We start from the raw sequence: 243,575 nt of genomic DNA, 5'->3' as shown, positions 1-243,575 counted from the left end.
CTTCATGCAATTTACACTGTGCTGAGGGTTGGTTGGTTTGGTGTGTGTTTTAATCCTTGTAAATAATTGGAGGAGGAAGCTGCTGTTCGTGTGCTAGAAAAGACTTGAGACTCCATTTGAAAAACCACAAGAATTGTCTGTTGATTTATGGACAGGGTTGGGAAATCTTTCTGGAAATCTCCCCAATCAAGTACCTGTGCATGACTCTTTCCTCTGCTAAATCACGTGTTTTCATCATAACGTGGCCCATAAACCAGTCTGACCGGAAAGGGTTTGGGGGACCAATCCAGTTTGGACTTAGGTGGCTGAATCAAAAATAACCAGCGCCGTTTTATTGCTGGCATAAACCAGGATATTTTCAAAGCAAGTGTATATATTCTATAAGCAAGCGTGTATATTATGTATATACATCAACACCTGGAAGATTTCCATCTCTGCTGAAGAACATTGGCAATAGGATTATTTCCTGCGCTTTTCTAGCAGTATTTCTCTGAGATAAGATTGATATAGTAAAAGCTTACAGGGGGAAAACCCATTTACCGGCGTTTCTCAGTCAAGTGTGGTCTCCCTGGTTCATCTTTGACTTGGAACTTCTTCAAGAGTTCGAAGGCAATGGGGCAACATGGAGAATTTAATCGGCTTTGGCCCTAATCCTAAACCAATGTAGGATCTGCCGTTGCTGCTGTTGCCACTAGTTCTGGCAACGGGATCCCCAAATCTGAAAGGTGCCAAGCCGGAGAGAAGTCTCCTAAAGTAAAAATGGTGGTGGTGTTCACACATGTAAGAGCAGTATTGTTTTCACAGCAGGTGTGACCAATTTGGTAGGGGACTGAAATTTAATCTGAAGGCTCTGAGTGGATGGGGAAGAACAAGTTCAGGGGGTGGCAGATGGAAGCTGGTCCCAAGTTTTATGTGCGCCGCAGCTACCATCTTGACTTTTTTGACCACACCCTGCAGACACTCCTGAACAAGTCCTGAGGGTTGGAGTAGATTCAGAAGATCCAAACAACATCTATTTAAGCAGTACCAAATAAAACCAGAGACAATAACTCTTCATTTCTTTTAATTTGCCAGATATTAGACACACCCAAAATACACTGTCTAAAAGATTTAGGATGCCACGATTCCACCTCAGAATGACAGCAGGATAGCCCTGGATGTTGGCTGCAAAATAAGCTACATAAAATGGTGTGGATGCATGATTTGATTTGCAGGGCTCTTCCTCTTGCCAGCCTTCACCAAATCAAGGGTTCCTGGTTTCCCTGTTCCTCTCCCAGCTGAAGGCCACCTTCTCCAGCTTGATGTCCCCGTCCATTTCCAGGAAACGGATGGCCTTGGGAGAAAGGCGGTGGTCGAACTCGGAAAGCAAAATGTCGTTCTCCATTATCTGCCAAAAAAAAGGGGGGCAGCAAAGCAGATAAATCTCCAGTTGTATCAGGAGTATGATTCCCCTGAGTTCAGTGCTGGTGAAGAGAGGGCTAGCTGGTTGCATAACCTCTTCTTGACTTCAGAGTTAAGGAGGGTCAGGCCTGGTTAATATTTGGGTGGGAGACCAGGATGTTGCAGGGCTGTAAGGTAAAGTGGGAATTCTTGCCAAGAAAACTGCTTGTAAGATAGCGCCATAATTCTAATTCACAAATTTTCCTTGACGTCTGGAATTAGAAGGTAGATGCTTCCACCCGTGGAGTTTTCATGCAGCTTCCTTGTTGGCCACCAAGGAAGCCCTTCACACATGCTCATAATCCCCTTTCCAAGCCATGTAAGCTAGAGATCAGAGCTCTGTAAGTTACATTTCACATAACTTTGCATGAAGAAGTCGTCCTGGTCTTCACCCATCTTAAAGATTAGAACTGGTGCTGGTCAGGGAAGTGGTGGAAATTTGTAATCTGGCCCAGCTGTGGGGTACACAGCTGTCTGCTAGCCGGGGTGAGCTGGAAATTAGGTGAGAATTATGACACCTGTAACCTGGTGCCCTCCAGATGTGTTCACATTTCCCAGCCAGGATGGCCCAAAAACATCTGGACGGCACCAGATTGGGGCAGGCTCTTTTACTGAATCCCAATTTTACTTTACTTTGTTATGCTCACCCCCAAATGTCTATGCTAAAATCCCAAAGGATTTTGATTTCCACCGGGATAGATGGACCTTCCATCTGTACTTAAGGCAGTTTCTTGGGCAACTCTGTATTTAGAGGAATGGGAGGCCACCCCCCCAACCCCAAGAAGGACAACCAGTTTGTTCTACCACCTTGTAACCTTTGCTGGTGATGATGAAATGGAGCTTGAACCTTTGGCTTTGCTGGAAGTGAGTCACCATCCGGATCTCTTTCCCCCACTGTCGATTTGCAAAGCTGTTGAGGCTCAAGATGGCTCTGGTGGAGGAAGCTGGGGTCTTCTCGAAGCGGAGTTCGAACTTCAGAGGGATGTTGGCCCCAAGGAACTGGCCATAAGCGAAGTCCACATGAAATCTGGAGAGGAAGATCAGAGTCTACTTGATTTTCTGCCTTGTTTCCTTTGCCCTTCCTTGACCTTTTTCCAGGAGAACCAGCTGGCTTCCATAACTTCCTCCCATGGATGTTCTCCTCACAGACCATGGGTGGTGGTGGGGGGCACATCATCTACGACATTCCTGTTTAGGTCCACCACCCAACACAACATGCCATGCTAGTCATCTGAGTCCCTATAGCCATCAGGTGAATGAGTCAGACTTGCCAAACAAGCCAACAGTTCTTCACCATAACTGTCCAACCAGAGCTGGGGTCAATCCGTCACTACCTGCTCCCCCCGCTTCAATCCCTATTTCAGGGCCTTTGAAAATATGGTAGGAAATGACAGAGTTAGGGTGCCAAATGCAGAGAAAAAAGTACATTATAAGCCTACAGATGTATTAGTTGGATCAGCCCCCAACATGGAGCCAACCATAAATATCAGGGCAAAAATTTAAATCCCACACCCCAGGGCATCTTGCTAAACCCTTGCTAAGCTCAGCTGCTGCAAAAATGTTTTTAGAAGGGGTTTTCCCTAAAAGAATGGGGGTATTTGATATGGAAATAGTGGCTCTAAGAGTGGAGAAGACACTCTGTACATGATGAGGAATACCTTTCTCACCTCAAGCTCCCAGGATTCTAGCACAGTGTTTCTCAAACTTGGCCACTTTAAGATGTGTGGACTTCAACTCCCAGAATTCCCCAGCCAGCATGGCTGGCTGGGGAATTCTGGGAGTTGAAGTCCACACATCTTAAAGTGGCCAAGTTTGAGAAACGCTGTTTGGAGGGCAGCGAGTTCGAAAAAATTGCTTTGCATAATCTACAGATCGCCATGTGGATGGATTGAGAATGGAACCTTTTCAAAGGGGCAAAAAAAAAATTTACTTTCCTAAATCCCAGGATACATATAACTAGGTCAATTAAAGACCAAGCAGCTCCATTCCGTCAAGATGCAACACGCGGCTTGTTTTAACCATGGTTAGCTTGGGGGGAGCCTAGAACGAACCCAACCCGCGTGGCGAATGTGCCCTCGTTCCCCCCAAACGTGGGGATTCAGTAGCCAGATGAAATACGTCATGGGAACCCAACCCAGGCGGTCTGCGTGTGTTACCCTTTGCTTGGCTTCAGGATGAGGCCTTCCAGCAGAACCCAAGAATCCACCTCCAAGCCGCACGGGACGGCCCGATTGTACGGCATGTTCTGCGAGAGAGAAAAATCAAGGTGACCTCGACAGTCGTAGTGGCGCCGTGCGTCTCTTTCTTTCTTTAAAATAGTTTTTATTAAAAGAGTTTACTTAGGTAAGAAATACGTTCAGAGAAAGAAAGAAGAAAGAAAACATAGTAAAATAAATGTGAGAAGGAAAAAAAAATAGAAAGGAACAGAAAGAAAAGATAGAAAAAAGGGAAAGAAAAACCATTAAAAAACAGAAAACATGAATATATGTGTGTGTGTGTGTGTGTGTGTGTATGTGTACATCCATCCATCCATCCATCCATCCATCTATCTATCTATCTATCTATCTATCTATCTATCTATCTATCTATCTATCTATCTATCTTCCAATCGTCCTCTCAACAGTTACACGTACAATTCTAATCAAACCTCTCTCCAAGATTTCGTCACAGTTCCCTTCTTTCTATAACTTCTTTCTAATCATCAAAACCGCAAGTCACAAAGTCACTTTCTTTCTCACACAAAAAGTCCATAAGGGGTTTCCAGTCATTGATATGTGGTGCAGTGTGTTTCTAGTCCTCTTGAGGACAAAAAGGTGTATTCACTCTTAGAAAGGCCCAGCAGTTCAAACATCTCTGCAAGGCAAAATTATTGGTCTGGGACTTGAAAATATGGCTTCAAATTTATATTTATTTATTTATTTAAGTTGTATGCCGCCCATCTCCCTCAACGGGTGACTCTGGGCGGCTCACAATTAAAACCCAAAACCCAAAAATTGCTTGTGAGAACCTACAGACACCCATGGAGCCTGAGAAAACAGAGAGTGAATGGATCTGGGTTACCCATTGGCTAGGCTTCTATAACATGCTGAACACTTATACCCAGGTTAACTAAAATTGCTCTGCTCATATAATCTGCAATTCCCAAATAAAGCACATTACAGTTTAACACAGTGACTCCAAAACCCCATTTAGCCTAATTTGTTATGGAATCCTGGCAACCCTGATGGGCTTTAGGAAAGCCATTAAGACGAGTCTCCCCTTGCAGTCATATACAGCTAGTCCTCACTTAACGACCACAACTGGGACTGGCAACCCCATCGCCAAGCGACACAGTCACTAAGCAAAACATCACATAACCACAATGGACTTATGACGTCACTTCCCATTCAGTCGTTAAGCGAGACATCATGTGACCACGACTTGTGATTGCACTATCGGTTTCTCCATTGACTCTGCTTGTCGGAAGCTGGCTATGAGAGGCACAAATGTCAATCATGTGACCGCAGGACTCTGACAGCTGTAAGTGCAAGGACCGGTTATGAAGTTACTCCTTCAGCACCATCGTAACTTCGAATGGTCGCTAAACGAGGGAGTCGCTAAGCAACGTCTCCCTGTAATTGATTAGACTGGTGCGATAGGAGAATTGTATTGCTGGGCTTTGCTGCGTTAGTTGTGCTAACCTTTCGGCTGTACCTGGGAATGCAAGCCGGTTACCAGTGAAGCAGCATCTCAGGTTGAGCAAAGAAGTAAATAAATAAAGTTCTGGACTGAATTTCATTTAACAGGAATTTGACTCCGTCCAAGTCTGTCAGTATCCCTTGTTCTCTCCGTCCTGGAGCTGAAATCAGTTGATTTTCCCGTGACTGACTTCTCAGCTGCTCCCAACCCGTCAGACGGGTCCCAGGGATTTTCTGGGGCTTGCACCGAGATCGCTTTATCTACCCACAGAGCCTCTCTAAGCCGCCGTTTTCGCTGCCGCAGAACGTCGGTGTTGAAACCGTGTTGTCCACCTCAAGCGCGGTGCGAAAAGTGAGTCACGCGGTGGGTTCCTCTCTTTCGAAATGGGCTGCGCACGGTTCCTGAGCAGCAGGCTGAGGTCCTGCAGGCGAGGGCCGGCCCTTGCAACCTCTGCTGAATCACTGAAAAACCCAGAGCTCTGCTCCGCTTCCTGCTGCTTGCAAAGGTGAGACTGAGGAATGCTGGGGCGAGGAAGAGGAGGGAGACCCGGGCTGTGAGCTAAACACATCGCTTGCCCGGCTGGAGTGCCCACCAGGTAGGTTCAGACTTGCAAGGTTCTGTTGCTGTAACCTTATAATAAAAGCAGCATTGCCTGTGTGACGTTGATTTCCTAGTCTGGTCTACCTTGAAGGGCTGGCAGCCCACCCAGCCTGGAGCCCCCAGGTGACGCCCCCAATTTCCCGGCCAGCTGAGATAATTGGAGGGGTGGTCCAGACTGACACCAAGGAGGATGGCACAGATTGCATTTTGAACAGGGAGACCCTGCGGAATTAAGCAGGGAGAGCCGGGGGTGTGTGTGTGCGCGCGCATGTGTGCGTGTGCACGCATGCACACTGCCATGTAACAGAAAAACCAAAGCTTTAATGTTGGGCTTTTGTGGCAGGTTTTAAACCATCCAAACTGTAGTTGAAGGAATCCTGGGAAACGTAGTTCTGGAATGCCAACAGGGACTGCCAGGACATCCACCCCTCCCAAGAGGACAAACCAGTCTCAGAACTGGTTTGCAGTCGCCCTGCACCCGCGCTGTTGGGAAAAAAGAGGGCAGGCCAGATAGGCCTAGCCAAGGTGACGCAGAGTGGGCAAACCCAGATGCCACCCGTGCCCAGAGAAAGGCAGTGATTCAGTCGGAGCCTCCCGTCTTCCAAAGAGGCGCCAGGCCCCCTGGCCTGGGGGTCCTGCAAAGCTGCCACCTGACCAGCTGACTGGGACTCAGACAAGGGCCTCCGTCCCCGAATTATTAGAGGCTCCCTTGGGTGAGAAAAACAGAGCCCTCCACGATTCCGTTCCAAGTCCCCAGAACCCTCGGCTTCATCTGGTTTCGCATCTCCGCTTTTAAAGCACCCTGCCCACCCCCCCCCCCCGGCCTTCTAGGCCACCAAGTGTGCCCAGCATGGCAGGATGTGCAAATCGCCCCCCTCTCTTTGCTCCCGCTGGAGGTCAAGGGGCGTAAGGCGCACGTGCTGGCACCGTTGGCCCCACGCCCCGGTTCCGACCTCTCCAGATGGGGCTAAGAAACGGCGTCATCTGAACGTCCAGAAGGACCTGCGCTCCATCCTTTCTAGCGAACAGATGGTGGGGATGATGGGCATGGAATCCAACCTGTCTGGAAGAGATGGGTTTTGGGGAAGCTGAGGTGGGTTTGGCTCTTGGACCAGCTTCAGGCTAACGTGACGTTGGTGCCACCTTGCTTCATTGAGTAGTTGGCCGTGCTTCTATTGCCCATCCTGCGGTCAGATCAGGTCTTCGCTACACCGGGCCTTTGCACCTTGTTTCAACCCAGCCGGGGTGGTCCAAAAAGTCAAGATGGCGGCCGTGGCGGTGCAAGGAAAAGCTCCACCTGTTTTTTATGCACTATGGCTTGGATGGCACTGTTGTGGCCGCCATCTTGACTTTTTGGAAACCCCCCCTGCAGACATCCCCTCTCCCCTCCCCTTCTCTCCCCCCTGGCAACCCAACATACAAGCCGAGATGCTCCACGAATTATAACGGTCGCGTTACTCACTAATGTCTCGAATTCTATGGCCATCTCTGCGACGCTGGGCTGGAGGCACCCTGCAGCTGCACCCCAGCCTCTCTTTATAGATGTCCGGCGACTCCCCGGAGCATCTTTCCCAGCAGCAGCCCTGCCCACGCCCTGCCAGGGCACGCTGAGTCAGGCCTCCCCATGAGGGTGACATCATCCCCGGAGCAGTGACTTGATGCCCACAAGGCAACTCCACGGGTCCGTTGGGTCCCCGGCTGCTTCGACAGCGGAGGAGCAGAAAAGCCAAGGTTTGGGCAATTGGGAGGCTGGAGATCAGAGGCAAGGGGTGGGGAGGGCAGGGGAGGGGTGGGCAGAGCCAGCCTGTCTGGCCCTGCCGGAAGACACAGGGCAGAAACTGCTGCAGGGCACCCTTTCAGGCTGATGTGGAAAGAGCCATAAATTCCTAGCAAGGTGGTTTTTTTTTTTTTCTCCTGCCAGTCAAGGAAGGGAGATTTTTTACTCCCACCACGAGAAAACGGGCTTTTCTGCTTCCGATGCCAACGTCATCGGAGAGTCCTTGGAATTTAGGGACCTCGACTGTCACGTTTCCGCCTGACGGGTTTGGGGACGTTGCAGAGACCACAGACCCTTGGACCCGTTACAGGCTGAAGCTGCTACGGTCTATCCTTTGGGATAGGCCTCCTGTGGAAAGAGGGCGGGGCTGTGATCCCGCAGCTGCAGCCACCATCTTGACTTTTTTGACCCCACCTGGCCGATGGCCCCAGCTGGAAGGAGGGTTTGTGCTCATCGAAAGGAATCAGTAGATTCCCAATCCGCCCCCCCCCAAAAAAGCTTCCATCAAAGGGTGAGATCTAAGCCATTCAGGGAAGACACTGCCTTTCATCACCAGGCAGGGCTCATGGATGAATCACTTGTTGACTGTTGAGGGTTGAGAAAGCAGGTAGAAGATGACGTTTTATTGATGAGCGCCAAGGTCACCTGCTTCAGCGGAGCAGGGCTGCAGGTTGCAAAGGCAGCCTTGAAAGGAAATGCTTCGAAATGCAGGAAGTCCCCGGTTTAAGAACGAGTTCCGTTCCCAAGATATGTCCTCAAGTCGAATTTGTATGTAAGCCGGAAGAGTATTATTGCATAATACTGCTTAAGTCAGTGTTTCTCAAGCTTGGCAACTTTAAGATGTGTGGACTTCAACTCCCAGAATTCCCCAGCCAGCTCTGCTGGCTGGGGAATTCTGGGAGTTGGAGTCCACGCATCTTAAAGTTGCCAAGCTTGAGAAGCACTGATATAACTAGTATTGTGTAATGAACTCAAACCATTGTGTGTTGAACTCGGATTATTGTGCATTTAACTCCAATTTTGCTACCGTAGGCTCCGTTCTGAACTATGGGTCGTCCGTAAACTGGGCATCCTTAACCGGGGACTACCTGTACCCGGGTCATCCTCAGCAGAGGCATATCATTCCCACCTCCGTACTATACTAGACCAAATTCCTAAGTGGTTCGACTGGAATAACGAAATGCAAGGGACAGCTACCTTCAGCCAATAAAGGCCAGTCATTTTCCTGGCCAAACCTGTGTCGTTCGCTTTGGGCAGTCGATTAGGGCGGGAAGGCCCCAGGGCTGAAAAAAAGACATGATTTGGCGACGAATATTCCCTAGGATGATCACCGATGTCTGTGGTCCGAGACTGATAAGGATAGTCGCACGTGCATCGCAGCATCGCCCCATAGATGGTTCCCGGAGGTCAGGGCTCCCCTCCCCTCTGACCATCCACCACGCCAGGTGCTTCCAACAGGCAAATGGGCTTTTCTGACTAAGGGACCGCAATTCTGAAGCTTCCAGAAAAGTAGACAAAATACTGTACTACAGCAATGGCTCTTCGGAGTTGCTGGATCTGAACAAACTCTAGTTATGTTCAGTTTCTGCTGTAAACAGTTTTTTTTTTTTTTAATGCGGGGTGAGTTTATATTTTAACTGTGCTTTTGAGTCAGACATCAGTAAATATCAGCAACTTGGTTATGAACTCGGTGGAAATTTTCAAGCCAACTCTTGTCTCTCTCCTTGAGAAATTTATCAGGGGAAAATTTTTAAAAATCTTTACTGTCAGAAAGCAGGTGATGGAGGTGTTGTAACAGCCTTCCTTAACCGTTACAGATTAATAGTGTAACAGCTTTAACAGATTAACAGCTTCCAGATCTATAGATTCTACAGGTGCTTATTGATAGAGGTATGTATAAATCAGTGTTTCTCATCCTGGGCGACTTTAAGACATGTGGACTTCGACTCCCAGAATTCCCAATAATGGCTGGGGGATTCTGGGAGTTGAAGTCCACACACCTTAAAGACACCAAGTTCGAAAAAAGGAATTCTAGGCGTTGAAGTCCACACACCTTAAAGTCGCCAAGTTCAAAGAAGGGAATTCTGGGAGTTGAAGTCCACCCATCTTAAAGTTGCCAAGTTCGAAAAAGGGAATTCTGGGAGTTGAAGTCCACCCATCTTAAAGTTGCCGAGTTTGAAAAACACTGGTATAGATAGAATAGAAACCAACCCATGACTCTGTTGAATGCTACCCCTGTGCTTACAGCCAGGAGAAAACAAGAATTAAACCTGTCTCAGGAGACACTCTGCAAGACCACTATGTGGACCCAGCCGTGGGGAACTGGGGTTGCCTTTTTAAATTCCTGAGGAGGTTAACTCCTGCCTTTAAATTTCAGAGGGCAGAAAAGTATACCTGTGGCATTGCTTGACCAAGGTGCTTTATTGAAAATGCTGCTTAATATTCTCTGTTTTTCTTGACTGTCTGATCAATTGGTTAGTTTACTGGAGCTTGTAGGCCGCGCCAATCCAGCAGGACCCGGAGTGTCCCTGCAGACCTTGAGAGAGAGAGGAATGGGGGCCTGTGCCGGGCCGCTCTCTGCCCGCCCCCCACGCTTAGTACTGGATGTAGGAAAGGACCACGTCTCCGTGGATCCGGAGGGTGTCGATCTGTGGGAAATTGTGGTAACGATGGGCGTAGTTGAAGAAGGGCTGGCCATTGGCGTAAACCTTGAATCGGTGGTTGCCGCAGCGGATGGAGAGCTGGGGAGAGAGGAAGGGTGTTAGTGGGGCCGAACCAGCACATCTGGAGCATCTCCAGCCCCCCAGGCAGAAGCGTTCTCAGCCCACGCCATCTGCAGCTTGCATCAAGATCAAAAAGCACCCCCACTACATAAAGGGGTGGGGCTTCGATCAGGGGGTCGCAGCGGCCGCCCTGATTTTTTTTTTTGCTACCCCCCCAAAAGCCCCATGGGCAGTGCGACCCATTTTCCAACAGATAGCTGGAAATGGGATTCTGAATGGCAGTTCCACTCTTCTCCACTAGAGGGGGTATTTATTGTGCCAGCATTCCAGAGGTTCAGATTTCAGCTCCTCAAAGCTGTGCCAGCTGGGAATTATGGGAGATGGAGTCTTACACCTCTGGAAGGCACCACACTAGATCTTCTCTCCAGGCCCCACTGCCTGCCTGCCTTCTCGCTGACCGACCCGCCAGGCTCCTTGCTGGAATCCAGGGGTGTCCGCACAAGCCAGGGAAGTTAGGGGCAAGACATCAATTGCATAGCTGTGGCTGCCATGTTGACCTTTTTGACCTCCTTCCTGCGGACACCCCTGCTGGAATCAAAGCCAACTCACATCAAAGTACTGTCCAGGTTGGAAAGGGTTAAAGGGCAGGTCCCGTTCCTCAGGCCCCCAGCGGCCATTCAGGAAGCTGTTGCGCACCACGGTTCTCTCATCCATGCGCGGATTAATGTGCAGAATGATATCCTGGCCAGCCATAAAATTGATCTGGAACCTTGGAAACATTGAAAAAAGCAGGCATCAAAGACGAGGCTTTTGGATTAAATAAAATCCAATCTCCCCCGCCCCCCACCTTATCCAACAGCAGCCTGCCAGATGCTTCCATGAGTAAAGGGTGAAGGAAAAAACCCCCAGCTCTTGTTCTTTTTCCAAATATTATTATTTGGTAGACTGCTGCTGAATGTGGAAGTTCTGTTTAGCCTTTTAGGCATTTAGGTTATTTATTTATTCATTGCATTTACATCCTGCCACAATCAAAGCCAACTCTCAGTGAGCTACAAACAAATATAGAACAAAAACCCCATATTCAGCAGCAGTCTACCAGTGAATAAACTTTGGAAAAAGGAGCAAGAGCTGGCTTTTTTCCCTTCACCCTTTACTCATGGAAGCATCTTGTTCTGATGAAGAACAGCTGATCCCGCCTTCACGGCGCTCCGTGAATCATGCTTTAAAGCCACCTCCCAAGCCCCCAAACTCTTCAGCACATCGACCCCTTCAAGAAGTTTCAGATTGTTCATCGGCCCCCAAACATTTATGATATGAAAATAATTTAATAAATGCTACTTTAACTAATAATACTACGAATAATAATAATAATAATAATAATAATAATAATAATAATCGCCGCAACAATAATGGATAGTCCCGCAGACCCTGGGGGGTCGACATTGACTGCTTTGGGGAACCCTGTCCTGTGCTAACAGCCTTCGCTGCTTCTTGGGGCCGTGAGTGCCACAGACCACGTTTCTACTGTGTGGCACTGTGCTTCCGCTCCCCTTAAGCTCCGTGTCCCCTGGGCCGGTCCTGTGGACGGGCAGAGTCGACGGGAGAGTCGCAGAAAGGAGATGAACCGGGAAGGGTCTTCGCCCGGCCCTCGGACTGGGGTTGTGCTGTTCCAAAGCCAAACCAGAGTCCTGGCTTTTAACGCGCGGGCAGGGGGCAAGCGAGCTGAAGTGTGTGATGCCAGGGAGACACCGGCAGGGTGGGGCCGGGGCCCTGCAAGGCAGCGATGCCCAGCGGTTACACCGATTCCACTCCTCTGCCCGAATCCCAAAACGGGTGGGGGAAAGAGAGCCGAGACCTGTTTGCGTTCACCGGCACGAAGCCCCGCACTACGATGGTCCTCTTGGCTCCCAGACCTCCGAGAATGCTGCCCGTGTAGGGCACCGGCTGAAATAGAGACAATCCGGGTTACACTTGGGTTGCCCTTCACGCCCCCCTCCCACCGCGCGGCCTGGGCCCTGCTGGCTGGGGGTCAAGGCGAGTTGCAATCCGGTGGGCTTTGGGGCGCCGAGCGGGGGACCCACAGCATGGCACCCAAAGGCAGCTTGTGGGATCTGGCCTTGGGTGGGCTTCTCCTGCCTTCCTGGGCGGTTGCAAGCTTCTCTTCCTTTAACCAGGCAAACCAACGTTTGGCCTCAGAAGGAAGATGCTGGCTGGCTTTGTTTGCTCAGGGTGTGGTCAAAGAAGTCAAGATGGCAGCCTGGCCGGTGCTATCAAAGCCCGGCCTATTTCTTTATGGGCAATGCCCATAAAAAATAGAGGGGTTGTGATGGCGCCAGTGTTGACATTTTGATCGCATCCTGCAGAAACCCCAGGTTTATTGCATCACAAAAGACCGGGTTTATAGATCAAATCATAAACCTTGGTTCCAACAGCTGGTTTCTTAGCCATACCCTAAACCCAAAGCAAAGAAATCTGTAATCATTTAACAGAATATTTGATTCCAGCCACTTTGGGACCAAGATTTGTCTCTTTCTTTCACACCCATCTGCAGATACAACAGTGTGTATCTCCTCTGCTTTTTCACCATGTATGCACAACATGATTAGCAAGTTTAGGATTAACCTTAATTTGCTTGTTTTTCAGGGTGTTGGTTAGTGTACGGTGCAATATATATGTCTTCCTTTCTGCTCTGCCCCACATTGGCACAACGGCCTCCTCCCACCCCAATTTCTCCAATTGCTTGCTCAACTAGAGATTTTCTGAGTCATGGGGGGGCGGGCAGCTTTTAGCGACTAATGCTAGTCTCCTCATTAACCTTAAATAAGCCAACTTTCCCTTAAAGACTTCACTTGCTATTCCTTTTTTTTTTTTTTTAATGACGTATGATTTTAGAGGCATAGTGAACCAAAACCAAGCATTAAGCCCTTGGCAGATTACTTAGTAAAATTTCAAGTTTCTAGTCCTCATTGTCCACCGTGAGCACGATCTAAGCCAAACCCCAGGAAATACAAGGCTCCTTGAATTGCGCCCGAACATGCACATATCCAGACAGACTCCCCACCTCCTGGTTTCTGTCCCTTCCCTCAATTCCGGGCTAAAATAAGGAGAAAAGAGCTGGGTTAGCAAGCTTCTTGATACTTACGGGGTGGTGGACTGCGGGGGCCATCATCATCTGTTGGGAAAGAAATCCAAAGGGGCTGTTAATGACTCCATGTTTTTCTCCTAAATCCCTGGCTGTTTGTCTTTTCCTGGATCTCCCAATTCCGTGGACAAGGCAATGCTGGTTTTAGGGTTCTGAGAAACGGGGCAAGACTTTTCCATTTCCGCTTGCTTGGCACCAGGCCGCTGTCCAAGGGTTCACGGTGGCTGCACAGAGATGCATGCAATAATCTAACGGGGCCGGGGGGGGACTTCAGAGATGGTGCCCACAGCTCCAAAAGACTGTGACCAAGAGCAAGGACCTGCTCACTGGGGTTTTGCTTCCTCGTGGCAAAGTTACTTATCTGTTTATTTAATCAATGTATGTAGTGCCCCCCCCCCCCCGACCTTGCAATTGCAATTCTGGCAGACATTTATTATTTATTTTATTTATTAATCCAATCTGCACAGCCGCCCATCTCACAGAAAAGCAACTTTGGGCGGCCACGCAAGTTTGATGAATAAAACAGAAAATCCAGTGAACTGGCAGTCACTGCATTAACTGTACCCTCCATCATCCCCAGCCAGCATGGTTATTGTGGTCCAGGGCAGCATTTCTCGACCTTGGCTACTTTAAGACGTGGGGACTTCAACTCCCAGAATATCTAAAAGGTAGCCAAGGTTGAAAAACCCTGGTTTAGGGTAATGCACCTGGGGCTAAATCATAAGAGTTCTCCATCCATGTATCCTCTCTCTCTCTCTCTCTCTCTCTCTCATCATCTATCATCATCACCACCCTCCAGCAAGGAAGCCTCAGGGGGTCCCCTTCCATGCCCCCTTTACTTGCTGGTCTTATCCACTGGAGAGATGGGGAGCTAAAATCGGGCATCATGCCCTGAGGATTGGGGGTGTCCAGAGAAGTGAACCCTCAACGTTTTCCTAATTCTGCAGCTGGAAAAACTGAAATTGAACTCAGAACATGGGGCATGTCTGAAACAGCTGCTCCACCCTGGAGGCGGCTGCAAGTTGCTGCAAGATATAGGTCTTTGATTGCTCCGTGGCAGCCAGCATCTTGACTTTTTTGACCTCCAGCCCTGGATGTCTCTGCCCCCCTTTTCTCCTTCTGAGTACTTACAGGAAGATTTTGGGGTGGCCCACATCCAGGGTTCGGCATCGTGCCCTAAAGGACAGGAAGACAACAGTGGCTGGGTTTGTGTGGCACGTTCACCCGGGTCAGTTGAAGCCTTTGTGGGTGCCTTTGAACCCCTTGCTGAACCCAGTTAGTTTTAACCTTGATTAGTTTTTGAGCGTAGCTTAGCCTGTTGCAAATCACTCTATTGCGTGAATGGAGAACCTGGATTAAGTGGGTTACGTTAACCTTGCGGTGCTCAAGAGTGCCAAGACTTGCATCGTGCTACAGAGGCAGAGAAGAAACAGCCACTGCAATCAGTTTGGGTTTGTCACCTCGGTTGTGCAAAATCACAGAAAGAGATTTGCACCGAGCCAAAAATGACACCGTGGCCTTTGACCCGGCCACCTTTGGTAGATGTTTCACAGAAGGTTATCACCCCGTGTCGCCAAGGTTGAGAAACACTGTTTTATGGATATTTGCATGGTGAGAGCAGGACCCCAGCTTGGGGTAAATTTGCTCCTTGTTCAGTTGCTGGTCCTAGGATCATCCTAGCTTATTTTTGCTAGCGTGCGCAGTCACTAAGCCAAGACAAGAGCTACTGAGGACCCACAAGGGCAGCGTTTATTAGCCGTCAAGAAAGGCGTACGAGGAAGAGCGACTGGAGGGGAGAAAGAGAAAGTGGCAGCTTGGGCATTGAAACAGCCCAGAATCAGTTCCCAGAATAGTTATTGTCGGCCTCGCAGGGTAAACCAGAGAGGAATCACAGCCAGATGGGCTAATTCTACTTTGCTGCGATGCTACGTTGACCGAATCTTGCAAGTCTGAAAGTACAATTCTCCCTCCGTCTCCTTTACAGCCCAAGAAACTAGGGGGGTCCCTTCTGGTCCTCTTTCTCCACCCGTTATGCAGCTCTGGGCTATGTCCCCTCTTATCTGACCGTTCCCTCAGCAGCATCTCTTCGCTCCGTCTCCCAAGGTCTTTCCCACAGTCCATCACAGATATTAAGGTGCTGACTTGTCAATATTGAACACTCACCATGTTTCCCATCATTGGTCCTCCCATGACGGTCAGAGACTGCAGCTCCAGGTCTCCCTCAGCACTCACAACCTGCACACATTGTGGGGGGATTCTGTGGCCATAGCTGCAGAAGGGGTTGCTGTTCACCAGGACCTGGCAGAGGGAACAAGGCTCGGTTGGGATCACCCACTTTCTGTACGGGAAAAACCGGTTTATCCTTGCCGGGACCCCACCCCACCCCACCCCTCCGGGGAGGCAAAGCCAAGGCACGATCCATTTTTCAGACGGGGAAAACAGAACACCGCCATCCTTGGTGTGCTCCAGGTCAGCCAAGGTGGGAGAAACCGTTTTGACAATATACTATTGAATTAAAAAAAAAAAAAATCAGAGGTAATTTAGAAGTGCGGCTTCCAAAGCTGGGCAGGGTGGCCATCGAGGGGGTCAAAAAGGTCAAAATGTGTACATGTAAAAAGGGAGAGGGCTTTGTGTATTTATAGCCACCATCTTGACTTTTTTGACTCCCCTCCCCCTGCAGACAACCCTCCTCTCCAGAGACCTCAAGGAGTTGTTATCAAATGACAAATTTTGCCAAAAAGAGGGAAACTATGAAATATGTGCTTGAAAAGAAAAGAATATGATTTTAAGATAATGTGCCTTTTTGGAATGTGCCTTTTGGCACATTGTTCAAAAATCAAGAGTGGTCTCCAACTTATATAAAATGGTGCAAATTACACTGATACCCTGTTTTTTCCCCCCCGGACCAAAAGGTCCTCCCTTCAGTTACAGGTGATCCTCATTTAGCAACTGCCTTGTTTACTGACTGTTTGCAGTTACGAACAATGACGAAACAATAACTTTGCAACCAGTCCTCACATTTGTGACTTTCACAGGTCTGTAAAGCAGTGTTTCTCAATCTCAGCAACTTTAAGATGTATGGACGCCAACTCCCAGAATTCCCCAGCCAGCCCTTGGCGTCCAGCCAAGGCCAGCCAGCCTTTGGCATCCATACATCTTAAAGTTGCTGAGATTGAGAAACTTTGCAGTAAAGTAGAGGAAAGCTGAAGGAAGATCCTAAGCACAATTGCAGTTTCACTTAGCAACCGCTTCACCTAATGACCAAGTTGCCAGTCCCAGTTGTGGTTGCTAAATAAGGACGACCTGTACATCATTTCCATCCCATCTGGAAGATATCAAGTTGGGAAAGTCGATATTAAATGCATTCGCGGCGCATTCCAGACAAACGGTGAATTCTGGGGGTGGAACGCAGAGACACGTGCACCCCTCCAAGAAGCCTCTGTCGCACGCACCAACCTGGTATCCTGCATCATTGACAATGAAGATGACCTCGAAATGCTGCCCCTTTTTGAAGGGCATCCCGTGATGCTCTTCCTTTCCCCACTTGCCCCCCTGATATGTGTTGAGCACAACTTTGTCCCTCCCGTCAAAGCGAGGGTTGAAGTGGAAGGCGATGTCGTGGCCCTCATGCTGGCCACAGGCAAAGTTCACCCGGAATCTGGAAGAGAGAGAGGAAAAAAAGAGGAGGAAAATTAAAAGGGAGGTGCAAGAACCTCAGAGTGGAGCTCTGCCCCCCTCCATAATCCGTAGGATGTTGTTTTTTTGTTTGAAGAGTTCCTAGAATCAAGTTCCTAGCCCTCATGGCTTAGTTGGAGTTGGAAGGAGCAGGAAGTGGAACTATCTGAAGAACCAAGAAAGGCTTTTAGGGGCCAGAGCAAAAACTCTACCCAAGGCTTGGAATCACATGAGCAGAGACTGTCCATTTCTTTGCTGGGTTTGCACACAAATGCAACCATGCCAGAATTCTGGGATAATCTTGGTGCAGAATTTGGATTATATAAACTACTCTTAACTTCTTCTTCTTCTTCTTCTTCTTCTTCTTCTTCTTCTTCTTCTTCTTCTTCTTCTTCTTCTTCTTCTTCTTCTTCTTCTTCTTCTTCTTCTTCTTCTTCTTCTTCTTCTTCTTCTTCTTCTTCTTCTTCCTCCTCCTCCTCCTCCTCCTCACCATCATCATCATCACCATCATCATCATCATCATCATCATCATCATCATCATCATCATCATCTTCAATCATTTTGAGTAAGGTACCATCTTGCCCTTCCTGTGAGCCCCCAAAGGTGTGTTACCTGTTGGTGTGTTTGGGCACTGTGCCTTGCACATATACAGACATCCCAGGGCGGAGTCCACCGGGGACAGGCTGATGGTAAGGGAGGGTCTGGAAGACAGAAAATGATGAACCAGACCAAAGATCAGAAATCTAGTTATCATCTCAAGGCACCACTCCACATACCGAAACTGCAACGGTTCTTAAAACACACCCAGAGACAAGTTTCTAGCCCCTTTGATGAAAAACCATGTTTGGTCATTGCGTGGCTAGTAGCATCAATTCAGAAGATACAAAAACATGGCTGAAAAAAGCCACATAGTGGCCAGGGGTGTCCTCAGGGGGTGGTCAAAAAAGCCAGAATGGTGGCTACCACAGTGCAGTGAAGTTCTGCCTGTTGTCTTAGGTGCCACAAAAAACAGGTGGAGCTTCAACTGCACCACCGTTTCCACCATCCTGACTTTTTTGACCACCCTTGGAGGACACCCCTGGTAATGGCCATGACTTTACTGCCAAAGACAACGTTGACTTTCAGACTAGCCAACGGCAACCTGTGCCTTGCATCAACCTTTCCGTGGGGCTTCCACAGATCAAACGGAGATCTAGCGAGAGGGCCTCTGCTAATGACTAATCCTCTGCTAATGATTAATCCACCGAACGTGGCAGGGGAGTGAAGGCGTGGAGGAAGCATCAGAACTGCAGCCATGGACCGGTTCTGCTTTTATCTCTACGGGCTGATCGGGAGATTGAGCAAGCCTGGCCGGACGCCAGCACCTTATCAGATCTCTCCATGCACAGGAGGAACTACTGTACTGAGGACAGCAGAAATGTTGCAAGTGCCAACTGGGTCAGGCTGGTGAGGCCAGGATGGCATCTGCCTTTTCCTCTGCATTTCTGGAGCTTTTATAGGAGAACCCTGTTTCATCTGCAGGTGGGTGGGGTGGCTGCTGCAACCCTAACAGCACACACTGGGTGGGAGGAATTGCGTTAAAAAAAGGGGGAACCTCAAAAGAGTGTGGGAAGTTTGGCCCATTTAGTGAGAAATATTTTCATTTCTTCCAATAGAAGAGAATCGCTGTAGCTCAGGACTGAACTGTGGAGTTCTTGGTGGCCTCTGAGTTTGGTGGTTGGCTTGCAAGATTCAGACTAGCAAGATTCTGCCACCGTAAAAGTAGCATTAGCATCGTGACTTTGGTTTCCTAATCTGGCCTATTTCAAAGGGCTGACATCAATCTTGCAGGTCTGAATGCGCCTCCCTCCTCCCTTCCTTTATCTACAAGAGAACTAGGAAGAGTCTTGTCTGAGACGCTTTCTCAAATTACATTTCTGCCCCAGACTCAGATTTCTCTTATCACATTGTCTTGGTTGCAGCCCTTCCTCCTGTGCCTCAAGGTAATTCCTACAGCTCATTACAGAAGGTGTTTTCCCCCCAGACCATCCTATGCAAGAGCTTCCTCCATCCAGCAAATATATTGATTGATTGATTGATTGATTGAGCCTTCAAGTCAGCATTGACTCCTGGTGACTGTCTGGACTAGTCCCTGCAGTTTTCTTGGCAAGATTTCAGAAGTTTTTGCCATTGCCTCCTTCCCAGGGCTGAGAGAGAGGGACTGGCCCAAGGTCACCCAGCTGGCTTCATGCCTAAAGCAGCACTAGAACTCAGGTCTCCCGGTTTCTAGCCTGGTGCCTTCACCACTACATCAAACTGGCTCTCTTCCATCCAGCAAAGCACAGCACTTAATTGCACTTCAATTAAGGAGCAAATAATTTAATTTTAAAGGGGGAAGATACTCTGAATGGCTTATCCTTGAAATTGTTGAATGTTTTTTCTCAAACCCTCTCTAGACTGGGAAGAAAAAAAAAGTGTGAGGTTACAATCCCCTAAGGCAACCTTTCAGAGGCGGGTATCCGTGCCACCGGACAAGTTTGGTAGAAGTCACCCCACCTTTATTGCTTGGGAGCAGCTTTGAACTTCTCCAGCTGGAAGAAAATCTTCTCCATAAAGGAGGCAGAAAGAAGAGTGGGGACAACAGGATCATTAGAGAAATATTCCCTAATCTGGAGTGGATTGATTTGGGGTTATGCTCAACCTCCTTGACTGAAAAAGGACCGCCAAACTTTACTGTAAGTTGAAGTTCATTTGTTGTTCTTTTAACCTCCTCCTCTCCAAATATTTTAAAGGGGGATTTGATTATTTTTATGGCTGTGTAGAAAGGCTCGAGGCAGTTCAGACTGGCCAGGTGTTCTGGGCACGTGAGGCCAAACCCCGCAGGAGGGGAAGTTCAGGGCTGCCGAGTTCCTGAACGACTGAGCGGATGGCCATTTTTCTCCCAGATGAGACGGATTCTTAAGGTAGAATATAGTAAGGTTTTTTTTAAATACAATTTTTATTAAAGATTTTTACATCGATAAAAGATAGAAGTGAAAAAAATAAAGTTAGGGAAAGGAAAAAGAGAGAAAAGTGCAGAGAACAGTAGAAATAGAAAGACAAGAAAGAAAAAGATAATTAAAGATCTGTACGGCCATTACAAACTTATTATCCCAAGAGAAGAGAATACCCATAACTCAGGTTTGAACAGGGGAGTCCTTGGTGCTCCCTGACTTAAAGCAAACCACCAAGCTCAGAGCATACCTAGAACTTCACAAACTTATTATCCCTCCCTTCTGCTCCACTCTCAACCCTTTTTTCCATCAGCGAATCCAGAAATCCCCATTTCACTTTTTTTCCATTTTCAGCAGAAAGCCCATAAAAGGCTTCTGGTCTTTCATAAAAGTGCTTGTTGTTTTATCCCTGACCAAACAGGTCAGTGGTGCCATTTCTGCTCATTCTCCCCTCTTTACACTCTGTTCCTCCACTGTGGGCATGTCAGTATTTCTCCAGCGTCGTGCGTATAATAACCTTGCTGGAAGAATAGGGTAAGGCGTAAGGACCAGCCAAGACAGGTGGGAGACACACTTACCGGGTTATAAACTGGCATGTAGCCAGGTGCCGGGGTGTAAGCCATGTTGATGCTGCAGTCCTTTAGAGCTACCGGTCCAGACCAAACACCAATGCGAGAACTTAAGCACAAAATGTATTGCTTTTATAGGGCAAGGAAAAAAGGGTGGAGCACAGGGGAGGTGGCACCAGCCCACCTGTCCTCACAGGTAGAGGCCACACCATTCACCAATGGCATTGCCACCTCAGCACCTCCTGGACAAGGTAGGGAAGTCCTGTGGGCCTTTCCTGTCCCATGGAAAGCCCCCCACCCAGCCCAACCTTCCTTAACCTGGTGCTTCCAACATGTTGGACTGCAAGTTCCAGAACTCTCACCCAGCCCCGGACCACTCAGGACAGGAAAATGGGAGCTCACCCCTGGGGGAAGCTATAGTAACAGATCCAAAGTAAACTTACGCTACGCATAAACTAAGCAGAGTATTTGACCAGAAAATTTAATCTAATCTGGACTTGCAAGATCTTACGACTTCCCCACCTCATCCAGCAGATCTTATGACCGAAAGGGTCCGTTGAATGAGGTCAAATTTAACTCCGTACCAGCTCAGGAGGTTATCAGTTGTGTGGATGTAGTAGTGAAAAGGGGGGGAAATCTTTGCCTAGGCACAGAGGTTGCTGTTCTTTCAGTGCTCTTCCCCTACAACTGTGTTCCACCATGGAAACAGATTGTAGAGGACACAGGGAATGGCCTTGAAGGAAGGAGGAAGATGTCAGCCTTGCGAGGTAGTCCAGACAAGAAGCACACCCAAAAGTACTAGCTTTAACTTTACTGCAAGGTTACATGATAGTACAACTCTCCTCCCTTGCTTTTACAGTCCAAGAAACTAGGGAGGGTCCCTTCTGAGATGTCTGCCATGCCCCCATTTTGCTTCTGAGCTTCTGCAAGCTCAGCTGCCTCTTATTTGACCGTTGCCTAGTCTGTGACTCTTCCTCCTGTCTCCCAAGGTCATTCCCACATACCATTACAGGAGAGCCACTACCAAGACGCTGGTCAGATAAGAGGGGCTTGAGCCCAAGCCAAGAAAGTAATGTGAGAAAACGTTTCAGACAAGCCTCACCTAGTTCACACAAAGATAAAATGAGGGAGGGGGAAGCACAGATTTGCATGATTCTGTGACAATAAAAGTAGTCCTGACTTATAGGGCACTGGTTTCTTAGTCTGATCTACCTTGCAGGGCTGACGGGTTGAGTTCATTCTTGGATTTCATCCACATTTTCCCACCAACGCAGGGGCAGGCAAGGGCGTTCTGTCTAGGCTGAAAGACAATGTCCTCACCGCTTGTATTTCTGCCTGAGCTTTACCAAGGAACAGTCACTCGGTGGACCCTGAAACGGAGATGTGTCTAGCCAGGCAAGAAAGCAAACGCTGCTCAGTTGGTCCTATCGGCAGGAAATCAGCACCATAAAAATTCTAACTGGGGCACTGATTAGGGTAATGGGTGGGTGTGCTGTCTGCAGAGGCTGAGGCAGGGAGTGGCACTGGAGGGGGTGGTCAGCAATTAACTCTGCAGGTTTAGTGGGGGGGGTATGCCTGGCTGAACAAGCTGACAGAGCTCTGGGGAAACCAACGCGGGATGCAGAGGGCCAGGCAGCTCGGTTAATTGGGACAGAGGGCACGATGGTGTTGGGGAGGGGTGAAGGCATGAGCGGATGACTCGGAATTTGCAACTACACCCTGCCAGTTGGACTCTGACCCATGAGAGAGTACAAATGACATGATGGAGCAAGACAGAAGGGCACTCGGGGATAGCAGCAGCAGCAGCAGCAGCAGCAGCAGCAGCAGCAGCAGCAGCAGCAGCCGCCGCCAGGGCACAGCTGTAAAGCGTGTATTTTCTCAAACGGCCCGGATTTCTCTTAAACCGAACCGCAGAATCGCTTTGCTGTTGCTGCTGACCTCCACGCTGCTCTTGCAATCAAGATTATGCCCCGGGGGGTCTGGGCTCCATTTCTAAAGTTAGCCCCAAGCCTACCAACCCCACGTTTCACTTCCTGGGCGCTAACCCTGCTCTGACAGAGAGGGGCAAGTAAAGGACAATAAATTAGAATTGCTGTCTGCCTGCAGGGTGGAGGAGGAGAGCTGGGTTATCTTACAGCGATAAAAAAAATCAGGGGGCCTGCTTTCCGCCTAGCACATTTTACTAAAAAAAATCTGCCTTTGAATAAAAGGTGCTAGTTGGAAAAAGTGCTGGTAACCTCCCGATTTTTGAGCTTCAGCTCCCCAAAACTTCTGCTTTTAAATAAAATGTGCTAGTCAGAAAACGTGTTACCAGACTCCTCCTGATTTTTTTTTCTGCCTGCAGTAGAAAAGAAGAGGGTTCCCCATTTCTTTTCCCTTTTCTGGATGACCTTCCATCACATTGTATGTATGTATGTATGTATGTATGTATGTATGTATGTATGTGTGTGTGTGTGTATGTATGTATGTGTAAAATATACATATATATATATATATTTTAAAGCATGTTGTTGGGCTTTTTTGGAACAGCAGTTGATACATAAGAAACAAAATAGAGAACCAAGGTAGCCACTGTCACATAATTAAAACCATATTTAATCTTTGTTAAAATCAGGTTTTTGGCAATAGTTAAACATGAATTATGCTCTTCTGCTGCTAACCTGCATGCTTGGGAAAAAGCACTCTGTTTCCAAGCGCCCCTAAAGAATTGGCCCGTGGGCTGGAAGGGACGGGTGGGCAGTGGGGTGATTCAAAGGCACTTGTTCCTGCTGCCTTGCTGGCTGCTGGGATCCAGGCTTAGCCCCCTGCAAAGCAAGAGAGCGATCCCTTTGCTTCGGGTCGGGCACTGGCGGCCATCTATAATTTGGAGTAGACCACCTGCTTGGGGGTCTTGTTCTCCATAGCAGCTTGGGCGGACTTGATGATGTCTTCGGTTTGAAGCATGCTCATATTCCAGGCAGCCTGAAGGAGAGACGGTGAGAGTCAGAAGGCAGGAAGGAGTTCGAGAAAGTGGCTCTCCCCTGCTCTCCCCAGTGTCGCTCTCGCACCTCAGCCCTCTTCCCTGACGTCTGCAAAGCCCCAACCCTCTTGGCCTTCTGCAAGGCCGTGAAGACCTGCCTTGTCCCCCCAAGCACCGGGGCCAGGAAGAAAGTGGGGTGCATGGTGCACGCTGCAACTGCCTGGAGCATCCCGGGATCTTCCCTGATGCTTTTCTGTTATGTGGCGTTCAGCCACAGACCTTCCCATGTGCACGCCACAAGCTCCCCGTATTAAGAAGACCCACCACTCACCATGTACTTCAGGCCTTCGGGCACCGAATGGTCCCTGGAGTAGAGGAGGTTGATTTTGGTGCCTTGCACAGCAACTGGACTCTTGCTCGCAATTTCGGTGGCCAGATCAAAGGCGCTCTGCAACATGGTCTCCCGATCTCGGAACACGCGGCTGGGGGAGAAAGAGGATGATGCGCCCCAAGCCAGAGGAATTTCTGAGATCTTGGCAGCTTCCTCCGGCCCAAGAATGCAAGTGTTGGGTTTGGGGGTTTCACAGGAATGGCATTCCAATGCGTCTGGAAGGCGCCAGGCAGGGAAATGGCTGCATTTGGGGCCAGACAATCCTACTTTTCTTTTTCAGCCCAAAGGGAGTGGGAGAAAAACCACAGTCTTGCTCGACCATCTAGCTCAATGCTTCTCAACCTTAGCAACTTTAAGAGGTGTGGACTTCAACTCCCAGAATTCCCCAGCCAGCAAAGCTGATGAAATTAATACATGCCCCCTGGTCGCAGATGCTTCTGCAGGTGACAGCACTCGCCCAACCTCGTCTGGTCTTGAAAGCTAAGCAGGGGTTAGGCCTGGTTAGTTCCTGGAAGACAAAACAGCCAGGAAATTCCCCGGGGCTACAGATTAGACGGGCAAGTCCAAGACAATCTTGGGAGAATGCAAGGCAAACCAGTTCTGCGGATGCGTCCGTGAAACCATCTGGAACGCACTCGATTGGGGGAGGGGGTGTCTTTTGCAAGGGGGCAGGAAAACTCAGATAATATTTACTGTTTCATGTTTTTTAAGATGGGGGCTCCTAGAAAGGACCTTGTGGCGTGACTGCAGTTATAGAGGGGAGAGTTCTTGGCCCTTTGGCATCTGGGGGCCACGTTACCACCTGTAGGGAAGGAAGGGGCCATGTTGGGGACGGGGTGATAAAGCGGACATGATCAGATGAGGCATGTGAATGGGCCAGAATTTTTAGCATTTTGTGGTCAGAGACCAGGGCATGTTCTCTTCAACTATTCTCATTCTATTGGAGAATATGCTTTCCAGCTTCTTGCCTCAACGAGGTGGGAAATCAAGGGGCTGGTTGGACAAGGAGGCTCTCTGAGTGGAAGCACAAGATTGAGGACCTTCTGCAGCCCCCATCCTCGGCTTCGAGACAGACCCACCTGACGAGGCCGCAGCTCTCCGCCTCTGGGGCCATCACCTTTCTGGCAGTGAAAGCCAGCTCGTTCACTAGGCTGGAGAGAGAGAACATAAACAGTGGGGGTAAGAGAGATCTCAATCCGGAGAAGAGTAGGCAGGCTTTTTTGGGGGCCAGCAGTCTGTCCGTCCCCCCGACTGTATTTGGGGAATCAACCTGGGATCCCCCTTCCAGCACATGAGGCTGGCTTCATGGGGGCTCCTGAATATCCCAAATCTCTGACATGGCTCGTCTGAGCAAACTGCAGGCTGGGCATTCCTGACTCTCTTCGAGCAGAGATCGACTCAAAGCTGCCACTATCCAAAGCAGGGGAAACCGTGGCTCCTTTTTTTGCGCGACGAGGAAGGGCGCCGAGCTGAAAGGAAGCGACGCTCTCACCTCCGATTTCCAATGATCCGTGGCAAACGCTGTAACGTGCCAACGTCGGCGGCCAGCCCAATGTCCACTTCCTGAAGGAAGAAGAACAGGGAGAAGGTTGTCCGGGGAGAGGCATCCATGGAGCTGAGGTTTACTCAAAAGGATGATACGGGCCCTGAGATATCACGGCACCAGCCACGTGCCTTAAATACTTGGAAGAAACTTTGCAATGCAAGGACGAAGGGAGAAGTTGGTGTTTGCCAACTTCCACCTGGGTAAACTCATGTCTGGCCAGTTTATGGACTGAAATAAACACACGTAGGGTTATTTGTGCATGTGCACGTGTGTATGAGAGAGAAAGAGCAACACAGAGAGACAGAGACCAAGGAAGGGAGTATCGGTAGTCCCTGGTTAAGAATGCCCAGTTTAAGGATGACCCATAGTTCAGAACGGAGCCTATTGTAGCAAAATTCAAGTTAAATGCACAGTGATTCGAGTTAAACACACAATGGTTTGAGTTCATTACACAATACTAGTTATACTAGTGTTTCTCAACCTTGGCAACTTTAAGATGGGTGGACTTCAGCTCCCAGAATTCCCCAGCCAGCAAAGCTGAAGTCCACCCATCTTAAAGTTGCCAAGGTTGAGAAATACTGACTTAGACAGAATTATACAATACAATTATACAATACAAAGCAGAATTATACAATACAAAGCTGGCTGGGGAATTCTGGGAGCTGAAGTCCACCCATCTTAAAGTTGCCAAGGTTGAGAAATACTGACTTAGACAGAATTATACAATAATACTGTTCTGGCTTACATACCAATTCGACTTAAGGACAGACCTTGGGAACAGGCCTTCTGTCTTCAGCCTTAGATTGTTCATTCTCTTGGACTCTCCTTCCCCTTTTTTTAGAAATGCTTTTAAACTGATGTTTTATGTATTTATATATATTTATGTTTTTAATGTTCGGTGTGAGTCGCCCAGAGTTCCCCCATTGGGGGGAGATGGGCGGGTGAGAAATTTAATAAATAATAATAACTCGTTCTTAAACTGGGGACCCCCTGTATACGTGTGTTTGTTAGCATCGTTGATGCTTCTTAAGTAGATGTTTCTAGAGTAAAAATGTGTCACTGCAAACCCACCTTAACCTGGAACCAAGCGTCTTGGGTACAGTAGCGAATATCGCAAGCCGAAATGAGATCCATGCCTGCAAAGGGACAAGATCAAGAGTCTAGTTCATGCTTGTTTAATGGGTTTTATACCCTCTTATCCCACCTTTCTTCCAGTAGAGCAACCTCGACAGAAGGAGGGGCCAGACTCCTATCTCAGCCTACACGACCCAGCTTCAAGCAAGATCCTACATTACTTGTCCTCTGGCCACCCCGAGGGAGTCAGGGGTTACGACAGCCCCTATTTGTGATTCGTGGAAAAAGACTCAACACCCCATAGTGCTGCAACATCCAGTGGGACTGGCCTTTTTAAATAGCTAAGATCGATGGCTAGGCAGGGGATGTCTAAGAGATAGGGCTCCCTTCTTCCACTGGCAGAAAAAAATGCCTCCCCAAAGGCATTGGCGCGTCAGCCAGGAAGACAGCGTCCTCTTCTGGCCAGAACTCCCTGTGTTTACTCAGAGAGTAAATGACAGCAGAACCCGATCCGGCCAGAAATCCCACAGCATTCCCAGAGTTTGCCTGTGCTTCTCGGTAAAGAGATAAAGAGATGCAGCTGTGTGAATTCAGTAATGCAGTTATAGGATCAGCTGAATCAGGTGAAAGACTGTATTCTTATGCAAAGCAAGATCATACTGTTTAGCTTCTGCAATTCCAAAGTTGCAGAATTTGGAGTTTTGCAGTTTCCAGAGCTGACTCATGCAATTGTCAGGGCTGAAAAATTCAGTTTGCTTGAAGGATGGATGCCTGTGAGATCCTTGGGATCAGTTTATGAGGCAAAATGAGTGCCTCAAACCCTGCAGAGGCTTACACTGTCCCTTTCCGCCCTTAAGCATCTGAATCCCTCCCAAGCCAGCTCCTGGCCCCACCCTCTTTGGGAGGGCAACCCTCGACACGCTGCCAACTGGCAGAAGCTGTCCATTTCTGTCCTGAATCACCACTGTAGGCCAATTCTTGGAGAAATCACCAACCAAACCAAGAGACCTCGGACCTCCTCCACTACGTAATTTATTTATATCATTTCTACACAATCACACCATGCATACTAGGAAGAAAAGAAGCAGGCCAGTCCAGCAATGTATTCTGCCATAATTCCAACTAAATCAGCACATTTTTGTTTCTCACCGTTCTGACATGGGAAATGCATGTCAAGGTCTTCAGAACAGATTCTGTACCTAAAACAACTAACCGTCCGCCCTTAAAAGCCAGGGGAAAACAAACAAGGAATGATATATTCCCTCCTAGCTTTGTGAACCAAAGTCCTTGACCCCTCACCTCCAAACTATTAATGCAGGTGTGTTTGGAGAGGGGTTAAAAACGTCAAGATGGTGGCCACGATCATACCATTAAACTCCCCTCATCTTTTACATGCGCTGCACACAGCATGGCCACTCATCTTGTCTTTTTTGAACCTCATCTGCATGGACACCTTTGAGTGACCTCAGCCATGCAAAGGTTACCCGCTAAACAACTTGATATCTTTAATCCTGCAAGAGATATCATTTGCTAATGTTCATTCTCTCCTCTTATTTATACATCCACAATGCCATCCTTTAACTTGAAATCCACAATGGTGGGCCGAGCACTTACGTCAACAAAAAATCAGCCAAGGGTGCCGATTATTAATAGAACCAATTCCAGGAACTGGTGGGACATCAAGTTACAGCATTGTTTCTCAACCATGGCAACTTTAAGCTGGGTGGACTTCAACTCTCAGAATTCTGGGAGTTGAAGTCCACCCAGCTTAAAGTTGCCATGGTTGAGAAACACTGAGTTACAGGTTCAGCCACGCGTGAGTTACGGAGCTCACCTCCTCCAATGCAGGCCCCGTGAACGGCAGCAATGATGGGCTTGGGACACTGAAAAGCAGAGACGCCGTTAGTTGTGGACGGAAGTGATTTGTTGGCACAGCTGCCCAACTACAGTCCCTCAGCCCATGCACCTTCTCTAGGACTGTGAACGACTCCTGATAGTCTCGGATCTTCTTACGGATGTTCCAAGCCTTCCGGGCCACGTCGTCACCTTCTGCCATCACGAACACACTGCCCATCTCCATGAGGTCGATGCCTGTAGAAGGGCAGGGATGAAGAACCACAGGAGTGGCTGTGGCCCTCCAGGCTCAACCCGCCCATTCATTCTAAGCCATGCTATGCCTGGCTCCTCTCAGCTGACTAAGCCACAACGGGCTACTTTATTTAATTGTGCTACTTTAGTTAAATGCATTCTTTAATTCCTGAAAAGAAGGAGGCCAAACATGAGGCCTGGAGACCATCTGGCCCTGGAGTTCTCTCCAAAGCTGGTGGGACCAAAATTTTGGATCCCATTTTGCTACTTGATGGACTCAGCAGCCTGAGCAAAATTACAACCTTGTCTTGCAGGTGTTAAAAAGTACCCATGTTTCTCCTTAAAACCCTGCTCCGGAAGCTTTGGAAGGGGGCTGTGCAAACCTGCCCTAAACATGGTTTAGAGTATAAACTGCAAGGGCTGGCTTCTCCAACTTGCAAAACTAAGCCAAAAGGAACTTAGCACGACTTCCAGCATGCCATGTGAAAGACCTCTGAATTCTGACAGTGCTGAAAGTTTGATATGGAATCCTATCTAGGAAAAAGATTCCAAGAGATCCGGGTCTACACCAGCCGGCCCCTTGCTAGATTTTCCTGATCTAGAGAGGAGAAGGACTCCCAGCGGCTACGATGTCTCTTCTCCCTACCTGAAGTGAACACTTTCCCAGCACCCGATAGCACCACTGCGTGGCATTCCGAGTCCTGGGCGATCTTGTTGAAGCACTCAACCATCTCTCTATAACAAGACAAGACCGTATCAGACTGAGATGCTCGGAGACCTGAGTTGGCAGGCAGCTAGCTTAGATTTTTCACAAACACCCCTGAAACAGTGTAATGACGGAAGGCGTTTTCCTGTGACCCACTGAAGGCACACGACCAATAGGGCAAGGCCGCCCTCCCTGAATCTGCCCTGGTTCAGCCTCATGAACAAAGGAGAATCCCATTTTTAGTTCGGCTACTTCCGAACGTGTGGACGAGCACGCGTTCGAAGCGAAGCCAAACCTCCCTAAATTCTCCCACCCTGCAGCCCAGGCCCCCTTCTGTCCCTGTGACTCCCACCCCGGGTGCAAATGAAGCATGGCTTCGTGCTACCTCCAAAAGGCGACATTCATGGCATTCCTTTTCTCAGGACGGTTCAGCTCCACATGGAGCACCTTCTCGCGCGCCCGTTCCAACTTCAAGGTCTCATAACTGGGCAAGGAATTCAGCTGCTGCTGTGGCTGCTGCTGCTGCTGCAGCTTTGATGTCATGATCCTGAGGCCGCGGCAGGAAGCAGGACGAACTGAGAGATCTGGGAGGAGAAGTGGAGTATTAGCAGCAGCGGGCAAAGCTCTGCCCTGACTGGAAGTCCTTGAGCTGGGCTCAGCCGTAAAGTCCGTGCATGCAGGCAGAAAGGTGAGGTTGGGCAGAGCTTTGGGTGCCCTCAGTTAAGCAGGGTCACCTAGCGGGACCTCGGGAAAGGCCTCCCCCCAGAGATCAGGAGGGCTCCGACCCTGTGAGGATCAGGAAGCTACTGAAGACTTGGTTCTCCTCCCAGGCTTTGGGCAAGATGATGGTTGAGCTTCGGTTGTGTAGATGTTTAATTTATATATTTGTCCTTGGGATGTTCATGACTTTTTTATTGTTGTATTATTTGCCGCCTGGGATCATTAGGAGTTGGGCAACCTCTACAGCAGTGTTTCTCAACCTTGGCAACTTTAAGATAGGTGGACTTCAACTCCCAGAATTCCCCAGCCAGCCCTGGGGAATTCTGGGAGTTGAAGTCCACCTATCTTAAAGTTGCCAAGGTTGAGAAACACTGCTTTAAATTGCATAAGAAACAAACATACGTTGAGTCCCTCGTGACTCCAGTGGGGCTGCCTGAAACTCTGAAATCAAGTGTTAGAGGCCTGAGTTAATGTCAGGGTCATGCGAAGCCCCCTCCCGGCTCTAAGCCTTGGTTCTAGCCGGGCCCCTCTCCCCCCGGCTCAGCCACAGGAGCTTCCTGGGAGACTTAACGAATCCCAAAGCTTTGGTGACTTTGCCAAGATTCTCACAGGAGCACGACGGGACCTACCTACCTTCTTGCTCCTCAAAACACCCCTTTTTTTCCTGGGCGGCACCTAGAACTACCTCAAATCCTGGGAAATGGAACTGCCGTGGTCGGAACACCCCGAAGGAGAGGCGGGCAGGCTTGACGGCTAGAAGCTGAAGGACTCTGCGGCCTAATTCCAAAGTCCCCGTGCACGAGATCTGCTTGTGCCCTCGGGGAGAACGCGGTGGCCTTCCTCGGCAGGTCCGCACGGCTGCCGAGCCCAGCCCCGCGCACTCCCTGCCCGTCTGCAGGCGCCAGAGGTCCCAACGCTGCACTTTCCTGGGAAAACATCCCGCCTCGCCTGTTTTGCAACCCCGCCGCAGGCAAAGAGATTAAGCGAGCAACTGACGATAGATAAATGACTCTCCCAGCCGGCTCGCCAACAGGAGAGGGGTGCAGGCGGCATGCACCTCGTGCAGAAAAGCACAGGTGGGAAGAGCGGGACGGGCAGGAAAGGAAGCAGCACGCAGGGAAAGCAGGAGGGGGGCGGGGGGGCAGGTGCCAAGAAGGCTCTGCCGCTCGGAGGGGGTGCAAAAAGCCAGCGGGGGGGCACTTTCCTGGGGTTTGGCCAAAGCGAGTTTGTGGGTGGATCTAAGAAACCTGGCTGGGGATTTGGGGGCGACGAACTCGGGGCAGGCCGAGAGCTTTGCAGAGAGGGCAAAGGATGGGGAGAGAGGATCCCCACCCTCCCCACCGCCCCCCGAAGCTGAAGGGCTGCAAGGCAGGTGGGGGGCGACCCTGCTCCACCCCACCCCACCCCACCCCAGGCAAGCTCGGCAGGGCGCCGGCGAGGGGGACGCCTCTGCCACGGTGGCCCCCCCCGAGATGGGGCCCTCCAGAGCAAACCCGCTTCTCCCCAGCCGGCTGAGGATGATGGGCACTGAAGTCCAACGCCTTGGGGGGCTGCGCGTCTGGCTGGGGTTAGGAGGGGGGAGCTACGGGGGGTCAGGGGCAGGAAAAGGGGGGCGGGGGCAGGAAAGGGTTTAGGAGGGGGGTCAGGAAGAGAAGCGGGGGGTGTTGGGACCCCGGGAGGGAGTCGACGGGGGGCAGCGGCTCAAAGCGGAGGGAAGGAGCGAGTGGGGACTGGGGAGGAGGGGAGGCAGCCCACTCACGCCTCCGCAGCAGCCCCCCGAGGACCCCCACCGCCGCCATGGGGCTCCGCTCTCCGAACGCAGCCGAAGGAGAAGCGGCGGACGCACCAGTGAGCGGCTGGGCTAGACGGTCTTCGCCCTTCAGGTCACCGCCTCTCCGCCCCTATAGCCGCCCTCGACCGCCCCCTCCTGGCGGAAGTGGCGCGCTGGGGCGGGGATTGACGCGCCGGCCGCGGCGAGGAGCGTCCGCCCGCAGCCTTCGCCAGCGTGGCCGGGAGGGGCCTGCTGGGAGTTGTAGTCCACCTCGAAAAAAGCAGGCCGGCGCACGGATCGTCCTTCGACTCCAGCGTTTCTGAACCTCGGCCACTCTAAGACCCCCTTGCTGGCCGGGGAATTCCGGGGTTGAAGTCCACACGTATGAAAGTTGCCGAGGTTCAAGAAACACTGTTCTAACCCAATAAAATACCGGAAGCTCAGTGGAGGGAGCAGGGCTGTCCCGAGAAAGAACACCCTGGTTTCCCCATGTGGATCAAGGGGAGGCCTTTCAGCAGCTCTTCCGTTGGGTAAAAGTTTATAGGCCAGAGTCAAGAACAGCCCCCCCCCCAAAAAAGCATTTTTATCTTCTTAAGTTTCAGGCAAAGAGATGACAGCTCTCAGCCATCCACAAGATTGTGATTTCCAAAATTTTTAACCCCGTCTTAAAGTTGCCAAGGTTGAGGAACCCTGCTTTAGTAGTATCTCCCTGCTCCCTATTTTAGTTAACTTGTTAAATTATAAAGCCACCCAGCATACAAGAAAGCAGGGGAAAAGAGTGGAGGGTTTGCATAAAATTACTGTTCAACGGTAGCCCCCTTTTTAATTTAGCCTGGTCTTCCGTGGAGCCAAGGCAAGAGACCAACTTCACTCCACTCAAAAAAATGATACTCGACACACCTGCCCGTCTTCCACAAAAACTTCCCAAGGGCTTTACTGGACCAGTTTATACAACAATTTATTTTCCAAACAGCTTTATTAAATGTGCCAACTAGCACAGGCAGCACACTGTATGAATGGGGAAAAAACATATCACATGTACAATAGTTTTAAAATTAGATGTCATCTGAAGGCCACAGGGCTTCTCTTCCCAGCTGATCTAGCTGCAGGCAGCCTCTAATTAAGCTTTTTTGTTTTTTTTTTTAAAAAAGGGACACAGCTTTGCCAAAAAAAAAAAAAATTCACACACATGAAAGTTAACGGAGCAGTCTTCTTTGTCAGGAACCAAAGAGAAATTAGGAAGCATGCTGAGCGGTTGAGAAGCAGAGTTTCAGTGTGTAGGGATATGGCCCATCTAGGAGAAAGCCAGAAATACTTATGAGTCACCTCAACAAGAAACAGATGGGCGGCCATACAAATTTGATTCATAAATAAATAAATAAAATCCCACATCATCATCAACAGCCACACAAAAAAGTATTTCTCAAGCGTTCCCAACTTTGACATCTCCCACTCTGATCCATCTGGGGCTGATGGCTTCACTCAGCCTTTGAGTAGCCAAAACAAGAGCGAAACTTCACATAATTCAGATTTAAACATAAATCACTTCAGATATTTTGTTACTTGCACGTTTAGTGATAATCCCCCTTTCACGCTAACAATTACAACGCAACTCTGGACACCACACACAGAAGTTTGGGTTGCACATCTCTTTAAGACAAATAACATCCACTTGACCTCAGTTCTCAATACAGGTAGTCCTCACTTAATGACCACAGCAGGGACTGGCAACTCCATTGCTAAGCAACATGGTCGTTATGTGAAACACAACAAAGCATGAGATCACGTGCTGGCTTCCCCACTGACTTTGCCTGTTGGAAGCCGGAAGTGAAGCTTGCAAATGGCGACCACGTGACTGCGGGATGCTGACAGCTCTAAATGCCTGCCAGATGTGAAGTGTCCAAATCATGATCATGTGATTGCAGGGATGCTGCGACAGCCCTAAGTGTGAGGACTGGTCATAAAGCTACTTTTTCAGCGCTGTCTTAAGTTTGAATGGTCGCTAAACAGGGCAGAGGACTACCTATACAACCTTGCTGTTGACTGCAGGGATGATGCTAACTTTGAAAGGAGGGTTTAGAATGTCAACCCCCAAGTTTACTTCACATCCATTCCAAATTATAAACACTGAGGCCCAATTCAGAATGTGCTTGTGCCAGTAGCTGTTTTTTCCTTCCAACCTTCAATAATTTGGCAGAGGTAGCAATGGAGAGCTACTGGCAGGGTCTCCAACAGGGTCAGCGTTTAGGACCTATTACTTGCCTTTCCTACCAGTAAAGATAAACAACCAAGAAGGGAAAAGGGCAGGAAGATGCCCCAGTCTTATCATCATCAGGCCCACTTCTTCAACATCTAGAAAACGCAACATGCAAACCCACACCGTGCCCCACACCCCATGGGGCTTACTTGGGTTTTTCATCTGATAATGGTTGAGGAAAGCCAGCGTTTCCAGCGCATCCCCTTTGGTTTCCCACTCCAGCAGACCCGACGAGCTCCTTTCACCTGCAGGCATTTCAAGATACAGCTTAAGATTAACCTGCCTCGTTTGAGCAGAGGCAGGCAAATTCTGAGGGGCAGACTATGACTCCAATCGTACGGATCCGCTCGGTTGTCCTAGGTCAGCATGGACACCCACCCTTCTCAATTCCTGCTTTCCAAGGAGCAGCATTCCCAAGACAGATCTCTGCAGTGGGATACTCACTCTTTCCTGAAAACACCTTGACTGAAGCCGGTCTCTTCACCCCCAGCTCATCGCAAATCTGACAAGGGAAAAAATGCCACATGTCACAGGAGCATTAAGCCACTACCCTACTGTACACTTTATGATGCTCATCTTCAGTCAGGTTCTATTCCCAGTTGTTCTTCCAGAAACATTACTGCTTTGAAAAATACAATTTTCAGCCATCACTGAACTGTGTTTTATATATTTTCTGTTTTATGCTGAAAATGTATTGGTAGGAGCAAAAAGGAGAGATGATTCTAAATATTATCCTATAGCAAAATAGCTCGTTCAAATGCTTTGCTCAATGCAAAAATACTGAACAAGCAACAATTGGTGTTTATTACTTTCAGTCAAGTGCTTTTTAGCACCACTTTGCAGCCTCTTCTTGTATCACTTTTGTCAAAAATTAACAGAAACCCATTGTCATTTTGTGAGGCCAAACGAAGAGCAGCTCGTATCCAGACTCAGGATCCAGAGACTTGCCGCTGGGACGGACCAGCAAGGTGGCCCAACTGGGTCCGTTCTAGTTGTCACTTCCAGGCACACCAGAGACTCTGCTGACATCATATTCAGGCGCACGTGTCTTTTTTCTTTAGTGTGACCGTTTCCTACTTTTAGAGATGTAAGCTGCCCAGAGCCACTGGGAGTGAGATGCTGTCTAAATCCAATAAAGTCATCATCCTATCATACAGCGAAGGAAGCAAGTTTTGCATGTCCTCTGATTCTTCCTAAACTGCCGAGTCATTTTCCCCATATGACAGCCGACCAGGCTGAGGCTGCCCCACGTCAAAGTTCTTACCTCGTAGAAGTTATCCTCCGTCACTTCCAGAGGCGCATTGAAGAAATGGAGCACGTTGCTGGGGTGCTGGATTCGGTTCTTGGCCGCTTGCTCAGGGGTTGAAAACCGATTGTTCCGAGAGCCGCTGAAATCTTTGTAGCTGCAAGAGCCATCCTCAAGACCATAAGACTGGCCAGGCATGATGGCCTGTTGCTTTGACACGCTGCAGACAAACCAAGAAACGATGTTCGACTGTGCACTCCTGGATTGACGCAGACTCAAGAAGGTCTTGGGGTAATCCAGAGGGAACTCACCATACGTTCAACTTCTGATCAAACATGAAGTTATTGTTGAGGTGGGTGATCGCTCGGTCTACCGCATAGCCGTCCGCCATCTCCACCATGGCTGCTCCAGGCTTGCTTTTCATGAACTTCACCTAAAAAAAAGCGTCCCTTTGTCCAACCACGAAAGATGGTTTTCAAAGCCAGCCCCCTTGTACGAGTACAAACTTGTGTCCATTTTAATAGGGATTGTTTTATAAACACTGAATCAAAACAGCAGCCAGCCTCTGCACTCAAAATGACATCTCTGTGGATACCCCCCCGACCGCAGACTCTCCAGGCATCAGTCTCACGCCCATCTTGCCTTTCACCACTGCTTCTCGAACCCCAACCTTAAATGAATGCAAGGACAAGTTTTCCCAATGCAGCATCAGCCTGCCTTTTTAACTCAAACCTGTTTCCAAAGGAGTGAAGACTCCACACTCTCTGGAGCCTTAGTACTTAAAATCTAGCGTGATTTTCACAGGCTGAAAATAATTGCAAGAATGCAGAAGATTCCCAACCTTACTATGAATTCTACTCCTTCCTTCAGGAGGCCATTCACTTTTGTCACCCTGAGAGCCTCTTGTGACCAGAGGGGAGGTCTCTCCACCTCCATTTTCATAAGGGTCAAATCACACATCTGGTTTCAGGACAGGGCACTAGCAGATCTGGATGCGGCTTAAGACAAAGCTAGCAGCCAAGCAGGGTCCTTGGATTTTTCAAGCCAACAGGATCCCAACGGTGCCTTGCCCAAGGCCCCCGAAGGGAGCAAAACATACAGTGGGACTGACTGCTAACAGAAAGGGGTTTCAGAGCTGGAATTCTAGGGAGGCCCTGCTGATGTGATTGCAGGCTCGCAATCTGGAGAGACCTGCCATTTGGAGGAACCATCAAGGATCAACCATCAAGGGCCAACTCCAATGCCTGTTCCAGCTGCCACTTCCAGGCATGCCACAGGCTCTGCCAACATCAGTTCCACCATGTCCCTTAGCAGCTTACCTTCTCCACATTTCCATAAAGGCAGAAGACGTTGAATACACGGTCACAGTTCATCTTAGACTGGTCCAAGCCATACACCATCAAAACGGGGCTATCGGCGTGGGGGCCATACTCCGGAGGGGGTGGCGGAGGAGGGGGGTGCCCATACTGAGGCCCATAGCGGCTTGGTCCCCTGTGGCGGCCACCCACGGGTGGGCCCATCCGCCTCCCTTCGTAATGAGGAGGAGGGGGGCCGTACCCTTCATCATGATAGTGGCCGTGATAGCCCCCGTGAGGTCCTCCTGAAGGAGGAAGCAAAGGCCAGTAAATGAAAGGGCAAAGCTGGACAAGGGCCAGAGAAGCTGCCACATGGATTGCAACTTACCGTATTCGGCAGGATGATCTCCAAGGAGAGGAGGCTGCCTCTGGCGCTTGTTAGGGTTCCCGCCCGGCTCCCCTGCCAAAAGGAGACGAACATTAGAAACTTCTAGGAACAGCTCAGTCACCTTGATTTCTGGGGCATACCTGGATGTTGGGAGACCTTGGTTAGGCCACGAGGCCAGCCTGTGGCATTCTCCATATTAAAAACTCCAGCATCCTCACAATATGTCTCTTTTCCACCATGGGAGAAAAGGGGGGAATAAAAAAAAAAAACCTCCTCCTTTTCAGGGGCACAACGTACAACCATCTCTCCTCCCAGTCCATCCTGATTGCCCCTTCTAAACAGTTAGGGTAGTGCTGGAAGGGGCCATTTGAGGTACTTCATGATACTACCTCGAATGTAAGAGCTCTGATATGTCTTTCAGGCCATTTAAGCAGCTCATCTGATGAACTAGAGCTCTGTGGGTTCCAAGCATTATTCTCAACAATCTATCTGGCCTAACAAAGATGTGTTCAGTCCTCTCTGTTTGCTCACTTTCCTCCAGAAACTTGACGGTAAAAAAAAGGGTCAACAGAAGCCAATTTCATGACCAACTCAAACATTAGGGCAACAGGAAAAAAAGACAAAACAAAACTCTTTGCCAGCCCACTCCCCACTTCTAGCAGAGCTAAAAGGATTAAACGAGACCAAGAAGAAGATGGCAAAGCAAAGCAAAAATAGCAGTTGTCCAGTTAAAACATAAATCGATATACAAGACAGAAGAATTTAAGCAATTCATACAATTTTCTTTTGTTCTTTAAAAAAGTAGTGTTTCGCAGTTTATTTCAATAGTCATTACAAAGATTGAAAAAGGCTACTTACAGCAGGAGTTTACAGTACAATGTCCCTTGTCACATACATATTCTGCATTTCTCTTACCATTGGACGCTTCAACAGTGTAAGCACAGTTCTGAAAGATGGCGTCCCATCAAACATACACTGCGACCCTGCGTTACATGGTTTCAGAGTCAAATACACGTCAAAAGGCACGAAACTGACACAATTAAATAAAAAAATTAAATAAAAAAGGGCTCACAGATTTTTTTTTGTCTTCAGATGGTATCAAGAAAAAAGGACATAACAAAGGTGTAATAATGAGTGTCCCTTCCGTGTTGCATCTCCTGATGTTTTGTCATGTGCTGTTAACAGGTTTGGTGCTTCTGGCTGTGTAGGTCTCCCATGTGCGTGTCTCTCCTCTGTTAATGGAGTGTGCCTTGGATCTCAAGTGCCCTTGGAGCGGAAAACGCCCCCAGTCTCTAGGGAGCTGGGGGCTTCGGGGACTTGGTGTTTGTTTGGGTTTTGTCTGTCTCCACTTGGCGCTGATAAATGTCGGCAGCCGAGGACTGCAAGAAAAGGAGTAATAAACGCCCTCCCAAACCAAACCAAGTTGATATGGAGAGCATCTTATGTCTTGAAGGGTCTCGGGGATCTACTCCGTTCTCCAGTAAGACCGTTGGTGCACTCTGTCTGAGACCCCTCTGGTCTGTGTTTTCCTAGTTTCTGTGTTACGTTCTTGGGTTCAAGGTTTTTTTTTTGGCTTTGTTTTGTTTTGTTTTGTAAGCATGTCGTGGCCTGGTGAGTCTTTCTCTCTCTTTTTCTCTGTCTCACTCTGTGCTTGTAGATGTCTCTTGGATCGCGGTGTTGTGTTCTTGATGTTAGAAAATGAACTCAATCTGTTGCGTTTCGGGTACACTTAAGATGCTGCATGTTTTCTCCAGGCAGAGCTAATGGAAGGTTGACTTTTTTTCCTACACTGTGTAGTGTTAAAGAGTGTCTAGCAGAAGGCAGATCACAGGCAATTCAGAGCTTCCACTGCAGTTGCATACGGTTCCCCCAGGGTCATATGGGAAATCTGTTCAGAGCTGGGGAAAGGCCAGATATCGCACCTCCTCAGTGCCCAGCCTGAGGGCAGAGAGTTGGGAGGCAGCTTCTGAACTGCCCAACCCTGCCAACTTAGCCACTGCCAATCTGCACAGCGCCTAAGTATGTACCTTGGAGGAGAAAGTGAGTCATGTTCATGTCAAGTCATGTAATGCCATTGCTTGCTTCGCTGTGAGGGTGGGGTCAAAAATGACCTCTGCCGGACCCCCCATCCAACAGCCTCCCCATGCTTGTTTGGAGCCATTAGATGATCCTTCTACATCCGTGGAACCAACCAACTCAACTGCCAAGTCTTAAGGAAACGCCTACTGTAAAAGCGCAGCCTGTTTTAAGCTGATTTCGTGCTTGAAGGGGCAACGCTGCCCAGCTAACAAAGCGAATATCCCTTCTTGTGCACGGGCACAGTAAGAGGATAGGCCAAGGCAGGGCTTGCCAGCTAGCTTTAGATTGAGCTGAAGCATATGAAGGTGACCATCCTCTCAGTCCCTTCCAAGGAAATGGCATTGGAGACCCCTTTATCAAAGGACCCCAAGACTTATGCAGCTCCCCCAAGTCCCACAGCCTGCACGCAGAAAAGGTTTTCCTTGAGCATGAGAGAAGCACTTTTCCCTTTACCCACCCTCCACCCATGGAATGGCAGTAGTGCAGTATATACACACAAACCCATAAATGAAATCGCTATAGAGTCCTTGGGGTTCTCTGGGCTCGGCTGTTTTCTTGCAGACGTTTCATTACCCGACTAGATAACATCTTCAGTGCTAGAAGGGAGTGGGGTTTGCTCTCTGTTTATACACAGTAGCTTGCCCTGTCAATGTTGGAGGGGGTGTTTTTTTTTCTTGGTAGTTCCTAGATTAGGCTGTTGTTTACTGCTTTTATAATGAGATAGCTAGATTAACACAGGGGCATGTCACCTCAGGCTCTCCACAAGACTTCCATTTCCAAACAGAGGGGAAGAGCCATCCCTGGACCCCCCAGGTGTTAAAGCTTCCTAGAATCCATTCCGGGTTGCCCCTTGTAAAGGAAATCTGAGCGCAGCCTGCTTTTCAACTCTCAACTACAACCCCACCTTCCTAGTGCAGCAATCCACATGTGCATTAGAGACATAACACAAAGAAGTGGAATTCTGTACAGAAGATACCCGACCAGACACAAACAGGGAAGCGAAGCCACCCCAATCCCCTTGTTGCTATTCTCGACACCCCCTTGCCTTGAGCCTTACAAGGCTCAGGAAGCCTCCTGTAGCTGAAGCCAAGATGCTGCTGCTCTGGCCTTCAGGGTTCCAAAATCAGGCACCATGTTGGACAGCAGGCAAATGGCATTACATCACACAAATCAGCTTTAGGAAGTGTGCTACTCAACAGGAAAAGAAAGGGTCTGTGTATAGCTTGAGAGCAGTCTATCAAGGTTACCTTGCCCACTGAGGTTGGGATTGGTGTAGTCCCACGTGTCCTGGTCATTCTTGAATACATTCAGGCGAGTGGGCTTTTAAAAAAAAAAAAAAAAGCAAAAACAAATGTGAAAAAATAATACAGGGGGATCAAGAGAGTGAGCAACAAAGCCCTACCATGTCTTTCTCCTATGTTGTTATACTGGCTGTTGAGCTGTCACAAAATATAGTGATCCAACTGGCTTATTACATCGACTATAAACCAAGCCCCACCAACTGTATCTATTTCACATTAGCCTACAATATCTGGCAGTTAGTACAATTGTTTATTATCAGAGCACATGTAAATTTTGCTATGTGCCCAGCCTCGGCCTGCTTCCTATTCAGGATATTGGGCTTACAACCTCATTGCTAGTTGGGAGCACTGAAGTCAACATCGAATAAATATCTGGCTGGCAATGGCCAAGTTAAAGTCCTTTTTGCCGGCAGCCACTGCAACCTATTTTACAGATTAGCTGCCCTACTGGCAGGAATTCCTGCCACTCTGCAACTTAACACAGAAGAAACACCAGACCATAGCTTTCCCAACTTTTCAGCTAATGACGTAACACCCTTACCTACTAGCAAGTACCTTAGGCAAAGAAATAACATCAGATAGCTACTGCTGTGCCATTTCAGAAGGTGCTTAAGTATCAGCATTAATGTAACAATGTTACTTTAATGTCAGGACACTCCTAATTAGAAGAAAACTGGGTTAAGCATTATTGGATCAATATCACTATTTGCAAATCCCTTCTGATTCAGTAAACAAGTGTTTGCTGATTTTGGGTGGAATGTCATAGACCTTTCTGTGCAACACAAACGACTATTTCCCCTTTTGGAGCCTCGCTCACCTTTGCGTATTCAATCTTCAGAGTACAGCAGCCAGAGTAAATGTCGGCCCCATTCAGAGAAGCTTTTGCTCTCTGAGCACTCTGCACAGAATCAAATGTTTGCAGAGTTAAAGAAAACTTAACTGGATGTTTCCTAATCAACCTTCTTCAAGCTACTAGCTCAATCTCCCACAGCCCACGTGAAAGACAGTTTTGAACAAATATTAGCCAACTGCTTCATTCTTCTCAGCTATCAAAAAAAAGGATATTCCACCATAGCCTGGACCCCATTCTTTCTAAAGATAACAATCCGCTGAACTGGACCACACGGGTTGCAGATGGTATACAGGACATCCTACAAGAGAAAGACTGTAAAAGTCAACATGATCTCGCGAGAACAGCCCCTGTGAGTCTCCTAGCATCCCTGCCTTCCAGAGACCTCAACTGTACCGTTTACTGAGACAAGGAGACAGACCCGCCTTCAGCATTCCAGAAGCAAACCATTCAGACAACACTATTTTAACCATCAATTTGCTCTTTCTGACTGGGTCCAAAGCAAGCTTGGAGGCCCAATGAAAACCAGGACTGCCACATCCTCAGGTACTCAGTGTAGATTTGGGTCAACACAAAAGCAGCCTTGTAACGCACCGTTGTAATGGAGTAGATGGGGTTCAGAATGGTGAAGAGCAAGACATTGTTAACTCCCCGAGAATCATCCGAGTCACCAGGGCGTGAAATCTTCTGGCTGGTGGAATAGTTGACAAAGGCCGGGTGCCCAGCAATGTAGATCTGATTGTCAGCTGCGTAATTCACAGCATTGCACGCTCCCAGTATGTCCTCAAACTCCACAAGAGCCTGCCTCTTTTTGGGCATCACCACCACATAGCTGGGGGGAAACAGGGAAAAGAGAACCTTAAGCCATTGGAACTTGCACAATCTGTCATTATATTCCCCTAGATGTTCTGGCTGCCCATTCCTCACCTGATTGGGCCAAATTCTTGTAGGGCCTCCACAAGATCAGCTTCTACCACACCATCAATCAGACCCCTGATATGGACCACAGGAGAAGCAGCCGGTTTGTGAGGATCATCATAGTTCTCCTGCAAGAACAGATGAGATCATTTGACACTTCCGTCAATAACATTCTAGTGCAAAAGCAGAGGAGACTCTTTCACAAAGAGGTGGTACTGCAAAGTGGAGCAGTTGACTCAATGCTATTTAGCCCAAGAGGAAGAAGAGCCAGAACTAACTTAGCAGGATACAGTTAAAATGGAATTCCCTGTCATCAGAGGTAGTTAAGCTACTGATTTTTTTTTTTAATGGGACTAGGGAAATTAATGGGGAAAAGCCTATCCTTGTCTATAAATCCGGATGACTGCTCACTGCCTCATTCATCACACAGTCTACCTTATATGTTGTTGGGAAGCAACAGAAGAAGTGGCTTTCGGCTGGATCCAGCACAGCTCTTCTTGTCTCAGCTTATATTAAAAGAGCACCAGCTGGGTTTCTTTGGCAAATTCATGTTCAAAGCCCCTTCCTTGCTCTATGCTAACGCTCCTTCTTCAAGGGAGAAGAACATTTCACATATCCTGTGAGAAAAACCTTTGTGCATCCTAAGCACTAGTAAACTTGAGCCCACCTTCTAAGACCAGTGTTTCCCAAACATGGGAACTTGAAGATGTGAGAAACGCTGGTCTAGATGTTCTGGGCCTGATAGTCGAATCCAATGGAGTTAACAATACTGCCCAACAGACAGCTACAGAAACCAGTGCCAAGATGCACACACCCAAGTTTAAAACATTCAGAGGCAGCTAAGCAGTGACTTTCTCTAGAGAAGAGCATAGGAAAGCCCTTGGCCACACACCCTGACTCTTAAATAGGATGAAATTACTCTGCCCGCAGACCTTGCACAGCAGATGGAATTGGACGCTGCAGGCTGAGCTGCCAATGACTACCATGCTCCTTTCACCTTCATTTATTCACCATGGCTTTGGGCAGCAGAGCCAGAGCAAGTGTGCAACAAAGGCACACTTTAATCAGGGCTTTCCCAGTGACAGGCAACTCCTCCTGAGGGCTTTTCTCACAAGGCTCGGTAAATACATCCCGCAACGGCAGCCGGGAATGCGAAAGCGAGAGCCGGCCTGCAGCCTGATGGTCAGATGTGGCTCTCGAGGGCCACAAGCCCCCTGCCCATCGAGGCCAAGCCTTGCTTGCGGCAGCCAACGCTTTGCGCGCCACGGGGCGCCTTTCGGTTATGGCTTAAACCCCGCGGCGGACCCGAACCTGCCCCCTCTTCCGAAAGGCCGCTAAATGCTGTCATTTTAGGGCGTCCCAGGCCAAGTCCGGCGGGGCCTCGGCAAAGCGGGCGGCGATCCTTCCTCACGGCAGGCGGATGGACTGCTTCTGTAAATGGAAGCTCCACTTACCTGGCAGGGCGGCCGCCCTCTTCCCCTCCCAACCTTTCCGCTTAAAGCGCCGAAGGAAGGCTTGCTCGCGCGGGCCCGTTCCCTCTCTTGCTCCCACCCAGGCGGCCCCGGGCCCAAGGGGAAGAGGCGGGATGCCCACGGAAGACTGCGCCTACCCATGGAGGCTCCATGCCGGCCGCCTGCTCTCCCCAGGAACGCCCCAGACTACAAGTCCCATCTTCCCAAAGCACCACTCGCCCGAACGCCCCACCCGCATGGAACTACAACCCCCATGCCCGCTACAAGGATTATGGGCGCTGTGGTCCAGCGCGAGCCGCGTTTTAAAGCTCTTTCGGCCGCGGAGGATGGACGGCCCGGTTCCCCTCCAGGACGCCCTTGCCCAGCTCCGCCCTTCTCCCCCGGGCGCCTTTCTTCGTCGGCCCGGCTCCGCTCTCACCCCGCCTCCGCCGGCCGCTCCCCCCGGCCCGTGATCCGCGTTCTCCGTTTTCTGGCGCTTCGGGGCGCGCCCGCCTTCAGGGCCGCCCCCGTAGTAACGGCCGGAGCCGCCGCCACCGCCGCCTGCCATCTTCACCATGTCACCTCCGCGTCCTGAGCCGCCGCCACCGCCACCTTCTCCGCTCTGCGAACCTCGCCACCTCCGCCGCGACATGGCGCCCACACTACCCCAACCCACCCTCGCTCCCTCCTCAGGCACGCCTCTATTGGGTTCGCCCGCCGTCACTCAACGCCGTCGAGGCTCTCATTGGGTCGAGGCGGTACCTTACCTACCTTTGTCCCGCCCTCCGCCGCCATAGGATCGGCTTCTCCCGCCTGCCGATATGATTCGCTCTTGCATCTGTTTATCAAAAGTCTTGGCCTTTTCAGTTGGCCAGCAGGAACGCTCGTCCCCTCTTTCTTCAAACTCATTGGGTCAAAGCGACGTCTCTCCGCGCGGCATCCCGCCCCACCACATTGCTGCTCATCAAGTTCCCTCCTTCTTCTCCATAAAACCGTCGGTTCGACTGAAAAGTTACGGTTTGACCCTGAAATTCTATTGGTTGCTTAGAGTGTCAATCTTAGCTGCTCGAAATCTGATTGCGCTAAATCTCAAATGAACGCCCTGATTGGGTCCTATATGCGGTCGCTCCAAGGGGTTAAATTTATTGGTTGATTTTGTGCCCATCACTCTTCTCTCTTGAAACCCATTGGGCCGGCGCGGCTCGATCTTTATTTTAATTGGTAGACGTGACTTCAGTCCCAGCCCTATCGCTCTTCTTATTATGAACCAATAAGGTCTCAGTTCCAGAAAAGAAAGAAGGGGGGCGGAATTCTCCAACGGTCGTCTTTCAACGTTTAACCAGGAGAAGCCCCGCCCTCCTTCCTTTTACGTCGACCCGGTGGAGAAGCAAAGGCTGATGGGAAAGGCCTGGATCTGGGCCAAGGCTGCACGGGGATTGGTCGAAGGACAGCTCGGTTGCAAAGGATCATGGGAGCTGCCTTGAACTTTGGTCAAGGTGATACATGCAAGGCATGTTGGCTAAGAGATGGTTTATGGAGTTCACACAACATACTAACCCTAATCTAGCCACGTGGGCTGGGTTACCACCCAGTTAACCCAGTGTTTCTCAACTTTGACAACTTTAAGATATGTGGACTTCAGTTCCCAGAATTCCCCAGCCAGCCTGGCTGGGGAATTCTGGGAACTGAAGTCCACATATCTTAAAGTTGTCAAAGTTGAGAAACACTGGGTTAACCATATGCTAGCCCAGGGGTTGTGTGAACCTAGCCTGCCTCTGGATCGCTTGACGCCCAGCTGCAGCGCCTCGGGAGAGCCTCCCACAGATCCAAACTGAGCATGGGGGGACATGCACAGAGGCCTGCATCTGCTCCTCGACAGCTTTCCATGCCTTGGTGCTCCCACTGGGGTGTGCTGGGCTCTGTGCCAGCCTTTGGGGTGAGGCTGAGAAAGGAAGCAGCCTAGCAAGCTGGCTGCGCGTTTGGGAAGAGCCGCTCCAAAGTCTCACAGCCCTTGAATCAAGGCCCGGCCAAGAGTTGTGTCAAACGAAAAGGAGACCATGAACATTCAGGATGACAAAATGCCTGTGGGAAGCCCACAAAAATCCCTTTTTTTTTATTTGTTCCTCATTCCTTCTTGCGACATTGCAAGCCTGCAGACGCTGCTTTGTCCATAATACGGTACTTCTCTTGGACTGCTGAGACACAGAGCCAGCAAAGCACGACACTGGAAATCAACTTTTTTTTTACTGTGTACATTGTGCCTCTATTTCTATTCTCCCATCTCCTCTACTTTGGAAAGAGGCTATTTCTAACAGCTGGCGGTGGGAGGAGCAGAAAGGAACACAGTGATGGCTATTAAAGAGGACAAAGCCCTTCCCTTGCCCAGTGATGGGGAAGGAAGGGAAAAGAAGGCAACTTTATCATTTGCATCCACACTGTAGGCCCAGGCAGCTGTCAGCAACATTCCTATGTCTCCAGATCAGAATTTATGATTGCTCAGCAATTAATAACCTGAGATGCTCATACAGTCAAGGGATTACTCAGCAAAAGGCGGCCGGCCGGCCTGCTCTTCTGCCGAGTTTATGTGTCGGGTGATCCCTCCCTCCCTGAAAGGGAAAAAAAAATTGCTTACCTTTTTTTCCCCCAAGGCACTGTCCACTTGGAGTCCAAGCCGTATGGGAAGAACTCTTCATGATCCAAATTTAAGTCCTATTTCTGCTGCTGCTTTTCCTGGTTCTCTGGAGAGACTGTATTTTGTGCAATTTTGGTAGCTTTCAGAAGCCATGGTTGGAATGGGGCATAGAGGTTAGGCAGGTGGTTATTCCTGTCTGAGGTAGAGTTTTCTGTACAGAAATTGCGCAACTAGAGTCGGGATAAGTAAATGTTATCAATAAATGGCTATTTTATCAAGCTGTTCACATGCATTGGGTCAGAAAATTGATCGGGTCAACTGCAATTGTTACATCCATTTTGTAGATGGGGAAAATGAGAGAGAGGCCATCCTGAAATGTCCAAGGCCACCATGAAGGTGGACGATGCACAATGTTCTTAACCAGCTCAGTTAAAAAATCTAAGTGCTGTGTTTTCCCAACGTGGTGGTTGGTTTTAACCCTCTTTAGGTCTGTATGTGCCTGACCGTGTTGCATGAACCCACCTGATGTTCAGCGTAATGGGAAAAACCAGAAAACTGAGTTAATCTGGCTCATGAGTTGGTGGCAAAGATCACACCTGAACAAGCGAAGCAGGTTCCTAGTTCTAACACTCATCTCTTGCTTCTTCGTGTATTGACTCAAAGCAAGACAGAGCTTTTCCTAGCTAGCCATGCATTGGGTTGTGGCCACTCTAACTCCTCTTACGAAAGACTGCTTTTTTTTCTTAGAGATGCCCAAACAGTGCGAGGGGAGGAAAAAAGAAGCTGGTTTGTCTCAACGTCAGCCCTTTTCCATTCTCCTTTTCAAAGGGGCCTGCAAATTCAGACGCTGCACTTTTTTAAAAAAAATTCAAAATAGGATCTGAGAGTGAACAGGACAGGGAAGCCCTCCAATTCTGGAGGGAAGCTGTGTGTGTTGGGGGGGGAGAACAGCTGCAGCCCTGGCAGCTGACTCAGAATCTGGTCATTGGTAAAAGCCTCCCACAGCTGCAGACAGCCTGGACTGGTTGGCTGTTAAAAGCAGGATCCTGCTGGCGTTGTGGTTTAAGGGGGAGGGAATACTGAAACTGGAAGCTGACCCTTACAGGGGACTTTTGCGTCAAATTTTCCACCGCTTCGCATTGCTTCTTCATTTCCGCCTCTAGCGTAGGATTTAGGACTGGGTGGGAGGAGAGGGTCCATGCGCCTCTCTTCTAGAGTTGAAACAGAAAATCTTGTAGCTGCCTTAATTTTGTTCAGAGTCCTAGAATCTTTGGCTGCTTAAGGCATAAACTAATTTGGAGAAGCAAACCAGGCCTGTATTCCTCCCCCTTCCTTGTCTTTTGGGAAGGATAACCGGAGCCACCGCCCGTTTCTGGCCCCAAAATGGGAACCACCACCCATACAGAAGAGCAAAGTTGTAATGTTTCAGCCCGAGTCACTGATCTGCATGTGCCTCCAAGCCGATAGAAGGTGCATGCATTTCCACATCAGGCGCGATGGAAATAGCTGTCATACCTAATGCAGTGAAGTGATCCACCTTCAGAGCTGTGCAGCTGCCTCTGGAGGTGTGTCACTCGTGCAGAGTTGCAACAGGCAGTCTCTTCTAAGGACGGGGAATCTCTGTTTGCATCGAAGCGTTTGGATGAGGAGAGCAGCAGTGACCCAGCGGGAAACTCACCTCTCAATCAACGATGCCCAGAGGAACATAGAAACCCACCTGTCTTCTTACTCAGCACATATGCGAACAATAAACTCCAGTGAAGCTGTTCACCGAGAAGCAATTCCTACTTACAGGACAGGTGGACAGCATTACACAGCCCTGGCTCCTATTCCACCTTAGGGATCACAAGCTCCGCATGGGCTGATCAGTGAAAGGATCTAAATGTTCAGACTGGGCTGGCAAACCCAGAACATCAGAGAAGTAGGCAAGATAGAGAGAGAGAAACTCAAGGGCCTGTCCCCAATGTCACTTGCGGCAAGGCATGGGCCAACCTCCCTTTCTTCCCCTTTGGCAGCCCCTTCTGCAAGTTGAAAGATTAGCCAACTGAGTAAACTCAGTGTCAGGGCAGGCTTTGAACAGAGGTGGAACATTAACTCTGCAGGAGTTAACTTGCTTGGCTGCTTTTAAAAGTTGGCCAGGCTTGACAGGGGAACAAGCTTTCAACCTGTCACATGCCAACGGGTGGGGGACGAACACCCAGCCTGCCTGCCTGCCTGCCCTCTGCCCCACATCTCTCAGAAGCGCCAGAGATTAACCCAGGAGGGTGCTCCGTTTCCTTTTCCTTTTTTAAAAAATAATTTTATTAAAATTATAATGGCAAAAGTAAAAGCTAATGCAAGCTAAAGGAAAGAGTAGAAAGTAAAAAGTGCCGAGGGAAAGCAAAAAAGGGTAGAGAATAGAAAGAAAAGTAAGAATATAGTAAAGAAATGGAAAAGGAATATATGAAGAAGTGACTTCTCACCTTCATCACAAGAATAAGCAATTTTAGTAACTTTGCACCTCCTCTTAAATTGCAACAAATGATCTCTTCTTCCCATATGCCATCTCTTATCTACAAACAAATCCATAAAGCATCGTCATTTTGCTGGTGTCAGCAAAAGTCCATTAAGGGTTAACCTTGATCAGATAAACCGACTTTATATTCCTTCCGTCGACTTCTAACAATCTTAATCTTCAGCCCATTCGTGTAATGCTGTAGCACTTGACTTCTTTTCATTTCTTTTTCAGCCCTTCTCGCAAGATTCATCCAAGCTTTAACAAACGAGGTTGTGCTAAGCCTGTATTGACTAAACCACATGATGGTTTAGGTGCAATGTGCAATGTGCGAAGCCAGTCCCACTAAACCTGGCTTGTCTTAACCATGGTTCGGGTGAACTGTAATTGGCTGAATTCAGATACCACGCTAAGCTGTAAACTTTGAACTGCGATTCACAATGGCACGGGCTAAGCCAGTTCTAAACCGACTACACAGTTAACCTGATTATGGCATTAACCCAGCATTTCTCAGATGTGTGGACTTCAACTCAACCCTGCTGAGGAATTCTGGGAGTTGCCCAGTTGGGAAAGAGCACGCTAATTCATTTTTGTGCAACATGTTAGTCTTACTGTGTGAGCGCAAGTGTGAGGATTGCGCCATGGAGCAAGTGTACATCACCTGCTTGGCATCGTTCGGTCCCCGTCCAGCCAGGGACCAGCCATCGTGGGCCAGGAGCATTGGTAGTGTGACTCATTGCTTCATCAGTTCCTGTGACCAGCCGCAAACATTCCTGTGCGGTTTGGCAGAGCTGCAATCCGGCTTCGCTACGTTCTTCTCAACACCCACTTCCTGCCTGTCACTCGCACGCGCTTCCTCCTCGCGAGTGTTGCTGTAACCTGTTCGCACTGCCTCCGAGTTAGTGAATTAGAAGCAGGGGATCTCCAGATGGATCTGGGGCCAGAGGTGAGCTTCCTGCTGCTCGTCATCCCTCCCTGGGTGGCACTCTACTACTCGGGTGCAATCAATTGCAGGAGCCTCCGCAGCACACCGGATCTCAATGTAGGCAAGCGTGCAGATTAGTGAAAGGTGGTGTCTTGTTCCCGGCTGGCCAATGTCTCCCAGCTCTTTGCCTCTTCCACTGAAGATTGGCTCTAGGTTTCACAAGTGAGTGCAACATAGTGGTTAAGGGACTGGATTCAGTCCAGAGAAACCCAGATTCAAGTCCACTGTCAACCATGGAAGCTCATGGCTTGGGACCTGGATTTACATACAGGTAGACCTCGCTTAACAACTGCCTGTTTAGCAACCGTTCAAAGTTACGAAAGTGCTGAAGTAGTAACTTTACAACCGGTCCTCACACTTACGACCGTTGTAGTGTCCCACAGTCACACGATCACCATTTGCACGCCTCACAGCCGGCTTCTGACAAGCAGTCAATGGAGAAGCCAACAGTGCAATCATATCACAATCATGTGATGTCACTTAATTGAATAGGAAGTGATGTCATAAGTCCATCACAGTCACGTGATGTTTTGCTTAGCAACTGCGTTGCTTAGTGATGGAATTGCTGGTCCCAGTTGTGGTTGTTAGGTGAGACCTACCTGTAATACAATGACTCAATCACAGTTTAGCCTAGTGTGTTGTGCAAACATGGGCTGGGTGTGTAGGTGTCTGCAAAAGGGACTGATGCGAAATGCGCTTCATGACATCTCAATGCAAAACCTGCAACGCATGTACTTATGTCGGAAGTTGGGATGCGTGTCCCTAACCTCTGGCCTGGCGTGGTGACATTACCGTTCACAGGTTGTCACTTTTGCTGTCATCGCGGCTAGCTGTGGATACCTGCCGGTGCGCAATCAGATTTTGGGTCAGGGTCCCATGCCAGTCCAGGCTTTTGGGTCTGCTGTGCAATTTGCGGTTCAGCTGACGAGGGATAAGCCTCCTCTCCCACCCCAGCCGATACCTCCCAACTCCGGAGGGTCGTGGGGGGGGCAAAGCTGGAGGGAGTGTGCGGCGCTTCTTCAGCTCCTGAAGGAAAGGCTGGGCGGGGAAGAGGAAGAGGAAGACCACTGCTTTAGGAAACGAGTGGCTGCTCTTCTCCCCGCGGCCTGCTGGAGCCAACCTTTCCAAAGATTCCCGTTGCATTAAGAATCCCCAACAAAGAAACTCTGAAGCTTCGGGAAGGGGGGAGGAAGGACAGCAGAGACGCCCATTTGTTTAGCCTGGACGTTTCTCCCACGCAGGGCCTGGAGTCACAAGCAGACCTTGAGGCCTCCGCTCGGAGGCACAGGCTGAGCCTACCCCGGACGAGGAATGTCCCTGAGACAAAAGGGACATTGACGCTTTAAGAGCTCACCCGGACCCACCATGGACAATTCAGGGCAACCTTCTGCTTTGTCTGACGCAAAGCCCCGTTGCTCAAAGGGCGGGAACGCTGCTGAGCCACAAACACTTTAGTAGCATCCTGAGGACTAGAATCTTATTCTTTCCCCCCACTTCCTGTTTTTAAAGATAAAGCCTCTGGCATTGCACCCTCCAAGGATAGGGTGCATTTCAATCCCTGGGCAGATCTGCTGCACGCTGACAACAGCGAAAGGGATCGTACAATTTAGGGGCCCGGGTTAGATACAAGGTCCCGTGAGATCAAGTAGTGGCCCACAGCAGCCCAGTTCTGAGCCAGCTGAAAATGTGGGTTTTTCCTTTGATTTCTGCCAAGGCAGGTGGGTTTTTCTATCTGCCATTTCGACCTTTAAGCTGGAGGAGGATACGGAAAGATAGTTTTGTTCTTTTAGATGCAGGTCTGTCGGCCAGGTATGGTCAAAAAAGTCAAGATGGCCACAGTGAGGCGATCAATGGGCAACCATCGATCGCCTCACTGTGGCCATCTTGACTTTTTTGACCATACCCTGCAGAACCTCCTGCTTAGACTGTTGTTCTTTTTAATGGGGGCTTTTTGAAACAGATTTGCAGTTCTTTCAACTTTGGAGCCAAGTCATTTGGAGTTGAGTGGCGAGAAATGCCATCAGCAAACAAACTTTGGTGGACTTCTACCTACCAATTCAAATGATTTTGTTTTAGGATGGGTGATTTAACTCTGTTCGGGCTGGTTTTTATTGCTGCATCTCACGGCTGCCATACATTCACGACTATCGTGTAAAATCGTACATCATTTTTCCAAGCTGGGCGTCCTCTGGCTTATGCTGCACTACAGGCTGGGAATCATGGTGCTTGAATCTATCTAACCGGGAAAGCACCAGCTTGGGCCAAACTCCATCATGTTCTACTAATGCCTCCCCTGAAATGTCCTTATTTTTTTATTTATTTTTTCTTTCTTTTCTATTTTTCTTCTTTTTTTCTGCACTATTTTTTCTTTTTTAGTCTGTATTAGTTTTTATCTTTTTAACTGTAATGTTGAATCACATTATTTTTTAAAAATTAAAAATTTAGATGTCCTTCTTCTAAGCGAAGGAGGGGTGGATACCTTGCAGAACGGCGTATTCCACATTGGTCTTAGGGAAGTGTGTGCACGAACCAGAGAGGGCGGGGTGTTTCACTTCTACAACGAAGCACACTCCGCTCGCACAACTGGAGGAATCGAAACGGTGGGGGGAACCTCTCGGGGTCCAGGCTGCCAAGGATGGGCTTCAGACAGGGGTAGAAAACAGGTTCCCTTCTGGGCCTGGCCCGCAGGTTGCAAAGAACAGAACTGCTGTCCCCCTGCTTTTAAAGAATTAGGACAGACAAGTCTCTCACTGCTACCTTTCCACAGGCGAGGAAGAAATGGTCACAGGACCCTTAGAAAACAAGCTGCCAGTTTTTGGAATCGCCATGTCAGAGTTCCAGCCGTGCTCTGTGAAGGCAGGTGGAGGTCAGCCCCCGGCCCACCTGCGAGCATCAAGAGAACACATCACAGCCCCCCTTCCCGTTGAAACTTCTCCCACCTACTTGCCCTCCCATCACGCTGGACCGGTCTCATTTGCATCTTCTCAATCCCTCCCCACCCGTTGCACCAGAACGGTACAGTCCGGGAAATGCCGTGCCACTCCCACCTGCCAAGTGCCATGGATGGGCAGGGATGGTGGGAGACGGAAAGCGTTCAGGGAGGCTACCGTGACGAGGAAGAGGATGAGGGGGGGAGAAAGAGCCCCCAACTGAAACAGGATAAGGTCCAGGATGGACCAGGAATTAAACCCACCCCCCACCTTTTTTCATGGAAAACCGTGGGGAGCGGAGTTTGCATTTTCCCAGCAGCAGCAGCAGCAACTTGGATTTGTGGAATTGCTGCCTGCCACACAACTTTGAGGTGTGAAGAGTCATGCTCGAAAAATCCAAAGGGGAGAGCCCTGAAGGTTGCCAGGTCAAGCGCAACCTTGACAAGCCAGGGTGCAAGAAGCAAAGTTGAAACTTTGCAGCCCAGACAGGTGAAAGATGCAGAAACTGGCTTGCCTTCCTCCTCTGCACTGTGCCACCCACAGGTATCCCAGCATTGTTGGGCATGCCTTTGGCAACCCCCAGCACATCGGATCTTCTCGGCAGGCCTCTGCACCGTGCGAAAACAAGACATTCCTTTTTTAGTTTCCCTTTGCAACTAAAAGGGAAATTTAAGTTTGCAAGGGGTTCTGTAAAGGCAGAGATGTCTGCCTGAAACGTCCCCATGAACTCCCCCATGCTGGTTTAAATCTTGTTGGTTCAGTAAAGTGCCAAACTGCTGTAGCCTCACTCAAGGAAAGCAGAAACTCCTGAAAATAGAAACTCTAAAAATGACTGGCATCGCGTTTTTGCAATCCCTGCATTTTTGTTCACAACCATGTTGTCTGTTCCGTTCCTCCCTCCCACAAATCTGTCTTTCAGAATTTGCAGTACGCTCGCTTTTCGGAAGAGATTTTCAAAAAGGGCAGCACGTGTCACAAAATAAAATGGAATGTAAAATCTGGCCTGCTCAGTCTGATTTTTTTTTTCATTTACTGGCTAGGTTTACAAAAATGCTGAAGTTCACCCAGCACAAAATACTGGCTGGTCCACATACACGCATGCATATACATGCATGCCAAGACATCACTCAGCTGGAATTAAGAAACTGGAATTTACAGCCGAACAGTAGTTCTCAGGCTCGGAATCCAACTTTTGCAGTTCAACACCTTGGGGTTTTTTTGCTGCTAGACCTCAAGGCAGGCAATATGCTGGCAGGGCAGACAGTTGGAGAAAAGTTGTGTTACTTAAACTGACTTTCTGCTACCCTGGCAATAAATCTGGGGCAGCTATGCTTCTGGCCGCTTTTTCAGCGGAAAGCCAGGGTCCTCCTTCCAGAAGACAGGAAAAATAGAGCAATCCCATTAGGTTTTGTGTACTGTAACACTCAGTTCAATAGAATTAACTACGAGGATTCCCCTTCCGGTCCCTTAAAACTAAGAAGTCCTGAGGGCTGCACCCAAGCGACTCTGGATAGGAGCTGCTGTTCCCAGTAATAACAGGAGGAAAAAAGGAAATGAAACTTTTTTTAACACCAGCAGGCCACTGACACCATCACAGCTGCATCTCAGGCCTGAATTAAAAGAGGAACCAAGAAAATGATGATAGTAAAACCACAGATGCAACTCCCCTCTTCTCTTCTACCTGGCCTAAAAAAGTCAACAGGGCCACAGCCACACAATCAAACCCGCCCGTTTTTTTAACGTCCCACCCATAACCTGCTCTGTGCCCCTGCAAGACTCGCACCTTGGTCATCCAATCCCAAAATGGCAATTTGTGGCCATTGTTTTCTTCTTGGTCTTTGGGAGGGGGGTGAAGGAGGGTCAAGTCACGGCTCTAATGACACATTACGCTGAAACCTAATCGCCTATGGCGACTTGGTACCGTTTCCAGGTGACCAGCAGAGGGTAGCGATATATCACGAAGGTTTTCCTTTGGCGTCACAAATACTTAGCATAGATATTTTGGGAACGGCAGGCTGGTAACTCTCAAAGACCCAGATCTCGGCCAGCTGTTGGGTCCTTTCCCTTTCTAAAAAAAGACACACTTCGTTTTCATCAAGACTCGAAAGGAAAATCATTTATTTAAAAAAAAAAACAGAAAACAAAAAACAGTGAGCCCTTGTTTGTAACAGGGATTTCCCACCCCAGGCACTCATAGCCACGAGGAACATGTGAACGCCACCCTTCCCGCACCCTAGCAAAAAAGATTCTAAAGAAATTCCAGCAATAAATGTACAGTACATTTGTATGTGCAGCTTAGCATCCAATAAACACACCCTTCATTTTTCTCATCAGGGGAAGAAAAAAAAAAAACACCCTTAATTTTATTTAAGACAAAAACAAACCAGTGTATTCAAGTTAACCAGCTGCAGTTTTAGTTACAGAAGTACCTTGTTCTTCCTTGAAGTGAGAGCCCTTACTGAAGGCACAGAAAAAGAAAAAGAAAAAAAAACCCAGCTATTTTCCACAGATCATTCTCTCCCCACCACCAGGCAGGGAAAGAAGAAGAAGAAGAAGAAAAAAAAGAAAACACCACCAGCCCCATGTCTGGTTTTTATGAGTGATTTTTGGGAATGACTCCAACGCGACTGGAAAAATTATACAGCAATGAAAAGGCCACTAAACATTTTGGGGTGGGGGTGGGAATTAAGTGCCTTCATAATATACCCCGAACCGTTCCCAACCTGTCAGATAGGTTAGAACTACAAGACCCAAAGTTCCCAGCCAAGGAAGGAATTCTATGGTTCTGGTCGGAGGAAGCCCCGTTTTCAGACAAGCTGCACTGAAGAAACGTGTGGCTGAAGTGCGCCATGTACCCGTTATGGTGATATGCTCAGATTTGGGGTGCCAAATTAAAGCTTGGCGAAGCCCTTCCCATTCCCTTAGATTAGCATCCCCCCCCCCGCCTCACTGGGCGCCTTGGAGAATCCCGTCGACTCCACGGCTAGACGGGAAGGACAGGGAGATGGCAGCCCCCTCCCCAATCAACTTCTCCGGGCTGAAGTCTGCCCAGCAATTCCCAATGACATTGCAAGCATTTTGGAGGACTCGCACGGTGTGCGTGGTGGGCACGCACCCAACATTAACAGCGTACCAGATTGCCCAGGCAAAGAGGTTTTGGAATATCCACCCAAAGGGTGAAAAAGTTGCTTGGAAAAAGCAGGTTGACTGGAGGAAGCGATCAGAGAAGCAAAAAGAATAAAGAACAGAGAGCTGTTTTAAGGGTTCTCCACTTGCCCCCTCCAAATGCTGGGAAGGGGGATGAAAAAAAAATCTAGTATTCAGGGGTGTCTGCTGGTCAAAAAGGTCAAAATGGCAGCCACAACAGCATGATCAATATTGTTTTTTAATTGGCACACATAAAAATCAGGTGGAGCTTTGATCGTATGGTTCTGGCCCCCACCTTTGACTTTTCTGACCCTAACCTACAGACATTCCTGTGCGCATTACTCATGCGCTTCTTAAAATCCAGGAAGAGCTAAGCCGAGAGCAGAGAGCGACAAGAGGGAAATGAAGATTGGTGAAAAGAGCATTTAAGCTGCCTCAGCGCAACAGAGCGGCTCTCCCCGCTGGAACGGAGGGGTGGAGAAGGCGCCTCAAGCAGGCGTGAGTCACATCTGATCCAGGAGATCACGCCCAGAGCACAAGCTGTAGTGGGAACTGGAGACAAAGCGCAATCTGGTTTTTCTCTGGGTTAGCCCAGCCATGGATCCCTTTAGCCCTCAGGAGAAAAGAGAATAATTCCTTGCTAATTTCTCAACCCAGTTTTCCTTCCCCCAAAGGACTTCAAGGCTGGTCGGAATTTTAGTTTCAGGGACTCGGGCAAGAGGCTGCGTGTTTCTAGAGTGGGGGAACAGAAGATGTGAATGAAGGGTGGGGGGAATCAAGAGAGCAGATGCAAGCCCCCTTCCGTGCGACAAAATTGCTTGTGGGGAGGGGAACGGTTTTCCCCAATGCCACCATTCACGTTCTGCATGGCAGACGCTCACCAATTCCTCCCGGGCCAGTTTGGGTGTCCAAGGACAACAGGAGCTCCGAAGCACCAATATTAAACAGAGAAGGTTTTCTACAAGGGGGGAGAGGAATAAAAACTGCTTAAAGGAGAGGCCAGAAGGAACAGGAGCAAGAAGAGAGATTTTCTTACGGAGCTCATTCAGCCCGATGGAACTCTGCGCCTCAAATTGGCCCCTGCTTATTCACAATCACCCACAAAATAGGATTAAGAAGCAAGCGAGCGAGCAGGAGGAACTTTTTTTTAGCAACAGGAAAGGGCTGAAATCAGAGTGGGGTAACCTACAGCCCCACAGGACTTCCCTGGCGAAAAACTCCTCTTTGGTCTATGCGCTGAAGGCCACACAATCTAAGGTGCTGGAAATGGGATATGGATCCCCCACGGATCATATCAGTAAGATTAAAAAGAAAAAAGATTCATACCCACCACTTGGAACTGAACCAGAAAAGCATGTTTTGTCCTCAAGAAACAAGTGCCCTGCACACATGCGTGTTGTGTGTGTGTACACAGCTGCACACACAGACTCCCCTAGAACTAGGAGAGCTGAATTTCCAAGGGTGGGATTTTGCTCCGATTCACCAGGTGGAGGCCAATCATGGCGCCAGCTGTGAAAACAGGGTGGCCAGCATGTTGGCTTAATAATGATCATGGTCCTGGGATGTGGTCCAAAGGTGGCCATAACAGAAAGGTTTCACATGGAAACAGAGTCTGCGTTAGAGAAAGGAAACATGGAAAACTTGAAAGAGTTGGGCAAGGAATGTGAGGCCCCAGTGAAGACAACAGCTAAACCCCAACCTCTTGAGTTGGGAATGTCCTGCATTTATGGGGGAACCCTCAACAGATCTGCAGGGAGGAATTTGGGGGGAAGAAACCAGCCAGGGACGGCTGCTTCCATTCCACTCCCTTCCCGAGCAGGGAAACGGGTTTGGTCAGGCGCTAGGCGTGCCCGCCCTTGTCTCCTCCAAGCAGGTGGAACAGGTCAGGAGAGAGAAGAGGCGAGGCAAGGGCTGGGCGTTCCCAGCAAAGGCATCAGAAGATGCAACCTGAGGAAGCCAAGCAAAACACCAAAAGTTCCCATCACCACCGAGCGAGCCTTGCCAACGCAGCACCTGCCTGGCCTGGCCTGGCCTACTCCGCCAACCCGTGTGCCAAAGCAGCAGAGGGTGACATCCAGGAGGCCACAGGGGAGCCAAACCCAGCTTCCTTGGAGGCGCCAAGGCTCCTCACCTTTAAAAGGGGGCAGGGGGACTACCCCAAGTCCACACATGGCTTCCAGCCAACGCTCTTCGTGAAGGTGCTTCCCTTCGGCTTAGAATCCCTCACTTGGAAGACGCCACAGTTCAGAGAACCACAGAGCTGGGGAATGTACAGAAGGAACGCCCATAGGTTGCTTTTGGTTAATAGGGGCCAAAGCTCCCCCCCCTCCACTTTTCCATCAGCACGAAGCAAGGCATCTTCTGAGAGGGAGAAGCGACCCCCACAGCGTCTTCCAGGGCTCAACCCTTGCTGGTTACACCTCGGCCAGGGGTTGAGGAAGAGTTGAAGAGAGGGGAAAACACAGAAGGGAATGTACGTTCGAAGACTCATTGGTTAGGGACGTGTGCGCGCAAACGGTCGGACTAGACCTATTGCCCGAGAATTATGATTTGTAGTTAGAAGTAAGCCACATTAACCCTTCATAGAGTCCTTCTCCCGACGTCGCGCAAGACGGCTGGACGTACCAATTCCTGTCCCTAATGCGAGTCAGCCCCAGTTTCTCCTGGATCTCGTGAGGTTTCATGGCATCTGGGAGGTCCTGCTTGTTGGCAAAGACCAGGATAATGGCGTCCCTCATCTCTCGATCGTTGATGATACGGTGAAGCTCCTGCCGCCCTTCATCGATCCGATCCCGGTCAGCGCAGTCCACCACAAAGATCAACCCTTGGGTGCCGGTATAGTAGTGTCTCCAGAGGGGCCGGATCTTGTCCTGCCCCCCGACGTCCCAGACGTTGAACTTGACGTTCTTGTAGGTCACGGTCTCCACGTTGAAGCCCACGGTGGGGATGGTGGTGACGGGTTGGCCCAGCTTCAGCTTGTACAGGATGGTCGTCTTGCCAGCAGCATCTAAGCCCAGCATCAAAATCCTCATCTCCTTATTACCAAAGATCTTGGACAGCATCTTCCCCATGGCTGCAGCCAAGGACCGAACAGTCCATACACGACTGAAGGGGAGGGGAGGGGAAGGGAAAAGGGGAAGGAAGAGGAGACAAGGACGTTGAAAACACAGTCAGAACCGCAGAAGTGCTAAGCCAGCATTTACGCAGGCACCCTGGTCTTTCCAATGCCTTCATTTACCCCACGGTCCTCCTCAGCCAAGCTCAGCTAAAACTTCTCCCCCACCCCTGGCCAAATCTTTTCCCCACTTTCCACCCCCTCTTAGTTTGCCATTTCCCCGTTCTCACCTGAGCAGGGCAGGTGGCAGTTGCCAGGCAAAGCCGGGGAAACATTGGTCTCCTACGGCGAGCAGAATACTTTTTCTAGGCGACAAGGGAGGTTCCCTTCCAACCCCAACCCCCATTAAGCTAGACACTTAATGCAGGAAGATAATTGTGCCAAGCACACCAGTGAAGAGTTCGAAGGCCTGTAATGTTCCTGGGGATGCCCTAGTAAGAACAGGAAGCAGGACCTGTACACCTGGCATGGCAACCAGGTGGCCCCTAGATTCTTCTTCTTCTTAGATTTTTATCCCGTCTTTTTTATATATACGGTCCACAATTCGGATCTCATTATTCCCAGCACCAAAGAGAGGGGATCTGAGGGCCTAAAACAACTTTATTTTACTTTTTAAATGAGTATTTCCTCAACTTTTCATCAATCAAACCAGTGTTTCTCAACCTTGGCCACTTTAAGATGGGCGGACTCCAACTCCCAGAACTCAAGCCAAGGTTGAGAAACACTGGATCAAACAATCAACTGGCAAACAATACATGAATACTTTCTATAAAGGCAACCTAAAAAATACCTGTGCCTTTAAAAATGATCATGCAGGTTTCCATCTCAAGGCAGGATGGAAACCTGCAGCACGGGGTGTCACACCCAACCCCGTTTCTGGGTTTTTCAATTCTATATTCCAATGCAAAGTATCCAGACCAGTTTCTCCCAAGTTGCAGATCTCCAGATGCGCCGAGCGACACCTGTGTATTTGCATGCAATTAGTCATGCTCTGCAATTAGATCTCAATCTGTGATTCACGGGTGGGACAAGGAATTCGGGAAGGTACAGAAAGCACCCCCCTTCCCAGCACGATCTTGCAAAGTCATTCCTACATTTGGAAATTCACGCCTGACTGATTGGATTCTGACACTCAGAAGGTCTAGAAACTTGCATGGGTTTTAGAAACGGAAAGCAAGTGCTTCAACCCGCTGAATTCTGCCACTTTTGCTCACGCACGTCCAAATTCCTTGGATTTATGAGAGCCACGTTAACACAGGCCCTACGTGCTGTGCTGGGAGCTGGTGGAGCTGTGATAGCTAGATAAATTCAGGGAAACTAAAACTATACAAAATAAAACTACCCGCTCAATCTGTTAAATGGGTTACTTCTTCCTGCGGGCTTCTGGGGAAATCACGGCACAAGTTCCATTAAGAAAAGATGAACCACAAGAGTCTTATGGGGAACTACTGTTGCACGAGACCAATTTTTTTCAACCGGATCCTGGTTCAGAATCTTTGGCTCCTGTGCAAAATTCAGACCTTTCTCCCTGCCCTCCCCCCCCTCCATGTGCCCCTCCCTGCCTCCCTGGCACCCAGAACCTTTCTCCTCTCTTTTGTCGTCAGGTTCGCAGGCCTTCCACCTGAGCGTGCCCTCCTAAGACCCCGTTTCTTCCTCCAGGAGCTTCCCACTTCTCTCCCCGCCAGCCCCCCAAGTCCCATCTGGGCACCAAGACACTCTAGGAAGAGGCAGCCCACCCCATCTCGGGTCCCGCTCCTCCTCCCCAGCTCAGAAAAAGCAAGGTCGCATTTTTAGAAGCAAAGACACCAAGCCACAAGGCCATCCAAGGCGGAGCACGGCCCGCTTTCAGAGGTGCGTTCTCACAGTCAGCTTGCAAGGGGTTTGAGAAGGGGTGGGGGCGCACGGGAGACCGGCCTGCTTTTACAGGTGAACAAGGAGCTGACCTTGGGACTAATCCTGCCTCTTCATCCTACTCACTCTCAGGGAGGATGGAGTTTGCACCCATCAGTCCTCCTCTGGAAGGTCTCCAAAAGCTTGTTTGCTAAACTGCCCCCCCCCCATTTCCAGCCATGAGCTAGAAAGGTCAATGATACCCAGTGACCTTCCTCTTCCAAATCTCTATCACATGTCAGTTAATGCCAAAACCCACAGGATCTCAACAGAAAAGCAAAAAAATTAAAAGAAACCAACTTTGAAGGTCAGAGTCCCTTTTCCAGACCTCACTTCGATCTGGAAGCCCGATTCAATCGGATGGGCTCACTCACTCGATCCAAACTTGTGCAACAGGGCACCCAAGAAGTTAATGTGTTCTCACCGCCACTCTGACCCCCTCGCTTTCACATGGGGAACGTCACAACTCCCCCCCCAGCCACCTCACACCCCCATTTTCACAGGTTCCAAACTCCCCCAAGGAATCCTTGTTTCTTTTAATCAGTCCTTTTTTCCTGCTCCTGCTTTTGCCATTTCAGACCCAAGTTTAAAAGGCTGAAAAGAGGCAGAGCAGAAAGAAAGAAGAAAGTTTACTTAAATGGAAGGCCAGGTGGGAAAAGTCTCTTTTATCACACACACAGACACACACACAGAGTGTATCTCTGCCTTTCTGGAGCTGGGGAGAAAGGAAGGAAACAATCTGAGCACCCAGCCATTTTCAAGACCAAACCTAAAAGTCTTGCCAACTTTCTCCACTGCCCCCAAACAGCAACCTTCACAAAGTTGTCGACCTCCCCCCTCCACTTCTTCAGCAGCCTGGCACAGAAATAAGTTGAACCACCTAAGGACCTGGGTGGATTTTTTTTTAAAAAAAAGTGCCCTTCACCCTTTTTTTTAGCTGGCTGAAAGCTTGTGACCCAGCTGCAGGCTGAATCAAAGCTCTTGACAGACTTTTAAATGGGGGGGGGGGGGGCAGAGACCAAAGGGCACGCTGACCCGAAGGAAACTTTGGGTCTCTGGCTTTAAACGGTGGCCCTACCCGCCTGCGTGCCCTTGAGCAGGAGCGCCCGGCTGGGCCCAGGAAGAAATGAATCTTGGAAGGTGGACAAGGGCCCTTGACCGCAAGCAGAAGGAGACAGAGAGGCATGGAAGGAAATCTGTTACTTTCAAAGGAAAAGGAGGAAAAAGAGAGATTCCGCTCCAGCGGGCGGCTGGAATTCACAAACCCACTTGATCCGGGGGGGAACCCCCAACACCGCGCAGAAACGAACTTTTGCCGCCGAAAGGAGCTCAAAAGCCAAAAGAAGAAACTGCAACGTTTTTTCCAAGAAAGGAAGCTCTGGGGCGGAAGGAAGAGGCGCCTTCCACCCCACGGCCCGCAGCCCCACCGTCCTCCACCGAAACGCTCGTTCCGATCGCTTGCCCCCCCGCCCTGATGCACGCGGGACAAGGACGCACCGCGCTTCCGGAACCGGACACGTGTCTTCTGCCGCCGCCGCCGCCCTGCCTGCAAGTTCCTACCGGAACGGCAGTTTTAATTCAAACCCGAGATCCCACCCCAATGCTCAACTTCGGAAGGCGGCGCCCGGCGCGCACCCGCGCCGGGGGAGGGGGGCAGGTCTTGCCCTCTTCAAGTTCGCCCCCTCCCTAAAATTCTGCGGACGCGCCTTGAAGTGAACGGCGGAGGGCGGGGCGGGGACCCTGCGCCACGAGCCCCGCTCTCCCTCTGCGCCCCCCCGTCCTGCTGCTGACCTCCAACTTTTCTAAGCCCCCCCCACCCGCTCGGACTGCAAGGGGGCCGGGACCCCGCCGAGCCGCGCTCTCGGCCTGACTCGGGGCGGAGGTCGGGCAAGAGGCGAGCGGCGGGGTCCCGCCCCGAGTTAAGACCAGCCGCGCCCCGCCGGCCAGGGTGCGTTCGCACGACTCGGCACACTCGCGTTCTCCCTCTGCGCCGCGCCCCGGGGAATCGAAGCGGGGTAGAGAAGGCACTCACTCGGGGGCGAAGCCGGGGCCACGCCTTGAAAGGAATCCCCCGGGCCCCGGCCGGGCGAGGCACTCCGCGCGCCCAGCTCGCCCTGCACTCACCTGGGGAGAAAGGAGGGATGCCGCGGCGGCGGGCGCGCGCACGAGGTAGGCGGGCGGGCGGGCGGGTGGGGGTCCCACCGCGCTCACTTTCCGGCGGGCGCGCGCGGCGGCGAGATCAAAGGCGGGCGGGCGCGCCTTTCGAACGCCGGGCAAACTTTCCGCTTCCGAAGAACGCGGCGTCACAAAGGGAAGCGGCTCCTTCCTCCCGCCCCCCGCGGCGCCTCAACGTTCCATGGGCTCCCTCGCCGGCCGCCGCCGCCGCCGCCGCAATCGCCGCCGCCTCCAGTCGCGGCCCCTTCCGCCGGCTGCAAAGTCATCCGCAGCGCCCCCTCCTCGCTCGCCGCCCCTTCCCAGCCCAGCCGCTGCAAGCTCGCGGCGCGCCGACGAACGCGCAGCCTGCCACCGCCGCGGAGCTCGCTGGCCGGCGGGCTTGCAAAGTCCCTGCCCGCGTGGGCTCGGCCCCTTCCAGCTCGCTGGGTCCCGGAATAGGAAAGGGCGCGGACGCAGGGAGAGCCTCCCCCTCCTTCAACGGCTGGCGTCAGCGCGCATGCTCGCCGCCTCTTAAAGAGCTAGCGCCTGGGGGGCGGGGGGCTGTCCTCCCACCCGGGGCGGGGCTGTCCTTTGACTCCGCGGGGCGAAAAGGCGCTGCGGAGGGGAGGGCTTGCCGCGGGAACAGCAGCCCGACAAGGTAGGACGGGCGAGCCGGGGAAGCGTTCTCTCCTCGGGGAGGGAGAGGCTCGGAGCGCTGACTCGGCTGCGGCGGCGGCGGAGGAAGAGCTGCGGAGAGCCCGGCGAGCGCCGTCCAGCTGGATGGAACCGGGAAGATGCTTCGAGCCTTCCTCCCGCGGCGCCCTCCTCCGGCCCGGGGGCTGGAGCTGCCCCCCGGCGGCGCCTGGCGCTTCTCCGCAGCGCCCGGGGCTCCGCAAGGGCAGAAGGCTAGCCCCGTTGGAGATTAAGGCAGTGCTTCTCAACCTTGGCGGCTTTCGGAGGGGGGACTTCAACTCCCAGAATTCCCCAGCCAGCTCTGCTGGCTGGGGAATTCTGGGAGTTGAAGTCCCCCTTCCGAAAGCCGCCAAGGTTGAGAAGCACTCGGGTTAAGCGTTTTGCTGTCTTGGGAGTGCTTTCCCCTCCGGAATTCTGGGAGTTGTAGTCCCAGGCAGGACAGACCGGCCGGGTGGATCAACCGCAAGGAAAAGCCCCCGAGCAGATCGCGGCGGGGGACCCACTGAGGAGGGGGCTCGGTCCGCCTTCGAGTCGAGTTCTCAGCGTTTATTTTTGCTGAGCCCGAGTTGAACCAACTGGGGGGGGGGGTGAAATTCTCCTGCGATCTTCGTAAATGCGAGCAAGCCCCCCTCTGCTAAAGAACAGGCTGAAACTTATGGGGGGGGGGGGCTGCCAAGTGCTGCTGCCTATTTTATTAAAACGCCGAATTTGGACGCGGGGGCGGCGCGTCCAGATGTGGAACTCCCCACTCTCGGTCTTGTCCCTGCTCCTGACTCCGGTGTCGCTCCGTTCCGACGTTATCTCAGGTCCGGCCCCGGTTCAGCTGGGTCCCCCGTGCAGTGGGATCAGCTGTGCACCGTCCCCTTTGCCCTGCCGGTTTAAATGCATCAAAATACACCGTGTCTCTCCTACCAGAACCCCCCCTCCCCCAAATAAAGCTGCAGTGCTGGGTTTCTCCCCCCTGGCGCTACCGAGAAACTCCCACCGACCTGGAAGGATGCTTTGAGAACGGGCCCCGGGTTTGCAACATCTCTCGGCCAGCCTTTCCCCTTTTCGCCGCGGAGAGCTGGACCCCAGAGGTGGCTCCAGCAAGCCGGCCAAATGGGGTGGGCAGAACTTCCCCGCACTGACATTCTGAGATGCGCCAGCAGAGGACGTGCAATGCCAGAGAATCGGACTGTGGGAATCTGGTCCGGCTGTTGTTCTCCTGCGGATTGGGTAAAGATTCCTGAATCGGGCTCAATTTCTGATAACCTCCTAGAGCAGTATTTCTCAACCTTGGCAGCTTTCAGAGGGGTGGACTTCAACTCCCAGAATTCCCCAGCCAGCAAAGCTGGCTGGGGAATTCTGGGAGTTGAAGTCCACCCCTCTGAAAGCTGCCAAGGTTGAGAAACACTGTCATAGACACTCATTTTCTCAGGAACAGAATGGAAGTGATTTGTATCGCCTTTTTCCAGATTTTTTTTCCACTGCCCACTCTGGAAGATCCCACTGGTCTCCAAAGACCAACTGGTCAAATGCTCCTTAGCTTTTCTAAGATCCTCCAAGGTTAGCTGGTTGTCCTGGTACAAGCTGTCCCCGGGGACTACTCTCTTCCCCCGACCAGTTGCTCCCTAGCTTCTTCTCAAAGCAAACTTCGGACCTTCTCCCCTTCTCATTTTATAACCCCGTTTCACCTTTTCGGCCACATCACGATCAATTCTGACCCGCTGGAATATTGGAAATGCAGAGGGATTTCCAATGGGAGGGATTTCCGAATGGGATTGAAAAGACGCTCCCCTCTAACTCTGTCTTTGTCTTCCCCTTGTAATCTACCAGGACAATTTTTACTCAAGTACAGCCTCCCTTCCCCTGCAGCCTCCAAAGGGACTGGGACTACAGCTCCCATCATCTCTAACCGTCATATCCAGTGGGTGGGTGTGATGCAGTTTGTAATCCCAGCACATACGAAGGTGAAATGTTCTTTCTTTCTTTCTTTCTTTCTTTCTTTCTTTCTTTCTTTCTTTCTTTCTTTCTTTCTTTTTCTTTCCTTCCTCCCTTCCTCCCTTCCCTTCCCTTCCCTTCCCTTCCCTTCCCTTCCCTTCCCTTCCCTCTCTCCTTCCTTCCTTCCTTCCTTCCTTCCTTCCTTCCTTCCTTCCTTCCTTCCTTCCTTCCTTCCTTCCTTCCTTCCTTCCTTCCTTCCTTCCTTTCTCTATACGTCACATTGATATAGCCACCCGTCTCACACAAAGCGACTCTGGGCGGTGTGCGACCGATGGATAAAAGCAACCATTATAAAAAGATGAAAAGCGATTATTGAAATAAAAAAGATGATCAAACACGTTAAACGTTTTAGATTCTAAAATACACAAACCCCACGGAGCATATCAGGGACGGTGGCTATGTCACTGATGTAATTTTAATACGAAATATGCCTATGAAAGTCATCAGACATATGGAGGTAGCTGAAGCTAGAGTGCTTGTTCGTTTTCGCATCCACGTCCTGAAAGGCGTTCTGATGGACACGTTCTGCAAGGAGAGGTCTTCCCCGCCCCGTATTTCCACGGAGAAAGGGTTCCTTGCGTGTTTACTCGCTGGCATGTTATTATGAGACAGACACTATGCAGATTCCAGTGCATTATAAACCTCGTGGAAGGTAGAGTGAGCCACGAAGGAAAGCAGCGGACGCTAAAAAAACAAGAGCCTAAAATCCTTTCTCGTATATAGTTTATTGATTCAAATAGCCTACACAGATAGACTACAGTTTGTTCTAAAATCCAGCTTATTTTTACATAACGCCAGGGACTTAGAAGGTAAATTGCCCTTAAAAAAAAAAAAAAAAAACTTTTTAAAAACCCTCAGAGAAAGCCATCCTCTTACATTCAGATTTTCCCTTTAAAATGACACCATAAAAATAAAGCGAGGATTAAAATATTATTATTATTATTATTATTATTATTATTACAAAATCTATGAAGATAGCTGATTACTGCAGCCCTTTTTATCTACATTTTTAAAGCAAAGGGAGGAAAGAAGAGGGAAAACTGAAGGTGGGCTTTGCAGTCACCAATGCTCCATTCTCCTTCATTTTCTTTCCCGCTGCCCGAAGCGTCGTCATCCTTCTTGGCAGAAAATCCAGTCCTCTTTAAAGTGCAAAGGGTCTGCAATCAAAGGCAGGAACGCAGTGCTCAGAGAAGAAGAGTGCACACCGTTTTTTTGGGGGGGAGGAGAAACCTTTTAACAGAATGGAGACAAATATTAATTAAAGGCAGGGTTGGAATTCACTGAGGCAGGAAAACTCTGAAAATGCTTTTCTTTTCAGATGCCAACGCAGGAACCATTACGGGCCCAGGTCTTCTCCGCACCAACTTTATCTTTGGAAAAAATGGGCACCAGCAATTATGAAACTTCCCCACGTGCCCAAATGAAGCGTATGCCCTATTGGGAAGCAGAAGCCACAACGTGTCTCTTGAATCAAAACTTTGCTTTTGCCCACCTGAGTCCCTCCAGCATTACTGGCTCCCAGAATTTCCAGAGCTTGGGAAGTTGGAATCCAGACCCAGCTGGAACCCACCAAACTAAAATGCCACAGGCACTGTTGATTCCCAGTTCCTGGGCTCCTGGTACTGAGAAGACACACACGGGCACCAAGATGGCCACTGGAAACTTAGCAAAAGCAGTTGGCATAAAGAGGATCTCCGGGGGCAAAGTATAAAAGTCAGCTGCAAAGATCAGGAACCTAGAACCGCAATGAATTCAGGAATTCCAAGTCATCTAACTACATTCAGGTGTTGACAATTGCCATTTAAAAAGCTAGTGGCCACTATAGGAAGAGGTGGGAGAAAATGAATTTTCTTGGGCTGTTGGCATGCTTTGAGTTGGTGGTTTTCTTGCAGGCGTTTCATTACCAGGCTAAAAAACATCATCAGTGCATGGAGGAGTGAAGTTGGCAAAACCAACAGTAAAACTTTGAGCTACATCCATTTTCTACTACTGTATAGAACAGTGTTTCTCAACCTTAGCAACTTTAAGACGTGTGGACTTCAACTCCCAGAATTCCCCAGCCAGCCATGCTGGCTGGGGAATTCTGGGAGTTGAAGTCCACATGCCTTAAAGTTGCTAAGGTTGAGAAACACTGGTATAGAAAGTTAATTTCCCTCTGATGCTGGTCCTTCTGTTTCAGCAAAATGTACTGACAGCTAAAGAAACTCTGTTTTAAACAGGAAGCTGATAGTTCGAAACACATCTTCCACCCTCAATAATATTGGTCTTAAGTTTCCAAAGGATAGAAATTTATCCTTCCTCCCTCTCTTCTCATATCCTCATCCTAGGAAGGCAAATTTTTCTCATTCTTTTTTTTTCTCCAGCAACAATTTGTGCTCTTGACCAAGAATTAAACTTAATACAGACAGGGATCAGCAAAAACACCCAGGAAAAAACTCCTACAGAATGAAACAATGGAAGAAACGCAACTTTAAAATTAAAACCATTCAACGGTCCAGAGGGGTTTTGTCTTTGGCTGTTTGAATTTACGTCTTTAACCAAGGAGGAAGGTTTTGAGTTTCTCCATGTACAGTTTGTAAAACAGAAATCAATTTGCCCCCATTTCTTTGAAAGGGTTTCAGGTGACCCCAGTCATTTCCGCAAAGGAACAAATGCCAGCTTAACCCTTTTGGAAGCAGATGGCTCAGAAAAGTAATCCATACTTAATCTGGTCTCCAAACTCCCTTTTGTCAGAAGAATTGGCAGAAGAAAATGGGGGGGGGGATTTATTAATGGGCAAAGCAGGGGGTCTTTGAAGGAGGACTAATTTTGTTCCAGGCCTTGCTAAATCCAGCAGTTCCCAAATTTGTTGGTAGCACCAAATACAGAGAAGGTGGCTTGCAAACAAGGCCCCTGCGTGGGGGTCAAAAAAGTCAAGATGCCTGCTGCAGCCGTGCCCTTGACAGTTCCTCCAGTTCCAGCCCCAACCTAATTCTGAATTGGAGAGTGCTGGAAAACTGCAGCGCTGCCCCGGACACTAAAAATGCTTCTACTGAATTCCTAGCTTTTAATAGGAGATGCTTGGCTCTTTCAAGCCGATGTGTGGGCTCCTGAGAACTGGGAACCTGGCTTAACCGCTCCGAGAAGATTGCCTGCGGGGAAGGGAGTGTTTCCTGAACACAGGGCTTGGTTAGGCAGAAAGGTGCACAGATTAAGAGGTTCCTGGCAGGCGCGCAGAGTGCTGGTTTAGATGCTTGATTTGGAGCATTAGAGACCCAGGTTCAGATCCTATTTGAGGGACCTCGGGCCAGTCCTCTTTCAGCCCATTAGGGGAGACCTTCATGGGCCCTCCCCCTTGAGTTGCCAGCGGAAAGGGGGGTCTGCGAAGGCCCGCTGCCACTAAATACACACCGGGGGGTTAGCTGAGCCCCAGACAGCCTCTGAACTCCGGCAGCGAGATCAGCTTGTTGCCGTTGAGGTCGCAGTAATCCAGAAACTTGCGGACGCAGCGTTTGGGCCGGGCGTTGTGTTTCATGTACAGCTTGAGCGGGCGCAGCTCCCGCTCGCTTATGCTGTTGCTGAAATCTCTGTCCAGGTGGGTGAACTGCCAGCGCACTGCCCGCTCTTCCAGGCTGGGGGCCGCCAAGGAATCAGGAAACCTGCAGATGCAGTATAATGTCATTTTTTTCTGCTGCTCTTCATTTGTACAAGTCAAGGTGGCATATATAATGCTCCCAACAACAACCCTGTTGGGCTGAGAGAGAGGGACTGGCCCAAAGTCAACCAGCCACTTTTCATGCCTAAGGCAAGACTAGAACTCACCGTCTCTCAGCATCTCACCTGAGGAAGAGCAAACTAGGTGGGTCAGCTCTACTTGATCTAGACGGATCTAACCACTGCACGGAACTGCCTTTTTCTCTCTCTGCACCTCTGGATAGCTTTGGGACCAGCTCTCCTGATATTTTTCTATTTACGAGGATTTTATATGTTGTTGTGCAAGGGCTCCTGGCAGTTCACGAGATCTCTAAAACCAATCGGCCCGTAAAACAGGTTCCAAAATTAACTTTGGCATCTGATCCTCACTCCACCCAACACCCACAGCCTAACTCTACCCTCGGGGTCAAAAGCTCTGCAGAATTGCTCCGTCTTCTCTGCCGTCCTCAAGACCGTCTGGGGAAGCCATTCAAACTTCTGGGGAAGAAATAGGGTCCCCCCCCTCCAAATCTCAGGAATGGGGGGGTCCCTCAGCATCTCACCTTAGGAAGAGCAAACTAGGTGGGTCAGCTCTACTTGAAGAGGATGGCCCTTGTGCTATGCGGCGGACAGGTCACGTGGTTGGGTTCTAACTCCCATCATCCCCAGCCCAGATGCTCAGGCATGGGAGGAGTTGAAGTTCCATGCAACTGCTGAACGTTAGCAAGTGGATTGAATGCGGGTGACATGCCGTTCTCTAGCAGGCCCACAAGTGAACTTGTCCTCAGCTGGGTGGGAAGTGATCCCACTGCTGACACCAGAGGTGGCCCACTGAATCTGGACTCTTCCACATCATGCAAGGAACAGAGCAGATTTACCTCTCTACACAGCCTGAATTCAAGACAAGATTCAGCAGGAATTGCAGAGGGTGGGGGGAGCTGCAGGATAATCAATTGACTTGTTATGGTGTCATTTTGATTCCCCACATCAGTGTTTTTCAACCTTGGCCTCTTTAAGAGGTGTGGACTTCAACTCCCAGAATTCCCCAGCCAGCATGGCTGGCTGGGGAATTCTGGGAGTTGAAGTCCACACCTCTTAAAGTGGCCAAGGTTGAAAAACACTGCCCTACATAATATCTTTGATTTTGTGGCTCACAGACAAAAGGTGCTTCCTTTTTCGCCATGGCTCAGCCAAATTTACCTGCGGTATGGAATGGTCATCATCCTCGACTGCAGCACGTGGGAAGTTAAGGCTTTGATCAGCTGCGAGAGGAACTCTGTTTTCTTCGACCCGGGGCAACCTAGTCGGGAAGAGCAAAACAGGAATCTTTCGAACAGAAAGCTGCTGAAAACCTTGTTGAAAATACCATTTATTTATTTGATTTTTAAATGGGGGAAACGGGCTCTTCCTTACCCGGCAGGATCCGATCCCGGAAAAAGGAACCTATTTCCACGCTTTTGGCTGCCGCGTCAGCTTCGCAGTCTGGGGGAAAGTTTCTGAAAAATGCAGAGGCTGAATGTAGAGATTGAAGCTCTGCAGCAGGATCTGTAAGTCTCTCCAAGGGCCCCCCTTGCAGGCGGGCCATTAGGGAGCGAAAGAAGTGCAGTCCAGACCTGCTCCAGATCTGGATCTCTCCAAATCTGTCTGTCTATCTTTCTCTTGCACAATTCTGCTTCTGACAACCTGCCCCAGCCTTGGGGCTATCAGCTGTGCTGGGACTGCAACTCCCAGAATTCCCCAGCTGGCAATGGGAATGCTGGGAATTGCAGTCCCAACACCTCTAGGGCAATCCAGACAAGTGGTTTAACATGCTTCCCTCCGATCCTTAAGGTGGCCCAAAGGATGCCAGTATAATTGGCTTTATTGTGACAGTTTTCATGTGGAAGAAGTTAAGGAAAGCGATGGGTGGCATTTTCCACCCAGCGTGGTTGCTAGGAGTCAAAAGCGACTTGATGGTACATAATCAATCCAAAACTAGATCAGTGTTTCTCAATCTCAGCAACTTTAAGATAGGTGGACTTCAACTCCCAGAATTCCCCAGCCAGCATGCTGGCTGGGGAATTCTGGGAGTTGAAGTCCACCTATCTTAAAGTTGCTGAGATTGAGAAATACTGTTCTACTACTGTCCTATGGAAACTCCATTTTGGGGATGGTGTTGGGGTATGGTGACCATATTTTCTTGTAAAAAATAAGGGGCAAACCTGAAAAAGGGGCAAATCTGAAAGAGTTCATAAGGATAAAAAATGTTATGTTTATAACTTTGCTTTACAAAGGAAAAATCAAGAGCCGAACCAAGAAAAACTTTACAAAAAGGCACGTTCTAATAAACATATCTAAAATCAAACAGGATATGTCAACTGGTTTTAGAAAGACACTTCCATTTCCCTATTTTTCACGTGAATCGTGAAAGACAGTGCATTAAGTGGCCCCATGTCTATGGCCAAAGGTAAAGGAGCAGAAAAAGGGACCAAAGGGAGTTTTTGAAAAGCGAATAAATCTAAAGGACAGCTTTTTGAAATGAAGGACGGTCTTTAGAATAAAGGATGGACGGTCACTGAGTCTAGGGGAGAAGAAAGGGGCTCCACCCAGATTCACACTCAGGCTTCAAGGCGGGAACAACACTGACCGGGTAGAGGTCCCTGGCACGGGACGGCCGGTGTCCACTCGCACGCACCAGCAGTAGCCTGTGGCTTGGTGACACTGCACCTCCTTGTAAGTGCCATCGCCTTCACACTCAGGGATGAAGGTCCCCTCTTGCTGGTGCTGACGGGCCTCCTGGATGGCCTCCCGGCGTTCCTGCTCGCACGACGGTGGATATTCTGCAGGGAAGAAAGATGAAACAGGCAAAAAAGCAGGTTTTTGTCATCATCATCTGGAACATTAAAATTATTGTTCTGGTGCCTGTTGAGTTGGGAGGAAGATTCTTCTTTAGAGTTAAAACTTTCTTGCCCAGATGAAAAGGAACAGTCCTTGATGGCAGGTGGCTCCCAGATAATGACTCGGGCAGGTACTGGACAGAAATAACTGTAGTCAGCAGGCGAGAGCAAAATCTGAGCTTTGGCAAGGAGAAATTGAAAAAAGGGTTTTTAGAGGCACGCCATTGGTTTGAGGGGGAAATTAGGGGAGGCTGTTGGCCTAATTCTCCCAGGCACAGTGTTTTTTATACACACACACACACGTGTATACATACATACATACATACATAATTATTGAAATTCCAGGGACTGCCAGTGCCCATAAGGAGAATCAACCCAATGGCAGGAAATTCCATCAGCAATTTATGCCCAGGGACGAAGAAAGTTTTGGCACTGTGAGGAAGGGGAGAAGAATTCCTCCGCACCGGGCAGACACCATCCCATTGCACCTTGACAGTCTTCCTTAGTTTCACCCCAAGCCCCCTTTCTCATATGGAAGAAGAACCAGCCTGAAAGGGGCTGGTCAGCATTTCCTGCCCCTGATCCAGCTCAATGTCTTGTACACGGAGAACACCGGAGCCCAGAGGCTTGGGCAGAGTTGGTACCGCAGGGGATGGTGACCCCAGACAGTGATGGGGCGCTGGAAAGAAGCTCTGAGCTGCAGAGAGAGGGCACTGCCAAGCAGGGTGGGCCAGTGGGCCAGGAATGGACTAGGCCTGGTGAGGAAACAGGGCAACCAGGACGGCTTTGGAACGGCCCAACAGCATCAGCCCAAGGGTACCTCTGGCTGGTTTTATGCAATGCGCTGAAATCAAAAGCCAGTTGAGCAAAACATAGTTACCCCTTCAAATATGCCGTGTTCTGGTTTAGTGCAGTGACCCGCATCCTCAGCGTAGCTGAGTTGGCCACCGCCAGCTGAACCATCAGCTCCCCTCCCCGTCTCAGCCCAGCCTGGTGTGTGGTGAGAATCTGGGGGTGCCTTTCAGCCCAGCCTCCCTCCCAAGGGAGTTGTGACGAGGTGGAAGCAAAATGAGGGCTCTGGGTGGCACCCCGCGCTCCTTAGAGAGAAAGCCAGAGCGGGATGAAAGGAAGAAGCCGGGACTCACCTTGAGCTGGTTTCACCGTGTGGTTGGTCTTGAAATCTGGAAGGATGATGGGAATCAGGAAAGGCAAGGTGGTGCCTTCTGGGTCATGGAGAAAAGCCGGAGATCCGTGGTGGGCAGGCAGGCAGAACGAGCAACGAGAGGAGACAGAGGCAGAGGGGGGTTAGGGCACTCATGGGGCATTGGGAAACCATCTTACCCCACCCAGTTCTCCGATGTCCAAGGGCACTTCCAGTTTTTCTCTTCCCCCCCACCCCCCCAGCCCCATCCTTCTGGGTCCAAAGTCTCCTAGTCCTGTTCGGGAGGGGTCTCCATCTTTTGCCCTGCCAGCATTCCTCAGGGAGAGATCATCTATCACCAACTAGAGCACGATTCCCCGCCCCAACCAAGGGCAGCTGTTCCACCCGTCCACCTGTTTTGCACACTCAGCAGACAGGGGCTGCAACTGCTTTATATTCATAGGTTGCAGAAAAACCCTTGCAGGTCAGGTCTGGAAATTAAAGAAAAACTGAAGCTTAGCTCAGAAAACGGGAAGGCAGCGCCCTCAAAACTTGGACAGGGTTGCCCAAAGGGGATTGGGGCAGGGGCGAAAGGGGCAATGGCTGACATGAGAATGGTTAAAAAAGAAAGAAAGAAATGGAGTTGTTTGACTCAGGCAGTGAAAGTCCACATTCAGTGTCTTCACTATAAGCATGCATTGCATGATCCCGTCTTAGCACTGCAAACACTGACAAATCCATGCAGTTCTGCCCCAAACGGGTGGCACAGACCAGGGAAGAGAGGGGAGGGCTACCTACCTTCCTGCCTGCGGGGCACGGGGCTTGGCGGGGTAGGCCGGGGCCCGGCACCTTCTTCTGCGTTCAGGGAGGAAAAGAGGTCGAAGGCAACTATTACAGAGGTTTTAATGTCATCTTCTCTGTCCAAAGAGTGAAAGAATTCAGAGCTACAGGATGGCCTGATTCTACAACGGCCATCGGATTTTTACATGACAGAGGCTCAAGGACTTGGCCAGCCAGAAACCCAACAGGGGTACGCTTTCCTAATGCGGAGAAAGCTCAACCAGTTGAATTTCTGCCTGCTACGCAACTATTAAAAGCATAGAGCATTTTTCAAAGGGCGGAATGTGGAAATCAGCCCTTTTTTGTCCATAATGCCCCCTTCCACAGCAAAAGTATCTCAACCAAGGACAGATATATTCTGGGGAGGGGCTGCAATGAAGGGGAACGGTGGCACCCTCCAGCCAGGACAGAACATTTGTTTGCTTTCCCAAGCAATGCGAAATCTATTTTTAGGGCTTCTTCTGCTTCTTATCAAACGGTGGGAAAACGCGCCACCACTGTTTTGCCAATGGTGGGAGGGGGCGTTGGGAAATGCAAGGGTATCCTCAGGGAGTCAAAGAAGTCAAGAACCCTGCAATCAAAGCTTGTGTGATGCATGTGAAAAAGGGGCGGGGCTTCCTTGCATAGTTGTGGCTGCCCTGTCTTCTTTGACACCCCCCCCCCCCCGCAGACACCCCGTGGGGGACGGTCAGGCACTCCTGAGCTTCAGCTACAGAAAATGCCTCTTTCCCTGGTGCGCCGCTACAGAAGTGCAGTCCTCACATGTGCCAGCAGAGGGAGCACTTTGCACCCCGGGATTCTAGCGCTTGGATTGCGACATATCGGGTTCGCACCCCCTTTTTAGCCGAGAGACCACATTCCCACAACATGCTAAACTGGGTTAGTTTGAACCTGGGTTAGTTTTTGCGGCTTTGCACGCCGAGGAGGGAACCCAAATTCTGGGCATGGTGTGAATCCAGAACGCGGGTTAACTCAATAACCAAGTCAAGCAAATCATGCACACCCAGTTTGGGGCAGGGGGTGGGGGTGAGCACTGGGCATAACAGCAAGCAGAGGGCAACTTACCTCGTTTAGAGGAATTAGGCTCCTGCCATGATGTTCCCACTGGAAACGTCCCTGGTTGGGGAGGAAAAAAAGAGACAGAATAAATAAAGGGGTTGCCAATAAGAGTTTTTATCTTTTTAAATTCCTCTTGGTCAGTGTTTTTCAAACCTGGCAACTTTCAGATGTGTGGACCTCAACTCCCAGAATTCCCCAGCCAGTTGGCTGGGGAATTCTGGGAGTTGAAGTCCACACATCTGAAAGTTGCCAAGGTTGAAAAAAACCTGCTCGTGGTCTAATCTGGATTTCCAGCTTCTGGCTGTTCTCGGTCTTCTCTTCACCCCGTAGGATGCACAGGAGCTAGCTTGGACATACAGTTTCTCTGAATTAATTTTTGAGTTGAAAGGACAAGCTGGGCCCCAAACCAGGCAAATAAATGTTGGGTGTGTCCCCTACCCACCTACGCCACCCATCAGCCCAGACGCCTTGCTGGAGGTGAGAGATTCCAGCCAGGGGAAACAGGGAAGAATTTACCTGTGCAATTGGGTGCTTTGTTGAGGGCAGATGTTCCAGCGATGGGCTTGCCTTCCGGCGTGGAGCACCAGCAGTAGCCAGTTTGTTTATGGCACTGGACCTGTGTGGACAGGGGGAATGGGCGGGTGGGCGTGCCCAAGAAACAGATGTTATGTCACGGCATCATTAGAAGACCTCTTTGGTGTGTACAGAAAGCTTTCTGCTCTCCACGAAGACGTGGTTGCCTGCTCCCAAGCTCACCCTCTTGTTGCCGAGAAATCAAGATTATCCCCTGCCTCAAGAGATGGGAGCGTTGGCTGAACATGACTAGGCTCAGACGTTAAGCAGGTTTGCGCCTGGTTAGTGGTTGAATGGGAGCCTAACAGGAAATGCTAGACCTGTGGGCTAGACTGGGAAGTCAGTAAACTGTCCCAAAAGAAGGCAAGAGGAAACCAGTTCTGTGAAACTGCCCAGATGCCTCCATGATGTCCCCAGGAATTGAGGTCGACTTGAAGGCTCGTCACGTCTGCATTTTTTGAATCAGGGTGGTTGAATAAACCAGTGTTTCTCAACCTCAGCAACTTTAAGCATGCTGGCTGGGGAATTCTGGGAGCTGAAGTCCGCACATCTTAAACTCGCTGAGGTTGAGACACCCTGGAATAAACCACTATTGGCTACATCTACGCTATATGCTAGACCACAATGAGCAGAATACTTTGAGTGTGAGAAGTGCAAATGGCTAGGTCAGTGGTTCCCAAGCCACCTGATTTACACATGACCCTTAAGCATAAACTAAGCTTGGTTTGGGCTGAGCAGGGTATGTTCATGTAGGATTTAGACTGTGTTTAACGGGATGTGTGGATCCCAACCGATCTGGTGCCTTTCTGCTCATTCGCTGTTTTTGTCTCAGCTTGGAAGAAACCCTCATTCACAAAGGCAAAGAGGCTTCCAGCATCTCCTAACAATCTTTCTGGACTACAGTTCCCCTCGTCTACAGTATGTCCAGCACAATGGAGATTGTAGTTCAATCCCTTGAGACAGCTCTAAGTCTGGGGCTAATGCATGATCTTAACTCCTTCAGGATTCGCCTATTGAAAGGAATGACTTTCAGGGGTGTCAGAAGAATCAAGATGGTGTCCACCACCACATCATCAAAAGGGCAGAGCTTGGATGGCACGGAGGCAGTCACCATCTTGACTTTTTTGACCTCCCCTCAGACACCCCATTTACTGCCCTTCACCCTGAGCTCCAGAGGAGCCCGCAGAAGATGGGGTATGATGGGAAGTAGCCCTGTGCCACAAGGAAAAGGTGGAAAAATCATAACCTCCATGAAGGCCCCATCCTCACTACATTCGGGCACGTATGTGGCATGGACTTGGCGCCGGGATTTTGCAAGTGCAGCAGCTCGGTCTTCTTGACAGCGGGTCAAATTGGCACCTATGGAGCAAGGTGGATGAAGACACAAGACCTAACATTAGATGCTGAGACACTAGGGTGCTTCCGAGCACATACAGAAAGCCTTTCTTGCCACTTAAAGCCTTCTTTTGGGTAGTATCCCAGAAGGGCAAGCCATTCTCCGAAGAGGACCCAGCTAAGTGTAGGTTTATATGCCCCCAAATTGGAGCGATGCTGTTATCACCTGGCACAACTGGATGTGGGGACAAGGCTGGGTCCAGCTGGCCGGGGCAGAAGAGAACCGTCTTTTTTCCTGATGAAGCCGAATCGACGTCAGAATCAGATCCAAGCTTTTCAATTAAGCCATTTACCAGTTAATTCATCGACGCTGCAGCCCAGTTTCACAGCTACGGCCCCCCGGGGCCAGTTGCATGAAGGCACTGGAGGCCTGGAGGAGCCCCGCTTCCCAAAAATTCTCCCCCACCTGCCCTCTCCCACCCCGTCCTTGTCTGCTTACTGTTGTTGTCTATCCGGGAAGCCCCTCTGCAGCGGAAGCGTGGCCAAGCCATCAGGGTTGGTTGCTGGCACCTGGCTTTCTGGAAGGCACAGGGCGACTTGTAAAACTTCCCGTCGGAGGCACAGACGGGGCGGCCGTGCTCGTGGGGGCACTCCGCTGGGCAGGGCAGCTGTTCCTGGTCACCCTCCGAGATGATGAACTGCAAAGAGGCAGAGGGTGTTGAAATAAAAGGGGGAAAGAAGGAAACTGAGCGTGCAACCCAGGGGATTTTCCCAAAAGACTTGGCGAAGCGACAGTCACAGTCTGTCGTTCAGAATTAAAAGTCCATCGGCCCCTTCTCAACTTGCTCTCCTCTTAAGGGACTGGCCCAGAGAGTCATTCAGGGCCCGTTTCGTTCCGTGAAGAGGAAGTTGGTTTCTTAGCAGAGTTTAATTCATTGGTTATGATTTATCTAGTTTAATTAATGCTTGCTGCTGTTTAAAAAGTTTCCCTTCAGCTTAAAAAAAAATCAGGAGGACTCTGATTGCACCTTTTCCAACACACGCATTTCGCTCAAAGGCACCAGCTTTTTCAGCTCGCTTCATCAGCTGCATCGTGGTCCCGCGCTGGGATGGGCATGCATTGAATATCCTTCGTTGCATCCTCAACATTTTCTTTGCCTAGATCAGGGTTTCCCAACCTTGCTGGCTGGGGAATTCTGGGAGTTGAAGTCCAGACGTCTTAAAGCGGCCAAGGTTGGGAAACCCTGGCCTAGACAGTAACAGAGAGATGGGCTCCTGCTTTAGAAAAGAAGCAGGATATAGCAAAGATGGGGGAAAGTGCAGAGCTGCCCCCCCCCGCAAGATGACATCGTGCAGGATTCCAGGAAAGATTTCAGTGTTTTTCTGGCAGGACAGAGATAAGGTCAGCAGAGACTGCAAATGGGGGGCGGCGGGGGCTTATTCATCCAATATTTGGAGAAATGGGGAGTTTTTGGCTTCTGCTTGTCATAACTGATATACGACTCCTCTCCCAGCTCTTGTTTCCTTTCCAGCACCCCCCCCTCCACCTTAGGCTTTTGGACCCCCCCCCCCACTTAGGCTTCTAGAAATGCCTAAGCCTTGCACCGGAGAGGGGTCTGCCTGGTTCTCCTCCTCCCACATGGGAGGGGACTTGGCGTTTTCTCCTTTTCTGCCCCAAACAGCCAGCTGCTTCAGCTCTGCTTCCCTCCAGCAAAGAGAAGCTTGATTGGATTCCTCCCCCCTGCCTGGGGGGGTAGCTTTCCATCCTCTTGCCAAAAGCAGCAGAGAGTCCAGGGAGGCTGGCCAAAAGTTGGGAGGCCATCACCCCCCCCTTCTCCTTCCACTCCCCTGCGGCGGCTCATTTTGGTTTACAGGCCCCAGGAGCATCAGTCAGCATCGGTCCGCTGAGATCCCACCAAGTTAACACCAGGCGGGGATTGCCAAGATAGAGACAGCACACATCTGTTCCAGACTTACGGAGGAGGTTATCAGGCGGATCAACAGCCTTATACGCCCCCTCCCCCTATCTGACTTTTCAGGGTGGTAGAAAGGGGTACTTGTTTCCACTAAAATTTGCAGGCACCTTCCAGAATTGAGTATTTATCGACGTACAACCCTTCTTAAACCCGTGCCTCAGCTTCAGCTCACCAAAAAGCAAGATGATCTAGGACACGACACAAAAGGAAGAAGCAACAAGGAGGGTTGAGGAAGACAGTGCTCCCAGGCACCGGACTACTACCTGGGATCAGGTCAAGAGCCATAGCAGTCCAAAAGACCCAGGCTTTGAGAAGAACCGATGGAATCTCCCCGCTTCCGATTGCCTTCTTTGTTGCCATTTGTCATTAGGTGTTATTCTCTTCTAATCCCACATTTTGGTCATATTATAAGCAAATATAATATTATATTTGTTGGATATAAGCAAATATCCAACATCAGCAGCAGCCAAACAAGGCAATAACTTTGGGAGGAAGACCATCGTGTGAAAAGACTAATCCAGCGGGTGCCTCGAACCCCACTGGGGAGAATGCAGGCAGCAAACTCTTTTGCTCGGCATTTTTCTTGCACTCTGCCAGCCCTGAAACCTAGGTTTACCCACGATTCATGATAATCATCGGAACTGAAGGGCCGTGTGACTGTCTATCCCGGACACTGCAGACCCCGGGCAAATCCTGATCAGCTTCTCCCTCCTCTTTCTGCACCTCTAGAGCAGGGTTTCTCAGCCTCAGCAACTGTCAGTTGTGTGGACTTTGAAACTCCCAGAATTCCCTAACCAGCATGCAGGCTAGCTGGGGAATTCTGGGAGTTGAAGTCCACCCATCTGAAAGTTGCCAAGCTTGAGAAACCCTGCTCTAGATTATACAAAAGTGTCTTTGAGCGTTACCATCATCAAGCAGACATGATGTCACCCGTCACCTCGGCAGGTCGCTCCTGTGTCTTAAGAGGCGCCACGTCTCAATTCTGACAGCACTTCCTGCAGACACGTACTCTCAGAGAGCCTCCCACACCTCAGCTGCCCTCGGCTGGCGCAGAGGGGCACTGCTTCTGCCAAGGGGCTTCCAAAAGTGGGGAGCCCTTGTGACCTCCCCTACCGCCAGTTAAATCATTCCCAAGGACCAACGGGGTTACAGCAACAAATTCTCTGCCATATTCAGACCAGGAAAAATATAGGATCCTTCTGTATGGGGCAGGAGGGAGGGCAGGTGGTTTACAAAAAAAAAAAGTTGCTTTATTTACACACAGTACATAGAATTTCCCCAAGCTGGTGCCCTTCCAATGCAGGGCAGCACGGCTGCGTTTTGCGCAAAGAACCGGTCACTTCGTTGACAAGAATTCTGCCAAAATGTACTTGGGAAAGCCCCAACCGAAGCAAATAAAGTTCTTCACGAAGGGTGGGGAATGTCCCTTGAAAAGCCTCGGGATCTGAAGCAGGTCATGATCAATTTTTATGACCTCCGTGGCCTATCGCTGTGGATGGGAAGGGCCCGGTTTCAAATTTTGGGGTGGGTCCTTAGAATGGGCGCCAGCATCTGCATAAAAAGTTTCTTTAAAAGGGGAAGACCTTTTTTTTTTACTAAGATTAAAGATGCCACAATATAAACTCAGCCCTCACCATGCTTACTGCAGCTTCTCGGGGTGTCCTCGGGGGGGTGGTCAAAAAAGTCAAGACGGGGCCGCAACGATGTGATCAAAACTCCACCTGGTTTTTATGTGCCATGCACGGATACTGATCCATCTTCCCATCTTCATGATTTTAAGCAATTGGGGTCCCTTACACTGGTTCACAGTGTGATTTTCTTTTGCCTCCGGGACTGAAAGATGATAGAGAAGTCCATCGCCATATTTTACGTGTCCTTCGCCCTCTGCAAGTAGCATTGCTACCGAACGCTTACAAATACAAAAACTGGACCTACTCATAACAGCCTCATTTGGATTCCAAATCACACCTGAGCTCCCTCCCAACACAAATATTATTACACATTACTGAAGGTCTATTATGGATGGAATATTTGTTTATTTTGCAGCAGACAATTTAGCTAATAATTTAGCCAAGAGGGTGCTAGTTGTTTTGGTTGAAGATACCCTTGGAAAATGTTGTGGTCCATAAAATGGTTCCAAATATAACAGGCAGGTTGTGGGGCCTTAATGCTCCTGTGCACACATCTGCATGGTTGGACACTAAAAAAGGCTGCCTTCTTTACGATTTGACATGGCAGACCCTGGAACAGAGCCCAGCCCTTGGTTCTAAACTCTCACGCTAAAACTTCCGCTCCCCAAAAGTCTCCCAATGTGAAACATAGAACGGCAATTCACTAGGGGCGCTTACCAGACAAATCAGTTGCTTTTTGCTGACTGGGATGGCACCTGAAATCAATCCACAACTATTAACAGCACTGGAAAAAAAATGCCTAGCTGGCTCGCTTGTCTGGTTAAGTGGGGCAATATTTCTTGTTTAAAAAATCAAAACTTGGCAACCCCGCAGATCCAAAACGGCTTAGCATGGAGTTCAGCAATCAGGGTGAAGTGTCAACATCTGGATTTGGGGGGAGACTCCAGTGTTGAAAATCTGTCTGACTGACAAACAGGTCGGGTGGGTGCAAAGACCCCAGCAGTCTCAATGCCAAAGGTGGAATGTGGGGGGGGGGAGAAATTGCATCTGTTCCACGGATACCAACCCACCACTTTGGTCTTGACGGACAAGCCGGTCCGCAGGCACGCCGCCTCCCAACTCAACAGATCCCCTGTCTCTTTGTGTCTGCGTGCGTGTGTGTGGTGAGCAACCCAAGTGTCTCGAAGCTTACCTTGGCTCCTCGCACGCTCTCCGTAACCACAGGAGCCGTGGCCAGGAAAATGTGAGTGCTACATCAACAGAGTTAGGTAGGCAGCCCTTCCCCCTGCAACTCTCCATCCTAAGTCCTCCATTAGCATCTGAGAAGCTGGGTGCTACACTGGGGTGTGGTGAGGACAGGATTTGGGGGGGGGGGTCTGAAGTCCAGAGCCCTCTGCAAAAGGGTCCCAAGTGCGTGGGGCTGCTTGCATCTCTTGGAGGAAGGGGAAAATATGGTCTAAAGAAGGGGTCCGCTGCAAACCATCCATTCCAGAGAATTAAAGCTTCCTATTGAATTAATGAGGCCACAGGACCCAAGGCCCAACCAACCATTGGTGACAGAGTCCATTAAATCTGCTTCTCCAACACTTCAGAGCAGTGTTTCTCTACCTTGGCAGCTTGAAGATGTGCGGACTTCAACTCCCAGAATTCCCTAGCCAGCCTTCATTCCCCAGTTGAAGTCCACACATCTTCAAGCTGCCAAGGTGGAGAAACACTGCTTCAGAGACTTGTGAAATGTCAGCTATAGCAAGATACTTGAGATTCTTCTCTTCTGGTTGTGCAGTTTGAAGGATTTCTGGTCAAGATGTGCTGTCCTCACTCCCCAGTTCACTGACCTCTCCCTCTGGCTCCTGTCCTCAACCCCACCCAGTGGGAAAGAGCAAGAAATCATGGGGGCATCTGATCCACCTCCTCGGCTCTCAGAGGTCAGAGAAGGAAGGGGAAACAGTCGCAATAGCAGAGAGGGAAAGGAGAAAGCTTTGTGCAGAGAACCCTCTGAAGTGATGTGTGCCTTAAGGATATTGACCCATGGCACTGCCCAACCCAACCCCCCCCCCCCAACTACCAGTCCATTGGCCTGTCTTGCTCCATTCCAAGAACAAGCTGTTTGCAAGATTAGCAGCTTCACACCATAAAATGCAATCCATGTTAGATAATTACACCATCCACATCAACATATCTGGGAAAGAAAGGTAGAAAAGGAAGTGGGTGGACGTTTTGGGTTCACATGCTCCCATTTGCACAGAGCATTGGAGATGATTATGGTTAAGCCTGCTTACTATGGCAATCTTCTTCCATCTTGCTCAGAGCAGGAGCTATGGGATGCATTTTATTTTCATTACAAGCCTGCGAGGTACGGGAGGGAGAGGGATCACAATGGTCCCAAGGCAACTGGGAGCTTCAGTGCCAACTGGGACTTGAATGTGTCTTTCTGCTCCTTTTCCAAAATTCTGGTGGTTTCAAATATAACCACTTACATTGTCCAGGCAGGACTGATTCCCCCAGGCACTCTCCCACAGTCAATGGAGCATCCTTTGGGGAGGTGGTATCTATGCCACCATAGGAATAAGAACTGACCAAGACAGCATGCCTCCATGTGTTTTCCAGCACCGTTGGGCGCTGGCTAGCAAGTACACAGGAACCCACTTGAAAAAGTCAAGCATGCTTGGGTGAATTGGGACCTGAACATCCTGGCAGTTGATCCACCCCAGTTTGAATGGTTGAATGTTCTACCCTATGGGAGGGAAGAAGAATCTCCCTGCAGCAAGAAAGTCAGCAATGCAAGGGAGAAGGATTGGCTGAGAAGTGCCCTTTTTGGCTTTTAGGGAGTGTTTACCCGACAGTCTGCAAGCCTCTCTCAAACACCACGTGGGAGTCTTCACTGGTACAGCCCCACCAAGAATTGGATTTAGGGAAGGGCTATGGCCCGTTGGCAGAATATCTGCTTTGCCTGCAAATAAATACATTTAAAACATTAAAAAATCCCACAGTCACTCCCTGAGGAAGGGTTTGAAAAATATGTGGAGAAACCTACCAAGCTCAGCTCCTCAACATCAATCAGTGTGGTTCTAAATGGACGATTGTCATCTAGAGTAGCTTTCCACCTTCCTAAAAGGCAACCACTTCATTTGATCTGTACATAAAAACCCAAATCAAGGGCCGCTGTGGCTTCGAATCCAAATTCTCTGCATTTGCATTCTTCCAGCCTCATTTCATGTTTTTCAAGCCTACCACTGAGACACGTCTAATTGGTGATTCCAGAAAACCCAGGCTGTGGGGTTATTTAGCTTTTCATAAGCACGTCTACTCCTGCTGAGACATCAGTTACCAAACAGACTTGCCCTGAAGCCCATGCAGAATTTTTCATTTGCCTCCCCACAAATGGTTGGGTCATCAACATGATACGGCCACCATGATCCCCCTTTCTAAAACAGAGACTGCCAGTCCTGAGACATGGATGGTCCCCAGACTTGTAAAAATAGAAATCAAGTTTCAAAATCAATATTTTTCGCACTCCAAGGAGGGAACCGGTCTAAATGAATCGCCTCATGGAGGTGTTAATTGGACTCCCATCTTGAGTCAAATGACAGATGCTTGAATTCCTCAGGATAAACAACCAGGGGACCACGCCTGTACAGGTGTGTGCGCTTCTGGTTGCAACGCGGCCTCAGACGTGCCAAATGCCCGAAGCCAATACAAGTTGGTTAATAGCCATCCAGAAGCTACAAGGGTTCCTGCTACAGGGCACGCTGCAACTGTTGTAAACAACCCCGGCTTTGAATCCTGGGGAGCACCAGGTTGGGGAACAAGAATAGATATTGGAAGCAGGTTCCTTTCTAGCTGTAGAGATGCCAGAACCTGAGACAAGATTTGTTATTTGCAAACAAAGGGGCTCCAAGGCTTTCTAGATCCCCGTTCCCACTGGCAGATTAAATCGGGGATGATATACTGGGAAACCCTGATGCTCCCCTTGACCTCACGATGCTAATCTTATCTAGTTCCCAACCCAGAATTTAGTCAGACTTCACGTTCCTGATTAAGGTCTATCTAATCTAGGGTGCTTCTCAGTCTCTATGGCAGTGTTTCCCAACCTTGGCAACTTTAAGACGTGTGGACTTCAACTCCCAGAATTCCCCAGCCAGCCATGCTGGCTGGGGAATTCTGGGGGTTGAAGTCCACACGTCTTAAAAGTTGCCAAGGTTGAGAAACACTGGTCTATGGGAACAATTGAGGCTAATTCAATCAGGTTTTGAATGTGGCCCCAGATGTGAGCCAATCCGGAAGCGTGGCTCTTTCCTTCATTCAGATCTCCAGCTGCCATCATCTCCCTCAACGAGGACGGGGATTCAAGATCTTTACCCTGTTTTCTCCCTCTTTCTTCTCCCATCCTCTTTCCTAGTCAATCGAGTGCTGCATTGGTACCTATCAGACTTCAATTTGTTCCATTTCTGAGCTAAGAAGTCCAGTACCCCGGTTAGGCTACTTAGCCAGATGACACCATCATTAGATGTATATTCCATCTTTAGTTTTTACAAGTCCAGGCGGCACACTTAATGCTCCCTCCTCCTGTTTCACCCCCCCCAAACAACAACCCTGTGAGGTGGGTTGGGCTGAGAGTGAGTGCCTGGCCCAAACTGGCCTTTCATGTCTAAGGAAGGACTAGAACACGTGATCTCCTCGTTCCTACCCCAGCATCTTAGCCACCACGCCACATTGACTCTCATAAGCCAGGTTGGTTCTCCCAACCTGTCCCCCTTCTCTTGTCCCCCAACCGTCTCCCCCTCCCCCACTGTAAACTACCCCCCAGGGGCACAGCGTTATAAAGCAAGGAGTGGGGCGCTGAAGATGAAATATTTCCAAATGGCTGAATGTCTCTTGGCAAGCCAATCTTCATAGGATTCTGACCTAGTCACGTTCACGTTCAGCCAGATGTCCACGGTTTTTAGCTCCATGAACCGAAATGCCACAATGTCTTAAAAAATGCAGTGAGGAATAGCAGAATTATATGTAGGGGGAGGCGATTCGGTGCACAAATGGATTGAAGGAAACTTGGACGGGTCCAAATCAGGAATGGCATCAAGGGAAAAGTGGCAATGCTCTGCTCTCGGTTATTACAGCACGTTGATTTGTGCACCTTTGGTGCCCAACAGGTACCACTGAACAAGAGGAAGGGAGATTGTTCCAGAAGAGGAGAGGATTCAAGGACGGGGGTGATTCTGGAGACTGTTTGTGGAAATCTACTCCAGAAAAAGGCACCCAAATAACCCAAAACAAGAGATCATAGTTTCAAACCTAATTGCTCCAGGAGGAGACCTGCTTTGGACCTTAGAGTATGTTGGGCACCCCTTTGGATGAAACCCACGGTGCAAAACAGATGCAGACCACTCTACCTTTCTGCAAACCGTTTGAGAAACATGTAGGTCTGCTCCGCTCTGCTCTGCTCTCCCCCCCAGTGGCTTTTGCACCTCTGGTTCATGGTGCCCCCCGTTTCTGTGGCCCATGAGCTACCATGCCCGAGCACACATAGCTCTTTCAGCTGTCAGCTGGCATAATTTGTTAGCGCCTCCAGCAAACATGGCAAGACTTTGCTGAAACTCTGTTTCCTTGCCAGATTCAAAGCTTCATTGTAGGGCAGCTGCCCTCCCTGCGCTCCCCCCAGACGACAAAAGCCTTTGGTTAGCAAGTGCTGCTGGGCGGCTTATGAAGGGGGCCTTATTTGTAAGCGGGGAAAGGCAAGGGAAGGGGGCCAACAGAAAGCGGGGGAGGAAGAGGAGGAGGCTCCAGCCTTCTGCCATGCTGGGTACCCCACCCTGCTCTTTCCCCAGATATGATGTTAGCAAAGACAAATTCCTTGCAGTTAAATGGGGGTGGTGGGGTGGGTGTTGTTTGTTATTAGGAGACTTACATGCAGAGTGAAGACCCTGAGAGGGAAAAAAAACTGGCTGTACCTTATGCAGCAATTAAAACAAAGTTCATTTTTAAAAAGGCAGTTTGGTCCTGCGTGGTTGGTACTGCAAATGCCTGGTGAACTGCTGTGTCTTCCGTTGTTGCTTAAAAACAGACAGCAGGGGGATAGCCACGCTCCCCGCCGCAAGGAAAGGTGGAGGGATCAAATTTTGGACTGGGTGGGACCAGGGGGACCGAGGTTCGAGTATCAGTGATGCATGGAAACTCACTGTGACTTTAGATCACTTGCTTTCTCTTAGCCCAACCAACTTCGAGGGCTGTTGTTCTGTGGATAAAATGGGGGAGATCATGTCCAGGGGGGATGTGGAGGTCATGACCATGCAACTGAAGTCCCTTTCCTTTCTTACATGAGTCGCTTGTGCATCAGTTGTTCCTGTTCCTGAATTAGGAGGCCCTCCCATGGTCACTCATACCTTGGTCACCTCTCGTTTGGACTACTATGGGGCATTCTACCTGGGACTGCCCTTGAAGACCATTGGGAAGCTGCAAATGGCCCACAGTGCAGTTCTGCCTCCCTCTACAGGTAGTTATGGGTGCGTTATGGAACACCCATGGAACGCCACTACTTCACTGGCTGGGTTCAGGTAAGCTCCCAGTGCGATTCAAGGTACTAGTTACCACCTATAAAGCCCTTCATGGCACAGGGCTGGGTTAATTGCAGGACCACTATCTCCAATACTAAAAAAAATCAAGGAGGAGTTATTTTGACTCTCTTTCTCATGCTTCCTTCAACCTCTGAACTGTGGAGTCGCTTGTCCTCCTGGACGGCTCTCTCGTCCCTTCCCCAAGGACATCTCGCCATTCCTTTCCACGCAGGAACACGGGTTATTTGCGACATGGAGGGTAAGGCAGACTGCAACATTAAGAGAGGGCAGTTTAGGAGTTTGTGGGAGGGGGTTGCAGGAATTTGCCACTTTGGCTAAAAAGCCATTTTAAACTAATATGCTAAGTAACCCAAGACAGCAAAAAAAAAAAAAGGAACAAAGGCCACAGTTACACATCCAGGAAAGGAGTATCAGTTTGCTTCCTAAGTCCCTATCAGAGATCGAGGAAGGATCCCAAGGGTTGGGCACTTGTACTGAGTCAAGCTGGGAGGAATTAGAAGGGGACCCCCCCCCCAAAAAAGAACAGTCACCCACAATTTTCTGCTAACTGGTCTTCCAGGAGAAGGAGAATCTTCTTGGAGCTTATTGTATACTTATACCTGGCTGCAAAATTGAGAATTGGCTCAAAACTGGACATTTCTAGATAACCTGACACTGATTAGCGTGCAAAGGTTTGGTCAACTGCTCTTATGGAATAAGTGACTGATAAAATTCAAATACCGACTTCTCAAAGTTATGCTAATAATCATAACTCTTCTATTGATAAATTGAGTGTTACGTGTAACCTACGACTGTATGTTGACATATATTGTTCGGCACTGTTATCTCGTATTCTTGTTTCTTCTTGCCTTACAGAATATTAAAAAACATTTTTAAAAAATCAGGACACCCCTAAACATTCTGGTTTAGTGCCAGGAGGGAGCCCAGCTCGTCCCTGATTCAGATCTCTTGCTCTGATACAGAAAAATGGATGGATGGAGTGACCACCATTCATTCCCCTCTAGCAGGTGGGGAGCGTTCTCCTGCCGATCCTCACCATCTACCACATCTAGGAGAAGACACAGAGTGGTGGCTGCACGGCTGGGTTTCTAGCTGGCTAACAGTGAACTTTTTTAAGGGCCCAGAGGAGAGATGACCTCACTCCGAACAGACTTGGCCTCTCAAGAGCAGGTTAAAATTAGCTCCTGCAGGCGACACGTTAGGAACTAAATATGGATGTCAGTCGTTCCCAGTTTGGCAATGCTCTTTGTGTCTTGGGATATGTGAAAGCATGACCTATTGCTGGATGGAGAGGAACATCTGGCCCAGGCCCATCGTTCTTGAGAAAGGGACTGCAGCGCCCATGTCCAGCTGGCTGATGCCCAGCTGGGGGGAAAGGACAGCACAAAGGAATCCAGGAACTGCCAGACAAAATCTAATTACGAGGTTCTCTCCTGCCAGCGCGTTCCCAGAATCATACAAGTAGCCCAAACATTGAGAGTAATCAGCCGAAAACAGACTAACTCACCCCTGGATTTTTTTTTTTCCAGATAAGACCTAGGATTTTGGGGGGGGGGGGGGAAACATAAGAAGAACCTTTTCAAATCTACCATGTTGTCATTTAGCTTCATCTATAATCTGAGATGTGAAAGCTGGGGAGAAAATTTTAAAAAATAGACACAAAAAGGGAGGGAGGAGGAAGCATTTTGTCCATGTTGCACTTAAAAAATAGGTAAAGCTTTGATTGGACTTTTGTGGCTGCCATCTTGACTTTTTTGACCACACCCTGCAGGCACCCCTGGTTTGTCACTATTTTATCCTGTTTTTCCTTGGCTCTTCACATCTGTGAGAATCTCCAGTGGCGCTGACCAGTGCATTCCCATATGCAACAGAGAAGAGAATACATATTTACATATTTAATCTTTTCTAGTATATCTTGAAACCAAACAAGAAATGCTTTTTTTATTTTCAATATTGTCAATATAGAGTCAATATATTGTCAATAAATAGTCAAGCACAGAGTTTGGCCACAGGCAACGTTTTAGGGGAAGGGAGAAAAGAAAGGGAGAAGAGAAACTGGAACAAAGGGGCCGTTTTCCTCTTGACATCTTGGATTTTGTGGGTCTTTGAACAGAACAAAAGGAGAATTTCAAACCAGGGAAATAAATATTTCAAAGTAACAATGGGGTTTGCATCTTTTAGGTAAACCCTCTCACCTGGATTGCACAACTTTCCATTTTAAAACACAAAGCTGATTGTGAGACAGTCACTCACGCCCTGGTCGCCTCATGGCCTGACTACTGCAACACACTCTACAAGGGCTGCCCTTGAAGGCCGCCGGGAAGCTTCAACTAGTCCAAAATGCAGTGGCCCAGGCAGTGATGGATGTGCCTCGGCATGCCCACGTAACCCCGCTGCTTTGAGAGCTGCACTGGTGCCTGTTTGCTTCCAGGTGCGATTCAAGGTGCTGGTGGCTACCTATAAAGCCTACGTGGCACAGGGCTGGGTTACTTGAGGGACTGGCCCTCTCCCACAGCATCTGCCCGGCTGATTTGATCTGGCAGTGTTGGCGTGCTCCGGGTTCCTTCAATTAACAATGCCATCACTCGGGACCCCGGAAGCGTGCCTTCTCGGGAGCAATGCTTGCCCTCTGGAATGCGGTTCCCCCCAAGATCCAGATGATCCCCACCCTACTGGTGTTTTGGAGGGGCTTGAAGATCTGGCTCTTCTCCCAGGCCCTCAACGAGGGTGAGCGAAGCCCCCTTGGATTGCGCGGGTCTGTTTCTTTTTCCATTCCAATCCAGTTTCTGTCATCTTGCTAACTTTTATTCGCCAGCCATGCTCACTAAACCCTGAAGCCCAACACTGCCCAACATGATTCACCATCTTAGCCCATTTTGGATCCACCAGCAACACGCTGCCAAGAATAGCAAACCGCCAGATAAAATGACATAGTCTTAATACACCCATAATAATTTTTTTAAAAATCTAGAATGAGCAACAAGGGGTAGAAGAAAGAATGAAAGGTCTTGCTCATGGCCACTCATGGCTTAGTCACCTCCCACGTGGACTACTGCAATGGGGCTGCCCTTGACAAGTATTCAGAAGGTTCAACTAGTTCAGAAAGCAGCAGTGCCTGCAATTTTGGGGGTAGTATGCTCCCCTAACACCACTTCTTCATGAGCTGCATTTGTTATTTGCAGGTCTGCCTGTCTCCGATTGTTTTTGCTTGTCCCACCAGATCTGACAGGGTGGCATGCTCGAGGTCCCCTCTACAAGGCAGTGTCATCTAAGGGGACAGAGGAGATGCGCATTCTCCGTTGCAGTGCCTGCTCTATGAAACACATTTCCCCCAGAGATCCTGATGTCCCCAACCCTGTTGGCCTTCAGCAAATCCTTAAAGACCTGCCTGGGCCAGGATGTTCAGTGATCCTGGTTTCTATGATGATTTGTATGTTTGGGGAGGGTGGGTACAGAGAAGGACAGAGATAGCTTGGAAAGCGTATTCAACAACCCTGAAAGGAAGGAGCGAATGAGGAAGAAATTCAGAATTGCCCCACCTTGATTCTCTTGGGTATAAGAAGGGGAGAGAGAATCTCTTTCAGACTTTCAAGATTCTCTTATTACACCCTATAATAATAAAGTAGCGTTATAACAGTCCTTCTGGACTCTGTTTCCTGACCTGGCCTACCTTGAAGGGCTCAAAGGTTTTGAACCAGACCTCAGTGATATGGCACTGTATTGTCTGTTGTTACCAGTGTGAGTGTGATTATTATTTTAAATTGTTCTTAGCCACCTAGAATCACATGATGGGATGAGTGGCCGTACAACTCTCATAAACCAGCCAGCCAAACCAACACTTACATCTCCTTTTATGTTATGATATTACCCATTAAGACCTTTACTGAGCAAAGACGTTATGATGACTCAAAAGTATAGCCCCAGCTGCAGAAAAAAGTGACTTGCATGAGACCTAAAGAGTAACTGCAGGTAAATGGAGTGGAATTGAATTGCCCAGGAACACGACGAAGAGATGCTCAGTCATACCCCACCCTTTGCATGCCATCCCACCCAGCTTTGCTCTTAAAAAGCAGAGCCGTTGGTGAGGCAAAAAACCTTGAGTTAGTCTGTGGGTGATGGGCAAAGTGGCCCTGATTCCATCAATAAGTGAATGGAAGTTAAGGGATCGGTGTTTTCCAGATAAATCAGGTTGGCCTGCCCCAAGGTGGAATGCAGGCAGTGGGACTTAACTAGCAAAACACTTTCCCAGCCGAAAAGGAACTGGAGAACAAGCACATTGAGCGACAACTACAAGCACATAGAACACATTCCTGAATTATTTCTTGAGCAATTCGCACAAGTAAGAGAGTCAGAGGAAGTTCTCTACCCAGAGAACTTCTAATATGCAATTCAAAAATGTGACTGGGGAATGGGACTGGTGAAAGGACCTTCCAGCCAGGACTCTGGAGCCGATGCCCAGCGTCCCACCCCAAGCCCCAAATGCTGCAATCCTGACTCGTCCTCGGTCGAAGAAAGAGATGTAACCCATGACTGTCTAAAATGGAAGGTCCTCTTCTAAGAGCATTAACATCTACAACTGCACAACACTGAGCAGGGAGGGGAGAAAGAATGAAGGGAAGGAGCATACTGATATAGTTATACACACTTGGGCTTCCTCTCCATAAGAGGTGAGAAGGGGTTAAGCCAAAGGCAGGTGTGAAGAATGGGAGGTTTTGGAAGAAAACATCAGGGTAAAGGAACTCTAGGAAAAAACTGGACCAAAACCTTTGCAAGAGCTCATCTGTTCTGTAAGCTAAGATGAGCACTGAGAGGTCAGCATCAGACAAGTTAAGATTAGAGATTTCCATGTTTACAGCTATCCATCAGCCTTGGCACATGGTGACATAAATGTCATAGTGCCTCTGTTTTTTTTAACATCTGTAAACATGGAAGCTCAGTTCCTCGGCATTATTTTCAGCCCAGACCTGTGGACAGCCAACTAAATAAAATGAAGTTACCCAGGACCAAATATTTATCACAAAATCAAAATGACTCTACATGTAGATGGTTAAAAGATTGTGGCAGAGAAGACTTGAACTTTAAACTTATAAAAAACCCTCAACTTACAGAAAGTCTTCACTCAACCCAAAGAATCATATGTTCCTGTTTGCAAGAATGGATCACAAGACGTGCTTTGGAAGCTCACAGGGAGGGCAAAAGCCAGTAAAATAGAAATAGAGGCTCAATTCATGTAAATTATCCTTTTTAAAAGCTCTTGGTTCTCACTAAACGGGATGGCAGCAGAAGATGGGGGGAATTCTCTTTTGGCTTATGCTGACTAGTTTCAAGGGGACAAACCCAAATTCCAAGGATGGAGTTCCATATTCCACCTCCAGGAACCTGGTTGATGGAAAGCTGGAAACTAACAACCTGATTGCAAAGCAAAAACGCAGAGCAGGTAGTAAGACTGGGCCATTGACCCAAATACTTCCCACCAGGGAAGGAGAGTGAAAGGGAGCATTTCAGCCTGTCCTGCAGCTGTGAAAAGCACACGGGCTATTTGAGAATGGGAGCATGTTATCTTGTATTCATTTTTGCACTGCTACACACAACCGTTACCTCTTTTACACAACCATTTTTTTTCTTTTTTATAATTTTTTTCAAGAGGATCTTAACTTCTCAAATGTGACATTTATCCTTTGGGTGCATGCCTGCATGTTTTGGAAAGCCAAGGAACTTTTGAAAGCCAGTGCTAAGAAGTGTCTAGTCCAATCCTTACTGTCAGAAACAAACTGAACAGAGGTTTCAATAGCTGGGAAAGTATGGACTCAACCCTTAGTGAACTTCAAGAATATAAACCACAATTTACAAACACTTTTACCTCAAACAATCATACAACTTTCCAGGAAAAGGTTATGTACTGATGATTGAGCAAAAAGAAGGGGGAAAATTCAATCAAAATTCAATTAACCAACCAACCCAAACCAATTCAACATTATGGTAGAATGCACTCATCAAGAATGTTTAAATAAATAGAAAGAAGTAGAGGAAAAACACATTTTGCTTTGCTTTGCTCTGCTGGTGCCCAAGCATTTTTTGTCAACAGTGTGACAATTTCCCCAGGTTTGGAAAAAAAAAAAGGGGAGGGGGGGGACCCAAATGTTAACTCTGATTCTCTACGGCTTTTTGTGGAAAATAGATACCAGACACCTAAACTCTCTGCTTTAGAGTTTTAAATGTGCAAACTGTCAAAGGAAATAACATTTCTTTGCCAAATATTGATCTCGTTAAAAAAGAACCCTTTTTTGAAGTCTAGATATTTAAACACACACACATACATGTATTTTACTTTCCAGGTGCTGCAGCATTCAAACATTTATGAATTCATAGTATGCCTACCACAGAGCAAAGATCCAGAAAGAGAACAGTAAAACAAGGGGGTCTATTCCATTCAGGATCACAGAGTCAATATTTCCCCAGTGTCGCAGCCCCTCCCCAAAACAATTGCACATCTCTGTACTTCAAGCCTTTTCTATTAGACCATCTTTATGCTTCCCATTTCAAATCAGTATTTTAAAAAACAGAGGCGCTTCTGGTGTCCACAAATGAGACACTGGATTCCACAGGCTTGTGATTGGAAGGAGTATTTTTCAACTTCTCCCCCTCTTCCCCCCATAATGTTTCCCCATGTGTCAAACACTCCCCCGCTTTTTTCCTTGCTTCCAAGCTATCTTACCGGAGACGTGTCCCATCGAAAAGGTGCTGCCAGTTGCAGGAGGAGAAGCAGTAGCCAGAGCGCAGGGTGCATGATGGTGCAGACCGTTCACGTCTCACTGAGGTCCCACCTCACGTCTGAAGTCCCCCAGAAGCAGGACGAAGGGGACACTGACTGGACACGGCTGAATCACTGCATGCAGAGTTATAAAGCCACAGAGATCCCACCACTACCTCCGCCCTTCCCTGCAGGTCACTGCACTTTTCCCCAAGGTGTCCAAACCACGTGGGCCACCAACAGCTGGGGAAGAATCCACGCCCCCTTGGGGAGGGGAAGTCCCCCCTTCCCAAATCAGAGGCTGAAGCTGGGCTGGAGGGAGGCAGTCTCACAGAGAACCCAGGTTTCATTTGTGGTGTGTGTGTGTGTGTGTGTGTGTGTGTGTGTGTGTTTTTAAAATCAGAAGAAAACATTTGCCTCCAGCAACTTTTCAGAGACAAGCCCCAGCTCCAGAGGGCTTGAAGGAATAATGCCAAAAAAGTATAACTGGTCATGCGCAGAGTGAAATTTCACCCGTGACAGTCTTTCCTCCCCATGCACACATATCTTAAGGGGATTTTGAAAAATCAAAGGATTTGCTATCTGGGCCTGTTTGAGTCCGGCTGCCCATTATCATTCAGTTCTTCACCCCTCCTACTCAGCTGCTGTCAACAAGATCCCTTCCAGCAACTGAGGTCAGACCCAGGAGCTGAGAACGGCCCCTGCTTTGGTCAACACCCCACAGCCCGAGCCAGCAAGCCCCCACCAATTTCGGTTCAGGATGAAAGGCCAGAACGCGTCCCTTCCTATGTGACAAGGTCCCTTTCTTGCTACGGCTGTCAAGTCCCACTTGTGCACCACAGACCGAGACGCTCACAGCGTCCGATGTGAGATAGCGAGGAATGACCGCTAAGTGGCGGTTTGGCTCATGTGTTGCTATCAGCCATTGTGCTTTGCTTCAGCTTCGTCTGTTGCGTGAGCCCAGCCGGTTATGGTTTCTAAACCACAGCTTAGCGCATGGTGGCACTTATTATCATCGGAAACTGGGGGGTAGGGGGTGGACAGGAGTGTCATTTATAGGACAAAACTAAGCCACCCGGTACTGGTTGTAGATCTCTCTGCCCTACAAAAGCTGGTTAGTGGCATCCTCTAGTTTTCAATGAAAGTTTTAAAAAAGCATCGAATTGTCGAGTTGGAAGGGATCCCAAGGATTGAGTCCAGCCCTCTGCAGTGTGCAGGAAAACCAATGGAACTGCTTGAGAGGGGGCTGTCCAGCCTCTTCTTAAAAACCTCTAGAGATGGAAGACCCACAATCTCCATAGGTCAACCATTGCATAGATCTGATATCCGTGACTTCCGGTCTCAGTTTCTGTGGCTGTGGAAGAGAGTTCTTGAGCATCTTCCTTGTAGCTTCCCTTTATGTACCTGGACATACCTCAACATGTCTCCCCTCCATCTTTTCTCCAGACTGAACATACCAAGTTCCTTCAGCCTGTGCTCAGAGGGCACCTCAAGTCCCTGTATCATCTTCATTGCCCTATGATGCCAGTGGTCCAAACCCAGCCTTCTACAGCTTGGAGTCCATCAGATATGTTGAATTACAAGGCTAACCAAGGGCCACCTGGCTGGGGATGATGGGAGGTGTGGTCCAAAATACCAGGAGGGCCCCAGGCTGAGGAAGGCTGTTTCAGAGAAATAAATCCATGGCTCTTTAGCATATCACCAGAAAATGTGCCTTTCCTTACCTCGTCTCCTCTTTAGACCTAACTAAGGAATGACTGCTGCCAGTAACTTGACAGCTGGCCATCCAGCAGATCAGTGCTAAGTATCAAGGATCATCTGTAGGATATGACCTTCTGGCAGTGATCTCACCTGTTTCATCCAGAGGGCTGCAAAAGGGATTGGAACCAATGTATTATAGCAGCATTTCTCAACCCTGGCAGCTTTAAGTTGTGTGGATTTCAACTCCCAGAATTCCCCAGCCAGCATGGCTGGCTGGGGAATTCTGGGAGTTGAAGTCCACACATCTTAAAGCTGCCAGGGTTGAGAAACAGTGTATTATAGCCTTTAAAAAAAAAAAGTCTCCACACCTTCATACAGGCTGGGTTCACACACATTTAATCAGGTCATTTAAAGACCTCGCGGCTGCTTACATATACCGTGCTAATCTTAGCTAACTTTAATCTGAGTTAGCTTTTACGGTGTCATGGGTTGAGCTCCCCTCGTTTATTATCAAAGGGACTGTGTGGATCCAGCCACTTCCTTCCTCAGTTGCCCTCCATCAATATAGAGCAGCAGCCCCAAATTACCCAACTCTTAACTTCCAAAGCTGCTATTTCTGAGTGTCTGGGGGCTCAATTTACAATCCATGTTTCTCTGTTAGTCGGATTTGGCCCAGGGGCCTCCTGTTGCCAACTACAGACTGTAACATGCTACCTACTATACATTTTTTGTTTACAGTCCCCATAAAGCTGTTGGCAAGCCCAACAGTCAGTTGGCCTTATTTGGAGGGCACCAGTCCACCTCTGAAGTCGGCTTTCCCATTTACACCTTTAGGATTAAACCTTTTTTTCTACAAGGGGTTTCCAGTCTCTCTGGCAGGTCTGGAGGGGGAGCTGCTGCTCCTGCTGCTGCCAAGAGTCCCCCCTTCCTCTGCCTAGTAGAGATGAGGGCACTCCAATCCAGAACCGACACACACTTGGAAAAGAGGGCTCCTGTTGCACTACTTGTGCCAGCTTCTGATTCTAGCAGAGCACCTGGGCAGGAGTAAGCTGCCCCAGACTGAGCCTGACCACACCGACGAGCTGCTCCGCAGTTAGGACTTAACCGTTAGGTGAGCTAAGTTTCCCATCCTGTCTTGCAGATCCAGTTCCCTAAAAGAAGCCACAAGCATCTTCCTTCCTTGCCCAATCGCTGTTTTCAACGGTCCTAGACACCCACCTCTACTCACCACCAGCACCGTTTCTTACCAGTTGAGGTTCTGCTACAAGCCAGGGAAGAGCAAGCAGGAAGAGCACCACAGCAGCAATAGGTTGAGAAAGGGATGTTTGTGGGAACAAAGTGTGCTGGCAGTTCCTTTAGTGTTAGAGAGTGGGTTAAGCTTTAACCGCTAAATCCACAGATTCCCCCTGAATTGACCCTCTAGGAAAACTCGCTGCTGACCAAAGCTGTAGGCGTTCTGGGTTAGAGCCTCAGATAGGGCACATTACCGAGCAGGGGGCAAAACACAGTGGAGCTCCTTTCCTTGGGAATAAACACTGCTCTCTGTTGGACAGAATGGAAATGAGATTGAACAGCATCTATTTAACAGATAGAAATTGATCAGTGACTGGGATAATCTTCCCAATCTGGTGCTCCCCAGGAAGCCAACACCTTGCATTCCAAGCCAGCATTCTCACTTGCTTCTCTTTTTCTTCTCATATGCAGATCCCGGGCTTCATAAACACGAGATGCTCTCCATTTCAGTCTCAAGCTGAAGCCACCGTCTTCCACAAGCTTTGTTGGAAACATTTTTTTTTTTTAAATCCTGTACTGCGGCCTCACTTTCCTTCTTGTTCTAGTCTTATGAATCTCACACAGATGGTGAACCAGGAAAATGAGAGGGATCAGGTTTCGGTTATGGGCCAATGACAGCTTAGGAGATTTCTTATTTGAGACCAGACCCCAAAGACACGAAGAACTCCGTAACAGATCCATCTCAAAGACACCCATTTCAGTATATATAACTCCACACACCGCAAGGCCCCACTTCCCAAATTTAAACTGGAGATTTGGACAGAATGCTAACAAAGTTTGTAAAAAGCTATCGATGGCACTGGTAAATTTCTTTCTGGCCACTGTTATCCAGAAAACAGCACTATGAGGATGAAGTGTTAACCAAGTGGGGATATTTGCATCTTTGAGTTTATTAAAGAATTACAAAGTGCTTAAATAAAATTCCAGACCTGCAGCAAATTTATAGACATGGCTCTCATTCTCTTGGAGGATGGGGGGGGGGGGAGGAGGAAATGCCAGATTCCAAGCTAAGAAAAGGCCATACGTAAAAAGGTCATATGTAAAATTAAACCAATATGTTCAGATTGACTTTTCCATAATCAATTTGACAGTCTCTCTTGGGTGGGCAAAAAAGCCTTCTAGCCCCACTGGGAATGTAGCAAAGTGTACTCAGCGTGTGCAATTTGAGACACAGGGCCAACTTTCAAGGCTCTGGAGAACCTGATCAGAGATGATAATAAAAGACTTGAGCAAAGGGAGAGAAGAAATCCATGTGTAAAAGCAAGACACCTTCGCAGCCTGGAGCTGATGACACAATTTGCAGTTTTCTCCCAGTTACTCTGGGTTGATTCTTGAAATGTTGATTGGAAAACTCATTTTGGGTGGGGACGAACCAGAATGAGGAAAACTAGAAGAGGGTGATGCTGGGAAGAACAACTAACAGGTCCGCCCCACTCCTGTGCCCTTACTAGTTTCAGAGCTGATGACAGCTACTCCCAAGATCTTCTGCTCAAGAGTCTTCTTCTTGTCTGAAACTTTATTCCCTGGAATCGCAGCCTTTTCTCAGATTTCTGTCAAGCCAGAAGATGACAAAAGGACATTTCTGGAAAGTTCCAAGGCCACAGTCAATCCACCTCCGACTGCTCCACACCCACACTTTCCAGAGGCTTGTGGGACTCAGTCAAGCTGACAGCCTCCTGAAGAAGAGAGGAACCAAAGGCAGGCAGGGGTCTATCTTTGGGCTTATAAACAAAATTGCCACGGCCCCCTTGGGATTGGAGAAGATCTGCACGGATCTTCTGTGGATAGCTGTCCTCTGTTAAGAGTTCAGAGGAGCTTTCTGATACCAAGAAAAGGCCATAGTCTGCACCATCAGAGATGCCATACTTCTCAGCACATGCTGCACAGACCAACGCCGTTGTCATATTGGGAGGAACTGAGATGGTCTTTTGGTTATTGAAGGGTTCATGGAAGGAGACATAAAGGATGTTCTGAAAAGAGGGAACATAACCAATTACTGTGGAGATAACAGCATTCCAACAGGATCAAACCCACAATGCAGCCCTTTGAACAAACACATTATGTGAAGACCCAGCTCTCTGGAAAAGGCTCTAACGCCAGGAATGGCGGAAGGAAAGAGAAGAGGAAGACAACCAGCAGCAAGCGGGGTGGACTCAGTTACAGCGGCGATGAGTGCACTGTTGGAAGACCTGAAAGACCAGGTTAGATTGTCATGGAGAAAATCCATCTATGGGGTTGCTACGAGTTGAAAACAACTCGATGGGTGGTTAGCATTATACCAGCACAGGGCCTGCTCCACAGAAGCCAGTGGACAAAAGGGGAGAGTCGAAGCTGCTGGCCAGGTTTTTCTGGCATCCGTTGCTCTGCTTTTCCTCTTTAAGGCTCTCCTCTCACTGCCTTCCACTCTTACCTGCAAATTGCGGCGGTGATGGTGGATGGTGCGGCGGCGATGCCACTGATGGATGGAGCGCTTGGCCTCCACGCTGATCTGTCTGGTGATGGTGGAAGCTGCCTGGAAGTTCTCAATGTGATAGAGAGCCCCGAACCAAGTAGTGAGGTAGTAGCCGCCTAGAACGCATGAAGATGGGGAGGATATGAACGTGGGAACACAGGAAAAGTTTAGGAATAAGATTTGTGTGCCAGTCCAGAACTTTCAGTCTCCAAAGGTCCTTTCACAAGCCCAAGTTAACCCAAAAACCAAATTCAGGCCGTTCTTGTTAGTTTCTTGTTCTCCTCTCTCATCTGTCAATCTAACAGCAGATAACCACAGTGCACTTCAGCGAGCAAAAGGGCAGTTCGATGAACCCCAAGGCTTCCAGTACGGCAAGTACAATATTAAATGCCTTAGAAGAACATCTGAGCCTCAGCTAGAACTTAAGATGATCTCCTGATGGCCAGTGGAGGAAAACCCTTCCTTGGAAACAGACCCAGCTTGAACACAATGAACCACACTACCTTCTCCCTGCAGCTGACTGGGGTCCATCAGTTCCATCATGTACTCCACATCCAGCTGTACTGACACCACATCACAGTGCACCAGCACGTAGATAAGAACTGGCAGGAAGTCATCAGCACCGAATGGCTCTTCCAAAAATAGAAAGCAAAGGCATATTATGGGGTGGGAGAGAAGACATCTGAAGCAGCTCAGGAACGAAGGAAGGGGCAGAGGCTGCTTGGTAATATCATCATGGAAGCACTGCATGAGAACTCTTTTCTCCTGAAAACTAACTGAGAGCATACAGATCCAGCAGAAGCAGATGGCATGGCAAAGTGTTACATAGCAGGAGGGGAAAACTTCTGCCCCCCCCAAATCTATACATCTGGAGTGGGGAACCTTCCACTGATGACAATGGCTTCCCCCACCAAATTGCTTAACCACACATATGGGATTTTCAAGCAGAGACCTAACCTGGGAGTGAAATGAGAATCCTTTCCTGTGCAGTGTAATCACCTCACCCCAGTTCACCACTGATCCAGCAATCAGGTTCGGAAAAAACACCTCCCATTGGTAGCAACAAGATGAGAGGGACACAAATCTGGCCAAGGTCTACATTCACTTCTGCATCCGTGCACAGAACCCACCCCAGTGAGGGGGTGAATTTAGATTGTATCTGGCATGTGCCCACCACTTGACTTAAGATTACCCCCTTGGGTGCTGGCCTTGGTTCCATAAAGGGAAACAAATACAAGACATACTGGCTGCCTAAGCAGGAAGCTGGGATTTCTGCGTCCTTCACATCTTCTTCAGCAGCCACCCAGCAATAGCTTATAAGGCTACTGATACTAGAGGTGTGCATCTGATGACCTCTTAGATGAGAGGATTTAGTAAATTCATCAATCACAGCAGGTTTAGGGGGCAATCAGCTGTTATGGTAGCCAAATGGAGCCTCCATGTGCAGGGACAGCCTATCTCCAAATACTAAACTGTAGAAATAAAGAGCAGGAGAAAGCTCTATCTCTGCCTTGGAAGGAGAATATTTGAAGTGATTTAGCACGCTCTTCTTTATTTTACAGGACAACCTTTCCCTGCTTTCCCCCAAGTAAACTTCTTCCATGATCACAAAAATATACATAATTCAGTTGAAAACTAACCCACCCAGAAGCCTCGTACCTGCCTTATCACAACTGAGGTTCATGGCCTCGTAGAGCATCTTGCAGATCTTCAGCATCTGGGTCTCCTTCTTCTTGGGCGAATAGGCCTGGTGCAGGAGACTCAGCTTGGTCTGGATACGCTCCAAGCAAGCCCCGTCGGGCACACTGGCTGCCACTCCGAGCTCTCCCAAGCTTTGCTGGCTCAAGGTCACCTGATTTTCACGCAAGCGGTTCAGAGTTCCATCATGGGTGCGGAAGTCCAGCAACTGGGCATAAATTGAATCCCGCAGTGGCTTCAGGATGCATTTGTAGAGGGCGCCTTCCACCACAGAACCTGGCCGAAAAGAGAGAATGACCTTGGAGCCAAGAGGTGGGTCTTTCAGTCCTAGGCACTAGCATCTTAGGAAACGGCTGCAAGCCAACTTCATACGTCTAGCTCATATTGTCCACATGGTGGCTACGTCTAACACGGAGCAACCTTTTGGTCCACAAAGGCAGCAGTTAACATTTCAGGGGGGCTGAGGGCAACAAACTGGGTAGGGCTCCATCACATCTGTAGATAGGACTGAAATGTTCAACAGAGATTGTTTTTGAGAGAGATGTCTTGTTTTCCAGTGGTGATACGCCTATTTTAATCCCCTTCACTGCCACTCCCATCTACTTTCCATCTCAAAATAACCGAGGACACAACTCCTAGTTTTCATGGTAAGGGAGGCTGCATCAGTTGCAAAAAGGTGGTCACTGGCTAACAGCTGCCCATCCCTGCCTTGGTATAGTGTGTTAACCCAGCGGCTACAGTTTGTAAATGACAGATTTTAGCTTAGTGCAGGATGGGAATCCAGCCACTGGGGCTTCTTCAAAAAATCCCTGTCAAAACAAAGCATGGATTCTGCAGCAATGTTCCATCACCTGTCTCCCTGCTTCTTTGGAGCTGGAGATGCTGAGCTTGAACCTGGAACTTCCTTCATGCAATATTGGGCCAGGTGCTGCTCAGCTCAGAAAGCCTTGGTTTTGCATCTTTTTCTAAGATATCCAAAGCTTTCTCGGATAGCTTAAATTCCAGTCACCGATGTAAACCATGTTAACAGCTGAATCCAAGTCCCACAGCTTACAAAAAGCAGAGCAGCACTCTGGGGCATCAATGCCATCCAAAGTGCAGCAGGTTGCCGGGTGAGCTCAGAGCTTTAGCATTAAAACAAAAAACAAAAAACAAGACACCCAAATTATGCATCAAGCAAACAAGATAAGTGGATTGGGGCACATGGATTTGGTTGGCAGCATCTGAGTGAATTCAGCTTCTTGTTTAAATGCTGCCAACCAAGTTTCCTTGCCCCAATCCATTCATTTTATTTGCTCTCTTGCACTGCTGATCGAGAGACCTGGCCTAAAATAGCTTTGACGCTTCCCACCTTTGACCGGCTGCTCTGGGGACTCTCAAGAGAGTTAGCGGAAGATAAACCATTTGGGTAAACACGACCCAAAAATCTTGTTGGAAAAGAACACATGAAACCACCCAAGACTATTTTCACCTCCATCACTGCCTGTGATTAGAAAAAAATCTTAAAGCAGGAATTTAATTTTCCGGAATTAACGATTTTTCAAATGTTGCCCAAAAGCCTGAGATACGCAAGCAAGCACAAATGAATCCAAAAGCTGCTTTTCTTTTACTTTCTGTTTAAGGAAGCGCTCTTGGTGTCTCTTTGACGCCGATCTTTCCCCCCTCCCCCACCACCTACACCTCCCCAAACCTCTCCTTCAACTGCCAAAGCCACACGCACTGCTGCCTGCATCAGAACCCCGACCACAGGTCAGGTTGATTTCCTAAGCTCGCTGTTTGACTTGCGTGTGAGCAGACAATGTCGTAAACCTGCTAGAGCCCGGAGTGGAAACCGCAGATATATTTTCAGTTGTTCAGACATATGGTAAGAGATATTTATGATCAGTTTTCTGGGAAACAGACTTGATGGGTTTACACTGTGGGAGCTGAAGACAGAGAGTTCTAGCTAAACTTTGCTGTGGAACGGTGGCCAGTGACTGCAATTCTGTAGAAACCCATCAGGAGGAAGAAGGATGTGGGGCTGGATTCCAGTCATCAGCGGTGACTGCTAAAAAGATCCTTGGTATCCAAGAAGAGTTTATCTTGGGAGCCCAGGTGCTGAGCACAAACAGGGGAAAGGGCATCAGCCACCACTTTCTGTTTGAGCAGAAATGCAAATACTTTCCCATTCAAGCCCATTTGTCTCAGGAACACCCCAGTAAAAACTACAATATTTGTGACAAACCCCCCTCCCCCATGTGTCATTCATTATTTGCTTGGCATGTATGGTATAGTTGCTTAGCACTGGGTTCCCTTGCTTTAGTGGCTTTCAAAGGACTTGGAATCCAATGGCAGATTTTCTAGACAGCATGCCCAATAGTTATGCTTTCTGGGAACTATGGGACCTCTGTTCCAACAAAGCCAGAAGGCACCAGATTGGGAAAAATCACCCTGAACCAAACTTTCTGTAAAGAAAGAGACAGAAGGCAGAAACATCCCGTCTTCCACAAAAGCAAGGTTCCATTTCAAGGCTGCGACAAAATGCTACAAAGAATAAGCCCAAAACAAGCCCATCTCAGAGTCAGTAAAAATTATTCTCAGCTGAGCTGGATCTGAACTTAAGACTTAAGAGGAGCTGTGAATATATATCCCATCAGGGCAGGGGGTTCTCCACAAGGGAGGAAAAGGAGATGACCCACTGAATATATATAGGCCAAAAATGGCCGAATCCTGCCCATAACAGGCATCTCTGTTATGTAGCAATCACCGCCACCCAAAATGGATCATTTTCAGACCCTCTCCAAACCCTCAGAAGACCCCATTCCATACCTAGGTCTATTTCCTCAGCTTCACCGTATTCACTATAGGCCGTGTGCAGATCAGAGCTCTCGCATAGGTAGCCCTTCAGGTTGCTGATCATCTGCCGTATTTCCTGCAGCATCTCAGTGCTGGTGGGGTGCCGTGTCCCAGCACCTCGCAGAATGTGCCCCACAAAGTTATGTACGAGACCTCCCACCACAGATGTAGACTCCTGGGCCAGCTCTTGCACCCGCTTGGAGACCCGGCGCTCGAGCGAGAGGAAGCCAGTGAGGGCATTGCTCATGGCCGAGAGACGGTAAAGCACTTTGTGGGTGAAGGTGGAGGAGGAGGAGCGCGGTCTCTTCTGTGAAGAGGGGGTGGCAGGAGGAAGCCCTTCTCCCTCATCCTCCACGCTGCTGACAGAGAGCGAATCCAGTTCAGGAATAAGAGGCAGCAGCATGGAGTCATTCAGCAGCAACGATTCTGAATGGGCCTTTTGCAGGGGCCAGCATGGAAGAGCGTCAGCAGAGATCCCTTCCACCCAGGAAACACGGTGTGGAGACCGGATCTCCTTCTGGGGCAGAATGGGGGACCACGGCGGCTCCTCAGTTTCAGAACTATTCCAGGACGGTCTGCGAGAAAGGAACTTCCGTCGTGCAGAGGCTGAGCAGGACAGAGGATCTGCGGGGAAGAAAGGGCCATGAAAGGTGCCTGTGGGCAAATGTAGCCATTCTCAGTCTATCTACCATCCAGAATGCCAACTGGTCATATTTACTGTCGTATCTAACTTCTAGGTTCTCATGAGCAGCAATCACACATCTACTCCTATTAGCACCTGGGACTCTATAGCAGGAAAGAACCCCCAGAACTAGGGAAATACTTAAGGAGGCTTGTGCCCCAATCTTTCATGCCCAGTTCTATGTCAGTGGATGCCCCCTCCATACCAACTTTGGGAGGAACCACCACTTAACAACCTCAGTACAGCTGTGTTGGTTGTGGAGCAGGAGAACAGGGGGCAAGTTGCTTATACCAATGACACAGACAGCTGCCCAAATCTTACCTTTCACCATCTCCTCTTCCTTTTCCAGAGATCCCAGATGTTTTAAACTAACTGGGCCTTCTTGCTTTGCTAAGCCATTGGAGAGCTGCAGGGACCCCCTCTTGCTGCTCGAGCGGCACAGGCTGGGGGCAAGGTCAAGCCATTCGATATCACTGTGCACGGAGAGAAAGAGCGGGTTCACGATGCACAGGGCCGCATTCTCAGACGTCACTCGGATGGAGCATGAGGGCTGCCTGGATTTCAACAGATCCCCATTGGGTTCCGCGGAGCTTGCTTCTGCTTCATTTGATGCCAGGCAATCACCAGGTTTAAGAGGCATTGTCCAGAATGCTGAGGATGAAACAAACAGGGCATGGAGGACAGGAACCCTTGGTGTGCTTTTGGGGGGCAGAGGGTTTTCTGCAGGCCAGCAGAAATTCAAACGCGGGTAGCTTCCCAGCATCTAGAGGAGCAGCACTGGGGACTTGCAACGGTTGGCAACTAGTAGAAAGGACAGAAATTGCCAAAGGGGCCTGAGAGAACACAAATGCTGGCTACACACCAAGTATTTCAGTGACGATCAAGACAACCTGAAGGCTAGAAAGCAATGCAACACAACCTCACGGAGGCCAAAACTCTTCGATGACACCAAGCAAGAAATAGTGAACCAGATCTATTAATTCTGTTGTTGATGTTTCTTTTTTTTTCTTTTTTTAAACTGAATTATTTTCAAATGCACTCCATCCCAGCTTGCAGGCCTTTTTCAGCACAGACATCTGTACACATTTTTGGGCACGTCTGTGCTACTATTTGCATACATTTACGTTTTTTGGAATACTATTTTTCCTAAAATGTGCACTTCTGCAAGCAAATTCCCATATAAAATACTGGAATTTTTATATTCTGCAAGCAAATTCCCACATAAAATACTGGAATTGGAAGGGGTCTCATCCCCATCACATCGTCCCATCCCACCCAGAGAGAGAATGTCAGCTGGTGGGGCCCAGGAGGAGAGCCTGCTCTGCTGTTGTCCCCGCCCTTTGGAATATTCTCCCCCAGAGATGCGGTGGGCCCCTACCCTCCTGGCTTTCCAAAAAGGATTAAAGACCTGGCTCTGCCAGTGTGCATGGGGCGATATGGGCTCTACCTGCCTGAGGGTGGTTAGCCCCCTAACAATGCTCCCTGGAAATACTCGCCAACTCTCCATCTTTCTTGGAACCTATTTATTTTTAGGACTGTTTTTATGTTGCATTTTAATGAATTTTATCTCTGCTGTAAACCTCCCAGGTCATTTCAACGAGATGGGTGGTGACAACTTTGATATATTAAATAAACAAACAAACAAACAAATACATTTGCACTTGTTTTGTACCTCGTGGTCAATGCAGGAATCCAATTCAAAGCATCCCTGAAAAATGGTATTTATATTGGTGTTATTGTATATTGTTTCAATATACAATAACTGTAGAGTCCTTGGTGCTCTCTGAGCTTGGTTGTTTGCTTACAGACGTTTCATTACCTGACTAGGTAACATCATTAGTGCTGGTGAGGGTGGGGTTTGCTCCCTGTTCATATACAGTAGCTTGCCCTGCCCATGTTGGTGGGGGTGCAGTTTCCTCCTTGGTAGTTCCTGGATTAAAGTATTGTTTTCTGCTTGTTTGTCTGGTATTAATCCCTGCTTACCTGGGTGTAAGCTGATGGAGAGGATGTGTTCTGGCCTTTTTGTTTCCTTCTTAGCTTTTTTATTGTCTCTTTTGAATGGTGTGTAAATGTGGCTTATCTCTATGTGTCTATTGATGGCTGATTTGTCTGAAAGCCAGGCTTCCAGGAATTCCCTAGAGTTTTTGGATTTAGGTTGGTCTAGGATGCTCACTGTTTCCCAGTTGGAACTATGATTGAGTCTATCCATGTGTTGTGAGATTAAGGAGTTTTCATCATGTTCTCTGGCTGCTAGGTTGGGGTTCATGGAGGCGCTCTGCTAGTCTTCTACCTGTCCGTCCTACACAGTGGCTGTTACAATCCTTACACTGTAAGTTGTAGATGATTCCTAGATCTTGATGTTACCTAGTCACGTAATGAAATATCTGCAAGCAACAACCAAGCTCAGAGAGCACCAAGGACTCCACAGTTCAACCCTGAACTACATATATTCTCTTCTATTGGAATCCTACTACTGTTTGTAATCTGCTCAGAGTCAGTGAGACTGGTGTGGAAAGAAAGATCTAGTCTCTTTTTGAATAACACGAAGCCTTCCACTGTCCTAGATAATTGCTTGCATTTGTAAAACTAAAAAACTACATTGCAAAATTCCAGGGAGTACAAATATTGAGTAAACCAAATAGGCAAACTCTCCTCTAATTCCAAAGCAAAATGTTGGGTATTCTCACTCACTTGTGCCCAAGGTGGTGACTGCATCTAAATCAGCTCTGCAAGGAAGTTGAAAGATGTGGGGGATCCTGAGCAAACAGGGCAGGATATCCCTAGAAGAGAAGCACAATCACAAAATCACAAAAATGATACCCGCTATTGGCTCACTGTAGGTCTTCCGTGCTACCTTTCTTCATCTGCACCATTGCTGCTGCTTTAAAGCGGGTGCTCGTACCATACTCACTGCATGCGGTACGAGATTTCTTTCCTACCACCTTTTCCCCAAGCCTGCCAGAACCTCCTCTTTTGACTTATAGTTGGGAAGAACTTCCAGGGAGCCAAAACATTTGGGAAAGAGCAGATGCAAGGAGCTTGCCCCTTCATCTCAGAAGTATCTGGCAGTGACAGGATTAATTAAAATCACATTCAGCACCCACAGATTCCTCCCAGTGCACATCAACAGGCAACCTTTCCCTGGTGCTCACCTGCTCACAAAATGAAAGCCAACCAGTTCCAAAAGGTTTCTGAAATACAGTTGAGAACCCTTGAGGTGAACAGCTGTGGTTCAGAGAGAGAGAGAGAGAGAGAGAACCCTACATTACCTCTCTTAGAATCAGATTATACAGGGAACATATAATCCGTATACTGAGATGAAGGCAAGGTCCAATTTCTTCAGACTACCCATTGCTTTACTATGAGTATACAAACTCTGTTTTTGCCTGTCCCTCTGGGTACCCTTGGTGAAACAGTGTCACCTGGCAGACCCCAGGAAGCGTGCCTCCTCTATCATGGAACCTGCTCTATGAAATAACCTCCTCCCTGAGATCCAGATGACCCCAACACTGTTGGCCTTTCAGAAGGTCATGAAGACCTGGGTCTTCCCCCAGCACAAGGGCCAGGATGTTAGCGATGGGAGCTGTCAGAGGTACATGTAATCAATGACTGTGGGGATTTTATGGGACCTCAACTTGCATTGTTTTTATTTGGTTTTAATGGAAAGTTTTGTTTTTGCCTTGTTTGTTTCGTTCACCACTCACGGTTTCTTTGGATAGATGGGTGGCCATATAAATGGGATTAAGAAATACTGTAAATAAATTCTTCTGAGACTGGCAAATAAATAAATAAATAAAATCTTTTGAGATTTTAAGACAGTTGAAAATCAATGGATGAGTTTACATATTACATTAAGCCAAAATGTTATTTTTATGTTGGCTTTGTATGTTTGATGAACCCAGCCAGTCATCGGATTTGAAAGCCAAAAAAAGGAGAACTGCGCATTAAAAAGCTCAATTCATAACAATAATTAATATTGATGAAATAAGGTGGAGTGAGGAAAGAAACAGTTCTGTTTAAATGAAGCCAAACTTGAGAAACACAACTTTGAAAAATGCAATATTTAAAAGCAGGGACATTTTCTTCCTCATTAGACAAATGAACTTAGCGTACTTCTTACCAGAACATTTAAACTTTGACCTTCGGTCTCATCTTGAGCTTGCCCAGTTCAGCAAACTCTTGTATCTGAGTCGCATTGGGAGCATTTAAGCTCTGGGTACCAGCCTTTTGCTAAGTCCCTTGACTATTCTTCTACCAGTTGGGGAAAGACATGTAAACAGAGACAAGGAAATGCTTTTTTTGAGAAAAGGATTGCACTGAATTGTAGGCCAGGACCTGTGATCCTTTATCTTATTTGAAATATTTGATCTCAATGGGGAAAAAAGGAAGCGTCTGTCCTTGCCCAGTGCTCGGTAGCAAAACACATGCTTTACAAACAGAAAAATCTCTTCCCACTTTTCCACAATTTCCAGCTAAAGACAGATAGAAAAAAAAGAGACTGGAAAATTACTTGCAGGATGCCCCAAGAGCCTGACTCACCACTTCCTAGGACGATTAGGACACATCCGTAGTTCACAACAGAGCACATGGTGGGCATCAGGGAAGTCTGAAATTCAACTACTGACATTTCTGATCTAAAAAAAGATTTCAGGGCTGGAATCACCTCAGAAAGAGGTATCAACCGGCAGAAAAAATGTTGAACTAAGTGGGATGAGTGGACTGGCCTTAGGACAAACCATCTTTCCATAGTTTTGTGTATGTGCTTTACACACACACCTCCTTCCTTTAGGGCAGGGATAGGTATCTTGGAAGCTCTGAGTCCTGTTTTTCAAACTCCAAGTGCCTCTCCTCTTGACAGTAAGTACCATGGTTTCCTGCTATACTGAGGCACCAAATGCAAAAGCTATACTGTAAGCCCCCAAATAAACATTAAAATAGCATAAGCTCTTAAACACCAAAGTTATTTTGATAGCGGATGCTACAAAAAGCTGAATACTGTACATAAAATAAAATAACCTTAAGAACATAAATCTGCTGGATCAGACCCCTGGCCTATCTATTCCAGTGGTCTGGTCTCACAGTGGCCACCCAACCCACTCTTCTCCCAGCAGACGGCCTTCAGCGGCAGTCCCACGGCTAAGAGCCCTTGATCTCCAGGACTCCCATTAATTGGTCCAACCCTTTAAGCCAGACAAGCTGGTCGCCAGCACCGCATCTCAGGGTAGCAAATTCCAAAGTCTGATTATGTGTTGGGTATCTCCTTTTGTCTGTCCTGATCCTTCCAGGATTCAATTTCATGGGGTGACCTCTGGTTCTAGTTTTTGGGGAAGGGGAAAATAGTCTCTTTGCCCACTTTATCCACACCATGCATAGTTTTGTACACTGCCATCATGCCCCCTCTCATTTGCCTCCTTTATAGACCAAAAATCCACAAATGTTGCAACCTTTCCTCACAAGGAAGCTACTCCATCCCCTTGGCCATCTTGGTTGCCCTCCTCTCAACCTCCTCCAGCTCTACGGTATCCTTTTTTGAGGTATGGCAACCAGAATTGCAGACAACATTCTACATGCAGTTGTATCATTATAAAATGCATTATAATATTGGTACCTCTATCTTAAAAACATCCTTCAGACAAATTCACACTGGTAATTAGCACCATTTTGAAATGCAAGAAAAGAACTAAAGAAATTTTCACTTATGCCCATAGACACAATGCTGCCCACTTGGCACCAGTGCAACCCCCAGGTCTTCCAAAGTTTAGGCAGTTCTACTGTAGGGAATGCAAGGAAAATCTGGAATATCTGCCAGTTCTTTCCAGTTACAACGTAGAGACTTGCCTTTCTTCCTCGATAAGAAAGGTGCTTCCCTCCCTGACCCCCTCCTCATTCATTTCCTTAAGCTTACTTGGGAAGGAATCTGCCCCCCTAAAATACAGAGTTATTTTATGGAGAAAGGGGTAGAAACCATATACATTGCTCTGTTTTCCTTAGAAGGAAGGTGGGATACAAACACTGCATTGGTACAAGGAAGAGTTCCTCACCTGTGGTTCAGTTCATAAATGGGGAACGCCAAATTCAGTGGAAGCAGATGATAAAGCAGCAACGGCGGGAGAATGGAGGGAAAAAGAAAGAGCTAATTGCCAGTCTTTCAGTCAATACTTTAGGGAGGTTAGCAGTTTACAGGGAGAGCATGCAGCCTGCAATAACCGGTCCTTCTGTGCTTCTCCAAACCACTTCCCCTTTTAAGTAGAAGGAAATGATGTTTTGAAATTCCCCAGAACAGACAAGATGAACATTGAGGTCCACCACTGGTGCAAGAAAGTGAGGAACAGTAGTTCAAGTTTCCTATTTCCCACACTTCTGAGTCCCACCATAAGATCGAGCAGAGAACTGAAATTCTAGGGTGCTGCTAGAGCAGGAAAAGAAAGGAGTCCAGGCTCCTGGGTTCTCTTCCATGTGTAGGGAAGAAAGGTGTATTACCTATAGCTCAGAATCACAAAAAGCTGTCTTACACTGATTCAGATCATTCATTCATGCAGCCTCCTTGTGGGAAAGAAAACCAAAAATCTTTCAGTCGTAAACGTTAAGAATGTCTGGAGATTTTTATCACTGATTTGAAAATACTACTTTTGTATTGTTGTATTGTTCCATGAGGTTGCCAGGTGTCCCTGTTCACCTCTCCAGGACAGAATAGTACCAAACCAGCTCACCTGAACTCTCCTCAAGAGGAAAAAGGCAAACCGCCTCATTCTCACTTCCTGGATTCCGGAGGAAAAGTGTTCTGGAGCCTTCATTTCCATTTCTAGCAATGATGAATGACTGAAGGGGCAAGAATTGAGACAGCAGGGTTGCTGGAAAATCTTATCACCAAGCAAAACCATAACCACCTCCTAGACACACAATTCTCTCCCCCTTTAGGCAGGATGAAGGAACGATGCAAAAAGGTCTACTTGGATTGGTATACCTACTTGGCAAAACCAAATTTCACTGGCAACTCTTAGAGAACAGGGCAAGTAGAGGTGAAAAAGCAGGGGAGGGGAGGAAGAGGAGAACATAGGTCAACTCTGATGTTGCTTCATTTCCACAAAAGTAACACTTCCCTTTACTTCCTGCTTTATTGTTAAAAAGCAGTCTCCCAACTTGGCCACTCCAGATAGGTAGTGGAAAGCAATCTATCATCCCCTTCAACCATCAGTTGCCATTGGTGGCTAGGGAAGATGGGAACTGTTATCCAGAGGATGTTGGGTTGGGGAAGCTGCTGAGGAGGATCTCGGCTACAGAAGATGTTGGTGAGGTTTAATTTCCTGCCATCTGTGCATTTTAAATCTGTGTTTTGGAAGCAGCGAAACAGGTCTGGCAAGTAAACTCAGGTATAGACAATGTAATTGCCCCAGTCCCGACGGATCTGGAGAGATTGGTTTTGCGTGAAAGAAAGCCTGTGCTTTTAGTCCTTCTAAAAATGGTTAGTTACTCACCCCAGGTTGGTGCGATGAGAGCAGCCTCTTGACTTGCTCTGGCTGGACATCCAGAAGCTCCCAAACGCCCCTCGTTGCTGAGAGCCTGTCCAGAAGTGGTAGGCGACTGCCATGTTTTCCCACTGCCGTATGCTGTGACCTACAAAAGAGAAAAAGCAAACAGAAGAGCAAAAGACAGCGCAATTGGCATTTTCCTGCAAAGAAACCCTAGCCTCGTATGCTAACTTTACTGTAGGTCCTGCTCCTGCTAAAGTCAGACAACTTAAAAAAAAAAATATTTCCACATTTCTAACTCTTCTGACCAGCTTTACCAACTGGGTGTCCTCCAACTGCATTATCCTCTAATTCCAAGCACACATTCCACTGACCCCCCCCCCCGCCCCGCTGACCCCGCCAACACAGCCAAGGCTGGACAGGAAGAGCTCATTTAGACCACGGCTAGGCTTGCACAAAGTCCTAAATCCCAATGTGGGCTGATTTTGTTGAATGAGCCCAGCTCCTGCAACTGGTAAAGCAGAGTTTACGGCTCAGCCTGTTGTGTGAACCAGCCAACTGTAGTTTATTCAGCAAATCATGGTTAAACAATAGGAAGCCAACCCAATACACTACCTGGTTTGCTCCTGGGATAGACATGTCAGTTAAAAGAAGCCGTCAGCAGAATTGCCTATCCTATGTAGGTGCCAGCCAAAAGTTACCCCTGAACTGAGGACCAGAGCAGCTGTTTAGCCAATCAACTATGTGCTGCATAAGGTCAAACACTGATCCGTGGTAGGTTTAGCAGTGACACAAGAATTTCCTTGGGTGCCCTACCATGGACTACAAGCTTTCCACATAACCAACTGGGCAGACAAGCATGCATTCTCTTTCCTGACCTAGAGATGCAGGCCCCTTCCTTACTGAGATGCTGTTCCCGCATGCTCCTTGCTGGCATCGACCATGATCTCCGTCATTTCTCATGCCCACGAGACTCCAGCTGATCACCAAGCCCACTTCTCCACATCCAGCTTTCCAGACATTTTCTTTTTTGCGTGGTTTCTGAATGTTCTCCTGGAGGAGCAGAACGAGTCAGACAGATGAATCTGGGCACCAGGGATTCGCAGGTGGAGAAAAGAGAACAGCAGTGTCTGTTTTGACCCAGGTAAACTGAACAGTGCCCTGATGAAAGCCCTAATATATTTGTCCTCGCTATGAGATGATTCAGTAGAGCCAGCCATTCCTTAGCCTGCCGCCCTTGAGAAATGCAGGAAGTCAGAATTTCCATTCTGGTACAACGGAAAAATTCTATCTATAACAACCAGTGTATTTGTAAATAAATATGAATGTTATATAATACATTATAATATATAATACGTGTCTCGTGGCCTCCTTCCACAGGGAAATAATGCAATAAGCTCCATGCTCTTGAAAGTTCCTACTGCTTCGAGAAGGTATGAACGTAATCATACTTTCATACTTATAGCTACATTAAAACGTTCAAGACCAAGGGTAGGGGCTTCAGAATAAAGTTTTTCCTTCCAAACAGCCTCTTCCTTTCCATTTGCTACCCCAGTAGCTCACACCAGATACGGCTGTGATTTTGCATGGGAGATCAGAGCTCCCATGCCTACAGGCAAAATGGCGGGCAGAGTTGATGCTTAGTTCTGAAAGGAAGGAAAACGCCCTGCTCTGCTGACTTCAAGAAAGAAGCCAGCGCTTGGCAAAATGCTGAATGCACCAATACCAAGGTGCCAAAGGCCATTTCCTCTTTACTGACCTTCCTCCCACACATATCCAAAATTCTAGGTGTATTTGAGTTCCTGCATCAAAAAATGCATTTCGATCCATGACCACTTCCAACAAACAGGCTGGTGCCACAGAAAAGCTCAGAAGCAGGCTATAAAAGCCAGTGGGCCTCCTGCTTGTTGCCCAGAGATAGGTTATCTTTACCTATAACAGCTTAGCTTCCCTGTGGCTTCTAGGCATAAGTAAACCTTTTCTCCTCCAATCTGCCTGTTTGGAAGTGAAACCTGCAGTTCTGCTAAAAAGGCCACCCATTTATCTGACCCCTCAACAGCCAGAGGAAGATCTTACCTTGTGATGGTCATGTGGAAAGGTGAAATATCAGCCAGGAAATCTCTGTGCGAACTGCCGCTGATGGATCGACAAAAGGTGAATGAGGAATGCAAGTGGGCAGGAACGAAGTACTTTAGCTGTAGGAGACAAAGGCAGGGATGTGGTTGACACCTCCGCCAGTTGCCTTCACGTGGTCCTGGGGCCCCACAGTTCACTTCAAAAAAGAAAGACAGCTAAAGAAGTGGGCAGAGAAGCATTTGTTAGAGTTATAACATTTAAGAACAGACGTGCTGGATCAGAAAAGAAGACTAGCTTAATCCATCTTCCTCTTGCCCCATGGTGGCCAACCGGCTGCTCCTGAGAAGCTCACAAGATGAGCACACCACTTGTGTTTCTCGGCAATGGCCTCCATTACTACAGGCGATACAATATCATCATGCTTAGCAAATGTCAAGAGCCTTATCTTTCTTGAATTCAAGATTTTTTCAAAGCCACCCGTTAGCCATCCATAACCTTCAGTAGTGACTCCACGGGTTCATTATGCACCGTGAGAAAGAATTCTGTAAGAAAACCTGGTTACCACATGCAGCCAGAAGGCAAAAGAGAAGATTAGTTTGGACAGAGACTCAAGGTAAAGCTGAGACGCACAATGGAGTCGTTAAGGAGGCCGAGGCAGCTAGAAGGACTCAGCACGACGTTTCTCAGTCTCAGCACCTTTAAAATGTGTGGACATGCTGGCTGGGGAATTCTAAGTCCACACATCTTAAAGATGCTGAGATTGAGAAACGCTGACTTAGTAAAAGACATTAATAGCACAAGGCTATTAGCACAAAGGCTCAAGAAGTTGGTTATGTTTTCAAAGTGAAAAGTGCTTTAAAAAAGGAATTTCCTGTTTCCTTTTTTTCAAACACTTAGCCTGACAATTTCTAGAGATCTTAGAAACCTGCATACCTTTTGGTAACAGTTCAGTTGATCTAATGAAAGTGTTGTTTGACTACGGATTTTTGGATTTTTTTCCAAAGTGTGAATGGTTTTACAAATTTATTCTCTATAATACATGTTTTTTTAAAAATAGTATGTAACATGTAAGCATACGTACTGGCACATAAAACTAAATGTGAAAATGTGCCAGTACGTGTGCCAGAAAATGTGAAACCCTCACCTATGCTAGCCCACTCAAGAAAGAGTTACTTCTTATAACATACTCCTTCAGTACCTCTGTCTGAAGAATATAGAAATTTCCAAAATTATAGCAGTAAAAAAAATGTGCACTAGATGGCAGGGAGCTATCAGCTACTGCCTAAAGCTATTTAGCTGTAGCCTATGACCCTAGAAAATGGATGGGAAAGTCAATAGCTACCTCTCAGTACAGAAACTAGAGAGTGAATGTTAAGGGCTGCATCCACATTTGGTCTGTGGCCACTAGAGGTTTATTTATTTTTTATTTTTTATTAAATTTATATGCCCCCCATCTCCCCCAGAGGGTGACTCTGGGCAGCTTACAATTAAAAACTTGCTTACTGACACTCTAACCTTCGAATTACCATCTGTTTTGCTAAACTGAACCACTATAAGACGCAGAACAGGTAAGTGTTAACTGCACCAATTACAACGAGACTTCCCAAAATGAACACATATCGATACGGAACACAGAAAAAAGCAACAGCATATTCTCTTGTGGTATCAAGCTGCTGGTATTTAATTGTCACTGACGACAGCTTAATGTAAATGACAGGCACAAAAGCATCACACATAGTTAAAACTGCTACCCTCCGCAAGTCAACAGGCTGATCAAACACTTCGAACTACTCCTCTCCAAAAGTGTCTTCCTTGGCTTGATCAGTGCTAAAGAAAAAAGTTCCCATAAATAAGGGCTGGACAGAAGTTACGATTAAGTCTCCTTTTGTCTCTTTTCTCTAATGCAATTAGAGCAAAGTTCTTCCTCAGTAAGAACAATTTTCCTCAGAGGTTAATTGGAAATTAATAGGATTCACCCTCCCAACATTTAAGAGTACAGAAAGGCTCAAAAGAAATCCCAAAGAAATATTCCTACTGCTAAATTAAAACTTCAGTTCTGTCATAATTTCAGCTATTTATGGCTTCAATTGTGCCCAAAGTCCACAGAGATGACCTTCTGGGATGGTACCTGGTTTTTGATTCCACATCTCCCTTGAACTCTATTACCTCCCCCCAAATCTTTGATGCCACATGGCTAAGTCCCTTTACTTATTTTGTTAGAATTACATCCTGCCTTTCTTCCAGCAGCACAAAGTGACTTACACAGGGATCTCCCTTCATCTTATCCCCCCCAACAGCTTAGGAGCAGTTTGGGTCAACAGTGACTCGCCCAAAATCATCTAGTGAGTTTCCACAGCTAAGTGTGGACCCCACATCGTCTCTCCTTAATGAAATCAAGACAGAAAGCCCCAAGCATCACTTGTTCATTTTGATGTGAGTTTTTAATAATCAGAAAGCAGAGTCCCCCAATCTTCTCTAATCTCTTCATTCTTCTTTGTTTGCAGGTGGCTTTTTCTTCTCCAAAGATGGATTCTTTTCTTGTTCCTTGGCTGGATGATGACAAGCACCTGCCCCATCAACAGGCTGTCCTGATTTGGCCTCAATGACAGCATGCTCCTTTTTCACAAGTTCCTCCAGCTCTTTCTAAGGGGGGGGGAGGAGAAAAAGGAAATCTATGTAGGGAACATAACCAAGAAATAAACTGAGCCTTAATTTGCTCAGAGCTGCAAGCCACCCCCTCCCCAGTAGTTCACAAGAGAGAACCAAAGATAACCCCATTCGTTTTTACAGATGTGCCATGGCCTATTTTCAGTGATTCTGAAACAGGAGAGATACCTTCCATCCCAGCAGCTCTGCCAAGGCCAGACAGCCCTCATCGCAGTCTCCAAGCCATGCAACATCCCTGAGAAAGTAAATGGGGTGGGAAGGGCCCCCAAAAGAACTGTGAATAACCAGACCCCAACCTTCAGTAATTATACAGAGCTTACTAAGCATTCCAAGACACACGCATCTTTTCTTTCAGTGATCTTTACAAAAACCTTGTGAAGTAGGCCAGCAGGATCATACACGCTTTCCCTCACACACATGGGCTATGAGGAGTAAGAGTGGCTTCCCTAAAGCCACCATGTGAGATCAAGAGATGGACCACAAGGTTGCACTAGATTCCATACACACCAAGGGAACTGCGCGTGTCAAACTCAAGAGAAGCACACAGCAATTATTGGCTTAAACTCTAATTTATTTAACTCCTGAACACAGTCTCTTACCCAAGACTTTTGGCACCAAAGCCCTGAACACTCCACCTCCCGTGAGTCAACGGGTGTGTCCTTGCCTTAGGTTCCCAGCACCTGCCCTGCCACAGTCCTATTCCCCACGGTGAACTTGCCTGTATGCCTTTTCTGAATCGAAATCCATTCCACAGCCTAAGCCCACCAGGGACATGAAGGGGTCACTCTGAAATGAGACCAAAAATGTAAGAACATTCTCTTTAGGGCTCCAGGATGGTAACTGTTTTTAGATGGAGGATCAGCAGAGAACCATCATTTTATAAGCCTGTCACTAACATTTATCAGGAAACTAGCTACCTACCTTGATCAAAAGTTCCATTCCATTTCTGCATGTCACTGACTTCATTAACCTTTCAGAGTCATGGCAGGATGGGCCCTCCTCCATAAAGACATTGTTCTGGGGTTATCAGAAATGCTTGGCATTCTTCACTAAGGTAGGAGGTAGGAGAGTGTGAAAGCCTTAGCCCCTATACCTTGCCTGTGCACCCCACCTTTCTGCTTAAGAACAGAGTGGGACAGGTGGTGGAAAAAATCTCCCCTCTCCAAATGCAGCAATCAAGAAAAGGGCCAGAAGTTACCCACTGTCAGCCCCACTAGGTAGACCAGACCAAGAAACCAATTCCACCAGAAAGCTAAAACTACTTTTGTGTGTGTGTCTGAGTCAGTTTTTGACTCCTGGCAACTGCCTGGACCAGTCCCCGCAGTTTTCTTGGCACGGTTTTTTGGAAGTGCTTTGCCATTGCCTCCTTCCCAGGGCTAAGAGAGTGACTGGCTCAAGGTCTCACAGCTGGCTTCATGCCTAAGGCAGGACTAGAACTCAGGGTCTCCTGGTTGCTAGCCTGATGCCTTAACCACACCACCAAACTGGCTCTCTGCTTTTATTGAGACGGGCTATAATAACAGAATCCTGCAAGTCTGATTGTGCTGGACCTCCTCCTGCTTCTTATACTCCTGCGAATCTGGGAGGCATCTGCCTGAGCTGCTTCTGAATGTTACCTTGTTCCTCTGGACTTAAAAAATACGCTTCGGCCTCTTTTGCCTAAGCAACTTCATCTGCCTATCTCCATCAAGGTCCTCTACCCTGCTCTCTCTATACCCAGAAGTTTCCAATCTGAATCAAACCAAAGAAAGGATGCTGCAAATCCAATCTTACCTCTCCGGTCTTCTCCTTATTGATCAGAAGCCGTGGTGTGTTTGTTGATACCCTGGAAGAGACAAAGAGGAGGAAGAATGTAGCAATGATGCCCACAGTGTCTTAGTCAAGGAAGCTAAGCCCTTGCTTACGCAGCCCAGGTGCGCTTACCTGCTGACCAGAGAGGCAAAAGGCTGGACCTGAAGAGAGGTGCCCATAATAATAAGCAAGTCCGCATTCTGGAAATCCTGCAAGCAGAGAGCTACTGTGAAGGATGGTGGGCACCACAGAACTGTATCAACATTTCTAGCCTGGTCTCAAACCTTCTCTCTCTCTGAAATTGTACTATCTGGATATATTGCTCTGATCTTTCATTTATTCAGGGCTAGGCAGACCTTGCTGTCCCATGTAACCGTGTTCGTGATAGACCACAGCAGAGCTTAGGCCGTAACAGTCGTTCAACAGAGAGGAAAACCACTAGCTCCTGCAGCGTGTGGATACAGTGTTGTAAGTGACTGCATACTGCATGCAGAGGGACTTCTGACCACAAAATTGAGGGTTAATATGCTAACATGCTTACAGTGCAAGGTGCTGCTAATGTTTGCCAAATGTTCGCCCACAAGCAGCTTTGGAAGAAAGATGTAACTCCATGGAAGCTGAATGTTCCTTTCTTTTTGAACATTCATCCTTTTTTGTCTCAATTAATTAATTAATTAATTAATTAATTAATGTAGCACTGCTACTTTAGTGCCATATTTTCATCCGTGATTTGAGATTTCATTCATCCTAACCAATTATGAAGTGGTAAGAATTTATCACATCTCTGATAAGTTAGCATCTATGACAGCGACATCATTTCACGTGGGGAAATGTTAACTCTTAAAATAAGGATCCAGAAATCCTGGGTCTTGGTAGACCTGTACACGTGGGCCTGCAGGAGCTCTGCATCCAAGGGCAAACCACTGAAGTGCTTACGGATTGCGTGAGAGAGAAGAAACGAGACGGCAGATTCTCCCCAAAAAACACGATATCTGAACAAAGAAAACACAAGAAAACAGAACTCTTGGCTAGGATTACCTGAAACATGATCAATAAGCACAGAAGTAACATCTTTGCTTACATTAAATGGTAACATGTTTCTCACGTGCTCTGAACGTATAACGGAAAGCGTAAATTTGAAATGTGACAAGTCAGAAGTCCTGTTGAATGAGATTTACAGGGGTCAGGGTCACAGGCCCTTTATTCTTGTCCCTTCCCCCGATTCACAACAGCGGAATTATACGAAACAGGAGAAATCTTGAAACAATCTATACAATTTATAGAAGGTTCTGAGTCTAAGAATAAGTGTGGTATAAGATTAAAAAGGGGGGCAAGGTTTGAAGCCCCATCTACCTACAAAAGCTTCGGTTCTCTTGGGCCAGTCACCATCTCACAGTCTCAGGACAGATTATTTTGAGGACAGATGAGAGGGGAAAAGAAGAACGATGTTTCATACTGTATAAATGAATTCAGAAGCAATTCTCTAGTGATCTTTGGGCCTTACTTGCTGGGGACTGCACTCTCTGATCCTGTCAGGAATCTTGAATCACATGTACATATCCCCTCTCTAATTTCTTTTATTTATTAAACATGTGTAGCCATAAGCCATTACAGTACATCCGTTAACAATAAAAAACAGTTTAAAACAGAAGACATTCATTCAGCACTGGCCCCATACTTTTTACTGTTTCTGTATGATTTAAACCAAGAGCTACATGCTGGGGTATAACTTCGTTAAAATCCGATTAAAGAAAGCATATCTTTTCTTCATTTGTGCAATTTCATTCAGCAGCAGGAAAAGCACTGGATGATTCCTTGTTAAGAGTTATATTTTCTCCATTCTGCTTTCTCTTCCTCCCTCCCCAAGCACTCCACTTCAAACAGAATTTCCATATAAGATGCAATATAGGAGTCTGCACTGCAGTTAGGCTGTATAATTGCAGGTTAGCAGAGATAAAGATGTGCAAATCAGCTTCCAGATCAAAGACCCCAAGATGTGCTTTGATGAATAGCTAAGAGGGATGCTCACCTGGCTTCACTACATTCTGACATTTTTCACATTTGGGGATAAGAGATGAGAAAATATTTTCTGAAAGGAAAAAAGAAGAGGGAGCCATACTAAATGCATCTAAGCCAATTCAGTTTGTAGCTAATCCATTATTTGGCATGTCCACACATATAGACTTTTAACTATTTATGGGGGATTTTTAATTGTTGATGGGGTTTCTGATTTTAACTGTGAGCTGCCCAGAGTCACCCGTTTGGGGGAGATAGGTGGCATACAAATTTAATAATAAATAAAAATAAATACATGTACCCTTAATTCTAACCAGTCTTTTAAGCCTTGTCTTAAACCCAGCAGCCATACTAGACAATCCAAAGCAGACCACTGGAATCCCAAGAGTTGTGGCTTTCTCCCATCAGCTGCATTCACATATCTCATAAACAAGCACTGCTTCCTCTCTATCTTGAAACTTCTGCTTCTCTGACTATCAAGGTCATGCACAAGGAATAATACAGAGTTACTCCAAAGACATTTTTATTTTCTTTACCCCTTCAATACCTTCTGGAAGGCCCAGGACAATTTCTTCCCTGCCCCAAATTCCAGACCATCACCTTTCATCCACTCAAGGCTGTATGACTTCCTGCAAGCAGAGCTGATGCAATGGGAGGTGTAAAAGGTGCCATGAGCTTCCACTAAGTCTTCAGGATCCAGACCAGCAACCCGCTCCAAGGTGTCAATGTTCTGGGAGGCAGACAAGTGGTTCAAAATAAATTCAGTCCTGAATGGCTGTCAATCCTGTAGATAAATCTGACTAGGACTCTCTGAAAGAGGCTTGTCCTACTTCAAAGACTCTATGTAAGGCACACACAATGGGAACTGTAGTCCCAACAGCACCACCATGGTTATTGATTCATGCTGGCTCCCATGACGTGAAGGAGCTAGTAAAAGATGTGAGGATGATATTAATAAATGCTCACACCCCAACAGAATGCTGGAACTGAACAGTTCCCCTTTGCTTTGAATACACACATAGGGAAAAGCCTAGCATTTTAAAAGTTCCAGCTCTGCTATATCTTCTCAAAATATGTGGTCATAATCACTTTGGTTTCCACTCTTGCTGGGTCCTTTGATTCCTAGAACTAAATTCCATCTTCTTCCCAGCATATCACTTATTAACATTTGTAATCAGTTTCAGCTGCCCATCAAGAGTTATCTGACCAGGAATGCATTCAGCTGTTTTCCCACTTCTTAACATATTTGCAAAATCAAAGTCCTGATCACCACATTTCAAACCTTTTATATTTATATTAATTATATGATAATTTCTTACACACGCATTTTAAAACAGAATATTTCAACTCCTACACTTCCACACAGATCATAGCTGCATCAATTCTCCCTTTTTCTTTTTTCCATACTCAGCACCATACATGCTTTCTCAGGAATTACAGAGAAATTTGTAATGTGCTTGCCAGAATTGTTAGTATCCTTATTCTCATTTAAGTGCTTGTAAAATAAATTATCTTCATTTTAATTCTCGAGAAGCAACATATTATTTGCTTTGAAAATTATTATCGGGCTTTTATTTTATCTAATGCCAGCATATCAACTTTCAAGCGCCACACATGAACTCAACCTTAAAAAAAATCCCTCACGTACAGTCAGGATACCTTACATAGTACATATACATTAATCATTTTACTGGCTCATACTCAGAAGATTCATTCAAAATTCACTTCCTGCAATGCACCATTTCAAAGTAAGGATAAGAAAAGGCTAAAAGCCGGGGCCCTTATTTATTTAGGAGGCTGGCCTTTAGAATGGTATTGCTAAAACTTTCTCTTTAATTGTTTTAACCAGAAACCTCCCTCTCTTCTCCAAAGTGAAAGAGGACTTATTTACCTGGGTGTAGCAGCGCAGTAGCAGCCCTTTATCCTTCAGGAGGCGAATGAAGTAGTGGCAGACCGTGGGCTGAAAAGGACCAGAACCTTAGATAACATATTTTTTTCCTCAGAAATAAAGGAAGCCAGTAGATGCTTATCATACAAACCAGGCTGCAAATATCTTTGCTTGGTTTTGGTACAATTCAATTCATTCTAAGCTGAAAACAAATTGAAGAAATTCATTTTTGGTTCTTTGATGGTAGGAAGTCCAAAGGAGGATTCAGGGTTAAATTGTTTTTATTGCTCTGCTTTTTGGTGGTATTAAGGATAATGTGATAGTTATACATTTAATTTTAGGGTAGTTTTTATTTATATGTTTATTCATTGATTCCAATTCTTATGGGACTCTTGGCAGTTAACAACACTGGAACATAAAACATCCATGGTAAATTAACAATAAAACGGCCACAGTAATTAAATAATGAAGCAATAAACAACAATAAATTAATCCATAATCAATTTACAACAGCACAAACCCCCCCCCCCAAACACCAGCCTCAATCCATTAAAACCTGCTGGCGGCACTGAGCAATCAGAAAAAGCCATATAGGAGAACTCAGCCTCGAGCATCTTCTGAAACAAAATCAGGGTAGGGGCAAATCTGATTTCAACAGAGCGCCCTGTTCAAAAGAGCTGGCCCTGCTATGGAAAAGTAGCACCTTTGCGCCTCAGCCTCACTCATTTCGCAGAACTGAGGCACCATCAGTAGTCTCTCTGGGGACAACCAAGTCAGCCAGCTTAATTCTAGTTGAAGAATCCAATTCTGCAGGTGTATATTTTTAGGGGCAACTAAGTTGTTTCTATTACAAGATTTATTGTATAGGAATTGTAGACAGTCTGGTGATGGAACAGTGTACAACCTCTCTGATAAACAAATGCCCTTCTTCCCAAGCATTAAAAATTGTTAAGAAAACTCACAACCAAGTTAGCTGTTATAGTTCTGGCTCTACTCTAAAGCCCTAGCCCCTAACTTAAGACCACCCCAAGAGATCTGATTTTGAGCCCCTCTCTAAACTAGAAACAAAGAAAACCAGGGGTTTGCTTCAGATCCAGTTTCTCAAGAGTATGAATGGGGGGGGCACTTATGAACTCTTTGAAGCAGCCATTTCTTCTCCTGGGATGACAAGGCCATTGCCTTTTTAGAATTGAGTTTGAATCACTGCACACCCCTAGGAAACATGAACAGTCAACTGACCTTGAACTGCCCTGGGTAGAGCTCCCGAGCCAAGGTGAAGAATGGTTCTGGGTTTTGCTAAATCAAAACAGAGACACAGAATCAATTATGCAAAGAAAGCAAATCTTAGGAGACCACAGTATTCAGCCAATGCAAGTAGCAGGCAGGTAACTCAGTGTGGTACCTTGAAGTAACCAATCTCAAAGATGGCTTCAGGATATGGTAGACTGTATTGCTGTAGATTGGCATATAGCCCCGTGCCAGGTGAGCGGAAATCGGGGATCCCCGCACCTGAGAGGCAGAAAGGCAAATGCTGAGACAGAAATGGACAGCTGGAACCAGCTGAACAGAAAACCAACTAAGGATAGATCCCCAGAGGTTTACTTATTCTCATACTACAGTGCTCTGATACAGCTTGAGCTAAAAAGCAAATACAGTACTTGGGATTTCCAGCTCCATATTCCAAACCCAGCTTACAACAAAGGGGAGAAGGAAAGTAGAGAAAAAAAGAGTTCAGAAGAGGCACTCTGCTGAATCAAACTAAACTATCAGTTTAAAGCACGACCTACACCTGCCAGTTTCAACAATTGTCACCATGACTTCCCACACAGACAGGTCTATTAAAGAAAACAAAGGTTCTAGCATGGGTTTTATATTCCGTGCATATCTCAAGGAAGGTATTACCCAGGCCAGTTACACTTCACCGTTGCTAACATTCATCTGTATATTGCAGAGAAGACTGCATGGGAAACTCAGGACTGCATCACATACCATTTGAAGGCTACTAATGTAAACAGATGCTAAACTGGCTAAAGATCTCTTTATCAATACTAGGTGAGAATTACTTGCTGCTAAAAACAATGCGATGCCTGTAAGCTTCCATCAACACAGAGACCTAAAGCCAGGCATGTCCATTATGCAGCTTTTCAGATACAGTAGTTCATCCTGGGAGAAACCGTGGGTCAGGAGCAGAATAAATGTCTTGTAGGTATAAGAACCCAGGGCCAATTTTCACTTATTTCCTAATTAAAAAACTAAATCTCAAGTGGCAGGATATGAGCAGACCTTTCTTTGAGATCTTGGATTACTGCTCCCAGAGTAGCCTGAACAAGCCTGCAGACAGACCCACAGTCTAAATTTAGTAGAAAGAAGCTTCTTCTGTTCTGACCCCTAAGTATGTAAACGCAGTTTCTGATTTTATCAACCAGTATCGCATTCTGCTCCTTCATTTCATTTTCACAAAACCCAAAAATGACACGTATCCAGTAAACCCATCGTTAACACTTACTAGTTGAGATTCCTGCACCAACCATACAGATTACATTCTTGCCTGCAAGAGAAAGAGCAGGAAGGGCCTTTTAACACCTACCCCTCAATTACACTATACCACACCCATATCCTGAGCAGCATCAATATTTGGCATAGGTATCCAACCACTGCAGCCAGTGCAACTTAGTTGACAGGCCACAGAATTTCCGAGGCTGGAGTTCAAATTCTTCTGCTAAGAGCCTGACTAAACACCTTCTCGTGACCCTGAGCAAATTACCTTTGTCAAGAGCAATCCCTATCTGTAAAACGGAAAACATCAATGACCACAGGTGAGCAAGTACAAATACACTGAAAAGCGTTAACAGCATTTATCTACAGCACGATAGGGGCACCAAACCTCCCTCATATCTTTTCTACATCTACACCGCCGCCCTCCCCCAGTCACAAGCTCTCTCTTCCACTCCCTTTTCATCAACTCCTGAGGCTGACACCAAAGAGGGAAGAGCAAAAATGCTTCGGTCTCTAGAGAGAACTGACTTACATTTTTCTGTCAGCATGAACTTGGTCACGCCTTCCAACGTCAGCTCCTCCAGCACTTTCTCAGGCTTCTCGCTGCCAAAGCCCAGGGTCCGGGAAAAGAGGTTTCGCAAAAATTCCACTGGGAAGGGAGAAAAATCACAACTCTCTCTATCACGTGCTTTGGAGAGCCAGGATCCCTGCATATTGTTCTAACCTCTTATGTGAAGAAAAGATCCACCTGCTATCCTGGGCTTTAAATTAAAAAAAATGATAATGCCTGAAATGATAATAGAGGCTTCTCTAGTTTGGTTTGCCTCATCCCAAGAACAGTGACTGTTAGAAAGGCAAAAAACAGACCCGAGTTCCCCTCCTCGTTTTGGCGAAGTGCAAGACTGAAAGGCAAGGCACAGAACTGTACCAATAGAAGCGAATATGTGTAACCTCAGGGTTGAACTGTGGAGTCAATACCCTAATCAAGGAACTACCAGAGGGGAAAAAACAAAACAAAACCCCCACCCCCACCAACATTGGCAAGGCAGGCCACAGTATATAAACAGAGAGCAAATCCCATTCCATTCTAGCACTGAAGATGTTACCTAGCCAGGTAACAAAACGTTTGCAAGAAAACAACCGAGCTCAGAGAACTCCAAGGGCTCCACAGAACAGAACTGTATTAGGAACTCACTTCTGCTATTCTATTCTTATTTTTGATAAATAAGCCCTAGTTTACGTGGTCTGATGAACACCTGCTCATCTTGTCCTGAGGCAGCCAAAACAAACTACGGGCTCACTAATAAATGGAAATGTACAAATCTGCTGCCTGGGGTCAGAGGCCATGTGTCCTTGTTTAACGGTTAAGGCCAGCCTTACTTTTTTTTTAGGCCAAATAATGTAATTATAGAATTAGTGCTTGATTTACTTAGCTGCTGTGTTCAACAAACATTAAAGTTCTTATCCTGGATATCACAGTTCAGGGGTTCTGTGTCTAGAAATAATTTTTAATTAGCTACAGTAAGACAATAGTAATTTTCAGATATATGGATAGTCTCAATTTATACGTTCACAATGTTTAAACTAAAATGTGCACTCCTGCAGGTTACTTACTTTCTGATTGGCCAGAAGCTCCCGCTTCGTCATCAGAATCTGAACTCTATAGGAAGAAAGGAAGGAAGAATGTAATTCCTTAGATTTTCTTGCCCGGGCTCAGAAGCTGAGCAGGGTCAGGGCCTGTTAAGTATAGGTAGTCCTCAACTTACAACCATTTGTTCAGCGACTATTCTAAGTTACAGCAGCACTGAACAAAGGGACTTACGACCGGTCCCCAATGTTATGGCTGCTGCAGTGCCTCCATGGGCATGTAATCAAAATTCGGGCGCTTGGCAGCCCACCCGCACTTACGATTGCAGGGGCAGTTCAACTCCCCCCCACCTATGCCCTTTTAGTCCCCTGCACTCTGCGGCCCCTGCCACCCTAGCTGACCTTCACCATCTTCTTGCTCCCACTGCTGATCAAGCATGCCTGGCCTGGCCTTTTGTGAGGTAGCTGCTGGCCGCGCAAGGCTTTCTTCCCAAGATCACACACGGCAGTTTCCTTGCGAGACCTGGGGAAGATGGCTTCATGTGGCCAGCAGCTGGCTCGCGAAGGGCCAGGACCGGCACACCTCATCAGCAGCAGGAGCAAGAAGATGGTGAAGGACAGCTGGGGCAGCAGAGTGCAGGGTGGTGAGGGCAATTGTGGCTGACCTGGGGTGGCTGCAGCTCTGCATCACGCTGCTAGGGCAGCTGAGGCTTCCAGGGGCAGCTGCAGCTTTGTGCTGCAGCTCAGAGGCTTCTTGCAGCCCCAGAGCCACGGCAACCCAAGAAGCCCCTGAGCCACAGTGTGGCATGCAACCCCAGAACTGTGTGGTTCTGGGGCTGCTTGCCACCCCACAGGGCAGGGTGCAGGTGGCCAAAAGAGCAGAGATGGGGGAAAGATAGGCGGGTAGGGGGAGTTGAAGAGGAGGCAGTCCCTTACCTCACCAAGGCTTGGGGCTGGGAGGGACCAGGCCTGGAATGGCTTGGATTAGGGTGGGTCCTTGACTAATGACCAGTGGAATTTGTTTAACAACAGCAATGGGGACTGTTGGAACTGCTGCTGCTAAGCGACACAATCACATGACTTGCTTTACGACCACATCACTTAGTGATGGAGATTCTAGTCCCAATTACCATTGTACAGTACATTCAGAAAGTATTCAGACCCCCTTCACTTTTTTCAATTTTGTTATGTTGCAGCCTGATACTACAATCGTCCAAATTCATTTTTTTTCTCATTAATCTACACTCAGTACCCCATAATGACAAAGTGAAAACAGAGTTTTAGAAATGTCTATAAATTTATTAACTGAAATATCACATGTACTTAAGTATTCAGACCCTTTACTCAGTACTTTGTTGAAGCACCTTTGGCAGCAATTACAGCCTCGAGTCTTTTTCGGTATGACGCGACAAGCTTTGCACACCTGGATTGAGGGTTTTCTGCCATTCTTCTTTGCAAAGCCTCTCAAACTCAGTCAGGTTGGATGGGGACCGTCGGTGGACAGCCATTTCCAGGTCTCTCCAGAGATGTTCAATAGGGTTCAAGTCAGGGCTCTGGCTGGGCCACTCTAAGGACATCCACAGAGTTGTCCCTAAGTCATTCTGTGTTGTCTTGGCTGTGTGCTTAGGATCGCTGTCATGTTGGAAGGTGAACCTTCAGCCCAGTCTGAGGTCCTGAGCACTGTGGAACAGGTGTTCATTGAGGATATCTCTACTTTGCTCCATTCAGCCTTCCCTCAACCCTGACCAGTCTCCCAGTCCCTGCTGCTGAAAAACACCCCCACAGCATGATGCTGCCACCACCATGCTTCACTGTTGGGATGGTATTGGGCAGGTGATGAAAGGTGCCTGGTTTCCTCCAGACCTAACGTTTAGAATTGAGGCCAAACAGTTCAATCTTGGTTTCATCAGACCAGAGAATCTTGTTCCTCACAATCTGAGAGTCCTTCAGGTGCTTTTTTGCAAACTCCAACTGGGCTTTCATGTGTTTTGAACTGAGGAGAGGCTTCCATCTAGCCGCTCTGCCATAAAGCCCAGATCAGTGGAGGGCTGCAGTGATGGTTGTCCTTCTGGAACTGTGTCCCATCTCCACACAGGATCTCTGGAGCTCAGTCAGAGTGACCATCGGGTTCTTGGTCACCTCTCTTACTGAGGTTCTTCTCCCCCGATTGCTCAGTTTGGCCGGCGACCCACTCTTGGAAGAGTCCTGGTTGTGCAAAACATCTTCCATTTGAGAATTATGGAGGCCACTGTGCTCTTGGGAACCTTCAGTGCAGCAGAATTTTTTTTGTTGCCTTCCCCAGATCTGTGCCTTGCAATAATCCTGTCTCTGAGCTCTGCAGGCAGTTCCTTTGACCTCATGGCTTTTGCTCTGATACAATATGCATTGTCAGCTGTGAGGCCTTCTATAGAGAGGTGTGTGCCTTTCCAATTCATGTCCAATCAATTTAATTTACCACAGGTGGACTCCAATCAAGGTGTAGAAACAGCTCAGCAACTATCAAGAGAAGTGGGAGGCAACTGAGCTAAATTTCAAGTGTTGTTGCAAAGGGCCTGAATACTTATGCCAACGTGATATTTCAGTTTTTTCTTTTTAATCAATGTACAGATATTTCTAAAATTCTGTTTTCACTTTGTCATTATGGGGTACTGAGTGTAGATTAATGAGAAAAAAAATGAATTTGAACGATTGTAGTATCAGGCTGCAACATAACAAAACTAAAAAAAATGAAGGAGGTCTGAATACTTTCCGAATGCACTGTAAGTTGAGGACTACCTGTATCAGAAAGAAAACCACTGAGAAATTCCAAAACTTCCAAAAACCTATCCTTTCCTAAAGACATATTTTTAAGTAGCTCCTGTACTCTTTCTAGAGTTGCAGGTGCTTAAGTCAAATTACAGTCCTCAAACTCAGAAGGGCACTTAACCTGTCATGGTTCAATGTCCTCCCACCACCAGTTTTAGAGGGGAGATATAAGGACATTCCATTTGAATTTAGACTATGGCTATGTGGAGGAGCCTCTGAAACAGCAAGACGCGTCCTTTTATACGGTCCATTTTATGCTGACAGCTGCCTCGAGTCAATCGTTCCACACCGAATCGAATCCCCGTTATTCTGCCCAGTTTTATTTACAACCGTTACTCTCAGTCTCAAGTGACCTCTATCTTTTCAAGGGTAGCCAAATTTCATCATTAGTCTGTAATATGTGCAGTGGTTTGATTGATACGCTTACTTAATTCCACAACTAATACTAGTTTCATGCATTATTGATTTATTATATTTATGTATTATTTATGTATTATTGACTTAGGAATTACTGATATGCTTACTTAATTCCACAACTAATACTAGTTTTATATATTATTATTTATATGGATGGATGTATTTTTTATGCATTGATTTATGAATTTTTATATGCTTACTTAATTCCACAATACTAGTTTTATGTATTATCGATTTATTTATATTTATGTATGGATGTATTTATTATTTACACATTATTGATTTAGGTCTTGATATGCTTAGTTAATTCCACAATGAATACTAGTTTTACGTGCGCAATGGGTTTTGTGGACCAGCGGTAATAAAGAATCTATTTAGAGACGGGACCCCCGGTGTCCCCTCCTGCCGTGCCTCCATGACCAGGCAGAGTCTACCCTCAGGAAGCCAAGCCATACGAGGCTTTAAAGGTCCAAGGGGTGGGTCTCCCAGTGCCAGTCGCTAGAAGAATACATTAGCATAATTATTAATTATTAATAATAATAACTGCAGGATTCAACAAAAAGGAATTCGTCGTCGCAGCAGGATTTTGCTCAGACGGGCTGGACTTTTGCTCCTGCGACTCCCACCCAGCTCTGCCGGGGATGATGGGCCTGGGAGTCCACCCCACCTAGGGGAGAATGGGGGTGGAAGCCTCCCAGGAACGGGCGGCTCAGGGAAGCCTGCTTCAAACGGTTTCAAAAGCCCTGAAGTAAGCCTTATTCTGTGACTCGAGCCACTTTCCCAGGAAGCTCTACCGGTTGGATTTCCTGCCTGATCGACAGCGCTCAAGGCGCCCCCTCCCCCCGTCGGGGAGAGCCGCGCAGAGAGAAGGTCCCGCAGGCGGAATTTGGAGGGTCGCCCCCTAAATCCTCACCGAGGATCTTGAGGCCTTTTCGGCGTCCGGTTCGGGACTGGCGGCAGCGCCTGTGACAAGGGAAACACACGGAAGAAGGGGCGAGTGGGCGGGGGGCCTAGGCCTTCGGCCGCCTCCTCCTCGGCCCACCGTTCCCGCAGCGGCACCGTTACCTTCCCGACTTTCCATGAAAGGTCGCGCGGCGGCTCCGCCGAGTCTCCAAACCAAGCGTCGCCCCTGAGAGGAAAACTACAACCCCCGAAAAGCCCCGCGGGACAGCACCCAATGACCAACCAGGCTACAAACAAACATAGTCTGACGTCAACGATGTTTAGGCTGGGCGTAAAGGGAGCGTTGGGCTCACCCAATCGCAGCTAAGGACGAGGGGGCTGGGAGAGGGAAATTACAAATGACTCCATCTCCCTTCAGGCTTTGCGTTGGTTTGGGGTGTGACGTCGCTTAATTATAAGCCGTCCTTCGAACTTGGGGTCCTCCCGAAAGTCAAGGAATTCTACCCCAGCGGGTAGGCGAGGGAGAATTAAACGGCCTAGTGATATAAACAAGAGGCAGCTGACAGGGAAACACCAAAACGCTGAAGGATGCAAACGATACTCAACCGGCCTCACTCGCACTGCGGTGGGCGAACTCTCGTTCCCATCGTACCTCGAGGAAAAAGCAAGATGGCGCCTCGGCCTTCCTTCTTAAAAAGCGCAGGCGCCGGGTGATAGCGTGAGGGATCGCCCCTCCCAGGGCACTACAACTCCCGGCATGCCTCCTTTCGTCTGATAAGACGCTCGTCTGGGGATTCCCCGGCCGCTGAAATTCCCCTTCCATGGCATCCTCCGCCGGAGGAGCGGCTTGAGCTTCCTCGGCGACCGGGGCGCTCCGCCCGACCTCCCCGATGGCTCTGCGGCCCGCTGGGGCGCTGCTGTAGGCCCGTCCCGAGCGATGGCTTTCGTGCAGGGGCAGCCCGCCCAGGGCGGCCCGCGGGAGCCGAAGCGGATGGAAGCCGGGGCCGGCGGGGAGGACTGGTGCGACAGCGGGCTGGGGTCGCTCAGCGAAGGGCAGCTGGTCCAGATCCAGGAGGACGGCGGCTTGGTGGGCCGTGGCGACGCCGGGATGGGGCCCGGGGGCCGCCCGGGGAGCCCTGACCCCAGCCCGAGCCTCGCGCCCCCCGGCGCCCCCCGGAAGACGCCGCTGGAGGACGGGGAGGAGCGCCTGGACTCGGCCCTGGGCGGCGACGAGGGAGTGGGCGACCTGGTGGACGGCGTGGGGGCCGTGCGCCTCGAGAGCCAGGTGGCCGCCGTGGCCCCCGAGGCTTGGCTGCACCACGTGCTGGGCTTTGTCACCGAGGATGGAGACACGTAGGTACCCGAGGTGCCAGGGTGCCAGGCCGGGGTCTCGGGGGGCACGGTCTGGGGCCAAGGAGGGCCAGCCCAGAAGTCGCTGGCAGAAAGGGGGCCCAGCCTGGTTTCCCCCGAAACACTCGCGTGCCGTGCGCTCGCCTGGGACGAGCAGCCACGGCTTTCCCGGTGAGCACCCAAAGGGCAGACCCCACACCTGGCGCTTTCAGAATGAGGTGGCACGCAGGCCCCAGACTTCCTCGGGCCCGCGGTGGCTGCCGGTTGGGACAGCCCTGACGGGCAGCGGTGGCTCCAGAGTCTGGAAAGCTGCACGCAAGCCCAATTTTCTTGCTCTGTTCTTGGGCGGTTTAGTAATTTTAGACCACGCTGTCCGATGCATTAGTTGCTTCGGTTACGGTTTCATTTTGAGGTATGTCTTCTACGATGAGAGAGCTCGTATTCAATTGATGGGGCCCACGGAAGACAAGCGTTGGGCTACTAAGTCACAATTTGACGCCCCCCCATCACCTTCAGAGAACATAGAAGATGCTGTCTCCAAGCGATGGGAGCTGTAGTCTTGCACATTGGAAGTGCATTGGATCCGGGAAGTCTGGATGCCTTGGGAGAGGAAGTTGGGAAGTAGCAGCAGCAACATTGTACAAATTGGCACTTCTCCTTCTGTACCACAGAACATTTTCCCACGCATGACTTCTGCCTTTCTTAGCAGCGTTTGCTCTTTCCTCTTGTTCCAGAGCACTTCACTTGGCTGTGATCCATGAGCACGAAGCTTTCCTGGACTCCATTCTGCAATACACCCAAGGAACAGATTACCTGGACATCCAGAACGACCTTGGGCAGGTTAGATGGCAGGCCGCTTTGCTTCCCTCGAGTGGGTCCTTGCCGTCCCAAGGCCCCAAATGTATAGTGAGAATGACAAGACTGTGCGGCAGACCTGAGAACAGAACCTTGCGTTTGTTCAATTTTAGAAGGTCAAGGCCAAGTGCAAAAAAGGGGATAATCCTCCAGAATAAGACTCAGAGATTCTGAGCAAAAATCAAAAGTAAAAATGATAATATCCCTTATCAGGAAGCATTTAGAACAGCAAATAGAAATCAAAAGTAAAAATGATAACATCCCTTATCAAGAAGCATTTAGAACAGCAAATACAATTGAGTGGATGGTGGCTTTAAATCTTAAGAAAGCCGGTATAACAGGCTGGGTCACCGTAAAGGTGTTCCGCTTACCCACCCCCAGAGTTTTCCTTGTGATTAGCACTTCATTTCTGACAAGACATACTTGCAGAAGGCCAGGTGGCTGGGCAAATTCAGAGGGGAATAGGCAGTCTTTTAAATCTTCCATGGCTTCTGCCTGGCCTGTATCACTGGGTAGAGCTGGCATGTTCCCAGCCATGCCCATTAAGCAGAACCACCTGATGGGACCTAGGAAGTGGGCCTCTCTGCCGCACCACCTGCCCTCTGCAACATCTCCCCTGCAATGGGTCTGGTCCCCACCCAGGTCGTGTTCAAAAGAGCTCTGAAATCTTAGCTCTTTCCCCAGACCCTGGATCAGAGCAAGCGGCAGGTCCCGTACGTTTAATTGTCTCGTAACGGTTGTTTTTCTTCCGGCATTTGGGTGTTTTTTGTTTTAATTGTATTGTGTGCCCCCCAGAGTCATTGTAGAGGTGGGTGGCCTTGTACGTTCCTAAAATAAATAAATAAATAAAGATGTCTTTCCTGATCGCTGTAAAACCTTTTAACTGCCTTTTCTCCTGGAGAGCACAGAGAGTGGATGCCTGAACAGATAATTCTGGGTTTGATGGACAAACAGATGTTTCGTAGGGCAGTAGATCTCACTGTTTAATTCAATGGTAGAAAGTGCCCGCCTTCCCCACTTCACTTCTATGGCTAAATTCACACAGAAGACTAAGCCAGGTTCTGTTTTAGCCATGGTTTGTGGAATAAGCATCAGTGGCCTGGTTCTCTTGGAAAGCACTGAGCTGTAATGGTAGGTTCATACACTGTTTTGTATTAAAAACAAACCACTTTAATATTGGTTTGTTTGTTTATTAAATTTGTATGCCGCCTGTCTCCCCCAGCGGGGGACTCTGGGCGGCTCGCAATGTACAGACCAGGCCAGCGGATCAGATACTTTTTAGGCCTGGTGTAAACAGTCTGCTAAACAGAAACATCTTTGGTTTTCTCTTAAAATACTGTATTATTATATCTCTCTGCTGCCGTGGGTTTTAATTTTCGTATTGATGATGTCATTGTTTTTATTTCTATTTGATATTGTTCACGGCCCAGAATCGCTTATTGAGATGGGCCGCTTTACAAATTGATTAAAGGAGGAAATAAATTAGCCCGGCCAGTGTGAGCCGTGACATCTGTATGTCCACCAAGGTTTAGCATGCTGTGCAAAACCCTCCGGTTGTGGCTCCTGCCGCCGACCGGGGTCCAGCCCATTGGGCTTTTAAAAACCATCACTCTCAAGCTAAAAGTTTCCCTCCTCCCTCTCTTTCCCGCAGACCGCGCTTCACATAGCCGTCATCCTCGGGGCGTCCAGCTTTGTCGGCAAACTCGTGTCGGCGGGAGCTGGGCTGTGCGTGCAGGAGAAAGGCGGTCAGACGGCCTTGCACTTGGCCTGTCGAGAGGGATGGCGGGAGTGCGCTCAGCAGCTTCTCGCTCCACTTGCCACCCAAAGGCCCGGCCAGGGCGACAGTTTCCGGGCCCAGCTGGATTGCACCAATTACGACGGTAACCTGGAAGTAGCTAGAACTGTCCTTTTTGAAGTCTGCTGTAAACGTAGAGTCTGTTAGAGAGCTGGGACCACACGTTTCTAATCCTCATGGCTGTGGGGAAAACGAGGAGATCATCAGCAGGTTTTCTGAATTTGCACAAATATAAATTGATCTGGAAATTGATCAGTGGGTGGGATTCTAACCTCATGTCCGGTGGTGGTCTGTTATAACTAGAAGTCTCCTGGTAAACAAATTTATGTCTTTAACTTTTTTTCCCCCCTTTACAATATGATTTTTCCTCTGCTTCTGTCTGTCTTTTGTTTACTTTTGCTGTTTTCCATGGTTAAAAATTTACCTCCTTGCCTGATTTGCATAGATTACTTAGATCCTGGTGGAGTGATCTGAACCGTATTGGAGCAAATGTATTTATTTAGTACAATGGGTTACTTTTGAATTCCAGTGTGGTAGGTCAAACCAAGATGACATGTTGTTTTTCTACTCTGTAGCCCAAGTTGACCTCATAGAATTATTTGCTTTGTTTGTTTCTCAAACCCCGCCCCCTCCCCCCAGGTTACATCCCCCTACATGTGGCCATCCTACGGAAAGACTTGGATATGGTTAGTCTCTTAATCTCTGGAGGATCAGATCTCAACAAGCCGGTTAGTTTTGGAGCTGATGAAATCTCAAAAGATCTATGTCAGTGTTTCTCAACCTTAGCAGCTTGAAGATGTGTGGACTTCAACTCCCAGAATTCTGGCTGGGGAATTCTGGGAGTTGAAGTCCACACATCTTCAAGCTGCTAAGGTTGAGAAACACTGACGTATGTCAATTTCATTTTGATTGCACAAGAAATGAGCCTCGATATGATGATGAAAAAGGTTGTAAATTCAAGTAGAAAGGTGGGAGAGCGATGGGGTAAAAAACTACTATTGAGCATAAGTCTGTTTTTGACTGATGGAAGCTGACGTGAATGGGAGTCGGATGGAGAGGCGTGCAGCTTGAGTGCGTGGCTGATTGTGGTGGGGGGAGTAGAAAGGGAAGGATCAGGACCGGCCAACACTGCTAGCATGGTCTCTTGCAGAGGGAGGGAGCCACCCTGTTCCTCATCTGTTCCTTTTTTGTTGCAAAAATATTCCTCGGCGATGCAAGCTTGAAACGCATTTGAGTGCACAGGCAGCTGTGTTTGAGGAGCTGAGATCTGAAAGCACTCATTCATCGCTGAACCTTTCCCACTTTTTGTAACCGGAGCACCCAGGCTGGATTCACGTTAACACCTTAACCCCGAGCTGTCAACACGCAGTTGTTGTCTTTATGTGACATAAACAGCATGCCGGAGTAATGCTATAGCCCGGTCTATTCCACAGGCTAAACGAGGTCTGGGTTCTTCCCACAACTGAACCACAAATGCTCCCGCCCCATTTTCACGAGAGCGGCAGATTGAGCAAACCCAACCCATCTGCAAGCTGAGCATGTGTGCGTGCGTGGATTCCAGTTTACACCGGGAGAGCATATGGCAAGCAGTAGCTCTGCTGAAGCTCTGTCTTTGTGAAGAGATGTAGTGTGACCTTTGGGGAGGTAGGGGCCACCTGGAGCCATGAAGGAGGGACTGGGACAGGAGATGAAGTCCAGGGGTAGAAGGAAGGGTGAGAAATAAAATCAAAGCAATCCTGCCTGGATTTTGTTCAGTGTAGAAGGAGGCCGAGAGGGACAGGCTTTCGAGATTCTGTTATTCTATCCCACAACAATGAAGGAGCGTTCCTGGACTCCCTGCCATGCCTGTTTCTTGATCTGGCCTACCTGAAGGGCTGGCAGTCTCGGAGCAGATCTGGTCCGTTGACCCAGAGCGCTGGGCTCAGGCGGTGTTGCTGTGCCTCTCTGTCCCCCTCCTCCTCTGCAGGAGCTCAGTTGTGGCCGGAGTCCCCTTCACCTGGCTGTGGAGTCTCAGAGCCCTGAAGTGGTGGAATTCCTCTTGCGTGCCGGAGCTGACCCAGAGGCCCGCATGTATGTTGGCTACACGCCCATGTACAGCGCCAAGCACCGGCCTAACCAAAAAATCCCGCAGCTGTTACGGGAATTTGGCTCAGAGGAGGCTGACTGGGATTCAGAGGAGAGCGTGGACAGTAACAGCGAGGTGAGCGGGTTCTCAAGGGAGGCGTAAGGCTGTGATACGTGCCACTTGGATTTGGAGGGAGAGAAGGGGATGGGATGGGATTCAACCTTGAAAGCTGGTGTATATTCACACGATCAATTAGTTTGGCACCTTTCCCCAGCTCTTGCTCATCTATTTCCAAGCCTCTTTTGGGGCACCCAAAAAGAAAGTTGTCTTTCAATTAAAGCTGGGAAGAGTGAGCTCTCGGAAAGATGGATCTCGCCTCCTTCCTTTGCACCTTCTCTGTCCTCTGGGGGAATCCCAATTTGCAGTCCCCCTTATTGGCCTTCGACCTTTCGAACAGGCATGAGAACTCGCAGCTTACTTTTCTCAGGAGGAGGCTGCCCAGCACCCCCTTTGGAAAGGAGCCGGAGCGGATTATGGCGTTTCTGGTGCACGCCCAGAGATGTAGGCCAAGTGGTGAAGAGGACCAGTCCTCCCACAAGGCGCCCTGGGGCCCTTTTGCCTTAGGCAGCGGGAGGGGTTGAACACTGCCGCCTCAAACCAGGTCAGGAGCTCTTTGCTGGCTCCAGCCGATGCCACCAGCTGCTCACGAAGGAGGTCTCTTAGCAGCTCAGCCCAACCACGCGCTCTGTGAAAAGATGCCTGCAAGGCCAGCGAGCAGCTTTCGTGCGGTGGCAGAAAAGCTGCTCAGATTGCAGAGCCTCCCTCGCAAGCCTGAGCTCGCTCGTCCCATGCAGCCGCTGCTTTTTAAGGAGAGTTGTTCAGAGCGGAGTGGGCAGGAATGGGGCATCTCCATGGCTGTCAACCCCACAGGGAAAAGGATGGACACTGGTAGCCACGAGCCCCAATTTCAGGCCTTTCGCTCCCCGTTTCATGTTCTCCTTCAGCCACATCCCTCACCTGAGGATGGTTTGCTTCTCAGCCCCTCCTGGCTTAGCTTCTCACACCGTTAGGAGTGTAAAAAGGTGAGAGCTGATGGGAAGACAGGACTGGACGAAAGAGTGAAAAAGCGTGAGGAATAGCAAGATGGACCTAGAGCAGGCGTAGTGAAGGGGCTCTTCCCTGTCCCCTCCCACCCCAGCATGCTGTAGCCATCAAACATTGGCCTTTTTCCTTTCTCTAGGAAGAATACGACGACATCGTTATCAATTGTGGACATTAGAAGAGAGCCGAGGAGCCTGCTTGCCCCACACCGGAGTCTGCTGAAGGTGCTCCACTGTGGCAGCTGGCTATGATTTCTGTAGCAATTGCATCTTCACTGTGAGCTAGACGTGGATTATTTATAAGGGCCGGGAGAGAAGGGGAAGCTGCATCGTCTGGCCCAGAGCTGTCCTCCCCGGCCCCATTCCGATGTACCCTCCGTTATTTTGTTCTGCTTCAAAAATGGATTTCTTGTCTCTGATGTTAATGTCTCGTTCCTGCCTGCCTTGTCGTTTCTGAATCAGTAGGTTTGGGTTTTCTTTGTGAGCAAGTGGCTGATGTGTCCTGAGCAGATCCTAGTTGTGAAAAAGCCTCGTCTTTTCCATCTCTTTCTGGAGTACCCCCTGCCTTTCCTATGAACGCTCACGGTCAGATTCGTGTGTCCCCTTCCTCCTCACATTTGTCCTGTTACGTGGATGTTGTTCTGGAGAGCGGAGTGCCTTGAAACCTCGGATGGGCTCCCACCTCTCCCATCTGAGAGTTGGGGAACAAGGTTGCCATCCTGGCACGAGGAAAGTCTGTGATACATGCCCTTTGCGTGGCTTGGTTTTCAACTCCCCACAGCCCCAACCAGCACAAGACTGGGGGAGCTGTAGTCCAAAATCTTTGAAGAGGTCCAATCCTTTCCCTGGATTTCAGCAAGGCACCACCTTCATGGTCTGATAGCAGTTGTGCTTCTTTAGTTGAAGTGGGGGGTGTCTTCCTAAAAACAAGCAGCATTTAGGAAGAACAACTTCTGTTGTCCTTTTCCCCCATCCTGGAATGGTAAGAGAGTGGAACTTAATTTCCATTTGGACTGGCAGTAATTCTGCCAGCCCTGGCGAAGGATGCTGCTTCTCTCACCGACTGAAAGGTCAGTGTAATGCTCAGATCTCACCTCGGGTGGTCAACCATGAGTCCTGAAAAACTCCCTGATAAACTCCAAGGGAAATAAATGCTTTCGGCCAATCTTGCCCGCTGTTCCCATGGCGGCTTTATTTCTTAGACTTGGGAATAACCCGAAGTGTGAACTCCAGCTTTTCCCCCCCGGTATTGCCCTTCTGGCACAGAGACAAACTACAGCCGTTCTGCCCTTTCGATACAACCTTGGGTCGCCCTATCAGCAAGAGCAATTCCGTCCGCTCCCCAGTCTCATCTCTCCCCAGGATCCGACAGGGGCCTGAGAATTTTTTTGCCCCAAAAGGAGCCAGCTGATGCCACCGCTGGGAAAGGAAAGATGTTGGTGCAAATTGGGGATGGTTTGGGTCAGTCTACCACAGGGTTTCTCAACCTTGGCCACTTTAAGGCGTCTGGACTACAACTCCCAGAGTTACCCTGCCAGCCATGCTGGCTGGGGAACTCTGGGAGTTGAAGTCCAGACGCCTTAAAGTGGCTAAGGTTGAGAAACACTTGCCTAGCAGCTAGGACTATGTGGAAGAAGACTACATTGGGAACCAGAACCTGCTTGGGGTTGGAGTTCAGCAACATGGGGGGCTGTAGGTTCCCCACTCCACTCCTAGCGGTTGGCTTTGGAGCCCAACAGGCTGCGTTAAGCACTCCCAGGAACGGCTCTTTAAAATACCCCCCTGTACGTCTTCAGCAATGAGGAAAGAACTGTGTGTTTGCAAGGCTTTTGAACCCTGCTCTGTCCTGTGGCGTCTCCTTCCTTCTCCCCTTCCACAGAGCTCAGTATTTTGAAGTTCCAGTGTGGTTTCCTGTGACCTGTTTAAATCTGCATCATGATTTGGTTTGGTCTCTCCACTTCTTTTCTCCTTCTGCCTCCCTCTGTTGACTGTATTCTGTAGGTCTCCCCGAGCAGACCAGATTAAACCCTATGGATACCTGTGCACCTCTGTCTTTTTTTTATCGCTGCTGGGCTCGGCAGACCCTCGCTTGAAGGTTCAGCGGCATCAGACTCGGGTGGGAGGCTCCCCCAAGTCAAAACCCCCGTCCCAGGCGATAATGGGAAACCACTTCCGTGTCCCTGCTGGTAAAACTGCTCAAATGTATCCGTGTCATCACCAGAGGTTGAGCTCAACTTGAAGGAGGCTTGAGCATGTCTGATATAGGGTTGGCCTTGCTACCTGGAGCATGAACGGAGGCCCAGAAAGGTGATTTTAGAGGTGATTCTTGGATTCTTCCCTTCTGTGTTCACAGCCGAACAATTTACAAGGTAGCCCCTTTGAGCCAACGGTAAACTCTCAGCGAGTTCTCCTGCAGTGGCCAGCCAGCCTTCTCTCGGCCAGGGGCTCAGTTTGGTCTTTTGGTTCACTAGCCTGCTTGTGGTACTTCACACTGACTTCCTGCCTCCTGCAGACTTGTGGCAAGCCCGCAAATCTAGCTGTGACCTTCAAGTGGCCAATCTCTCTGATCCCCCAGATTCGGGGTTTGGGCTGCAGGACGGAGGACCGTTGCTCGCCAAAATGGTCCAGGAGGATCTGAGGATGGAGCACTGGCCCTGAAACTTTCGCCTAGAGAAATCTGAATCAGCGAATATAGCGCATAGCGTGCATTCATTTATTCCTTCCTCCCCTTGGGAAAATAGCTGTTGGCCCTCCAGTAGTACCCAAGTGGCAGATTACGTCATCCCAGGCATTGTCCTTTCTCTGCCAGCTTGCAGGGTTTCCTGTCCAGCTGGGCTTGTGGGAATCTGGCCACTAACGCTAGATTACGGTTGGGATTTAGTGTTGGGGTTAGGCTAAGGCCACTTGGAGTAACTCCACACTGCTCGCTCTGTGCAGGAATCTGAATCAAAGCATTCCTGGGGGAGGCTGCATCAATGGGGAAAGGTTCATTTGCTGAATTTCTGCCTGAACCAGCAGCCCTACCCGGATGAGTTGCCAACCTGGGTGGCTCTCAAGCCTTTCTTGTATTACAGCCGCCTCCTAGGACTAAGATGTAAAATCACCCCCATAAATTTCTGCCCGTTCAACTGGAGAAAGGCCTCCTGAGTTTCTCCTTTCCAAGCCCCTTTAATTAGCAATTCCACCCTTGTCGCATTTCTGTTTTCCCTTTTAAATATCAAGTTGTGCTGAAGTCATGAAAAAGGTGCTCGCATAAGGCAAGAGCTTTTTTTTAAAAAATGCATTAATTGCAAGCAATACGCAGTCACCGAAAACGTCCTTCAGTTTAATTCTGTGGACCGTGATTTGTATAGTGGACATTACATCAATGCTTAAAGCAAATCTCATCGGCACTGTAGAAATCTTAATGTCGCAGAGGCACGCGACTCCGTAAGGAGTCTCACGCTCCGCTCAGCCTCCCAAAACTGCTTTTGCACCGATTCTGCAAGAGGCCCGTTCCATTAGGGCAAAGAGGTGGAAGATTTGAATGTGAACCATCGAACTAGCAGGTTGGAAAAGAAATTCAAAGCCCTCGGGACAAACGAGAGGGATCGGATTGGCCTCTCGTGCTCCATGCAGATGTTCTTGGAAGGCGCTCGAGTCCCGATTTCCAACAGCTGAGGTGTGTTGGCGTTTTTGAACCCACGCTGGAGGCAGGGATCCGTCACTCGCACGTGTGTGCAAGATCAGAAGCCAAAAACAGCTCTCCTCTCCAAAATAAGCTGCGGAAGGGGGCGGGGGTTCAAGGAATGCATGGCCACGACAGAACGGCTGTCTTGGAGGACTCGAAGACACAACTAGCGGAGATACAGTAAGCGTTTTCTCGGGTAATGGTTTTCGTTTGCAGGGCGTGGGGATTCAGGTCCGCCTGATGTACCGGTGCAGCAGAATTGCTGGAGCGGTTGTGAAGAGAAAGGCAAGCTCACGGCAGCAAACACGGGTGTAACAGGTCATCTTTGAGTTATGGGACCCCCTATTTATTTAACCCAGTGTTTTTTCACACTTGGCCACTTTAAGGTGTGTGGACTTCAACTCCCAGAATTCCCCAGCCAGCCATGCTGGCTGGGGAATTCTGGGAGTTGAAGTCCACACACCTTAAAGTGGCCAAGTGTGAAAAAACACTGATTTAACCAATATTTTTATCTTGATACACAACACAGGAACGACAGGCTTGTTGTTTGACCATGCCAAAAATTGCAACGTAGAAAGGCCGTAATGCAAACTTATTCACCAGCCCTCTAAAGTCTTTGTCTCTAACCCTGGAGTAGCAAGCAGAGATTGGAGAACAGCGGTCAACGGGAAAGCATAGGCTTGGAACAAAGTGTTCCTAGAACAGTCCCCTGTGGCCAGAGCCAGCTCTTTACACGGGAAGTAAGTGACTCCCTGCTTTGTGGCAAAATGCTGACCAGGTGGACATTTATTACCGTTATCGTAAGCCACTTCATTAACAGTCTAAAGCCAAGCTGAACAGAGGGGTTATAGAGAAAGGAGGGGGGACTGATAGAAGGCTAATAGAGTTCTGCTGTTGATAGGAAGTTAATAGAGAGCTGCTGTTCCTTTGATTTTTCCCACCCTCCCCAGCTCCTGAGACGGCTGAAGGATTTACCCCCTCTTCAGTTCTTCTAGCTTGTCGGCAGCCCACTTCAGCTCCCGTTCAATCTCTTCCAGTTTCTCCAGCTCCTGAGCCTAAAGACAAAAACAGCCCCCAAGAAAAAGTTGGGTTAAAAAAGGGGGGAGCAACCCAGCTGGGGCCTGATTTCAGTCTTCTCCATCCAGGATGTCCTCCAGAGGTGTGGACTTCCACTCCCACAATTCCCCAGCCCGGATGGTTGTTGCCGAGAAATGTGAGACTGGCCCGCCATTTCCAAACTGGGGGGAAATGTTTTGGGAGGGTGAAGGGCATTGTAAGCCATCTTCGAAAGAGATGATGTCAGGATACTGCTTAGCAAGAAATAAGTCTCCTCAGGGCCCCACAAATGGGTCACTTCCAGAAATTCACAATAATTCACTCCAAGAGTTTCTCAACTCCCGATGCTAGTGCCATCATACTGATTGTACTTTTGCTAAGAGAGTCAGCTTGACACTGATTGATCAAGGGCCAGATCACGCCTGCTGGGATCCGATTTGGCCTTTACATAAATTCCTGTTTATACAGTCACTTGATGGGGCCTTGTAACCTACAATGGACAACTGCCATCACAGATGGTGATGAGGACAAAGGAGCTTTGGCAATTAGCCCCTAACATATCCATATCTAGGAGAAAACACATAACTTTTTAGAAGCCTAGATCTTCACCTCCTCCCTGATATTCCCAGCTACTCACAAATTCCCCCTTTTCCCTCCTTAGCTTTTGAAAGCAGAAACCATCAAAACTGAAGTTTTTTTTTTCATCAAACCAGCTGATAGGTCCTGCAAAGTGACTCTGTTTTGACACTGACCTTACTCTGGCTGGCTTCCTTTTCTTCCTCATCCTCATCAGGATCATGGTGTCTACCATTCAGATAAACTTCATCCTTCCAATGTCTCTTCCTGAGGTCCAAGCCAACTGATTTATGGTGGTGGCCATGTCTCATCTTGCTGTGGTTCTCCTCCTCCTCTGCTTCTTCCTGCCATGGCTTCCAGTCTTTATGGAGGTGGGCCTTGGAGTTGGAATTTTTAAGACCTTTCTCTTTCTCTTCTTCTTCAAACTGGGCTGTCTCCTCATCACTAGCCTTCTCAGCCACTCTCTTAGCCATATCAAATCTTTTCTCCTCTTCCTCCCAATTCTCATGATCATGATATCCTCCATGATGGTATTTCTTTTGCTCCTCTTCTGAGGTGTCATCATTCTCTTCCTCACCCAACCTAAGGCGTCTCTTGATCATTTCATGTCTGTTCCAGCCTTCTTCATCTTCCTCCAGCATTCCCTTTCTGATTTTGGGCTGCCTAGGACCTCTCTTCTTGATGTGGCCAAAATTTTCCTTTGAAGACCATGTCTCTGAGGAGCTCCTCTTCTTTATTTCTTTCTCCTCCTGCTGCTCCTCTTCAGCCTGTTCCTCCAAAGTCTCCTGAAGATCCTCCCCTTGGGAGACCTTGATTTTCTCTTTTGTGTTTTTAGTTTTCTCATACTTGTTCATCTCCTCCTCCTCTTCTTTTTTCCTTTCTTCAGCGTGCTCTTCCATCTTCTCATGGGCAGCTTCTTTCTGCCGGGCAGGCTCATCCTTCTTCTTGATTTCTCCTTGCTGCTCTTCTTCCCAAGCATTGTGGTTACTTCCCTCGTCCAGGCGATGCTTTGCATTTTCTGGGAAATGAATGGAAGAAATTATCAGAAAGCAATCAGATGCATTTTGGGAGAAGGAGCAAAATATGCCCCTCAAAGGAAACAAATGCTCTACCTCTGAAAACATTTGTCATGTTTGCACCTGCTTGCAGAGTTCCCCCCCCCCCCATCTATTTGCTGTTTCGGCACAGCAATTTCACAACATGCTCTCAAACAGCCCTGCTGCCATTTAGGAGCATGGTCAAATAAACACCAAGCCCCATGTCATTGAGGATGACTCTTAGAAGAAACACCACTGCCAACCTGCCCATTTTGGAGTGCTTGGCAAGAAGGGTTGCAGCCCTCTCCTCTGCTTTCCCAAAAGGCAAAGTATCAGAAATGACGTTTCAATGGGCCCATATTTTTCTGGCGACCACCTTTTAAAAAAAGTTGTCCATTGGAACATCCAATTGGTTTTTTTTCCAGAAGAAGAAAGATGGTGGTCCAAACTGCAGCTCCTGAGTGCCCACCCCCCCGAGACACCCAGGCATGAGTGGGCCCAAGATGGCATCCTAAAAGGGGCCCCAACTCAGGAGCTGCCCCTCACCCTCCACCTAGCAAAGAATTGAATTCGAGAAGGGAGCCACTGACCTTGATGGGTAAGTTCCTCCAACTCCGTCAGCAGATGCTGATGGTGAAGCATCGCGAGGACTCTCTCATCTGAAATGGAGCCCAGGTTAACCATCTCAATGCATGTGTGCACATGTAATGCAAGCAATTCACAGTGCGCAGTGTGGGAGACACTGGAAAGCAGGACAACCCAGTGCAAGGGATTTTCAAAGTTGGACTACCAGTTCCGTTAAAATTAAATTTGGCTGGTGCGATAGGAGTTCTAAGCACCTAATTAAGGGAAATCCAGGTTGGCTTTTGAGTAGTATGCAGGAAGGCTCCACCTCATGATGATGATAATGGGACTAACATAGTTTTTGACCTGCTCCCTACATCATCATCATGTAGGATTTCATGCTAGCATTTCATGTTGTTTTTCAATTTAAATCTGATTAATTCAATCCCATTCATTGGGCTATTCCCCCATTGGTTTAAGAATCGTCCCATTTTGGCACGTAGTGACCATAATGGTCACTATCAATAGGACAGATCGGTGGCAACTTCGGATGCTTCTGGTTCTGAGGCTTCCACTTGGACGTGCTCCTCAGGGGATAATTACCCAGGACCCTCACTTGGGGACAATCCAAGCTTCCAGGTATTACAGTACCCTTACATTCTGGTGCTCTTCTGCCCTGCTTGTCAACTGCTACAGCAGGTAGAAGAGAAGGGTGGATCAGGGCCAGGAATGGCAGCCGACCCTTCTCTATTAATCCCTGGTTGCTTTCCAAGTTCAGGTGTCACCTCCTGGCTGGGAGCAAGCAAGGGAAGCGTTTCATCCGCAGTGGGAATTGAGCAGAACCTGCTCTGCCCGCAGAGCCTTGAGATCGTTCAGAAAGAGTCCAGTCGCACCTTTTGAGACTAGCAAATTGGTTTCAAGGCAGGACCTTTCATGAGCTGCAGCTGCTTTTGAATCCAATTTGCTAGTCTCAAAAGGTGCTACCAGACATCTTCTGAGTTTGGCTCCCTCCGCCAATGTCTCCACTGAAATTCAGTTTCTTTCACAAAGAACCCTGCTCACCCCCAAATCACCACTTACCCTCCCTCAGGATCTTCATGCATTCACTGGTCACTGGGATTGGGCTGGGTCTGGAAAGGGTGTCTGCTAAGATTTCGGAGATGCACTTAATAACCTGGCCAGAAAACCAGAAGAAGACAGTTTAGTGGTGGAAGCTGTTTCAGATGGCAAGGGTCTCTTTTTCCAGCTTTTTGTCCTAATGTAGCAGTGGAATGGAGATCTTCTCTTGACTCTTTTCCCACCCAAGTGAAGTTCCTGGAGCTTCAAAAGCTCTGCAGCTTTCAACGATCAAAGGAGACACACCCTGACATCATGGGACAAGCTTTGCCTGTTGCAGACCTACCAACAACCCCCCCCCCCATACAAAGTTCATCTCTCCCAACTCCTCTTCTATTATAATTTAAAGTCATGTTTTTTTCCCCTGTTCTATCCTGAAGGTCTGGTTAAATGGAGAGTGGAAATAATTGCAGCCTTAGTCCTCAGCATGGAGAAAGGGAATAAAACGGAAGGGGAGAATGTTTATCCACATCTCATTCCAGAAATGATGATGACTGGAATGTCTTATACCAGTGTTTCTCAGCCTTGACAACTTTAAGATGTGAGAATTCTGGGAGCTGAAGTCCACCCATCTTCAATCTTCCAAGGTTGAGAAACACTGTTTCGTACCGTTAGCCGGGCAAAGGAATAAATAAATCCCTTCTCTCTTGCTTCATTGCACCCTGTATTGCACACCACTTGCCTTTGACACTCATTGTACCACATTATAACACAAGGGGGCATTGGGTAATTCTTTGAAGTTGAGCCCAGTTCCTGAAAAATCATGCCTGTTACAGTCCTAGCTTTTCTATCCTCCTGCTAAAACATAGGAATATGATATTCCTCCATCAAAGATTTAATTTTAGCTTTCTGGTCTGTTTCTTTCTAACAATATAGGTGACTTCTCCCTCTTCCTCTTCCTCTTCCTCTTCCTCTCTCCCTCTCTCCCTCTGTATATCTCTATCTATCTATCTATCTATCTGAAGGAAAGAGAAGAAGAAGATGAGCAGCAGCAAGATGGATGGACTCAGTTACAGTGGTGATGAGTGCACCATTGGGAGACATGAAAGAACAGGTTAGGGGCAGATCGTCATGGAGAAAATCTATGTAGTTGCTAAGAGTTGAAAACAACTTGATGGCACATAATCAATCAATATATCTATATACTCTCCACTCGCTCTCCTCTGCCTTTTCCATTACCTTTTCATCTTCCTTTGACAGCTGAGTAGGTAAGGGCAGTGAAAGTGCTGGAAAAAAAGAAGAAGAGAAACCATTATACTTTGCCAAATATTTACACACACCTAAATTTCAGCAGCAAAGCAGGCTGCTTGATGACCTTGCTAGAGTTTGTACTCACAACTGCCCTAATATTCTCATGTTCCTCTTTGTGAAACGGGAATATGACTTTGCTTGAAGTGGAGGTGGGATTTAGGCTTTTAAATTTAGTTGGCGAGGGAGCAGATATAAAGAGGTTGTGTTCCCTTTAAGCAAGTCCCCCAGAGGTACCTTTGCGGTTTGCTTTCGGCCTACGAAACTTCCCTAAACTTCATTATGGTGCAACTGGCAAAGATGGAACAGACTTCTGGGCTCTGCACCTGCTTCCCCAGGGTGCTGTGTTTGACCCTGAGCTGCTCTTGAATGGTCTTATTTAGATTTATTGTGTAATCACCCTAGTCAATGTAAACAGCTTTTCATAGGAGAAGGCATGCAAAATTGCTTTCTGTGAAGAGATGCCCTTTAAAAGGCAAAGTAAAAGCAGACTCGAAGAGGGTTGACTTCTGAAAAGCCAACCCTGTCCGTTTTGCATGGCATCAGAGCTCCAAACGTTCATCAGGCCTGATGGAGGGGGCAGACGCCGGTGGTGTAATATCTGTCCAGGTGATGCTGTATGTATTTTTCTCTCTCGCTTTCTTTTAATTTGGCAAGAGCGTGGCCTACGGAGCGGCATCTGTTGGTCGAGGGAAGAGACAGCTGTTCAGGGACTGTGAAAGGATCTCCATTATGGCTCAGTGACACACTCCAATTGTTAAGCCAGGGACATCCTGTGCTGTTGCTTGAGAAAAAGAAACTGCCCGTTTGTTTTGTAGCTGTCTTGTATCAGGAAAACCAAAGCAAGCTCTGATTTAAAATAGGAGGTTCCTCCGTGATGGGGACCATCTCACTCCATCTCCAGCTTGGGTTGCCAACTTTCCCTTTTCTCCTCAGAGCTGCCTTCCTAGGCTTTTTAGCAGCAGCAAAAGCACAGAAACGGGACAGATGAAACATTCCCTGTGTTCGTATCTCCATCCCAGGAAACGCTTCCAGCTGCTACATCTGGGCAGTTGCTGCTCAAGGAAATGCTGGCAGGTGGTCAGCAAAAGTTTGTCTCCAGTTGGAAGAACAGTGAATAATATTAAAAGTGTGACACACGCGCACACCCTTTGTAGTCCCCTTTAGAGATCCACTGTTGGCTTTTCAAATAAGCCACCGTCAAGGACCAAGTGATTCCATCCATGCCAAAGGGGGTCTGTGCCAGAAAAGGTTGTAATTATGGGATGAATCACTCCCAGGAGTTCCTCCTCTGTCCCCTGGCATGGAGAGATGAGAATCTAATAGCTGGGGAAAACCAAGAGGAGGACTAAGTTTTTCAGGTGTGTCAATCCTGCTTACATAAGACTATTACATAATGCCAGATACTGCACAACAACAGTAAAAGAAAAAAGAAAAAGAAAAGAAAAACCCAGAACAAGCAGAAAACATCAATCATGTAATGGAGGCAGCTACCTCTCTCTCCACCCCCAGCCCCAATTAACCCTGTTTCCTTCTAAACGTGTCGTGCTGCTGGTTCCTCCTCTTCACTGTTTTAGATGAGATTGGAATGGTTTTTTTCCCTATGCCCTTATTCAGTGAGGAGCTCAGTCCCAGCCCGAATGAAAAACCCGGAGCTCATCAGCACTGCTGTCTCCTAAATAACCTGTGGGCATCACAGCTCTTATAGACTGGATGCCAAATTAGAGGAATATCTGATTGGCTTGGCATGGAGTCAGTTCCCTGACCCTTTCCAGCTCTTTGGAATCTGTGCTTGCAACAGTTTTAGAATTGCAGATGTGAGGATAAGCGCCGGGGAACCTCTGCCCGTAGAGCATTAAGTTCTAACCACTGAGATTGCCCCTCCAGCTGGCTGAATGCTGGCCGAAGGGTCCTGTATTTCCCAACCCAAGTACTGGAACCAAAACAGAAAACAAGGAATTCAAATTATGTAACAGCCAGCGGCTCCAGTCGCTGCTTTTGAACCCCTGAGCCGATCGTCCAAACTTCCAGAAGGTCAGCCCCCACAGTTCTGATGTGGCCCAAGAAATTCACTGCCCAAAACATCATCCCAGTCATTCCATTTATTTTTTAAATCAAAGATTAGGAAGAAAAAGTCATCTTCATCTCGGAATGTTTATCGGTATTCCGAGTCTACCAAAAAGAAACAAAAACCTTCAGAACTAGTTGGTCAGGAGGAGTAGAGAAGTGAAGTAACCTTTAATCATGACAACCCTTCCTGGCATGATCACCTGCTGTGGGTCAGAGGAGGCAACCATACAAAGAGTAAAAGAAGAGTGCAATGGCTTCAACGCATCACACTCTCAAGTGACCCATTCTTTCCAGCTGGACTTGGTGAAGGACCTAAGCTGGGTGAAAGAAATAGGACAAATGGAGAAGATCTCTTGTCTTTAAAACACAACCACCTTCCAACAAATCCTCTTTTTTCCCATCCCTAAATTCAGTTGCTTGCAGGGAAACCATAGCACATATTTTGCATTAATGGTGGCCCATCATGAAAGTGAATGAGGGCTATTGGGAAGAGTCCTTTCGGATACAAACAGTTGATTGATGGGTAATTAAGAAATGTCCTACTTTTTTTAAGACTGTCCCACCGGTAGGCCAGGAAGGAATAAGAAGATTTAAAATGTTCTGAGATGTAGTCTAGTAAAGTTGTAATTTTGGAATGCCAGCAGCATGTAGCTTTAATGTTTTCCCAGGAGTAGGGAAAATGCTTAATCTAAAAAACTTAAGGTTGAATAGGTAGCTTGTACAAGTCTAGACTATTGTTTCAAGCACAGGTAAATTAAGATATCTGCATGGCAACGAGCTGGTAGAAGCTAAAGTAAACTCTAACATGGAGAGAGTAGAAGATTGCGGTCCCACTGGTGACTTAGTTAGAGACGCTAAACAACTTGTTCAGCTCCACACACAGGTTCTCTACTCAAAACCTCCTTGCACAAAACACCTTCCATCAAGTTCTCTCAAAGGAAAACTTGCCCAGAAATTCTCGGCCACCCCCTAAAGAGTAGAGAAAAAAGAATCTGATTCAAAATGACATCATGGGTTTTAGGGTGTTGAGATCTTGTGGGCAGAGCAGATGGGAACTTTCTCTGTATGCGAGGTTGAGGTGTTAATACTCCCTTTAGTCTGGTTGCTCTCTGCAATCTGCTGAAAGGCCCGTTCTGTGCTACGCAAAACAACTTGTGCGCCGTGGATAAGAATACAGTGGAGAACATCCTCTACCTCTACAGAGAGCCACAATTATACTAGCGAGGGGCAGATCCATCTCTGTGAGAGCCTATGAAGAGGTTGCTTGGTATTGCAGACAGGGCTGAGTTTTTCAGGCTGCAGGTAGGAGGTGTCTGTTCAGGTTTCCAGTTCAATTTTTCCTAGGGTACAGTTGTCAATTCCAGTGATAGAGTTTTTGAGCAAGGTGGAGGTAAGGTAGTTGCAGATTTGGACACCCTAAGCTTTGTGAAAGGTATAATGATGGAGCACAACCAGGAGCTAATCTGCAGCTCATTTCAGTTGGTGAACAAACCACTGGCAGAACAAGGCTGCTCTTAGGGGCCATCTTTTTCAGTTAAGCTCTAATGAACTACTCCATGTGGACTGAAGAATAAATAAATATTCTTTCTGTTGTTGGTACCTATTTTCCAGTTGGGATGAATAGCCGTAGAGTCTGTTGTTCAGTGCAATGAAAGAAATTGCCTTAGCCAAGTATCCGTCAAAAAAGAATTTATCCAAGACTGGGTGTGAAGTCAACTAATCCCATTCGGTCTCTCAATCTTCAAGTCTTTGCTTTAGAGCAAGGATGAGGAGGACAGATCTGGGCAGTCAGATCTACCACAATGCCATTTATTTATTAATTACTGATTTTAAATTTTTTTAACAAGTGATATCATGGCAACAAGTCAGCTTTTGGGAAGGAGATGCCCAGTAGGGCACACTGGAAGCATCAGAAAAAGAAAACAAAAACAAAAAACCTGAAAATGCAAAGTTAATTCCCCTTATGATATAAGTAATACCAATAACACCAACAGGGAATTATAAAACACAGTCATCCTTTCTGTTTATTATGACATGCAGGTTTAAAGTGTTTAGCAAAACACTTTAGACAGTAGCAACTGTCTAAAACTAAAGACACAGAGGAGCAATGACCCAACTATTTTTAAAAAAATTAATCTGTTTCCTAGAAATCCTGATTTAGTCTAAAAACAATTTATGACTGAGGTGGGATGCCAATTATTTAAGAATGGTGGGTCCAGGCAAATAACCGGTACACCACACTGCCCCCTCTCCCTGCCACAACTAACCAGTACAAGACATTGCCCACAACGCAGCTCATTTGTTGCCAGAAATTAAACAGCAAGCCCGTGAACACAATCCAAGTATTTCAGGAACAGAAAAGGGGAGGGGTGCATGCTTTAAAAATTGCCTGGATAGCATCCATGCACGAAAAGGGACAGGATTGAAGTCTCAGCCTTCTTGGGACAAAAAAGGCACCGCTCTCCATGGTGCTGAAATTCTCAGAGGGTTGGAATTCCGCCCAAGTTCCCAAGACCATTATTTGCGCAGCGCTGGCCGAGCATGACTCTGCCTTCGTCCGGACGAAACCCGAATCCGAACTCATAGTTCTTTTAGCTGAACGGGAAAAACGACTGCAGGTATAACAGCTTGTTACTGTCATACACCACATGGCATGTTAAAAAGGCACGTCTCTCTTGAAAAAGAGCCTTCCCAACAGAGGGAACAAAGGGGTGGCTTGGAAAAATGGAGAGGATTTTTTTAAAAAATGCATCTGGGGAGATTGACCGATGCTGAGGATCACTCCGGCAGAAAGATTTCAAGAAGAAGCCCATAATGAACTCCTAGCTTAAAAGCTATTCAGAATTACTCTTTTTGTTGTTTTTGTTTGAATGAAAGAAGCAAATTGTCCTCAGTATCCTGGCCTTCAGGTAGATTGGACTCCAACTCCTATAAGCCCAAATCAGTGTATTTGAGGATGTAAGATTTGCAGTCCCACAGTGGGAAGGTAACAGATTGGGAAAAGCTGATATAAGGCATATTTTACTCTAACCACCAACCGAATACGTTCACAGGTTACACTCCCCTTTCCTCCAAGTACAAAAATCTCAAAAGAATGACTGGCCATCGATTCTGAGAAGCCCCTTTTCCTGTTTTGCTACATTCAGGCAAAATCACGAGCTTCCTGGGGAGGTGGGAGAAACAGCAGGAAAGACCCTCAGCTACTGTTCCAAAAACCAGATTCAACACCCCAACCAAGGACATCACCGGAGAACATAAAGCTGTTTCACTTATCTGCATTTTAAGTTAAAGAAGAAATGTTGTAGGTGGGCTGTGCCCTGGTGAGGCTGCTTAAGTGCTTAATAGAGCCCTATTGAAAGAATTTAAAAAGTGGAACTTTGGAGGATCCAAAGCTAGGGGAAAATTTACTTGCTTCTCTCTCAGGAATGGAGGGCTGGTGGGAAAGGGAAGAGACTGAAACCACCCTCCAGACTTACCTTGGCAGAGGAAAAAGAGCAGAAAAGAAGCTGTTTGGGAAAGCATAGCTCAGATCCTGAGAAGGCTGCCTCTCTGTCCCTCTTGTGCTGGTTGGTTTTATGAGGAAAGAAAATGAGATCAGAGAAGAGTGGGAAAGACTCAAAGATGGGGCAGAACCCAGAGCAAAGGAAGGTCTGCTGTTGATGCGGCGAGCAAATGTCCTTGGATGTTGGACTCGAAGGACTTATTTGCATGGGAAACTGAAGAGAGACGCATCTGAGACTTTGGAGAAAGGGCGGAGGAATGCTAAGTAGGAAGGCTGGGGAGGAAGTGATGTCACCTGCTCCTAACAGAAGGTTGGGGGGGGCCTCTTTACCCGTGTGCTAATGAGACCCCCCCCCCTTTTAAAAGCCCCTATCTGATGGTTATAGAATTCATGCACGATTTAGCACTGCCTCCCTCCAGCTGGAAGGGAGCGGGATCATTTTATACAACCCCAGAACTATAAGGGGGGAGAGGAGGAAAGATACCAAGTGCCGGGGAAATGTGCACAATGCTTTCAGAATGAATGCGTCCCAAGCTTGTAATGCGTATTAAGCGCATGATGTTAAAATAGGCTAAGTTGCATTAAGCTCAACGAGGCATTGCCCCACTCAATTAGCGCACAGAATTACTGCCTGAAGTGGCAATCAGTCAGCAACTATTTGGAAATGCTGCCTAAACTCAGAGGGATTTGAGTAAATCTACTTGGCGTTAGGTTACACAACTGAGCACACACTCTAATCTCAGAAACTTAAAATACAATTACGACATCAGACCCAATTGAACTTGGTTGCCCAATTTCCTGGAGAGACTCCGCCTGCCCCATTTTCCCAATGAGAATAACATGGCCCAAGGCAGACCAGCCAAATCGTGATTATGGGAGGAGGCGATTAAGTGTCAGAAATGAGACTCAGCACGGCGAGGGTCTTGAACTACAGTTGCAGTTAGAAACAAAATCGCTTCTCACTTCCGTGAAGGAAACAGGATTCATTCAGCTCCACGGCTTTCACTGAAAAATCGACGTCCTATTTTCCTTCCCTTTACACTCAGGATCACAGAGAACCAGAAGGTTGTTCTGCTCCCAAAGCACACAACGGAGCTGAAACCGTCCTTTATGGGAAATAATGGGCCCAGCACCTCTACCCAACCCCCCCCCCGTGGTAACTACACACACCTGCAGGCGCCCATCACGTCAGCATTTTCAACATCCCCTGGCCCACTTATTCTTCTCAACTTATACAGGCCCCCCCTTTGCTCCACACAAACTAAACAGAAGAGCCGTTTCCATGGCAGCCTGCCCTCCCCCCTTGACTTACCATGGCTAGCTCCACCGGTTGACCTTTCTTTTTATCTCCTGGCCCCTCTTCTTTTGTGGCAGGGCTTTGTTTCAGAGTCACGTGTGGAGGACCGTGGCGTGCAATCAACTTGTGCAATAGGACAGCTGTTGGGCAGGGCTCACAGGCACCTGAGAGGCCACCTGACAGCTGGAGCCACAGGAGAGCAGGGTTGCTCACCACCAGCAGCTGGTGGCCCCTCTAGAACAGGGCTTCATCACTGAGTTACCCCAGCCCTGGGCAGAGGGGGCACAAACCCAGGAGGCCCATCCCAAACAGGAGGGCACCAGTTTTGAAAGGATGCAGACAGAGCAATACTTTTCATTCAAGGCCACAACAGAAGCCAGGTAAAATATCGCCCCAATTGTTTATTTATTTACATACGTTATTTCTACCCCACTCATTCCCGGTCAAGCTAGCCCCCAGTGGTTTGAGATTTACAAGACCATGAATTTCAAGGGACAAAAACAGCGGAGGACAAAAAATTACATGGGTGCAGAATTGAGGAAGCAGCAACCGGAGGCTGAAATAAACCTCCTGCTCCCGTCTCCGGGACCTCCCAGTCCCCGAAAGAGGTCTCCATCCTTCGGAGAGGAACGAGCAAGAACTGACACACCTCCTGTGTAGAACAGGCAGCTCCTTGAACAGACACTTCCACTGGAAAGACGCTCTGCCAGCTGGGGTTGATGGAGACATCTGGAGGACACCAGAAGGGGGAAAGCTGGTCTGCTCTAAGTCCTGATACCACCCAGAAGGGTAGCACTCAGAAATATAACTGCAGCAAGCCAATGTCTTTCCTCATTTGTGACTTTTACCGTGTGAACAGGTACGACGTGCCACTGGCAGAGCCATCTCTGACCACCAGTCCGTGGTAGAAGTGCTCTTTCTGTTCAGGAGGGGCTGCCCCATTGGGCAGCAATGTCCGGCACCTGATAGAGGGTCCTGGGTCATTCTAGTTTTTCCAGGGCTTTTCTGGGGTTAGAGATGTTTGTCTTTCTTGGCCTGGTTGGGACCAATGTATTTCAAGGGGGTGTGGAGGGGTTTGTAGATGATCTCCATGCCCATCAGAGGCTGCAGGACCGCTGGGATCTCAACGCTGCCATCCTGGGCAAAGGAGAAGGTAGGGTCAAAAGCCGAAAAGGATGATCACGGTGCATAGGCTCACTTCCTCTCTCTGCTTTATTTACAGCATAGATGTTCCTGAGACTGCAGTTGTCCTTTGCAGGGTTTAAGCCTTAATTCTGACTTATTCCTGCAGCTAAAAATTGGACTGCAAGTGCCAAAGACAACCAGAGTTCATTAAGATGTATATAACAGCTTTCCCTAAGCTGCAGACCTCCAGGTGGATTGGGACTACAACTCCCAGAATTCCCCAACCAGCTTGGCTATTTGCTCTGTACTCTGGGAGCGGAGGTCCACGGAGCAGGAAGTAGGGAAGTATGATATAACAAGAGCTATGTGCACGCAAATGTCCTTACTATTTTCACAGGGAGGAAGCTGGAATGTTTTTCAAGCACACTATATCCTAGGAATTCTGGGAATTGTAGTCTCAAGGCACCTGGAAGGCTCCAGCTTGGGGAAGGCTGCCCTATACTGGAAACGCAGGCAAAGAAAATACTCCCTCAACAAACCTTGCGTTGGTTGGACTCCAGAATAGCAATGAGCATCCGGGGAATTGCACAGGCTGTTCCATTAACCTGCCAAGGAACAAAGCAGATCGTGAGTGTTTGGAAGCCATATGCAAGAAGCACTCAGCCCTAAGACTGCACAGAGGGGAAAAAAGGCATCACGTGGATGTGTTCTCCCTCTGCAGCCCCCACCCTCTCTATTCTTGAGACATCCGCCAAGGGACTCCCTGGGCTGAGCTTACAGTATGTGCAAAACTGAGCTGCTGATTCTGGTCGTAGTACTTGATATTCAACCGCCGGGTCTGGAAATCGGTGCAATTGGAGAGGCTGGAGATCTAGACAGGGAAAGGGTAGAATGAAACAGGATGAGGGCAAGGAACACGTTGGACAAATTGAAAAGAAACACACTGATGGAGCCATGAAATTGGATTGGCGTGGTCCAGGAAAGAGAGGCGGGACTGCCCCATATAGCCCAGAAGTGTTTATGAGGGGTTTCATTCCCTGCTTCCAAGGCTGAGATGATAAAAACTCAAGGCTATTCCTCTTGCAGATAACAGGTTAGCCCTGGGTTGGGGCTGAAGGGGAGAGAGGTAGATCTCCATCTCCTGCTTGTAACCCCCCCCCCGGACATTTGGTTGGTCACTGTGAGAAACAAAATTTTGGCCCCAAACGGGCCTTGATCTAATCCAGATTCTGTGTTTTCTTCTCTTTCACATTCAAAGCAAGACAGGTGGCTTCTCTAGAGAAGAGCTGTGAGCTGAAAATGGCTGGAGACCAGCAACAATTCCAGCATGGACAGCAAACCAGGGGTGCATCCGGGGGTTGGTCAAAAAAGTTACGATGTCAGTCACAATGGTGCGATCAAAACTTTGTGGCCTCCATCTTGACTTTTTTCACCATCCCCTGCGGACACTCTTCGCACGAACCCCCAAAGCCTATGCCTTGCGACTCCTCACCTCTCCATACTGCTTCCGGCCAGGCATCCAGGCCTCAATGTCGAATTTCCGGGAGGCAGACAGGCCCAGTTCGTGTGGGGGCATATCCAGAACTCTGTCCACAAAGAGACGCTGGTCAGAATGAACGCAGCAGCCACAAGGGGCCAGCTAAACCCTGAAGCCTCCTCGGGGTGGCAAGCAGGGCCTGAACCCCCATGCCCCATCTTTACCCATTTTGCTTCCTGGATGGCGGGTTACTATGAACTCCTCCAACATTATATATTAAAACTATGTGGCTAGTTCGCCGTGTGGGTTTTTCTTCCTCACCCTTCAGGGCTCCCTTACGCTCCTCTCAGCTTTAAAATGCATCTTCCTTCTCCAGGTTTTTTTTTTAAGAGACTTACTTGTTCATATTTGTGTGTGTGTGTACGCATGCGCATGCCTTCAAGTCATTCTTGACTTCTGGCGACTGCCTGGACAAGTCCCTGCAGTTTTTGTGATAAGATTTTGGAAGTGGTTTGCCCTGGCCTCCTTCCTGGGGCTGAGAGAGAGGGACTGGCCCAAGGTCACCCAGCTGGCTTTGTGCCTAAAGCAGGACCAGAACTCACTGTCTCCTGGTTTCTAGCCTGGTGCCTTAAGCGCTACACCAGACTGGCTCTCCTTGTGCATCACCTCTTTCTTAATCTACTCCAAGGCCTCTTCCTTAATCTACTCCAAGACTTACTTTATGGTAGATTTTAATGCAACTCTTAATGGATTTAGAAAACTGGCTTGTGGAAGGCCTGGAACTGCAGAGGGGTTCACAGCAAATAATCTTCATTACTCTCCACCCACCCTGGCTAACCTCCCAGAAGGGGCTGGACAAATCCTGCAATCGCTGCTGTCCAGCACATCTCCTTACTTGTAGTGTAAGCCCAGCTCGAGGAAAATCTCTTTCTGCAGGGCCAGAAATTCCTCCATCAAGGCATTGCTCTCTAGACCCGTTTCGTTGGCAGTAACCCCAAACATTTCCACCTGGGGGAATGCAGGGAGGAGAAGAGAAAAAGGAAAACCTTATAAGAAAAAAGGCATCCCTGGACAGAGAGAAGGGAGAAAAGGAATGACCTAATTTAGTGTTTTTCAAACTGTGGGTTAGGGTTAGGGTTAGAGCTTTCAGATGTGTGGACTTCAACACCCAGAATTCCCCAGACAGCATGGTTTAAGTTGTATGGACTTCAACTCCCAGAATTCCCCAAATAGCATGCGTTAAGATCTGTGGACTTCAACATCCAGAATTCCCCAGGCAGCATGCCGATTGAGGAATTCTGGGAATTGAAGTCCATGCATCTTAAAGTTGCCAGATTTGAAAAACACTGACCTAACTTTTTGAGAATCGCTCCATTTTTGGAGAGGGGAAAAAAAATCTGAAGCAAACCCAATCTGGCAGCAAAAGCTGAATGCTGTAGCCAACAGGAATTGGCTATCTCTTATGGTGCACTTGTTTTGTCTCGGGAAACAGAGTCCTCCATTGATTTATGACTACTTCTTTTCTCAACACTGAACTACCTCCCCTCCACCGTGACTCAAAACCTCAATGAGCCACACTTGTGGCCGTTTTGATTTTTCTCCAAGCACAGCTGATGAGTTGAACACATGCCTGCAGCCAGCAGCTAAAAAAATCTCAGGCTGCATCCAGCGAAGATGCCGGGCCCTTGTTGTACCTGCAGAACTACATAATCCAAATCTACAAGGTGCCATTTCCCCCTCAGTCTTACACTCTGAGACCTTGCCTTTAAGGTAAGTGTGGCAAATCTGGGTCAAGCCAGCCTCACCTTGGTGAACTGGTGCACTCGATAGAGCCCCCACGGTTCCTTGCCAGTTTCAGTTTCAGCTCGGTAGCAGGTGCTGGAACACACTATCCTGGCCAAGGAAAAAGGATGATTAATCAGCTGGCAGTCCAGATCAGGCCTTCCCACCTTCCCCACAAAATCTGTTGGAACTGCAGCACCTAGAAAATCTAGCCAGCACGGAATGGCAACTCTGAAGGTGAGTGTACCGCAAATGTGAAGTACTCACCTGATTGGCATATCTTTCAGAGCTACAGCATGGTCTGCAAAATAACCTGGTGAAAGCCAAAAACAGAAAGAGAAGAAATGGGATTTCTTTAATTAAGGAATGTGAATTCTTCCTGTTCCTCTCATCTTCAACAACTAAAATGCATTTTGCAATTAAACAGCTCTCCTAACCACCCATGCCTGTGTTTTGAACATTTCTCTTCCACAGGTGGACTACCACATCTACTCCTTCTACGTGTATTTCACCTTTGCTATTCATTAGGCACAGAAGGCAGCTAACAGTCATCAATAAAATTTAAGAAACTGGTTAAACTAAGATCATGGCATGTGGACCCATCAATTCCTGGCAAATAGAAGGGGTAGAAATGGAAGCAGTAACAGACTTCATTTATTTGGGCTCCAAGATCACCGCAGACGGAGACTGCAGCCATGAAATTAACAGACGCTTGCTCCTTGGGAGGAAAGCTATGGGAAACCTAGATAGCATATTAAAAAGCAGAGACGTCACCTTGCCAACAAAGATCCGCATAGTCAAAGCTATGGTTTTTCCAGTAGTAATGTATGGCTGTGAGAGCTGGACTATAAAGAAGGCTGAGTGCCAAAGAATTGATGCCTTTGAACTGTGGTGTTGGAGAAGACTCTTAAGAGTCCCCTGGACTGCTAGAGGTCAAACCAGTCAATCCTAAAGGAAATCAACCCTGATTGCTCATAGGAAGGATTGATAATGAAGCTCAAGCTCAGATGCTTTGGCCACCTAATGCGAAGAGAGAACTCTTTGGAAAAGACCCTGATGCTGGGAAAGATGGAAGGCAAAAGGAGAAGAGGAAGGCAGAGGATGAGATGGTTAGAAAGCATCCCCGAAGCAATGAGCGTGAAACTGAGCAAACTCCAGGAGGCAGCGAAGGACAGGAAGGCCTGCCGCAATATGGTTCATGGGGTCATGAAGAGTCGGACACGACTTAACAACTGAACAACAACAGGTAATTCAAAAGCCCCTGTCTTCTCCAAAAAGCTCCCTCCACTAACAGGAGATAAACAAATGCACGGAAGCTTCACTAGTGGATTTAAACCAAGATTCATATTGGTTGATTTATACATTGTTTGGGAAAAGTCTGTATTAACAAGGACACAGATCTTCAGCAATATTAACAGAGTGTTTACCTTAACTGAAATCATAAAGCTTGATTAAATCAAACATTTCTTTATTTTAGCTGTCACTCTCTTATTAACATGTGGTAATTAAAAGACATCATCAGTGACCATCTATAAAACCTGAAAGGCAGACAGTTGATTAAGCAAGCAGTGTGTCTTCTCTGAACATTTTTTCTGTATATAGTAACCTAATTCTGGTTATTATTTAAGGCAGTGTTGTGCAAACTTGGGCACTTTAAGATGAGTGGACTTCAACTCCCAGAATTCCCCAGCCAGCATGGCTGGCTGGGGAATTCTGGGAGTTGAAGTCCACTCATCTTAAAGTGGCCAAGTTTGCACAACACTGATTTAAGGTATAGGGACCAAAATGTTCTCATTTCATTCAAGAATATCTTTATCCATGTTACAAAAGAATCATTAACTTAATGTATGTTTTTTTAAAAAAAAAAATCCTTGTGGGAACTACTTTAAAAAGTGTGTGAGCTATTTTTAATTCTTATTATAAGTTTGAAAAAGAGTAACCAGAAAGACAAAATATTAGAAAACATAACGGATAAACATTAACAAGACAACTAGAAACAAAAAAAGGGAAAGTTACAAACAACCTAAATGTATCACCTATATTGGGAATGTGGGAAGAAGCAGGAAAACACTTTAAGGAAGAAGCTGAGACACATCACCCCAAAATTCATCCTCGACCACAGGCTGGAAGGCTCTACCATTTCAACCGTACCTGCAATTCCAACTTCGGATGTTCCTGCCAAGTTCAGATCCTCAAACCGGGAAGGGTCTATGCTATACACCAGGGAGGAATGGGCTTCAGGTAATATGCCACAGCCTTCCTGATAAACAGAAGACAGCAGGGTCAAGTGCACCACAATGAACAATCAACTTGTGGGCCAGAAGCATCTAGTTCACTCCTGGGTAGGAAAGAGACCACAAGGTGCATTCAGCCCACATTCCCCCACTATGGTTCCTTCCAAATGCATGGATTTCAACGTCCAGATTTCTCAGCAAGGGCATGCTGGCTGGGGAGTTCTGCACCTCTGGAACTTTTCCAAGTTGGGAGACACTACAGTAAGTTGACCGAGGAAATTTCGGGCAGGGAGAAGGAAGGATTAAGACCGGGAGTGAACTTCTAAGGGCAGGCTCCAGACCGAAATCCATGTCTTCCTAATCCATATCACTGATTTAAGCTCCTCCAGGTTTCTACTCAGGACATCCATACTGTCACCCACAGGAACCCTGCTAGTTACCAACGTCTTAACAAAGCAACAACCCATCTTACTAATCTCATAAAGGTGGAAGAATGCAAGACACACTCCGTAGGATCCGATTCACAAAAACCACAAATGCTTCAGCCATCTGGGCTGAAGACAACAGCTCTATGATGCACACAGCGGCATGCCTGGGAAGAATGATTTATGAGCTTTTGGAGTGCCCAGAATGGAGCAAAAGGTGGGATACTCACAAACACAGCTCCTTTAAGCAAATCTGGGACCGTCATGGGAATGAAACCCTGAAGGAAAAAGAAAAGAACATCAGGGACTGCCCCAGTGCCTGCAAAATCCCCCATTCGTGGCTTGCTCCTGGACCCTAATGCAAAGGGGAGGGGAAGGGAGATCAGCATTGTTGCACATTTGCTGACCACTTTGAATTTTTTGTAAAGAACGCTGGTTGTACACCCAACGAAAGGGTTTTAATATCACGGCACTTGCAGTATTACAAGGCGGCTTCCCAGCTTTTCCAATCCACATTACCGATCAAGCCATCTATAAAATAGGAATGGTACTGTTCACGGCCAACCTTTTTTTTACTATGCTAAGCTGTATTTTGCTGTATTGCTCAACTGGATAGTCACTGGACTCCTACATGCAATTGTGTCTTTTTATCCAACTCCCTGACTCTTAGAACTCTAGCATAAAATCTCAGAGAGTCATTGTGTTTTCCAGCTCTCTTCCATCTACAGCAGTGTTTTTCAAACTTGGCTGCTTTAAGAGGTATGGACTTCAACTCCCAGAGTTCCCCAGCCAGCATGGCTGGCCGGGGAACTCTGGGAGTTGAAGTCCACACCTCTTAAAGCAGCCAAGTTTGAAAAACACTGATCTGTAGGAACAGACGCTTGAGAATTCAATACCTTTTTTATCAGCTTGGAGAAAGTGAACTGGACCAAAGCTTGCTCAAGCAGAGCACCAGCCCCGCGGAGGTAGTATGATCGGAAACCGGAAATATGTGATAAGCGCCTGTGGAGAGGAGGAGGGAGAAAAAGTCGTTCAAGCGATTCCTAAGGGTGCGGCCAAATTGACTTGCAGGGCTCCCTTGTCTTTGGGCTAACATTTAGATCAAGCCATCTGTTTGTCTCTTCAGGTTTCAGGACAGCAAAGAGCATCGGGAATTGTCACACACCTGCTGCCAAACCTGGCCAAGTTCTGCACCAGCTGGTTGAGATTTTTATGCCTGGTACTGTGAACATGGGCTATGCAGATTGATTGGTAAATGATCTAACCAAATACTGACATAAACCAGGGGGAGCCTGGTAGCACCTTTTCCGACAACCAATTTTATTAAATCTTATTTAAAGTTCTTATGAGCTACAAGTCACGAAAACTTCTGCCTTTTAATAAAATGTGTTAGTCACAAAAGGTGCTACCAGACTTCTGATGTTCTGCCTCCATAGACCAACACGACTCTCCTCCTACAATGTCAAAAACTGACATCATGTGCTGCACTTTCTCTATCTTATTTTCCATCTCCTTTAAAGGTGACAATCCCCAGCGCTGTTTTCTTTGCTTTTTCATAAAGCTCTCCACAGCAGGCTATGGAATTTTGCAAGAAATATTCAAGGAGGTAACCTTAAAAAACAGGCATACAATACAGATATTCCGGCAATGCGTTACTAAAATGTTACAGTTTGACGTTTAGGACCTTTGCCCAGCTAGAGAGAAATTGTTGCATTACAAAATCCTGAACTCACAACCACATGGAACATTGAGTCTATGATGGAAACGCTGGTGGGGTTAGCACGTCGTGCTACCCCGTGGATTGTTTTCAGCACTGTGAAAAAGCTTAAATAGCTGGGTTAGCCCGACCCTAAGCCATAAATAAGAGCCAAGTCCATCAAATGTGCCAAGCAAACAGAACAAAACATGAAACTACATTATCCTTTAATACAGCCTTTCCTAACCTGGCATTATCATGGCAAGGATGGATCATTATCCCATCAGCTCCATTTAACCTGATGGGCACTGTAGTTGTGAGGCCAGGTGTGTATGTGTGCGTGCTGTACCACACAACAGCACCTGTCTTCCATGCCCTTTGCGGTTTGCCAAAAAGCTACAGCAAGCAGCTTTGCAGAATGGATGATAAAGCAGCATCAGGCAGTTGGTGTTGGAAAATGCCCAGTGGCAGAGCAAGAACCACAAAGGCGTCTCATCAAATATGTATCCCTGCTCCTAATCAGCTGATGGGGAACTACAAATTCTGACTATAACGGCTCAGAAACCAAGAGGGACGTTGCATGTGCATGAATCACAGAGTCCTGTTCACCCAGATGCTAAGGTCACATGGTTCAGCCATCTCATGTTGCATGAGCTCAGCCATGGAAGGCTGCAAACTACAGTCTATAGCAGTGTTTCTCAACCTTGGCAAGTTTAAGAGGTGTGGACTTCAACTCCCAGAACTCCCCAGCCAGCACCAAGGTTGAGAAACACTGGCCTATAGCTTACTATGATGTCTAAACTCAGCCAGCTGTGGTTAAACCAACATGCCACTTTTAAACACATGAAGCAAGTCTCAGAGTCCACCAGAATCACCTAGATAAAACTCTAGAAATTACCACTCGCAAGGCAAGTTCAAGAGCTGCTCCTTCATCTCCCATTGCAGGAGCAGAAAAAGAGAATATATTTCCCTGTGCTATCCCCCTCTAAAATTTTCAGGTGTTTTGGAGACTCCCGTGGATAAGATAACATGCTAGGTTGGGTTATTAACACCCGTCTTTGGAGTGTGACCTCCAGCTAGGCCTGGAGCAAATTTGCAAAAAACAGAGCACCACAGGCTATCAGAGCGAAGTGAGTCTAAAAGCACTCATCTGACCAACTACTGAAGAAATTTATGCCAGATATTGCTTTGAAAGAAATGACCACAGGTTAAAGAGGTGAAGGTGGATACTAAAGCAAATATGGAGATTTAAGAGAAGAAATTTATCTACATAAATATGTCTTATTGATGAGACAGCCAGTTTGGTGTAGTGGTGAAGGCACTAGGCTAGAAACCAGGAGATGGTGAGTTCTAGTCCCACCTTAGGCGCAAAGCCAGCTGGGTGACCTTGGACCAGTCCCAATTTCTCAGCCCTAGGAAGTAGGCAAGGACAAATCACTTCCAAAATTTTGCCAAGAAAACTGCAGGGACTAGTCCAGGCAATCCACAGCAGTCAAGACTGACTTGAAGGCCCAAGAAATAAAAATAAATTGATGTGTTGTTGTTGTTCAGTCATTAAGTCATGTCTGACTCTTCCTGCCCCACTTAGCAAATCATTTGATGAATCTGAAATCATTCTTCCTCCGTACAATTTCCCCAGACTTTCACCTGAAACTGCAGATCTGTGAAAACAGGAATCTCCATAGTCATCAATTAATCTATTCAGTATTAGCGATCCCAGGTTTCCACAACTCGGAGTCCTTCAGGTATGGTGGGACTAATCTCCAAGCCAACGCTGCCAAAACCAACTATTCTATACTGACCTTCCCTAAAGGGGGCAGAAATTGAACCAGGATCCTTTGGCATGCAAACAAATGTACCACTATTCCCAAAACACCAATTTCACAGCAAATATGACTGAAAGGGAATATATACGTTTTTAGAAATTCAAAGAGACCATGCAATTATCACTGCTTGTAATTTCTCTGCCCGCAGGGGGAGTCACTGCCTTGTTTTAGTCTGATTAAAAAGAAATTCAACTCCACCCATCCTATTCCCATGTTTCTGTTTAGCAGAATAGCCGGAATGCACTGGGGTGAGATGGGAAAGGCTAGGATGGGTTTGAATCCTACATTCTGATTACAGCAATCTTTCACACTAACCTTTGCCTTATAATATCCAGCTTTTCTCCAATTTCTAGGTGTCCTTTTACCTTGAAATCAAATTCTGTTTCCGAAACAAAGCAAAGAAGCAAAAAGGATTATACTTCAAAGTATAACAGTGTTGTGTTGACCACACAAGTTTTGTTTTTCAGTCCTGGCTGTAAATGGGCATTATATTTATTTTATATATCAAATTTATACGGCCACCCATCTCACAAAAAGTTACTCTGGGCAGCGTACAACAAGGATATAAAACGATAAACATGTCAAAAAAATAGTCATTATTAAAAAGTGAAAAAGCCATAAGGCACACAAGAGAACATATATTAACAGCTGTAATGGAGCCACCTCGAGATCTCTTTTAACGTTTCAGTGGGTTCTTAATTATACCTCAATGGCAGCCCAGGCCGTTGTCCTCTCACCTGGTTTTTCTCCAATGATCTCCATCACCCGTGGTTCATTCTCATCTCCAAATTGCTATGGGAAGGAAAGAGAAGAGGCGAAGGCACAGAATTGAATGTTATTTCTGTCCAAATCAAGAAGAAAACCCCACAGTTTTCACATGGGAAGAGAGGGCTGGGCCTCAGCTAAGCCAATCTAAAGCCAGAGGGCTCTGCAAGGATTTTATAGTAATGGTTCAGGAAATTTGGGCAGCCTCACCCACTGGAGCCCTAGGTATACCAAACTTTACTTCTCTGTTTCATAGTCTTTACCACATCAGGGTGAATCCTGTTAGGCAGCTTAAGGGCATCCAGATAATATTTTTCTTCCAACTCAATCTCCAGCTCGCGCAACGCATTGAGGCGAAGGCGGATTTCCCTCCCCTCTTTCACCAAGGCGTTGTAAACAGGCAGCTGGCAGAAGAGACAGAAGGGGAAATTATGTTGAGGAGTGCATGGAAGAAAGCAGAAAATATTCTCCATTTTTGTCTACTGTCGTATGCTTTTCCTTTTCCTGTTCTTTTATCTGTAACCGCCCAGAATCATTGGGAGACGGGTGGCATATACATTTAATGAATTATAATAATTATATTAAAAAAACAGGTGCTGAAAGATGATTGTCCTTATGGCTAGACAAGGTGGAGCCTTTGGTGTGGTCCAGCAGGCACCTCTTCTGGCACAAAGGCATAATTCCATTGGCTTGAGGGCATCTCCAGGATCTGTGCATTGTGTGTTTCAGGAGTGGACCAAACTAAGATCTGTTTTGGAGTGAGGCACCTCGTAAAGAGGTGCTTTACGAATCTGCAAAGCTTGAGACATTTCTTTTGTTCCTTCTCCCAAATAACAACTACAACAATATGCCACCTGACTCTCAACACTGCTGGATGGCATACAAATACAAAAAAGGAACAGCATTTTTGGCTCTCCTATACCTGGTGGGTTCTGGAGCTGCAAAAGATACGCTGAACACTTCTTGCCCTCCTGTTTTAGGGTCTCGTGTTGGCAAATCAAGCAAGTGCTAATTCTGTGTTTAAGGCTATGGGTTGAAATGATTAAGATAGCTATAAAGAAATGAAACTTCCTTACCGTCTGTAAAGTACTATCATCATGGCTTTGCTACAAAGAAAAAACAGCGGAGGGTTATTCACAAAACAAACTAATGTAATGATTGCCAGTAATTAAATGTCAAGCAGCCAAGGATCTAAAGCTATTTTTGTCTACTCTATAACAAGAAGAATACAACCAATTAACATTCCAAAATTTGGGGTAAACTATTTGAATCACTGACCCAATTCCTACCATCTTTCTTTTAAAATGAGAAGTGCCCAGCAATCATAATCCAGACAAAAAGAAAATTGGGTACTGCGGATTAGATACAGAAGCTTATTAATTTTTTAGCATATTTTCTGTAGTAATTTCAGGGGTTCTTCCCGAGTGATATCTTGGGCACTCACCGTAAAATTGTACACTTCTCTGCTCACTTTTTTTTTTTCAATGGTGAGTTTTGCAATCTCCTCTTGAACCTGATTCAATCTCTCCCAGGTAGTAACCTGATGGTTAGGATACAGGAAAAAATAAAATTACAACAGCCTAGCAAGGGTTGAACCAGATTAGTCAAAAGGAGAGAACGCAGCATGAGTGTTACACTACAGCTCTGCTAGATCAGAAGCAATGGGAGGTAAGTCCCTAGCTAAATTTACATGTCAGAAGTGAAGCAGAAAACCCTTTTCCAAACCTCCAGATTCTTAAAAACCACAGAAGTACTACCTGATCACCTGGCAGGGCTCATTTGCTTTTAACCAATTCAAGTTTGGAGGGGGAAAATGGAAGGATTTAACAAATAAGGATGGAATTCACAGAAAAAATATGTTGACCCACTAAATTCTAGGTCACAAAAAAGGTGCTGCAACTCTACTTTACTCTGTTCAGTTCTGGTTTACTGCAACACGGCATGGTCTTCTGGAAACCACTGACAACTTGGGAGAGCGTACCATGAAGGACAGGCCACCTACTTTGACTGTTTTACGATGTTTATGTTTTTAGAACTTTGCATATTTTATTTCCTACCGCAACTTTTATTTAAATGTTTGTGTTACTGGTAATTATTGTAAACCGCCAAGAATCTTAGGACTGCATGAGAGAAATAAGAAAAATAAAGCCAGCTATTGTGGTTTGTAAATCACAGCTGGCATTTCAGCCAAATTGTTGGACTGCTATGGACAATCTTGTTATCTCTCACCCCCTGTCTTGATAAGGCTGTGCACATTACTAAAATAATGTCTTTGATCTTTTAGCTATTCTTCTAGATCAGTGTTTCTCAACCTCCGCAACTTTAAGCCGTGTGGACTTCAACTCCCAGAATTCCCCAGCCAGCATGGCTGGCTGGGAAATTCTGGGAGTTGAAGTCCACACGGCTTAAAGTTGCCGAGGTTGAGAAACACTGATCTAGAAGGATAAAAGCGCCGAGAGAGGGACGGCGCCTTTTAAGCGACCCGTGGGGGCTAGGCAGCCCCGGCCTGAGGCCGAGATCCAGCGCCCCCCCCCCCACGCCCGGTTCAGTCAAGCCAGGTGACCCCCGCTTACAATCTCGCGCAAGTCCGGCGCCCTGAGAGGCCCTTTGCGCGCCTCCAAGTCCCGCTCGGCCTCGCTCAGCTGCGCGCTCAGCCACGCCATGTCCAGCTGCGGCCACGACGCCCACCCCTCCCGCGCGTGCTCGAACAAGCGGCTCCTCGCGCCGCTGGAGCCGGCCCTCTGCGGCGGCGGCGGCGGCCGGGTTCGCTGCTGCAGCGCCCGCCACACCGGACCCATGCCGCGACCCAGCCGCAGCGGCGCCGCCATGACAGTCGGTCACATGACGCGACGCACGCACGCACGCCGGCCCCACCAGCCCAGCGTCCCTCGGCCAGCCAATCCAAAGCGCCGGCTGAGCCTCTCTGGTTGCCGGGGCGACGGAAGGCTATTTAAGGCGGCCTGGGAAGGCTGCTTGCTCTTTGGGCCTTGAGGGACGGAGAGGAGCTGGAGGAAGAGCTGACAGCCTCAAGTTCTCATAATAGTGACTAAATTGGCTAATCGAACCATGGTTTACTCAAAAAAAAATGCATGCATGGATCCCCCCCTGTTTTATATATACATTGTATTGCCATGCTATACTGAGCCCTTAACTATAATATCTGGATTTCCACAAGGGGTGAAGTGTAGCTTAGTGTGTTGTGGGAACACAGCCAGTGGTTGTGCAATGCAATAGCTTTCTTATTAGAGTGCCAGGGGGATGTAACCCTGCAGAATCAGTCTGAAGTCAGTGCCTAAATGGAATAAATCACATTAATTGTTAAGGTTCCCATAGAAGAGAATGGATGTAGCTCAGGGTTGAATGGTGGAGTCCTTGGTACACTCTGAGCTTGGCGGTTGGCTTGCAGACGTCTCATTACCCAGCTAGGTAACATCAATGCTGGTGGGGCAGCAAATGCCACCTTCCTTCACCTGATGATGTCACCTTGTTGGGTAATGAAATGTCTGCCAGCAAACCACCAAGCTCAGAGCACCAAGAACTCCACAATTATTAGGTGTTGGACAGATACTGGGAAGACCCAAATTCAGGTCCCCTGAAGCTCGCTCTCTCAGCCCAACCTACTTTACAGGGGTGTTGGGGAAGATGGGAGGATAAAGAGCTATAGAGTTGCCTTCAACTCTTGAATAAAATACAGGATATAAATCTTACAAGAATTCCCCAAATGTATTGGGCTTCAATAATAATTTTCCAGGAGCATGGCCATGGCAAAGTTATGATACGATTTTTGTTTATCTCTGAACTAGAAATCGGATTCATGGAGAATCTGAACATCATGGGGTTTGCTTGGTTCTGACTTTCAACTCAGCTGTGGTAGTTTACGTTACAATCAATAGTTCAATGTGGTGGTTGGTCTCCGATGTGAAATTATGTTCTTTAGGAGCGATGATGCAAAGACAGAAAAGTACTTTTGAATTTAGGTTCCCTCCATGATGAGCCACTCAGCTAAAGGTTATTGTGTATTCCTGATCAATTTTCTCCCCTCTGGGGATCCTCTGTGTTACTCCACAAGAAGCCTGACATTTCAAACCCAAGCCTGTAAAAAGGTATGAAAAATATCAGCGGTTTTGTCATTTTCTTTTTAAAAGAGCAATTTTATTAATGCATTTATGACCATTTTTGTTCATATTATTTACTCCTTCATGTGCAATTTTGGTTGCCTCATCCAGGATCATTCAGGCTTCCTGATGCATTTCTTTGGTTATTTCCTTTTCAAAGTTTGTTCAAAATAACTGTGTTTGCGTGGAACACCAAACTACAGCTGAGTCACCCACAGTTTAGATGAATATGCAGCAACAGTAATGCAGAGGCTGGATTTACTCAACTGCTCTGTTCCTTGAGTAAAGTCACAGGTTATTTAACTATACTTTATTGAATAAGCTATGGTAGGGTGAGTTCAAACATGCTAAGCCATAAACCAAAGCTTACAGGCCATAATGGCTGAGTTGACTCAACACATTAAGCAAAAGGCAAACAAGCCTACATTATGGCTTAAGCACATTGTATGAGTTCAGATAATCCTAGGTTGACAGTCTACAGTACAGCATTTGGTAAGCTGTCACAGAGGGGCAAGACCCAGATGAGATACTGTTTACTGTAGTTTGCTTTTTCCTCGTGGCATGCTTTTAGGTATTGCAATGGAGAAGGAGGTTGTCCAACCAGCCTTGATGGATCACCAGAAGCATCTTCAGACCAGATGTTTAACCACTCTGCTGCTTTTGCGTGGTGCTTTTACCCCTGCCCTTTCCTTCTGATCTCATGTGTGGTGGGGCTGGCTTTTATCCTTTTGAGTCATGAGATGATGGCAAGACTTCCAAAGCTTTGAAAACAGTCGTGATGCTTCACTCTGGCTTTGCCTCCATCCTCCAGAGATATCAAAAACAATGACTCAGGGGTCTCTGGAGCCCAAAACTCATAAATCACCATTAAAGACAGCAATTCCTGGGCTTCAATGTTTCACAAATAGAGATGCTTGTAACTGCCAATTGTTAATTCTAAGCACTGATGCTTGAGCTCAACCTGCCCCAGCATGCATAAATACACATTACTAGTAATCTAATTCATTGTCTGAATTGGTTTGCTTTACTACAAATGCTTTCCTCCAGTTATTTAAAAGCCAAGAAACGTTGGTTTTTTAGGTTAAAGATATGGGTGCAAAATAGACTCAGTGAACACATGTTGGCAGGAAACATTGGGAGTTAAAACTGAACCCATATGGTAATAATCAGGTTGGCAAACAGATTGCAAATTGTATTTTTTGTAACCCACACTGGGGTTTACCCAACCTACTCAACCGGAACCAAATTAACCATATTGTGGTTTAGTGTGACTTATGAATCAGTGTTAATGCTAAGATCATTTAGCTTTTGCATGACTTACATGCTAGAGACAATTTTGCAACTTCAGAATTTTAACGTGGTCTTCATCAGAAGGAATCTAAATGTACTTGCTGACAAATAAAAGCCAGGTTACCTACAAAGCAAGCGACCCTCCCCCCCCAAAAAAAGATTTAAAAAATGAATATTCCTGAAAAGGGGGGGCGGAATGAGATGGGTCAGAACCACTAGTTGTAATCCATCATTTGGTCACTTCTAACTCTTTGTGGCTTGAAGCTCATCCTGTCAATAACTGAGTCGTTGTAAGGTTATGTTTGTCTCTGAGGCACAGTATCCAGCCTCCTTGTTTTCCCTCAGCCCCTGTTTTGATTGCCTTCAGTTTTCCCAAGCATCAGGGTTTTCCAGCAGAAGAGAATCTCTGTAGCTCAGGGTTGAACTGTGGAGTTCTTGGTGCTCTCTCAGCTTGGTGGCTGGCTTGCAAACATCTCATTTCCCAACTAGGTAACTCGCACTGACGATGATGAAACATCTGGAAGCCAGCCACCAAGCTCAGCACCACGAACTCTGCATCAGGGTCTTCTCCAACATCTGGCCTTTGCATTACATCTCCAAAATATTTAAGCCTTAACTTCATTATCGGTGCTGCCGGAGACACAGAAAGTAAACGGGGTCTTTGGGCAGTGTCAAAACCAGTCGATTCATAATGCTCTACTGTAGTAAGCTTTAATGAACTAAAGTTCACATCATCTTTTGGCAGGTACCGTGGAAACAACTGCAATTGCTGAGGCCAAATTACCACGAAATGAGGTACAAGCTACGATAATTCTACATTAAGCTCAGTTTATACAATATAAGCACAGTCATTATTCACTACCGCAGTTGCTAGTTGATAATGTTGTCCCCCCAGCTTTGATATCTTAATTAATGCTTACAGTAGAAGAGGAAATATATTGCCTGGATTAAAGCTTCAGCAAACAGAAGCAAAATCCTTGATAATGGTGATAGGAGGTTCTTGCAAGATATGAAGGGGGTTACTCCTTGGGAGCTTGTTACCCGAGAATCTGGACTGTGTCCCCATGGTAAGTAGGAAGTGGAGGAGCATATGGGCGATGGATACGATTTCCTGAAAGACTGGATGTTCATTTGCCAGGTTTAATGTTAAACAGCAGCAAGGATGAAGGGGAAAAAAATGTGAGCTCTGATTAAAATGATAAAGAAGCCATAAAGATATAAATTTACGAATGGTAGTTTATTTATTTGGACCCATAGTAGCCACTTGTCCTGTTTGCTCTTGTATCTATATCTGTATCTCCCTTACTCTTGTGCCTTTAACAGCCATTTGGATTTGTCAGAAAATATCCTATTTACATTATTGCCTTCTCTGGATTGGAAGTTTCAACAGCTTATTTTTACAGATCAATCTGCTGATGGTCCCAAGAAGATACCAGCTACCTCTTTTCCTGATCAGCTGGCAACCCTGCAGTTCAGTCCTACAGGTCTCAAGTTTTGTGGGCACTTTCCCATCTCAGAGCTGCGTGCCACTGACCCGAATAGGATTTTGGCAAAAGGCGGTTGAGACCAAAGGCTTTGAGAAGACTGAAATCTCCATAACTCTCCCTCAAGACACTAGGCACCATAGAACTCCCTCCTTTGCAAGCCGGATGAACTTTTCTTTTCACTTCAATATAATTAAGCATGGTGACGATCAACATCACGTAACAATTCACATTTTCTCAAATACGTTAAGGAATACAAAAATCCAGTGTCTTCCTCCCCCGCCCCATTTCTTTGCATTCTCCATCCTGTTCTTGGACTTGGCATCTTCTGACAAAGGTTTCCTCCCCCATCACCCACTTACCTCTGGATTGCTACATCTGTGTACTTCTGGATGACATCCAAAGCAGTCGAGAAGCCTCTCCAGGGTTGCCCTCCACCCCTGCGGACACCCTCCCCAGAGGAATGGCGTGAGAACATCCCCCTCTTCTGACTACTTTCTCACTCCAATCCCGCCCGGTTCTCGCCCCAAGCCACCCACTCTGCCTCTTGATAAGGAACGGGAGCTGGTGCTTTGAAAGAGCAAGGTCAGGAAGTCTCTGCGTGACTTACCTTTCCAGCAGGTAAGATTCTCACTGTTTTTCCTGCTGCTGAACCCAGTTGCAGGGAGGATTCTTTTCTCTTTTTCTTCCTTCTTGGCAGAACCGTGTACATGTTGTGGCTGGTTCATCTTCCAGCTCTTGATTCAAGACCACTTTGGGAACAGCTTTCTTCCAAGGCTAGGGGTATGGAATTGCTGTTCCTGCTCTTAGCAGGAGCTGCTTCATCTGGCAATGTTAAGAATGTATTTGTATGCTTGTGTCTCTTGTGAAGTTTAATCTGTTGATTTCAAATGCTGTTAAAGCAGCTATCAAGCTACCTTTTCTTTTTTCTCTGTTTATCTGGCAACTTTCTTTTAGTGGGGCAGAGCAAAGTAGGAAAAAAACTTGGAAAAAGAGCTGGAAGCAATTCTGAAGTGGCTGTCTCACAGATCCATCAGCCAGTTTTCAGTTTACCTAGTGATAAGTTTCAGATGGCACCATATTGATTGCATGGTTGATGGGTTATAGATTTATATATTATATATCTCTCTCTCTATATATATAATAGTTATATATATTTATATAGTTATAGATCCCCTTTGCACATCCCCTTTGCACATTGTGGTTTGGTTTGGTTTGGTTTTGTAAAACGTGATTTATGGGTTGAAGTGTTGGGCAAATGGCAATCCAGTTGGGTTGATAAACAAGCTATGGCATGGTGTGTTATATGAGCCCAACCATCATCTCTTGCAAATAATAAAACATCCAGAGTCAGTGGAATATCTAGATCTGATCTTTAATTACAGAAATTGGAATTTCTATCCTATTGAATTCAATGGGACTTTCCTATCTTGCAAAAAAGGGTAAGTTGGGGGAGCCAAAAGACACAACAGACATTTACTAAAATAACTTTTAAAATAGTTAGAAATAGTCTAGGGGAATAGAGTGAACAGCAGGATCAGAAGAATTCTTATTTAATAACCAATACCCAGCTGTTTTGAAGGTAGTCGCAAACTTTTTATCTACACCTTGTAGGAACTATTTGGTTTCTTCTGTGCAATGTTAACTTTATAGGATTTTGCACAGATAGATACTTATACATATATTAATGATGTACTGCATTTTTTAAAAAATTCTGACTTGGCCCTGGACCATAAATAAAAAATAAAATAGAAATCAGTTTTAAAAGCCAACTTTACTTGAGAGCACAGTATGGCCATGTTCAACTAGGGTTGGGTAATTTTTCAGCGAGTTGTAGGAACCTTGCCCTTCGCTTAGCGTGTGGATGACCTAAGCCATGATCTTGTATCATTGTAGCTTTTCTGTGCTACTGCACTTGTAGGTTGCTAACTTAGGTTCTGGATTTAGCAAGTTGCACAAACCTGGACAGCATTCTGCTGAAGTTGCTCAATGAGAGTCTTGTAGTCCACTCTTGAATAAAACTGCGTAGATGGCTTGGTCTGCAGCCTTGGCTTTGCAGCTGATTAACTTGTTATTTTTCAAAAAAAGGACAAAGAGCTGTTCCTGATTCTGGGGGTGAATGATGGTGTGCATCCCTTTCATTGATCCTGGGTTCTGTCTAGCGTTCTCCCTTTTCTTAATCAAATGAAAAGGCTTTTATTTAATTTATATACCAGGAGCAGACAGAACATACCTGCAATAGGACTAACAGAAGACAGATTTGGGAAAGAAAAGCCAGCTGTGTATCGGAGCATAGAAATAGCCCTGCTGGAGCTGGCCAAGACCATCTGGCTTTTGGCTGGCCAGAGGCTCCTGGATGCTCACAAGCAGGAGGTGGAGAGATTCCCTTCTCCCTCCATTGTTCCCCTGGTGCAACCCATCTTCGGAGGCTGTCCCCCACCCAGAGATAACAGTGAACTATCAAGGTTCGTAGTTTGGCACAGACCCATGAATTTATCCAACCCCTTTTACAACTTTTAAACAATACTCGTTGCCCCATCTTGTGGCAATGATCCCAGTTTTATGTGAATTTTATGTGAAAATGTGCTTTTGCTGTCTGTTTAAAGCAGTGTTTCTCAACCTTGGCAACTTTAAGAGGGGAGGACTTCAACTCCCATATCAGGAAGAAGGCTAGCCTAGGATATTTTTTTTCCTGATGTGCGCCATTTCTCGAGGATTTAGATCCAGAAAGACATTTCAGCTTCTCCTTTTTTTCCCCCAAGGCTGAAAAGGTATAGCGACAGCTTCCTTTCCCCTGCCCATAAACCGATACACTGCAAATGTTTTACCCAATTGTTATGATAGAGTGAACAAGCCGAGAGCTAATAGTCCTTGGCTGTGTTTGTGTATGTGTGTACATTGGTGATCTTGCCCTGCCACACGTAAGCCTCCGAGTCACCTTTTAATCATGTCAAGCTCATTGGTGGCGCAGACCGGGGCTTTCTAACTGGGCGTTGTCCAGTGAAGAGAGGATCACAACTCCCACGGTTCCCAGCAGGATTGTGCCAGATGGAGTTGGCTGCCTGTTTCGCCCCGATGTTCCTGGCCAGTTAAATGCAGGCCAAAGTGGTTAACCATTGTTTTGCAATTATTTATTTTTTTTACTTCCCTTTGTCAGCTTTTAGCCAAGTAAATATTACCGGGCGGAAAGAGGGCACCGATAGACTACAGAAGGGCCTCCAGCTTTGAAGGGATACATTCTCCTGACAGTGAATTTCCTCTCTGCAGAGGAGAGAAGGAGATTTTCTTGCACTGATTGGAACAAACCGGCCCAAAAGCTGAAGGCCACGTGCCTTGTTCTCTCTGCCTTCTCTGTACGGAGACTCTGGGATTAAATCTTTTGGTGCATTAAAAAAAAGCTTGCATTTAGAAAAATAGCATGATGTTTTTAGCTGGGTGTTTTTCGGTTCTTTTGTGAGTTTCTCACAGCAGATAAGGGTCAACGATCGAAATAGGAAAGTTGATGGGAGTGGGTTGGGTAGTGATCCTCATTGGGGGTGATGGATGAGGGATTCAGGAGCCGAGGTTCAGGTGAAGTGGGAGCCAAATGACAGGGCTGGGAAGCTTGGAATCCGAATGTGCTGAATCCAGGAGGGAGTTACAAAGCAACCCCCAACTCAGAGCCCACTTTTGTAGCTGTTCTGGTATGTGGGAAGTCTCTCCTCCCTGGGCGGAAAGAGATGGCAGAGAAACAGGTTTGCTGCAAACAAGAACAAGCAAGGAATCAGGGGTGTCTGCAGGGTATGGTCAAAAGATGACAGCCTTGATGGTGCAATTGAAGCTCCTCCTGGTTTTTAATGTTCCTCTGGATCTTGGGAACAGGCACAACATTCCTTGAAATCGATAAATGTGGAACCAGGGATGCCAGTCTGAAGATGCCAGAGCCAAATGGCTGCTGTAACTCTGCCACACAACTTCTAAGCTAATGTTTCTCAACCTTAGCAACTTTAAGATGAGTGGACTTCAACTCCCAAAATTCCCCAGCTGGCTAAGCCTTGGATAGTGTTAACTTTGGTTAAGTTGTGCATGTGGGTATGTATCTGTGGGTTTTGTGTGATGTGCAGAACCAGTCATTTCGTTTGTTTATGGCTCAGTATATTGTGAGAACCCAGAACATGGGTGAATTCAGTAACCAGGTTAAACATATTGGAAGAATGCAGCCACGGATTCCTCAAACTGGGTCAACAGCAGCATTACTGTGGCATGGAACGGTCTTACAAGCCTACCCCTTCCTCCAACTTGTCCTTTAAAGTGTAATACACTAGATGTGTTACTTCTGGACAACCCCTGTTGTTCTTTCTCAGACAGCTGCTGCCTGGCTCTGAGGAGCTGATGGAGGTAGACAAGGACTCTCGGTTTGAAACAGCGCCAGCCAGGGTGCCCTGAGATGGGCGCTTCCTGATCCGTAGCACCTGCATCATGCAGAAATCCTCAAAGCTGCTCCTCCTGTTTCTTCTGCTCCACCAGAAAATAGAGGTGAAGTGTTTGAGAATGCGTGCCTCTCTTTGGTTCTGCTGTTTTCAACTTGGCTGCAATTCTCTTAGACACCTAGGTAGCATAGTTACCTAGGTGTCATCAAGCTGAATGGACTCCTGGAGACCGCAGGGATGAACACTTGCCTGCCTGACTTGTCTCCAGCTTTGACTTGTCACAAACATGCCAATGATGTCTTTGAGCCCCTCCATCCATCCTTTGTTTCATTGTCTTCCCTTTCTTTTCCTTCCCGCAAACTTACCAAGCGTAATCGTTTTTCCAACTCCATCATCTGCTTATATCGCAAGCCCAAAGTATGTGAGTTTCTGCTGGTGGTCATCTCCAGAAAGCATTCAGCCAGAGGCTCCTTGCAGCCCACGATACTTTTGATAAGAGTCTCCAGACCAAATCCATAATTTATTTTTTTAGATTTTTTTATGCCACCTTTATTATCTTTTATAAATAACTCAAGGCGGTGAGCATACCTAATACTCCTTCCTCCTCCTATTCTCTCCACAACAACAACCCTGTGAGGTGAGTTGGGCTGAGAGAGAGTGATTGGCCCAAAGTCACCCAACTGGCTTTCATGCCTAAGGTGGGACTAGGACTCAGACTCCTGCTTTCTAGCCTGGTGCCTTCCCACTAGACCAGTGTTTCTCAATCTTGGCACCTTTAAAACATATGGACATGCTGGCTGGGGAATTCTGGGAGTTGAAGTCCATAAGTCTTAAAATTGCCAAGACTGAGAAACACTGCACTAGACCCAACTGGCTCTATTCTAATTGGAATCTAACTAATCTATTTTGTTCTAATTAGAAGGCATCAATCTTCTTTCTCTCGCTTTCTCTCAATGTCCAGATCTCACCAGCTTACTTTGCTGCCTGAAAGACCACTGTTTCAACTTTCTGATCTTAATTGCAGCATATCTAGGAACATCGCTATTTGCAGGTCCTCTTCCACTGTTAGTCCCCATCCGGTCCAGGTGTTTCCTAATGCAATCCAAAACTTGCAAAATTGCAGTAGTTACATCATGAGAAGTTGGAACAAGCTGGTGTCATCTTTGAGTGCAACCATCTTAAGTGGTTCTCAACCGGGGGCCATATAGCCCCCTGAGGGCCCTAGGATATTTCAAGGGGGCCACAGGTAGAAAAACATGTAACAGAGGGGCCATGGTACGTGGTGAAGGGGCCACAGAAAAGCAGATACTGCAAACACTGTCTTGTTGATGCCAGAAGATGCACGAATTACTGTCCCATGTCCATATCCAGTAATGGGACCTGGATAGGGGGCCACAGGAGAAAAACAAGGTTGGAAGGGGGCCACAGGTGCAAAAAGGTTGCGAAACACTGCTTTGGAGCTCACTCCTGATAGAAAATACAGCCCCCACCCCATGTCGACAAGAAACCTGTCTACCCCTGCTCTAAACATGCTCTTAAAGAGCTATTTCCATGTTTGCAGCTTAGTTTCTCACCTCCAAAATGTGGGTGTACTTATCTTTTCCCTCCCTCCTATGTTGCAGTCTCGCACCACTGGGTATTCCACTAAAGATATGTTGGAGGCATGGCAGAGATACCAAGAGGCCTGCATTCGCAAGATGATGGAAGACCCTCAACCAACAGGTACAAAAGACCCTTTCCCAGGCTTGTGAATAAATGTGAATCTCAGGCTTCTCCCCATATAGTTTCTCCCTTCTCAGCCGTCTCCAGTTCCTGTTCAAATGATGTTAATAAAAACCAACAGCTGTATCCTGCAGGTGACGTGCACATTGGAAACATGGGCCAGTTGGCCCCAACAGCAAAAGTGAACTCTGTTTTCTGCACCTTACTGCATTGTTCAGGAAGGCATGGATGAGTCAAGAGGTGCTATCTGTTTTGTAAATGACACGCTGTTCTGCCTGTGGGTATATTTGCAAGACGTTAATTAGTGTCAATGTTCACACCCAGCCAAAACTGGGTGTAGGCTGCACCAGTGCTGCCAAAATGCGGAACTTTGTACTGGTTTTCAAAAAGGCAATTTTGAAATCTTGGCCTTCATATTAACCAAGACAAGCGTCAAGCCCTCAGTGGAGGGGGCTGGGGTCTTGAAAACCTATGGAGCGAATCTTGCAGTATCTCAGAAGCCCAAAAGATGGTGCAATGTGCTTTTTGGGCGTGCGGATGGAGTCAGTCTCAAGGCTTGTTGTAATATTTTTGCTTTTCTCCACATGGAACAGAATCTATTATGCAAAAGAAACAGGTATACGTGCACGAGAAACAGTTTTCTTGGCACAAATGCTATCAAGGAAGAATACGTTGCACATCTTTTATTTTCAGATACAAATTATTTCACACCCTTCAGCCTGAGGGCTAGATATATTTGTTCTCCCAGGGCTTTTGATATATCAATAAGCTAATAAAATTTATGCTACAATGGAACTTTTAAATCTGATTTTGTGGTTGCTGGCTCTGTTTTTATCACTGCTGCGTTGTATATTTCTACCCACTTTGGAAAAGTGTTTTATGTTGTGTTTTTTCAAGGGCCTGCAAACAACCCCAAAAAGCTTTAGCCTTTGGCAAGCAGCCTATAAAACGCTGAAAGAAAGAATGAATGTGGGACACCAGTGGGTGTGTTCTCCATTCTTCATGTGGTCAGTGTGGTTGATTTCTTGCCATGTTCATTCCCCCTCTTCCTCCTCTCTGTTGTGTTGCAGGCCTGGTGTGCAACCGTACGTTTGACATGTATGTTTGTTGGGACGATGCCCTTCCCAATACATCTGCCCAAGTTCCTTGTCCCTGGTATCTCCCTTGGCACCAGCAAGGTAAATGCCATTTGAGGCAGGTAGGAAGTCTTGATGGACATGTTAGAGAAATGGGTATAAGTAGCTGGTGATTCCTTCTTCCTTTTGTCTTCTATTACAATGAGTTCAAAATATCTTCCTTCCCTATTTTTCTACTTGTTTCTTTACCCCCTCCCACGCCAAAGGCTACTCACCCCTCTGTTCACCCCAAATGACATTCTGCTTTCCCCTTTCTTAAAACTAACTTTCCACTCCTGTCCTTTTCCCTTTCTGTTTTACCTTCTGGCAAGTATTTTAGTACCCAAAAAAACCTCCCTGCTTTATTCTACAGCAGTGTTTCTCAACCCTGGCAGCTTTCAGATGTGTGGACTTCAACTCCCAGAATTCCCCAGCCAGCAAGTCCACACACCTGAAAGCTGCCAGGGTTGAGAAACACTGTTCTACAGCTTCCCACTCAGTCTCCCCCAAGATTAATGATTTCACAGGTGGTTTAGAATGTAACCCTCTTGAGTCCAGATAGACAGAGAGAGGGAGGGATGCGGGGGCGTTCACAGGAACAGTAAAAAAAGTCAAGATGGCAGCCATAGCAGTGCAATCGAAGCCCCTCCTGGCTTTGATGAATGGATGTGAGATGTGCATCAAAAACGGGCTGAGTTTTGATCACAGTCACCATCTTGACTTTTTTTGACACACCCTCCAGATACTCCTGGGTGGAGTAAGGTCGATGTCCCCAACTGGAGCGTACCAGAACACCTGAATAAGAACCCTGTTGGCTGTGCTGGCTGTGGAGGATGGGAGTTGTACTCCAGGCTGTCTGGATCATCTCAGGTTGGGGAAGACTCCCCTAAGGCAGGCGGGTGTGGAGCAGATGATGTTTGATATAAGTAAAAATAAATCCGGAAAAAGAAGCCGTTACCAGCATCATCTGATTCTGCTCTTTCTCTCCTGTCTTGGTAGTACAAGATGGCTTTGTGTTCCAGAAATGTGGTGCAGATGGGCAGTGGGTGATAGACGCATCAGGACTGCCATGGCGCGATCATTCCCAGTGCGTGGGCCTCAACAACGATCTCCCTTTCCAGGTAAAATCTATTAGGTAAGGGCTGTGGGTCTGGTGCTGGTACATTTGGAGACAGATTGCTTGATGTTCAAGTCGTCCGTAATTATAATCCCTTTCAAGACTAACTTAATCAAAGATGGGTAGAAACTTCCTAAGAACATGAATAAAATTATGCTCGAGAAGAGCACTCTTTGATCCATAGGGTGGCAAATAGAAGAGTATTTCACTATTTTGAAAAGGTGCCTATCTAGGAAGTTTTGCTAATGACAGTATCTTTTCATTTAAATGCATTTAATTTCATGACGTGATTTATGGATGAAAAGAACTTAAGTCACTGGGTGGGTTTATTTCCATGTTGTCTTTATGTAACAAAATACCTGATGATTTTTGAAACACGATTGAAACACATTACCGCCTTTGACCATTGAACACTGGCAAAATCTATAGATAATATAGAGAGAGAGCCCTACATAATGCAAGCCCCATTAAATTCAGTAAAGGTATATATGCTAAGACTGTAGGCATGGATATTCTGGTTGAGATTGGCAAGGAAATTCTTGTCTGAAAACCCTCTCTTGCTAATAATCCAAGAGGGATCTATACATTCACATCCTTCTTATGGGGGTGCTGTTTTTAGCTGTAGGCATCCCTGAATTTCTCCTCTCTTTCAGAAACATTTGTGGATTCTGGAACAATTCCGACTAATGTATACCGTGGGCTACTCCGTCTCCCTAATGGCTCTCCTTGTGGCCTTGGCACTCTTGGCAGCATTCAGGTATGGAGAAGCTGAATCAGAAGGGCGGTGCCCCGACTCTGAAATATTAGCTATTTTGGAAGAGAGACTGGGGAGGGCAGGAGGGGCTCAATTAATCACCAAATCCAGTTTGGCCAATTGAGTTCATTCCTGTAACCTTGATGTAGACATTATACAAGGAGGGTCCTGTTAGTGTATGTTGACAAAAGATCAGGAGTCTGGTAGAAGTTGGTGCTACCAGATTCCTGATCTTTTAACCATGGTGTTTCTTGCAAAGAAATTCTGGACTCAAATACAAACCTTGATGCAGAGCATACTACAAATACAGATTCCATTTAAACCAGAATTATTCCTGCTGGGGATAATACAAATTCAATACAAATAATGGATTTTCAAATAGGAAAACATCTTATTAGAATTACTCAATACACGATTATCGCAGCAAGACTTCTTTATGCACAATTTTGGAAAACCCAGACACTACCAACAATACAAGAATGGTTGTTAAAACTGATGGAAATGGCAGAAAATGATAAACTGACTTGCTTATTAAAAGAAAACTCAAATAATTATTACCTTAAAGAATGGAAACCATTGATGGACTATTTGCAAAATGCAGGCGGGGCGAAGCTTACATGGGGATTTGAAGATTAGATTATAAATGTAATGGGATATGTTTTGACAAAGAATTATTCCTACTTAATGCATTAAAAACTAGCACTTATGATACTCTTATTATTCCTAAGACCAGAGATAGATTGGAAGTTATCTATTTTTTCATATCTTTTTTCTTTTTCTTTTACTTTATCTCACTTTTTCTTTTCCTTTTCTTTATAACTTGTATTTTCAATTTTCTTTTTCATTTCTAACTTTTAACTTTGTAATTTTAAAATTCCAATAAAATACTACTAAAAAACCCAACAACCATGGTGTTTCCTGCTGACAGTTAAAGAATTAGCCCCACCAGGCACTACAAGGCAGTTTGGGGTGTTTTTTTCCCAACTCCAAGTATACACCTCAGCTGATTTTATTTATTTATTTATTTATTTATTTATTTATTTATTTATTTATCTATCAAATTAATCTAGCTGCCCATCTCACGAGTGTGACTCTGGATGGTGTACAACACAACCAATGATCAATACAGTCTTAAATAACCATTAAAAACAATTAAACATAAACAAGATTGCAGGAGAATGCGACAGAATCTCACACATAATACAACCAACTCACGGCCTCCCTATTTCCATGGGATCCCCAAGCCTGCTTAAAAAAAACACACATTTTGAGAGATTTCCAGAAGGTCAGTAAGGTTGGGGCTAATCTCACTTCGGGGGGGCGGAGTGATGCTCCAAAGGGCGGGGGCCGTGGCAGAAAAGGCTTGATTGCAATATGTGTAATGTCTCTTCCACCCAGGAAGCTCCGATGCAAACGCAACTACATCCACATGAATCTGTTCCTGTCCTACGTGCTGCGGGCAGTCTCCATCCTTGTCCGGGACACTCTCCTCTGGCTTCATTTCCCCAAGGACCTCCAGGTGGACCTCTCGCATCTTCCAAGGGAGCAGGTACCTCTTCCTTCCCTGGAGCATCCTGGGGTCTCATAGGACAGAGGCAGGATGCAGGTGGGACAAGAAAGAGGGTTTGGTGGTTCTGGATTTGCATTAAGTTTTCTTCTTTCCTTCTCGGACATCCAGGCTGTAGCCGGCTGTCGCCTGGCGCAGTTCCTAACCCAATATTGCGTCTGTGCAAACTACTTTTGGCTACTAGTAGAAGGGCTCTACCTCCACAATCTGCTGGGACAAATGGCCTTCTCGGAAGAAACTTATTTCCCAGCTTATGTGCTCCTTGGATGGGGTGAGTCGGTTTGTGGTTACCACCTTTCAGAAAGAGACAAACAATATCAGTTAAAAATATCACTGGTTTGACTTCGCATCCCAAGGTTTAGTTTGCCGACCCTCCCCAAAGCGGTGAGCAATTGTCATTTAAAGAGCCATGAAAATAAGTAAAGATATTAAACAACCCTGGCCAATAAGAACCTTCTAAAAGGTCCAATTTAATCCCCACGGGATAGGAGTAACCATTTTAAAAGGGTTCATTGTTCTCTAGCAAGGAAGTCTTCGTTATTTTCATGGGAGGAGAGTTATGAAAGGTTGGGCCATCCAGACCTTTCTGATGCGTGAACCGAGTTTCTGTTTTTTTCTGCAGGGGCACCTGTCCTGTTTGTCATCCCTTGGGGGATCATGAGATACCTGTATGAAAATAATGAGTATGTTTACCTGGAATAAACCTTCTGCTGCATCTCATCAAAATGTCTAAGGCTACCAATGAACTACTAATAGACTAATATAAATAAATAATGATAGCAATGATTAGGGTTATGCATCCATCCAGAACTGACAGAAAAAAGGTGATTTGGAGCACGCAGAGTGCTTACGGAGAACTCGTCAGCCATACTTTAAACCAAATGTGTCTTGCTGAAAATCATCTTTTCCCCTTTGCATCTGGATTACTGCACAACCCTAATTTTTGCTATTATTATCATGTATTAGTTTGATTAGTAGTTGTGATAGTAATGTATTTCTATCCTAGATTTTCTTCTCAGAGTCCAAGTAGTATACATATTTTCCTTACTAAATTTTAACTTCCAAACAATCCTGTAAGGTTGACCATTAGGGTTTTTTATATAATAAGTGAAAACTTAGGTTGGGTTAAATCTAATTCTGCAGAAATCCAGACTCGGTCACGAAGCTGAGTGTTCTCTAGGCCAGTTTAATCCACCACCACCTGCCCCAAAGATGGTAGTGAACTATCATGTATTTTGCCTTATATTCCTTGGAGAAAGAGCAGGACAAAAATCTTATTATCAATTTGGGAATAAGTCCTATTCAACCCAACAGATTTATTATGGAGTAAAAATGCACAGGAACACACTGTTAGTCAGTGGCGAGTTACAGCGAGTTAATTAATGACTCTATTTAATCTACTTAAATGCACATCCAAGAATAACCAGTTGTTCTAAAGGAGGGAGAAAGGAACTGAGTTTTATTTTTAGCTTCTACGTGTGTGGTTTTCACAGAATAGAGTGCCTCTTTTGAGTTGTTGTAATTTAAAGATTTCTCAGTAGACTCAATGCTGACTGGAAGTTCCTTCATTTAAGTCCTGCCAGATTTACTAAAATATCACATTTGGAAAAGAAGTAGATTGTCCTGGTAAGATGAACTCATCTTCCTTCTTCTAAACTGCGTTTTTTTGTGTTTTTTTTTAATTTTCAGGTGCTGGGAGAGAAATGATAACATGGGTTACTGGTGGATCATCCGTTGTCCGATCTTGGTATCCATCTTTGTAAGTCACAAAGGAACCCAAACACTGGTTTGTTTTTCACCAGAAGATCAATTCCTGGCCCCTAGAATTTTTAATACAGCCTGTGCTGCCAAGAAAACTAGACATACAGGTGACAGGTGTAGGCTCAACAGGAGGGCAACAACTGAAAATAAAACCCCAAAGTTATTATATATTGCTTTGTTTTCCACTTTCTTTCTTTACTATGTTTTCAAATGTGTTTTTTTTATTCTTGTTTCCAATTATTCATCACTTGCATGCCTTTCCTTTGTGGGATGCAGATCTGAGACTGCTTCCAAATAAAAAAATCTTCCCCTCCTTTTCCCATGCACATTTCCTTGTCCTAAAATATAGAGGAGAGGTGTCACTATTAATAGGGAATCTCAGGTGGTACCCCATGCCTTACCTTGCTAAGTGTTCAGCTAGATATTTTGTCCACTCTGTCAGAAATAGTCTAGAAAAAGAAATAGTCCAGAAACACAGGTTTTAGGACAGGAGTGTCCGCAGAATGCAGCTGCCATCTTGATATTTTTTTACCATTCTCTGCGGGCACTCTTTTTCATGATATCTGGGTGCATCTACCGTACTGCTCTGATGAATGCAGGACTGTGGAATTTGTGGATATCTGAATCATTCCTTCCTTCCCATTTCCCAGGTCAACTTTGTGATTTTCATCCGTGTTATTAAGATCCTGATCTCCAAGCTCCGGGCACAGCAGATGGGTTACATGGATTACAAATGTAGGTAAGGAATTAACTGCTGGGTAAGACAGAACCGGGGTAGGGGGAGAATGCAAGGAGAATGACTGGATCCCATCCCTGGCTTTGGCTTGTGTGCGTGAACTTAGTCTATGGTCTCTTTTTAGGAAGAGCTAATGATGCTTAAGTGCAATACATGTAGTCCTTGACTTATGACCATTCACTTAGCATCCATTCAAAGTTACGATGGTGCTGAAAAAAGTGACTTATGACTGGTCCTCACACTTAGGACCGTTGCAATGTCCCCACACACACATGATCAAAATTCAGGCACTTGGCAACTGGCATATATGTATGATGGTTGCAGCATCCCAGGGTCACGTGATCACCATTTGGAATCTTCCCAGCCGGCTTCCGACAGGCAAAATCAGTGTGGAACTGCATGATTCACTTAACGACTGTGTGGTTTGCTTAACAACTGCTGCAAAAACTGTTGTAAAATCGGGTGCAGTCACGTGACACCTCACTTAACAACTGCACTGCTTAACAACACATTTTTGGGGTCGTAAGTCGAGGACTACCTGTACATAAGCCCAGTCTGAGCGACAGGTGAACTATGCTACTGTCTCTCTTTTTTCCACGTTCAGGTTGGCCAAGTCTACTCTAACCCTCATCCCTCTGCTGGGCACTCACGAGGTGGCTTTTGCCCTGGTTACAGAGGAGCAGGCTCAGGGCACCTTGCGTTACATCAAATTCTTCTTCGAGCTCTTCCTCAACTCCTTCCAGGTAAGGGGAACAGCTGTGGGGCACAGCTGCCCTTTTGGGAAACTGTTGTAGACCACCAGACCCTTGGCCCAAGTCACCAACTTCATGGATTAGCAGCCGCCTGGGATTTCGGGCAGGGGTGGTGGCCAGAAAGTCCTGTGTGCAAAACCTGGCTGAGGAAAAGCACGAAAGGCCAGATAAAACAGAGCGTCTTTCTAAAAACCGCCAAAGGTGCATCATAACATTTTTTTTTGCATCCCTCTAAAACAGTGTTTCTCAACCTCAGCAACTTTAAGATGTGTGGACTTCGACTCCCAGAATTCCCTAGCCAGCTGGCTAGGGAATTCTGGGAGTCGAAGTCTAGACATCTTAAGGCTACTGAGGTTGAGAAACGCTGCTCTAAAACTTCCCTAGCAGCCCGTGTGCTCCCAGTCATGTTTTAAAACCAGGAGGAGTCTGTTCCTTTTCCAACTGAAAAGAATGATTAAAAGATCTAAGTTTTTGAGGTGAAAAATGTCTGACTTCTTCACATAAAAAAGAGGTGGAGCTTCAATTGCACAGTTGTGGCTGCCATCTTGACTTTTTTGACCACACCCTGCAGGCGCTCCTGCTTGATCTCAGAAGAGAAGGAGGAGGAACAGCATTTGGGGCTCCCCTGGGAAGTTTTTGCTACCCGCAAAAGCTGCGGATTGTGGTGTCTCCAGACACGTGCAATTTCTTTTTTGTTGTTTTCCATTGAATTAATTGAATTAATTGACTTCTTCGATTTATACAGCTACCCATCTCCCATAGCGTTACTGGGTGATTTACAGCAGGTAAAAACCATAAAAAAAGTAATGATTTTTTGAATGCAAGCTGCCCAAAGTCGGGCAACCTCTAAATCTAAAAAAATAATGCATAATATTATAAATAATAATAATAATAATAATAATAATAATAATAATAATAATAATAATAATAATAATATCCCTAGTATGCCCCAGCTGCATAAAACCCAAGCTAATCAAGAACATTGCCAGGCTTAAGGCTCGGCTGGGCTTCTTCGATTGCCTAAAACCGCCGCAGAATCACCCCGTCTTTTTTCCCTTGTTTGTTCATTTTCAGGGCTTGTTGGTGAGCACCTTTTACTGCTTTGTCAATAAAGAGGTAGGTCATCCTCCAGCAGGCCCCCCTGCGCAGAGCAGGCGTGGGGCTGGGCCCTGGTTGTTCACAGTCCTGAGCAGACTGGGGGCTAAGGGGGGGGGGGTCCTGCAGAGAGAGCCCTAGTAGAGGGAGGGGGGAGCCATCTCCATCCCCAAATGCTGCACGTCCAGGGGAGCAGCCGTAGCATCTTTCCAACCCTTCATCGACTCATCAGATCCCAGAGTTGGGAGGCTCTCTGGAGGGCCCAACCCCACTTTGCTGCAGGAACGCGAACGAAAGCAGTTGTCTCTCTATCAAGGCAGGGCGTCCTTTCTTCCCCACTGAGACAGCCTGCCGCTGGGCCATGGACCATCTCCCTTCTCCCTCCAGGTCCAGTCCGAGATCCAGAGGAAGTGGCAGGCATGCCAGTTGGACATCAGCCTGCTTGAGAAAGCAGGACGCAGCTTCGGCCTCTGGGGTTCTTGGCGCAGCCGAAAAAGTGAGACCGAGAAGCCCACCTGTGCTCCGATTTACAGCCAAGCTGGACAAAAAGCTTCTCCAGGTGGCTTGGAGAATGCAGCCGTGGCTCCCTTCAAGCAGACACACATGAATTGCACATCTCCCTGGTACGTCCCCATCAGGATGAAAGCGGAGAAGTAGCCCAGGTGTCCCAGGAGTGACCGCATCCTCAGGAACCGTGGCTGACCTTCAAGATGTGACAGAACGCTGCCAGCCCTACAGAAGAGCAAGGGATTTGAAGACAGACGGGAAGCTGACGCAGCTGTGAAGTCCTGGAGAAACAGTGGAACTCTTGTAAATTGTCACTGGCCTGGTCGCCTGTGGGCGGTCAAGGCCACCTCTAGGCGCCTAGTATGTAAATTGCAAGAGGGCTGATTTTAGTTTGTCGTTTTGGTGGGTTACTGCACCAATGAAGCAGTCAAGGTTTACACAATGCTCTGTGGTAGAAACCATCCAAAACAATTCATATGGGTCAGAACTTTTGTGGTTTTGAAATCTGGGGACTTCATGGAGACTCCATGTTTTCTTGGCGACAGTGTAGAAGGGGGTTTCTGCTGCCCTTTTCTGGGATTGTTTTGTTTTTAATCTCCCACTCTGCCCATTTCCCAGATTTTATATCTGCCTTTGGCTTCAACAGAAGTTGAGATGTGGAGACCACTTCTTTATTGCTTTTATTTATTGGCTGGGTTTATAGTCTACTTTTCATCCAGGAGCTTAAAACAGCAGCCCCTAGCATTGTCCCCCACCATAATAATCCTGCAAAATTGTGTGAGCGTGATTTACCCCAATCACCCCATGAGTTTCTATGGCTTAATCTTGCATCTGGGTCTCCTCTGTCCTAGTCCAGCAGCTTAATGCCCCCCCCCATTGGCTCTCACTTCACATTCCCAATCCTGAATCTCATCTCATTGTCCTTCTGGACTGAAATCATAACCCAGGATGGGAAGATGTGAGTTACAGAACATCTTGGAACTACTAATGTCGAAATCCCGTTGGATTACAACTGCGGAGATCCAAAGGAGCAACGGGAATTTTTCTGTTGACCTCAGCTGGTTCAGATTTATGCTGTGGGGCACTCCTTTGCTGATGCACCCTGCCAGAATAGGATAGATTTTGTATCTTTACAGGAATACCGTGCATAAAAAACTTCTACTGATTGACTGAATCCTTGAATTAACTGTAAAACCAAAGGACATATTTTCATGGGCACTTCCAGACTGTGTGAGGAGATACGTTTGGGACTTCTTATCACTGTGGTTTTATTGCTAGCTAATCTCTTATTGGTGCAGTCTTTTATTTATTCAGTTGAATTAAAAACGGTTGTCTATGTGGCTCTTGTGGGCACAATGGAATTATTACCAAGATATCTAAATTGGAGATCCTGTGTTTTCCTGGATAGAGGTGGGCTGTGCAGTCCTCAGTTTACGATGGCAACCGGGACTGCTAGGATTGCCGTTGCTAAGTGATGCAGTCATGTGACATTATGCTTTATGACCGCATCGCTTAACGACAGAAATTTTGGTCCTAACTGCCATCATTACCCAAGGATTACCTGTAGAGCTGAGTCTGTGAGAGACCAAATACTTTACTTGAAAACAGATTGATAAATAACCAGTACTTCGATGAGACCTTCAGTAGCAATGACTGGATATACACATTACACCAGTGTTTCTCAACCTTGGCGACTTTAAGATATGTGGACTTCAATTCCCAGAATTCCCTAGCCAGCTAGCTGGGGAATTCTGGGAGTTGAAGTTCACATATCTTAAAGTCGCCAAGGTTGAGAAACACTGCACTGCACTAATAGAAGAGAATATATGTAGCTCAGGGTTGAACTGTGGAGTCCTTATTGCTCTCTGAGCTTGGTGATTTGCTGATAGGCACTGAAGATGTGACCTAGCTGGGTAATGAAACGTCAGCAAGCAAACCATCAAGCTCAGAGAGCCTAAGGACTCCACACTACACTAAGCCATTATTTGTTTATATACGGTTTGTTAACCGAGCCACAGTTGGCTAGGTTCACCCATCACAGTAGGATCAGGTGATTTATAAACCACAGTAATTTATAAATCACAGCTATTATAGCAGCTCTTGGTGGAACTCAGACTTTTTTGGAGGAGGAAAAGGATGCATGTTGAAAAGGATCTCAATAGGTACCGAAAAAGCTTCTGCCTTTGAATAAAAATTGTTAGTCGGAACAAGGGCTACCAGACTCCTGATTTTTTGTCACCCATAGACTAACATGGATCTCCTCATACAGTGAGTAGGTACCTAAGTAACTAAAGGTTTGAGAAATAAGTGAGGGTTCTGAGTGTTGAAAGTTGGGGTAAGCGGCTGACTAACTCAAAGATCATGCTAGTTAAGAAGGATAAAGGTCAAAATAAAATCAGCTTCGTTTCTTTAGGCAAGTTCTAGAGATTGCAGCTATGGGCAGCAGATCTGACTGAGAAGAGGACAGCCCATGCCATCACTCAAAGTAGCGCAAAGGTTCGAAGCAATGATTTCAACCTGCTTAATGACTCAGGGGTCTAAAGGAGACAATAGGTGTGTCCGGATTCTCGGAAAAGGACTTTGGAAGAGGATTTTGGAGTCTTTTGCTGCTAGAACAAGAGACAGGATATAAAGGGTTAGGGAATAAAGTCCAGTTGTCGAAGTACTTTCCCCCTTTCTCTTCTCAGACTTCCTTTTGAGAAAGAGCAGGCGGTTGCCCAAGACAATAAAAATATTAGAGGGGAAAATACCGCCTGATCCATGCAACACAAAATAATGCATCTCCTTCTAAAGAGAGAGCCATGGTAAGTGACTGCAGCTAAAACATCAATCTGGCGGCACTTCCTCTCTCCTTGGGACTTCATATGCCTGATGGATGGCGTGTTGTCATCAATTCAAGTGATAATCTATCACTTGATAAATAAGTGTATATTTATCAATAAATATAAAACAGATCATTCCTTCAACCCAGATGTAGTGTATAAAGCAGTGTTTCTCAACCTTGGCATCTTTAAGATGTGTGGACTTCAACTCCCAGTGAAGTTAGTGTTTTAAATGTCCCTACACTCTTCCCTTTAGCAATAGGAACTGGTATAACACCTTGGAGTGTTACTTTTACCATGAGATGTAGGGCTGGTGCCCAGCCTGTCTGGCTTCCAACAGGGGTTGGACCAATTCATGGAAGTCCTGGAGATCAAGGGCTCTTAGCCTTGATGGCCATGGGACTGCCTCTGAAGGTCATCTGCTGGGAGACTCGTGGGCTTCCTTGGGCAGTTGGTTGGCCACTGGAAGAACAAACTGTTGGAGCAGATGGGCCAAGGGTCCAATCCAGCAGGACATGACTCATGTTTTTATGTTTCCAGATGCCCAGGTGGGTGGACATGTTCTTAATAGTTATCTGAAACTTGACAGAATGAAAGCTATGCACACATCCACACCCCTGACATATCTTCTTATTTGGAGTGTTCTTGTGATGCTGTGATCCTGGTGGACGACGCGTGATGATTGAATTCCAAATCCTAGATTGGATCAAGACGATTGGAACAGTGGTTTTTAATGGCCTTCCTGCTGAATGAATGAATTTGGGAGGGGAAAATTCCCCAAACTAATCAGCCAGTGGAGAGAGGGGACCTTGCTTTAATTTCATTGTGGAGGCTTCCAGAAAAGGCCATCAACCCATCCATGCTTTGGTTTGGAAGGGCATGGTTGAGAACATAATGGTGCCTTAGCAGAAGTATACAATTTGGGGAAGTAACGCAAGGCAGAAAAATCAGGACAAACCTTTTCTCGTAAACCCACTGGACTTGATTCAGTCTTATTTCTGAAAACCTTGGAACGTTTTTGTACAGTACAACATTATTTTACTTGTGACTCTTTTTCTAAAACAGATCACTCCTTCAACCCAGATGTAGTGTGGGGGAATTCTGGGAGTTGAAGTCCACACATCTTAAAGTTGCTAAGGTTGAGAAACACTGGTATAAAGAGTGCTTTATACCCTCTTCCAATCTTATACTACATACAGAGTTTCAGAATAGGGCAGTACAGTACTGGATTTTAGAAACTACACCCATCCCCCCAGCCATTGATAAGCATTAATTCCAACTGCAAAAACGGGTGCGTAAAGCACAAAACAGTAATTTAATTTTCATTACTGATGGTCTGTACCTTCATTCATACACACCAAGTCTTTAAAGATACCTGGCCTTAACGTGATGTAAAAAACGAAGGTGATTCTGCCCAGAAGACAAAGATCCATTGTATCAGACCTTCCTTCCTTCCTTCCTTCCTTCCTTCCTTCCTTCCTATTATTCAGTTTCTATACTGCTTACAAGACCCTCGCCTAGAAGTCCTAAGGCAGCTTTAAAACGTCGCTGCTCCATTCAAGGGGAGGATGCACTCACTCTATGCTCAGAGGTGCAGAATTTTTAACCTGAAAATGCAACTTCCAGAAAGAAGCATGCATTGTTGCAAAGCTCCAGGAAAAAAAAGGGGGGGTTCTATTATTCTATTAAAGGGGGGCTAGGTTAGGAGAGAACCCCCTTTCTTCCAAAAGGCTTTTCTCCCCTTCTCAACTGCAAAGCTGCTCAAGAGGCGCCAAAGGCAACCGCAGAACTATAACTCCCAGGAACCTTTGCGACTCGGAATTCCGAGCGGAGGAGCCAATTGGGCGGCTGGTACGGAAGTGGGCGGTTCGAGGAGGGACGCCTGCGCAGTGGGGAACCAGGAAGTCCGAGGACTCGCTGCTGCAAAGGGAGAGTGGTGGTGGCGGACGGTCCCGGTACGTGGAAGGTAAGAGGCGGGGAGGGTCGGCTGTTGGGGGCCAGGGGTGCAAATGCATAGGATGTTGGGGGTCGGAAGCTCAGCATAGAAATGGTGGTGGGGGCGCGAGGAGATCGTGGAGCTGATGGTGGGGGTCAGGGTTGCCAACTTATTTTCCCAGCCCTGCTCCTCTGCTTCTTAGCAGCAGCCCCAGGACGAAGAGGTTAGAGCTGCCGAGGCCTTTCCTGCCAGAAAAGAGGATTAAAATGAAAGGGAAAGTTTTCCCCGGCTTCATTTCAGCATGCCAGGTTGCTGCTGCTGTGAAAGGCACAGGAGCAGGGCCAATCAGAGAGAAAAACAGGTGGCAACCTTTCTTGAGACAGAGAGGCCACCTTCTTCTGCCTCCACCAGAGCACGTTCAAATTCCCTTGGTGCAATGGTAATGGTCTTTGGAAAGTGTATCCCTGGATGGGGTGAGTTTTGCAGAGCTGTTGGCAATTCCGGGTGTGTGTGTGTGAAGTTTTGGAGAGGGGCTGCTGATCTTGCACCGACACAGCAAACGCACAACAGCTTTCTGGCTTGGCTTGCTGTAACTCAAGGCCCATAACGCAGGAGCAGTGTCGTGGTTTATGACCTGGCTTTCCATTGTGATTGGGGAGGAAGGAATGCAACTGAGTCTTGAAACCCAAATTTTGGGAGCTCTGCTTTCTGGGCTGGATCCAGCCCTGCCGTGGGAGCCCCACTGAAATCAGTGGCCCTTGGTTTCAAGTCTCCCTGCTAAGTGGAGGCACGATCCCAAAGGCCGATTCCAAGATCCTGAAGCATGTGACCTGCTCCACATGCTTGGTCCTGACCCAGACATGACAGAGGACTAATAGCAGAACTCTTCCAGGCCAGTTTTGGGGCAGGGGTGCTCTGGGCTGTACCTTCTCCTCCCTTCCAAAGACTTAGGATAGAATACAGGGAGGGAGGGAAATATCTATCTATCTATCTATCTATCTATCTATCTATCTATCTATCTATCTATCTATCTATCTTCCTTCCCTTTGTTAAGTACAGGTCTTCAACTCTGTCCCTGCCATTAACATTACCCAGAGCACCTTAACTGCTAATGAAATGCTTGTTCTCCATCCTGCCCTGACAAGAACACGCTACCGTGCCACTGCAAAGGACAGAGGCCACTGGTAGTCTCAAAAACAATTTAGACGTGCTTGTGAGTGCCTGTGCCTGGGAGCACTCAGTTCTAGCCTGTGTCACTTTCACCTTGCTTGTGCAATCCAGAACAATTTTACAGCCTTTCAGCTTTCTCTTATCTCCTACGATGTTCTGCGTTGGTGAGTTACACAGGCTAATTATACGGTTGTGGATGTTAAGTTAATCATAAACATTGCACTTGGCAAGAAGCCAGCAGCCACTGAGAACGGCTTGACTTTTAATCAAGCAACGCAGCAGTTGTGCGTCTCCCGGTCCTTTTCTCAATCTTACAGCCCCGTGGCCAGAGAGCAGGGGCTGAGGTTTCTGTCGTTAAGGATGGCATGGTCTAGTTACGTGAGAGTAGGCACCAGGGAACGTAGAGGAATTTTCTTCTGGGTCCAAGGTTGCACTGAGTGTGGACTGAGAAGTCTCTGGTGGTGACCTCTGTAGAATTACTCAGCACCTCTCTCCTCCTTTGCAATATGGCTGTTGCATTTGCCTATCTGTATGGATACTGCAGAGGTGTTTGAGATGATGTACATCTGCCCTTCTCACATCTCGGGCCTTCCAGATGTTTTGTCCACATTGCCTGGGGTGATGGAAGTTGATGTGGGAAAGGTTGATGTGTGAGAAATGCCTGTTTAAACACTTTAAACAGGATTGTACATTTACTGTGGTTCTGATATTCCTCTTTGCATCTTAATCCCTTATCTGCCCTCAATTGGAGTGACAGTTTTCAAAAAGAAATATAATAAAAAACAGGAACATCACTGAACTTTGGAACTCAGGGAACAGGAAGCTGATTGAGGCAGAGAAAAAACTCTGATATATCAAGAGAAGGAGGGGAATTAATCTGAAGTTAGCTATAACAAATACCTTACTAACCTAGAAATACACATTAAGATGTGTATTTCCTAAGTAAGATGCTTGCCTTAAGAATGATAGAAGGGAGAGGTAGCAGATCTAAAATTAAGCAGAAACGAGAAAGAAATGTATTTTAAGAGCACTGTTCTGGTTCACTTGCTTTTGTACCTTAACTGTAGTGTGGCTATTATCACAACAGAAGCACCCACTCTCCTTTAAGTGAAAAAGAATTTCTGCTTTTGAGCTACCTGTCTAAAGTGTGAGCCCATTTAATTCTCTGAAATAGCCCACATGTATGTGGAACACAGGAACTGGCCAGAAATAGGCATCTTCAAATGTAATGAAACTAAGCAAGATTTCAATTTTTGGACATAATATACACAGGAACTCATGAGATCAAAACAGAACAAAAAAGACACAACGACTTTGTGGACTCTTTAGTTCTGACCTACTAGATTTCTTTCATAATGTTTTAAATTGAACATCAGAGGGATAATATGCATTAATTCCCCCTCCAGAGAAAAAGGTGGAAGCAAGGATCAGGTAGTTCCTCTTCCTTGATATCAGGGGTAAGGAAATTTTATGTGCACAGATGTTTTCAGCACTTGCATAAGTCAAAGCTTGTGTGATCAGACTGTCGGCCTGTTAAGACCATGAACATTTAAACATGTCTTCATTATTTTCCTGAGTTGGGAAGAGTTTGACATGTTTGGGTGGTCAGTGAAGGTAGGGAACCCACGCTACAGACGTTGCCTTGCTGCCCAGCTGAAAGGTACCCCCATTTCAAAGGGGCAGCCCTGGATAGGGTTTAAGACAGAATTCTTGGTGAGCCAGTGATCTCTGGTTAATTATTAAAATGACAAATAAGTGAAAGTGAGTGTGTCCAGCTCTTTGAAAAATAAGGAAGTTACCAGCTTCCTTAAATCTTAGGTTAGGAATCCGCTTGTTTCTGAGCACTGCGGGTGAAAAGGAACCACAGAGTGTTCGTGGACTCCAAACTCATTTTGAGCTCGCAGGATCAGGAAGCTGCTCGAAAAGCAAATGCCATTTTGGGGTCCTGCACAGCAGCCAGGCATCCAAGGGGCAGGAAGAGATGGCCCTGCTGCATTCTGCCTTCGGCGTGCCGTGTCAGGTTTGCAGTTCCTCCTCGTAAGAATGGCGACCGGCCAACAGGAGCGTTGTTGGAGAGGTGCCACCAGGACGGTGAGGTTGGACTGAAGAGTGGGCTGTTTTGAGCTTCGAGGGAAGAGATGCTAGCAGGCTTCGGGTGGGAAATGCAGGGGAGCAGATCTCGGGTGATGGATTGATTGTGCCATCAAGTGCTGGCTTTTAGTGGCCAGATAGCTTTGTCCAGGATGACCCCTCTCCAGCCGGGCCCTTCAGGTCTTCCAACAATGCCCCACTGTGGAGGAATGGGTGGTGAAATTGACAGATCTTGCTGAGGTGGATAAACGAACGTCTTTGATGAGAGAAAAGACACTCTCTACGTTTATGGGTGACTGGAAACCTCTTATGGCCTTTCTGCGTAAAAAGGGGAAAAAATGGTTTATGGTTTTGATGATTGGGCAGGACAGATAGAAAGAAGAGTGGTATGATGTAACTTGAGAGAGAAGTTAAAAGATAATTGTACTTATAACTGCTGGGAAGACTGGAAGCCACTGCTTTGTATCTTTTTTCTTTCCTGTTTTTCTTTAACTTTTTTTCTTTTCTTACACTTTTTGCTTTCTCTTTGCTTTCTTTTTTCCTCTTTTCTCCCTTACTTCATATTAGTTTGGATTCGTTTTTATCTCCTTTTTAAAACGTTCGAATAAAAATTGTATACGGACGGTCTTCCAACAGTGCCCCCACCCCTGCTTTAATTGAGTCCCTCCAGCATCCTCTTTATCCCGTCCTTCCACTTTTCTTGGATAAAGAGAAGGAGATTTCCAACAGTGAGGCACGTTGAGGAAATAGCCTGCTTCTGACAATGGGGGGGGGGCTTTGTTAGTGGGGAGGGCTGTGCCTATCCGAGTTTGGCTGAGCTTCAGCTCCCAGCATGGGATTGCAACACCCAGAATTCCCAGCCAGCCAGGGAAGGCCAGGCTAAATGACCTTTTAGGGAACCTTGCGGCTGATGGTCACCGGTGGGTATTGTTAAAATGCTTGGTGAGAGCCGTAGACTTTGGCTAGGTCAGGTGTGGGAGGGGAGGGCAAATTCAACATTCAGGGTGAAGCGATGCTGAGAAGGGAGCTGCGGTGCGGCCCCTTGCGGTGCGAGCCGGCTTCGTTCCTCGCTGCTGGTAGGAATTGCACCTCGGTCCCTGGCTGGCTGGCTGGCAGTGGGGATTTAAAGGGAAAAAAAAAGGAGGGGAGAGGCTGAAACTCTGCTGTCATCCATATATGGGCATGCCCCAAACTCGGCTTTCTGATTGGCTGCTCGGCCCCATGCATATGTCTGTCAACAAATGGCTGAACTTGCTGACGGGTTCTGTGTGTGTGTGTGTGTGTGCGCGCGCGCGTGTGTTGGGGGGGAAGAGTTACAGCCTGGTGCATTAAAGGCCCCTATTGATTGCAGGGGGGGGCATACAGGGGCCAGTGGAATGGGGCTGCTGGCCCTTTAAGAGATCAGGTAGTGCGGGGCAGATCCATTTGGTCAGGAGGAGGAGGAGGAGGAGGAGGAGGAGAAGAGGAGGTTCCTGGGGTTGGGAGCAATATTCACACTCACCCCCCCCCCACTCCATCTTGGACCATTCCCTCCCCCTTTCTCTCCCTGGGTTTGCAAAAGGACCTGTGGATTTAAAAAAAAAAAATGATTATTTTGCAGGCCTCCAACAGGGATGTAGGTTTCAGGGAAGGCCTCCCGTAGATCAGACGCCCCTCCCCTTCCCTTGGCTTTGGGGTAACAGGTAAGAACGGGGGAGGGGGGGAGTTTGTGGGGACGGATGAAAGGAAGATGGCTTAGCTGGGAGGAGGTCTTCAGCCTGGGGAAGAAGAAGCATCCTCATTATTATTATTAATTAATTATTATTCTTAGTAGCAGTATTATTATTATTCTTGAATGCTTGTTCAAGGCAGCCGGATTGCTTCGTGTGAGTGCTTGCCCTGCTGCTGGGGACGGGGGTGATTGCAGGGGGGTCTAAAGGGTGGCCGCTGCGCAGGTGGGGGTCCCCGACGGCTCTTGCTGGTTCCTCCTGCACACCCATCCTGGACAGGGCCCCTTGTGTAAGACCTGGTGTCTTTGCACAATCAACAAGTGCACGTGTGACTTGGGGGGGGAACCACCACAATGGCAAGCCCAGCCCACTGGATGGGGGGGTGGCATTCCAGCACGCCCTTTCCCTCACCCCCGGCTGCCTCCTGCCCACGGGTCCCGTCGTGGGTGGCTCGGCGACTTCCTCGGGCCGGTTCCCAGGCTGTCACCCACCTGCCAGGCGCCTCTCGGTGCCCTTCGTAAAAGCATCAGTGGTTCTGAACCGCCGGGCTCAGCTCTGGGGGGCGGCTGTGGACGGGCACCGGAGCAGCCGGGCTGTAATTTGAGTGGGAAGGTGTAGCGCACGCCATTCCACAGATGCACGGCTACCGAAGGGGTCTATCCACGCGCTGCCCGGCGGAGCAGGCCGGAGTTTTTAAGAAAAGCAGGCGGGGGGGCAGGAATCTATCGATGCAGCCCCCTCAGATGGATGAGCAACGTTTGCCTGGATTCCCCAAGTTCGGTCGAGGATAAACGGTGTATTCAGATCTTCCACGGGATTAAAAGCAGTCCTGGAGATCTAGCCTTGGGTTTCCCCAGGAGGCTAGCCCAGCTTTTCATCAGGCTGGCTGGGGATAATGGGAGTCGAGTTCCAACACACCTGGGAAGTGCCAGGCTGAGCAAAGCCCGCCTAGTTCCCTGGTGGGCATCTGTGTGTGCTTTTCCTTTCTTTTCTTTGCTTTGCTTGCAGAACCCCCCGACCCCCATTTTGAGTCTTGGCTCATAGGTGTTTATGATTGGCAAAAGCAGATTTCCCCTCCTTAACTTTCCTCCTCAGCTCAGGGCGTCCTTTGCTCCAGTTTCATTTCCCTTCGGTTGATAGGAATCAAGATTTTTTTAAAAAAAAACTCTGGGTGGAAATAGGGATGAATAGACCATCCGCTTGGTTCTCAACCTTGGTGTCTTGCTCTAATAAACACACTCTCTGCTTCTAAAACTGCGAGTGCAGAGAGAGAGAGAGAGAGAGATTTAATCCTGTCTCATGGCTGCGAGTGTTTTCCTGATTCACAGGAGAGGAATCGGTTGGGATGAACTGGCCCCGGGGTGCGTGTCGTCCAGGTGCCAGTAGGAATTCCAGAATCAAAAGAAATGCTAACTTACATTGTGTTCCCCCCCGATTTTTTTTTTTTTAAAAACCAATATCTCGGAGGGCTTTAAGAGATGAAGAAAATGTGTTCTTATTTATTAGTTATTGATGGTGCTATGTCAGTATTGGTAATAAGAATTGTTATGGGTGCTCTTTTTCTTAGAGCAGTGTTTCTCAACGTTGGCGACTTTAAGATGTGTGGACTTCGACTCCCAGAATTCCCCAGCCAGCATGCTGGCTGGGGAATTCTGGGAGTCGAAGTCCACACATCTTAAAGTTGCCAACATTGAGAAATGTTAAAGTTGCCAACTTTGAGAAATACTGCTTTAGGATGTGTGGACTTCAGCTCCCAGAATTCCCCAGCCAGCATGCTGGCTGAGGAATTCTGGGAGTTGAAGTCCACACATCTTGAAGCTGCCAAGGCTGAGAGATTGTCTTAGAACAACCCTTTAAGGTAGGCCAATGCATTCCCATTACTGCAAGGGGGTGGATGAGGCAGAGACTGAGCTGAAGCTGACTACAGCCAGATGGGGAATGGCACCTTCGCGCCCCTTACAATGTGGCAACAGCAAAGGGGCTCCGCTGTGTGTTGGGTGGTAGCATCCTGGCTTTGCTCTAACGCCAGTCCTGATGTGCCTCTTGTGTTGGCTTGGCATGCTGCATCATTCCTGCAGTGCTTCAGCGGGGGCCACCCACGTGGTCCTTTGCTTGCCCTCCCCACTGCCTTGAAATCGGATCCATAACCTTGGCGTGCTTTCTTTCCTTTTGAGGTCAGAGACCCAGAGTAAATTACGCAGCGAGCCGTACTGAACTTGTGCTGGCTGCTGGGAAGCGAATGGGGGTGGGGGCTGAATCTGTTCAGATGCTTGGACGATTGATTGATTGATTGATTGATTGATTGATTGACTGATTGAATAAATGTATAGAGCTGCCCATCTACCAAAAGGAACGCAGGGTGGTGAACAAGAATAAAAACGCAGTGCAATGACCAGAAACCATTAAAGCAAAGAACGACAACGTTGAGGCCCCAATAAAATTGACATCCATAGATCAAAGATGCCAAGTCTTCACTGCCTTCCTGAAGGCCAGCAGAATCGGGGTGAAAGGCAAGGAAAGCTTGAGCTGATGGGGCTCTACCTGGATGGTGAAAGAGACAAGGGAGCAGGAGAGATGCTGGTGCAGGATTTGACAGCTCCAGGCACTGTCTGGAGCCCCATTGTAATGTTTTCCTTTTTGCTGGCACCCTGAGGATAGACACTTAAGGAACAAATAAATAAAACAGGAACAGGAAATCATATCTAGCTTTAAGGCTTATAGGGCACAGAAGACAGTTTAGAGATGACATTTTTGGTCAATATTATACGGACAGTCCTCTACTTATGAACTTTCGAGTTATGAACTTTAGCCGATATGAACAAACCTGTCCGCAATTCCAGTTTGCGGCATGCTGCATACGTACGCTTGGCAGTACCATCGCACGTTGGGAGGCATGTTTTTTATACTTGGCTGGACTTATGAATAAAATGAACTTATGAACAGCCTCTTGGAATGTAACCTGTTTGTAAGTAGAGGACTGTCTGTATATGGGGGCAGAATGCTGTAGCAAGAATCATGGAGGTTCCTAGAATAACTTGCTGTATGGCATTCCACCGTTTGGGTTTGAGTCGGGCACACAGCAGCACCTTAAAACTTTGCTGAAGGTTACTCAAGTGCTTCTGTGCCATTAGCACTAGAAACATCATGATTCCCCCTCCCCCGAAATGGAAAGTAAGCTCTAAGGTAGCCGAACGTCGCATGCAGTCCTGTGCTTTGCAGACAGAATAAGAGTCTTAACTCTGCATTTTGCCCACCTGATGGATGATCTCTGTTTGCCTCCCCTCCCCACAGATTACTCCAAGGCCCTGGGAGGATCCACAGGAGCAGCCGATCATGCGCTAGAGGGGAGGGCCGTCCTTCCCCCTCCCCTTGGCCATGAGAGCGTGATGGATCAGAACGCCTTCTCCCACATCCAGCTGTGGTGCCCACGCCCCTTTGGCACCTACTCCGAGAACAAGCCGTGCCGTGGCACCCAGGGGAAGAAGAGTTTTGGGGACTTTGCCTGCAAAGCCAAAGAGGAGGAGGGGGACAGCAGCGAGCTCTCTTCGGAGAACACCCCCCCAGCCCCGCCGTCGCCCCCGCCCCCCCCAGCAGCCTCCTCTGGCCCCAGCCAGGTGGAGGAGGGCCGAGTCCTCTTGGACACCTGGTATGTGATCAAGCCGGGCAACACTAAGGAGAAGATCGCTTTCTTTGTGGCTCACCAGTGCAGCACTGGGAATAGGGCCAGTGCCATGAAGGTCAAAGGGAACTGGGGGAGCGACAGCTCCAAGGCGAAGCGCCGGCGGCGGTCCCACGACCCCACCCGGAGTAAAGCCTGCCCGGCAAAGGCCAAGGACGGTGGCAGCAAGGAAGCCGAGGACGTTTGCCTTTGGCCGGAGTCCCACGCTGACCCTGCGGGCGGAGACACCCCCGACCTGCTCTCGGTAGCCGAGATGGTGGCCTTGGTGGAGCAGCGGACAGCGCGGGCGGGGCAGGGTTACACCAGGCCGAGCGCACCGCCGTCTCCGATGGTTTTCGTATCCACGGAACAGGAGCAAGAGGAGAACGGGGAGAAGAAAGCACCAGCCTCCGGGGGGGGCTCGGACTGCAGCCGAGTGGCCGAGGCGATCGCCCACTTCGAGTCGCGGGAGCGCAGCGTCGTGTGTCAGAATGGCCTCCGGAGGGAGTCCTCCGAGTGCGTGGCCAATTCCCAGCATAGCCCTGGTGAAGTCCGCATCGCCTTCCGTATTTCCAGCAGCCGAGACCCCCGTTCGCCCGCCGAGAGCGGCTCCATCCCCCGGCCCAACTGCATGTTCATGAGCTGCGGAGGGTCGCCCACGGGCAACACGGCCCGGGCCAAAGACAAGATCACCTGTGACCTCTATCAGCTGATCAGCCCTTCCCGGGATACCCTTCCCAACAATGTGGACTTCCTGTTGGCGAGTGCCTCCCCCAAGGGCTCCGACGGATCCAGCCGCGAGCCTTCAGATATGGAGATGACTTACCGAGAGACCCAGAACAGCTCTAGCAAACTGGACGCTATCCCCGAGGATGTCCGGGCATCTGCGGAAAAGATGGGAGGCTCCCCAGCCTCCACCACCAGAGACTGCGTGTCCGGCTTCCACGTGGATGTGGTGGTCACGGGCGTCGTGGACCAGTGTGTCTTCTTCGGCAAGGACAGCACCAAGAACATGAAGGAAGAGACCGTTTGCTTGACGGTTGGTTCTCCAACCCAAGAAGGGTTGTGTGCGTCTTGCGATGACCCACCACCAGGACAGCTCTTCTTCCTCCACGCTCAGACACCTCGGCAGGAAGACAGCCGAGACACGGACAGCGCATTCCTGGACTCCACCAGTGGTGGCGAGGGCGGGCTCGAGAGGGCCGACGGGTCAGGACTGGAGCCATCCGTCTCAGATACCTCCTTGTGCCGCCTGTACCGCCACGTCTCCCATGACTTTTTGGAGATCCGCTTCAAGATCCAACGGTTGCTGGAGCCTCGCCAGTATATGCTGTTGCTCCCTGACCACATCATGGTGAAGATCTTCAGCTACCTGCCCACCCAGGCGCTGGCGGCCTTAAAATGCTCCTGCCACTACTTCAAGTACATCATTGAGACGTTTGGCGTGCAGGCCACGGACTCCAAGTGGAACCGGGACCCCTTGTATCGTGACGACCCCTGCAAGCAGTGCAAGAGACACTACGAGAAGGGGGACGTCTCGCTCTGCCGCTGGCACCCCAAGCCCTACCATCATGATTTGCCTTACGGACGCTCCTACTGGATGTGCTGCCGTAGAACGGACAAAGACACCCCCGGCTGCCGCGTGGGACTGCACGACAACAACTGGGTGCAGCCGTGCGATATGTTGAGAGAGAGGGCAGCCCGGAGGGAGGATGGGAGGTGAGGGGCTTGGGGAGGGAAGTGGGGGCAGAGAAATCCCCCCTTCTCCCCTTTCTCTCCGGTCTTAGTTCTCCATGGGTGTGCAAGAGGGTGTGATGTGAGTGCGTTTTACAAGAGCTCTGGTGTGTGTGTGTGTGCGTGTCTTTTAAAGAACTGCTCAATCATGTTTGCAGGGTTAGGCTTGGTTTCTGTCTCCCTTGCCCTCCCGCTCCACACGAGCTGCAGAAGGAAGTTTAAGGGGGGGAAAACCCCATGTATTAAAAAAAGAATAAAATTTATGTACAAAGAGCCACAAAGCCCCTTTTTAAGAATATATATCGTTGGTGAACGGGAGGAGAGCAAGCTCCTGGGTCTGCCAGTTGCTGTGGCTTAGCAGATTTGGGGAGACGGTGCCAATTTCTTCGTTATCCTCTAAAATCAGAAATGCAGTTATCCTGTGGGGAACGCGAGTCTGTCAAACACATTTCTAGCTTCCTTCCCTGAAGAATTTTTTCACTGGGATCGGGGAGCTTACAAATAACGGGGGGCATCAGCTGACTGTCGAAACATGCGTGCGTGAGTGGGCGTAGGAGAATCATCCTCACTGGGTGTATTTTTTTCAGTCTGGTGTCAAGCCTGCATTTCTGCTGCAGTTGTCCCCCCCTCCAAAAATACTACTACTTTGGGATCTGCTTCCTTCTTGTACCACTAAAACTTCCGCCCTCTTGGGGACCGACTGTCTCAGGGTCATCCGAGGCTGCCGTGATGGTGGAAAAGGTCGCCGGCTTCTTTCCTAAGCCAAAAGCACTTTTTTCTCCGGGTCATGAAAGGGCAACTGTCCCCAGTCCCACGTAACCCCTGACTGTCCTGGCACGGCCATCTACAACATACGATCGTTGAGAATTCAGTTGCTTTGCTATTCCTGGTCTGCTCTGCCCCACCCTCCAGTCATCTTGCGAGTAAACAAGACTTTGACCCCTATCTTGGGTACAATTCAGCTTTCCTAGCCTCCCCTCCCTTCGCTGGTTGATTCTCTTCCGTACTGCAGGCTCGCAGGACTGCCCTGGGAATGCTCCGTGCTCACGTCACTGCATTTTTGAAGCGTTCCTCTGCTATCACCCTTGCAACCCACCTCCTCTAAATCAAAGACCCGTTCTGTTCCACGGCAGTGCTCTGGGGTCCTCGGCTTTTTCCCATATTTTCCCTCGGCTCCTGGAGGACACCCCAGTGGCGTTTCCTCCTTCCCTAAGCCGTGTACCCGATCGGCTTGGGAGGAATAGCATGGTAGAATCTTCCAAACTCAACCGCTTTGTGAACTGAACGAAAAAGGGTGTACTCTCCAAAATGGCCAATATGTTAATTGGAATTTCCAATATGGCATTAAACCCTACCGGACTGGTTGGGCAGCTTAACAGTTTGAGCTTGCAAATAAAGCCATAGGATTGTCTTCTGAGCTTGCTAACAATCCCGTGGATTCAGGGACATGTGACTTCATTTCCTGGCCTCTGTGCAGAGATCTTCACAACCTGATTCATCTAATGGTGTAAGCTAGTGGTTGTGGAGGAGCCCTATTGTCTAGACCAGTGTTTCTCAACCTTAGCAACTTCAGGTGGACTTGAGTGGACTTCAATTCCCAGAATTCCCTAGCCAGCATAGCTGGCTGGGGAATTTTGGGAGTTGAAGTCCACTCATCTTAAAGTTGCTAAGGTTGAGAAACACTGGTCTAGAAACTGCTGTACTGCCTCCCATCCTGAGGTCTTCCGTCAGCCACCTCCTCATGGTTTCTCATCTTCAGAAACTCACTGTCTTCTCTTAGGACTATGAGCTTTTCAAGCTCCAGATCTACAGGGAGCCTGGGTTAGACTCCATTAGTTCTTCACCACAATATGACTCAATGGTAGTTGGGTTGCTTCCCTGGTAACCATAAAAAGGGCTACTCTCTAATTCAGTCTCTGTAGACCCTCCTACTTCATCCCCAACCTTTCCCACACTGTAATCTTCATGAGAAAGATGGCTAAGGAAAGGTTTGAGTTCTTGATCCAAAGGTGGTAGGAAGGTAGGATGTGCACCAAGTTACCTATCTAGGAAGACCTATTGACCACTGCTAACTTGGTTGATACTTGGAGACAACACGGAACCCCAAGAGCCGTGGGCTGGACTGGAAAGTCAGAAACCATCACAGAAGAAGGCAGGGTCAAACCACCTCCATGCTGGTTCTGTAGTAGTGTCCATACAGTCCCCAGGAGCCCAGGTTGATCTGGCTCTCACGTCAAGGGATCTGACTGTGGTTCCAAGCTTGTGTAGGTCCATCCTCCAGCCACCTCTTCCACACTATTCTAAGCGTTGCCTCTCAAAATGATCCTTTAGCTCAGGGCTGGGGAATTTTTTACCCACAGGCTAGGATACTACCCCTAGTAGGTTCTTATTTGACCCACCACCACCCATGGAGGAAGAGGATGCCCAGCTCAGTGGGCCAAAGCAGCTGGATATTTTATACTGAAGGCAGAGTGTCTAGGGGTGAAAAAGGCTATGGCGTTTCACTGAAATATTGGTTTCTCTTAGTTCCCCTGCCCCCTTACTCTCACCCTTCATCGCCAAGCCTCGCTGCCTCTCCTCTAACGTTGGCAAGAGCGGGTGATGCTTAGGCGACAAGCATGCTTGCTTCTGAACGTCTTGGCTCGTAGCAATTCTCGCAAGCCACGTTCTTGACCTGCGATCCAGTGTGTTTTTCTCCCTAATCTTAGCCCTTAACTTTTTCCTGCGCACCAGAATTCCCACAGTTTGGCTGTACATCTGCCCTCCCCTCCCATGTTGGGTTATTTCTAGCCATTTCATCTTCTCTCCAATCCCAGGATTAGCACGGTTTCCCTTTTGATCAGATGCTCATTTGCAACTATTTGGCATCAACCACTTCTTTGAGGCTGGCAAATTGGCACTGCTCGGGGTGGGAGGTGGGGTGTGCGTGTCAAAGCAGAACACTTTTCCTCCGGTCCTATTCCCGCTGGTATTTATAAGCCTGTTTGTCTGTGTACATGTGTGACATTTTGAAAGGAATGTCAAGTGGAGAAAAAAAAATAAAAGAGCAGGAAAGAAAGTAAGACTCGCTTTCTGATTTCTGAAGGAACCTTTGTCCCTGTTTGTGTTCACTAACAAAGAGGTAACTGAATTAGTGGACACACCTACAGAGTGCCCAGTTGGGGAACCCTGAATTAGTAACACAGTTCAATCAAACGGGAAAAACAGAATGCATTATATTTGTCTTCCCCAAAAATATAAATCTGAGATCTGGGTGTTTTATTTTTTTAAAGGGCTAGGCTTTATAGCTGCAGAGACTAAAGCTTTCTGGGTTCAGACAACCCGTCTGCATAAAACATGGTTTGATTTCGGTTTGCACGTTGTATGAACGTGGCCTGAGGGAAACTTTGAAGCATCCGAGATGGTATGGATCAGGACCCAGCTAGCCGTAGGAGGCGGCACTTAAAGAGAAGCAGTCTCCAATCTCCATACCCAGAAAGCCAATTTTTGCACAAAGATTGTGCAATGCAGTTAACGTATGGCAACTGTTTGTTACGTGCATAATTATGGATGTAACATATGGAAAAAATGGTGTCCCTTCCAAGTTTACACGAGGCAGTTCTTACATAACACGGGGACTGTTTTTTCATTCCTTTAAAAAAAAAAGGACTTTGTAGCCTATGTAGGAAAAGAATTTAACTGAAACTAGTCATTGCAAAGGGAAGATAAATTCCCATTTACTGCAATGGAGGATTTCTTAAACTTCCTTCTACGCTTGCTGGAATTCAAATAATTGTCATCTCTTTGGAAAGTTGTTTTTAATTTATTTATTTTATATACATACCCAGATGCTTGCCTTCCTCCATCTGTGTGTATATGTCTGTGTGTGTGTATGTGGAGTAAAACTTAAGTGATGTGAGAATTAGTTCTCGCACAGAAGAAAAGAAGTCGATGTCAGATCTGGCTGTGACTAAAACAACTTAATATCAGATCTGGCCATTAACAACACAAAAGATAGAGAGACATCAGGCCTCTCACCCACAAGAGGGATACAGAACAGGGGATAGCTTGCTTTTGATACACAGCAGTCCCTGGAATTCTTTTATAATGGCTTTGTAGTTTTGCTGCAATAAAAAAATTCTCAGAAGTTCTGGATTCCTGCCTGCCTGCTCCTTGTTTTCAGTCCCGCCTGCTGGGGAGAAACCTTCATCGCTCACCGCTGCTTTTGCAGCGATGAAGTTGCATAATAAATACAGGGAGTCCCCAGGTTAAGAATGCCCGGTTTACAGACGACCCACAGTTAAGAACGGAGCCTATTGTAGCAAAATTTGAGTTAAATACACAATGATTCCAGTTAATTATACAGTAGTACTTATATAGTATTATACCATAATACCGTTCCGACTTACGTACAAATTCGACTTAAGGACGGATCTCAGGAACGGAACTCATTCTTAAACTGGGAACTCCCTGTACAGCAGTGTTTCTCAACCTCGGCAGCTTTAAGATGTGCGGACTTCAACTCCCAGAATTCCCCAGCCAGCCATGCTGGCTGGGGAATTCTGGGAGTTGAAGTCCGCACATCTTAAAGCTGCCGAGGTTGAGAAACACTGCTGTACAGCAATAGCTTGTGCAGCCTCTGTAAACAGTGAGAGAGATGGAAATAAAGATGTATTATGCAGAACAAAGACATTTTGAATTTGCAAATAAACCGGGGAAATGGTTGGCCTATAAATTGCGAAAAGAAAAAGAAAAGACAACGAAACTAAAGTTACAAGAAGGAAATACTGTAATAACGGTTAATGTAAACGTGCAAAAAGTGTTTTACCAGTATTCTCCTCCTTTATATAAAAGTCAAGAATTTCCTTGGAAAAAGTAGATGGATATTTACATAAACAGAATTTACCGAAGATCACAGAGAATCAGAGACAAATTTCGAATGGGCCTATAACAATAAGGGAAGTTTGTGAAGTTATTAAAAAGATTGAAACAGGAAAGGCAGTTGGTCTGCTGGCCTCTTACTATAAATGTTTTGAAGATGAACTTTTACAACCTTTACAACAAACAATATTTTATAGAATGGAAAGATTTCCGACAGCTGGAAAGAGGCTAATATAGCATTAATACCTAAAGTGGCCCAGGACCTGACTTTAACAAGAAATTATCGACCAATATTGAATATTCAGTATCAGTATTGAATAATGACTATAAATGGCTTACCATGATTTTGGCTGAAAGGTTGTAAATTATTTTACAAGACGTTATTCGTGAAGATCAGGGTGGGTTTCTACCTAAAAGACAATTACAAGATAATATTAGAAATGGGTTGGATTTAATGGAGTATTTGGAGCAACGCAGTGAAAAACAAGAGTTCTGGAACATGTGAACTGTGGAGATAATTTTGTTAAATGGGTAAGGTTGATGGCCAGAAAGTGCAAATAATTGTTAATGGAGAACGAATAAAACATTGTGAGATTCAAAAAGGGACAAGGCAAAGATATTCATTTTAGTTCTTGAGGTACTGAAGAGCAGATGAGAGAATCGTGGGAGTTAAGACGGATTTGCGGATGACCTGGTGATCATTTTGGAGGAACCATTAGAGGGAGGAGAAACATCAATGGGCATATTCAAGGATTTTGGTCTGCTGGCAGGTTTTAAGATTAATAATCAGAAGATGAAGAAGTTAACAAAAAAGATGAAAGAAGATGGTCAAATAGAACTGATGGAGAAAACTGGTTTTAAGATGGAGAAAAAAGTAAAATATTTGGGCGTTATGATGATGAATATGAATTGTATGTTATTTCAAAATAAATATGTTAAGATATGAAATGAAATGAAGAAGGACATGGTAAGATGGGAGAAATTAAAACTGTTGTTGTTAGGGAGAATTTCTGTGATAAAAATGAATGTTTTGCCTAGAATGATGTTTTTGTTTCAGACAATACCTCTTTTGCCAACTGATGTACCATTTAAGCAATGGCAAAAAGGTATCTCTAAATTTGTAGGGCAAGGGAAGAAACCACGAGTTAAATATGAAGTGTTACAAGATGCAAAGGAAAGAGGCGGGTTGGGTTTCCCCGATTGGAAATTGCATTTTGTAGCTTGTTGTTTGGTCTGGATGAAAGATTGGGTGTTTCTGAGAAACAAAATACTTTTAGAGTTAGAAGACCACGACCCGAGGTTTGGAGGGCATGAATATTTATAGTACAACAGGCAAAGAGAAATGGTTAATGTCCCAGGAATTATTGGGAAACCGATGCCGAGATGGCCAAATGGACTTCTTTGCTTAGAGAAAAGTCACTACTGACATCCATCAATGACTGGAAACCCCTGATGGACTTTTTGCATAAGAAAGAAAACAACTTTGTGACTTCTGGTTTTGATGATTAGAAAGAAGTTATAGAAAGAAGGGAACTGTGATGAAATCTTGGAGAGAGAGGTTTGATTAGAATTGTACGTGTAGCTGTTGAGAGGAAGATTGGAAGCCACTTTTTATTTATTTATTTATACACATGCAGGCACACACATTTATTTAATGTTTTTTCTTGGAATGTATTTCTTATTATCTATGTAAAATCTTTTCGTAAAATCTATTTTGGAAAAAAGCAATCGCGTGCACAGCCACGTGCAAACGAAGGGGCAAAAAATCATCTTTCGTGCAGGAAGCTGATAGTGTTTAAGTGCAGGGCAATCTGTAGGCCTGGTAAAAATTCTGTTCAGCTTTTGCTATCTTCCTGAGAAAGACTCCAATTTCACGGGGTCTCTGTTTCAGCCCCCTCGGCTATGGAATGCCGCCCTTTTACATAACCAGGGTTATGCACTGTTGTGCGGGAGAAACCCAGGTGATGGGTCAAAAAGCCTGCCATGGGTTGGCCTCTGGAGCAGAGCAGGGGGCCAAGGGATTCATTTAATATGCCCCCACCCCAATCAGAGGGGGGCCTGATGGGGGCTTGCGGGGTTGGAACTGGCTGGTGGGATGATCAGTACTGCTCCCCCCATTGAATTGTATAGTTCACACACACACAGACATATAGTTTAGAGAGAGAGAGAGAATTGTCATTAGTTAAATTTAATATGGATATTTTTATTGTTTTTTATTGTTTTTACTGTTTTGGACTTTAATTGTGAATTGCCCAGAGTCGCCCTCTGGGGGAGATGGGTGGCATATAAATTTAATAAATAAGTCAATAAGTGAAAATCAATCAATCAATCAGGCTTCCAGCTTGTTAGAATCTGACTTTGGAAAAAAGACAACAGAAGAACATAATCTGACAATGAGTAAATGATGTCCTTGTTTACTGGAGATGCGCTTCGGAAGGCCTGATTCTGGAGTTCAGCCTGGTCTATCTATCTATCTATCTATCTATCTATCTATCTATCTATCTATCTATCTATCTATCTATCTATCTATCTATCTATTTTTATTTATTCCATACATTGTTTATCACCTTTATCTCATCCCTTTTTCCTTGGGGGCTGAACGTTGTGTCATTCGTTTGTTTCGTCATCAGTCTGTATAGTTGCCTATCTCAGGAAGGGACCGAGAACAACATCAAGTCAAAATAAAATAATGACACCGTCCCTACCCAAATTGAGCCAGGTCTTTCTAGGGCAGGTTTTCTCAACCTTGGCCCCTTTAAGAGGGGTGGACTTTGGTGGCTGGGGAATTCTGGGAGTTGAAGTCCACCCCTCTTAAAGGGGCCAAGGTTGAGAAAACCTGCCCTAGAAAGACCTGGCTCAATTTGGGTAGGGACGGTGTCATTATTTTATTTTGACTTGATATTGTTCTCGGTCCCTTCCTGAGATAGGCAACTATACAGACTGATGACGAAACAAACGAACGACACGACATTCAGCCCCCAAGGAAAAAGGGATGAGATAAAGGTGATAAACAATGTATGGAATAAATAATAGATAGACAGACAGACAGACAGACAGACAGACAGACAGACCAGGCTGAACTCCAGAATCAGGCCTTCCGAAGCGCATCTCCAGTAAACAAGGATATCATTTACTCATTGTCGGATTACATTCTTCTGTTGTCTTTTTTCCAAAGTCAAATTCTAACAAGCTGGAAGCCTGATTGATTGATTGATTTTCACTTATTGACTTATTTATTAAATAAGGGTCTTCGGAAAGGTCTCCGGACGATCTTGCCCCTTTCAAAGCCGGCGTGCCAACCGCACCGGCCTCGCTGCGCTGAAGCCCCCTCCCCTCATATGCTGACTGGGCATCCTGGGCGTCAGTCCGCGATCTTCAAACCGCCGAAGTCGAGAAGGGCTGCTGCGAACCAGGACCCCGACGGGCGACCGGAGCGGTCCGCGGGCATCGCAGGCGAAGCCCCGGGAGGCGACGCGTCGTGGAAACGGGGCTTCTGCCTCGACCCCCCCCCCCCCGCTGAAAGCTGCCGCCTCGACCACCAGCGCTGCATCCAAAGCGCTCGATCCGGCGGGAGATCCGGGGGATCCCGCGTGACCCTCCGATTAACTCGAGGGTCCCGCTTCTCGCTCACCCCCTGCCCCATCGCTCCCTTGAGCGGGGCACGGAGCATCTCCGCCCGCCTCCCTTCTGAACCCCCGTTTTGCAGCGCCCTAATCCTGGGCATTCGGGGACCCTGCTCAGCCGGGAGCGATGGGATCTGTAGTCCCCAGCAAGCCAGGTAGGCAAAGCAGAAAAGCCTTTCTCTCCCTCGATCGCCCCGTTGAGCTCTGCACGGAGCATCTCTGGTCGCCTCCCTTCTGCACCCGAGTTCTGCAGCCTCCCTAATCCTGGGCCCTCGGGGCCCCGGCTCAGCCGGGAACGATGAGATCTGTAGTCCCCAGCAAGGCAGGCTAGCAAAGCGGAGAAGCCTTTCTCTCCTTCGATCGCCACGTTGAGCGGGGCACGGAGCATCCCCGCATCTCCGCTCGCCTCCCTCCTGAACCCCAGTTTTGCAGCCTCCCTAATCCTGCGCGCTCGGGGCCCGGCCCAGCCGGGAGCCATGGGATCTGTGGTCCCAGCGAGCCAGGTTAGCGAAGCGGAACAACCTTCCGCGCTCCCCGCCCCGTCCACGCCCGGCGGCTGGCTGTGCTCGCGTGTCCTTAACGAGGAAGAGGGCGGCCCTCCCGGGCGCCCCCTCCCCCGCCGCCCGGATTGGCCCAGCCGGGCAGGCGTGGTCAATCCGAGGCGCTCCTCGCGGGCTGGGGGCGCGGCTCGCCGTCATCGCCGCCCCGCCGGGGTTCGCCGGGCCGGCCGCGGCCATGCGGAAAGGGGCGCGCAGGAGCCGGGCGGGCGGGGCGGGCGGCGAGGGGCGCGGGGCGCTGGACCCCGGGGGGCGCGCGGCGGCCCCCCCGCGGCCCCCGGCCCGCCGCGCCCTCCGGCGCTTCGCGCTCCCGCTGGCGCTGGCCGCGGCGGCGAGCTGCGCGCTGGGGCTCTGCCTGCTCTGGGGCCGGGAGCCGGGAGCCGAGCGCGGCTGGCGCGGCGCGGCGCCGGGCAGCGAGGTAGGCGCGGGCGAGCGGCGATCGGGAGGCTGGGCGCCCCCCGGAGGGCCCGCGGGCACCCGAGGCGGCCCCTCCGGCCGCGCTGCCCCTCGGCTTCCAGGTGCCCTGGGATGGCACCCCCGGAAGGCACAGCCAGCCCCGCACCAGACGGCTCTCGCTCGGCTGCTCCGCGGACAGACCGGGATCGCAAACCGGCCTCTGACCTTAGCTGGGGGGACCGCCAGGGCCAACTTAGGCAGCCCTCCGGAAAGGAAGCCCGCTGGGACAAGCGGCCTTTCGGAAGCGCCGCTTTGCCCAGGAAAAGAGTCACCCAGGAGAAGATTCAGACCCAGGTTTCCCAGGTGCCCAGAAAGGAGAAGAGCTGGTAGTCCCCATCAGGGCCGATGAATGCCAACCGATGCCCCCAGCGCAGCCCAGCAATGGCCCTTCCCTCGCTTAACCCCGACCAGACACAAAGACCCAACTTTTAAACTTCAGTCACTCACCATGCCAAAGAAAACGTTTGAACGATGCAGATGTTGAGCCCAGCAGAGAAGGACAATGACAGAAAAATCAACTAAAGTCAAGTGGGGCAGGGAAAGAGTTAAGGGCCTGATAGCAGGGGTAAAATCTCTGGGTTGCCCCCTTCCTTTGGTGTCCTAAACCCCAGTTTGTTTTGCTTCATGGTTAACCCGGGGCTGGACCTGATGCCCGGAGTCTTGATCCACACCCTGCTGTGGGTTGGGATGGGGGAAAAAAGCAGGCTGTGGATATGGGTCTTCTCCTGGACAGCTCTTTTTTTTTTTTAACTAGATTTGCCCTAATGGCATTTTGGGGCACCTGTCTTTGAAATCTTCCCATCCAAAGAACTGATGTGTGGTATGACTCTTTAGCACAGTGTTTTTCAACCTTGGCCCCTTTAAGACAGGTGGACTTCAACTCCCAGAATTCCCCAGCCCGCATGCGGCTGGGGAATTCTGGGAGTTGAAGTCCACCTGTCTTAAAGGGGCCAAGGTTGAAAAACAGGGCTTTAGAGAAATAAAACCCAAACAGCTGCTTCAAAAAACTCCCACAAGGGGTAAATGAATGGACGATGTTCTTTTCTGACAGCTGAACCATAAACCGCGAAGTTTGTCGAGCAGCCAGCTAAAACACCTGACCTCCCAGCTCGATCTGCAACGCCTTTGGAAGACTTACCTGCAGCCCATGCTGGTCGAGAGGTATTCGGGCAGTCCCGGGAACGTCAAAGTCCGACAGGTGAGTTCATTCCCATTGTAGAACTTGCCACCTGGATCCTGTCCTTGAAATCCTTTCGCACGTATAGACGTGAAAGACATCTTTCGCCAGGTCCTGGGAGCACATATGAGCCCCCTGCTCCATAATAATGATTTTCGGCATTTTTAGATACCACCCTTCGTGTGCCCAGAGGCCTGTCAAATAAAACTGCCTTCTAAAGAGAAGGAAATGATTTAACCAAAAAAATAACAACCCCACAGCATACTGAAACCTGTTGGATAAAATACTGTAGCAGGAAAACAACATTTTTATTATCTTTACAAGCCACTTGCAAGATCAGTTGGCCTTTAGGCCTACCCTAGATAACTCCCAGGGTGATAATTTGATGTACTGGTTAAAGGACCAGACTAGAAACTGGGAGGCTGTGGGTTCTAGTCCTGCCTTGGGCACAAAGCCAGCTGAGCAACCTTGGGCCAGTCCCGCTCTCTCAGCCCTGGGAAGGAGGAGGCCAGGGCAAACCCCTTCCAAAAATGTTATCAAGAAAACTTCAGGGACTTGTGCAGGCAGTTGCCAGGAATGGAAACTTGTCTCAAGGGTGCACACGCGCACACACACACACACACACACACACACAACTGGTAGGAAAAGTAAGAAAGCCGAGCTAATAGGTCCTAAACATTGACAGAGTTTTGACCCTATTGGGGACCCGGACAGTAGATCTCTGCTCCTCCCTCTGCCAAGTTATTGAAGGTTGGAAGGAGTAAAGCAGCTGTTGACCCAAGGATGTTGTGAACTGGGCCTCAGTGTTTGAGTTTCAGCTTCCCTTGCAATGGATGTGGAGTAAACCCAAAACATTTGCAAAAAAGTATTCCCAAGAAAACTGCAGAGGCTTGTCCAGGCAGTTGCCAGGCGTCAAAATGGACTTGAAGGCACCAAAACAAAACCCCAGGAGCCCCTCCTGAAAAGAACGCGGCTCCGTTTGGTTCTGCAGAAGGGAAGGGAAAGAGGATGCTTGATCCCCAGGGATCCGCCAGAGGATCTTGTGATCATGTCAGTTACATGCTGTGAGTCGTTTCAAAGCCCTTTGAATAAAATGAAGTAAAATGGCTCTCTAATCCAGCTGGACCCTTGGAGATTTCGTGCCCATGCATGGCAGCGTTTGGCCATCGTCGTCTTCCAGGATGGTTTTGACTTTCCAGTCTGGCCGGGTTTCCTAGTGGTCTCCCATCCAAGTACCCAATCGGGCACCCTTGCTTAGGGAAATAACGAAGTTGCTGGTGGGGAGAGAATGAAGAGCTCTGGCTGCCCCGAAGTCTGAGGACGCGGTTCTTGCGGTGGGGATTTGAAGGGAAATGACCCTCTGCTTGTGCTCGTGGGCGCCAAGCCATGCTTCATCTATGGCTAATTTAAATGCTTCCCCTGTTATTTGTTTGTTTATTTATTTATTTGTCAAATGCGTCACCGCCCATCTCTGTGAAACGACTCTGTTGCTCATTTGGTGGGGGGGGAAAGGCTGTGGTGGGTCCTATTTTTTGGGGTGCTGCTGGAGGATTGTGGCCGGGGACTTTCCGGAAACCAAAGAGGACCAGGAACCTGCGCAAAGCCTTAGCTGGTCCTCATGCTTTGCCTTTCTGATTCCCCCCGAGTTCATCGTGGACAGGCTGAGGGCCCTGGAAGCTCCTTGGCGGGTGGAACTGGATGGTTTTGAGGACCAGACCCCACATGGCACGGTCAGCTTTGCCAACGTGGTGGCCACGCTGGACCCCGCGGCCACCTGGCGCCTGGTGTTCGCCTGCCACTACGACTCAAAGTATTTCCCCCGAGACCAGCACGGACGGGCCTTCGTGGGGGCCACGGACTCGGCCGTGCCCTGCTCCATCCTGCTGGAGCTGGTGACCGCGCTGGACAAATCACTGCTGAAGGCCCGAGGGCAGGTGAGCAGGCCCGGGGCAAGCTGGGAACGCCAGGGTCGGGTCTCTGCTTTTTCCGGGGGGAGGGAGCAGAGACTAGTGGTTAGAGCTGGCAGAGTGCCGTTTTCATCCTTCCCATCGGTTTGGGTGGGACCCCTTGAATGCAGAAATCTTTTTTTCTGGATGTGCAGCCCCTTGAAGTCCAAAGTGAACACTGTTTTCTCTGGCTCCCCTATCCTGCAAATGCCACTCTGTTTATTTTCAAATGCATGTATAAAATGATTTATTTGACCCCACGGGAGCCTCTGGGCGTTTTTTTTTAAATTTAGCGGGGGGAAATTTGCGAAGGATCAACCGTGCATTCTCTGGGCAAACCAAATGCGAGTATTTTCCACCGAGGACGTAAGAGATGGACTTAAATGGACGTGACCCTCCCTCCCCGTGATCCCTTTTGTGACTTTGGGGCAACAAAATGCCGTGTAACCCGCCTTCTTTGTGGTTTCAGGCTTCGGAAATAACGCTGCAGCTGCTCTTTTTTGATGGGGAAGAAGCTTTCCGGGAGTGGAGTGAGACTGATTCCCTCTATGGGGCCCGTCACCTAGCTGAGCACATGGGGCGGGCCCCACATCAACAGGGCCTCACTCAGCTCCAGGCCATAGTGAGTCTCTCTCTGGGATGGGACATTAGGATGGAAGCCTAATTTATAGTATTAACATTAATTTTATTAATTATTATAATAATGTTTATTTTTTATATTATATTATTATTTTTATAATTATTATAAATATTATAATATATGTATGTATGTATGTATGTGTATATATATATATGTGTGTGTGTGTGTTTGTGTGTGTATATATATATATAATACATAGTACAATAAATATTAATAAAATAAGAAGCGCCTGGTTGAAGCCAGGATGATGTCACCCTGCAGGGGAACTCTTGGGCAGGATGACATCATCACGCAGGTGACATCATCGGGGCTTTGACCAGATACTGCTAATGCAAACTGGCTGCTGTGACACGTCACTGAATCCTTTTGCAACGGGCAGGGAAAGCTTTGCTTGATGTCGGGAATCTTATAATGTTATTTTCCACTTGCCCCCCTTCAAAGCCAGCATGGCCACCCTCCATCTCGCCTGCACCCTAACCTGGCGAGGGGGGTTATGTCAAGAGAGAATGGCCCTCTGAGAGCTGGGCAGGCGACGGAGTTCAATTCTGGGATTTGAAGGAGGACCTCAGAGTCTGGGCTGAAGCTTTGATTTCTAATGGCCTTTTCCTGGTACCGCTGACCATTTCCAAGGTCTTGGAAGAACTCTTTTCCATCCATGTGTATAACTGAGGACCAGGGGGGGATAGTGGTTGTAGTGCTGGACCAGGAGCAGGGAGACCCAGGTTGGATAGGATATGGTAGATTAGGGTCCATAACTTACCATCTTGCAAAGATTCAGGTTAATAATAACAACATAAAAAAGATGGCTGCCTTTCCAGCTGACCCCCTAGCTTTCTACATGCAGGGACGTTATTTTATTTTGCATGCCCCGCTGCCCTTTTGCTGACCCCTTAGCTTTCTACATGCAGGGATGCCATTTTATTTTGGGTGGAGGGCCGTTCAGTTACACGAGTCTTGGACGCGAGCCTCTTAACGGGGATTTCCTTCGAGGTTGACCCCTTTGGACAGAGTTAACCTGTGTGGTCCTCCTAGCCCAATTTCTGGCTTGGTTTTTTTTCTTGCTTCCAGCCCCTTTTGAGGCGGGGGAGGTCTGTGCGGGAGGAAGGGGTCAAGGTGCTAACGGGTCGCAGATCGACTGCTTCAGTTTGTTCTTTCCTTGCAGTCTCTCTTTGTTTTGCTGGACCTGCTGGGCGCCCCCCGGCCAACCATCCAAAACCACTTCTCTGCGACCGCCGGTTGGTTCGAAAGGCTGATTGGCATTGGTAAGATCCAGAGACGGAGTTAGTAAAACAGTGTTCCTCAACCTTGGCCCCTTGAAGAGGGGTGGACTTCAACTCCCAGAATTCCCCAGCCAGCAAGGCTGGCTGGGGAATTCTGGGAGTTGAAGTCCACCCCTCTTCAAGGGGCCAAGGTTGAGAAACACCATAGTAGACGTTTGCAGGAGGTTGGTGATTTTCCTGCAGATGTTTCGATACCCAGCTAGGAACCATCAGAGCAGAGCGGAATGAAATTTGCAAGGGCGAACACCAAGAACCCCACGGTTTAGTCCCCGAGTTACGTCGGTCTGAGACCGTTGCAGGAACGGGGTCTTGGCTGTGCTGGAATTCCATGCAAAGACATGCATGCCTGTGTGCACGCCCCCCCCCCCCTAATCTCTGCCTTCCCTTCTGTAGAAAAGCGGCTGCACCAGCTTGGACTTCTCCGGTCCCATTCTCAGGAACAGCTGTATTTCCAGAGAGATTCCCCCTACAGCTCCATCGAAGATGATCACGCACCCTTCCTCAAGAAAGGTACGTTCCCCCCCCCTTCGGCCCCTGCTACTTCCAAACCCGCCTCTTCCGAGCAAAAATCTTGCCTGCCTCCTTCGTTTCGGGAAGGGACATTTAGTATTAAAATCAAGCGTTTGCCCAGCATGGAGGGCAGCCATGGGCTAACGTGTATGTGTGTCTGCGTGTATTTATGACAGGCGTTCCAGTCCTCCACCTCATTGCCACCCCGTTTCCCAGGGTCTGGCATACCCTGGAGGACACAGAAGCAAACCTGCACCCGCCCACCGTCGAGAACCTGAGTAAGATCCTCGCTGCGTTCCTGGCAGAATATCTGCGGCTCTAGGGCGGGCGAGGTTCTCCGCACGGGGAAGCTCCTTTTGGTCCTACCGGACGTGGAACGGCTGTGGACGTGCCTGGAATGAAAACGTTGGGCCTGGTTTTCTGGAGAGGAGGGCGGTGGTCCAAGATCCAAAGGGGATCGCGACATCCTGGAAGGCGGTCGGTAAGATGGAAGACGTGCGCATTCTCCGTGGACCTCGGAAGTGGTGCTTGATCCACCCCGAAGGCTGTTTGGTGTGTCTGGGTCTCCCACGGATGGGAACTGCGAGGCCAAAGTGGTTGAGGGAGAAGAGGATGACCTTCTTTCCTGCCGCTGGGGTGGGTGGGGTGGGGTGGGGTGGGGTATTTTAAAAGAACAAAATTACCAAAGATCTGGGGAAGGGTGGATTTCTTCTGCTCTTCGAAAGAGCGGTTCGGCATAGTCAAGAATCGGTCTTTCCCGTCTGCTTTTTAAAAACCAGATTCTCTCCTGAGCCATTGGGAAACCAATCGCGGCTTAACTTGTAGCCTAGAAAAGGGTCCAGCTCTTGATCCCCTGGATCTTAAGGTGCAATGGTGACCTTGCAGGAATGGCCAGTAGTCCTTTTCCTATCTTGTCCCAAGCAAAGCGGGTCTCAAAAAAAAAAAGAGGATTGCTTTTATCTCACAGACACTGCGAGATGCGCTTTCCTTCAACTCTGAAAGGATCCTCACAATTGTGAGGTGGTTTAAACATGTAGGAGTCTGTGCTAGTAGAGTAAGATCCCATTTGTGAACGTTTCCTATTGGAAGCACCTTGCAAGTAGAAAGCTAGCGCACCAGGGATTTTTTGACATTAGCCCTTTTCTTGCCATGCAAGCTTTCTGCCTTAGGAGACAAATTTATGTGGGTTTTTTTCTTTTTCTTTCCAAGTAACATTCCTGCTTTCATGTGATCTGCTGTGGTATAACCTGTTTTTCCACTCTGGGACTTTATGAACACATTCCTGCCTGCCTGCCACTTCATATGTATTGATTTAGGCCCCTCGTTTCCTTTTGGAGGGAAAAAAACCCCTTCCAATAAAAGTTCCCTCTATTTTTGTGGGTTGTCCGTATTTCCTTAGGGTGGGTAAAATGGAACTAAGTCACAACGCTGTGATCCGCTGGAAGTCTGATATTCAGCAAAAGTAAAGCTGAATAAGTATAGTATACCTTGGATTTCAAGAAAAGCAGAATTTCTTGAGTATACCTTGGATTTCAAGAAAGCAGAATTTCTTGAGTATACCTTGGATTTCAAGAAAGCAGAATTTCTTGAGTATACCTTGGATTTCAAGAAAGCAGAATTTAATACATTTGTAAAGCAGGATTCCGTGGCAGGAGAAGTGAATGGCGAGTGGAACCTACGATGGAGAGCCGGGATGCAAAATTGCAAGGAAGAATAAAAGCAAAATCCAGCTGCGGCCAATTTGGCCATGCAACGTCTTCTCGAAAATCCACAGATCAGGAAAGACGTAGCAACTGCATTCCTATAATATGGCTAAACTGGTTAATGAATGAACCCGTTTTCAGGGTGGGTGCAATACCCTGAACCCTAAACTAGCCATGCAGCCTGGATTCATACAGCGCGTTAAGCCAGAAAATACAATCAGCACGAAGCTGTGGGAAGGCATCTTAGCGCTTTCTCTGAGCTGGTGAAGCAAGTTGGGTGAACGTGGAGTAGTCAGAGAAACTGAAATGAGGGTGGATATCGGGGAACTGGAATGAAGGTCTGTTCACCCTTGAGAAAAAAAACATGACAAGGCACTCTAGAGCAGTGTTTCTCAACCTTGGCCGCTTGAAGATGGGTGGACTTCAACTCCCAGAATTCCCCAGCCAGCATGGCTGGCTGGGGAATTCTGGGAGTTGAAGTCCATCCATCTTCAAGCGGCCAAGGTTGAGAAACACTGCTCTAGAAGGATTCAAATGGCTTTAGGAAATTTCCAGTTAAGGTAACGCAGGAGCTCTGCAGTGGCGAGAGATCACCCAATCAGACCAAAGCCATTGACTTAAAAAAGTTTATTTAAAAACAAAATCACAGCAATATCACAGCACGGATGCAAAGAAGTAGACACTCCCCATTTCAGCGAAGCGGGGCCAAAGACGTTCCAGGAAATGCCCATATGCTTCTGTTCCAGCCAGCAAAAGAACAGCCCAGTCGTCGCCCCGGTGGCTTGTCGAAAGGAACCGGGTTGAGCAAAGTGGTCAAAATTGGCCACATCAGTTGGGAAACACGGAGCTTTAACCAGACCTGAATTTTCCTTTATTTTTAGTCATTAAGACGACTCCTGCTGCCAGCTCAGCTTCTCCCAAGGGCCTGCCACACCAGAAAAATGTCACTAATTTTTAAACAGCAGGCGATCTTCCATCTGCTCCAGGCGGTATGAAGGCTTCGCCTGAATCTATTCACTCTCTACCTGCTGTCCATTTGAAGATGAAAACTCCTAGCCCTACACCAGCTTTCCCTCACTTGGTCTCCCTCCAGATGTGCTGGAACTACAATTCCCACTAACCCCGTGCAAAGTGGGGATGAAATAGGGACTGTCGACCATCGGGAAGTAGCAGCTTGGGGAAATCTGCCTTCTGTCCAGACTGGCGGGGGAGGTGTTTTCCAGGAACAGATAGAAAAATTATTGTTTAGGATTGCTGTGCTGGAAAACAGCTGGCAGAGGGACTAATCTTGCAAGCAGGTGGGAATCTGGATAGGATTTTTTTCCCAAAAGGGCTCAATCTCCCCCACGTTTCATGCAGTGCATCCCGTCCCAAGACCGTAAAGGCTCTGGAAGAAGGAAGACACCTTTAAAATCCCTCCCCGCCCCGCACTTACGCAAGACAAGGCTGTGTGGGCCACATTCTTAGAGAGGCTGTTCTTAGAAATCTTTAATGAAATGGTTCTCAGAAACCCTTAGGAAGGATTTCATCACTGAAACCTTCCATGATTGCCACCCCCACCCCACCTCTCTCTTGCCCTCCCGCCTGAGGACGTAGCAGGAGAAGGAAGACGCAAAACCAGGGCGGGTGGTGGGAAAGGACACCTTCTGTATTTGGATCTGATTGTGCTAGGCAAGGGATCACACAGGTTGGACTCTGGCTCCCTTGCTCGGGCTACGTCCTGGTCTCCAGTTTATTCATGTATTCCTGCAGCGCTTGTAGCCGGGCATCGATCTCGGAGAGATCTGCTGATGGCTCATCGTACAGATTCTCTGTTGGGTGGGACAGATGACACGATCAGATGGGACACCTACAGGATCACCCCAAACCGCCCACGAGGCCCACCATCCAGAAGACGGAGGGGTTCTCCCTCAAAGGTCTGCCTGGTTGGCAGATTCAGGGTGAAGATGCAACAGCACTGGTGCGCATCACTCCAAACACTGGAGCCTCCTTTCAGAATGGGGCCCGAAGCTCACTGCAAGATGGGAGGCTGATGACAACAGCCATCGAGCAGACCCCTGCCGGCATCCTGCGCCTAGAAGGTCACCCTCTAGCTGTGCCCAACATTGCTCAGGAAACCAGAGTTGAGAGAGCTGCAACCTGGTCTGGGTTTGAATCAATGTGCTGGACTGAAATGAAGCTATCCAGCAATGTTGTGGGTGTGGCTATGTGTGGGGAGGTGGGACTGATCCAAGAGAACCTACCCCCCCCTTAAGCAGGGCAGTTATTTCACGATGGGGGTTCTGAGCAGCAGGGTGGCAAGACATCACAGCTACCCTCCCGCAGCTTTAGCCGCATGCCCCAGAGCACCCGGAGATGCCCACCCACCTGAGTTTTCCAAGGTTCCCTCTGAGACGCCCACGGCTTTACCTTTACCCCCGGCTTTGCCTGTATTTGGGGTGCTTGACAAGCGTTTCTTGTGACCGCTGTCCGTGTGAGGACCCTGAATGGAGAACAGGAATCACGCGTCGCTTTGTCTGTGCGGGACCCTCTTGGAGAGCTCTCCCTGAGCCCAAGCGCAACTTTGGAAAGAGGAAACGTTGGGGGGCCACTTACCGCAGTGGGGCCGTTCCAAGACGAAGAACTGAAGGGTTTCCTGCCCCTGGCTAGTCGCTTCCTGCCTCTAAAGGAACAATTATGCGACCAGTCAGGTGGGGGTAATACCAGCAGTGAAATCCTAGAAGTGCTCCACCTTAATTGCAGGAGCTTTTCCCTCTACATTGCTCAGAGAGCTGTGTTTAGTGGATGCTCTAGAGCAGTGTTTCTCAAACTTGGCAACTTCAAGATATGTGGACTTCAACTCCCAGAATTCCCCAGCCAGCATGGCTGGCTGGGGAATTCTGGGAGTTGAAGTCCACACATCTTGAAGTTGCCAAGTTCAAGAAATAGCGCTCTAGAATAAAGACAGACCACCGCAGCCCTCCAGATATTGCTGAACTACAACTCCCAGCGGCCCTCCCTCCAGCTGGAGGGACTGGGGTTGCTCATTTCTGGTTAAGAAGTACGAGAAATTGTGGAAATCACATTCTTACACTGGGCAAAATCCCCCAGGCCTCTGACAGCAGGAGTCAGCAGGGACTGTAAAAATTTGTCGTAGGTCTAACTTATCCCTATATACACATGAGCTGGGGAGATAAAGCTGGTGAAGGTTGGATGTTTAGTAGAAGGAATGCCAGAAGCAGGTTAGCAGACACACACACACACACACACACACACACACACACACACACAGGTTCCAAAAGACCCTCTCTTCCCTCTGTCCCTTACCTTGGGGCAACAGGTTCTGAATAATCCTCCAATTCGCTCCCTGAGCTGGCAGAGGTGCGTCTGCTGCGGAAACTTTCCACTGGAAAAAAGGGTGTTGGGGGTGAGGTCACCCAAATCTCTCCAGTGGTGGTTTTGCACTTGCGAGTCATCAAACGCCCTTTTTTTTTTCTTACCCAGTTGCAGAACTTTACATTTCTCTATATTGTGATGGAATGGAATTATGATGGCCAGGCTCAGGGAGATAAGCGTTTTCTTAGTTCACCGAAAGAGCATGGGAACTACAAGAGGGTGAGGCTGGCACCTCCCTGAGGAATTCACACTATTGTGGCTGGCTGGCTTGGGAGCTGGGGTTTCAGTCTGGGAAGATTCCTGCTAGAGGTTGTAGCTAATAAACATAGCTGAACTGATTTGATTGATGTCAGGTTTAGCCCAAGGAACTCCAAGAGACAATACAAAATCAGTTCAGCTATGTTTATTAGCTACAACCTCTAGCAGGAATCTTCCCAGACTGAACCCTCGGCCCCAGACTATCAGAGTGGGTATTACAGTAAAATAAAAGCAGCTAGAAGTATCTTCTCATCATTATAAGCCAGGGTTTCTCAACCTCAGAACTCCCAGAATTCTGGAAGTTGAAGTCCACATGTCTTCAAGTGGCCGAGGTTGAGAAACACTGTTAAAAGCGACGGTCTGGCTATCAGCGAGAAGAACCCCCCTGAACTGGGTGAAGGGTAATGAGGACACAGAGAGTTCACAGACATTGTGGTGCCTCAGGATGGACTTGTCAGCCAGGGGAGACTGACAGCTTTCATCGGAGAGAACGAGGCGGGGTTGGCTGTGTGCCGCTGGCGAAAACAAAAAAGCCACCTCTGTGGAAGCTTTGGAGATAAGTGGAATACGGCTGGGGGGGGGGGAACAAATTTCACGTCTGTGTTAACCAAATAAAGGAAGAAGAGCTGTAGCCGTGTCAAAAAGCCATCTCAACGTTTATCAGTAAATTGAGGTGGGAGGGGGCTCTTCATAACAGCGGGCTGTTCGTGCCCTGAAGGCCCTTCTGCCCGGAGATGGCACCCTCAGTCGCCAACTTGCTGCAATATTTTTTCTTCATTTGAGCCTTACCTCAAATGTCTTGGTGCTTGACCTCCTAGTCCTCTATCCCACTCCTACTAACTGTAAGTACAGGGGGTCCCCGGGTTACGAACACCCAGTTTACAGATGACCCATAGTTAAGAAGGAAGCCTACTGTAGCAAAATTCAAGTTAAATATCCAATGATTCGAGTTAAACACCCAATGGTTCGGGTTTATTACACAATGCTAGTTGTACCAGTGTTTCTCAACCATGGGAACTTCAAGATGTGTGGACTTCAGCTCCCAGAATTTCCCAGCCAGCTTTGCTGGCTGGGGAATTCTGGGAGCTGAAGTCCACGCATCTTAAAGTTGCCAAGGTTGAGAAACACTGACTTAGACAATATTATACAATAATACTGTTCCAGCTCACGTCCAAATTCGACTTAAGGACAGACCTTGGGAACAGAACTCGTTCTTAAACTGGGGACTTCCTGTATGCACAACTGGATTCACCCTACAGTTGCCCAGCTTATCCTGTTTGCTCACTTCTCTCCGTTTCCTCTGCTGTTTCCCTTCTTGAGTACAAGCAGTTCAAAGAACTGATCTGAGGAGCCACCGACCCTTTGCACCCTGGGGGTCTGGTAGAATAAAGAGAAATAAAGCCATCTTGGAGCATTAGGCCTACCTGAAGAGCTCCGGCCTCGTGGCTTCCCAAGGCTGCTGCCATGGAGGACTGAAGGGCCCCTGAGCTGGGTGCGGTGGTACCACCCACTAGGGGGGGTGTCCCCCATTCCCCGTTGGAGACACCGCTTGCTGCAAAGGAAAAGGAGCGATGGTCTTTTCGATTCCAGGAGCAGACCAGGCCAGCATAACATATGGCCTGGGGCCCACCAGCGTTTTTAAAAAACTCAGTAAATCCACCACTGTCCAAAACACATGCTGTCGAACGCCCCCCCCATCACTGCCACTGCGCTGCTAGCTGCCAAACAGCTGATTGGTGCCCCAGCCACTCCTTTGCAGCCTGTGATTATTTTTAATTCATCAACATGGCCCTTTGCCCTCTACGAGTTGGTTAGGCCTGGGGCAGACAACAGCCTGGGGTGGGAGACTGGGCTGGAGAAAAAAGCCATTTCTGCAGGAGAGTTAACTCACTTCTTCTGCTCGATCTCCTTTTGTTTCCGTTCCTTGGCCTTCACGAAGGCTGTAGGGTCAAAGCGAGGTGCCCGGATACCTGTGGTCGGAAAAAGAGGTGGAGCGATGGACCTGCAAGGAACCTGTTTGGGCTACAGGACAGAACTTCCAAAGGCTCAGCCTCGATTTTTTTTTTTTTAATAGGCTAGCTAAAGAAAGACTTGCCCTTTTCCCACAAGACGTAAGCCCTTATTAGAAAACATAAGATGCCACAAACGTTGGCTACTTCCTAGGAGAGAGGTGGTCAAAAGATGGATGAACGCCTATTAATAGAGGGTTGGGCAATTTACAGTAGATCAGCAGGGAGGTTCAACTCCCAACGTTTAATAAAACATTTACAATCACATGTGCCAGCAGATATAGAAATTCCCTTTTTCAACAAAGAATAAAAAAGATTCTAGACCCCATCGATCGAGAAACAAGCTTGGAGTAAGAGCAGAATATTTTGGAAGGCAGAAGCAAAAGCAAAAGGGAATTGTCGCTGGGTACAGGATTGCGCTCCTGAGCTCCCTGCCATTCCCTCCCCATATCTAGAGGTAACAAGCAAAATTGATAGTAACTGCAAACATTGGCTCAAGGCGGGGCCATCAAAAAGACGGTGCCTGGAGAAGGCCTACTGTTTTCCCCACCTGTCGGAGACGGAGACTGCCGGGAGACGCGTCCCTGGCTCCCGCTGCGCCCTTCCCTGGACGTGGACCGCTGCCGGTTGATTCCCCAGGGCACGCTGCGCTCCTGTGAGTTGGACCGTTCGCCAGAGGCGGAGCGTCGGCCATCTCGCTTTGTGGCCCCGGTTCGGTTCAGGGCGGGGCGAGAGAAGTGGCGAGAGGTGTTTGGGGGAGAAGATCCGGTGGGCAGGAAGTGCCTGGGGAGGGAGGAGATGGGAAGCGCTCAGCTGGGAGAGAGCGGGCACCCTCTTTGCCCAAATGGTCAAATGTGGGACCGGCTGAGGGCACTCACCCCTTTTTGTACAAAGCCAGCTCATTGGTTAGGTTCTTCACACGGATCCGGAGGCTTCTCTCGGTTGCTTTCACTTCTGCAAGCTGTTGGGATCAGAATCAGGGATAAAAGATTAAACGGCGTCCCTTGAATGATAATCAAATCTACAGGTTAATAAAAACCAAGAGCCGCTAAAAATACATTTTCTTCAGATGTTTTTAGGGCTCCTAGGTTTGATGGGTCGGGAGCGGCCTGCCATCGTGTGGTCACACTATGCCATCTGCAAACCCACAATCCCTGGTTGTTGATGACGCTGGGATTCACCAGGTCGTGTCCTTTACACAACCTGATGCAGTGGTGGAAGCACGCGAGAACCTGCAGAATGGTTCCTTACTTAAGTGCAGGGTTCTGGAATCTCAGTTTTGGGTTTTGTTTTGAATCGAAGCTGAAACAGAAATGCTTGAAAGCAAAAAGCGCCCTCTTTGCTGACATCTCAGGAGCCAGAGGGAGTCAGCTGAATAAAATGTCTAGAAATGGTGAGCAAAATTTTCATGACCTGCCAAGATTCTCATCTCCCTGCTTGACAAACAGAAGCTGAACAAGTTACACAAATAAAGAGCAGCCGTGGCCGCTGGCCCAATTCACACAGCTTGCAGGTCCGGAATTTAAATCTCTAGAGCAGTGTTTCTCAACCTCAGAAACGCGAAGATGTGTGGACTTCGACTCCTAGAAATCCCCAGCCAGCATGTGTGGAGTTGAAGTCCACATACAGTACGCTGGGTGGAGAATTCTGGGAGTTGAAGTCTACATAAACCAGTGTTGTCCAAACTTGGCCACTTTAAGATGAGTGGACTTCAACTCCCAGAATTCCCCAGCCAGCCATGCTGGCTGGGGAATTCTGGGAGTTGAAGTCCTCTAGACGACAACTAATGTTACTGTAATATTATTCGATTTATGCTTGGCTCTTCCTATGGATGTTTCAAATTGTGTCGTGGTTTGGATGGTTATGACGGTGGCAAATAAAATAAGAAAACATCTGTTAATAAATACCAGCCTGCACCATTTTGGTACCCTCCAGATCTGTTGAACTTCAAGTTCCATCAGCCCTGCTGGCTGGGGGTGATGGAAGCTGAAGTCCAAAGCAGCTGGAGGGCAGCAGGTTAGGAAAAGCTGGCTTACGGCCTTCCTGCCCTTCTGGCTGAAGGATGCTGGTCCCTTGCTGGGGGCCCAGAGGCCAAGGGTGGGTCCTGCCTACCTCGTCAGCCAGCTGCCGGCTCTCCTGCAGACGCTTGGTGGCGAGGCGCTGGTGCTTGGCCCTTTCTTTCGCCAGCTCCTCTTCCAGACTCTGCACCACCTTCTTCAGAATCTTCACTTCTTTGAAGCCGCTGCTCTTGGTGGCCAGTTTGAGCTCCTCCTGCGAGTTCAGCAGGACCGTCTCCACCGACTGCTTCTCCTCCAGAGCGCGCTGCAGCCTGAGGAAGCCGAAAGAGGCGTGCTTGCAAGAGCTCAGCCTGGGCTATCACACCACGGGGGTTCAGCAAGGCCAAAGCGAACGCCGAAGCGAAGCCTTTGCAAACGCAGCACTTCTGCTCTGGCCAACTCGATGAGTGACCAAGATCGGTCAGGAATCCCTGAGGGAAGGCTGGCCACAGTTGTTGTCTCTTCCGGGCTGTCCAAGATTTGATACTTGGGAAGCTGTTTCTGAGCACCTCTCTCTTCCTACCTAAAGGCACTTCCACCCTTGCTAAGACCCAGGAGAAGAACAGCAGAAATCCAAGAGGCTCCTCGCACTTAACCTCCTGGCTCTGAGCCCTTCGGGCCCCCCATTCTAAGCCTTCGGGTACTCAGAGGACGGTGGTCTGATCCACTGCTGCTGCCCTGCTCAGACTCCTGCCCGTCTGCCCCCCTCCCCTCTCTCACTCACTCCTCCCGAAGCCGGCGGATCTCGACGTCCCGGAAGTCCTTGCCTGGCTTAGCCTTCAACATGGCCAATTCCTCCTTCAGCTCCCGGATCACTTTCTGCAGAATGACGGGATCTGGCTTCCCTACGTAGGGCAGCGGTAGAGGGTAATGGATCCTGCCGGGAATCAAGACAACCAGGCCGCAAGTCAGCAAACAGTGAAGACTGGGAGAAAAGGAGAGCTGAATGGGCCACTGTCTCCTCCTCGGCTGGCCTGGCTAGCAACGCCCAACAGGATTGCAGCCTTCTAGTCCAGGCGGGGCTACAAGTCCAGCTCCTATGTTGACCTTTCTTGACCTGTGGGAAGCGGTTCCACCGTGCCAGCAGCGGAGCCACGTCTGGTTTTTACGGAGTGCCACCCCAGCTGAAGCGGCCCAAATTCTCCACCCGCCATTCCTGGATACCTCGTCAGTGACACAACGGCCTCTAAATACTGACCGCTCAAGATCTGGACACAAATTCAGGATCGCCCCTGAACTTGCCTGTCAAATTCCACTGAGTAGATCAGGATGAGGTAGCGCTTGGAGTTCAATGGAGAGCTTTTGGTGGCCGGTGGATGCCGGGGCCCCACCCCGATTTTCCTGTTCCTCAGAGCCTCCAGGTCTGCGTAGGTGAGGAGATCCAAGGTTACAGACTCACTGCTCTGTTTAAGGAGAAAAAGACACCTCGCCCAGACTCATTGACACAGCCAGCTTTCGGACTTCAAAGCCTCTTCACTGGATCAAGCCCAACAGCCAGGCAGCCCAACCTTTGATTATCAGCAGAGGACAGCCCGGTGCCAGCCCGGGGGTGAAACACGTCTCATGGAAGAAGTTCCCTTTAACCCTCTTCAAGAACGGATTGCTTCCGCTGAAGTCTGGTTCCATGCACATATAAGGAACTGTTGGGGGCAGGTAGGATGGAGGGCTCGGAAGCTGGCGGAACCCTTCCCTGACAAACATCTTCCCGGGCCCACTCAGGGTCTGAATTTAGAAAGAAAAGACGAAGGAGCAGCGCACGCCGGAAGCCAATTCGTGCCTCACCTGGGCCAGGGCTGACTCCAGCATGCTGCAGAAGATCCCAAACTGCTTGAAATTCCCTGTCTTGTGGGTGAGGTCTTCAATAACTGCAGAAGAAAAAAACGAAGGGAAAGAGAGATCTGAGTTTCTGCGGAAATGGCCACAGCTCAAGAATGTGGCATTTCCAACCAACACCCGGCGTGTTTCTGTAACTCCGCAATCGCTGCTCCAGCCCTTTGCTCCAGGTGGCCAAAGCAGCAGATGTCAGCAAACATCTGCATGTTCTGAGTTAAAGCAAGAGGCTGAGCCCCTAGTTTTCCTTGACTTCACACTTCTTCCCAAAAGATCAAATGAGGGTGCTTCTTGACCATCACAGACCGAATGACTATGGAAATTGCCCAGGTCTGCTCCCGCAAGGCTTCCAAAAGACTCGGGCCAGCCTTAATACGGACCAGGGTTCCTCCCGGAGGCTTTTCTCCACGGTCACCCAAGCGTCCCCAAGCCTTCTTGCATCGCCCTCCAAGACTCACAAGCAGCGTCAAATTCGCCTCGCCACTGGTCGGTGGTGCGTCGGTCTTCCACTTCCACTTCCAGAAGGTTCCCTTCCGAGGTCATCCGAACGGCATGCTCTACTCCACGGAAAACGTAATCGACTTGCAGGCCGTAGTCGGGTTGCTTGGCCATGGCGGGACCGAAGGCTCACAGCCGCTTCGCAAGACGAGCTTGCTGCCTGTCTTGGGAGAGGAGAGAACATTTCTGCCGGCACCCGAAGGCGAAAACAGCCTTCCCGTTTGCAGAAGCAGAGACTGACACGCATCGTGGTTTATGAGTCTCCTTCTCGGACCAGGCACAGGATTCCTGCGTGAGCTTCCATGAACCTTTCAGCTGGGGGAGGGGGGCAGCCACCAGGATTTTCCCCCAAGAACGCAGCTTGGCTTTTTGGCTGGAGTCAGCTACTCCAACGGTTCTCCAAGAGCTTTTCTGCATTTGGCTCGTGAGCAACCCAGCCTGGGAGAACCAGTGTCGGATTGAAGGGAGCGTTACAAGCTCGAGGAGAGGAGATTCCCTCTCTGGCACAAAGGGAGATGCCAAGTGGGTTCCTACGAGCAAAGGATTCATGGGATCTACGTGCAGGATCTAGAGAGCTGCTACTGGGTCAGGTTGTTTAGGGTTCAGCCTCAGTTAAGGACGTGCTATTCGCACAACCTGCAAAGCCACGTTCATTTTAGCCGACCGTCTGATTTTGCAGCTTAATGGGCTTACATGCCCAGCCCATTTGGTGGGTTTCAACGTCCTGGGCAAACCAAGAAAGTGGGTTAATTCAGTAACCCAGTTAACCCCGTTGTGTGAACCCAAGTGACGAATCCCTCCATCCCTCTGCGATGGGGGGGATATCTGGGAAAGGGGATCCAATGGGTGGGCTAGTCTGGGGAGGGGGGGCGCTGAGAAAGCGGGCAAGGGCAGACTGGCTGGCTGAGGAGGGGGCAGCTGTTCTACACCGGACTACACTGCCCATCATCCAGCACAGCCTGAGTCCCCCGCTATGAGCCCCCATCAGCCCCCACCTTGCCTTCCGCAGAGGCCGTCCGATGTCAAGGGACTCGGGGAGCCGTACCTCAGGGCAGGCCGGGTGCGGGTCGGACTACACTTCCCATCCTCCCCAGCCACAGGCGCTCGAGGGCTGATGGGAGGCCCACCCCGTGACAGCCTGGCGCCTTCAGTGAGGGTCGCGACCGCAGCGGTGCCGCCCCCCGACCCAGCACAGATGCTGGCTGGGGGTGATGGGAGGTGTAGTCCAGGACGCCTGGCGAGCGCCCGGCCGGGCAACATCGAAGGCACCGGAGAAGGGAGGACGGGGGCGCCGCTGGGGGGAGGCGGCGGGGGGGTCCAAGCGGAAGCGAGAGAAGGAGCCCCCCAACAGCCACTTACCTGCGCGCCGCCCCGCCTCAACTGCCGCCTCTGGGGAGAGGCCCCGCCCTTGCGCCCCTCCATTGGTCTCTGCTTCCACAGCTGCCGCGCCGTCGTTGGCTCCGGGCAACGTCAATCGTCCTTCCCCGTTTGTGGGACGCCTCGCCGCCGTCACTCCAAGCGGTAGGGCCTCCCCTGTGCGAAGTCCCGCCCTTCGCGCTGTTTGTGTCTCGCCCCCTTGTGGGAGAGCCGCCCTATCAGCAACGCGGCGGGCGGCGGCTTGGCCCTGATTCGCCCCTTGAGAACACAGAGAACTCCGCCCAGAGCCCGCCCTCTCGGCGCTGCCTATTGGGGGCTGAGTGTGTCAATCCCGAGGGCGCCGGGGAGCTCCTAGGCAGCCCTGCAGGATGGGCGGAGACCCCGGGGTTGAAAAAGATGCCGCTTTAGCGGCACCTAGCGGCTGCTCGAGGCGAAGCGTAGCGAACCGGACTGCAAACGGAGCGTTTCAGACCGCGATGTCGCAGGTTCGGGACCCGCTTGCGGCGCCAGGTGTAAGGAAGGGCAAGGACGTGTGCTGCGAAGTCGGTTCTTGCCTTCGCACCTTGAACCCTTTTCGGTTATGAATACGCTTACACTCCAATTTCAAAATAGGTGTGCAACTGGCATGTGTAGTTCCGTGTATTCTAATTGTGAATTTGGTGTCACCCCCAAATTTGATATTTCATCGTACTGGCAATTTTAGGAATACTACATTGCAAGATGTGCAGCCCTTTTAATTAATGCGACAAGTTCGAATAAGGGAATTTTCCTGGGCATGCCCTGAAACGTAGTTAATGGCAAACCAAAAACTCTTCTGTTGCTATGTAGTAATTCAGTGGACAAGAGAGGTGGAGCCTAAGAGGCAGGTCTGGACATTTCTCCTTCGCAGGATCTAATACCGTCGGTTTGATTTTCCAGGAGTCACTTGCCCTTAATCCAAACCTCTCAAGGCATCAAAAGGAGATTGCTTCAACTAAGAAACCTGACGACTAAAAATAAAGAACTAGAAGCTGTAGATCTGAAGTCTGAATAAAATAGGATTCTTGAAGAAAAGGGGAGAAGTCAAATCTGAGTCTCTTTAACCCCTAAGAGTTTGCATTTTTAAGAAAAATGAAGATTCTTTTTTTTTTTTTTTAATAAAGGGACCCTCATCTCATAAAAACAAAGTTAATCAAGCTTTCAGTTTTAAAGTGTAGCAGCGTGAAACACTAGCAGGACTTTTCATTTCGGCATGTGAGGGAGTGAAACGGGGGTTGGGAAAAGCAGCTGCAGCCAGGCAGAAACGCTTCTCACCCCATTTCCCTGACTCCAAGACAGCTTGAGATTATTGAGCTGCACCCTGGCATTTTCAAAGACCACGTCCACAGGCAGCCTCGCCCCACCCAGGCCCTCAGCTGAGAAAAGCAAATGCTAAGCAGAGTGCGGAGGAGGAAAGACAATAAGCAAACGGTTTGATAGTGATGACGAGCAGGCAAGAGGACTAACTAGCCAACTGCCAGGACCACAAGTCGTGGGGAGCAGCACGTCGTGGTGGGGGTCCTGTCTGGAGCTCCACCAGGACTTCGGTAGCAACCAGAAGAGGAACGACCACACTGAAGCAGCCCCTCATCCCAGCTAGAGTGAGGGCGTTTGGGAGGAGGCGAAGGTTGTCTGCCGCTTTGCAGACCTACAGACTTTTGCTTGAACTAGGTGTTAAGGGGCTGAGTGCTGAGGACCTATTTGCAGGGCCTTGCAAGTCCTAGATGGGTGGAGAGCAAGAGTCTGTGGTTGGGGAAGGTGCGTGCTGCAATCAAGCACTGTGCACAGATTTGCTGCGCTGCGGTGCGCCCCGTCCTCGGAAAGCAAAGAGCCCTCACACGGCACGTGTTCTGGAATGCAACACAAGGGAAAACAGTGAACTCCTGCAAGACCTTAATCATCTTTGCATCAGAACCAACATGTGGGAAAGGGGTGTGAATCGGTGATCAAGCACACTCTTTGCATATAGAAGACCTCAGGAGCTGGTTTTTTAAGGGTAACCAGGAATGTGAAAGGCCTCTCACTGCTCCTACACTATCTCTGTCTGAGCCTCTGAGAAGCAGAGAAACCTGGTTTGGAACTATTACAGGATGGCTCCATTCCTGCGGAAATAGCTGGGGGGTGCTGAAGCCCAGGAGTTGTCGCCTGGTTCACACAGCCCGGTAAGTTGCAGTGGGATTTGTTCGATACTGGTTTACTTGTTTCCCAAACCCAGCCATTGTGGCGTTTAAACCATAGTGGGTGGCTTCAGATAATGCCAACCCAGCTTATTTATTTGTTTATTTTACAGCACGTTTTATTTTTTGGGTCATTACTGTGAAGCACCCAAGGGCTCCAGGTAATAAATCCAACAAATAAATAAACATGGTTGATTCAATAAGCACGGCTGGTGTGGGTCTTCCGGGCTGTGTGGCCGTGTTCTGGAAGTTTTGTTTCCTAACGTTTCGCCAGCTGGCGAAACGTTAGGAAACAAAACTTCCAGAACACGGCCACACAGCCCAGAAGACCCACACCAGCCATTGTATTCTGGCCGTGAAAGCCTTTGTCAATAAGCCTGGTTAAACCATGGCTTGGCCTGATGCGTAAAGGAGGCCTCTGTCTTTCAGAGAGTTTCAGAGAGCCTTGAAAGAACCGCCCGCTGCTACGCATCAGGAGGAGGTATAAAGTGAATTGCATCACCTGTTTTCAAGAGCTTTCAATGTTGCCAGTTTGTGGAAGTGCAGAGCATTCTGGCCCTTGAGGCCCCCAGTCTACTGTCACTTTGGGGGCACTTCCCCCCCCTATTCTGACCCCCTTTCCTCACTTGCAATCCCAGGCGGCTGCCTCTGCCATTCATAATTACTGTTCCCGGTCCTCTGCTGGTGACATCTTCCCATTCAAGGGCCTTGTGCCCCACCCACTTTCATTCATGGTGTCATCGCCAGCTCCACCCCTTTCCCATTCATGATCGCAGGAGGGAGACAGGAGTTCACTCAAGCAGCCTCCCCCTTATTTCAGGGCCAGACTGCAGGGAAAGCCAGTTTTCAGGGGGTGGATTAAAGGAGGATTCTCAAACCCTGTGGTTGTCCAGCGTGGACAGTTAGCCTGGCATCTCCAGAAGAGGTAAACCTTGTTTGTGGTACAGGCCTCCTCTGAGTGAGCCATTACAGAGTGGGGAGGTGATTCAGGTCTTCCTCTTGTTCTGCCCCCCACCCACCGCCCGGGCAGGTCAAGAACTCTTCAGTCCCTGGAAAGTTAGGGAAAGGTTTGTAGCCCCTCCTGTGTTCGCATGTACCACGTTTGGTGGTGCAGGTTTTGTTTACTTTTCAATATTTCCTTGTTTTCCTTATACTTTGTTACTTTGTTAAGGTTTGCTCCATTTACAACAGTGTATAGTAGTATTTTTCTGGTAGAGTTATACACCAGAAAAACACAATGCAGTGGTAAATGTAGTCTGTAAAACTGTAGTAAACTTTGTAGTAAAACATTGGAGGAAACATTGTAGTCAAAAAAACTGTAGTAAACTTTGTAGTAAAACATTGGAGGAAACATTGTAGTCAAAAAAACTGTAGTAAACTTGTAGTAAACATTGATATAGACCCCCACGCAGAGGATTAGTTCAGTCCTGCATGCTCTGTCTCCTATTCTGAAGCGGTTCAGTTTTAATATTGCACTAAGGGATTTATTTATGGCTTGGTGGAGATCATTGCTACGATTCTTGAAGTTTTTGCTTCTTTCTTTTCCTGTGGTTTGTCATACAAAGTTGGAGGTGGGTCTTTTCGCATCGTTGGGTGGGAAGAAAGAGCTCTGGATGAAGCTGTAGTTGATGGAGGAGGAGAGTCTGGGTTAGCACAAAATCAGGACCCTGGTAGCCCCTTTTCTGACTCCCATCGGAAGATTCTGCCTTTGAATCCGGTGTGTGAGTTGAAAAGGTGCCACTGATTATCCTTCTGATTGTCTGGATAAACCTTTGTTACCTTCCTGACAATGCACCAGTTCAACAGAACAGCGGGGCCTAAAGCTAGAAGCACGTAAGCGAGTAGCAATTCCCCAAAGCGAGCTCAGATTGTCCACTGAAACTCAGCAGCTGCAAATGCTTTGCAGAAATACATTTTCTGAAGGCATTCTGATTTTCCGATAGTGGCTGCAGCCAGTGTTTAAAAGTCAGCCTCCTTGGACAGAAGCAGCCTAACTCCGAATGCCATTGCTGTGGAAATTCTTGGGTTGTGATTTTGGGTCACTGTGTGTGTCCTGCTGGCTGGGGATGATGGGGCTTGCAGCACTGTGCAGCTAGAAGATGCCAGGTTGAAGGGGAAGGCTGATCAGGGCAGACTTCTCTTGGGCAGGTCTGGATGTAAAGGTATGAAAAAGAGAAACCTGTCCAGCTTGACTAGGTTGTGTGCATTGACCAGAAGCAGCTGGAAGCCAACTTTTGTCCACCCTGGGTTGAAGGAAAGCTTGAGGTAATTCTACATGCTTCACCAGGTCTGTTGAAGATCTGGAGGCTGTATTCATAGAATGTGATGAATTTTAACCTAGTTTTTAACTAGTTTTGGTGAGATGTTTCACAGCTTAGCATAATTGTGCGAATTATGATTCAGAGTCTTGTGTGAACTCAGAATCTGGGTTAACCTGGTAACCAGGTTAAAGGGGGTGTGAAACAGCCTTTGTGAAACAGTGTCAACGAGGTAAGATAAACGGAGTGATGACTGCCCTTTGGAGCCAAAATAGGTAGCAAAAGCTGGACCATTCAGTTGTGTTCTCAGGCTGTGTTAGCAACTTAGGACGCACCATGGCTGAGAGAGGGGCAAAAGGAGTGCAATCCGATGGTTTTATAACAGATTTTCAGACCATCGATTATGATTCCACGATCTGCTTCTGGAGAGGTTAGCAGAGATGCCGGTTGATGGGCTTGTGAGTCTGCAACTGGCTTGACCCGTTCCTGGAGAATGCAGCAGGGCTATGAAGGCTTCACCCCTTGCTCCTCTGTTCCCTGTTTTTCTTTTAGCCCCCAAACAATTAAAAATATGAAACCATTGGGAGAAATCATCCTGAGATTTGGGTTGAGCTGCTTCCAATATTGTTATGATGGACTATAATAATAATAATAATTATAACTGGTGTGCATGGTGCCCAGTGGCTCTGTCTCCTTTTCACTGATTCCAGGTGGTATCCACCTGGTTGTCTAGGAACTGTAGTTAGGCCCCGTGGTGGACTCAAGGAGAGCTGATCAGTTGAGACTGAGCAATGTGGAAGCTCAAGCTTGTCTTCTGTGGCCCATTCCTACCTCACTGATGGGAACAAAGGTGGGTTGTGATGAGGCACAGCAACTCCATCCACGTTCTTGTGGAAGTTCAGAAGAAGACCTTGCTGTAATTGGTTTTCTGTTTTCTAAATTGAGGCCCAACCAAGCTCTCTGGCCTGGAGTGGCTTTTGGCAGCTTCAGCTCAGAGGCTAACTGTGCCCTTATCTGGATGAGGTTGGCTTAGCCTTCTGGCAGACACACCCACCTGGCTGCCTTCTGTCTGCCAAGCAGAGCATGGAGGCTTCCCACTGAAAAAACTGGGAAAAGCTTCCCCCAGATTTGAAATTGTATTTTGCAGCTTGTTGTTTAGTTTGGATGAAAGACTGGGTGACTTTGAGAAACAGGAGCTTATTAGAACAAGAGGGGCATGATTTAAGATTTGGCTGTTTACGGTACGACAAAGTTAAAGTTAATGTAGACGTGCCTTAAAGAGAATATGGAATAGATATAAAGCTAGGTTGTCCCCGAATATTTATGGTTGTCACCACAAGAAGCTTTTTATAGAAAAGAAATGATAATTAAGCATAAATGGTTAACTTATGTTGATGTATAAGTTGGAATTTTCTCAAGGGGACTGTAGATTAAAGACAAGAGAGGATCTGATTTCAAAAGGTTATACATGTCAACGGTTTTTTATGTACAACTACAAGAAAGGTTTAAAGTAGATAAAAGATCTTTTGGTTTCAGACATGGTAAGATTGAATTTGAGGTAGAATTATGTATTAATGATGCACATGTTATTGCTAAGATGTATGAAATTTTACTGAAGTTAGAAACAGAAGATGAATAAGTCAAACAATGTATGATAAAATGGGCTAAAAACGTTGAGTCTAACGTACCAATGGAACAGTGGGAGAATATGTGGATGAAAGGACTGAAATTTACGTTGTGTTATAATCTTAAAGAGAATTTTTATAAAATGATGCATCGCTGGTACTTAGCACCAGAAAAATTATCTAAAATGTATAAAGGAACTTCAAATATATGTTGGAAATGTGAACAACAAGAGGGGACTTCTTATCATCTCTGGTGGACTTATAAAAAAGCTAAAAAAAAATTGGAATCAAATACATATCTTAATTCATAAGATTTTAAAGATCAATATACAACCAAAACCAGAGACTTTTCTTTTGGGTTTTATGGACAAACAGTTGGAAAAAACTCATGGAACTTTGTTTTTCTATATGATAATAGCAAGGCTTTTATATCCACAAAGGTGGAAAGACTTGACATTACCTACGATGGAAGAATGGATGGGGAAGTTGATGGAGTTGGCTGAGATGGCGAAGCTGACGGCTTTTTCGAGAAAAGACTGAGTGATTTTAATGCTAATTGGAAGCCTTTTTTGGACTTCTTGTGTGAAACAGAAAAAAATGAAATTATGTTGTATGGATTTGATGATTAGAATCAATGGTGGCTAATAGAAAAAAATGGAAGTTATGTTGTAAACTTAGAGTAAGAGTTGTTACTTATATCTGTTGTGAGGAAAGTCGGAAGTCATTCTTTTCTGTAATTTTTCTTTCCTTTCTTTCCTTTTTTTTTGCACTTTTAACTTTGTTCTCCTTATTCTTATTCTTTCCTTCTTTTTTCCTTCTTTATCTTGAATATTAGTTTTCGTTAGTTTTTACTGTCTATCTTAAAATCTAATAAGGTTATTTGAAAAGAGAAACTGGTAAAAACCTCTCCAGAGACTTTTCTTTTGGGACTAATGGACGTGCAATTAGAAAAAAGTCGTGGAACTTTGTGTTTATCTATGACAACTGCAGTGAGACTATTATATGCTCACAAGTGGAAAGGTTCAGCACTACCCACGATGGAGGAATGGCTGGTGAAGATGATGGAACTTGCGGAGATGCCTAAATTGACTTCTTTGATCAGGGAAAGGACAATATCTACATTTATGGAAACCCCTGGTAGACTTTTTGCATGAAGCAGAAAAAAAATGCACTTATGATTTGTGGTGTTGATGATTAGGATCCAACTGGATAATAGGAAAAAGTGAGCTTTGTTTTTGTAATCATAAAGTAAGAGTTAATTTTGTAATTGTATTTATATTTGCTGCAAAAGAAATCAGAAGCTTTTTTTTTGCTCTCTCTCCACTTTTTCTCTCTCTTTTTCCTTTCGTTGTTCCGGTTACTCTTTATTAGTTTATGTCAGTTTTATGTTCTTTGTAAAGCTCTAATAAAAGTTATGTATATAAAAAAAAACTGGTGAAAACTTCCGCCTGTTCATCACAGAGCTGCAAGATGCTTTAATGGCAAGGTTGGCGCATCTCGCTGAGGTTTTACCACCAGTGTAGTTTCTGGTCTGTTCACTGGATCCTGTTCAAAGGGCGATTTGGACTTTTTCGCCCTTTTTCCAGCTTGAGGCCGGGTTCCTTGCCTTCTCCCGTGGGTATCTCAGACTTGGAGAGGAGGTGGGCTGGGGGATTCCAAGGACTGGCTTTTGTGGCGTCAGACCTCAAGAGAGGCTCCCCCAGCATCTTTTGCTTGTGGCCTTCAGGAACAGGTGAAATCTTTCTTAAATTTTTTTCCAGGTCTTTAAAGACCCCACCTATCTAATAAATTGTGCTTCATCCACCCTTCATGGTTGACTGATGCATCGTAATAATGTCCTGATCGCTCTAAGCTACCTAAAGGACACGGCTTCTGAACAAAGTAGGTGAATCCATGTCAACTGCTTGGCTTCGTAAATACAAGTGCACGCGTGGCAGGTCCTGCTCTGGGATTCTGCCTCTTGTGAACTGTTTAGTGGGAGGTCCATTCAGAGCTATCAGCCACATTGCAACAGCATCAGTGGCCACCTAGGTTACTAGCCACCAACTCTTAAAAACTACAACAAAAACAGTGACCAACAGTTATCTTGGTTTATGGGACTTACCTTTGAAATGGCATCTCGTCCATTTCTGACCAGAACTGGCAAAGGGTTCCCTCCCCTGCAAACTGATACATTATCTAAAACAGAAATGCAGCTGAATTTTAGATGGAGCAGGACAGTTTTCAGCTTTTGTGCCCAGGGCTGGCCAGTGCCCAAGCTAATATGGCAACCTTAAAGGGGAAAGGGGGGTTGATCTTTCTTTCTGGCGTATTGAGGGTTCTTTGCAGAAAACTCTTGGATGTCTAGACATGGTCAGGTTAAATTCAGGGCATAAAGGGGAGGTCCAGGTGGGGACATTTAAGGAAGAACTGGATTCTCTGGCCCTTTAAATCTCAGACTCCACCTCTCCATTATTTACATTGTCTACATTGCAATTTTATGTGTGTGTCCCCACGCTAATTCAAAGAAGTGTGCCTGATTGGCACAGATTGCGCTTGCCACCATGTTCTCTCCTTCATCCCAGTCTTCTCCAGCAGGTCTTCCTGCTACGGCCAGTGGCCGCTTTTTTGACAGATGGAAGGATTATCTTAACCTCTCCAAGGTTGTGATGGAGATCGTTGAGGACCGGAAGAAGCCCCAAGGTTTCTGTCCCCAGAGGGACCCCCTTGAGAGGAGCGTGCCACCCGTTCCTTGCAAGGATCCCTCGAAAGCCACCGTGCGCTGGGCTAATGGAAGTGGCAGCAGTGGAACCAACAGCTCTGGGAACGGCACCGACGGTGGAGACCTCCAGCCCGCTCAGCCAACCGGCCGAGGGATCTGCAACTTCTGCAAACACAACGGAGAGTCCAAGAACGTCTATTCTTCTCACCCCTTGAAAAGAGCCGACGGGGTGGTTGTCTGCCCCATCTTGCGCAACTACATGTGCCCGCTTTGCGGAGCAACTGCCGACAAGGCCCACACGCTGAAATATTGCCCCCTCAATCAGGGGAAACAATCTTTATATCGCAAGTGTGGGCGCAACTCAGCCGGACGCAGGGTCAAGAGATAAGCGTGCCCTGGGGGAGCCCCCAACCCGTGTCACGGAAGAGCCAAAGAAAAAAGAAGTTATGTCTGCAGAGTGGCAGGGTGATGAGAAGGCAACGCGCGCCTAACGCTTGGAAAGCAAGAAATCCAGAGGGGTTCCCCAATGTTCAGTTCTTCAGAATCATAGTTCCAAAAGAGGCGCCTTTAATTCCTTTCTTTTGTATGCCAGGAAGATGATGGATGAGAAAAACGTTTGTTTTGAAGTACAAGGAGACTTGCGCGTTTCCGATACACCAGATTTCAGTTTCAGGGAGAAACAAGCACAACTCTTTGTTTTCAAAAACGAAATCTGTAAGTACCAAAGTACTTTTTTGTTTGTCTGGGATGGTCCCGAATCATGTCCAAAAGAAGTCACCGTTGGCCTTAAATTAACCCACGAAGAAAGGAAAATACGTTGTCGGTTTCTTCCGTGTCCTGTAGCGTTCATTACCGAACACATTAGACGAGTTGCGATACTTGGAACGATATTTATATCTGGGTTTGTAATATGTAAGTTTATTATGATTCTTCTTTTTTAAATAGTAACATGTTGACTGTTTGAATTTAATAAACAATGTTTTCCATTATTGCATCAAATTGCTGCTTCCTCCCTTTGCTTTGAATCCCTGGGTTGAACTTTCCTCAGTTGGAGAATCTCGTGCAATACTTAAATCTTCACTCCAGACTTAATTTTAACTCGGGAGTAAGTAGGTTTTGCTTTGTTTGATGCTTCGTCTGGAGTTAGAGAGACAAGCTGCAGATCTCCGGCTGATGCACTATTTTGATGCACCAGTCAGGGAGACTCCTGTTGTGAAAACTCACCAAGCGGAAAGTGATATTCTGTTATATTCTGCACGTATATCTCATGTGCAAAGAGTGGACGTCTGCAACCTCTGTAAATGTTGAAAATGGGCATTTATTTCTGCGGCCTGCGTAATTTTTAATGCTTTCATCTGAGTTGGGAGGACCCCGTCTTCATTTCTAACAGGGAAAGTTCAGTTAGAAAATCCTAGATTCCTCCTTTGGCTTTTGAGACGGACACGATCATCGTCTTGTATTAGCCGACATACTACTACATTTATTATGGTATGGTTTTCTGTGGACTAAGGGATCATGCACAAGGTATCAACCTGTTGCTGGCATTGTCTTTGCATGGTTTGGGTGAGGAAGAGGAGGAGAAATGGGCTTACAAGCAGTGAGGTCAAAGTGAAATGCAAGGAGAGGCAGCAACGCTTACTCGAAACATTTCAAAACACCACAAAACTTGCTGGTTTCTTTGCTGCAACAGACAATCAGACCTGCCCTCATGGAGATGTCTACACACATTACATAAGCACTCCCAGGCCAGCATGAGGGCTAGAAACTTGATTTGTTCATAATAATTCTATCCCACCCGTCAAATCCAAATGCACTTCTCAGGACAGCTGGCAAACCATAAGAAACATAAATGATTAGACAGCCAGCTTGGCAACTGAAACCAAATTATGAAACAGGCTTGCCCCAGAACAAATCCCTTTTGCTGGAATAGCAACAGTCCTGGTAAAAACAGGGATTTTAGGGAACCAACAGCATAAAATAGGAAGTGGAGACCCTCTTCAGTCCTCCATCAACTGATGTTTCCAGATGTGTTGCTATTGTAGTTCCCAGAATACTGTGTTTAATATATCTAGATGAGTTTTTTTTCCCAAACCGGGCCACTTTAAAATGTATGGACTTCAACTCCCAGAATTCCCCAGCCAGCATGCTTTAAGATGGGTGGACTTCAACTCCCAGCTGGCTGGGGAATTCTGGGAGTTGAAGTCCACACATCTTAAAGTGGCCCAGTTTGAAAAACACTGATCTGGAATGTGCCAGGTTGGGGCTTTAATAATAACCTCCCAGATTTTGCTCAGAAAAATAATAGTAAGCAAAACAAGTTTAATAAATTATTGTGGTTGGTCACACAATCAGCCAGATGTTTAGACTGGATTTGGCATTTCTATCCCCCTATGGAGTCCTTCCCAAGAACCTGAGATAGGCAGCTGTTGTTTGATGGTGTTCGAGGTATCGTCGCAGGATGGAAGCCGTTCCAAGCCAAGCTGCCTTTTGCAATGGGCTGGTGGTGATTTTGTCAGTGCTGATGGTGTTCAAGTCATGCTCCAGATGTTTTGGGATTGCACCCCAGGTGTCTATTACTATGGGTACTATCTGCTTTCTTTTGCCATGGTCATTCTACTTCTATGCTCAGGTCATTATTATTATTATTATTATTATTATTATTATTACTTCTTCTTCTTCTTCTTCTTCTTCTTCTTCTTCTTCTTCTTCTTCTTCTTCTTCTTCTTCTTCTTCTTCTTCTTCTTCTTCTTCTTCTTCTTCTTCTTCTTCTTCTTCTTCTTCTTCTTCTTCTTCTTCTTCTCCTCCTCCTCCTCCTCCTCCTCCTCCTCCTCCTCCTCCTCCTCCTCCTCCTCCTCCTCCTCCTCCTCCTCCTCCTCCTCACCTGTGCAATGATTTCTTGGGCCAATGGCCCTCTCCACCCCAATTTTGTTATAGCCCCATTTTGGGGACCAGTAGAGGTTTCTGAAGACTCTTCAGCGGTGGCCCCCCCTTTGAACGCCCTGCATTAACCCAGGCTAGCTACAGCTAAGAGCCGTTGTTCAGCAGCTCAACACAATCTCCTCAAACGAAGCTCCGCAAATACCGTCCAAACTGGTGGAAAGCTGCTTGGAGCTTGATATTCCAGATATCAGGCTGAACCCAGAAATGTCCTTAAATGAGATTCTGACTCCCCAGTTATGAAAATAAAGTCCCGTCCAAAGTAAGCTCAAATCCAGTTCAGAGGTCTTTTTTTCTGACAAGGGGATCAATTGTTGGCTTTCCTGAGTCCGTCCTCAGTTTATCAGTTTTTCTTGTTCAGGATTGCCGCTAGAATTCAGGCCTAATTCAGATTTGTGTTTTTTAAAGAGGCTTCCAAGAAGTTCGGTTCTTCTCTCAAAATTCACTTAATTTTCGCACTGTGTGCAAACCTGTCATAGCTTTCAACACTTTTTGGTCTGGATCTGGGTCCTCTTTCCTGCAAATACAGAGTGTGTGTGTGCGTGTGTTTATATATTGTATGTCTATCGTTTAAAGACAACAGCATGTTGGCCATAGTGGAATTTGGCGGAGAGAAGTTCTTTTACATGGGTCTCTTTAAAGAAAGTGAGATTTTTGTTCATGGATGCTGTAGAACTCAATGGCCTT

General features: G+C 47.8%; 16 protein-coding genes, 1 long non-coding RNA gene and 1 pseudogene across 43 annotated transcripts; 7 read left to right on the top strand and 11 right to left on the bottom strand.

The window, feature by feature from the left end:
- Positions 1–572: 572 nt before the first annotated feature.
- On the bottom strand, positions 573–7,273 carry LOC103053008 (galectin-6-like). The gene is made up of 4 exons (XM_007438242.3): positions 7,181–7,273; positions 3,597–3,685; positions 2,248–2,467; positions 573–1,387 (listed from the first exon to the last, which is right to left on the bottom strand). Exons 1-4 carry the CDS (start codon positions 7,202–7,204, stop codon positions 1,244–1,246), a joined length of 477 nt encoding a protein of 158 aa, XP_007438304.1. The 5' UTR covers positions 7,205–7,273; the 3' UTR covers positions 573–1,243.
- A 2,628-nt stretch (positions 7,274–9,901) lies between these two features.
- Positions 9,902–23,017, bottom strand: LOC103054516 (galectin-4). Of its 2 annotated transcripts, XM_015889826.3 has the most exons (9): positions 20,586–23,017; positions 17,648–17,736; positions 16,817–17,018; positions 15,524–15,658; positions 14,492–14,536; positions 13,361–13,390; positions 12,074–12,162; positions 10,828–10,987; positions 9,902–10,236 (listed from the first exon to the last, which is right to left on the bottom strand). In XM_015889826.3, exons 1-9 carry the CDS (start codon positions 20,628–20,630, stop codon positions 10,090–10,092), a joined length of 942 nt encoding a protein of 313 aa, XP_015745312.1. In that variant the 5' UTR covers positions 20,631–23,017; the 3' UTR covers positions 9,902–10,089. The 2 variants fall into 2 exon arrangements, with proteins under 2 accessions (XP_015745312.1, XP_025028966.1); XM_025173198.2 differs by lacking the exon at positions 14,492–14,536.
- Positions 23,018–23,150: 133 nt separating this feature from the next.
- On the bottom strand, positions 23,151–31,983 carry ECH1 (enoyl-CoA hydratase 1). 2 transcript variants are annotated; one of them, XM_088139811.1, is made up of 10 exons: positions 31,907–31,983; positions 29,726–29,924; positions 29,281–29,369; positions 28,513–28,637; positions 28,381–28,429; positions 26,544–26,608; positions 25,419–25,489; positions 25,006–25,077; positions 23,867–24,017; positions 23,151–23,537 (listed from the first exon to the last, which is right to left on the bottom strand). In XM_088139811.1, exons 2-10 carry the CDS (start codon positions 29,881–29,883, stop codon positions 23,433–23,435), a joined length of 885 nt encoding a protein of 294 aa, XP_087995937.1. In that variant the 5' UTR covers positions 29,884–29,924; positions 31,907–31,983; the 3' UTR covers positions 23,151–23,432. The 2 variants fall into 2 exon arrangements, with proteins under 2 accessions (XP_087995937.1, XP_087995936.1); XM_088139810.1 differs by having other exon boundaries at positions 31,820–31,974.
- Positions 31,984–32,788: 805 nt separating this feature from the next.
- HNRNPL (heterogeneous nuclear ribonucleoprotein L) lies at positions 32,789–44,408 on the bottom strand. Of its 2 annotated transcripts, none has more exons than XM_088139808.1 (13): positions 44,388–44,408; positions 42,175–42,293; positions 41,842–42,079; positions 41,463–41,548; positions 41,215–41,311; positions 40,344–40,416; positions 37,018–37,089; positions 36,654–36,934; positions 35,646–35,767; positions 35,353–35,554; positions 34,533–34,590; positions 34,238–34,333; positions 32,789–33,125 (listed from the first exon to the last, which is right to left on the bottom strand). In XM_088139808.1, exons 3-13 carry the CDS (start codon positions 42,064–42,066, stop codon positions 33,067–33,069), a joined length of 1,371 nt encoding a protein of 456 aa, XP_087995934.1. In that variant the 5' UTR covers positions 42,067–42,079; positions 42,175–42,293; positions 44,388–44,408; the 3' UTR covers positions 32,789–33,066. The 2 variants fall into 2 exon arrangements, with proteins under 2 accessions (XP_087995934.1, XP_087995935.1); XM_088139809.1 differs by lacking the exon at positions 44,388–44,408 and adding an exon at positions 44,056–44,296.
- Positions 44,409–54,997: 10,589 nt separating this feature from the next.
- LOC103053714 (ADP-ribosylation factor 6-like) lies at positions 54,998–63,440 on the bottom strand. 7 transcript variants are annotated; one of them, XM_007438245.4, is made up of 3 exons: positions 59,662–62,221; positions 59,150–59,582; positions 54,998–58,909 (listed from the first exon to the last, which is right to left on the bottom strand). In XM_007438245.4, exons 2-3 carry the CDS (start codon positions 59,263–59,265, stop codon positions 58,348–58,350), a joined length of 678 nt encoding a protein of 225 aa, XP_007438307.1. In that variant the 5' UTR covers positions 59,266–59,582; positions 59,662–62,221; the 3' UTR covers positions 54,998–58,347. The 7 variants fall into 7 exon arrangements, with proteins under 7 accessions (XP_007438307.1, XP_087995932.1, XP_087995933.1 ...); XM_088139806.1 differs by lacking the exons at positions 59,150–59,582; positions 59,662–62,221 and adding an exon at positions 62,934–63,440; XM_088139807.1 differs by lacking the exons at positions 59,150–59,582; positions 59,662–62,221 and adding an exon at positions 62,842–62,859.
- Positions 63,441–63,528: 88 nt separating this feature from the next.
- On the top strand, positions 63,529–68,134 carry LOC112541596 (uncharacterized). Its single transcript, XR_015795957.1, has 3 exons — positions 63,529–63,621; positions 65,475–65,608; positions 66,958–68,134. It is a non-coding gene; the product is annotated as an uncharacterized LOC112541596 (long non-coding RNA).
- LOC103057598 (SPARC-related modular calcium-binding protein 1-like) lies at positions 66,346–94,607 on the bottom strand. 7 transcript variants are annotated; one of them, XM_025171782.2, is made up of 12 exons: positions 94,030–94,607; positions 77,635–77,833; positions 77,047–77,159; positions 75,744–75,843; positions 75,234–75,284; positions 74,127–74,216; positions 73,333–73,410; positions 71,938–72,130; positions 70,725–70,807; positions 70,512–70,611; positions 69,030–69,277; positions 66,346–66,796 (listed from the first exon to the last, which is right to left on the bottom strand). In XM_025171782.2, the coding sequence occupies exons 1-11, from the start codon at positions 94,099–94,101 to the stop codon at positions 69,037–69,039; spliced, it is 1,320 nt and encodes a 439-aa protein (XP_025027550.1). In that variant the 5' UTR covers positions 94,102–94,607; the 3' UTR covers positions 66,346–66,796; positions 69,030–69,036. The 7 variants fall into 7 exon arrangements, with proteins under 7 accessions (XP_025027550.1, XP_025027551.1, XP_025027547.1 ...); XM_025171783.2 differs by having other exon boundaries at positions 66,346–66,869; positions 73,333–73,407; positions 94,030–94,606; XM_025171779.2 differs by having other exon boundaries at positions 66,346–66,869; positions 94,030–94,601.
- A 3,322-nt stretch (positions 94,608–97,929) lies between these two features.
- On the bottom strand, positions 97,930–115,773 carry RINL (Ras and Rab interactor like). Of its 3 annotated transcripts, XM_088139798.1 has the most exons (12): positions 114,272–115,773; positions 113,099–113,248; positions 112,202–112,340; positions 111,437–111,545; positions 107,879–107,951; positions 107,418–107,506; positions 105,048–105,377; positions 104,018–104,668; positions 101,171–101,485; positions 100,015–100,143; positions 99,470–99,627; positions 97,930–99,029 (listed from the first exon to the last, which is right to left on the bottom strand). In XM_088139798.1, the coding sequence occupies exons 2-12, from the start codon at positions 113,149–113,151 to the stop codon at positions 98,664–98,666; spliced, it is 2,412 nt and encodes an 803-aa protein (XP_087995924.1). In that variant the 5' UTR covers positions 113,152–113,248; positions 114,272–115,773; the 3' UTR covers positions 97,930–98,663. The 3 variants fall into 3 exon arrangements, with proteins under 3 accessions (XP_087995924.1, XP_087995925.1, XP_087995927.1); XM_088139799.1 differs by lacking the exons at positions 111,437–111,545; positions 112,202–112,340; positions 113,099–113,248; positions 114,272–115,773 and adding an exon at positions 108,847–111,424; XM_088139801.1 differs by lacking the exons at positions 111,437–111,545; positions 112,202–112,340; positions 113,099–113,248; positions 114,272–115,773 and adding an exon at positions 110,768–111,424.
- A 150-nt stretch (positions 115,774–115,923) lies between these two features.
- Positions 115,924–131,154, bottom strand: SIRT2 (sirtuin 2). 2 transcript variants are annotated; one of them, XM_007436108.4, is made up of 16 exons: positions 131,004–131,154; positions 130,852–130,901; positions 126,744–126,789; positions 125,662–125,778; positions 125,140–125,181; positions 124,036–124,142; positions 123,873–123,929; positions 122,637–122,705; positions 121,346–121,475; positions 120,759–120,818; positions 119,666–119,721; positions 118,862–118,938; positions 118,712–118,763; positions 117,657–117,724; positions 117,107–117,173; positions 115,924–116,914 (listed from the first exon to the last, which is right to left on the bottom strand). In XM_007436108.4, the coding sequence occupies exons 1-16, from the start codon at positions 131,017–131,019 to the stop codon at positions 116,756–116,758; spliced, it is 1,173 nt and encodes a 390-aa protein (XP_007436170.1). In that variant the 5' UTR covers positions 131,020–131,154; the 3' UTR covers positions 115,924–116,755. The 2 variants fall into 2 exon arrangements, with proteins under 2 accessions (XP_007436170.1, XP_087995929.1); XM_088139803.1 differs by lacking the exon at positions 130,852–130,901 and having other exon boundaries at positions 131,004–131,126.
- A 444-nt stretch (positions 131,155–131,598) lies between these two features.
- On the top strand, positions 131,599–140,049 carry NFKBIB (NFKB inhibitor beta). The gene is made up of 6 exons (XM_007436110.4): positions 131,599–132,194; positions 132,926–133,031; positions 134,698–134,926; positions 135,481–135,569; positions 136,808–137,041; positions 138,147–140,049. The coding sequence occupies exons 1-6, from the start codon at positions 131,779–131,781 to the stop codon at positions 138,183–138,185; spliced, it is 1,113 nt and encodes a 370-aa protein (XP_007436172.2). The 5' UTR covers positions 131,599–131,778; the 3' UTR covers positions 138,186–140,049.
- Positions 140,050–142,151: 2,102 nt separating this feature from the next.
- Positions 142,152–153,080, bottom strand: CCER2 (coiled-coil glutamate rich protein 2). Its single transcript, XM_007436109.3, has 6 exons — positions 152,820–153,080; positions 147,205–147,251; positions 145,990–146,083; positions 144,936–145,004; positions 143,485–144,326; positions 142,152–142,731 (listed from the first exon to the last, which is right to left on the bottom strand). Exons 1-6 carry the CDS (start codon positions 152,863–152,865, stop codon positions 142,648–142,650), a joined length of 1,182 nt encoding a protein of 393 aa, XP_007436171.1. The 5' UTR covers positions 152,866–153,080; the 3' UTR covers positions 142,152–142,647.
- LOC148216097 (iron-sulfur cluster assembly 2 homolog, mitochondrial pseudogene) lies at positions 150,354–150,888 on the top strand (annotated as a pseudogene).
- Positions 153,081–154,508: 1,428 nt separating the features above from the next.
- On the bottom strand, positions 154,509–168,320 carry SARS2 (seryl-tRNA synthetase 2, mitochondrial). Its single transcript, XM_088139797.1, has 16 exons — positions 168,046–168,320; positions 166,917–167,012; positions 166,549–166,578; positions 165,736–165,876; positions 165,445–165,499; positions 165,023–165,086; positions 162,082–162,187; positions 161,416–161,463; positions 160,678–160,786; positions 158,794–158,839; positions 158,550–158,637; positions 157,640–157,752; positions 156,760–156,853; positions 156,046–156,138; positions 155,807–155,872; positions 154,509–155,279 (listed from the first exon to the last, which is right to left on the bottom strand). Exons 1-16 carry the CDS (start codon positions 168,298–168,300, stop codon positions 155,154–155,156), a joined length of 1,530 nt encoding a protein of 509 aa, XP_087995923.1. The 5' UTR covers positions 168,301–168,320; the 3' UTR covers positions 154,509–155,153.
- An 8,387-nt stretch (positions 168,321–176,707) lies between these two features.
- GIPR (gastric inhibitory polypeptide receptor) lies at positions 176,708–189,601 on the top strand. Its single transcript, XM_025171775.2, has 13 exons — positions 176,708–176,876; positions 178,393–178,492; positions 179,563–179,670; positions 180,607–180,728; positions 181,378–181,481; positions 182,877–183,027; positions 183,157–183,316; positions 183,668–183,728; positions 184,735–184,804; positions 185,457–185,545; positions 186,147–186,285; positions 187,369–187,410; positions 187,777–189,601. The coding sequence occupies exons 1-13, from the start codon at positions 176,820–176,822 to the stop codon at positions 188,044–188,046; spliced, it is 1,473 nt and encodes a 490-aa protein (XP_025027543.1). The 5' UTR covers positions 176,708–176,819; the 3' UTR covers positions 188,047–189,601.
- A 3,000-nt stretch (positions 189,602–192,601) lies between these two features.
- Positions 192,602–207,144, top strand: FBXO46 (F-box protein 46). Of its 7 annotated transcripts, none has more exons than XM_088139791.1 (3): positions 192,625–192,684; positions 197,516–197,597; positions 200,916–207,144. In XM_088139791.1, exon 3 carries the CDS (start codon positions 201,011–201,013, stop codon positions 203,003–203,005), a length of 1,995 nt encoding a protein of 664 aa, XP_087995917.1. In that variant the 5' UTR covers positions 192,625–192,684; positions 197,516–197,597; positions 200,916–201,010; the 3' UTR covers positions 203,006–207,144. The 7 variants fall into 7 exon arrangements, with proteins under 7 accessions (XP_087995916.1, XP_087995921.1, XP_087995917.1 ...); XM_088139793.1 differs by lacking the exon at positions 192,625–192,684 and adding an exon at positions 195,841–195,915; XM_088139792.1 differs by lacking the exon at positions 192,625–192,684 and adding an exon at positions 195,922–197,320.
- Positions 207,145–212,182: 5,038 nt separating this feature from the next.
- On the top strand, positions 212,183–219,438 carry QPCTL (glutaminyl-peptide cyclotransferase like). Its single transcript, XM_088139789.1, has 7 exons — positions 212,183–212,474; positions 213,564–213,710; positions 215,336–215,623; positions 216,105–216,257; positions 217,438–217,537; positions 217,949–218,065; positions 218,242–219,438. Exons 1-7 carry the CDS (start codon positions 212,235–212,237, stop codon positions 218,385–218,387), a joined length of 1,191 nt encoding a protein of 396 aa, XP_087995915.1. The 5' UTR covers positions 212,183–212,234; the 3' UTR covers positions 218,388–219,438.
- A 942-nt stretch (positions 219,439–220,380) lies between these two features.
- CCDC61 (coiled-coil domain containing 61) lies at positions 220,381–231,189 on the bottom strand. Of its 3 annotated transcripts, none has more exons than XM_007440452.3 (14): positions 231,155–231,189; positions 229,756–229,955; positions 229,250–229,332; positions 228,710–228,870; positions 228,192–228,344; positions 227,523–227,739; positions 226,289–226,371; positions 225,961–226,193; positions 225,293–225,371; positions 224,826–224,953; positions 223,075–223,153; positions 222,364–222,430; positions 222,136–222,250; positions 220,381–221,579 (listed from the first exon to the last, which is right to left on the bottom strand). In XM_007440452.3, the coding sequence occupies exons 2-14, from the start codon at positions 229,907–229,909 to the stop codon at positions 221,482–221,484; spliced, it is 1,650 nt and encodes a 549-aa protein (XP_007440514.1). In that variant the 5' UTR covers positions 229,910–229,955; positions 231,155–231,189; the 3' UTR covers positions 220,381–221,481. The 3 variants fall into 3 exon arrangements, with proteins under 3 accessions (XP_007440514.1, XP_025030317.1, XP_025030319.1); XM_025174549.2 differs by having other exon boundaries at positions 229,756–229,959; positions 231,155–231,186; XM_025174551.2 differs by having other exon boundaries at positions 222,178–222,250; positions 229,756–229,959; positions 231,155–231,186.
- Positions 231,190–238,720: 7,531 nt separating this feature from the next.
- On the top strand, positions 238,721–240,846 carry NANOS2 (nanos C2HC-type zinc finger 2). The gene has a single exon (XM_025174552.2). The coding sequence runs from the start codon at positions 239,794–239,796 to the stop codon at positions 240,337–240,339; it is 546 nt and encodes a 181-aa protein (XP_025030320.1). The 5' UTR covers positions 238,721–239,793; the 3' UTR covers positions 240,340–240,846.
- The last annotated feature ends 2,729 nt before the right edge of the window (positions 240,847–243,575 follow it).

The sequence above is a fragment of the Python bivittatus genome, unplaced genomic scaffold (assembly GCF_059951505.1).
Source record: "Python bivittatus isolate LINGU-HERP-01145 unplaced genomic scaffold, Pbiv_v1 ctg000310_np1212, whole genome shotgun sequence".
In the NCBI taxonomy this organism is placed as follows: Eukaryota; Metazoa; Chordata; class Lepidosauria; order Squamata; family Pythonidae; genus Python; species Python bivittatus.
Note: the sequence above shows the minus strand (reverse complement) of the source record. Positions and strands in the feature narration are given on the sequence as shown.

Bases quoted from the DNA above. Each gene is read 5' to 3' on its own strand.
- CCER2 (XM_007436109.3), bottom strand. From the start codon at position 152,865: ATGCTTTCCCAAACAGCTTCTTTTCTGCTCTTTTTCCTCTGCCAAG. The intron at 145,005-145,989 runs GTAAGTGGTGAT...GCTCCATTTCAG, and splicing joins CATGAAGATCCTGAGGGAGG to ATGAGAGAGTCCTCGCGATG. The intron at 142,732-143,484 runs GTCAGTGTCAAA...TTTTGTCTTTAG, and splicing joins AGGAAGCCAGCCAGAGTAAG to GCTCAGGAGCTGGAGAAACT.
- HNRNPL (XM_088139809.1), bottom strand. From the start codon at position 44,268: ATGTCGCGGCGGAGGTGGCGAGGTTCGCAGAGCGGAGAAGGTGGCGGT. The intron at 37,090-40,343 runs GTAACCTTGATA...TCCTTTTGGCAG, and splicing joins TCCCAACCTCAGTGGGCAAG to GGGAGCCGGGCGGGAACCCT. The intron at 35,768-36,653 runs GTAAGCTGCTAA...GCTTTTTTTTAG, and splicing joins TTTATGGAAATGTGGAGAAG to GTGAAGTTCATGAAAAGCAA.
- FBXO46 (XM_088139790.1), top strand. From the start codon at position 201,011: ATGGATCAGAACGCCTTCTCCCACATCCAGCTGTGGTGCCCACGCCCC.
- SIRT2 (XM_007436108.4), bottom strand. The intron at 124,143-125,139 runs GTAAGTGTTAAC...TCTGCCTCTCAG, and splicing joins TGGTGCAGGAATCTCAACTA to GTGCGGGGATCCCCGATTTC. The intron at 121,476-122,636 runs GTAAATAAGTCC...TCTGCCTCCCAG, and splicing joins TACTGCGCTGCTACACCCAG to AACATTGACACCTTGGAGCG.
- CCDC61 (XM_007440452.3), bottom strand. From the start codon at position 229,909: ATGGCCAAGCAACCCGACTACGGCCTGCAAGTCGATTACGTTTTCCGT. The intron at 226,194-226,288 runs GTGAGTGCCCTC...CTCCCTCCCCAG, and splicing joins CTGGCTTTGTACAAAAAGGG to GCACTTCCTGCCCACCGGAT. The intron at 222,251-222,363 runs GTAAGTGGCCCC...TTCTCCATTCAG, and splicing joins CTTGGAACGGCCCCACTGCG to GGTCCTCACACGGACAGCGG.
- LOC103053714 (XM_088139804.1), bottom strand. From the start codon at position 59,265: ATGGGGGTTGGGGTTGGAAGGGAACCTCCCTTGTCGCCTAGAAAAAGT. The intron at 58,910-59,149 runs GTGAGAACGGGG...CCTCCCCTTCAG, and splicing joins CTGCCACCTGCCCTGCTCAG to TCGTGTATGGACTGTTCGGT.
- RINL (XM_088139798.1), bottom strand. From the start codon at position 113,151: ATGACGGAGATCATGGTCGATGCCAGCAAGGAGCATGCGGGAACAGCA. The intron at 107,952-111,436 runs GTGAGCTGGTTT...TCTGAACCACAG, and splicing joins TCCTCTTGAGGAGAGTTCAG to CTGTTCACCTCAAGGGTTCT. The intron at 107,507-107,878 runs GTGAGCACCAGG...CTTCTCTTCTAG, and splicing joins GGCTTTCATTTTGTGAGCAG to GGATATCCTGCCCTGTTTGC.
- QPCTL (XM_088139789.1), top strand. From the start codon at position 212,235: ATGCGGAAAGGGGCGCGCAGGAGCCGGGCGGGCGGGGCGGGCGGCGAG. The intron at 213,711-215,335 runs GTGAGTTCATTC...ATTCCCCCCGAG, and splicing joins GGAACGTCAAAGTCCGACAG to TTCATCGTGGACAGGCTGAG. The intron at 217,538-217,948 runs GTAAGATCCAGA...TCCCTTCTGTAG, and splicing joins CGAAAGGCTGATTGGCATTG to AAAAGCGGCTGCACCAGCTT.
- NFKBIB (XM_007436110.4), top strand. From the start codon at position 131,779: ATGGCTTTCGTGCAGGGGCAGCCCGCCCAGGGCGGCCCGCGGGAGCCG. The intron at 133,032-134,697 runs GTTAGATGGCAG...TCTTTCCCGCAG, and splicing joins TCCAGAACGACCTTGGGCAG to ACCGCGCTTCACATAGCCGT. The intron at 135,570-136,807 runs GTTAGTTTTGGA...CCTCCTCTGCAG, and splicing joins GATCAGATCTCAACAAGCCG to GAGCTCAGTTGTGGCCGGAG.
- LOC103054516 (XM_015889826.3), bottom strand. From the start codon at position 20,630: ATGGCTTACACCCCGGCACCTGGCTACATGCCAGTTTATAACCCG. The intron at 15,659-16,816 runs GTTGGTGCGTGC...TCCCTCTGCCAG, and splicing joins TCAATGATGCAGGATACCAG to GTCCTGGTGAACAGCAACCC. The intron at 10,237-10,827 runs GTGAGTTGGCTT...CTCTCTCCCCAG, and splicing joins AACCTGGACAGTACTTTGAT to CTCTCCATCCGCTGCGGCAA.
- ECH1 (XM_088139810.1), bottom strand. From the start codon at position 31,859: ATGGCGGCGGTGGGGGTCCTCGGGGGGCTGCTGCGGAGGC. The intron at 29,925-31,819 runs GTGAGTGGGCTG...TTCTCCTCCCAG, and splicing joins CGGGGGGCTGCTGCGGAGGC to ATCTCTCAGTTCGTCCTGCT. The intron at 28,430-28,512 runs GTGCATGGGCTG...TCTGCTTTTCAG, and splicing joins CGTTCACAGTCCTAGAGAAG to TGTCCCAAGCCCATCATTGC.
- SARS2 (XM_088139797.1), bottom strand. From the start codon at position 168,300: ATGGCGGCGCCGCTGCGGCTGGGTCGCGGCATGGGTCCGGTGTGGCGG. The intron at 165,500-165,735 runs GTAAAGACTATG...TCCTTCCCATAG, and splicing joins ACAGGATTCACCCTGATGTG to CAATTTGGAGATGAGAATGA. The intron at 156,139-156,759 runs GTGAGGAGTCGC...TTCCCTGTCTAG, and splicing joins GCCGGAAGCAGTATGGAGAG to ATCTCCAGCCTCTCCAATTG.
- NANOS2 (XM_025174552.2), top strand. From the start codon at position 239,794: ATGTTCTCTCCTTCATCCCAGTCTTCTCCAGCAGGTCTTCCTGCTACG.
- LOC103057598 (XM_025171782.2), bottom strand. From the start codon at position 94,101: ATGCACCCTGCGCTCTGGCTACTGCTTCTCCTCCTGCAACTGGCAGCA. The intron at 77,834-94,029 runs GTAAGATAGCTT...GCCTCTTTGCAG, and splicing joins TTCGATGGGACACGTCTCCG to TTCATCATCTCGGAGGGTGA. The intron at 74,217-75,233 runs GTAAGTTGCCCT...CCTCTGTAATAG, and splicing joins GCCTAATTCCTCTAAACGAG to TTGCCTTCGACCTCTTTTCC.
- GIPR (XM_025171775.2), top strand. From the start codon at position 176,820: ATGCAGAAATCCTCAAAGCTGCTCCTCCTGTTTCTTCTGCTCCACCAG. The intron at 180,729-181,377 runs GTAAAATCTATT...CCTCTCTTTCAG, and splicing joins ACAACGATCTCCCTTTCCAG to AAACATTTGTGGATTCTGGA. The intron at 184,805-185,456 runs GTAAGTCACAAA...CCCATTTCCCAG, and splicing joins CGATCTTGGTATCCATCTTT to GTCAACTTTGTGATTTTCAT.
- LOC103053008 (XM_007438242.3), bottom strand. From the start codon at position 7,204: ATGGCCATAGAATTCGAGACATTA. The intron at 3,686-7,180 runs GTGAGTAACGCG...TCTCTCTCGCAG, and splicing joins CCATAGAATTCGAGACATTA to AACATGCCGTACAATCGGGC. The intron at 2,468-3,596 runs GTAACACACGCA...CTTCCTCTCCAG, and splicing joins ATCCTGAAGCCAAGCAAAGG to ATTTCATGTGGACTTCGCTT.